Source organism: Melozone crissalis, unplaced genomic scaffold (genome assembly GCF_028551555.1).
Source record: "Melozone crissalis strain CALT ecotype California unplaced genomic scaffold, PUWL_Pcris_2 ptg000005l_1, whole genome shotgun sequence".
Taxonomy (NCBI): Eukaryota; Metazoa; Chordata; class Aves; order Passeriformes; family Passerellidae; genus Melozone; species Melozone crissalis.
Genome location: NW_026535783.1, coordinates 47,052,117 through 47,340,474, shown reverse-complemented (window position 1 = coordinate 47,340,474; position 288,358 = coordinate 47,052,117). Strand labels below are relative to the sequence as shown.

Here is a 288,358-nt window from a genome sequence, read left to right as displayed (position 1 = left end):
GCTCTGACCTGGAGCAGAAGTCCAGACTTGGGTCAAGTTGCAGCGATGGCTTTAGTGACTCCTTATGACATGATTTTTGTCAAGCATTGGAACAGGCTGCCCAGACTTAAATCACCGTCCATGGAGGTATTTAAAAGATGTGGAGACATGGCACTTAGGCACATGGCTGAGAGGTGGACTTGGCTGTGCTAGGTTAATAGTTGAACTTGGTCTGAGAAGTTTATTCCAATCCAAATGATTCTGTGAGTGTCTTTCCAAGGACTCAGATGGCCAACATAGTTGTGCCAAAACAGTCCCCTACAATTATACTCTACCAGCTTCTGCGGCAGAGTCAGGTGGGTTGATCCCACCAGCCAAGCACTCACCCAGTTGCTTGCTCAGTTCTCTCCAGGGCATGAGGGAAGAGAACTGGAAGGACAAAAGGAGGAAAAGCCCTTGATGGATTGAAAAACCTGAAATAATTTTAACAAATGCAAAGGGCTTTGATTGCTTTGATAGTTTTCTCCAGCAGCTAAAAACCAGCAAAAAGTGAGTCATCATTATAATTCTAACATTTCTGGCTTTATCTTTTAACTAGACACTGGTTCCTTCTGTGTCTTTCTCTGCTGAACTAAAAGGCTTTTGAAAACCTAGTGTTTTCTTTCCATGGAGGTGTTAGTAGACTACAATGAATCTTTTTCTCAAATTTTCTGTTTCTCTGTAACTTAAAATCATTAAAGATTTCAGAGGAGATCTCTAAATCCTTGCTGTAAGATTCTTCTTTCACCCCATCAGATCATTGTATGGCTCTTTTCTGTACCCTTTCCATGTCTGTAGTTTGTGTGTATGCATGCCTAAGTGTTGAATGTGTGATCTTCAAAACTGTCCAGATGCCCAGTGTCCAGCTCACTGACATTATGGTCAGAGGGAAATTCATACTTTCAGCTGTTTCCCATTCTTCTTTTTTATCTGTTCAAGAGCTATAATAATCTGATTTGTCTCTACATCAAAAGATTAATTCCTGTTGAGCTGAGACTCATCACACTGCCACTCACACTGCAGCCCATGCATTTGTAGATATAACTTTAGGTCTTCCTTTTATGACCATGGCCATGTACTAAATAGTCACATAGAAGCCTATTTTGCTTAAATAGTTAAAGTTCTCCAAACAATCCAGGTTGCTTAAGCAAATATGCATATATATTTGTGTGTGTATACACAAACGTCATTTATATTAAGTGTATGTATTATGAATTTATATATTTTATATGTGTGTGCCACTATACCAAAGAGTCCCCATGGTTATTTGCCACCCTGTCAGTTTGTGTCATCCGCAACTGTTATGAGCTCCTGTGCTTCTGGATGTCTGCCAGATCTTCAGTCTGATCATCTGTCAGAGGCAGCTCTCCATATGAGTTAAGGACCTGTGGAAGAGCTGGGCTGTCATAACAGAGAACAGAGAGATGAAGTGGCAGGAGGTGACAAAGTCCTCATTTTTAGTAAAAATGAAATTCTATTGTACTGTAACTTGAAGTTTTTCAGACATGCAGGTTTAGCTATTTTAAAGTCAAAAAGCTTAGCAGAAGAGACACATACACTGAAGCACTTATGCATTGTCTCTCTCATCCTTTGTCTAAGTTGCACTTCTAAAGGCATATAAATGGACATATTATAAATGTTTAGTCCCTACAGTTTGCTCAAAACAGCTCCATGAAAACCATCTCCTTACCATAGTACTTCCCTGCCTTATTTTCTCATTCACTTTTCAGTCTTTGAATCCAGCATTAAGATTTCATCTTCACCTTCCAGATGATGCAAAAATATGCTATGTCCTTCATTTTGCTGCAGCCCTGCAATCTTTTCCTAGCTGGATCTAGATGTTTTACCTGCAGACCTGCAAGCATTTTTGCTTGAACAGCTCCTCAAGCTCATACCCATGTATGCATTTTGATACAGGGTCCACCCACTATAGGGGACAGAGCCTTACATTGTGGTGAAAGCACCTCAAAAGAGGTTTTGTGAAATGCCTATTTCTGAAATGAGGCTTGTTCTTTGGGAAGAAAGCAGGTTAGGCAGGAAAACAAAAAACTTTTGTTTTGACACTTCCAGGTTATTGGCACAACAGCTTGTTGAGAGAGCGGGCATATGTGCCAGGGTGTTACCCCCCTTTGCCAAAGGCAAAGTGTTATCTTTCTCTGCAGGTACTCTGCTAGGAGTGGAAAAAATTATGCTTACTTTGGTGAACTTCATGATTCTGGGAGACAAAGGAGCGTCACATGAGAGTTGAAGTGAGTATTAATACTCAGCACTCACCAGCTCTACTCCCTGTCAGTTGAAGGGCTGTCGTTGCTTGCCATGCTGCACTAGTTAAACCCCTTCCTGACTGTTTAGCTCAGTGTGGTTTGCTAACCCTCTCACACAAACACATAAACTTTGTACACAACCAACATAATGCAGGCAAAAATTATTAATGAGCCCAGTGAGAATTTCTCATGGATGTAAGATGACTAAGAATTCTTGTACTGTGTCTCTTAGAGTTGTTTGGTTGCTCATTCTGTTGTGGTGTGGTTGTGCTGCTCTATAACCTCTCTGGTTCAATTTGGCTGGAAGACAGTAAGCCTATCCTGCCATTTATTAACTGGCTGGAGGGCATTCTGGAGAGTTTAAAATAAAATAAATTTTCAAGTATAAAATAAATTTTAGCATAAATTTTAAATCATAAAACTTGAACAGCTAAGCCTGTGGTTTGAAGGCATTAAATTGGAACTCCAGGGGATGCACCAGCTTCTGTAATGGTTGTTGAAATTCTGCTTTGGGAAAACATGTCCAGTCATTGCAGGCAGCTGCATTTTAGTTGAAAATGATGAAAACTAATAGTACAGCATTTCCATTATTTAATATTGGGGCAATATTAGTGTGACTAAGCTCCTCTGAGTGTATGAAGCTGCAGTGGGGGTAAAGAAGCACTAACCAAACAAGCTAATACATTTTCCAGTTTTATCATATATTAGACCAAGAGACCATGGTAACACTTTCTATGATGCTGAGAGATTGTGATTACTATTTCTGTGGTGCTGTTAGTGAACTGATTTTCAGGCTATGTTTATTATCTGGTAAATAACTTGTTGAATCTATGACTTGTAAAGCTTTAACATCATGCCTTAAAAGACCTGGTAAATTGAAAAATGCTGTTTAAGCTTGGAGCTATCAGTGCTCTAGTTTGGATATTCAATGGAAACATTAATTAAAAGACCTCAGTGGATAGAAGATAAAATATAACCCAAGCTCCTACTTAGCATATAGCACCCCTAGAGCTGGTCATTAGAGGTAATGGTTTGTTAAGCCAGATGATAGGGAGGGATGAGAAGCAGGTTTTTCTGTATACACTGGGAGAAAAAAGACTGCCGAAAATAATTTTCAGAGGTGGCTCCTGTAGTCATCATTAGCTATAAAAGCAGAAAAGACACAGATCTAAAACTCTCCAGGACATGACAGCCTTAAAAGGCTTACAGATACTGATTAGTCGGAATCACAGGCAAGTGGCAGCACTGCAGAACCCAAGGAAAATTTTCTTCATTAAATATCATCTTAACAATGTGTTTGCTATTTGATCTTCTGGTAAATTTCTCCTGTTATTGTCAAACTGTGGCATTTAAGTGTTCCCTTATTTGCAAAGCTTAAACACTTATAAGGCTGAAAGATCAGACATAAGGCACTCCATTCCCTGGGGTATGGATACCTTACAAACCCCATAGTCACCAGCATATCCCAGCTCTCCAAAGGCTAGAGGAAGCACCTAGATGGAAATGGAAATGGCAATGTTTCTGCATAAAGAGCTTTTCATGCTGATCAGAAGATGTTATGATTCAAGATCATGGATTAAATATCAATGCCTCAGGAAACAGACTGTGATAAGTGAAACACCAAAGGTTGTATCACACAAGCCACATGAACTGCTCACATGAACAGTCATATTTTATTCAGCACTACTGCACAGGGAAGGCATTGGTAAGCATGGATACATGTGCTGAGGAATGCCCTGTGTTCCTAAGACACAAATCCCCTTTTTATTCCTTCTTCCACTGAGTCTGCAGATGACTATGGCCTGTAAAGGAATACATTGTTCATTTGCTCAGGTGCTTTAAGTTTCTATTAAGTTTTCTGGTCTTTATCCTTATTACCCTTCTAATAATCTCAGGTCTCATTTGTGATTCTGTGGAGTCAATACGTGCGTAGTCTAAACAAAAGTGTTTAAGAGTGTCCAAAGTGTGAGACTAAACATCTTCCAGCAAGGCATAAAATAGATGGGTAAGTGTCATAGTACTGCAGAGGGCACTGCACCTTCCTCTGTGTTACTCTCCCCCACCTGCAGGGCTTGGCTGCTGATGCTCAAGGCTCAACTTTGCTTCCCACTGGCTGCATAACCTTAGCTAAAAGTGCTGGTGAAACTGCTGGACTGACAAAAAGCTGTGTAAATGTCCATAGAAAATAAGCAATAAGGCTAACAAGGGTAAAATTACAGGCAGGGGATCAAGGAATCCCAAGTACATAAGAGGAAAGCTACTGACATGAGGACTTAGTACTTGCAGATGAGGAGAAGGCAGAAGCACTTAATGCCTTCTTTGCCCCAGTCTTTAGTGGGAAGATGGCTTGTCCTCAGGACAACTGTCCCCCTGGGTTGGCAGATGGTGTCAGGGAGCAGAATGGTCCCCCTGTTATCCAGGAGGAGGCAGTCAGAGAACTGCTGAGCCACTTGTATGTTCATAAATCCATGGGACCAGATGGAATCCATCCCAGAGTGATGAGGGAGCTGGCAGGTGGGCTTGCGAAGACCCTCTCCATCGTTTGCCAACAGTGCTGGCTCACTGGTGAGGTTCCAGAGGACTGGAAGCCGGCCAGTGTGACACCCATTCACAAAAAGGGTGACTGAGGAAGGAGGATCCTGGTAGCTACAGGCCAGTTAACCTGACCTCAGTACCAGGTAAGGTTATGGAACAGTTTATACTGGATCTCATCACACAGCACTTACAGGGTGGCCAGGGTGTCAGACCCAGCCACCATGGGTTTAAGAGGGGCAGGTCGTGTTTGACCAACCTGGCCTCTTTTTCTGACCAGGTGACCTGCCTGGTGGATGCAGGACAGGCTGTGGATGTTGTGTACCTGGATTTCACCAAGCCTTTGGCACTGTCTCCCACAGCACACCCCTGGAAAAGCTGGCAGCCCACGGCTTGGACAGGAGCACTCTGTGCTGGGTTCAGAACTGGCTGGGTGGCTGGGCCCAGAGGGTGGAGGTGAACGGTGCCACATCCAGCTGGGGCCAGTCAGCAGTGGTGTCCTCAGGGGTCTGTGCTGGGCCAGTTCTGTTCAATATCTTCATTGACATGGACGAGGGGATTGAGTCTTTCATTAGTAAATTTGCAGGTGACCCTCAGCTGGGAGCGTGTGTCCATCTGTTGCAAGGTAGAAGGGCTCTGCAGAGAGACCTGCAATGGTTGGATGGATGGGCAGAGTCCAGTGGGATGGAGTTTAATAAATCCAAGCGCTGAGTCCTGCATTTTGGCCACAATAACCTCCTGCAGCATTATAGGCTGGGGACGGTGTGGCTGGAAAGGGACCTGGGGGCACTGGTGACAGCCGACTGGACATGAGCCAGCAGTGTGCCCAGGTGGCCAAGAAGGCCAAAGGGATCCTGGCCTGTGTCAGGAACAGTGTGGCCAGCAGGAGCAGGGAGGTCATTCTCCCCTGTACTCAGCACTGGTGAGGCCACACCTCGAGAGCTGTGTCCAGCTCTGGGCCCTCAGTTTGGGAAGGACCTTGAGACGCTTGAGCGCATCCAGAGGAGGCAACAAGGCTGGAGAGGGGCTGGGAACACAAACCCTGTGAGGAACGGCTGAGGGAGCTGGGGGTGTTTAGCCTGGAGAAAAGGAGACTCAGGGGGGCCCTTATCACTCTCTACAACTCCCTGAAAGGTGTCTGTAGTCAGGGGGGGGGTGGTCTCTTTCTCCAGGGAACAACTGACAGAACCAGAGGTCACAGTCTCAAGCTGCACCAAGGGAAATACAGGTTGGATATTAGGAAAATGTCCTTTATAGAAAGAGTGATAAAGTTCTAGAATGGCCTGCCTGGGGAGGTGGTGGAGTCACCATTTCTGGATGTATTTAAAAAAAGATTGGATTTGGCACTTGATGCCATGGTTTAGTTGAAGTGTTCGGGGACAAGTTGGACTCGATGATCTTGAATGTCTCTTCCAACCTAGTGATTCTGTGATTCTGTGAATAAGATCCTATTGGAAAGAAAGTGGGAACTGATTGCCAGGTTATTGGGTGTCCTTGTCTTGAGGGAGCTGGTGGAAAAGACATTGGGTTTTAACATTAAGGGTTCACTCTAGAAGTGGTACGCTCCCCTACATGTTACCCAAGTGTGACAAAGGCTCCTTGGATTCCTCACAAGAGGTGGTGTGTAGCTCACCAAGTCATAGCCATGTTTTGTGTGTGCCAGGCAAACATGTGTTGTGATGGGCTTGTGAAGTTTTACATATTCTGTTTGCAGAGCCTCTTGCACCTCACTAGACTACAGACACCTGATCAAATGAATCTGAAAATAGGGTGACAGCAACAGGTGACAGGACCTTTTCCACAAAAGTCACCCCTGTGCCAAATCAGCACAGGCAAAATGTATGTGATGCCACCAGTACAGTGGAGGAGATTCTCACACAGGTATTGGGGTTTACCCAACACAGAAATCCTTGAGTCCCTGTCTGGTGGACTTTGATAAGAGCTTTAACTTTTACACCAGATGTTCTGTGCCTTGCTTGTTCTGACTTATTAACAATATATAAAATGATCCAATATTTGGCCACTGCCTTTAAATCATAGGATTTTCCATTCTAAATGACAACCTTTGCATTTTATTAGTGTGGCTTAGTCTTTATTAGGCCTTTACTAACCCCAAATATCTTACAAACACTCTTAGAAGAAGCTTTTGTACATATTATAAATTACTTTGTGGAATGACCACATCCACTGGCATACCTGAGAATATGATGGGCTTCTGCCCCAGGTCTTGGCAAGCACATAAGAGAAGGAAGCATTTGTATTGCACTAACACCAAAAGGGGAAGGTGTGGACTTGTGGTGGGGGTGGCAGATGGGGGTGGAGTAGCCTCCTGAATCCAACAACTTCTGCTGTGACCAAATCTCTGTGAGCCATGCAAAAGTGTTTCGCTCCTCTCCCTCAGTTTCCTCATTCCTGAAAGGTGTATTTTTATTCCCTGGAGAGACACAAGAATTGATTGAATAATGTCTGTAAAACAGCAAAGAGAGAAGCACTGTGTAAATGCCAGGGTGGATTATCGCTATTCAGTCTTCCAAAGGAGCAACAAACTATGTTTTGCATTTGAGCTTAGCCAGATCTTCGGAGTGAAACTGAGAGCTGCATCTTAAAAATTCAGGAGCTACTATTTAACAGTCTCTGTAAGCACAGTCAGACAGTGTTTGCTGTGTGCCCTGAGCTGCATTTGCCTTGCTCACAATTCTTTGTGTTTTACCTGGGAATACACTGTTATGTATTAGTATATTAACAACATTGGTCAGTATTACCAATTTGTTGCTAATTTCTATGGATTTGTCCCCATTTTTCTTCAACTCAAATATCAGAATGTTATTTTTAAAGCCACTCAGAGGTATACATTATGAGTGTGAATTCCTGAAAGACACATGTTTGCAGAAGTCACTGACAGCACTGTTTGGCCCATCTGAGCAAGGACTGTGAAAGGGCAAGAAATCATGAATGCGTACTGAGCAAATTTCAGCAGTGATTCTGTGTCATCTCCTGGCAGTGATAAAGACTGGCAAATATCTTCATCTACATATAAGACCTTACAACCATTTCTGGTAGCTTATTATAGTAATTATTTCTTTTTCCTGTGTTTTATAATATTTCCACATGAAGCAAATTTCTCACCCTCAAGTCTCAGGCCCCAGATGTTTTGGAGAGGATTGTTCTGCATTTTGTGGGTGCAGACCACCTGTAATGTGGATAATCTCACCTAAGGCTTCCTTCACTGGAATCATTGCAGTGAAATCTTGCAAGGTCCAGAGACTGGGTAGCTGGAGATAAAAGCAGTGTGTCATGTCCCTTGAGACCGTGCTTCTGCAGGGAATGGGCTATCCACTCCTTTTAAAAAGATGAATCCTATATCTCTGAAGGAGCCTGTGGCTCACCAGGAGCTGATGTGACAGGCACAGCTCCTTGCATATCCAAAAATGGTGCTGCCAAGAGAACACTCTTGGGCGCACATCAAAAAGGTTTCCAAGAACTTGGAGTGCGTTCCCCTGCTTCAACAACAGTCCATATCCTCAGGCTCACCAGGTTACAGAACAGTCACAGCCTGTTCTAGGTATCCTACACTTTGTATGCTGCTGAAGGCAATGCTATAAATGTATTCTCTTTTCTCCTCTGCTTTGTGGTGGTCCTACTCTTAAGGTCCTTATGTTTTCTATAACATACCCATTTGTTTTCTATAACATACCCATTTGCTGTCAGGTATCTTGTGCCTCCTGCCTGCAGAGTCCCCAGTAGTATCTGGCTTTGCCCAGGCATTCACCATCCTCCCCTTTGCTCCGTCCAGCCACTGGGACTGAAGTTTCAGCATTCCAGTGGAGGGGATCAAGATCTCAGCTCAGCTTCTTGGCTGTGGAGGAGCTTACTTGTCTTATTCAGCCAGTTGTGCTTCTGTCTCCCACTCTGCTCTCTCTGACCCGAAAGGTCTGCAGAGGAGGGTGCTTCTCCTTCATGTCCCAGTCCAGTAGTGCATTTCTGAAGTGATTACAGTAGGTACTAGATGGGTAGCCAAGGTAAGCGTGTAACACATGTCCTTCTGTTTTCTCTGTCTCTGCCAATGACTACAACAGCATGAAAATTCATAAGTTCATTGTATCACAGGACATTCTGAGTTGGAAGAGATCCACAAGGATCATTGGGCTCAACTCCTGACTTTGCACAAGAATCACACCATGTGCCGGAGAGCATTGTCCAAACAGCTCTTGAACTCAGTCAGGCTGGTGCTGTGACCACTTCCCTTGGGAGCCTCTTCCAGGGCCCAACCACCCTCTGTGTGAAGAACCTTTTCCTGATATCCAACCTAAACCTTCCCTGAAAAAAGTTCAGGCCATTTCTTTGGCTCCTGTCACTGGTCACCACAGAGATCAGTTCTGCCTCTTTGCTTCCCCTCTTGAGGAAGCAGTAGACTATGATGAGGTATCTTATTTTAGTTTTCTTGCTTTCTTCCCTGAGATGATTCTCTTCTTCAGGTCTCCCTGGCCCACACCTCTGTGCATTAAGGCCTTTCAGTTCTCTGAGAAAGGAAAGCATTGCATGAAATAACAGGCCATAGCACCTCTATGAAAGGGGCTGTGTTGATTGAGAATGGCTTTACAGAGCTGTATAGTCCATGGTTTGACTCTAAAATCACCAAAGTGATGTATTTTTTTATGGAAAACCTTGTTCTAGAAGCAGGTGATTCACAGCAAATCAAGATGTGGTGCTGCAGTGCTCTCTTCAGCAGAAACTATGTGTGGAAGGCATTTCCTAAGATTTGATATAGACCATCAGTGAGTTTGGATAAAACTGCAACTAAGAACTCCATGGTTAATGCAAGTAAAATGATGAGTGGAGAAGTGGATCATAATCTTTAAATGTGGGGCTGAGTGAAACTGTCTAAGCTAGAATCTGCCACCTGAAATTTTTAAATTTGGCTGTAAAAAATTCTAATTCTGTATTTATAAGTATAATTAAGAAACCTAAATGCCAGAAAGAATCAGAATTATATTGCTGATGTTTTCATGAGATCATATACTACCCTACAGGTTCACTGGGAAAGGCAAATTACTTTACCTGGACTTCAATTCTTGGTCTTTTTCAGTATCTGTCTGGATACTTTGCCATAAGAGTAAAAAAATCCGACCACTTTGTATTGTTATCAATATAACTGAGTAAAATGCATGGTTCATCTTTTATTTACTAGAAAACATAGCCCTAATTTTGAATTTGTTTAATTTTCAAATCAAATAAAAGTGCTTTGTACTCATGTCTGTTCAACTTCCTCTGAGCTGATATCAAACTATTGTTACTTCAAACTAATTCTGGTTTTGTGCTGGCCTTTTGTACTTTGGACCACCAACTACTTTTTGTCAATGTTGGAATTTTCATGGGGCTCTCCTGTTTTCATCTTAATACATTATCTGACAGTGCATTGTACCATCTGCTCTCTGAGGCAAAAGAAAGCTCTTGTTTACGTTTCGAGAAGTATTTTCAACTCTGTATGGATAATCAGATGACGTCCCTGACTTTTTCTAGTGTTCTAAACAAAATGGTGCAGTATAATGAAAGAAGAAATATTCTCTACAATTTTTTAATTTGCTGTACTGGTTTAATTGATGAAGCAGGGTGGATCTCTGCATCTACATTGAATTTGTGCAGCCTTTACTGATTCAAAATATAATGTAGATAATGTGGGACAATGCTGTACTTTAAGTGATTTTCCAAATGACTACATGGTCTGAGATATAATTCAGATGAATTCTCTGCTACCTCTCCATGTATGTGTTTTATGAAAGGTCTTTAGTACATTATTAGTGGATTAAACAATTCAGAAATTTTGAATAGGATCCATACTTAGTGTCACAGGTCAATTCTCTTTATTTCCTTTTGCCCCACCAGTTAATGATTTTGTTATCCTCTCAGTTAAATGCCAAATCACCCCTCAGAAACAAGCCAGCTTAGCTTGCTTATGCAAACATATTCAAATCTCCTTAAATCTAGAAAAAAGCTCCAAGATCTGATATAAGTGAGGTCTTTGGTTAATTTTTTGAGACATAATTCAGAAGGTTCACAGATGCACAGTGCTGGAAAAAAGAACATTCAAAGAGCAAGACTATTTCACTTTGGGGTGGAGGTTCAGGTCAGAGCCCGTTCCACCTAAAGTACTTCACCTCTGGCCTGAGCACAAATAGGAGTGGTTTTGCTTTGAAGAAAGATTATTGCCCCTCTCACTGACAATGTGTGCTGGGCAGAAGATGTGACTGATGATACTTATGGCTTGTTTCAAGTGATGTCACTGCTTGCTTTGTGCATGAGTAGCAGGATTCTGTTATACAGAAGTATTGAGTGTTCTCTTACAGTAAGGGAAACCAAACAGCCCCTTTACCTGCTGGCTGGGTGCTACTATCCCTTGCTGTGTAAGCTTTAATACTTCCAATAATATCTTCCATCTTAAGACATGGTAATATCAGTTATGGGATCCTGAGGACAGCCTTTTCATTATTGTCCCAAAAGGAATGATGGCAGTAATGGATGGGAAAGGTAGGGTAGCCCACATTGTGCAAAATAATTCAGATGAAAAACATCTGAGTGCTTCCCTACCCCCAGGAAGGATGCAACCTGAGATAGGAACATGTGTGTGCTGATTTAGAATAACATTTCCTTCCTATGTTAGTCTCTATGAAAATGCAAACAGGTGTTAGTAAGCTAGTGTTACAGTCTGACAAAATCCTTTCAACAACAGGCCTGGGCCTGCACTAGCTCAGGGGCAGGAGTCACGAGAGATGGAAAATAATAAGTAAGCTCCTCCTAGAGATGCAATGCAGCTCACCCAGGTTTTAGGAATCTTCCTCCCTTGCATTGCTCCTCTCTCCTCCATCCCTTGGGTAATACTACATGTCAGCAGCATCTGATCACAGGCAATGGAACGAGACTTGGGCTGTGTCAAGAGCTGGAAGTATGTATGCTGGTGAAGCAGAGGCAACAGGCAGACCCCGCTGCCAAGAAAAGATGCCAGGGACTTTTCCCTCAGGCTCATTTACCTCCCCCAGGGCCGAACCTTGGCTGTCCTGAAGTAGGAGAGTTGGGGACTGCCTTTTGTAATGCTCTTGCATCACCCACTGAAGGAAAGGAGAGGAGTGGGGTGGAGAGGAGTGGGGTGGCGAGGCTCTTTGGACGTGTCCAGCTGTGCACTGGCAAGGGAAGGGCCAAGGAGGAGAGGCAGCAGCCCAGCAGACGTTTGGCTTGTCAGGCTGGTTTTGCCTTGCCTCAGGGTGGCACCTCTGTGCTCCGTGTGTGGCTCCATGTGGCATGTGTGGCTCCAGATTCCTCAGGTGTATGTATTTGTAAGGAGCACATGCTGTCAAAAGTAGAGTATAACCCACCTGCCTGCTTTCCTTAGTCTTATTTAGGTAGAACAACAATACACAGCCACAAATGTATGACAAATGCCCAAAATTTAACCTGTACATCTAGTTTTTAAGGTTTTTTTGCCTTTGCTTGCAAATTAGATGGCCCTCAGCTACAGCAAGGAGAGTTCTGCCTGCAGGCTTCTGTCTGGTCTTCATCCACACAAAATCTGTGTGGACACAGCCCCACAAACCTTTTTATGCATCACATGGTGGAATTATTCAACCCAGTAACAACCTGCATCTACAAATTCGGGTGGTGAGGATAAAATGTGGATAAAAGGTGGAAAACATGTTGCCTTGTGCACAAGAGTGGCAGTGATGCCCCAGTTACTGTACACCTAGACCACTTGCAACACTCAGGGGGGCTCAAAGACATCTGCTTCTGAAAAAATATTTCCACTTGAAAATTCTAATTGAGGTGTTCTGGGAAAGGAAGAAATAGCACTACTATCCCAGACCTATGAGTGTAAAAAAGCCAAAAAGAGGCCCACAGTACTGAAAGTGGTGAACATCAGACCTGCTAATGGACTTAATACAGGTCTTCATGTACATAATTCAGCTGAGAACAGTATTTAGCCTTGTTATTTTATTACCTAAAAACTGACTGGAGTCTGGTAGGAATCTCTAAACACTCAAGCCAATTTTCTTCCCATTATCTATAGCAAAATGAAAAGTGAAAAGGATAGTGCTTCAATAATTTGATTAGTTTTACTCTAATTGAAACGTTTTTCCTTTTGAGTGGAGAGAGAACAGGTGCCTAATTAGAGCCCACAATAACTCTCACACAGATATAATTAAGCAGGAAGATCAATAAAAATCTCTTCTTGCTAAACAGTTGCCACTTTGGAGATAGATGTTTAAGTGTGCAAAGATAAATCCTTTCCCTGGGAAGAAGATGAGAGCACTCTTTGGGAAAAAGATTCTACTTATTTATCTTTCTAGTGGCCATGGTACTCATGAAGAGTATGGTCCAGCTTGTTAGGAAAGAGTTTTGCTGTTACTGAAAGATTGTATGAGTGTATACAGAAAGTTTTATTTAAAAGTAAATTCTGCAGGAAATTGTTAGTTTTCCAAGATCTTCTGGAACTTTTTATGAAGTATGTTAAAGAAGTTTCATTTTTAATATATTTATGGAACAACTAGAAATACCTTAAATGGGTCAGACTATTTGGTCCTGTCCTGAGCAGATGCTGGCTCCCATGTGAATTTGGCTGTTCTTGATGTGCACAGCTAGTGCAATGAGAGGTACAGAGATTATCAGAATTTGGAGGACCTGTAGACTCCCTTGAAGGCAGAGAAGCCCTTCAGAGAGATCTTGACAAACTAAAGGGCTGGGCAATCACCAGCTGAAGGAAGTGTAACAGGGACAAGTGCCCAACTCTGCACAGGGGATGGGCCAGTCCTAAATATGCAGACAGTCTGGGGAATCAGATGCTGGAAAGCAGTGCCACAGAGGGACCAGTGGGTCCTGGTTGATGGCAAGTTGAACATGGTCAGCAGTGCCCTGGCAGCCAGGAGGGCCACCCGTGTCCTGGGGACATCAGGGACAGCATGGCCAGCCAGGCAAGGGAGGGCATTGTCCTGCTGTGCTCTGCACTGGGGCAGCCTCACCTCGAGTGCTGGGGGCAGCTCTGGGTGCCACAACAGCCTCATGCAAGGCTAGAGAGTGTCCAAAGGAGCGCCATGACAATGCTGAAGGGCCTTGAGGGGAAGCCCTATGAGGAGCAGCTGAGGTCACCTGGTCTGTCCAGCCTGGAGGACACGGAGGGGAGACCTCATTGCAGCCTACATCTTCTTCTGGTGAGAGGAAGAGGATGGACAGGCACTGATCTCTTCTCTGTGCTGACCAGTGACAGGACCCACAGGAATGGCCTGAAGTTGTGCCAGGGGAGGTTTAGGTTGGATATCAGGAAAAGGTCCTTCAACCAGAGGGTGGCTGAGCACTGGTAGAGGCTCCCCAGGAAGTCGTCACAGCACCAAGTCTGACAGAGTTCAAGAAGCGTTTGGGCAATGCTCTCAGGCACATGGTGTGATTCTTGGGGTGTCCTATTCAGAGCCAGGAGCTTGACTTACTGATTCTTGTGGGTTCCTTCTTATTCAAGATATTCTATGATTATCACAGAATCAAAGAATTGTTTTGATGTCCTTCAGTAAAGGACTCCATAAAAAAAGAAGAGCCAATTGCATTGTCATTTACTTTGGTGGATATCTCGTCTGGAGGGCACAGCTAACATGAAAAATAGCACAGATAATCTCTCAAATGAGCACGGCTATTATGTATCCTTTCTTTTTAGTGTCCTCAGCATGGATCCTTCATTTCTGAACCCTCAGACAGTGTTGTAAGGAGAAGAAAGCATAGAAAAAGCAAGTTTAATGAAAGGAAATATTTGATTAAAAATAAAATAAAGACTAACTTTTAATTGGGCCATGATGATCTCAGAGGTAAAGGCACTTGTTTTCACAGCCAGTTTTGGTGCTCTACCTACTACAGTGTGTCTTGGATGACATAAGCATAAACACACAGTTCACCATCTGGCAAGTCCCTCCATTCCTAATATATCTTGTGAAAGTATCTTCTTTGGAAAGGGCTGCAGTATTTCTGGTAATGGCATTACAGGGTCTGAAAATGCACTTTACCATAATGTTCCAGGTAGCAAAGGCTGAGTTCTAGTGAAAATCGTGGAGAAGTGCAATGAAATTCTCTACTCATGGCAAATGTGTTCTTCCTGCTTAATGACCTCTAATAAAACACCATGATGATTGGGCCTTGAAAATTCCTAATTTTCTTAAAATTTGAAAAGTTGTAAAGTCAAATCCCAGCTGGTGTTTTATGGTACCGTTTGTTAAAATCTTTTCTTCTCTGAAAAGAAAACCACAGAAGTGGCAGCAGATCTTCTGAGCTAAAAAGTTACTATTTCATTACTTAAAAAAACCATAATAGTGTACATCAGATCCAAAATTATATTATTACTGAAATTACTTTACACTATAAACAAGATTTGCCCTACATATAGTCCTGGTGTACTGAACATTCTTAAATGTCTCATCAAGTAATCCTTATTAACTGCTGTCTGTATCTTTTTGCTTACTATTAGTTATCAACTGGCAAAGAGTCCCTTCCAACCAAGCCATTTAATGATGCTTTGTTGCTCAAATTAAAGTTGTAGAAACTTCACACAGAAGGTAATTATTAAGCAGATTAAGTAACATTAAAAGAAAGGAACAGGGGGAAAAAAAAGAAAGGATTCTGATAGTCTACACTTCAAGACAAATGAAAGATATTTTCTGCTGCTCTGCTTTTTAATGCTTCACTGAAATTCTTAAGCAGTATGCTACTGGCCCTCTTGATGTTTGCTTGTAGATCACAGCAAACAGAAAATACATGCATAATGAGAATGATCAAGTCTCATTAGAACATTAAGAGTGTTGTAGACAGAGACTGTGTAATACCAGCTTTTGTCTGTGACTATAAGTGTCTCATGAATACTTGAAGAACTGACTTGCATTGCTAGCACAGAAAAAAAAGAGTTCCTGCATTTGATCCCTTCTTTGTGCTTTGCATTAAAAAAAAAAAAAAAATTCCATTATTGCTGCTAGTAATTATTTGTCTGGGAAGGAACATGTGGGGAAGCCAATGTGAACCAATTATTGTGTAGGTCATGTCTGCTGTTAGGTAGTCCTCAGCACGGATTATTCCTTCTCAGCCAGGCTAGAGACTCTGGAATAATCTGCTCTAATATTATTGGGTTGTTGGGTTGGTTGGTTGGGTGGTTGGTTGGTTTGTTTTTGCCAAGCTGGATAAGAAGCAGTGGAAATACTGTTGGATTCCCAGCACTGCAAACCCAGTTCAATCCACATTGACAAGGATATGAAAAGTTACTTGCTGCCTTTGTGCTAAGCCTGTTACCCTGTTAGTTCAGCTGGGCTTCCAAAGAATGGAAAGACAGAAGTAAACTGCTTTTTTCTTATGAGTCCTCTGTAAGCATTCTAGTCCCCAAATAAAGTGTTTATGTGTTTTGGGCAAGGAAGTAATTTGTTTATTTTTTTTTTCTACCATTGCTTGTTGGATCATAATGAAAATGTGCTCATCTTGAGGGGAAATCTAAGAAATGAAACCAATGTAAAGATTTAGGTAAAGCATTTCAGCTGTAGCCCTAAGGTAGAAGTAATGCACTATGTTGACCAGGATTCATACAAGCATGCATCCTGGTCAACATGGTTTATTTTGTTTATTTACAAAGTTAAAGTTTTGAGAATTAACTGTTCGAAGTTAAGGAGAATTTGGGAGTAAATGGTAAGACTAAAAGTTTTTGTTCCTTATACTATCTATCTTCATCTCAGTAAAGATTTTTCAGATTCATGGGTTTTATAATATTAGACATGGATAGAAAATGATGAGGCTCCATGAACAAAACTCCAGAGAAGCTGGGGTCCTGCTCCGACCTGTGACTCGATTTCTCTGTGCAATGTAAATTAAAGTTGCATGGTCTCCTGAGAAGAGTGAGAGTGGTCCCTCATTTCTCTTGCAGGTGTGAGTGGATTAGCACTTATAATTAATTCCCCCTTTCTAGGACAAGCTGCAGTTATCCTCATAGTGAATGTTGTCACTCCCAGGTCTGTTGCAGCTGCTAGGGATGAGAAAATCCCTTTGAAACCTGCCTAAAGGACATGGAATGGACACAGAAAAACTACCTTCTATTGCTGCCTCCTAAGAATGGAGGAGAGAAAAGAAAGCCATGTGGCTGAACTACAAATGTGAAGTTTCTGCAACTTCCCTTTCTTGTCTATTACAAACCAGAGTGTCCCCATCCACAGCCCACAGCAAGCAGCTTGTGTCTGCAATCTCTCTGCAGCTGACCTCCTCAACCACCACCAGCTTTCCTCACTCTCAGTGGGCTTGTTCTTCTTCACTTCTAGCAGTGCCGTCCCCGGTGGTTTACAGAGGTATATAGTGTAACACATGTTTTAATTTGTTTGGATGAATGCAGGAGAAATGTGCTGTTAATGAATGTTTACATGTAGTTAAGTCTGGAAGAACAGTCTATTTGGATCAAAATTTGTCACACAAGTTGGCTGATCACACAGGCCTGTTCAGTGTGGCCGATGCACTGGAGGGCAGGGATGCCACTCCGAGGGGCCTGGACAGCCTGTGCAAACTTCTGGAAGCTCAACAAAGTCAAATGGAAGGTCCTGCACCTGGGTCAGGGAAATCCCAGACATGGATACAGGCTGGTCAAAAAATGGATTGAGAGCCATCCAGGTGAGGAGGACTTGGGGATATTGCTGCACAAGTTCAAAGTTCACCATGCCCCAGCCATGGGCACTGCCAGCCCAGAGAGCCACACGTGTCCTGGGCTGCATCCAGAGCAGGGTGGGCAGCAGGGCATGGAGGGGATTCTGCCCCTCTGCTCTGCTCTGCTGAGACCCCACCTGCAGGGCTGCATCAGCTCTGGGGTCACCAAAATAAGAAGGTTATGGACCAGCTTGATTTGGTCCAGAGAAACATCACAAAGATGATCAGAGGGCCGGAGCATCTCCCCCATGAAGAAAGGCTAATAGTGTTGGGTTTTTTCAGCCTGAAGAGGAGAAGGTTGTAGGAAGACCTTATAGCATTTTCCAGTACCTAAAGCAAGCTACAAGGGAGTTGAAGAGGGACTTTTTACAAGGGCGTGTGGTGACATGACAAGGGGAAATGGCTTTAAAATGAGAGTAGGTTCAGATTGTGTATTAGGAAGAAATTCTTTACTAAGAGGATGTTTAGGAACTGGAACAGGTTGCCCAGAGAAGTTGCTGCCCCATTCTTGGAAGTGTTTGAGGCTAGGCTGGATGAAACTTTGAGCTACCAGGTCTAGTAAATGTGTCCCTGCCTATGGCAGAGGGTTTTGCACTGGTCGTAAAGTCTCTTCCTATGCAAACCATACTGTGATTCCAGGCTTCCATGATTATTAAACAGATGAGCTTGGAGGGAAAATTGCAGTCAAAGCACCGTAGGGATATTAGACTGAACAGAATGTCGTTATTGGAATCTTGTATAAGACTTTTAAGTTATATTTTCTTGGACCCTTCCATGTAGGTCGATGCATTATTATTAGGTAGAGCAGTACTTACTGTAATGACAGTTTGCTGGGTTGTCACCTGTATACACACACAGAGCTCTGCCACAGTCAGAGAAGCCAATGTAGTCTTTAGAAATATATTAAGAATTAAGATCAAGTATATGATTCTTGAGATAAAGGTGAGAGAAAAACATGCTGAGGACAATGTGAACAAAGCCAGTACCTCATCTGATTGTTTTCTGCCCCGCTCAGATGAAATACAAATGGGAAAATCAGTAGTAGGTGAGACCAATACTGGGAGGCATGTTCAGCTTAGTTGAATTTGTTTCTAGGATGATAATTAAAACAATTTAGAAACATTCCTTCTTAGAAAGAAGTGGAACAGGAGAGACTCTTGTCAGAAACAAGAAACTATGAACTCTTGGGTGCAGGCACCCAAATACAAAACTTGCACTCATAACCAGGCTCAAACATTTGAGTTGCCTCTCCTCTGCCATGGAAGTTAATAAGCTTATAGAATAAAGAACCAGCCTCAGCAGATTATCTGTTTAAAAGGCTGGAAATTAATAACTTAAATGGTAACACCATGATGTCAGGACTTACCAAAATACCTTAAATTACCAGGACCATTTCACTGCAGTTGCAGAATCATTAATGGCACATACCTTAAATTACCAGGACCATTTCACTGCAGTTGCAGAATCACTAATGGCACACCTTACTCAACAAAAAACAGATGAACAAAAATTATTAGCCCTGGCTTCTGAGGGAAAAGCCTAAATGATCACTTTTTCAATCACCTTCTCTCTGATAGTTTGAGAATGGACTCCAAAAAAATTTGATATAGACAGATTTCTCAAAAATAATTGAGTGCATAGAAGCCTTGTGGGAAATTGAAAGTTGGCTATAGGAAAATCTGTAACTGCTTTCTCCACTAACAGCAGAGAAAAAGTGAACTTCAGCCACTACCTTTTTGGCTGTCTGGCCATGAGGAGTCATCATCTAGGTAACCTCAAACCACATAGAGCCATTTTGATAGCAGGAGTGAAGTAGGTTTTTCAGGAATGCAGAGAGAAGCTGAAAGACATGCTAGGCAAAGAGTAGAGGGAAAGAAAGTTAATATTGTTAATACATTGCAGAAGTATAGGCCACAAGTCCATACAAAATCAGGCTTATTTTCTTGTTATATTGAATGTCTTTTAAGTGGAAAATAATAGGTAGCAGAAGCAAAATAACAGTTCATCAGATGGTGCTCCAGTTGTAAGGCACTATATATAATGTGGAATGTCTGTAGCTTTTAGACTTTACTAGCACAGGTTTTTCTCACACTGTTATGTGTGAGCAGAAGTTACTATTTCACAATATACTGCCAAGTGGTAACCTTTCTTGGAGTAGAAAAAGCAGTTTTAGGGAAGAAAAAATTCTACTGAAAGCTTGTCATGTGTCTTTGAGCAAAAAAAAAAAAAAAAAAAAAAAAGGAACTACAAGTTTTGTTACACTTACCCAGCTGAGGGGCACAGTTAATTTTGAATATAGGTGATCAAATGCAAGATACCTCTTATGGCAATGGTGTTCCCTTTCTTCAGAGGACTGGGTGCTACAGATCCCATCTCCCAGATCTTTAGCGAAAGGACCCAGCTACAACCTCTAGTCACTGCTGTCTGCCCTTGCTCTGAAGGCAACCTGGCAGCCTAAACTGATTCTGAAAAAAAAAAAATCTGAACAGACTGTTAGGTTTATAATTGATAAGGGAAGGTTGGAGACTTAAGCTACTGTCTCTACAAAAATGTCACATGCTCCACCTCTTTCTTGTGAAGTGAATAACTTTAATTGTCAAGAATTCTGTGTAAGATTTTAACATTCTGACATTCTTTTCTGTTAATTTTCCAGAGCTTTAATATGGTTTGACCATTTCCAACATACAGACAAGCTTCTGTATGAGTAAGTGGGCTACTTTGCTGAGGCACCAGACCTGTGGCTAACACTTAATATGCCTGGCTGGGGAACCTGGCAGCAAAGAGCTGCCCAGATCTAGATGATCTTTATTTTTGTCAGTTTTATGCTGTTCTTGTCATGAAATATCCAATTGTTTTTACTCATGCTTGTAAGATTTACTTTTCAGATACATCTTGCCTGGGTTGGGTTAGGTGGTCCAGCACATGGATTTGGATTTGAAGGAGGCTTGGATAAGAGTTTTGAAACTAACCCCAAACTGTGTCTTAAGAGTGACAAGAGGGAACTGGCATTCAGATTCAGTGATATTTACCAAAGCTAGACAAATATATGTTCTCCTTTACGTCAGGATTAAATACCAATGGTTTTCATAATTTTTAAGGAGATGGCTTTCAGAACAGAAATGGTGATGTCAGTGCTCTGTTGAGATGTGAGGAAACTCAGCACTACATCTTGCGCTCAAATCTGGCCTTTGAAAATGTTTTAATTTGGAAGTGTGTCCATGCAGTATATTCACCTATCTTCATTGATTATTCCAGCCTTTTACATTCACTTTCGTAGCATGAGCCACAAAAGAGCTCTCAGTCTTCAGTATTTCTGCAAGAGAAATATCAATTTTAGAAAGTGCTGTCCCATCTGGCTCTTCAGCCAGAACATCTGAAAATTCAAATTCCGTTAGCCTCTTTGCTGTAAATCCTGCCCTCTTACTTACCAGCTCTGCTCTGCAAAACTTAGGCACATATACCAGTTACAAAATAAGACATAGCAAATAATCTTGCCTAACTTCACTCTGTATAGGCAGTCAGCACCTGCTGGAAGCTTCCACCATGCCCGACAGAGGCAGTGTCTGATGGCTCTGAAGATGGATATGCTGCTGGCACAATTAGAGAGGTTGGCAACACCTCTGTGATGACATATTTAAGAAGAAAAGCTAAACAGCATGTGCAGTTTTTTCCAGTGGTGGCGACGAGCCATAGCTGCCACCATCTCGACGCGGCCCATGGCGGGCCTGGCCTGCCTGGCCGCCCCTAGGCAGCCACGCCGTGGGCAGAAGGGCAGAGGTGGTGGTGGCCTTTCCTTCCCAGACCCCACATGAAGGGAGATGTTAAATGGTGCCAGTGCCACGGCATCCATCACTGCCTGTGCCATGGCAGCAGGGTCACCTGGCCAGCAGCAGAAACACAACGAGTGACTCCCCAGCGTGGAACCTCTCGGCACTGTGGGATCCTGCAGGAATCTCAGAATTGGTAGAACTTGTTGACAATGGCACCTACACGGAGCAGTTTTTCTTCTAGTCAGAGAAGAGGAGGAAATGAGGACATGTGAGAGAAAACAACATGGTGGCACCAAGGTCAGTGATGCCTTGAGGTGCTCCAAGTGTCAGATGCAAGATGAGGACTGTGGTGAAGCAAACTGTCCCCCTCTAATGCATGAAGTCCATGAGGCTGCAGAGATCCACTTGCAGCCCATGGAAAAGTGCTCACGCTGGAGTTGGTGGATGCTGTGATCCATGGGAGAACCAAATAGAGAGGGAGGGCTCCTGCTTCCAGAGATAGAGAGGGCCCTTACTTCCAAACTAGAGCAGCCTGTCCTTAGAGGACTGCAGCCTGGGGATGTGTGACCCACACCACAGCAGTTTTGGGAAGACTCTTTGCCCTTGGGAGGGACCCCATGGCAAGGCAGAGAAAAGATTCCTCTTCCTGAGTGAACAGAAAATCTCAGGTGATGAACTGACCAGAACCTCCACACCCTGTCTTCCTCCACTGTCAGTGGGAAGGAGGGAGGGGCTGGCAGGGAAAAAGGTGTTTTAAAGGTTTATTTTACTTTTCCTTATCCTCCTCTGACTTTGTTAATAATAAATTTATCTTATACCTTCACATTTGAACCTGGTTTGCCCTTGGAGTATTTTTCTCCCAGTTGTTATCTCAACTCATGAGCCATTAATTAATTTTTTTTTTTTTTCCCTTTCCTCTGCCCAACTATAACAGAAGAAAGTGAGTGAATGACTTTTGTGGCTGTCTAGTGTTTGGCCAATATCAAACCATGACACTAATTCTGAATAGCAGCACTTACCAATTGTCAACAGAAAAGCCCTCATGTCTTGCTCATAGGCATTTTTTGTATCCTTAAAAAATGCAGTATCTCTGATCCTTTAAGTAAGAAATGACCTAATTCTTTTTAATAGGGTCATTAAGAACTCTGATGTTCCAGGTATAAATTCTGGTTACTACAGTGCACCTTAATTTACTATTCATATGTGAATCCCTTTGGGTTCCCAATTACTATCCAGCATGTGGCAATTGACTCCTGAAATTATTCCCACCTGTCTGACTTTGCAAAGGACACTGCAGTTTACACCTTAGTTCCCTAATTAAAGACACAACACTCAATAAACCTTGAACAACTAGCAACTGGAAGCTAAGTTAGTCTCACCAAATCCCTGTTGACATGGGTTTTGTTGCCTGATAACTGACCACAAGTGGGTCATTTGAGGTGTGCAGAATGAGTATTGAGGTCACATGCTAGTGAGGATGAACTAGTAGGAACTGACTGAAAAACACCCTTGTGTAGACAGTGCCTTGACAAACACAATTTGTTGCGACTCAGTCAGTGCACAACATCTGAAACACTACAGGTGTTGCAATTCCAGCTACCAGCTGGGACATAAAATATCAGGTGAGATTGGTGGGAGAAGGAGAGATGGGTTTCAAGAAACTTGTCATTCCTGTTCCTAGGGAATCTTTCTCCCTGTACTTCTCTTCTCTCTGCAAATGCAACTTAGCCACAAAACAGTTCTTTTCATTTTAATCAAAGTCCTGGCCATGACTGTATTCCAAGAACAGAAATTTGTTTCCTGTTGGTTTTCTTTTCCCCTGCAGATTCAAGCTCTTAAAAGGAAAAGGAGCATAACCAGGTTTATAATTTCTTTTATTACAGCAAAGCAAAACATTTAAAACAATGCTCATTCTGCCCTGTATTTATGTCATTCTCTTATCGAACTGTGGATCTGTGAAAAAACAACATAGAATTTCACAGATGTTCCCGCTGATGACACAAACACTGTAAGAGTGATAATACAAATGGCTGCAGTTGAAAAGCAGTGTTGAGCAAGAGTTTCATTTAAGGTTATTGTTCTTCGATGAAATGTGTTCTTCCCTATGTCAAGCAGGAAAAAAGTTTATGCGCAACTGTATCAGAACTGCTATCCTACTTCTTTGAGCAGAAGCTTTCAAAAATTAATTAACATTTAAGTGTCAAGGTAAAACAATACAAATTATAAGCAACCCACACCTTCAATACTTCACCTATTTTGCATCAATCCCTTTACCTCCCACTGTTATGTTTGTCACGATAAAAGGACAACATAAGAAGGGCTGTGGTGTCTCAAAGGAGGTGCAGCAGCCAGCAGCCCATCTCCACTAGTAGCAGTTGTCCAGGAAAGAATAAGAACAACACAAACATATCCTGCTGCCATGACTCCAAGACTCTCCCATCCTTCACTTATTTTCAGATGTGATTTGCTGAGTAACTTTCTGTCTTAACATTAATAGCATCTTCCTCTGATGGAACACAAAGGGGTTTTTATTCACAGTTTCCTTTGGGAAGCAGCTTTACACACTAAATGCCTACTGATCAAAAATATCTCCTTTCATTTGTTTGAAATGTGATTCTTTGATAGTCTGTGGTTTTTGTACTGAAATAATTTTGTTCTTATTTTGGAAGGAGTCTATACAATGGGTCTATTTGAGATTTTCCAAAGAAGAGCCCTCATAATGCTCTGCTTTGCACTTGCAGCTACAAGGGTGTTGATAACACACCAGTGTTTTGGCCTCTGCTTAGCAGGACTGGCACAGCATCAATGCTGTCTCTCCAAAATTCTGTTTGCTGCAGGCTGGGAGTGGGCAGGATCTTGGGAGGGCCCAAAACCAGGACAGCTGACCCAAACTGACCAAAGGGATATCCCATACCTTATGACATCAGTTCACATATAAAAGCTAAGTAAAGGAGAAGGAAGAGGGAGGCAAGGAGGTTTGCCTTCTACAGCTTGTTGAAGCCCTGCTTCCCATACAGTGGTCAGACATAGGTTCTCATGCTGATGGGAAGTAATGTTTTTTTTTGTCTTTGCTTGTATGTTTTAGTAAATTGTCTTGTCTCAACTGACAAGTTGTTTTCCATCTTATTTTCTCTCTCCTGTCCAGCTGAGAAGGGGGAGTGATAGAGCAGCTTGGTGGGCACCTGGCATTCAGCCAAAGCCAACCCACCACAGTCTAATAACATGTCTTCTAAGGGTCTGACACAACATTTTCCGATTCTCGTACCAGATCTTGTACCCCTTTTATAAAGACTTTCACACCACTAGTGAATGTTCCAGCTGGTGCCCTCTTACACGAGCATGGCATTGCTATACCTGTAACTAAAACTAACACCAGGGCAGCAGAAGGTAATACCAACCCAAAAACCCTACCTTTGACACCTGCTAGAATTCCAACAGTTCCAGATACTGACAGGTTTCAGAGAGAGGGCATGGTTTGTCTGTTCATGCCCCTAGGTTCCAGACTGACCCCAAGCAGGACTGCAGTGCATTGGCATCATTCTCCCCTGACACAAAAACCTGCACACATCCAGCAAGTAGGGGTCCTCCCTTAGGCAGATTAACTCACTAGGTTCAATATTAAACACTCTCGTCACGGGCCAGAGGTGAATTTTATTTCAGCACCTAATCACTATAAAGAGAAGTACAGCCCTACAGCAAGTAAAACATCAAAATGCTTTTATTCTTTAAACCCTAGGAATAAGGCTCTGTAATGAAATTCAAAGGTAAAATGACAAAGAGAAATGAAAATACTACATCTCCAGATGGCAGTAAAGTTCATTCAATTTGAGCACCTTAGGACAAAATGAAAAAGCAAAGATGGATATATCAAAAGATATATCCAAAAATTAACTGCAATTCTCTCTTTACCTCAGAAAGGCTATTCATTAAAAAGTGAAACAGCACCCTATTAAGAGCAGAAATAACAAAACAGTCCTAAGTATGACAAACATGAGCCAAGTAAGGAAAAAATGCAAGAGAATTATGCCAAAAGATCTACTTTGTGTCTAATTTTCAGAAAGATTATTGGAAGAACACTCACAGTAGAATTGTAGCAAGTCTTTGGCTGTGCTGAGTGACAGCGGCCACCAAATTCTAGTCATTTTGCTCCTTACATTTTTACCTATCTATGCTTGGTAGATTGAAAACATGTTTTATCTGTAATGCAGGAGCACAAAGTTGGCTTTCTCCACTGTGCAAGGTGCTGTGTACACAGACACATGCAGTCCCACCTCTACAGACCTTCAAATACAAACACCAGAGGACACAATAGAAACAGGGACAGCAAAGACAGACAAAGTCAGTAGAAAGTGTGTGAAATATGCAAGGATTGAAGCACTGAACTGCTTCTGGAAGTACCAAGTACTGGTAACTGATGTGAACAGAAAAATTATTGTTTGTTACTGAAAAAAGAGAACGAGAAAACATTTTACAGATAATCAACCCTAGGGCCATAGGTCCAGGGAGCTCTGGAAAGACCTGTCTCTTGTAGTGGAGTTCCATTACCCAATTCTGCTTGACAAGTTGGTAGGGGGGCAGCTTCCCAGACAGAAAACAGCAAGGGAAAACATAATTATTCTTCTTCTGGGCCCAGTGTGGATGCAACTTCACACGTCTGCACAATACAGCTGAACAAGCACATCAGTCCCAGGTAGGGACTGACGTTGTCCTGACATCCTTGGAGGAACCAAGAGACCACTGTTGAGCTGGGCTCCAGGAGCACTGGAGGGCTGCTGTCTGGTGCTGTGTGTCAATGAACCACCACAACCTCACTCACAGGCACCCTGCAGCTCCAGCCCATCTGCCAGCAGTGCCACTGCCAGCTCAGGGAGCCTCCCAGAGCCCAGAGCTCAGAGCCTGGGCTAGGCTATGCCTCCCTGCTGTGGGCCCTCTGCCTGCCTTGGTGCACACCCTCAGCCAGGAAGAAAAGCACAAGTGACCGTTCACAGTGTGGTCAGTTCCAGTGCGCAGTCAGCAGCACAGAGTCACAGGCACTGCAGTCTTCCTCCCATCCCAGGCAGGAGAAGAGAGACTCCAGTCCCTGTACTCAAAACAGGCTTATCCTTGTTGAAAAGGTCAAACACAAAACAGCCCCTAGGGACTAACAAGGAGTCACCTGTCTGCTGGCCACCCAAGACAGTAAATGAAGCCAGAAGAAATATATTGTCTGAAGTGCCCTGTGAAATGAGCACTTTGTATATTACTGACTGAAGTAAAATTGGCTGTGCAGACTACATTGCTGATGGGTTGGGCAATCTGAATAATCTGCTGTGTTAATCAGAATCAAGGTCATGACTGCACATAGTTTGACAACTATGATGAACTATGTGGTTCATCCTATCACTGCTGTTCTGCAGCAGCTGAACAGACATCCTAGACAAGAGTTTGCTAACTGCCCACTAGCAATTGTTGAGTGATAACACATGCAGTCCCCCACATTTATGCAGATACTCAGGTTTATCTGACAGTTTTATACCTAGAAGCTCAATACACAGTAACTAAAACTAAAAATATTTTGAAAGTCAAAACCATTGCTGTAAAAAACAACGGTTTAAAAACCTACAGTTCTATATATAAATCAGAATGCTGCAACAGAGAATAATTTAACACAAGACTCGTAATGTAAAGAAGCTCTTAAGTACAGGCTCATATTCTGATTGGGAGAAGAAGAAGCTGTGAGAGAATAAAGAGGAAAAAAAATCTTGCTAAAGAAGGAGTGAAAGAAAATGCTAACCAAGGTCTTAGACTCACACCCAAGGCCATGCAGCACTGTGATACATCTATGCAGGCACAATACAAAAAGTTAGTTATCCTTGATGAGGCTCTTTGACCCAGAGATGAAATAACTCACTTGGTCCCACATCCTGTTACACACATGCTGCTGATCCAAATGTCAGGGATCATGCCTAAAGGTACTGAAGAGAATGCTGCCACACAATTTTACTCTGCCTTTCTCCAAGACAAATCAAGTAGTTGTTGACAGCATATCTGATTCCTAAGGAAAAAACCCACACAGCAATCTAGATTGTGCCTAGTTTGTGCTGTGTGGTGTTTTCTTTGATATACCTCATGATGATGAAGTAACACTGTTCAGTAGTAATGACAGTCATGTGATACCTTTTAAATAATAACAATATGAACAATGGATTTAGGCAATCCTCACAATTCTTCCTGGTACTCTGAAGGACAAAAAATGTTCTACTTCACTCCCCATCAACACATCCCCCTAAATGCTGGATCTGCAACTGAAACATCTGCAAGGTTTACATGTGGACCCAAGCCTGCCATTGGTTTTGTATACTGAAATACAATGTAATAGCTAAGATGAGTGTAGAAAGGACTAGAATGCAAGAAAGCCTCTTACTGCATCTTGATTTTGCCATGAAGACTTAAAAGCTACATATAAAAGCCTGCAGGTTCTCACTTCTAGGAACAGGAATGAACATTGTTGGTCACGATATCTGTGAAAAATTTCAGACACACATAATACACATACACTGTTTTTTAAAAATAAGTCTCTGCTGTCTTTAATTTCAAAGGAATACTGGATGAAGTCTATGAGATCTTTACCACTTAGAATGAATGCCACTAAATCACCTGTAGCAATTTCAGAGAGTCATTGTTTTAACTGCTATTCAAATAAATTCAAAATTAAATTTCAAATGGAGCAGCATTAAAATACAAGACCCCCACATGCACAATGTTCTTCCAGAAATGCCTCTTCCCATTTACAAAACGCTTTTTGTTAATGGATGGGTGATTACTGCTATGTTGCCATGGAAGATTTTCCTTTAACCTGGCAAGATAAATGGAAAAAAATCGTTCCATGAATCTGCCATCTGACTTTTCTTAAGTGCAGCTTTCTAAAGCATTTTAAATACATTTAAGAGTCTGACTCTAAATGCAGAGATTTACAGGGTAGATTCCAAAAAAATCCTGTTAGAAGGAGTAGCCATTTCTGTGCAAGTCAACAGCCCTGAGGCTAAAGTAACAACAAACTAGAAGACAAACCCCAGAGCAGATTGTTTGCCAAAGAATTCACTTGTAGGTATGTGATGCCCTAGTTGTATCAGTGAGAGTGAGGGGATTTTAAAAAGTATGGAGCATCTTCAAATCTCATGGGAGCTGACAAAAAAAGTGGGTGTCTAGCATTTCTGAAAACTGGGTCATTTCTACTTAACCGTAACAACTGTGGAAGGTGTACTCTAACTTACTACAGGACACATTGAACCCTGGAACTTGTGCCTAATAGAGACTGATCTGCACATTCATTGTACATAAATTTTATTACGTATCTGTGAAACAGAGTTTCATCTTAAACCTTAGCTTAGAGCTCAAAATCACTTCCTTTGAACTCATACAGACAAAGTAACTTCTTGGACCAGTCCTGGTCTACTGAGAAATGTAAGTTGTGCTATTTCTTCCTTTGACCTCATACTGACCCAGAGGCTGAGACTGTGCAAATCTAGAGTGTTAAATTAGACACAACACTTCCTCGTGTGGAACATTTTCCTCCTGGGCAACAGATAGAAAGTAGAGGTTTCTGCCAGTGCTAGGATCTTTTATTTGCCTTGCCTTGCCTTGCCTTGCCTTGCCTCGCCTTTCCTTGCCTCACCTTGTCTTGACTGCCTTGCCTTGCTCCACTGCATTTTGGTTTTCTTCTGCAAACATTATACATAACACCCCTGAGGTTACTGTTAGGGTGGATAGGTAGCTTTCTTCTGTCTGCATCTCAGATGCAGCAGAAAATAGTGACTGGTCTTCTGGTAACTCCATTGACTTAGCAGGGAAGGGTAAGTGCTGATGCTGGCTTCAAGGGACCTTGAAAAGTTCAAGAATAAGTTTCCCTACCAGTGAGTTACTAAAGAGTCTTATTTAATGTTTTTCTATTTTCTCCATGAGGAGAAACTTCAGGAGAAGTATTAACTATGTCTGCAACTCCCAGTGGTGGCTGAGTCCTACAGAGCAACACAGGTGTCTCCAGGAAGCTGGTTCTGACAAGGCACAGCAGTGCCTGGTACCAATTAGTGGGTCTGATTCTGGCTGTCACACTGGCAAAAATGGGTGACTGAGCAAAGGGCAGGGCATCACCAGCACACAGGAGCCATCAGGGACCAAAGCCTGACAGTACATAAAGGGCTCTGAAGCACTTTGAATGGGGACACTACGCAGCCCAAAGCTGGTAACAGTGGCTCCACCTGTGGAGCCACATGTGCCCACTGCATGCCACAGAATGTTCTTCAGTTCCTGAGCCACATCTAGCCATAAGTATGCAAATATTTGTGAGGGGGGAATGTTTGCAAAATGCACCCTACGGTTGCCATATGTTATTGAAAGAATTAAAACTGAGGTGGCATGGGTGGGGGGAAGTTAATTAAATCGTTAATAAATAGCTACTAATGTTTGCATTATAGTCATTTAAACTTAGTACTTATGAGTCTTTTGTACCTCCTGCATCTGTTCTGATTTTCTCTATTTCATTGTAAATGTACACAACACTGAGATAAGGCAAGTTTTTCCTCTTTAACAGGAAGACATTAAAAAGATAGTTGGTATTTGAGAGTGTCATTTTGTTCTTACTAACATAAAATAAAAACTGGTTTGCAGCATGGAGTTTTCAGGTCTTGACAGTATTAAAGTAAGGATTCTGCATATGGACTGCTCCAACTTTTCAAGTATCTTCCATTTCACAATGTGGTCAGGGACCACATTTTTTCAGGCTTGAGTTGTAGGGGAGGGCTGTATTGTAACTGCACATGTGAGCTTCATTTTGCAACAATGCATTTATGCATAGTACTGAAAACTGAGAAAGAAAAAAATGACAGTCTTTGTAGCAGAGAACTTAAAACATCGTGTCATGGTGATGGCAGAAAGACAGACAGGCAAGAGCAATGAGATACTAGACAGCCTGAAGAAGCAATGCCAGGGAGCCTGGTAATTTATTCCAGTTCTTTATTTTCATGTGTTTTCTAGAGCATAACTTGTTTGCTTACCAAAAAACCCCCAAAGATGTTAAGTCATCTGCACCCTGCAAAGAACTTCTTCAGAACTTTGCACGCAAGTTAGTCAGGAGAAATCAGCCTTTGCCTTTTTATGAAGAATTAAAACAAGCAGGGGTGACTCAAAACATTTTTCTGTTCTCTGAAAAATAAAGAGAAGGGGAAGAGGAGAGTAAGATACTACTGAATTATTGCCCATCAAATCATAAACCCTTGAAATAAGCCCCTTTTTGCTTTCCACTCTGGCAACTGTGAAGTAGAGTTTGGCCAAAGATGACATGTTAGGGGAGGGAGGAGGACCTGAGAAGGTACTTCAGGATACCTGACTCAGAGGTGTAAAAGAATGACTAGGGAATAGCCTCCAGAGAATGAGGTTTTCCCTGCTCTATGATACTGAGTGGAAAGAGAAAATAGGACACAACTCCCAGCAGCTCATTGTCGGTGGCTCTGGAGGACCCAGAGATGGCCTTGGAGGGTACCATCCAATCAACCCCATGCACATGTCTTCCAGGGGGCTTCCAGTGGGCTCCCTGCAACTGCTGCTTTGAGGTATGGCCAGACCCATTGCCCACACTTTTACTGGTCTGGGGAACATGGGTTTGGACCAAACAACTAGCAATTACACTAATATTGCAACATTCAGTTCAGATGATACCTTATGGTAAGTATAATCTGAGTGCTCATCTTCAGAAATCAGGCCTCTGGGGATGTTTCAGACTGAGCAAGAAAGAAATACGAGCCACTTCAGAATCACTGCAAAAGTCCTGGTCAGGCACTTCAAAATGCTAACTGCTCATTCTCATCTGTAACTTTTCCATTAAAACAAAAATCTTGAAGGTTTTCACTTTTTTTGCTAGTTAAAAACAGTGTGATAGGAAAAAAATTTGTTTGTGTGTCTAGAAATCATGTGAGCTTTTACACCTGCATGCAAAACAAAATAAATATATTTTGCTACTACTCTGAACTATATAGCCACTTCTATTAAAAGTGGCATTCAAATAGCATTCTCTTGTGTGCCATAGATTAGTCATACTTTTTTCCAAGGAAGCTTATAAATAGTGCTTAGGAGGGAAATAGAGAGTATTTTGCAAATGAGTCCAGATGGAAAACTAACAGATGGCCTAGTGCTGTATTTTGTATGCTCAGCTCTATATTTAAATAAAAAATTTTCATAATTAAGATGAAGGTCTGTAACAACGCTAGCTACTTTTCCTGTGGCAGCATCATACATCATGGATCACAGGTATGAACTTCAGGCTTTTCATAAATAGTGGTTAAATGTATATACAAATCTTGCTACTCAATTTACTTAAAACAGAGGGGAATAAAATGTAATTCACAGAAATTAAAGAATAACAAAAATAAAAACCTTTCATACAAACGTACGTCACATAGTAAAGACATTTACCACCATGTGGTCTTTTTTTCCCCTGCAAACTGAATGACCCACCACCTTACTTGGAAGGGAAAGGAGAAGGATCACACTTGTTACAGGTCTTCAGCCAAGAACCATAATGCCAGTAGGATTTTCCTATTTCACTACCGGAAAGAAATGGAGTTTCTTGAATTTCAATAATTAGAAGATCTGTGGAAGACAAACTGTGGCCCTACACATATATTGTAGTCTGACAACTGAACCCAGAGAAGCGCCTTACACGTTAGTATCCTCCATAAAGTGGCATGTGTATGTGTGTAGATGTTACTGCCAGAGAGTGCTGCTGCAGCAAGGCTGTGCCTTGCCCACGGTGTGGCAGGTCAGGGGACACAGCAGCCAGAGCAAGGGCTCCTTTCTCAGCATGCAGCCCCAGCCTGTGCTCCCTCCCACCCACAGCGTGCATGCAGCCTGACAGACGTGCAATTGCACTCACACCAAAGAGCCTCTCTACATCCTCAGCATCCTTTTCATGCCGCCTGTGAGGAAGTAAGAGATGCTCATTTTGCAGTGGTCTGCAAGCAGGGTTATTGAAGTCAGTGGCAAGTTACACTTGGTTTTGGGCCACTCAGAGTTCAGGAAGAGAAAAAAATGGCTTAAAATAACTTCCATCTTTCTGCTGTTTTCCCTGAGTGTTTCCTCAGTTGTCTCAATCCAAAAGCCAACTGTAACTTTGTGGCAAGAGGGACTGCCTCTGTACAAGACAGAAATGTTACACAAATCTACCTGCCGGGAAATCTTTAGCACCAGCAGGGTTCAATAAAGATGACTCTACCAGGAGACATCAGGCTGCAAGTCAGCAACTCAGTGGGCTTACAAATCATTCACAGTGGTAGAAAATATGTGCTTTGTTATCAAATAGCTTCTTCTATTGCTCTCACAGTCATAACATTCAAGTGCCTTACCATAGCACATTAAATACTGTGACTCATAACTATCATCTGCCTCATTTTCCAGCTTATCCTCCCCCCACGTAGGGAATTTGATGTACAGCAGGGTGTCTTGTTTTGTTAGGGTAAATACTATTTTTTTCACATGTTTCTGTTTATACATTAGTGAAGGAAAGCCTGAAGCTGCATGCCCTGAGTTGGAGCAGAGCAAGGGATTTTTTGTGGCAGTCATTTTCTACCGCGGAAGGACAAGGAGTACAGGCACAGGTTAGCTCCAGGGATGGCAAGCTTGCCCTTTTTGAGAACAAGGCCTTTTTCAGGCAAAGATACCAAATTTACAGACTTTTTATTCTTTATAAACCACTCTGTAAACAGACAGTTCTAAGGTGCTCATTTTGCTATTTTTAAAACCAAGTAAGATGCTGATTCCTTCCTAGGGAGTGCTGCTATAATGCTGTCAGTCTCTGCTCTTCGGAAATTTGCTGTGTAGGTTTGACATTTCTGGAAGTCAACCTTAAAGTGAAGGCTCACTCATTAAATTCTTCCTCTTTTCCTCTTGTGTGCAGCACTGATCAGTGGTTGCAGAGACATCTGCTGGTTGTTACAATTTTGAGTATGTAGTAATCATAAGGAAGACAGAAAATTTCTTAAATAACATTAAGATTCTTTCATAACTTTCTCAATTTCCTGAAATTTGTTGAATTCAGATTGGGCTGATTGATGTAAGGGAGGAAAAAAGAACTGGAATAATCTGTTTCTGTTATGAGATTTAGTAAGCTTTTAGAGTTGCAGGAAATCTTTTTTGAATGATGGCTCTGATTTTGAAGGGATTGAAGTTTTGCATTAGCAATATCAGAGTTAGGTTTGTTTAAACTTTTATGATGAGTCCCACATTCTTCATGACATCCCCAAACATCTTACCTATGTACAAAATAGTTTTGGTTTTACTTCTCTATTGCAAGGGCAAATTCTTCAAAGATAAAGAATATTCTTTATCTATTGGTGCACTATTTGGAAAAGACATACTTCCATGAAGGTAGATACTACCTTCTATTAAATTATTTCCATGACTTGCAGTGCTTTATGTTTCTGTTTGGGAAGATGGACTTCCTGTTCTTGCAATAAGGCACTACTCACACACTGTCCTGCCTACCCCCTGCCCCCTCCACTGACATTGTCAGAGTTTAAACCAATTTCACCTTATTTCCAAAGTTATCACCTAATTTACATCATTTGGAAGATCTGGTAATTCAAGAAACTGAAACAGCAGTTTGATAATACAGCAACATGCAATGTAATCTGGATTTTCAAGGCTCATAAATTTGACTGTAAATCAGTTCTGTGCAGAGGTTTGCCTCTTCTGGGCTTAATTACACCTGTGCAAACATCCATTTGTTTATCATTGCCAAAAACCTGTGTGAACTATTTGCATTCCCAGAAACCACACTTCCATATTGAGCACTTCTCTGAGAATGACAACATCTGAGCCATTAATTCAAATGTGACACATAAAATAGTTAATACTCTCTTAGTTGAACCTACCCTAATTTTCACTTCATAGTTCTAAAGAAACTATGTGGCTGTAAGTGTAGCAGACTTTAAAACCCAGCAGCTTCTGAAGGATGAAAGAAAATTCATTTATTTTCACTTGAGTTTGCTTTGTAAATATTTACTGTTCTTTGTTATTTTATGAGTTTCAGAAACCTTTGAGACCCTGCTATACACATTAGCCACTAACTTTATCCCCACAAGGGGAAGACAGTGGGATGCTTCCTCATGAACACTTCCTCATCTGGGAAAGTACACACAATATGGACAAGGGCGCAGCAGGGCTTTAATACAAGCAGTTTTGTTTGTCGTCATTTTATAGAGATGGAGTTCATTTTCCCCCAGTGCCCTCACACTGCTGTGCTTAGCATTGGTCCCTACAGATGTGTTGGTGACACACCAGAGTTCTGGCTGCTGCTGAGCAGCTCTCGCAGCACCAGCGCTGTCTCTCCACCGTTCCACCCTCCCACCAGCAGCCTGGGGCTGGGCAAAATCTTGGCAGAGGACATAACCGGGACAGCTGACCCAAAGTGACCAAAGGGATATTCCACACCACACGATGTCAGCTCAGACGGAAAAGCTACGTAAAGGAGGAGGAAGGGAGAGCACTGGTTGTTTACAGTGTTTGCCTTCCAGAGCAGCTGTGACATGTGCTGCAGCCCTGCTTCAGGGGCAGTAGTCCATGGGAAGTGCAGAATAAAATCATTGTGTTTTTCCTTTGTTGGAGTAAGCACCAGTTTACTTTTCCCTTAGTAAACTGTCTTACTTTGACCTATGAATTCCTTTCCATTTTATTTTTTCCCCTCCCATGCCCTGCTGACGAAGGCAGTGCTAGAGCAGTTTGGTGGGCACCTGGCATCCAGCCCGGGTCAACTTTCCACAGTCACGTTTCATGGGAAGCTTGTAAATAAAATGCTGGAGTTCCGTGCTGTAACCTCTGCAGGTGGGAAAGCCCCAGAACAGGCTCAAGAGGCTGTGGCTGCAGAGAGGCACGAGGCAGGCACGGCAGAGCCAGCTCCCAGGCACAACCTGCTCTGTCTCCCTGCTCTCAACCACATGCTGTGCAGCGACCAACCCACCTGGCATGTGGGCTTGGTGCTGTGACCTTATTTCTCTGAGGTACCATCTTTGGATTCAAGGGATCTGATATGAGGGCACTCTGCTGAAGACTAACACATCACATAAAAACTGATAGCAGAGAAAATATAAAAATCTGCTAGTAATAAGGTATATAAAGAATTTGTGATGGGATTTACAATGAAATTAGCTCTCATTAAACTGAAGAAGACAATATTACTGGCTGGATTAGATGAATCTCCTGTCCCAGAGTAGGGTTTTTTTCTCGACCTAGATGATTCTCTGATTCTATATAAGCACAAGGTCTTTCAACAGTTCTGCAGACATAATGTACCAGTCCATTGCCCAGGTGACCTGTCCAGGAGATGGGCTATGCCTGTCAGCAAAACCAACAGATTTATCTGTTTTCTTACCCCACTTTTTTGTAAATATATTCTCTTCATGGTTGCAGAAGCATGGCTGTTCTGTGACTCCTGTTGTTGACAAAATTTCTCAGTGCTTTTAATAGGACTCCATTTCAAAGGAAGCTGAGCAGTATCACTGCTAGGATCCAGACTTCAGGGGCATCTTCACTGTTGTCTGACATTTTTGCAACTGGTATGGCCCTGGACTGCCTCTCCAAGAGCAGGCTGAAGCAGAGGTTAATAGGCATGGGGATATCTGTGCTGTGGGAACTTGGGCACTTCAGTCTTCAGAGTAGGCTTCTGTGACTGAGCTTTTTTCTCAAGTACTGCTCAGACCAGGAGCTAAATTTAGATGCTTACCATGTTAGATGAAAAACAGTGTTTTGGGAAATGTGCTGGGGCATTGCAAGCCTCCATCACTGATTAATAGAGGAGAGAATTACCAGTTAGTTGATTTTCCCTGGCTAAATTCAGAAATGGCTGTTTTAGGGCAGGTGTTCAAATACTCTCACAGAGACTCTCCTGCTGCCAACAGACCCTTCAAGTGGAAAACTGTTGGTGTGACAAATGACTATACAAAGGAAAGGCTGAGGACAGCTGCAGATTTTAGAGTAGTGACCCCAACACAATTGCACAGATGGAAGCAGCCACAGAGAGGCAGAGAGCAGATATTGCAAGTTTAATCATGAGAGAGATGTAAGGCACAAGAACAGGTGAAGAACCATTTCCCTCTTTTTAACCTTGGGATGTCCTTTCTCGAAGCATTTCTCAGCTGCTTCAGTTCACAAATAATGAAATGGTCGTTTTCAGGCATGATCCTTTTCCTGGAATTCTACAACAGAAAAAAAATTCAGTTGCTACTAAAGCTGGAGTTGTGGCCTTTATCTGGAAAGAGGATGAAAATGAGGACAAGAGGGGAATTGTTCCGTGACTTGAAACAAACTGCAGAGGTCCGAAGCAGGTGCCTCACTCCATTTCCTTTAAGCTCACATGCCCTGACCGCGTCTCATTGTCCATTTAAGATAACAAATCTGTCATGATGGTCATCATGTTTTCTTGTGAGGAGAATTTTGTTTACACACAGAGCCTGCTGGCTGGTTCTCTTTCCTAAACACATTGTTTGGTTCTGTTTTGCTTGAGCATGTCCAGGGGTATCTTCAGTCATCAAATCTTGAATGAGTGGTTCACTACCTTCTTAAAAACACTTTCACAACTGACAGATGAAGAGTAAAATATAAGTGGGTTGTTTCACAGTACAACATGTAACACAGATGCTAGGGGAACCATGAGGCCTTTTGTTAGTATACTCAAGAAAAAGTGTGATTTTTTACAACATCTGTTCTCTATTTAATGTGATGTCCTTTAGCTAATGAGGGAGTTTCTGCTGTTTGTGAAAAACAGAACAAGATTTTTTTAATATTTTTTTTTTTTTAACTTCCTTTAAAGTATGAGTCTCTCTGGATAATTTTGTTTCAGAAAATGAAGTCAGCTGCCTGTCTCCATCAGGAATTTATATAAGAATACTTGATACTTTGATTTGTCAAGGTTAGGTAAGGTAAGGTGAAGGCTTCCTATCCTGGCCTGTGGGGAGGGTTGTACTTTTGCAGCGGGCAGGACTGCCTGCAGTCTTGCACCTGACCTAAAACTCACCAGGGTTTGATACTGTTTATGCCTGCTGCAGCTGTCTCCAGTTAAATATACTGAAATGCGTTGGAGGCACAGCCCACTGTAGCAAGCAGGTTTGAAAAACATTCTCTCTCCTGCTACACTGTTTTGGGAGCCTGCAAAAGCAGGTAGAGGGAAAGGCACACTTGGAAACAGCAAGCTGTGTGACTGCTAAGTGATTGGGTGATATCATGCTCCTTGGCTCTGCTTATGGACTGGAGGGCTGGAGTCTGTTCATAGTGGTCATGGTCAGTGCAGGCATTTGAGCAGAACTTGATGTACATGCCTGTTCTTTGCAGAAAGGTGAATGCTGCTTGGTGAAAGAGTTTATGCCTTAAAGTTTTCTGTTGTTCCTCAGACACTGTGGGCATTGCTTACAGTGAAACTCAGTGTTGTATCCTTAGCAAGCAAGTCACTGAGACTGAATTGCCACAGCTGTGAGGATAAATGCTGACTAAGACCAGCATTTCTAAATGCTCTAAAATTATATGACATGCAAAATTAAGCGCAGGATAATTTATGCACCAAGCATTCCCCCTTGTTTAACAAGGATGCAGTGAATATCCAAGACAGTGCAGTGAGGATTTTATCACAGGCTATGCTACAAATGGAGCAAACTTCAGCAAAGGGACTGAGAGCCGTTTTCTTTCCTGAAGCTGAACAATGAATCAGTGGAAATGTGACAGGCATACTGCAGCCAGGAAATAAGGGTTCCAGAAGAAACTTCTTTTGTGGATGTACTTTACAAATCTTTTTCAGATTCTTAGAGCAGAACATTCTCTCCTGTTGTGATGGGAGAAAATAAATTCCCTGAGTTAGATCCTGAAGTCCATTTTGCTTAGTGTTTGGGAACCTGCCTGAGGAAAGGCTAAGTAAAAATGGGCTAATAGGACAGCAGGATTTTAATCAAGTTTACATATGGTGATGTTGAGGATCATCATAACTCTCTAAAAAAATTCTTGCCTACCTCAGCCTGGGACAGACAGCCAAATCAATGGCACTGACACCAGAAGTCATGTCCTCTTTCCAAGGTCCTCAGGGAATGCATACACACAGGCTTACACATTTTGTGAGAAAGTGCATTCCTGGGGTGCTGACTTAAGGCTCCATCCACAAAGAGCACCAGGCTCTCCACAGAACTCACGTGGCATGACTCAGGCTGCCCACTTGAGGGAGGTCGGTGTTGCCCCCTCTGCCTCCAGTGCTATGCTCCTATGGTCTGGCTTGCCTCAGAGGGCAAATCCATGCCTGTTCTGTGTTAGCCCAACCCCCCTTCTCCTATTTTGTGGTGAGTTGGCTGGCTATCCAGAGTACTTAGACAAGGCAGTATTTCTGTGAAATAACACTGCTCTAAAGATACCACATTTTACTCTTGCTTCAAGTTACACTTTCAGTATTGCTTTTGATGCACACAGCTCCACCACATGCCTGAAGGAACCCCTGTCCTGACCTCCTTTGTAGTGCAAGGCTGTGGGGAACAGACACATAGCGTACTGAATAAAGTTCCTGATGGCTAACACCTTGGCAAGGTTACTGGACCGCCCATTTTCTGCAGTTATAGAAATGCAAAGACTTGCACAGCTTGTTGTGGGGTTTTTTGGCTCTGCTTCTGCAATAGATGTGTAATTGAATCATATTCCTGGTGTATCAGATAATTACAGCTCTCTGCAATAAAGATGCCTTAAGGTTTTCTAGGTATCTGAGATAGACATCTTAGATAATCTTTCCACAGACAGCTCTTAAATCAGGTCTGCAGAAATAGTTTTCTAAGTTCTGTGACATAGCAGGGTAGTGGAATTTACAATAGGTAGAGACAAAATAGACAGGAGCAAACTGTTACCATGGCCTTGCTAGGATATTTTCCTACAGTTGGGATGCACACTTTTTAAAATCAGCCATTTTTTGTTTTTTTCTATAATTGATCTTTCAGGTTGCAATAAAAAAATTGAGATGGTGCTTATTCCTGCCCTGGGCAGCATTGCCTTTCTCTGGAGCCTTGTGCTACTGGAGAGGAAGCTGGGCACCAGCCCTGTGTTCCTTAATTTTCCCTTGTTCCCACACAGTGCATTACAAAGGAGCACATCTGCCTGCAAAACACTGCTATTATCACGCTGTAATCAACAAGGTAGTTTGAGCTAGAAAAAAGCAGTCACCACTGGCTTCCTATTGTTCCTTGGGCCTTGTGCTTTGCCCGTGTGTTACTTTGTGACTCTCCAGTGTTTCATGACAAAATATACTAAATACCTTAATAAGGAGCAGCCAGGTCATCCCTTTCTGAAGGCTTTTATTCCTACTCTGGCAGCAGAGGCCTCACAGTTATCAAAGGGTTGATCTTCCCACTGTCCCTGAAAGTTAGTGCACTGCAGCATCATTACAATGTGGTTTGTATTTTAGGGTAGGAGATGCTGACAAAAACATCAGCTACAGGGAAGGCAATGAAAGTACAATATCCTGCTCAAAATTAGGCTTGTTTGTACAACACAAGGGAAAAAAAACCATTTAAAACATAGTAAGCACAGCTGGCGCTAAATCACTCTGGTGTGTCTTTTTCTTGTGGTAAGCACTCTTTCTAGTGTGCCACAGTGCAGTCACACTGTGCACTGCTCTGCCCTCCTCCTCGTGCAGACACACATGTGAGCCAAGCCCTCGCTGTGCAGAAGAACATAGACAGAGCTGACCTCCTCATTCTGTCTTCCTGCAGTGCTTTGACTTTCCTTGGGTCTGAGACTTTTCCCCTCTTTCCTTCCTTGTCTTCTTATACTGCCAAAGCTGAACCCTCTTTCAAGATCCCTAGGTTTCAGTTTCCTCAGCTGATTGTTGCTTTTAACATTATTTTCTACATGTTGAAATTAACATTTTAACATTATTTTCCATGTGCAGAAACTGTTGAATTCTGTTTTTCTTGTTTGCAAGAAAACAATTTGCCATTTCGTCTTGTTCCAAGGCTCACATAGCTCTTGTCTGCTCATCTTCCCCCTTTGTTCTCTTTCCACATTCTTACACTGAAGAGGAGTGGCTCTGACCTTCTCTCTATTTCTTTGTCTCACCACTTTTATTCCCTTCCTGGCATCAGCTCTAAAACATACCTACTGAAGCAAGTGTCTCAGTTTTTTAAAATCAAGCCACTACAGAGAAATGCAACAAACACATGAAATCATCTGGGTTTTCTCCTCTTCCTCCTCTTATTTTTCCTGAGTTAGGTAAAAAACTGTTTATATAACATCCTGCCACAACTGAAAATGGCAAAATGGCTTTTATTCTGAAGGAGAAAAATGCATGGATGCCTGTGCAACAGGCTGAGCCCAGAGATATGGAAGACAACCAAGTCCTTCAGGATATAAAATGTTTGAGCCAATCTGATTGTAGCTCTTGATTTCTGGTCCTTTTCTTTGCCTTTCTTTGTTCTTTTATTTAGGGCTTTTTATGTGTGTGTGTTGTTTTTTTGCAAGGGGCCCTTTTTGATTTTGGTGTTGTGGAGGTTTTTGTTGTGTTTTTGTGGGGCTGTTGCGGGTTTTGGGTTTTTTTTGTTGTTCAGGTTGGTTGGTTTAGTTTTCTTAGAGTTTTTTTGTTTGCAGGTGTTTTATTTTTATTCCTAAGTAATAAAGAAATGTGGAAAATATACCTTTATAAGGAAAGAAAAATGCTGATCTATACTAGCTCTCAAAAGAAAAGTAGCAATAGTGAAACAAAAGTATTTTTTAACACCATCTTTCCTCTGCATTTATTTATCAGCAGATGTATAAATGGGGCATTGGACACTGAAAGAGGCATTTCAAAATTGTTTTCCTCACTGCTTTATCACATACTTTGAAGTTGAACAAATTATAATGAGCAAACTACTCAGTAAGTTTGAAACAGTCTTTTCTTCAGTTTGTAAATGATGAATGCACTAGTTTACATTCTGACAGATTTTTTTGTTCGCAAGGTTTTGAAATACACTTTGTAGCCAAATATAAATTATTATTTGCCCACAAAGAAGTTGCTTCAACTGCTTGTTGGTTGATTATCCCTTTCTAGTGGATTAGCAGCAAAATATACAGGAAAATAATTCATTTTATCACTCAGAAAGCAGAAAAGAATATCAAACCGTTCACAGAACTGCTAAATATCCAGGTATGAATGAATACCGCCACAAAAGGCCACTTCCAAAAAAATGCAGTCTGTGTAGGAAAGTGAATTTAACAGAATCACTGGGTAATTTAAGAACATGCTCAACAATAATTACGCCTTCTTTTCTTTTTCACCCTGCTTTAGTCAACATGACATTCTCCTCTGATCTGCTGCCCATCTCTGCTGGACCTCCCTTGTTTACTATAAAGCAAACTTTGCAGGATGGTGTTCTTGGACAGAACACAGAAAAAGTCTTCTTTGTATAATGAAAACACTGTGAGGGAGTCATTTATTGGATAGGCATGTTGTTGTTTTTTGCTGCTTGAATGGCAGATTTACAGGCCTTTGCTGCGTAGGTATTTACTGCTGAGATAGGGAGGAAACTGAATCATAAACATCTCGGTGACTTTGAATAAAAGCAAAAGAAGTGCTGAGGTCATTCTAGCAGCTTGTGTTTGCAGAGTGCAACAGAAGGTGTTCAGCACAAGACAAATACTTTCCTTGGCCAGCTGCCCTAGAATCTGCTCAATTAATGTTATTAACTATTATTTGTTTGCATGAGGGAGATATCAAAAAACAGTGCTCTTCTCAGTAAGTTACTTTGTCTACAATTTATTCTTCACAGAAAGATTCTTGTGATTACAATATTGAAAATATGTGGTGGCTGAAGTGTAATTTAGATCTTGTCCCATTGCTTAGTCAAAAACATTACTGTGTATACTTGTCTCTTTTTGAGAAGCACACAAATCTCCACATAAAGTCACTTGCCCACTTCAAATACTAGTTTGAAAGATGGGATTAGGAGGAAGTAACAAGAGGAAGCCCATCAAAGTCAGTAGCAGCTCTACACTTCATGCTTGTGTGCCTTCTTGAGGCACACTCTTCACCCAACAAGAGGTGTCTCCTGAGAGACCCTCGGCTGCACAGAAAATAGAGCACAGCCCTTTCTCCCAGCAGTCTGAATGAGGAGAGGGCAGAAGGCTACGGGTTTGGATGCACCATTAGCCCAGCTACAGTCACAGCTGCTTAGCACATGTTTTAAAATCTACAAGTAGCTAATAGGTCTGCATGTAGGAAACTAGATATTTTGCCAGCAAACATAAATTCCTCCAAATACTACCCTGTGTTTCTGCCAGGAAGATGTTCAGGGCTGTATGTTACAGGGCTATATGTTACATTTCGATTCTCAAAGCCTATATAGTAGAACACATTATTATCTTATGACAGCAGATATTACCACGAAAAGAAAAAAACTAAATTAAGAAATGTTAATTTTTGCTTAAGTTTTTTTCATTGTGCTATACCCATATATAGCCATCTCGACTAGTGTTAGTACAAACACACAAATACTGACAAATACTTTGATAAATGCCCATAACTGAATCTTGTCTTATACCATAAGGAGAATAGCACTCCCTACAAACAGAGGTCAGCAAGATGTTTTGGCTCTCTTAAGAAATTGCTCAAGCTTCCATGTGCTTATTCAGAAGTCTGTGTACAGTATTTTTATTTTGTATTTACTGTCTGACCGAAGTTCACCTTCAGCCTTTATTTGTCCTGATGTAATACTGATGTATTCCTAAGAATTATAATTTCTATGCATCCAGTAGATTTACTTTGCCATAACTCCTCTCCAATAATGATAACTTATTCAATTTATGCAGAAATTCTGTATCCCAGATTTTCCCACACTTGTAATCATAGAAGAAATACACCTTTTAAATACAGGATTTTTTTAAACCTAATACTAAAAAAAAGTATGTTTCTACTTTGTTCCTTTCCTCTTTGATGTTGCAAACATAACCTGTTTGCACTGACTTCACCAGGACATGGCAATGTTGTCCACATGACATCACCAGGGTAAGATTACCATGCCAGAAGCCAAGATTCCACAAAAGTGGTATTTTAAGGTTCCACACCTAATTTCAACTTTAAAATCCAGTGCTTGTGCAGCCTTGACAACTGATAAAGTCACTGTTGAAATGTGATCTGCGAAGCTCATGTCCTCTCCTGGTGTCTAACACTGGACATATGTGAACTGTCTCCTCAGACCACCTCTCCTCAGACAACCTCTGGACTACCCTTGCAATAGCCCAAATTCATACAAGATCTGATCAGATGGCTTTCATAGGAGGTTTCAAGAATTTGCATAGCAGTCCAAGGAAAATACCACATTCTTGTGGAAGACAGGATTATGGTATCACACTACTCTTCTCCCACCTGTGTGTCACCAAGGTAACCTAAGATGACAAAGCCATCCTGAAACCAGCAGCAGTTTTAACTATGTAACTGTAGTGCCTTCTATTCACTTTGGGAACTTTATTTAGTTTATTTATTTACTTTATTTAGTTCAGTTCTCCTTTCAAACAGCACCTCATGCTGTGGGAGGAAAAATATATAATCTATTACTTATTGAACAGAATGGCATCTATGGCCTCCCTGAAAAGAGTATATCATTAAAGAATGTACACTGTAATGTACAGAATGTAAAGAATGTAAAAATGTCAAGATTTGCAGCAACTGTCTGTTGTGTATGAAATGTAATCTGCATTTACCACAACGACTTTGAGGAAGCGTGTTCATCACCTGTTGTGTGACAGTCATGTAAAAGAGAAAGAGAACACAAGGAGAGAATTTTCCCCATTGCTCTTGTCTCAAATCATTCCTCTCAAATCCCCCACAGACTAAAACAAGAGAGTCAACATGAGCTGCTTTCAGAACCCTGGGGATGTGAGTTTCCCTGCTGGAGTGATAATTTGTTTTCCTCCAGGCAGAATGTATCATTCGCAATTCCCAGTACAAGTGTGTTTTCTAATTCTCTTCTTAAGGGAAAAATATACCAATTAGCTCAGTTTGTGGTTTGCTGGGTCTTAATTCATTAATGGAGACAGGTAGCTCAATGCCTGTAAAACCTGACTTGCTATGTAAAAAAGCTGGATGCTGGACCCAGAATAACATTATCAAGATTCTTGAGCTCTACACACAGGTCTGCTACTGTGCCCCAAGAAACATCACTTGTCCCTACCACTGGCATAAAAATAATCCCTACACTGCCTTCTGAGTTATTGCTGAGATTTAAGGCATGACTTTGTATAAAAGTGCCTCTCTTGACTATAAAGCTTGATGTGCTCAGTCCAAGCTGCTGGAAGCAGAAGGGTGGTGTAGCAACCCCAGTGAGAAACAAAAAAGCCCCAGTGCTATCTCACAAGTCCATCAGGATTGCTTCCAAGAGCAGACAGGTGCTCATACTACTGCACCTGAGCAGTCATGTCCTGAGCTAAATCCAGCCTATCACTCCCACTGCCACCCCACAACAGCTGCATTCTAGCACATACGGATGAGTCATGGTGTTGTGCTTCTCTGCCACTTATAGGGCTTGAGACTCTGGACCCATACCCAAAAGGCTCCCAATCCCCTGACTCAAACTAAGAATGTCTGAGGGATAGACAGACTGTTTCCCTTTCTATTTTTGTAGAGTTTGACCTGTCTGACTCAATGCTGGCTTGGCGTCCTTTCTCTCAAGTCTATGGAAAGCATTAGGATTTCCTTCTCAACCCTGCAAGACTCCTGCTTATTTTTAGAAGGCCACTCCTGCACATCTGAAGTTTTGCCAAGCAATTTGATGGGGAGATAACTAAGGCAGAATTTGGTCATTCTTGGACTACAAAAAACCCTGACAATAGACAAGAAAAAGGCAAACTCATTGTAGTATTTCTTGTCCCGCTGCAAGTGGAAGCTCACCCTTGTCCTCCCTATCCCTTTTCTCCAATACAATCGGAGCAGTTGGTAGAAATACCAACCTGAAACTCTGCAATGCAAACTTTTCTCATGGGAATTCATCTGATTTTCTGTGCAGAATATCACCAAGCAAGTGCCTGCTGAAAGAGCATGCTGTTTCTGTACTGTTGGTCTACTGAAAAAAAATTATAACGAGGAAGTAAAGAGGAACACTGGGGGAGCTGTTTAAGCTTGACTGAAAGGATTTATATAGTCTGTGTCAGGCATTCCCTTTGGATGGCAGATGTGGTGATGAAGTCACTGCAGATATTTTGTTTTGAAGGCCCTGGCCTTCATCTGGAATACAGAAGGCCATATTCAACTCCTCGGTCTAGGGAAATGGAGTTGAAAGAGGTTGGTATGAAATGTAGGTGTAGGCTTTTGTTAAAGTTTGGCCTTTGAGAACAGCTCTCTCTATTAAGAGAGAGTAGATGGCAAAATATAGGAAAATCATGGACTTCTGACTTAATGCCAAGAAACACTAAATGAGGAGGTTGCAGGCAGCTGATTAAAACTGATGAGAAAAGCTTTGTTCGATATCTACATGCATAGCTATTTTCAAGGATACGATCAAGGGAGGTATAGTTACTCAGTAGTCCATTTAGCAGCATTGCTCCACCTCAGCTGCTGCCCATTTGCAGCAGTTCATCCATGGAAAGAACTTATGCCATGCTTCCTGCAAGCCACTAACTCAAAGTACCCAGGGGCAACTGCAGAAAGATAGAATGTTTAGGGCATTGAGATCAGACTTCTTGCTGCATGCCTCAGCCTGGAACAGTGGGACACACTGGCAGGGCTGGCTCATCCCCCAGCCCCCAGACACCTGCCACCCACTGATGTGATGTCCTTCAAATGCCCTCTAGTGGCTCTGGCTCTGCCTGGGGGCCATGTCCCCGTGGTGCAGCTGGAGGAGAGCGCTTTGCATGCACACATAAAGCATAACCTGAAAGTACACGTGTGGAAAATGCCTGGTGCTCACTGGCAGTCCCCAGCTCCCCCATTTCTGGTGCTGCTACACAAAAGTAGCATCCAATTGCGCAGCTCTCTGCTCCACTAAGCAGAAGAGCTAGGCTGGGAAGGAACTGACATTCCAACACTGATGGAGGCTCAGCGGGCACTCCATATGTTCACACAAGGTGCACTGCTGTTTTAAAGACCACTGTCTGAAGGGAAATATTCTCTTCTGAATCTCTGCTTAAAAAGAGACATAGCGCTCCAGGCATCAGAGAAAGAGATTAGGCTCCCTGAGACAACATGGTCAGGATCCACTGAGTAAAGGATCTTAATATAAACATCAGTGGGGTCTGTCACAGACTGAAAAAAGTCTGGACAATGAGATTCTATTGCTGAAGGTCCTAAACAGTAATTGAGGAATCTTCTGCAAGAAGTACAGCTTGGTGAAGAAATTAAAGGAATTCAAGACACACTATGAGCTGCATGTTTACTTAGGGGAGTCAGATGGAACAAGAACTTAGAGGAGAAAAGACTTAGGGGAGTCAGATGGAACAACAACAAGACCCTGTCCCTGCCATGAGGAAGCATAAGGCTGGTTTCTGAGGTGTCTAACATGCCTGTGAAGTTTGCACTTTCAGGTGAGGACTTTGTCTGACCTGCATCTTAAGGTTTTGAGGAGCATACTGGCTTGGCTTCTGCTGCAGAAGATCATGATAAGTCAAATGGGTGTGACAGTGAGAATCAACACAACTGATGGGGAGCCTGACAATCACTCTGATATTCTCTCTAGATTTCTAGCCATTTTTCCAGTATTTTGTCTTCTTATCATTACAGAGATGCTACTTTTTCTTTTCAGCTTCTGTTTTTGCTTTCCAAGCCAGTATTCACTGACTGCTCCATGGTTGGCCCTTGCTTAGAAAACCTTTGGGATCCACACAGCTCCTGCTTGGTGTGTCTGTGACTGCAGAGTGTTTTTGTAGTGCTGGGTTTGGCATTGCTAGCATCTCACACCTGCTGCAGACCTACCTAAATTATTTCTCAAGTAGTTTCAAACTTGTGTGTGAAGCAAGAGAGTTACAGAAAAACTGCTTCACATTCTGGTTGTCTGCAGCTATATTAAGAGTGTAAGATATTTGGGGCAGGGATCACCTCTTAGGGCATTGGTTCAGCCTGTGCTGCAGTGACATCCAGAAGACCTAATATTTTACTGCCCAGAAAAGCAGAGAGGGAAAAAAGGCACTGCATCCTTGTGGGAAGAATGCCCTGATCTATTCTGTGTGTGGATGTGCAAATTACAACAGATGATGCACTTAGCAATTATGTTCTTTGCATACATAAGCAGGAACAACAGCTCCCAAACTGCCAATATCTCTCTCGATTCTCACCAAACGGCTGCGTGTCACATGGTCACACAGCAAGGGGGATCGAGGAAATGAGAGGAGAGAATGACGCTTCCAATGAGTAGATACATGCCTCTCAAATTAACTGCATCTTTTTAAAAAATGACTGAAATTCACCTGCTCTTCAGGTCTTTTCTTCTTTGAAGTAGTTTGTTTTGAACATTTTAAGCTCTCTCTGAAAGGATAAAAGTGTCTTCAGCTACCCATGCCTTAGAGTGCACAGCCTGAGCCTGTCTGTGTGGTGGGCTCCTTAAATCAAGTTTTTGCCCTTCCCCTCTGTCACCTTGATCTTCACATAAAAGAACAACCTCTCCTCATTCCCAACCACCCCCCCCAAAAAAAACCCTAAAACCCCACCCAAACCAAATAACCAAACAAAAAACCTCCAAACTCAACACAAACAAACAAACAAAAAAGTCCCAACACAAACAACTGAAATAAAAGAAAACTGGTTCTTCTCATAGACCACCTTCTGAGAATTTCTGTGATTCATTCCATGGTCTGAATTAGGCACTAGGGCAGAAGATGTTACCCTTTCACATATTGTCTGTATTTTGAGCACTTCCTACATGCTCTCAGAATTTTTGAGAGAAAGTGTAAGAGCTGTGTGTGGTTTAGGACCTCTGAGGCTGGCTTCTCCTAGCAAAGGGTTACTCCTGCCCTTAGAAACCTTCACACTGACATGCTGATAGAAGGAAGACTGCAATTTCTACAAGTGTTGATAACCAGATAATGTTTTATATCACCTGCCACACAGTCTTCCCTGAATCATGGAGTCTGCTGTCTTTTCTGTTTTTCTGCAGACTTCAGGAGAAAGAAACTCTCAACTTCATCTGCATATGAAAAAAGGTTGAGACCTCCAAACTCAGACATTTGGAAGATGACATAATTTGACGTGAGTCAGCATGATTGGCAGTCAACACATAATGCTGGCTCTTGCAGCTCAAAAGTGCCTGGTAAATTGGCGGAACTGTGAAGCTCACCATGCTGTAGTCTGTGAGGTGCATTTCTTTATATTCCCCCTTTGTACAGTACCCAGAACAGATATTTGATAGTTCTGATTATTCAGACCACATCAGGGCTCAGGAGAGGTGGAAGAAGGCAGAAATGGAGGTGGCCTGATGAAACAATGACAGGTAGCCAAAGAAACAATGACACCAGGTGTGAAGTCACTTAGAGCAAGCTTTTGAAATAACACAGCCTGTTGGGTGGTGGTAAGGTCTGTTTAAAAACTGGGACAGAATTTTTGCAATGGAAACAGCTGGATACTGAGTGCTTTTAAAAATCTGGCTCTTGTTTAGCTGCCTCCATGGGAACTGAGCTTGACTGAAAACCTGGCCCTGACTGGGCATGCTGAGCACTTTAAAATGGGCCCTTCTGGTCTTTAGAAATTTCAGCTGATGGCATCCTGCAAATAGCTGAGATTTCCTTTCTGAAGTACTACTGTTCTGTGTCCCATGTTTTTTGTTGTTCCTTTCTTTTTCAGCTGACACAAACGTCAGTGCCTGCCAGTCTGTTCCAGGCTTTGTAAGCTTGTGCAGTTACAGCCTGCTAATTCCTTTGCTTACATGCCAAAAGCCAGAAGTAGCTATCCGTCACCTTGCTATTTGCTGCTTTTGAATCCCAGCCTGAATGAGTGTGTGAATCCTTCAGCCTGAGTCCAGAGTAATGCTAAAATTCAAGCCTCATCTATGGGAGGAACAGTAACCATCAAAAACCTCAGCCAAATCTTGGGGCCCTGTTGTACTCACAATTGTGCAAATACAGCTTGTATGTTCCCTGCAGAATAAACAGAGAATATTGACATGCAGCAGCGAGAGAAACAGAAGGTATGAAGTGTTGAAACCACTTAGATAAGAGTGCACAAAGTATGCATAAGCAAGGTGGCAAGAATATTAGATCAAATTTCTATCATTGTGTTTCAAAAACACAGCTGGACAAGTGCTTAGTACATACCACCAACTGTGAGGAACCAGTGAAGGGTTATTAATAATTCCCGATAACAACGAGATGGGTGATTTCAAATATAGGCAGAGAACCATATGTTAAAAGTCTCTTATAGGGCTGCACCCAGTTATTTAGCATGGGTGGCTGCCAGTTGACAAGTGAACTGTTTTCATAGCTTGCAGTGATGCTCTCACAGGAATGTGAGAGGTGTCTGGACAGCATATCTCCAACACTCATGTCAGCTACACACTGTTGGGAAGTGGTTATCTATGCCATTACGTTAGTGTTCTTGGATGCTCTTGCCTGTAGCATGGGGACATGTAGGCACCAGCAGTGCTAGCTACATGATTATGGCGTGACTTCAGGGCATAGTATAAAATCTGTGGAAACAAGCTGTCAAGTGTTTTTAGCAGTCTCGTTCCAAAGGGCCAAGGCAATGCAGCAGGCAGAAGGCCAAATCTGTCTTCCCATGAAACCCTGGTTTTTGTACAGGCAAGGAGTCATTTGCTGTTTCTCCGAAACTGAAGAGTGATGGTAAACAGAGCCTCAATCCCAGCTGGAGTGTATGCAGATAATTCTGCTTTCATATGAAAGGTATGAGGCTGGTCTGAACCACTTGACTCTCTGGGTAGAGGACAAATCTTCCTGCTGCTAACTCCCTGTTGGCTGTTGCCTTCCTGCATCTGAAAATGTCTCCTCCTGGGCAGTAAAGTCAAAGCAAAGTGGCAAAAACCAGGAGAGATACCCCTCCTGCTTTCCCTGAATCTGAAAATGTCTTGCTGCACTACTTGGGTCTGTTCAGAAGAGAGCAGCCAGCTTCTGCTCACCCCATGCCCAAACAGACTCCATTCCTGTGGTAATACTGTCTGCACATTTGCATGCAAAGTAGGATTTTCACTGCACTGTTTAGATTGGTTATTATGTGATAAAATCATTCTGTCAGGGTGGGGGGAGTAAGGGAGGAAAATCCTACCTAGTTGTTTTTGCTTCTGCAGTCTGAGTACTGTTTGAGTTTCTAAAAAAAATAAAAGAAAAAAATAAAGTTTGTGACAGAAACAGGAGAGCAGGAGAGGGACGACCAGCATTGATTGCTGCTAGGGAAAAGAGCCTTTTGTTGGCTAAACTTCATAATGAATCTGCACTCTTCTTACCACATTAAAGACCATACTAACTGTCTTTTGATGTTATGCCTGTGACCGCAAAGCTGAGTGCAGATGTCTCTCCTTCTCTTCCCTCTGAGTGATAGCAAGGACAGGCTGCACCTTCCACAGGTGCAGATGGTGTCTGGGGTCTGCACTACGCCCACTGTCAGGAGTCGAGCTTTATATTATAAAAATTGAGATCTTTCTGTATGAGACACTAAATTAACTACATCTTTGATAAATCCTCGAGACAGTCCTACTAACTGTCTTACTTCTGAGTGAATCCTAACAAAAGCCTGACACAGATTAGATTAGCTGGGGTCTAATACTGGGCATTTTCTGATGAAAGTTTTGCTGTGGGTGGTTTGGTTCCAATTTGAAGGAGATTCCCCCTTCTGTTTCTTCAGTATCTCTAGGGTAAGGTGAAGAATGTGCTCCCTGATGTGCATTCTTTCCTGCTGCTATTTCTGACTGTGCATAATCTCCTCCACAGTGACCAGGCCAGGGTGTTTAGTACGTTATGGGAGATTAAACAGATTTCCCTACTGTGAGAGAACAATAATCTTATGATTATTGATTATGATTATTATGATTCAGTGTCTGTTTGGTTTTTGGCTTTTTTTTTTGTCCTAAATAGTTTCATGATACTGGAGTTTCATGTATCTTAAACATAGATCCATAAAGTTCAAAACAAGAATCTGGCTTTGTGCAACTTACTGATACAGAAGGAGGTCCACTTGTGAAGAAGAAAATACAGAGGGACTTACTGCATATATTGTGGAGAAATACAGCAGTGCAACATGAAACCCAGCATCAAATTAGGGGAGGAAATTTCAAGCACAAACATCAGCCTCATGCTTCATCTTCATGCCTTCCTTACGTAGTAGCCATTAGATATTCACACATGGGATCTGAGAGCCAACTCTACTGATTTTGTTGGGGTAGATGCAAGGATGAGCCTTAGGAACTAAGAGGGAGCAAACCTACTCCAATGATAGGAAGCCATGGAACAGAAGATGCAAAAATTAATTCCTTCATATTGAAAAGATTCACCACTCCTACTCTTGGAGTAGCTGACTGTGAAATTTTGCTAGTCCTCCTCATGTTGCTTTTGCACCTACAGTTTTGTGCTTGTGGGAAAAAATGGCCATCTGAAAACCCTCAGAAGCACAGCTTTTTCCACTGATCCATGTCCAGCATGGCACCTGCACTGCACACATCCACCAGTGGATTACATATGGTGCCCTCTGCTCTCAGAGGGATGAGCATGGGACAAGAGAGGTAGCAGAGCCAGCACACCTCTTCAGCCTGCAAGCTGTTGCTGGAGGATGCTGTTGATCACCACATGAGCTGCAACTGACAGTGTGAGGAGAAGGCCTGTCCCACAAAAGTCCCAGAAGCTATCTGTGTGCTTTCCTCCCTGGGTTGTCCTCAGCACAAACACACTGCTGCTGTTTCATTCAAGATAACAGGCTCCACTGTTACACAACTGGGCTCAAACTGGACCCAGCAGTATCCCACAGACAGTGAGATGGATTTTGCATGTGTGATGGCAGGTTTGCAGCTTAATAGCTTCATTTTAAAAACAGCAAGATGGTGGATGGTGCTTAACTAGCTACTAGAACGTCCTCATGAGGACTGTGGCAATTAGGAATTGATCTTTGTTTGAAACAGGAAAAATATTTCCCACCAATGCATCAAATTCTGAACATAAACTACTCAATAGGTGGAGAGATTTATTTTGATGACCCTTCTGTTCCAGTTTGCCCTTCTCAAGATATGGCTAGCACAGAAGAAAATTATGGATCCAGGAATCAGCCAAGTCATGCCTCTTACAGAAATGTAAATGTCTGTCCCCATAGTGTAAAAGACATGAGGGGAGGAAATGCATAATCTTGGGTCTTCATCCCAAATCATATGGGGATATTAGGAATTATACTGTAAAATCATTGGGACTGGAAACACATGAGCATTTTCTGCAGTAGACATCACCGACTAATCTTTTTTTACCTGACATGCAATATAACACTAATAATATATTTTGTTGATAAACAAAATGATAACAAACATATCCATGCAGTGAAATAACGGGGAAAATCATGTTTGTGCATGTAGAGCAAAGTAGACATACATTGCAATTTATCTCTCTACACTGTTACTGCCCAAAGAAATGTACTTATATTTAATCCAGCTCTGGTGCACATGACAGGCAGTCTGCAGACGTCAGTGATGTTATGTACCGTAAACTCCAAACATCCATTGTAAAACCATGCTCATTATAAGGAGTAAAATATGGTACCTGAATCTTAACTGAGGTATTAATAATAAAAATGGATTACATGCAGCTTGTTTGCTGAGCTATTCCAGGGATGAGACTGGTTTCAGATTTTGCCTCACTGACTGAATGGCAGAACAGGTATTTGTATGCAATGTCTCTGATCTGAGAGAAAATGTCAGAAACTTTATAAGTTTTATAAGGAGAAATAAAAGGTTCATTGGTTTTTTTGCTTTAGCTATTAAGTAAAACTCTATTGTCTGTGTTATTTCTTAGAAAAAGAAGAATCTCAGAAAAATTAAATATAATTTATTGAATAAAAGTCTGTAAAAACATAAATTTCTCTACACTTGAACATGATCTATTTTTTGAATGTGTATCACTGAGGCTTTGTTGACAGGGCTGTTAATGAAAACCCCAACTCTGTGTAATGGGCACACATTTAGATGATGCAGTAGTGTTTAATTATACAGCAAGCTTCAGATGTAGGCTGCTTGAACTCCTTAGCTTTTATATGTACAGAAAATGTATGAAACATTTCACTTTTCCCTGTGTGGAATGCTGGGCCTCTATGTACATCTCAGCCATTGGCAATGTGTGCCAGGCAAGTTCTATGCATGTTCCAGTGCTGGCAGCCTGATTTCATAAAATCAAGGAATGATTTGGGGTAGCAGATCCAAAGAAAGATTAAAGATCGTCTAGTTCCAACCCCTCTACCATGGACAGGGACATCTTCTACCAAGTAAGCTTCGGCAGGGCCCTATCCAACTCTGCCTTGAATATTTCCAGGGATGGGGCACCTGTAACCTCTCTAGGCAACTTCTTCCAGTACCTCACCAGCCTTAAAGTAAGATTTTTTTTCCCTAATAATCTAATCTACATCTATTCTCTTTCAGCTTAAAGCCTTTTTCCTACCAATACATGGCTTTGTAAAAAGTTCCTTTCCAGCTTTATAACACACTCTTTTCTTTAGCCTCTAGTTTGAAGAGCGCTCTTGTCTAGGCAAAAGTATTGAAACAGTGTGTTCTACCCAAGAATCATGCTGAATCAGGACGAAGAGCATCTTAACTGTACAGTTCCAAGGGGAAGGTACCCTGAAGCCTTGAAAGTTACCTTGGCAAAGCTTCAAAAGCTAGAAATATAAACATCTAAAACTGGCATAACAGCAGCTGATTTAAAGGATTCCTTATTGCTCTCCTTGAGATCTAAATTCTACTGAATTCAACAGGGACTTTTCTTGTTGTAGACAGTGTTTCAGACTTCATGTAAACTTAACCCCACATGAGGTTCAAATCAGGACCATTTTACCCAGGGTCAGGCAATGTGTGATGACTTTCCTTCTGCTCCCTGAAAAGGACTGTTCACATCTGAAGGAGCAAAACCATTGAAAGCAGGAGGGAAAAGCATATTACCAGTGTTCACTGCCTCCCAAACAAGTGAGACGGAGCTGGCAGATTATGATGGGACCATTTGTCTTGTGGCCAGTGCCTCGACATGCCATCTGCGGGCTGCCTGCCGTGGCAATGGCCAGCTCAGCCTCTAACTTTTAGACATGCAGAAAATTACTTCATACTTGATGTAATGGCTGTCTGGTTGGACATTCATAGCTAATAAACAATCAGCTTTAGGTCAGGTGTTTCCTGGCAGCTAATGGCCACCTGTGCTAAAAGTTGTCAGTTACTGCAATAATTCATTAAAGGATAGAAAATGGTCCTTATGTCAGTCATTATGGCATCAATGCAAAAGTTTTGTTTCAAGTGTAATCAGCTTTACAACACTGTCACTTAGTGAAAAAGGAAGTTACCTGGTAAGTAGAGAAGTGCAGTGTACACAGCCAAACTGATACTTGCAGAGAAAAGATCTAGCTTGTGTGAACTGCCAAATGCCAGTGAGAAAAAGAAATAGCATTTTCTTTCTTGGCAGAAAGCACTACATCCTTTACAACTTAGACTTTTTCTGAAGAGACAGGGGAAGAGGAATGTACAGGACCCCACTTCAACACTTTACACGTTGATTCCACATGTACAAAATTATGGATAAAGTATGTTTCCTACCAGGATGTGAGAAACCAAAAAAAGCAAAAGCTTTCCCTACGGGTAGTATATAATGTTGGCAAGAGCACATGTATGAATTTCTACTCAGAAGACATTAAAATTACAAGGGTCATGTAAGTATTCACAGTTGCCAGAACCATATATTTCTGGGCGTACCATTTGTAGTGATACAATCTCATAAGAGCCCCAAGCTTGGTACACACCAAAAGGAATCTATTTTCAAGTTTTACTTTGTGCCTAATCTTTGCAATCTCTCCCATCCAATCTAAAAATGGCAATTGATTTGTACATGGATGAAAATTTGTAATAAAGAAACGCAGGCAGACATCCTCTTCTTTCTTCTTCAAACACCTTTCTTCTGCCTTGGTGAGGAAAATATTGTGCTTAAATTGAGCTGTGTACTAAACAGTGTATACAGCTCTGACTAATCAGAAGGCTAGAAAAGAGGATAACCACCTCTCCAGCAATTTTTAAATCTATGTGTTGACTGTTGCTATTGAATTCAGAAACTGCTTATGCCTCAAAACCCACACAATGTGGACCAGATACTGGAAGGAAAGTACTTCCTGAGCGACCTCAGTAGCTGTTTGACAATTAGCGCTTGCGCAGTGGCAGAAAAGCCAGGAGCAGCCACTGGGTCTGGCATGTGTCTGTGGTACCTGAGGTCAGTGCTGGAGGAGAACACATCAGTTAGGACAGTCAACCATTTTCAGCTGCATTTTCCAAAGAGACATCCAGGCTTACATGTAAGCAGGAGGAGGAGAAGCAGCAAAGTAGGGCACGGCTGGGCAGATGTGCTGTACAAAGGAAATAGAAAGGCAATTCACTTATTTCTCATTTGTCTGGTTCTGCTTGTCCTTAAAAAAAGTCCACAGAGATTCTTTTCCACAATAGAGATAATGCAGATTATTTACGTCAATAAGTAGGTAGTGTCCTCAGTGAACCATTGAAGCGCGCAGAATTAAATGGGAATTTTATCCCTAGCACCATCAGCCTAGGATGCTACCACTGGCCCTACCTGCATAGCATAACAGTCATCATTTACATGCACCTGTGAAAGGAAGGAGGATGAACATGAGTCACGAAGGATGGAGAAGACAATTGTATCACCACTACTAGTTGACCTCAGGCCTCTTCTCTAGTTCTGATAACTTTTTTATTATTTGAATAAATTCATGAGCTTTCACTTGCATTTTAGCCAAAGGTGAAACAGCAGGCAAAACCCTGCCTCCCTGAGAGTTTTGGAGCAGCACAGGAGGAGTCTTTGCTTTTGTATACAGAACGACAGGTTCAAAAAAGGGACGGATGGTCATGGGAGAAAAAAAGGAGCAGAATAACAAGGTAGCTACACTGGCTGATGGAAAACAGCAGGTAATTTGAGAAGAATTTCATTACACAGGGCAAATTAAAAGATTGAACTTGCAAATAGCCAATAAAATGACAGTGATGAAAGAACTAGGAAATAAATAAATTAAAAGGCAGAGGTAGAGTGAAGTAAAACGGCTTTCATCACCTAGTGCAAAATGTGTATTAATGTTTCAATACTGGGCAAAGGGTGAGAGAACTACATCGTACCACAATTTTAAATGAATCTTGCAGCAAATTCCCATATATATATATATATATATATATATATATATATATATATATATAATGTCTGTGTATGTAGCAAATTGCAGAAATTCCTATCGGATTTGCCCCCTTCCACAGAATTGTCTGTCTAGTCCTTACTAACAGCTCTGTTTCTGAGGTGGAAATGGAAAGGTGAATAGCATATGATTCATAATGTCTTTTAAACTGGGCTGATGGTCTGAAGAAACATTAGAAAGGTACAAACTAGCTGAATTCTGACATCTGAAGTTAGCAGTCTGCATCTTATTAGAAATAAGTACAATATGAAATTAAATATAATACTCTATTATTATGAGATTTACTGAATGCATAATTAAACTACTAAAGAATTTCTCTATCTGCCACAGTCCTTTGCAAACTCCAGAAGAGTCTTTATGAAGACAGAACAGGCTGCAAGTGGAATGGATTTGATACCTGGCTGCTTACCAGACAAAGGCTGGCAATCTTTGTCATTTTGCAATGCAGTGCCTTAGTGTAGATACACCCACTGAAAACTGTGATCATGAGGAGACAGGGCCACACATTTCTGCAAACTCACACTCCTTGTGTCCTTTAGGGTGATGAACCAGATGCTTTTGCAGGGAGACTTTAAAATACAAAGAAAACCTACTCAGACATGACATCTGGTTTTGTTTCCTTCACAAATAAGGGATTTAAAAGTTCATCTAATGGAGGTGTATGTCATCCCACTGACAAAGAAAATGACTGAAGCAATATAACAGTTCTTATGAAAGTATGTGATGAAGAAGTGCCAATGGTGTGTAAAAGATGCACATAAAACTTATGTGCAAGTTATTTAAAGGGGAAAATTTGACTGAAAAAGTAACTATGGAAGGAACATAAATTTTCTGAAGTGCTTATTGGTAACTGCACTTTATGTATCTCTGAACTAAACAAAACTCAGGCCCTGCAAAAGTTCTTCCCATGTACACCCTACAAATGGATTTATCCAAGGAGAAGAAAAGGAGAGCGCCTGCAAAAAAGTAATTTTTGCACTTGATTCATTTGTGTTTATTCTATGTGAAGACAGAGGTGATTGGGCCATCTGTGCTGTACAAATAAAAATCAATTTTAAAGTGCATGAATTCTACAGCACCTTTAAAAAAGAAAGGTTTTTTATTCTTTGGAGACCAAAACTGGCCTCAAGCTGTATTACCTAGTGAGCATCATGCATTACCTTATGAGCAGAAATGTGAATGAAAATCTGAAAATCCTTCAAGTCTCTGTGCAATGTTTCTAGTAGAAAGAACATCCTTTGTCTCTCACATCACTGACAGCATCAATTTCACAAAGAAAAGTAAGTAATGAGTCATTTTGAACAGCAGATAATGACAGTACTGGCCTTTATTCTCACTTGGGCCAAAACCTCTTTCACACCAACCTGGGAGACTAGAGAGTCCTAAAAGCAGCACTTCACCATGTGTTGAGTGACCTTAATGAACATGAAAATCAAACCCATTACTTGAGAGAGGCTATAATAAAGTGTCTGGATGCCAATAACCCTCACAGCACAGGTGCCCCACTCACTGGGAGACAGAAAGAGACTCATCAAAGTAACTAGGAAGGGAAATTATTCCATTAGCTGCAGAAATCAGGAAAAACACTTCCAAGAAAGGTGGCACTCTTTACTTCTAAGGAGAGCCTCTCTCCCTCTCTGCAGCTGGTTTTGCAGACAGTAAAAGGTTGTGGGGGGGGGAAAAAAAGGAAAGAGTAAAGGAAAGAAGAGGTCTTTCTAAAGCTTGAGCCCTGGTCATCTGCTGGATCTACTAACTATGCAAGACAGTGCATTGAGCAGACAAGTGCAGCTAAGGATGACTGGAGAGACAGGAGAGAAGTTAAAAGAGAAACAAAGATAAAAGCTCACAAAATATTACTAGAGTAAAGCTAGAGAGGAGAAAGAATCAAAAGTAAAAGGGAAGAAAATGAAAATTTAAAAAGCCAAACCCATAAACAAATAACCCTACCGACTTAAACCAGATGTCTCTAATTTGGGCTACAATGCAGTACAAATCTGAGCCTAAGAGAAAACAAAAACAAGACACACGAGAATACTTTCTCTTTCAATTCATCCTTGTTTGTTACATGTCCTGATTTTACTTCTGAAAAGGGAAACTCTCTGGCTGAGAAAAAGCCTTAAACATTCCTTAATGTTACCACTTACTTTCTCATCTCACATTCACATTATTGGAGTGTTTTCACTTTGACTATAGACATTTTCTCTATCATCAAGCAGCTACATTGAGTGCATCAACCTGAGTTCATTGGAATTTGGGGCCTGGCACTGGGGAGAAAAGGATGGTAGTGACACCCAAAATCCACAGGGCTCTCAGAAGAACATTTCCCATAATAAAGGCACATAGGCATCACGCACCTTTTGCACTGAAACATTTTGTTTACGTCCTATGCCCAGAGCACAGAGGCAGTAACCTTGGAATGCTTTATCTTGGCAGTAACCATCAGGAATGCTTTTCTAACCTGAAACTCTGCTGTTCTCTGCAGCCACCACTGAACCAAGACTGGCTCTTGTGACGCTTCTACACCCTGCTCCACTGCTTGGCTCTACTTACAGAGGGGAAGGTTAGTTCAGTCCTGCAGGTTCCTCCAGGATCAGTGCTCCCAGCCTCTGTCTGGGAAATGGTCCATGACTGGCCTTGGAAAGTGCAGCACTCTTCTCCTGTGCAGATTTCCCAGCTGTGGGGGTGGCCCGAGGCCATGGTTTTTGTTCTGTGAGTGGTATTCCCCGCACTTGCAAAGGACAAGCACTTAACAAACCATCTGCCTATGGTCTTCTCATGGTCTGCCATGCTCCTGGCAATACCATACCTCCCATTACATTTCAGCTCCTCTTCCCTCAGATTCAGTAAAGCACTCACAAGTGTGATGTCAAAATCTCGACACAATATAAAGGGATAGAAAGGGCTGTAAGCTAGAGGGGAATTCTACATATTTCTGACATAGTAGAAGCTACTGTTTTGCACAATGCCTACTCAACCCCAAAGTGACACAGCAGATGGAAGAAGGGAAAACAGGTTACATGCCTGCAGTGTAAGTGTACTGACAAGCTTTGCTCTGCCAACTACTTAAATGACTTGCCATGCCTCTGTTAGAGTGGTTTCAAAGAGGATGTGAAATTGCAGTTTAGATTGGGATTTATGTATGCATTTCATGTCAGAAGAGTGTGCTGAAGCACAAGTTTATCTGCAGGTACCAGCCCTTGGGTTATAAAATAATTATTTGGTAAAAGGCAAAATATTTATCGTTTGGATATAGAAAACAAAGAGTAAGCCTTGATTGGAATCTTCCAGTGAGAAGCACCTTGAACAATCACATTATTTGTATAATCATGTTATTTGCCATGCTGTGACTTTAAAACAAAGAAAATTAAAATAAAAATGTCTCTGCTTTATTTGCTTCCAAATTAGTTTTGCCAGTTGGTATTTTATGACTTCACAATCTCATCCTTCACACCAGCACTCATGAGACTGTGGTATCTTAATTTTGTTGACGCATACTTAAGATCAGATCCAGAAACTTGGGAAACTAGGTGCTGATTTCCCGCAAAAATGTGCTTCTTAAGGACAGTCCTGGGAGCTCTGAACCTGAACAGTCAGAAATCAATCCTGCTTTCAGTTCCACTAGTAATCCTGGGCTGGATTTGAAGAAATAACATTTTTGAAATCTGCAGATTTGGTTTACTACCAAAGCCAGATTTTTTTTAAAGTATGCATGATCCATGGATTTGTACCTGTTTCACTGTAGGCCATACATTAAGAAAAAATTCTACAGTATTTCCTATTACAAATCAGTAATTACTTCAGCAAACTTTTTAATTTCAAAGACAGGTAAAAGATTAGTGAGGTACAAAACTGTGTGAAACAGGCTGAGATTCCGAGTTTTCAGTATAGTGGCCTAACATACTAATATACTAATATCCTGTTGGTTTATACCTGACAGACTTTGTAGTTGTGCAGATAAAATAAGCCTAATTTATAGCTGTGAAGTTCTAACTAGCCAAGAGTCAAGCTGTTTTACAATTGTCTTGCTAAATATTTTCTAAAAAATACCCCACCCATTTCAAATCTAGACAAGTCCATGTAGGGCTAACCCAGGCAAGAAGAAAATGGTTTTATCCCACCTTGAATTTCTGCTTCCCAGGAACCCCAGGTCCTTTCCAGTGTCCATAATCAAACCTACCCTTTCCCATCCCTAGGCTGTGGCCCCTACCCTTGCTGACCACCACAATGCACTAACAGTTAGGGTTGCCCCTTCCCCATCCAAGCAGTGGTAATGCAGGCACAGGGATGCAGATGGAGGGCCTTAGCTACAACCTCTGTTGTCACACCTGCTGGTTGTGGCCCAGAAAAATGACTTGCAAACTCCATGATGAACATGATTAGACTTCTTGTCTGAATTGTTAAGATTTTTGTGCTTAACAGCTTAATAGGTAAATGGGCTTGTCATCCCATCCCAAAACATGCACATCAGCATGTTCATACAGGATCTGTGTGAAGGAGCAGGGAGAAGGTTGCTTCAACTTGTCCCAGTGAGTTTCAGTTGTTCTGGTGCATTTTGAATGTAGCAAAACCACTTGTAAGTCTGTCATCTGCATCTAAAATAATCTGCTGTTCACTTCACTTGTACAGTCCTTTTGTGAGATTAGCTGAACAATTACAAAGAAATCTGTGCTTGCCTGGAGATGAAATCACCCACTAGCACTGAGAAGGGGGTTTGGTAGGTACCACTGCCTGCTTCACCACTGTGTGCCCACAACAGCCTCCCCATAGCAGCATGACTCAAGGCCTCAGTGCCTTCCCACTTGCTTGTGCACAACCACCATCTCCTCCTCCATTTCTAGAGCTCTGCTGCCAATCCACATTACCCGACAGCAAACATGAAAAATTGCGACCATGGGACAAGGGGTTCAGGCATTTCATCAAGGGTGGTAATATCCTATGGCCTCTCCCCTATCTTTTATATTTCCCTCACATTACCATTGCCTTCATTGATCCTTTCCACGTCTACTCTTTCATCTGCACTACTGTTAGCCTTTGATGACATGGTGCCAGCCACATCCCTCATGAAGCCTGTGCACCAGGTGACTAACCTTTCCACCCAAGATGTCCTTGTCAGGGATTTTAAATTCTAATTAAGTATAGCTTCACTGGTTTTCCACCTGTGAAGGAATGCTATCAAGTGCCGTAGCACCAGGAGGTAGGTAGACAATTATAGGGAAGAAACTTATCTTAATTCTGATCCCTTGAAAACACTGCTCGTTTTCACTGTGTGTCACTTTTAGCTCCTTTGGGTGTGGTTTGAAGATGTCTCCCTAAATAATAAAAAATAAAACCAAAAACAAACAAACAAACAAAAAAACCCCAAACAAAACCAAAACAAAACAAAAAACACCAAAAAACACAACAAAAAACAAAACCTCTGGAATTAAACTATCCTACTTTTGCAATCTTTCAGCTGCTGTACTGCCACTGCAAATCAGTAGGTAACACTTTTTTATTCCCACACAGCAACTCACCAGCCACAACAGAGCCAAATGAAGCTTTTCTACTCATTTGATGTCTGTGGTCTAATACCTGCCAAGTTCTGGACCACAGAACATTAGCTTGTGTCCACAGCCTCCAGGACCCTGAGCTGGCTTGTCTCCAGCTAGTAGCTGAGACTAATACTACTTAGCTGGGACTACAGAAGCACAGGCAGTGCGCACTGAGGCCACTGACACATTCAATTCATGTTGGATCTCCAGCTCTTTACAGGTCTTGGGGGAAAAGGGAATCCACTGACCAACTGGTTCATTTTTGCAGAAATATGTAACAGCTCTTTTTTCATTTTTGTTGCTTTTCCTACATAATGTTTCCATTTAGACACATCTATAGAAACACTGACATTTTGAAGGTGCTTTTGGAAAGCAGGAGACCTAGAAGAGACATTTTGAAAGGCACACCAATCTGCCAAATGTATGAAAATGAACGGTGAAAGAGAAAACATTTTTAAACTGATTTTAAATAGTTTCAAAGTCAGTGGAGTATACTGCATAAACCAGCCCTTTAGTTTTATAAGAAGTGTGCAGCTCTCCATCACCTCCACCTTGGCTTGCATAGAGCATGGACCAGTCTTTCCTTGAATGAAGCCAAATTAGAACTTGCACACCAAGACTGCAACTAAGGCACTTCTACCCCAAACCAGCCGGGAGATCAGAGTAGAGAAAGTCCAAAGCAAAATCTCCCCCACCCTGAAATGTACATACTGTCCATGTGGGTCCTTGGCACCAGTTGTTTCATTTTGTAGAACTTGTCTTGGAGCAGTAGAAGCAGTCTACAGCATCTTACAATGAAAACATAGTTTATTGTAACCTATCCCATTATTCTGGAAGTTGAGAGTATAAACTGAGCAGTGCAGGAGCAACCCTTAGCATCTGCTTTCCATGTGGGAAGATACAGATAAGCTCCCCATCTGATATTACAACTACCATTTACTACAGTAGCATCTAGAGGCCTTTGATTGGGATTAAGCCACAATTACAGGTACGGCTTGGACTTAATAAAGTAGCCTCTACCTCAAATAACAAAGAAAAAGTGTATGCTGAGGTACAGCCTCTTTGTAAAGGAGCAAGACAGAGGTTACCACTGTGGTTATACACTTTTACAGGCTAGGCATAAATGGGATCACAAGTGAAAAATTCCTTTAGTCTCATTCTCACCCAGATTCATGTTTACCACTAAACTGCAAATCTGGCAGAGTTAGCTGATCTCAGCTGAAGCCAGCCCTGAGAATGGAAAAAATGCTGGAGGTCAGGAGCCGGGTGGGATGGAAAACTGGGCAAGGAAACCTCCTCCAGCCTCCCTCTGCCAGCTCCTGTTTCTGAAAGCCTCTGCCAGGAGACCTATGCCTTTTCTAGCTCTAAATCCACTCCTGACAGCAACTGAATGTCTTTGATTTGTATGAATAAATTTCAAAATGTCCTGTGATTACAGCTTCATAATATTCCAGAAGCAGATGGCAGGCACAGATGACACTAACAGTAGCTCTAAGTGCAAATAGGCAGTGGCAGAGAGGAGTGAGGAAAGACAGAGTTAGTTTAGAAAAATCTATGAAAGAAAAAGGGCTATTACTTTGAAGATGACACCAAAAATGAAAGCAGGTAGAGACTATTCAATTGCCACTAGGAGAGGAATACAGAGCCATGCTTCTTGAACTAGTAGTGTGGCCTTAAATGTCTCACTAAACAGAGAATAGAGGGACAGAGAGAGAAAGACAATATACTCAACTTCCCTTGACAATTAGGACCAAAAACTCTGCTCTCTCAGGAAATAAACAGCAGTATACAGTTCAGAAACTAGCACTCACCACCTGGATAAACACACACCATTAACCCCAGCTCCTCCCTTACTTCTGAACCAGGTGATGAAGTTCACTAGTCTGAGATAAAAGAGATAAGCTCTTTTCTAAATCATCTTAGGAAAAAAAGTATTTATCTGCCAATCCCACCAAAGTTTTAAAAAACATTATAGCCTCACTGCAAACCTTGAGGTGATGTTTACTTTTATTAAGATGCAAGTGGGAATGAGCAACCATCCATGGTACTAAATGAAGTTCTCACAATGTCTCTTCAGAATACTTTCACTCTCACTCCAGCAAGGAGAGATTATTTTCTTCCTTCAACAATCTAAAGAATTAAGCAATAGAGAGGAAATCCTCTGGAAAATACTCAGTGAATCTTTTTCCTCTCCTCACCACCTCCCCTTTCCAGATTTTTTTTTAAACATAGTGTACAGCAAAGTAAAAACTGGCATGCGGTTCTCTGAAGTTCTTCTACAGTTTTTTGATTTTGGGAATTTCATTTTCTACCTTATGACGATTATATGAGTGCGGATAAAATGCATGCTTTGGGGTTCATCTTAGACAGAGATATAATAAACATTGCAACTTTCCACTGCAATGGAACAAATTCTTTTGTAGAACAGCAGGAAGGGACTGTGTGGATTAAATTATATCTGAGCATTTGAATATGATTAAAGATGCTATATGGTGAATATATTGGAAGAGTGGAAAGGGGGAGAAAGAGAAGAAAAGAGGCAGTGGTGGTTTTGAAGATGAAACTGGAGGCAACCAGTGAAGTCCTCACTTTTGCTCTAAATGCAGTCCACCCTAGTTTCTCAGTCCCACTGAGCTGCAGCTGTTCATACACACACATGTGCACACACACACACACACACAATCCCAATTATTAGCAAATAATTCATCATATTTTGCAGTTTTTTCTCAGATAATTGCCAAGTATGAGTCAGCACAAAGACTGAATTACATCTGCCTTGTACCAAAAAGTTTGTTCTTCCAGGTGCACAAAACAAGGCAGAGATAATTTCAACCATGCCATGCTGTGCTAGATTACTTGTTTGCCTTTTCTCTTCGTGGGATGCTGGTGTTCAGAAGGGACACCACTGAGGCTGATAAATTCACCTTACTTCCAGCTGCTAAGTAGGAAAAACCAGCTTTCTATTGTATATAAATAAAATACCAAAGTGCATCTACACCTAAAAAGGCGAAGGCCATCTGCTCAACACCTCTCTCTCAGACATTAATCTTTCACATCAGGATTGCACACTAGGTTTGCACATGAATCCCTGAAAGATCCCGCTCAACTTTATCTAGCAACAACATCTAGCACTTTGTCTTTTAAAAACATCTTTTCAAACACTTTGGTGTCTTGATATGCAGGTCTGTCCTCAGTGTATGAATGGCCTTCCTCTGCCTCATCAGAGTGGAGAGAAATTAATCCCTGAGATGCTGTGGCAAAGCCTGTAGGAGAGCACAGTGGTGTCTGGGAAGTGTCTGTGTCCAGGACATTCCTCTCCTGGTGTGGGCTGTGGCTGGGACCAGGACACTCCTTTGCTGCGCAGAGCCACTCATCATCCTCCATCGTGCTCTTTGCTTGCTCTGGTTTGCCCAGTTAGATAACAAAAACCTCACTGGGCCACTGACAGTGCAGGCACCAGACATGTGGGGTACAGTTCCTCCATATTCCAAATGTGCAGAAGATCAGAGCAGATTAACCCCTGAGAACAGAGGGCAGACTTAAGGACAGGGTAGAGCAAGGCTAGGAAGGGAGGTATCATGGAAAAGTAAGCTTGGTAAGGTTCTCTTTCAAGGCCATATGCACTAGGATTCATGACAGGCTCATTCTTAGAACCAGGAGCTGGCATTGATGCTGAGCTCTGAAGTGTGCACTCAGCTAGGCCTGATGGGCATCTGGGTATGCATTATCTAGGTAACATGGGGACAATTATCGGTTAGCTTGTCTATTTCACGTGACTCATGATATTTTGGGAGTTTAGTGACACTACCTGGGCATGTTTGTAGGAGATATGTGGCACTTGCATGGTATAGGCTTGTTGGTCTGCAAGACTGGATCTCCTCAATGTGCTGTTTAGCTTGGCTGACAGCCACTGCAACCTGCTTTGGCAGTGTGGGTGACCCATCTTGGCATTTTGCCTGTATCTTTGAAGGATTTAGGTTATGGTGGATTGATTTTATTTCTTTACTTTATACTCAGGCATTGACCTTTGGCTGTTGGCAGATTGATCCCTTCCCAACAGCTTTGTTCATCCAGAATTTAGACTTACATCATGACAGTAAAGGCTGAAGGACCTTTCTTACACATATGCCTACAAATAAATAGCAATATTGTAAGAAGGCAAGGGCACACTAAAAAACTTGAATCAACCCCAAATGCAGCCAAGTCCTTCCCACAGCAAAACCTACTTCCATCAGAGATGACAACAACCCTACCTGGTGAAAAAGTTCTTTGACCTTCACCAGCTTCTGTAGCATACTCAGTCACATCTTGACAGTGGTGGGAAGGAAGAGATAAAGCCCATTTCAAAATGGATGTATTTGTATTATTTTAGCAGCCACAGAGCAAGAAAATTTAACAGTCACATGTGGCCCTGCTGAAATGTTGGTAAAACACTGTCCAGACTGTCAGAGCCAAGGGTTTATTTGAATTTGAATCATGCCCTTTATCAACCCCCCTGAGGACTGCAGTATCACCTCGCAAAACTGGCAATGTCACCTATGTTGATTATTCCAGAGTACTGGCACTGGGGTTTCTACTTGGACAGTAGAAATACAGAGAAACTGAAACACAGAGAAAAAGAGATTGTTTCTGGGTGACCCAAGAGCTGTTCAATGCATTTTAGAGAAAGCATTGAGTGTACTGGACCTTTGCACACAGAGGCTTAGGTTGCTTCTGAAACACCATAGTTCAGTCCAATTTGTCTTGAAATAAAAGGTTATCATTTTACTTCAAAATAATTGGACTGCAACTGCTAGTGATTCAGGAGCTGTTTTACACACAGCTCCTTGGTCTTTAACACAGCTGAGCTGTCCATGGGTAAAGAATGGGGTGGCCTATATTGTTACAGGAGGTCATCTTATTAGCCCTCCCATCAATAAATTCTGATGATGACACAAGTGATCCTTAGCCTATGTACATTTAGATTTTACACATCCTTTTTCATCCTTTCACTCAGGAGTATTACTTTCCTACAGTACAAATACTATATAAATGTCTTTTTCATAGCATATAGCCTGATAGCTAATTGGGCTGAGGCAGCTTAATAAAGCTTTAAGTATAAGTGCTACCTTTTTGTGGCCTAACAAAGCCTTGTGAATAGAGGAACTCTCCAAGCACAAACATGGCCATGGACCAGGCAGTCCTGAGGAGTGGTGTCAGCCTAACACTTAAGGGAACCCAGACCTCAGTCTAGTTGTTGTTTTAGGAACATGTATCTCTATTTCCTATTACACTGACTTCTGCATCTTTTTGAAGGTGTGCAAAGACTTTCAAGAGTTTATAATTCAGTCAACATAAATATTGTAATGTCCTCAGCTGCCTATTTCTTTGCTTTCAATAACAACTTCATCTGTGATCTCTAAAGCCCTTTCTTTGCTTATTAGAATTGCATTTGTGTTCTTTCCCAAAGACTTTATTTGCAGCTTTTTATGAGTAAACATGGACAGAAGAAGAGAAATAAACTGTGTAAGTTAACCCTCTGACTTTTTCATACTATGTCAATGTGTGTCTCCTCTACCTTTGTGCAGTAGCCTGGATTTTTCAGCTTATTTCAGATATTTATCCTAGCCTTCTACTCATATGTAAATCAACTTCATTGATGTAGTGTTAGGACTTACATATCTGGTTTATTAGGAAAGCTTAGTTCTAAAAACTTCAATATTAAAATCCCACAGTACCCTGCCTAGCAGGCAAAAATCTCATGCTAGTTAGTCTCATTGTCCACTAATAACAGATGTATCCCCTTGACTATGACATACTATTAGAGTTATGATTGCAATTGTCTAAATCTTCTTCCTCTCCATTTTCTCTCTTTGCCACAGCGGAACAGTACATCCACCTTTTTTTTTTTCATTATATAAGTCAATGGTAGACTAAGAAAAAGGAAAGAATGGCTAATAATTGTGTGTTTCATTCATCAGAAGAGTACTGCATAGAAAGTAGAATGGAAACTCTTATTTGAAGTTTTATTTTTGTCAGGAATAAATGAATAAACAAGGCAACTTTTTAATGAGAAGAATATGGCAGGTGGTTCACCATACACATATTTTGCTGTCTATCAAAACTAAATCCAGAGTCTTTACACAAAGTTATGAAGTATTAGGGCTCCATCTAAGATATCAAATAATGTTTCTGCTTGTCAGCAAGATGAATCACACAATGTGTCCCTCCTACTCTCAAACACATTATATGCTCCCATATGCATATGAGCACACACCCCTGTGTGCTTTGGACTGCTTGATTTAGGTAAATTTCTTAATTTTCCAATTCTTAACAGAATGCGAATTGACACTAATTTACCATGTGTACTAGTGGCACCATGTATCATTTAATTTTATGCTGGAAGGAGATCTTACACATAGTAATGCAATTGTGAAGTTTTTAGCTGCCCCTTCCCATGTAGTGCTCCTGTGTTTAACACTCAGAATTTAATCACAAGGATTTACATCAAGATAAGAAAACCACAAAGATCTGGTCTAAGCTGAGTAGAGTCAAGCTCACCCATTTTAGCAAGTTCCTAGACAGACCAGACCTTAGCTTTGAACTAAATCACTTGAATGGCACAAGTATATTCTGAAAAAAACAGGTTGATAAAATGAGTATGTTAACGTACTCTGCATACAGTTATGTGATTTTTGTGTTCTGTCATTTTGAGCCCCACAAAGCCAAAATTTAAAAAACATACATTAAAAAACATACTGGATGGAAATTATGTAAATGCAGACCAACAGCAGAGCCCTGATCTATTTATATAGAAATTGAAGTTAATTTTAAAAAAGAGGGGGAATTGATCATTAAGGATATTTTGCAGTGTCACTTTCTATCTTGTCACAAGCTCTTCTTGGTGAAATCACTGCTAACAAATCTCTTAAAATACACCTTCTGTACCCAAGAATCCGTGCCAACAAATGAACAGCCCTGAAGCATGGTCCTTTCAGGAACTCTCTTTGGACTGTGCAGCTGCCCACAGTTATCAACGTGCACCATGGGAAAAGAGAGAATGCTCTCAGCTTCTTCATTTGAAAGTGAGCTGTACTCTGGAAAACCAAAAGACTAACAGTTCACTTCAGACATCTGTCGGTGCAGAGATATTTAGTGTCAGCATCTCAAAATGTCTGATTGAAGCCATGTTAAAATTGGTCCTGAAGAAAAAGTGACAGCATTTTTGTTTTAGAAAGCCAGAGATGTAATTTTCTTGTTCCTTTCGTGACAGGAACTTCCATGCCTTTTTATTTCAAATTCAGAAATAATCATATCTTGGGCTACAGGTTATTTATTCCCTCTGCCACACTCCTCCCAAAATGGGATGGACTCTGAGGGACACACTACACCAACATACTTTGTAGAAGTTTTCAAAACACTTTCACCATAGTGAGTCCCTTCCAACTCACCATATCCTACAATTCTCTGATTAACACCAAGGTAAGGTGGCTACATCTACATGTGGTTACTGCAATAAGTAAATAATCACGAAGGTGTTCATTGATAAAATGTTCATTATGAATTAAGTCCTTGTCTATTATTATGAGTGTGAACGATACTTTTTACAGTGATGGAAGATAAAGAAGCATTTATCCCAAATATTTTTGCCATCTGACTCTCATTTACCTGCAACATTAACAAAATTTCAATAGCTTGCCCAGGTAGCTTGACTGGATTCAGCCTATAACTGAAGGGAAGGGCACTCAGCCTGTTCATTGCTATGCAAAGCATGATGAACAGTGATGGTCACCACCAGTTTGGCAATTATTTCTCCATTTTGTCATTTCAATATGTCTCTGAGGTTGCACAGAAAGCTCTATGTCTCAATCATATTTATGGATATTCTCAGTTGTTTGCAGTTATTGTGTAGTTCTGATTAATACTTCCTTCTCTGTGACATAGAAGGAGTTGCATTCTAATACCATCTTTATTTTTTTCTACCAGATCCCATATTTTTGGATTAAAAAAACCCAGCTTATAAATCAAGGAAGTAATGTTGGAGGTCCATAAAATGCAAGACCATGAAAATGTCATCACTATACATTTTATTTTCCTGTCTACTCTTCCTGAATCTTCCAAGTGTTGTTAGCTGATTTACAGCTGCATTGCTCATTTGTGATACCTTATTCTTCAGAGGTATTCGGGCCAGGACGTCCAGCTCTACTTCCATGGCTTAGGTTGTGTTTGTAATGGTTATTTCAGCTTCCCTCCCCATAGGCAAGCTTATGCCCAATCCTTAGTGCCTGTGGTAATCTTAAAGCATGCATTGAGTACCGTTAATCCCATTTTCCCAATGTCTGGGTATTATACGTTAGTCACACTATTTTGATGTGTGACTTTATTTTCCTCAATGACCTATGCTACTTTTTCTTTGATCAGAGTAGGCATCAACAGGCTTCATATAAGATTTTGGCAACAAAGATCACATTGTACAATTGATATCAATCTAGTACTGTGTGAATGGGACTAGATTGCATGGATCAGCTTGCCCTGCAAAAAGTTGGAGCAGTTATCACCCGAGTCTTTATTTTCTTTTATAATAAAACTTGTATCATTTATTTAAAAGCCAGTGAATTTTAGTCTCTCCTTAAAGGCAAGTTAGGCCAGTCCTATATAGGCACTCTCTTTTTGAATTAGAGTCTGTAATCCATAGAAGCATAAGTTGTATTGATATAATCTGTATTGATATAACATGTTTATAACCCGTAAACTGGTCTAAATGCTTGCTTCAGCCTGCAAAAAATAATGACATTTATAACTATGTATTTCAGTACTAATTTCTTTTTCTCTTGTTTTTTAGTACTCAGTTCAATGATCGCTTAAAAGACTTAAAGTTGCCATCTACATGTCCTTTATAGGCTGAATCCAGTTAAATTTCAACAGTTCTGTGATACCTCCCCATTACTAAGAAAATCTTTTTAGATATATGCTATTGTGTAGTTCAGTCTAGTAACTCTAACAGGAGTTGTCATGGGTTTATAACAATTTATCTGAAGGGTACAAAGTGGTAAAGTGTTCTTTGTCCAGCAGTTGAGGAGAGTGTGTGTCTGTGTGTGTGTAATACATATATTTTTCTAAATTTCTGTAACAACTGTTGGTGGAGGGGAGAATGAAGGGAACAATTGAATCAGACTGAAGGTCTCTGTCTACCTCTTGAAGAGCATTGCCAAAGCATTCTGAGTGACTCTTCTAAATTGTGATAGACAAGATAAATATCCCAGCTTACACCTAATATCTGAAATGGAGGGCCAAATAAAATGATGGATAAGTAAGGCCATGGACACAATAGTAGGAGAAAACTGAAATATAATGACACCAGAGCCAATACAGGTTTCAGAGAATTAAGCCAGAATGGAAATAAAAAATCTATTAATTGATTCCCCAAATGGGAAAAAAATATTCATCCTGATTTTTAGTGTAAGTGTTCTTTGTTTACGGATGCAGTGCTACCTAAGCTATTATCTTCAGACAATATAAGCTTTCATTTATTATCTGTACTGTAATTCGTACTTTGGGATAACTCATGAAATGACAAACAATTTATTATGCACCACTATAACTAAAGTATTCAGCATGCATGTATTTTCTTTCCTCACTGTGAATATGATAAAGTTAATTCAGTCCTTTCTTCATGAACTGCTGTAATACTCAAAGCAGAAGTACAATACATTCTCAAGCATAAGTGTGCTGATAGAAAATGTACCGTTTCAGAGTTAGTTCAACAGAATATATCACCTGGTGAGGGGTATAAATGCATAAGAAACCATGACAAAGGCATTTGTCACATCATCAGAGTAATGTTTGATCCAACACATGACATTCTGAAATGCAAGGAGTACACTGTAACAATGAATGTGTAATGTGTAATAGATAGAATGTATAATATGTAATAGAAAAGATATTACAAGAAAATATTTATATTATTGTGCACTGTGTACAGTGACTTCCAGTCCAATCAACATTTCACAATGCAATAATGACTAAAGACAAAAAAGCAGTGATTGAAACAAAAATCACGAGACAGCAGCCAGGCAACATTCTAATGCAAAAGATGGGGAGAGGAATGTGCAGACAGAGATGGGCTTCACTGACCCTGGAAGGAGATGGACAGCAGACATTAGCAGGGCTGGCTCACAGCAAACATTCTCTTTCCAGGAAAAAAACTGTTGGGCAAAGTGAAAAAACCTCAAGAAGGCAAAACACTCACACCATTTTCTGAAAGACTAAAGCTTTGTACAGCTCTGTGGGACTTCCCCTTGGTATGAACATGTCCAGCCCTTCCTGAACATGTAAAGGAAACTTCACCTAAGTTAATTCATCATGCAGGCCCACATTTTTTCCTTCCAGCATTGCGGAGGTCAGTCTAATACAGTATCTTTGTACTGCCTTACTAAAGAAGTGTATTTGCTGAAGATGCCTGGGCAAAAAGCACAATGAAGTCCATACACAAAGCACAATGAAGTCTAGTTCACAGCGTGGATGTAATTTAGCTCAAACTGCACTATGCTACATGCTTTTCAGTCACAGCCTTCACCGCCTGAAACCAGTTATTCTGCAATTACACCTGAAGCAATGATGACAAGTGCATTTCATCTTGTTCTTTCAGTGTTGCTACCTCTGCAGGGAGAAGGAAGCATCTTCTTCATACTGATGCTACAGTCAAAAGTATACAACATTGCTTGGAAGCCCTGAAGAAATCTGACAGGGCATTGATCCCCTTTCCTAGTGATTCAAATTCCTTTACTAGACTCCTTCACACTCTTACAAAATCAGTCATGTGTCTAAACCTGGTCCATAAACACCTACTGAAATACCCAAAACCCAATGGAAAATATTCTGATTGTCAACGTCTGTTTCATGAATCCTAACAATAAACAAACACATAAATAGCCTGGAAAGCCTTTTCTTCTGTCTCTTCTGTTCTCTTCTGTCATGATATTTACAAGCATGGCAAGAGGGAAAGTATCTATTTTTAAAGATGACACACACAATTACTGCCATCTCAGCTCCTATTGCATCATTAGTTTAGCAGCTTTCTTCACAGTTATTAGAATCAGCAATAGAATCTTCAGCTCAAACGAACACAAGCTTTAAGCCTGAGAGTGCTTGGAAATTTAAGCACATACTTGCAGTCAAACACATGCTTATGTCTTGCCACATTGATCACTTCTGTAAGCAGGTGTGCCTTCATTAAAAGAAAATGGATTTGCTCTCAACAGAGTGGATTTGAAGCTGCTTTTATGAGTTGTCATATCAGCATTGATTTCTAGCTCAAGCTGTTTTATCAAGAGTGACTAGTAAAAGCTGAGTGGGTGTGGACAAAAAGTGTAAGCAAGTAAATACAAAGATGCGATTTTATAGATGCACATGCCACTGTGACAGGGAAATCCTGAAAAGCTGACAAGACCTTGCTAACATCTCCATATCTAGTAGATACTGGAGTAGATTGAACCTAAGTTTTTCCATTGAGCTGATACAGGAAGGGATACAAGGAGATGCATCCTTCAGGCTAGAGGACATGGACCATTTTTTATTTTCATCATGTTATTTTCATAAATCAAGACAGAAAATTCTAACTTTAACACAAGTTTGGAATGATGTTCAATTCTGAACCTGTGATTAAAAACCAGAACAGGATCTGCTGAACAACATCTAGCTTGCTTCTGATTGGTTTTGCATATTTTGATCTTGAATCCAATAAAAACCCATGCAGCATCACTTGTTTATGCCATAATTCATTTACATATCATGTAACTATCCCAAGATTATGTTTAACACTGTCTGATTAGTGTCCAGGTAACCCTAATTCACCATACAAAGGTAATCACTCATATTAACAGATTTGTGTTTGTTGGTCTGCAAAGATATTTCCATGCTCACTATCTGTAGTCTTTGGTAAACTACTCATATTGTATAATCTCTTCTCAATAGCATCAAAATGTTTATTTTACATGTATATATATATATATATATATATATATATATATATATATATATGCGCGCCAGTGTTATCTGCATTCAAATGTCAGCTTGACAAGATGTTGGCTAGAGCACATTACATCAAGTAGAAAAAGACTAAGGTGGTGTCTCAGCTTTCCCAAGTGGGAAGTATTCACATTTTAATATTTTCTGGGATAGTGCACCCAAGGTAATGTATTAGTGGCTGTGTGACACTAATGCTAGCAATTACTGAGAAATGCTTATTATACAGTGCTATACTAAGGCAGTATTGCAATAAACAGATAAATTACAGCATTTGTTCGAGTTCAGCATTCAAGTTTTCTGTTAAGTTAAAAAGAAAATCTTTTCTTTAAAGCCAAGCTAGTTTTTTCCATTGTTGTTGATACATGATTCTTCTGTCCAGGAGGTAAAAAATATTGAAAGCTTTTAACAATTTAAATGTCTTAGTGTCTTTTCAGATGTAAGTCTTTTTTCCTATACTTGTGCAATGGATTGAGTGAGAGCTTTGAACGAGCCCTGCCTTAGCCTCAGATTTTTCACAGCAGCTCTGCTTAGGTGACCTGCACCTAAATCATTCTGGCTCACAAGTTCTCAAGAATGGCAGATCAGGTCTATTATAAAATGGGTTATTTATTAAATAGACAGGAGGTTAACAGACAAAAGGCCTTAAAGAGAGTTACTTACTACACAGGATAAAACAAAAGAACTACTAACAGATTACATAAAACAGTGCTCAACATAAAGGTACCTATGTAAAAGCTAGCAAAGAAATAGAATAGGAGTGAATGTAACTTAGCACCAAATTGATCAGGGGGTACACAGAGATCCTTCACTCAACCCTTGGGAGAGTAACTCAAGACAGGCGTCCCAAACCTTGAGGAGAGCTCCCCACACATTTCCAGGGAATATGCAAATGAAAGTATGGTGTAGCTTCCATAGTTCGTCAAGTGAAGTGTCTGTCAGTCAGAAATTCAAGCTTATCTTCCTACAGTCTTGCTTTTATGGCAAGATGTTTATTGTCAGTTGGGAATGTCACCACCGTGGTGCCGAAATAAATTGCTACAAGACAAGCTGTCTTGACTGAGTTATTTTAGCAATTAGTAAATACACGTGAGGGGAAGACGCCCTGAGCTACTGCATCAGCTGATGGGAAACAGATAGGTCCTTATAGGGCAGGGCATCCTGCCACAACTTGTTAAAAAATTTTGTCATTATGGAGATACCAGGCACAATTCAATAGACAAGCTTTCAAATGAGACTCTTTTCTGGGGTGAATAGAATGATGTCTACATGCAAACTGGATCAGGAAGCACCTATATAAAAGCAGTTCTATAGATACACAATGTAAGATTTTTCCAGTTCAGTAAAAAATTTTTATCTTAATATTATAGGACTCAACTGTGACATTCTCCCTCTCAGAAGTCTCAATGTCTCTTTTCTATTTTGGGTCCTTATACAACAAATATTTAAGCAACTTCATGCATAAGAGTGAAAATCAGGTCCTCTGTGATTTCTGCCTGGCAGGTGCCACAGATGACTATTATTTTAGGGTATGTTGTCGGTTAATGCTGGTCAGCATGTCAAGCCTACACAGACACTTTATCACTCCCCCACTGTCAGACGAGGAGAAATTAGGAAGAATAAAAGCAAGAAAATTCTGGGGTTGAGATAAAAACAGTTTAAAATGGGAAAGAACAAGGAAGAAGAAAGAAAACAACAATAAGCAAGAATAAAACAAAAGCAAGGGATGCAAAGAAACCATTGGCCTCCCACAAGCCCACTGATACTGACACCTGGTTAGTCTCCAAGCAATGTTTACATTCAAAATACTCCAAACCCTCCCCCACCCCTGACATTCTATGGTATGGGATAGCCCTTTGGTCACTTCGGGTCAACTGTCCTGGTTACATCCTCTCCCAATATCTCATGCTCCCTCTTGAGCCACAGCGGGGAAACAGAAAGCCCTAATGCCACACAAGCCGTGCCACAACACTGAGCCATCACCTCTGCTTTAGTCACAAATCCAAAACAGAGCAGCATCTGAAAGAAAATTAACTCCATCCCAGTCAGGCCCTGTATGATGTTTATCTTTGTGTCTGTGCTCCCTATTCAATCCTTAGCAAGTAAAGGACTTCACCCTGCATTCAGATAATGCAGAGCAGATATGCACTGGCTGCAAGGATAACACATTAGAGCAGCTTCTTATTGAAGGGTCAAAGGGAAGTAAACATATAATCACATTTTCTACTTCCTTGACCAGCTTTTTATGGGCATGGAATGTTCCTCCGAGAATTACTTCTTCCTCAGCTAAAACAGGCAAATATTTTGACTATTTGATATTCAAAATCATGGTTTTGCAGCTTTCCTCACATTTCCAGATTTCTCTTGGGAGAAAGGGATGCCAGCCTTACATGAAACATGAAATCCACAAATGGGCAGTAAACCTTTCAGGCTGGAAAGAACACAATGGTTTGAAACAAGCAAGCAAAGTGCTATTAGCAGTCTTCATCTTTCTTGATAGAAGCCTTCTCATGGTGGCTACTGTTTAAAGGCTGTCTCGTCAGACACCAACACTGATTATGAAAAACAAAGACAAGGCAAGGACTGGAGTGATTGAGAGGCCCTGCTTCTCTCCACATGGTACTCTCCAGAAATTGTGAGGAATTTCTCTGCCTGTTCAATGCTTCCTGCTTCCATGGACTTCAGAGCACAAAACTGTTCTACAAAAAGCTTCAATCTCATTAATTCATGGGTTTTAAACACACACCTAAAGAGCTGTCCTGAAAACTGATATTTATATGAATTACACTTGACTATTGTGGGCATAGACACTTGCTCCCTGCCCCACCCCCAAAGAAAGTTTCATGGGGAAAGATAAAAGGGAGGAGCAAACCCCAGAAAATTCATGGTCAAGGTAAGAATGGTTTAACAAGCAATGGAAAATTGAAAGAAGATAAAGAGAAAAAAAACCAGAGCTCATGATACAAGGCCAATCACTAATCGTCTCCCATGCTAGACTGATGCCTCATCAGTTACCAAGCTAACCTACCTAACACCACTCTTCCCGCTCTTTTATTGCTGAACATGACACTGCAGGGCGTGGAAAATCTCTTTGGTCAGTTTGGGCTATATGCCTAGCTGTGTCCTCTCCCTGCCTCTCACACACTTCAATCCATTCACTGGGGTGAGAGTGAGCAGTGAATGCTTTCATGCTGCACAAATGCTGTTCAGCAGCATCTGAAATGTTGGTCTGTTATCAGCACCACAGGAGTGGTTATGGTGAAAAAACCCTTCATCCCAGTCAGACCTCGTACAAAGGCTTCAGATCAGTAACTGGCAGACAAGCCTAACTCTGACCTATTTGGCAAACCCATGAGTCCTTTCAGTCTGGCCTTTGGCATCCCCCTTGCTTTTCACTGTTATGCTACATTTTCAGAACAAAGACAAATGCCTCTCTATTTCCCTTGATGTAGTAGTTGCAAGACAAATTTCTTTTGCAATGAACAGATGTAAATTGCTTGAAATTAATTTTTCTAATACACCCTGGTCCTGCTTCCCTGGACAGTATTTTGTGTTTGTAATGGAAACTCTCTCTAGGAATTTACCTGTAGTGTAGCCATGTTCAACTTTTACATCTGAATAAAACAGTAAAATTAGATTGCCTTCCTGTCTTCAGTTCACTGATCATAGCTATGGCAAATACTTGTATGGTTAAGTTCTATCCAAAAGCTTCTAAGTAATTTGTACTTGATAGGAATTATTTCACTGTCACTGAAATAGTAATTCCAGTGAGAGTTACAGTGGGACAAACGTCTTTGAAGTCACTGGAGTTGTAGTTGATCACATCAGGCTTAGTGCAACCTCTAATGTTTACTGGAACTATGAAGCCTCAGTAGCTCTGGGCAATGGGATGGCTCAGGGGCTTGGGTTGCTATCTGTCTGCTTGTCAAGTGACAGTTGCCATGGTATCAGAGCACCTCTGGAAAGACAGCTTGTTCCTGCAGGCCTACAAACAAGCATCCAACCTAACTGAGAAGTACTATCGTGCCAGGGCTGAAAAACAGCATGTATACATTGGCTCAGAGAGAAAATGAGTTAATTTGAACTTGGTTTCTCTGCAAGCTGATTTTGAACTTTCTGAAATTGCAGAAGACCAAGAAACCTGGTTCCTTGTTTGCTGAGCAAATCCTGTTGCATTAAAGGGGAAAAAAAAAAAGTTAGCTGACTGCCAGCTGTATTTAAGGAGGAAAATGATCACAGCTGCTCTCTTTTGGGATGATTCAGCAGTACATATTCAGGTGCATGCTAAAAACACAGTCACAGCACTGGAACCATTTGGAGCTGTAGGCACAGGATAACTTATCAACAACCTCTGAGCAGGCTCAGGCATGACCTGAAATGCAGCCCTCAGACCTGTCAAGCCAGCTGCAGCCTAGGCATGGATACATACCTAGAGTACCTTATGATGAAAGCTCAGGTTCCTACGCACGTGAACAGGTCAATGTACAAAATGGATATACACAAGTCTGCCACACAGTGGGGCTACACGCAGGGGCTGAACAGCTGAAGAGCAGCTTGTCAGAAAATGTCCTGGAGGTCTGAATCAACAACAAGCTGACCATGCGCCAGATGTGTGCCCCTGAGGAAAAAAAGGCCAGTGGTATCCTGGGTTGCTTTAGGAAGAGCACTGCCAGTAAGCCAAACAATGAGATCCTCTTTCCCTGCTCTGCACTGGTGATGCACACACAGATGCTGGATCCAGGTCTGAGCCACATTGAACCTCCTGGAGTGAGTCTGATGACAGACCACAAACGCAGTAGATTGGAGCACCTTTCACAGAAAGAGAGGCTAAGAGGGCTGGAACTGTTCCGCCTGAAGAAGAGAAGTCTCAGGAGGGTCTTATAAATGCGTATAAACAACCAACAGAAGAGAATAAAGAAAATGGAGTGAGACTCTTCCCAGTAATACCCAGTGAACGAAGAGGAGGCAGTAAGCGAAAATCAAAGTAAGACACTCCATTTAACCACAAGGAAAAAAAATACTGTGAGGGTGACCAAACACAAGAACAGGTTTTCCAGAGAGGATGGTCTCTGTCCCTAGAGATATTCAAACCAAAGAGACACAGCACTGAGCAACCTGCTGTACTTGACTCTGCTATAAACGCCCACCCATCTCAGTGGCTAAGGTTCCGTTGCCCTCATGGATTCCATGCTTCCACTTAGTTTCTAAGTGCCTAAACTCTTCCATGACTTAACAATTTACTTAAATGACTTAACAATTCTGTCCTGACTGCCAGCCTGCAAAACAAGAGCAATATTTGCTCATTTCCAAAAATTATAGAGAAAGGAAAAATGCTAGTTAATATCATATTTACCCAAATCTGTGAGTGAAAATTTAAAATGAAATAAAATTAAAATTATTCAAGTATTTACAAAAGTTAAGAAAATACCCATTCAGCAGACAAAACTAAGTGTCGAACAGAGTTATACTGTGTCCCATGGCCAGAGAGATGTGGGAAGTTGGATATATTTTCTGAAAGGAAGGTTTGCAACAGAAAAAGTTGAGCACTAGCTGCAGCAAATTCTCGCTTTTCAGCATCAAACGAAAAAGAACCTCTTGCAAATCTGACTACTGTGGAAAACATTGTTACAGCAGTGAAGAACTTGTAGGGAAGGAAAAGTGGCTGAGTTTCATCTAAATTTACCTAATACATTTCAATTAGCAAAACTAATGAATTTATTTTCCCTACTGAGAGAAGGGAATTACTAGTTAGTACATTTAATTTCATTTTCAGTGGGTACAGGTTAATCTTTAGAGAAAGTTTAACAAGTCTGGCATCTGTATTACTTCTTCCAAAAACCTTAGACATCTTGTGAAACATCTCTGAGACAAACACCTACAAAGATTGTTTTTCTCTGTTGAGAAAGCATCATTTCAGCATGATGCATGCTCAATTTTCAGCATTTGCAGACTTGCCAATATTTTACCTTAGAGCTTGTTTATACATGCACCTTCCTCCAGGCACCACCCAATCTGTCATAAACAATGAAATAAGATGAAAGTCTGCCTGTTTTCATCTACTCCGTTTGCCAGCTCAATTTAAATCACTCTGCAGAAGGGAAACCTTAAACGATCAACAAAATTGGGAACACTTGAGTTTTGGTCACCTTTGAATCTGCTCAAAGAGCTTCTAAAGAAATTATGCTTTTAAGCGCAAGTATATCCTTCATGACTGAAGAAGGTAAATGAGATAATTTTTGTCCGCATCTATGAATGGATCACTTATGGAAACATTATACATAATGTAACTGGAGCTCCAACATAAGAAGGACAAGGACCTGTTGAAGCAGGTCCAGAGGAAGGCCACAAATATGATCAGAGAGATGGAACACCACTCCTATAAAGGATATTCTGAGAGAGTTGGACTTACTCAGCCTGGAGAAGACTCGACTCTGGGGAGACTTTAAAGCAGTCTTCCAGTGTGTAAGGGAGGTCTAGAAGAAAGCTAGAGAGGGACTTCTTACAAGGGCTTCTAGTGGCAGGACAAGAGGGAAACTGAAAGAGTAGATTTAGGTAAGATATTAAAAAGAAATTCTTTCCTAGGAGGGTTGAGAGGCACAGAAACAGGTCCCCCAGAGAAGCTGTAGCTGTCCTGTCCCTGGAAGCATTCAAGGCCAGACTGGATGGAGCTCCAAGCAAGGAGGTCTAGTGGAAGGTGTCCCCACCCATGGCAATGAGTCTGGTACACAAAGATCTAACACAAACCATTCTATGATTCCAATATCTACTCTGGTGAGCACTGTTAGTGTAGCCAAGAAAATTCTCTCTGTGGGAAAGATTGTAAGATTAGGCCCCATATTTCTATAATTAGTAGTCTGCACTTTTAAAAATGTTGACCTTGATTATCATTATTAAGAAGTTGACCTTACGTGCTTATTTAGGCATTGTTTGTTGTTGAGCGCATAATCACACATTCAACAGCTTTCTCACAAAAAAAATTAGACTTTACTAGACTCTGCACAATATTCCTTCCTTTCTCTTATTTCCAGATGGTTTTTCATGCTCTTCAGGGTTCTGCAGAATTAGGAATACCTTTTAGAAACACTGCTACATCTTTGTGCTGTGCTTAAGCAAGACTCAGTACTGAAGCACTCAGACACTTATTCTGGGGAACAATCTGGCAAGACATTCTAGAAGAGCTTTAAAATACTTTTAGCAGAGAAATAGGATGTTCTACAGGCTTATCTGAAATGAACCAGGAACAACAGCACTTAGGGAACAGCAGGGAAATACCTGTAAATCATCCCAAAAGAATTAGAGAGGGCTCTTCCCAGGAGATGAAGAGGTGGATAGCCCAGCTAAAGTGCCTCTACAGTAATTCATGCAGCACAGGTAACAAGCCAGAGGAGTTGGAAACCACAGTGCAGTTAGAAAAGTATGATCTAATTGCTATCGCAGAAACATAGAACATGAGTTACATGACTGGAGCACTGCAGTTGAGGGCCACAAGCTTTTCAGAACAGAAAAGCTGGGAAGGAGGGGTGAGAGGTGTTGTGCTCAATGTTAAGGCAGGGCTAGATTGTGAAGAGGTGTCCCTGATAAACAGCCATAAACAGACTGAGACATTGTAGGTAAAAACCAAGGACAGAATTAACAAAGGACACCCAGTGACAAGAGTCTGCAATAGGCTGCCTGATTAGAGGGAGCCTTTCAACAAGGCGTTTTGCTTCAGATACAGGAAGCATCACGCTCACAAGCTCTCATCCTGATGAGGACTCCAACTGGGAAATTGTGATGGTCTTCACAGGGATCTTACGTTGAGGGAAGAGATGGAGATCTGACTCCATGTTCAGAAGGCTTGATTTATTATTTTAGGATATATATTACATTAAAACTATACTAAAAGAATAGAAGAAAAGGATCTCATCTCAGAAGGTAAGTGAAGAATAGAATGGAATGAATAACAAAGGTTTGTGGCTTGGGCTGAGAGTCTGAGCCAGCTGGGCTGTGATTGGCCATTAATTATAAACATCCAAGATGGGCCAATCAAAGATGCACCTGTTGCATTCCACAGCAGCAGATAATCATTGTTTACAATTTGTTCCTGAGGCCTCTCAACTTCTCAGGAGGAAAAAATCCTAAGGAAAGGATTTTCATGAAGAGATGTCTGCGACACAAAATCAATGCAGCAAGCAATCCAGGAGACTCCTGGAAAGTGTGGGGGACAACTTCCAGCACAGGTATTAGACAAACAAACCAGAGGTGAGACATTACTGTACCCGGTACTCACCAATGCGATAGATAAACATATCAAAGGAGTTAAGATCAGAGGCAGCTTTGTCTGTAACAACCACACTGGTTGAGTTCATGATCTCAAGGAGTTTGGGCCTGGCAAGGAGCAAAATCAAGATCCTGAACTTTGCAAGAGCGGACTTCCAACTGTTGGAAAAAAATTGGTGAATAAGGTCCCTAAGAAGAGAGGGGCTGATGGGAACTCTCTTAGATCACAAGAGATCTTTATCCCAATGTGTAGGAAATCATGGAAGGCAGGCTGGAAACTGGCAAGGCTGAGTATCTGTTCATCAAACTGAGGAGTAAGAAAGAAATGTACAGCTTGTGAAAGCAGGGACAGGTAACCTGGGGAGACTACTGGGATATAATTTGGATGTGTAGGGATGGCATCAGGAAAGTCAAGGCAAAGATGGAACAGGACTTGGCAAGAGATGTAAAGAACAACAAGGGATTTTATAAAAACATAGGTCAGAAAAGAAAGCAAGTAGAGTGTATCCATCCCAGTAAGTGAGAAGGGTGAACTTGTGAAAACTGGAAGGCTGAGGTACTCACCGAGTTCTTTGCCTCAGTCTGCACTGGCAGTCAGGCTTCCCACTTCTCTCAAGTCCCTCGTCCTCCCCGTGACTGTTGAAGGATCAAAGTCTCTCGGGGCCTTTTGTGTCGCTGCGACCCCGAAAATGTTAAAAGTCTCTTTTCCCAGCCCGAGCGCTTGAAGAATGAGTCGGAGATCTCCAGCTCTCAGTCTCAAAGTTGTTTATTGTTCCTTATCTATAAAATATTTTCTCCTGCCCTGTCAAGATCCGTCCAGCAGGACAGTTCCAGGCACACTGCCTGCCCCCAGGGTGGTGTTATGTCTTTATACTAAAAACTATATATATAACGTTTACAACTACTTTCCAATAGCTATTTCCTATGTTAGACAGTGAGCTTCTACTCTAAGCCAATCTGTAAGTGCCAACATCACAGCAGAAGATGGAGGTTAAGAAGAAGAAGGAGAAAGGCTGGACATACCCAGTTCCCTTCATCTTGCCTCCTGAACTCTCATACCAAAAACCCTAAAATCTACTTTTCCACCCTGTGATAACTTCACTATTATTGTACCTAAACTGTTGTGGCTTGCTGATCTTCATATAAGGTTGGTAATTTGCTCCACAGGTCATAATCAAACCCAAAGGTGTTTTGGGCTCCATGCCAGGGCTTCTGAGCCCCCTGGCAGGGGTCTTGTCCTGGACAGCCAGAGGGATGTTCTGGGTTCCCACAAAAGTTCTTCCCCCTATAAGCAAAGAACAGGTCTGGAATTACTTGGTGAAGCTGAACAGCCACAAGTCTATGAGATCTTATGAGATGCACTTCCAGGTCCTGAGGAAAGTGTCTGATATTGCCAAGTCACTCTCCCCCATACTTGAAATATCCTGGCAGACAGGTGAAGCGACTGGAAAAAGGAAACATCACTCCCATTTTTTTTAAAAATGGGAGAAAGGAAGATCTGTGGAACTATGGACCAGTGAGCCTCACTTACATGTCTGGGAAGATTATGGAGCAAACTTTCCTTGTAGATATGCTGAGGCAGAGAAAAGACAAGGAGGTGATCTCAGCAAATTTTACTGAGAGCAAATCATGCCTGACTAATCTGGTGGTCTTCTATGGTCCAGTGACAGCAATGATTGACAAAGGAAGACAGATATCTCCTGTCTCCTTCTGTAAGGCCTTTATAGTCCCTAATGACACCATTACCTCCAAACTGGGAAGACATGGCTCTTCAATATCTTCATCAATGACATCAACAGTGACATTGAGTGCACCCTCAGCAGGTTCATAGGTGACACGAAGCTAAGACACTGAGAAGGCAGGATCCCATCCAGAGAGACCTGGACAAGCCTGGGAAATGGGCCCATGGGAATCGCTTGACGTTCAACAAGTCCAAGTGTGAAGTGCTGCCCCTGGGTCAGGGCAGTCCCAGGTATGAGTACAGACTGGGAGAAGAACTCATTGTGGACAAGGGGCCGGGGGCTCTCCTGGGTGAAAAGCTGGGTGTGACCCAGCAGTGTGTGCTCACAGCCCAGAACCCAATCCTGTCCTGGGCTGCACCATAAGGGAGCACCAGCAGTGAGAGGGAGGGGATTCTGGCCCTCCCTTCTGCCCTTGTGAGATCCCACTTAGAGAGTGCTGCATGGGTTCAGAAAAGACACGTGGACTATAGGAACAGATTCAGAGGAGAGCCATGAAGATGATCAGACAGCTGGAGCACTTCTCATGTGAAGACAAGCTGAAAGACCTGGGCTTGTTCATCCTGGAGAAAAGGCTCTGGGGAGACCTCATTGTAGTCTTCCAGTACCTTAAGGGGGTTTATAATACAGAGGGAGAGAGACTTTTTATATGGGCAGATAATGACAGGACAAGGGGCAATAGTTTCCAACTGAAAGAGGACATGTTTAGATTAGCTATTAGGAAGAACTTCCTTACTGTAAGAGTAGTGATGCTACCAACTGCACTACTTGGACTCAAAGTGCTCATTTTATAATATCTTGTCAGATGTTAAGAATTGTTAGGGGATTTTCACTTAGTTTTCATCCTCATTTTTAGACTTAAGATTGTTAAAATGAAGTCCATGAATTTTTCAGAAAAGAAACTAACCCACAGGGGAATACTTCTGGTAGTTGAAACTATGGAAGCCTCTGTCTCATGAAATTATTTGGTTGTCTTTTTTTTCAGACTTCTTCTGAGCAACTTGCATTCAGATGGTGCTTAATGTCATTAATACCCACAGCCTTGTGCAAATCCATGCTCCTCACTGTAATCATACTAGGTTATGTTTCCAGTAAGAAAGCTAACCAGGAAAAAAAGATATGCCCCAGGTATAAAAACTTAGTTTCCTTTGCAATGGTAGATGCATCATAACAAGCTAAATGACATAGATGATCAAAAGATATTAAGAATGTTAAGTTCTCCCCTTCTGTCACAATGCCTAGGAAAATGTCACAGCAAAAATGCTGAGAAATTACTGAAATTAGGGGAAACCAGCCTAATCACATTCTAATTATATCTGGAGGTGTAGTTATAGCTGAAGGCTGAAAAATATTTTTCTCTAAAAACATCTTTGTTGTAAAAGCTTTCTAAAAAGCTTTGAGAAACACATAGCACAACACATAGCCAGCCTTTTACAGGGTGCATTCTTACAGGAGTGATATTCCAACTTTTGGAAAAAAACAATGGGATTACAGTTTCTGGACAAAATATGAACCCGTTATGGGCAAACCACCTGCACCAGCTTTGAAGCAATATGGGTATTTACGTTAAAGAGCTACTTGCATGTCATTGTAGGAAAGCAGCAATACACCACCTTCCACCACTTCAATGACACTCGGAGTAGACTGGATCACCAAAACTTTGAAGGAATGCCTTCTGCCTGCGACCAGACCTGTCGCAAGGTGAAGAAACCAGAATATAAAAGGACTTATAGATAAGCTATACATATTTACTATATAAATCCAGTTCCTGGAGAGTTCAAAAAGCACTTCCTACATTTTACATGGCACCTTGACTTTCAGCTGGCATTTAAAGCATACCTTGCTGGTTTTCTTACTTCAAACCACAGTGAAGATTAAACCATAGATTCTGGCACTTCTTTTAACCTCCAACTATTCTCAGTACTTGCAGCATATTATCTAGGAATCTCTGAACTACAGAAAGTTACAGGAATGACTAAGTGACTAGATTGAAAAACTATAAAAGAATCAAATAATTTGAAAATGCAGGATAGAATAAAAAACACTTAAAATTTATTCTTTTGTGCAAATATTGTTATTGACACCATATCAAGACAAATATAATTTTCTAAATCAAGTTGCCTAGATTACAAAGCATCTAGGCAACTTAAAGAATACTGTGCCTTGATTCAAGATATATAGAGGCTGCTTTTTACATTAACTTGATTAAAGAAAGAATGAGAATGAAGCAGCTCTTCTGTAATTTTCCCAAGAAATCATGAGAACTTTCCCAAGCAATTTCACATGCATTATCTGTGGTCTATAAGCTAGAAAATGGAATGTTCTTGCGTAGAAATAGGATCTTGTCTTCTCTATCACTTCTATGAGCTAGAAAGATGAGGCTGAAGTACCAATTTCTTTACTCTTATTCTTGGAGAATATGTGAGACTGTACAAGCAACAAAGGAAAGAAAAATCCTATGAACAACTAGACTATCCTTTTAGGGAACAGCAGGCATTGCCAACAGAAAAGTATTTGTTCATATTGTGCTAAATTCAATTTTTCCTAAGAGGTCAGATGCACTTTTATTCTTAGACAAAACCAGATTTTTAATGCATTCCTGATACACATACTTCACATTCATCTGATACTCTGCACTGCAGAATTTGGAGAAACATTTTTATTAGGGATTTCAGGATCTTTTTACTACATATGGTTTAATGAAGTTTTCTGCATGTATTCTGTAATGTGTGGTAAATCACTCCACAAGAGATCAGAGCGACCCCACCACTATGATATCAGTCATAAACCCTAGTCATGGTCATGCTGAAGTGTCATCTCATTTCCTAAGAGCTCCTAATATGTCCTCATTATTCCTGGCTGCAATTCATGCATCAGGGGAATATTGTCCATGAGTGGCATATAACAGGGATGTTAATAAAAGCACTTGCCTGAAATCAGACCTTTTGAGAATTATGGTCCTGTGTCATCAATACACATCTTCACAGGCATGCTTTGTGTTAGCAAATGTTGGCAATTGACTGCAGCCTCAGCCTGGAAAGATGATTATTTTTATTTGGAAACAGGTGAAGTGGAATCTGGACCAGCCCAGTGCAGGACAGGGTTCACCTCCAATCTAGCAGCTGCCAGAGAGGAAAGGAGGAACTGCTGAGAGGGAAGCGTGGAGGTGTGCTGCACATGATCACCTCGTGACTCCTTCTCCAGCTAAATGGCGAAGGTTACCTTTGCAGGAGCAGACTTTTTACTTAAGACATGATAAAAAAAAAGCCAAACAAGCTTGAAGGGAAGAAACTTTTACAATTCATCCCAGGTTTCACTCACATTTCCTACTAAGCATACAACAAAGAGCAGATCACTCTTACAAGTAGGATCACTGTAGAGAGAACATTTTTCAGTGGACCAATAAAGAAGCTGCCCTGGTAAAAAGTGCATTGGCTGCATTTATAGCATACTGAAGTTGATACCAGCAGCTTAATGCAAATTTCTATCCTGAATGGTTGTACAAATTTTACTAGGAAGATGTGGAGCACAACTCAGCTCCAGCTGCTGCTAAGAGAAATAAAAAAATTTCTGCAAGAAATGCAGAAATAACAAGAATGAAAACAAAGGACAATGATATTTATTTTTTTTTCCAAAATAATAGCATTAAGGTACTTTATAAACCTACTACAGCAAGACAGCTTACATTCTGAAATTTCTTCAACTTTGGAACTGAGTTGCAAAAATCTACAGGTATTTCCTAATCTTAAACATAAATATTTGCTGAATAACATGATTTGACTTTCATTAGACTATCATACAATCCTGTTGATGCTAAATAGATATCTATTCCTACTGAATCTGCTTCCAAATTAGGAGGAATGACCTCATCCAGAAGTATTAAAACTTCCATCTGTATGCTATGTATTTTATACTTAAATTACTTTTAAAAAGCTCAGCTGGCTGTGTTAATTAGCTAATCACACACCTGCTCAGTTTAGGTTTCAAGCTGGAAATCTGTAAACATGACAAGTGTTAAATTCTGCAGGCAATGCTGCTCAAGTACAAGGACAGTCCCGTGTGAGCAGCTGTTCCACAGGGGCTTGTCTGACTGTAAGACTGCTTCCACTTGCAAAGTTTTGTGGGTGGGGTAATATACAACAAAAGAAATCAACCTGCAACAGAAATATCTGGAAATGAGAACTTCAAATATCTTATTAATGTAAACTGTTGACCTCAGATGACAGTTTTGTATCTAGGGGCAGGGGTATGTCTATATTTTAATATACAGTAACTCTTAGTTATGTCTAAGACTGTAACTAACTGGAAGGAGATTTTTCTTTGTTTTTTTTTTTTTCTTTTTTGTGAGAGGTGATTTTTCAGACAACAAAGTCTGTCAGCTTCAAGTCAAAGACAATCTCCTATAAATGCACACTTACAAAAAAAAAACTTCTGCAAAAAACACCTGTTCTTTCTAAGGCAACAGTCAGAAAATGAACCCAGCACACCTTACTGCTAGATCAGGCCTCCTAGTATTTGAAAATAGGAATATGAGACATTGCTGCCTTTCCCTCAGTTCAGTGGGACTTCTCAAACACTTCCAAAAATCATAGCGCTATTCAAGAGGACAAAGAATTCCAAAGCCTTATTTCTCTTTAGTGAAAGTCAACAACTACAATGTATATTATCATACTGAATGATATTAACCCTTGTGGTACCTAGACACATGAAACTGACTATTTGCCTTAGTTTTTATGATTGTTGGTCAATCTACCAAAAAAAAAAAATCCAAAACCTAAACCAAAACATTGAAAAACCCCAACAAATCAACAACTTTCCAGGGGCAAATGTTCAAAAACTTAAAGAATGGACTCACTGTAAACAAATAATTAAGCATAACTTTTTAAGATTGAAGAATACTTGAAAGCAGGTAAGGGGTTGTTCATGCATATTTTCTGTTCCTTACTTTAGAAGAAGAAAAACTAATTTCAGAATGAATAGTCTAATGAAACAACTAAAAAATCCTTGCAGCAAACTTAACATTTTTTTTCATTTTTTTTGATTCATCAATAGAGTTTCATGACCAATTTCAAAAGAAAATATTTCAGGAAGAAAATTTTTGTGTGTTTGCTGCAATTTTCTACAAAGACATGTTCTAAAGAATAGTTGAAACTTGTTGATATTCACCAGCAAATTAAGCAACCTTAGAAATGTGTAGAACACTACAAGAAAGAAGATCTTAAGTATAAGTATGTTTGTTACTATAGGATTTCACTTGAAACATGAGGAGACTTAAACCTTTTCATCTTCATTAGATCTGAAAAGCATGTTGCTTTTCAAATGAATCTGCAGATGGGTGCACCACTAGTAAAAATTCCTGTCTGGAGCAGCTATGAAATACAAGCAGACTGTAGGAAAGATTTTTTTAATTTTATGCTCTTGGATGAGTAAGAGACATTTCAAGTGTTAAAGCAGAGTAGCCATTAAGATTGCAGTTGAGACACAATTAATTTTCCCCTTGCTGTCACCTGTGCTAGTCTGTCACCTTTCCCTCTGACCTATTTCTATTCTCATTTCCTCAGCACTCTGTGGACCAAATTTGTATTGGTGACATCAGTGATGCTGAGATCAGAAACTGGCTCCTTGCCTCTGTTTTTCCCTTGCCTTCCCTTTAATTTGCCTTTCCCTGTGCTTCTCTTCAAAGATGCTTTACTGCAGCTCTCAGTGCTTTGCAGGTATCCTTGACTACAGCGGACATTCCCATTCTCTGGCCAGCTGGAGCAGGTCTGGATATAATCCAGATCAAAAGCAGGTGGCTAATCAGCAAACGAGCAACTTGTTGGCACACAACAGAAGTGACTAAGTCACTACTAGGTTCCCTCTTTTCAGTCTTAAATCTGGCCAAAAAGTAGTTGTGGGTGGTGGATCTTGAAGAAAGTGGATTTTGAATCATACTGCAAAAAAACCTCCAAACCCCACAACCACAAAATGGCGCTTTTGGAACTGAATAGTCACAGATACCCAGCCAGCATCCAGCTAGCAGGCAAGCCAGCAAGGCCCAATACAGCAGCACACTTGTAATGTGCTTTTTGAAGAGGGCACCAAAATAACTTTGTAATGTAAAAATCTATGATTGGAAGGATAGCAGAACTTCTATGGTATTAGAAAAAAACCTGCAAAGTATTTTAGCAAACCTTTAAAGATATTAATTGCACAATAATATAACTGTTGCATGCGATTTCTAATATATAACCAATCTAGCATAGGTTCTAGGAGCAAACAAAGCTGCCATGTGCACAGTGATTTGAATATGTTTACAAACCTTGCTTGTATTTGAAATCAAAGTACATCCTCCTACAAACACTTCTACCTTGTGAAGTTACTCAGCAAATCATTACAAGGGTAAGATAAGTCACTATTTGTTTTCACTATCTCTTCTTGGACAGCTTGTTTTCTAAAGAATTTTTACTAAAGAGAACCCAAATTTAAAACTACAAGTATTTAAACCTACCTGTCAAAGTTCTTGTTGACCATGGTTATTTTACAGAATGCCTTCAGAATATCCCTCTTCTTCCCATCAAGTAATTAATGCAAATTATCGAGCTGAAAGAGGAAATTCACTCTATCAATATGAATTCAACATTCTGCCACCTAGATCATTGGAAAAAGAGTTGACCTCATTGTACTGTCCCTGTATCTACCACTAATTTATTCTTTCTTTCAGGGAAATTGCATGCTGTCTTTGTGCTTTCAAAGTGGAGATTATCTCACTTTCAAGAATTTAGGTGTTTGGCCAAATTACATTTTCAGCACAAGAATATTATTCTCCACAGTATAATTGTAGATGTAAGGAACTACTAGGGGAGAAAATGCATCATCATGGCATGCTTAGCTAGAAATTCTACCATCACGTGTTAACATGGCTCTATATGCCAGGAGTACATAAAAAGAAGGCCAATATAAGGGATCTCAACGGGAGTATCAATACAGTCTACTCAGTTTAGCTTCCAATGCAATTTAATGCCACTTTCTTTAAGCCAAGGTACAAAAAAACCCCAGTGAAAGTAGTATTTGTCAGGACAAGAAAATATGGTAGCTGTGTGCAGCATAGTTCCATAATGCTTTGGCAGCAAATAATTTGCTGTTACCTGAGTTAAACTTAAAAGAATTTCCAAAGAGGGACAAACCCAGATTAACACATGTACTTTCATAAACAAAGTAGAAAAGGTTCAATCTATGACCTTTCAAGTCATCTATGCTAACACCTTTCACCTTTGCCAATTTTCTTGCCAATTTGAAACTAATGCTTTGATTTTCCAGAGGGCCTGTGGCAAAGCCTGGCCATTAAATAAAATCTTCAATATAACTGCAGCCTCCACTCCCAAACTGATGTGCAGGTTGTATGGTCTGTTGCATTGCTTGTGGTAGCTATTACAATCACAGTCCTTGAAACAGATTTTCTACTCACCAGGGTCTGCTAATAGCCAGGCTGTTTCTTGAGTAAAATTACACAACAACATAATCCTTGAAATGAATAAGCTATGCCTGGTAAAAAGCACTTTCATAATGACTGAAATTTGAGATCTCTGAAGGTGGATTGCCTTAACCCTCAATTCAGCCTCTCCACAATTGCAGCAGCATTAACACACTTGTTTCTTAAATTGTTATAACACTCCTTTAACCATAACAAAACAATAGCATACATAAGCCAGAGTAGCATGATAAAAATGTTACTTGTTTACAATCTCTACAAAGTTTTCTTTATCCCTAAGATCATCCTCTAACCAACTACAATCATAATTGCTTCTGTGTGAAGTCGCTTATACAGGGTGTTCCAAGTACGCCTATCCAATTAAAGCATAGAAGTTAGCTTTAAAGTTATATGCTAGTTACCTGAAAAACCTGCATCAGCCATGAGGAGGCAAAAGAACTGGCCCAGTCAAATGTGCTTCCCACTAAATGCCAGGAACCTCCATTTTACATTCCTTGGCCTGAATATTTTGCCATAATTTAGTTTTAACTCAGTTTGTTTCTTATTCCCATTATGAATTTTCTCTTACTCTTACCTTCTCTTGTGCTTCCCCAGCTCCTCTCTCATGCAAGAAAACGGCTATTTTTCTTCTAGGCAGACCGTGTACTCTAGCTAGGAATACAGATGCAATTAATCAAGTTCCAGGTATATTTAAAGGCAGACTTACCAAAAAACCAAATAAACAAACAAACAAAAATATGGACAAGCCCCCTACAAAACAAATAAAAAGCCCCATCCACTCTAACCCACAGGAAATAAGTATAGGAAAGAGAATGGGTATGTAGAAGGACCAATATTCCTTCATTCTTCAAAGCAGCCAAAATTTTGCATGTTTAATGGGTGATGTATAGGAATCAAGGAATAGCAATGGATACATCAATGATGCTGATAATGGAGCCTCATCACTGCCTGAGTAACACAGTTTCACATCCTGTCAATGTTCTTTGTGGATGCTGATTACATAGCAGTGAAACCCAGTGTATTTGAGTTATTCTCCAACAGTCCACAAGTTTTTGATAGCTGGACTGGAAAGACAACTTGCTGCTATTGCCCTTACTCATGCATAAGGGTCCAACTCCTTTATTTAGAAATTCTATGCTGTGACAAACACAGGTTTTGCAGGCCAATTCCCCAGGCAACAAGACTAGCTAGAAATCTGCCCATCTAGCCAATCAGTTTCTAAGTGGACAATTTCTACTTAACTTTTGGGATGGTTTCTGAATTTAGCATGTAGTGATGCTAGCATGTAAATGCTAGTGTATTTAGGGTTAACCTTCCAGTTTGGATGTGCCCTGTGCAAGGATTTGTGCCACACCTTTTCTCTCAGGGGTTCTTCTGGAAAGCCCTCCCTCTGTGCAGTGGCTTCAGAAACAGACATGCCTGTGCAACCTTTATTTAGATTGCTCTGAACATAGCTCTTTCTAAAATGCAGCCTGTTCAGAGTCTCAAGTGAAAAAAAAAAAGCTTTTGGCCCAGGCAAAGTAGGAAGCAATTCAGAAGAGCAACCTACCTGTTTTATTTGGGATAAGACAGAAATAATCAGTTGTTTCAGCAACCTGAAGAGTTGGTTTTACTTGCTACTTGCATAACCTTGGCTTCTGAGGAAAGAGTTGGAGGGATGCAAGGCAGCAGCAGAAGCAAACAGGATTAATAAAAGCACCACATTTTTTTTCTTCTCCTGCTTGTCCTACACCATGGAAGGACAAATCAGAAGTAGCAAACTTAGTCTCCTGCAAGTCCCCCTGAACAGGCAGGGCAATGGCTGAATGCAGTGGGAGTGATGTGGGAAGAGTTGCTAAAAGAGGGAGGAGACATAACTCTTATCATTACTTCAAAACAATTTTCCTGTTTCAACAACCGTTATCACCTCTTTCACAAAAGAGACAATTTATGATAATAATTCCCAATTAATTAATAATGAAAATAATAGTGCCCCTAATAATTTTCTAATGATAAAAAAGTAGCTTGGTTTGTTTACAGTGGAGCAGGATAACGAATGCTTTGCAAGAGATTTCCATGTGGTTCATACCTGTTTCAGTCCTTACACAACTGCATCTCCAACTAAACTGTTGCTAGTTTGGGGATTATTTTATCATTATATCCCTTACATCTAGGGCTATAATAGCTTATTTTTTGTAACTGATTATATTTGTTTCCTTGTCCCTGGGATTTTCTCACACAGCACTCCAGTAATGGTTTCCAGTTACCTTTTAAATGTCACTTTATTTGGTCAGTGGAGGGATGGCTGTCTTACTACTCTTCTCAGTCTGCTTGCATCTATCCACTCACAAATTTGTTGTCTTCCTTGTTAATTACTCTTAATGCATCCAGTCTTAGAAGAGGTTCAGTAGTTCACCAGCAGAATTCAGGTTTTCTGTGTTTTTTGAAAGACTCCTGAGAAAGTTTAATACAATTATGAATCTGTGCTGCTTACCACACATACTAACATTCCTGAACCTAAATGTCAACACACACTTATACCCAGGCATACTACACTGACAGCCTGCTTTGCTCGATAATTTATTCACAATACTGGGCCTGGTGAAAAGGCAGATGGCAGACAGGGGCAAAAGGATTACAACCACTGTCCTTAGTGATACTGTTGGCACATATTAGAATGCATGAAGGCAATAGTAAAGCAGAGGACTTTACCCCTGACACACTTAGAAAAATCAATATGCCCTGCTAAATAAGAAGTAAATACAATGGGCCAATAAATAATACAGGAAACAATTCACAAAAATTATAAGCACTATGGACAATATAATATTAACAACAACGTATCAACCTAGTTTCATCACCCAGAATATTAATATCAAGCCCTTTGTAACTAAGGCCTGTATATTTACTTAGCTTATTGGCCTCCCTGGAATGGAATCATTCTGCTTTCCAAACTTCTAATTAGAGATGACCCATTTAAATGCATCCCTTTACATTTACTGAAATTAGCAAGTGCAAGAGAGTTAAACCCCTATTAGACAAACACTTCTCCAGTACAAATCCACAGTTGCATGATGGCTTATTTTCCTTGATATTTTCATCTTTTATCCTGAAAAAATTAACTCTGAGGTATTAAATTTATCTACTTTCTTCCAGATACTAGTATGTTATGATTTAGTTGAATCTTTCTCCTTATTGTCTAATATTGATGTACTTCAAGAACTCTTATGTCATTTAAGACACTTTATAACACCTCTATAACTAGACAGGTAACAAGAGATGACAACTTTTTGCCAGATTCCCACTCTCTGCTGCAGGGATTAACCTGACAGTTGTTTTGCTCTATTTTGTTATTGCTCTGAGCATGTCATTCTATACAAATCTTATAGTGGAAAAAGTCCTCATTAATTTTGCAGAAAAGTCCCAGATATTTTCAGTAAGTTGTAAATTTTCAGAAATTCAGAATGGCTGATTAACTGCATGCATTTTATACACTCTAGAGGAAGTGAAAGTTGGAAAAAAAATTTGTTTCATGACAATTGATAACAGAAATATTTGAAAACCATTGATAAGTTCTGTGCTGCAGGGGCCTGAATATACGTATTGTAAACATATGTATGAATGTAGTAGGAGTCCTTGTAAAGTATATGTATTGTGTAAGTGGCCTTGCCCTGATCCTAGTTGTTCTAAATGAGCTCCAGCTGCGATGTCCTTAATTGGGCAGCAGCTGTGGCAAATGAGGATAACTGGGATAAAAGGGGGTGAATTTCCCAGTCAGGAGGACCCTTGGAGGAGCCCTGACGAAGCAGCAGGAACAACCCTGCTGAGAAGAGCTGCTCATGAGAAAACCATGTAGAAGGTACAGGACTCTAGAAATATGGTAACAGCAATATGAATACAACACTGTGCTACAAGCTTCTAACTCCTCTGAGTATCTTCTTATCAGAAACAGATTTTAACACTGTTTAAAAGTAGTATCCAATTCTGCTCCTTTAGTTACAAAAAGCATTAAAAAATAAAGTTTATAGCCGTAACTTTTTTCATTACTTCAAGTTTTTCATTTAAAAAGAATTCTGATTATTCTCTATTTTAGCAAAATAATTGAAAACCATGATCCTAGATAGATCTATATTTGAGACAAAGGCTTTGAGACTGATGAAGGCTTTTAAAAATCCTAAAAAAAAAAAAAAAAAAAAAAAAAAAATCAGGGGGACAAGAACACAATGTTTTGATTGTGATAACAGTCTCACACATACATTATATTCCACCTGAGTATTAAAGAGTGCATGGCAAAAGATATAGGGCTCTGACTCAAGCATTGCAGCACACTTGCAGCAGTTAGACATTACTAACACACCATTCTGCTCCTGCCAGCCAGGACAATGGAGTGTTCCATGATGTAAAGTCTCTTCAACTGGCTAAATTTTCTCCTCCTGGAAAGCACAGGGTGACTTAGTGAAGTTGGCACTGACAGTCTCCATATCCCCAGACAGCCACAAAGCCCCACAGCAAAAGCCACTGCATGGTTTTGGCTTAAGAAGCAGTGCCATACCCACACCTCAGCAATCACAGGTTAAACTGGAATAGCACGATCAAACATAGACCCGGTAGTATAAGCTCCACAAACACTTAAGAATCTAATATACCAACTCCAGGAACATGTTTTATGATTTATGGGAGAGGAAGCCTACCCAAGGGGTAGTGTCCTATTAAAATATTTTATTTCAAACTACTAAAATTTCTGTTAGAGCTGTAATGAAAGAAGCACTATGTGAGCCTAGTAGAACCTTGAAGAGTTCAGTAATTTGTCCTAGGAGATCTCCAGCAAAGCTGGTGAGAATAGTCTTTGCTAAGCCTCAAAATTTCATCTGCTGACAGACTTTTTTTTCTGAATTTATACATAAGTCTCTGAAAGTATAAAGATTTTTCCAAGGTATGAAGACAGTATACAGCTACAGCTGTTCTGAGAACTTTCTTTGCCAGAGGCTAACTACCTACTAGCTGTCTCAGCTAACTTACACTTTATTGCACAAGACAAACTGGACAGTAAGTATCATCATCACTATCCTATCCAGAGCTGTCAAGCACATGATTGTGAGTTAACTCAAGTACATTACACAGCTAGATTAAAACATCATGTATTAAAACAATGCTTTTTAACTGCCATTAAGTTTAACATGCACAGGTCACTGAACAAGATCGCAAAGGCCAAACAGCCTCTAGCTCTCAGACCGACAGCAGGCAAAGCTGCTGCAACAATGAACACAACACTCTTGCAAGCTAAGTAGCAGAATTTATACGCAATAAAGTAGGAAACATGTAAAGAGGCTGAAAAACGATTTAGAAATCATTGGGATTTCTAAAAGGAACACATATCTTCATAACACAGAAATGTTTCTGGCTAAGCTAGACCATGTGAACTTACAATTTCTTCACAGTTATTAATCCCTTGTATGATATCCTGGTTATGACTGGATGATTTTTTTTTCTGGAATCACCTTTTTGTTAGATTAAAAGTTGCCTTCACCTATCACATTTCTTGTGAAGAGTGAAGTTCTCTGTAACATGTCAAAAACACAGTCTGAAGCAACATTACTTTGCCAAAATGCAATGGGTTGGTTCATATCATAGAATCATTGAAATGATCCATAAAAATTATCCAATTCCAACTCCTGCCATGGGCAGCACCACCTTTCACTAGAGCAGGTTGTTCCGAGTCCCATCCAAACTCACCTTGAACACTTCCAGTGAAGGGACATCAACAGCTACTGTAGGCAACCTGTTCTAATGCCTCACTACGTTCACAAGAAAGAATTTCTTACTAGTATCTAATCTAAACTTCCTGTCTTTCAGTTGGAAACCATTCTCCCTTTCACCTGTCCTTGTAAAAAGTCTTTCTACATCTTTCTTGCAGGCTACCTTCAGGTACTGAAAGGCTGCAATGAGGTCATTTCAAAGCCTTCTCTTCCCTAGGCTGAACAAACCCAATCCTCTCAGCCTTTCCTCACAGGAGAGGCGCTCCATCCCTCTGTCAGCTTAGCGGCCTCCTCTGGACGCACTCCAACAGGTCCATGTCATTCCTGTGCTGGGACCCCAGAGCTGATGCAGCCCTGCAGGTGGGGTCTCAGCAGAGCAGAGCAGAGGGGAGAGCTTCTCCCTGCTGACCACACTACTTTGCATACAGGCCAGTACACATTTGGCCTTCTGCGATGTAAGGTCATGTCCAGCACACCCAATTAACTTTACCAGTCAAAATTAACCTGATTTATCTGAATTTCTGTGTTAAAAGTGGTAATATGAGTAGTTGTGTAAGCAGACCGGTAGAAGCAGTGAGTAATGTAAACAACAGTTGCAGAAAGCTGACATTTACTTCTTCCATTAGCATTACTGAATGGCCTGTCCTGTACACCTATGAACAATTTATTTTGGCTTCAAGATCAGTTGTTCAAAGCTAAACAGGAAAAAACTATTATTATATCCTAACCAGAGTGTGAACACTAATTTAGAAAGAGTCTGCATATTGACAAGACCAGCTGAAAACAAAACTCTACATCTTAAATTGCACACCTTCCCTCTTGAGTAGCTGGTTTTCATGTTCATGCAACTGATTTAGTAAGGAAGAAGTATAAATAGAAAATAAAAATATCTCCAGAGTCCTACGTACCTATAGCAGTTAGCAATGAGCTCATAGGGGACCACAGACAGAACACCCTTAAGAACACCCTCAAGGCTTTATCTTATCATTACTCTGCAAGCTGAGTAGCAGCAGAGATGGCTCCAATTTATCCAGGTGTTTGATGGCCTCTAGAAAAACTTACTCATCCCAGACCTGCTATATGCCTTTGGTACTTCTGATCAAATTGTGTAACTGAGCAGCTAGCAGTAATTCATCTGGGAAAACTCTGTTAGAGTACACAACAAAATTGCCCTTGCACACCGAAAACACATTTCTCAAAATACCGAAACAATTCTCTCTTAGTAGACCATTTCCCTCCCCATTTTACTGTTGTTTTCCTTTATCATCATACTCACCAGGCTGATTTTTGATAAAATACATTTCTGAGATAAGAAGGCTAATGAGACATTCCAGGACTTGTCTCAGATGTTACACCTTTAGGTAGGAGAGAATCTTACAATATTCTGCTAATTCATACAGTGCACTGATTTATAAAATTTACCAGTAAGTTCTAATTATATGCAGTTGTTACTGCATTATGTGAAAACAGGTACCATGACTTAGAAGTTAAAAACATATCCTACTGCTCGAGAATCAGAAAAAAGATATATTGATACAACCTGCGACTTGCTTGTGGATTCACAATCTTGTAATCTGTAAACTAAGCACACATGAAATAGGACCTAGAAAAATACTGTGAAAATAAACAAAAAATCTCTACAGTTTCTCTTCAGAGAATGAGAATTAGAGTTTCTTTTTCTGTCTGTGCCATTTAATATTTTTTTTCCTAGTTGCCAGGACAAAAATATCTCCTTTCATATGATGAAGTTAAGTATGACAAAAAGCACATTTTAGGGAGGATGAAAGTCCTGTTAACAGCAGTTAGCTTTACTTAGATTCCACTGTCTTAAACATGCTTGCATCTGGGCAAAACCAAAGTCTGTACTGCAAGAAGAGAAAGTACTCAGATTCTCAAACATTGTTTAAACGGTGACCAGTAGCTTATAAAAATGAGTACTTTTTATATAGTGTAATTTCACCTTGTAGTTACTGTCTTAAACACTGGCATAAACAGCACTGATGAAGGAAAAGAAATTCTGGAAGAAAAAGCAAATTAAAAAAAATTAGGTAACTGTAAAGAAGGAAGGAGTAAAGGATAAACAATTGTGAGAAAAGAGAGGAACACAACTCAAATTTGATTGGAGGAAAGAAAAGTGGAAGAGAAAAAACCAAATTTTGGGAAATTCTACAAATCGAACAGTCATAAGATTTTCCTGGTGTGTAGATGTGGTTTATATAGAATTTTCAGGGCAAGTCATGCTTTTCAAAGGCCCACAATATTCACTGCCAAGACAGTTTTCCTTTCTAACCTAACAGCATATTCCAAATTCCATATTACATGTATGTAATATATGCCATTCTTTGAATAGTGGCTTGACTTGAGCCTTATTTGAAGAAAAACCTCATTTGTCCTCCATACTTGTTTTCCACTTGGACTAAACTGAATCACCATAGTCTTTGTAATCATACAGCAAAGAAATTATTTTTCACAATCTGGTAAATTCAAAATTTTACAGTGTTAATTTTCTTCATGTATTCTGACACTGCCATGTAATTAGCATGATTCTAAAAAGGAACACCAGAGTAAGTTAATAATGATAGATTCTACCTGCCTCTTGTACTTAAGAGGCAAAGATGGGTAAATTCACAATTGCCATAGGAGCACTACTAACCATGGGAAGAACAGCAAAACAGATTCTCTAAGAAATCAGACTTCAGTTCAGAATTCTGGGTTTCCTCCACTGAACAAAAGACATCTGACCACATCCAGCAGGCTGTCTAACAGGCCAGGAAGAGCCAGAACCAGAAAACAAATAATCTTACTACAGGCACACAAGAAGATAACAGGATGCCAGAACGGCAACAGGTCAACAATCTGGAATGAATGCTTAACAACTGAGGACACTTCAGAGTACCAGAGAAATCCAGGCTGGGCATGGTTATCTTCAAAAGTCTTTTAAATTTCTTCACTAATGAGAATGTTTACAAAATGTGCAGCTGACACAAAGCTAGTGGGATTTGGTGAGCACTGCAGAAGAGAGGATTGGAACTGAAATGGATGTTGAGAAATAGCAGAGGCTCAGAGACCATTAAGATAAAATTTTAAAAAATCAAGTGTCAAGTGTTATTCTCGTAAAAACATACACGCAAAACTGGGACTATTTGCTTGGGAAGTACAATGGCAGCCTGAAAAGAACAAAGGGAGAAAGAGATAACACAGTTATCTCTTCTGTACAGAGTTATCTCTTCTGTACCCTTCTGTACAGAGTATTTCTCCTCTCCTGTAACATATGACATCAAACCAAACTCTAGAACTTTAGAGACTACAAAATAAATAGGAACAGTAGTGGATTATCTCAGCAGGCAGCTCACCTTCCTCACACACCAGCTTTATTCTGGAATGTATTCAGAAAGGATCTTTCGACCAAGAAGATTGATAATAACCTGTATTAAGCTTTGAAAAGATCTCACTTGAATATTGTCGTTTCAACATAACACTCACAAAAATACCTTGAGAGGTTAGAGCAAATGAGGCTACTTTGAAACAGGCTCAATCTTTTAAACCTATGAATGCAGATAGATGAGTGTGTCTCCAGAAAAAAAAAAAAAGACTAAGGGGAAAGGGGCATGAGTACAAGCACATTCATAACAGTTGTATTTGAACATAAGTTTTACTTTAAAATTAAATAGTAATTAACTTTTCCACAAGAGAAGGAAAAGCTTGAACCAGCTCCAATTGACTTTGTTGTCAATCATACCAGGCTGAAATACACTCTACATACATCTGAGTATTTTATATTCATATCATTACAAGCAGCACCACAACAGACGGTTAAAGAGTAACCTTCCCTCCAGGATTAACTTTCTTCAAGGAAAGTATTGTTTCCCTTTAACAGACGGGTCAGGAGAAGACCACTGGAGGTCACAGCCTCCTCGCTCAAGCAGCATCCCCTAGAGCATGGCAGTCAGAATTTTGTCTAGACTACTTTTGAGTACTCTAGGAAAGGAAACTCCACAACTGCTCTAGGCAGCCTGCTCCAGTGCTCAATTAGTAGAGAATTTCTTCCTCATGTTCAGGTGGATGTTTCTATGCTCCAGTTTCTGCCTATTATTCAGCATTACTAAGAAGAACTTGGCTCCATCCATCAGATACTTACATATATTGATGTGATCTTCTGTGAGTCTTCTCCAGACTGAATAGGCCCTGTCCCAGCTGGGATGCTCCAACCCCCATCTATGCTGCCCTCAGATGGACAAGCTCCAGGAGCTATGTGCCTCTCTTGCCCTGAGGAGCCCAGAACTGGATATGTTGAATTGCAGACCGTTCTTCTATGCCCACCTCTTCAAGCTGTCGAGGTCATTCTGAAGAGTTGCACAGCTCTCTCTCAACTCCTTCCAGCTTCGTGTTGTCAGTGAACTCACTGAGGAGGCATCTGCCTCTTGATCCAAGCCACTGATGAACAAGTTAAACAATACTGGACCAGTACTGAACCCTTGGGAACACCACTAGAGACAGGCCTCCAATGGGATCCTGTGCCACTGATTACAGCCCTCGGGGATCTGCTGTTCAAGCTCAGGAAATTTGGGCTGGATGAGTAGTCAGTGAGGTTGCACCTCACTGTCCACTCATCCAGCCCATATTTCCTGAGCTTACCAATGAGAATAATCCCAGAGACAATGTCAAAATCCTTGCTCAAAGTCCAGGTAAAGATCCACTGCTCTTCCCTCTCATCCACCCAGGTAGCTGTCTTAGCATAGAGGGGAATCAGGTTGGTTAAGCATGCTGACTACTCTTCATCATCTTTGTGTCCACCACATGTCTGGAGGTGGCCTCCAACATGAAATGTTTCATTACTTTTTCAGGGATTAAATGAGACCAAGTGGCCTGTAGCTCCCTGTGATCTCCTTCTTGCCCCCTTTGAAGACCAGGGTGGTACTTCCTTTCCTCTAGTATTGTGGCACCTCTCCTTATTGCCGTGACCTATTAAAGATCTGAGAGCAATCACATCTACTATTTCCTTCAGCATTCATAGGTGTGAAGGAACCCATCATAGCCCATGGACTTGTAGATGGCAAGTTCACTTCTTCATGATTTACCTGAACACATGAAAGAACATTTTTATGCAGAAGCCTGAGCATAAAGCCATCTTCTTGGAATGATTTAGCCGTACCCCCTTTTCACATGTCACACAGGCTAAAGCAGCTGGATTCTGCTAAGAACCAGCTGAAATACTAAAATATAATCTTTTCTGCTATTTCTGTTGCAGCGAGTGCAATTGTCTCTGGCAGACAATGGGTAGCAAACCCAGAAATAGCAGCCCTAACTGTTACAGCAGGGGTTCCAAGGTGGTAATGGTGAGCTTGCTGTAAACAACTGCAACTCCCTGGGGGCAATGACCTCCTTTTGGTAGAAGTCTCTCTGCAAGAGCACCACCAATACATCAGTTTCTAAACAGACTTAGTATGTTGGTACCATTCTTCAAATAAACAAGCTTTAGTTCTACAACAACATATCTAGCTAGTCAAAGACATATCTCTTTTTGTAGTGGTACCTCATCTAGTTTGAAAATTTTACATGCTGTTTTACCATTAATGGCCACACCCACACCATTAATTTAAGTTAAGGACCCTCATCTTTTCTTCTTTTTGTTATGTTAGATAAATTAATAGGGAGAAAACAAATTTATCCTATAGCATCTGACTATTCATCATGTTTACATATTCATTATGCATAAAGCTTCAGCTACTTAAGTCTTATATATGGAAGCCTTATTGACTCAATTAAGATTTTCATATCAGGTGAATATGCCTCCCTTGACAAAAAAACACTCATGTTTCCCATGCCCTCCAGATAGATTACAATGAGATTCAATGGTACTTCATCAAAAGAGAAAAGAAAAAGCCTTCAGACTGACACAGCAACAGGCATGTTCATGCTCTCACAAAATGAAATTGGCTTGTGCAACCTTCCCAAAATAATCATTAACTAAATATAGCTGCGTCTATTCCAGAGTCAAGTGAACCTTTTTTCTTTTGCCTAAAAGATTAACTTTTTATTTCTTTTTCTTCTCTGTACGCTTTCTAACAAAAAGAATGGGTTGAACTGGTTTAGAATGGCTTGAGTGTTGCTGAATCCAACAAACAGTTGAGCTGTTTTGAAAGAAAGCTTCCCCTCCATTATTTAATGTTTGTTTTCTCTTCTGCAGACAGAAAAGGCAAACAGTCCTCAGATTTACACTGGGGAATGGAGGAGGAAAAACAAACCACAAACGCAAATGACTGCCTAATGAGAGTTTCAGTATTAAGAAAAGGGTATTAAGAAAAAAATATAATGAAAAAGCATCTCTTTACCCCTTTCATTTCCATTAGCATAATGTTCCAAGAATGTTAACTACATTCTTTTATCTCTTAGACAGCAGTTTGCAGCTTAAGACAAAGCTAAAACCAAAGCTATAAATTACAAGTGGATCAAAAGATTTACATAATGACATAAGTTATTTTGTATATTAAGATTTGAATGATTCAATTTCTTTGATTTTGTTCCCAAGTAAATATTTCTCACTGACAACGGTGAACTGAAAATATAGCCTTTTAAACTTTTTACTTTATTGATACTTTGTGTTGTCCAGTTAGCACTGATTCTTACACACCTATCTTTCAGCATTTTGGTCATTTACATAAAAAATAAGATGAAGCCGATTAAACTGTAAACTACAGAAACAGTAGTAATTAACACTGTATTGCCAGCATTGTAAATTGGTGATTTGAACAATAAAAGGAACTTCAAGCTAAACACCATGTAAACAATACCTGTTACTTTAAGACCACAAGGTGCATTTGGCGCTCCCTGCACTGCTTCAGGTCTTTAACTACTCCACCAGACCACAACACAGGAACCTCACACCTGAGCTTCTGTAGTAGCTACTAATTTTACTTAGGTTCCTACGAACATTCTTACTCCGCTGTACAAAGTGGAATATTACTTTCAGAATGGCAAATACCACCCGTGTGACACGATCTTAAAAGAATGTAACTACCTGCAGTATGTAGTACAGTAGTCTGGCTGTATTTTTTTTATCTCTACATGCCATGTTCAAGAAAAAACAACAAACCCTCAGACATGTGGGCCCATTTATTTAATGAAGTACTTAGTCGCCTGTTACACGAGCAAGTATAGCTTGTACAAAAAACATGCGGGCTCTGCAGCCCCTGCTACAGACCATGTAAACCACCTAAAGCATTAAAAAAAACCAATCCAAAACTCAAACAACAACAACAACGACTAAAACCAAAACAAACAAAAAATCTCAAAGAAATCGGCACTAGGATACGGAACTGGAAAGCGTCCTTCCAAACCAACTTTAAAAAACCTACTCAAACAGAAGCAAGCAAGACAGACCAAACACAACTGCACTATTTTCCCTCCCAATCCCGCCGAAAAAAAGAGGTCCACCGCGGTTCTTCACCCGGGCTCGCTCTATGCGCCGATGCCTCAGCAGCCGCGCCGGCCCTGCAGAGCGAGAGGCTGCGGGCAGCCTCGGCGCCGCTGCTGGAGCCGGGGCCGGGGCCAGAGCCAGCCTGACAGGCCGGTTCCGCTGGAATGCTCTCCGCAGCCGGCTCTCGCCCTCTGCTACCGGAGACAGGGGACGGGGTGTAAGTTTTCCCCACCACGTGTTTTTTTTTTAAGGGGGGGAGACACCCGCCCTGGGCACGCACACACAGACGCACACACACACTCACTCCCAACAGCCAGACACAGCTGATTCCAGGCCCGTCACGCTGGCTCCTCCCCGCCCCTCCAGCGGGGCAGAGTCACAGCGCATTTCCAGCACCTTCTTCACCTCTTCCCCAAACTACTCCCGCGAGTGCCGCCCGCGCCCTGCTGCCGCCTTCGTGGGGAAGGAGGTCCTGCCCCTCTCTCTGCGCCGCAGAGGCTAACTGGGAGGGGCGGAGGAGCGCGGCGGCGGCACCTGAAGAGAGCGCAAGCCGCCACCGCTGCGCGGCCAGCGCGGGAGCGCAGCGCTCGCCCTCCGCACGGCGCCGCGGAGCGCAGCGCAGCGCACCCCGCCCCGCGCGCGCTTGCACACCTCCGCCCCTCCGGCCTCCCAGATGAGCGACAGCTCCTCAAGCCAATAGAACCGCCTCTTCTACGCAAGGGGGCGGGCACTCCCTGCTCGGCGGACCAATGGCAACATGGCTGCCTGAGCAGTGGCGTCCGTGAAGGGGGGCCGGAGGAGGGGCAGGAGTTTAGGAAGAAGAGGAGGGAATGGCTGTCATCAATGAAGTCATGTTCGTAATCTAGTCCCTCGCTCCGGTTCTGGACTCGAGTGACTCACTGAGGGGGGAGAGGAGAGACAGTCAGCACGGCGCTCCGCCCGGGCGGAAGGTAAATACAACTTGCAACTCGGTCTGTCAGCTCCCCGTGCCCGGCACTGTCCTTTATTGTCACCGGCTGTGCCGGCTCGCACTGTGCCCACCTTCCCTCTCCCCATCGCTCCCCTTCCCCGGGCACGGCCCCGCCGGTCCCAGCCGCCGCCGTGCCACCTGCTTCCTCTCCCCACCTTCCCCGGCGCCCGGCCCTCCAGAATATTTATATCCCCTAGTGGGTGGAGAGAAGAAAGTTTTGATCCGGTATTATTCTGGAATAATCACGATGCGGATCGCCGGAGTTGGAGCGACAGAACCCCCACGGAGTCGCCGGTGGCTGACTCGTGAGTCAGCGGCACTCTCGGTCTTGCCGCCCAGCGAGCGTGTCACGGGCTGCGGGCAAAACGGCCATGGGAGAAATAGATCCTTGGGGAGCGACAGCCCAGACGGACGGGCCGGGGGAGGCACCGCTGCAGCTGCCGGGGGTCGCAGGGTGAAGTTCAGGGTGTCCGGAGGCAGCAGAGCGCGGTGCGGCGGGGCTGTTTCTCTGCCGTGGCACACGCTGGCGCAGACCCAGCCGAGCGAGGGGAAGTGGGGAGGCATGGGGAGGGAGGAACATGGTGAATGGGGGAGCGGTCTCGCCTGCGAGGAGAGTAGCGGCATTCCCCGGCAGAGCCAGGGAGGCCATGATCCGGATCATCGCTGCCTGCCTGTCGCAAACATTGCACACACTGGGGAGGGGGAAGAAGCGGGGGCTGGGACTTTAGCCCAACAGGGCTGCGGCTCCTGTTGCTTTTCGGTCTCTTGTTTTTAACTGTGCAGTCACTCCTACTGTAAAGGTGTCGCGGTTTACTTCCCAAAATAGCTTGCATGTCGTCGTACCCCTCCCGTTTTCCCTGCAGAAATTCGCCCCCTTCCTCCTCCCCACCTCCAAGCAGAGTAGCACAAAACATGCGCTTACAATTTTGGAATCGCCTGCCAAGCAAAAAAGCGTTTTATTTCCGGTGTGCGCGGAAATTTATTTTTTTTAACCCGGCCGGGCGGGAGCGAGGATGCAAACGCGCGCGGATGCTCAGGTAGCTGCAGCTCGCCTGCCCCTATGTCGGGAGAGGGGACGGCGGTGTTTGGCACCTGGAAAAGTTCTGTGCCCAGCCGGAGGCGGGGGTGGGCGGCAGAGCGCTGCTGCAGCCAGCTGCCGGGCAGGGCCGGAGGGCAGCGGAGCCCGTCCCCGGGCCGCTGCGGGGCAGAGGCGGGAGGCAGCGGCTGCGGCGGCGGGGGGAGGATAGGAGGGTGGGTAGCCTTTCTCGTCCCTCCGCCTGTGCAAGCGGCGGCGGATCAGGAAGTCACCGCCGCCACACACAGGCGCACAGACATGTTTGGTCGGCGTGACATGGTGGCGGAGGGAAGGAGAGGCGGGGAGACGGGCCCAGCCCAGCCTTGAGGCATGACCCGGCTGGTCGCCCGCCCGCCCGGCCGCCTGCCTGCGGCCGAGGTACGGGGCCGTGCGCGGGCAGCGCCGTCAGCAGCGCACCCGCTGCTTCGTGGAGGGGCGGGGGCAGGCAGCAGCGGGGCCGCATTTCCAGGCAGGGACGTTTTACAGCCTGTCGGCCGGGGAGAAAACTTTCCAGAAAGGCTGGAGGGGGGAAAAACAGGGCCCTGCTGGTTGTGCGTGCCCGCCCCGGCGCCTTGGCGGGGGAGGCGGCGGGCGGCCCGGCGCCGAGGCCTGTGCCCGCCCGTCCTGCAGGGCCCGAGCACCCGAGGGCAGAGCAGCGGTGCTGCCGCCCGGGGAGGGAGGGAGCGGCCGCCTTGCCCCGCCGCCCCCCGGAGCTCCCGGGTCGCGGGTCCTGCGCCGCGGCTCTTCCTTGTGTTCACGGTGCAGAAATGGAGTTTCTTACGTTGTCTCCTCCCCTCTTAAATTTATAATGGTGGAACTACAAACTGCGCACGGCTGGGAAAGTTACAGCTCTTCTAACTCGATCTGAAGTTACAGTTTAACGAGCGACTTGGGTCGTTTTTTTGTTTTGTTTTTTTTTCCCCTGAGCGTGCGTTATGGTCAAGTAAAGGGAGTGTAAAAGTGTCTGCAGATTACGTACATCGTACCGAATTTGGTTTTTCTTGATATCTGGTTCATATGTTTGATATTCGGACTTACCGAACGTTAGGCTAATGCTGTTCTTTTTAGGGTGTATTTTTATGAATATTTATGTGAATATGAATATGCAAGTAAATAACTAGCTGAAGAATTGAAGAAAAAAAGTTGTTGGTTTTTCGGTTTTTTGCTTGGTCGGGCTTTTTTTCGCTGAAAGTGTTCAACATGCTTTCGTTGAAGAATTGATCTGAGGTCTGTGACACGGCATTGTTCCGTTTGCATTCTCTCTTGTTTTGCTTTAACTTTCTGAAGTGTTAAGTGGTTTTAACCACAGACCCTAAGACCCAAACGATAAACAGTGTACCAGAATTTAATTCCTTTGGTAGTGTACCAGTTACTTGTTCGGGGTGGGGCAGTCTCCTCTGTGCGAGTTACTATTGTTGTGCAAATACGGGCACACTTTCTCTTTCCGAACCTAATTGCCCTATTACTGTCTCTGACTTTGTTTCTTTTGTCCTTTTGTGATTCTAAGGAAAAAAAGTAATGTTTCAGAAGGACAGGCTTGCCCCAAGGCAGGTTGTTATGTGTGTACATATATATATATTTCAGTTATAGAAAGCAAAAAGACTTTTTGTATAGTGAGCTTTTAAAATTTAGAGTGGATCATACAGCATATGTGGACCTACCAGAGGTGAGAGTAAATCTTCATTAAAAACATTATATCTTTCATGAGTTATTTCTCAGCTTTAAGACTGGTATTTCTGTGGTGCATGGAACATGTGCCAAAGGACTGTGGTCAAGCAGTCTTAAATCTTTTGTTCATTTCTGAAGTAGTCTATGAACGTTTCTTGTCAAGTTTGAAAAGTGCTTTCACCAGCACCTGAGGCTTGAAAATTGGCAGGAGAAAAATTCCTTCAGCTCACATACCTATATTACATATATTCATGACAAAGGTGTGAAATTACTAACTCCATATGTATATATTTCTCAGGTGTTGTTTTGAAGTTAAGGTCAAAATATGCACAGTAGCAACTTAAAAAATGTCTACACTTTACCTCTGTTTTTTTGTTGTCCTGATGAGTAATATTGCTGTGAACTACAAGTGATCCTTTTCAGAAGGAAACTCCTCATTCTTTGTGTGATTTAGAATATTTTTGCAAATTACTCCTCAAAATGTCTATTGCATTTCTGTGTGTTTCCTGCTTCTGTCAGAATTCTCTATGTGCAGTAGGTGTTTCCTGGACCTCCATCACTTTTGGACTTAGTCAGATTTTTGATTCTCTACTGGAATGGTAAACACAACATTATGGCATAAAGATCATTTGTCATAAAATTGGCATTAGAGAAAAACTCATGTCTTATTTCCAAGATAAAATAAGAGAAGGATGAATAAGGGAAGGAAGTAAAGCTTTCTTAAACACAGTTTTGATAGTTTGTAAATACAGTAGAATGAGAAGACTAACACTGAAAATTGTTTTCTTTGTTTGTGACACCTGTATAAAGTCATTACTTACTAGGCATTAACATTTTCCTGTTTGTCTCCAGTTGGCAAAGAATATTTCCTATTTATCGCTTCAGAGTTTGAACACCTAGGTGGATCATTTAGAGGTGGGACATTGGAGAAAATGTTAAAATTATGTTTGTTTTTACAGTAAACATATGTTTTACATACAAGTAACTTGTATTTAAAACAATTTTCTACCTTCTTCCTCCTCTTCTTCCTTGCTTAAGTAAAGCCAAGGCCTGTTGGTAATATGGTGCATTCCTTTCCTTTTGCCTGCATCTCTTACAGTTTTTTATTTAGAAACAAATGAGAAGACTGCATTCAATAACTGTGGTTGGTACCTGAGTAAAGCTCACAGTGCGAAAACTTAATCCATGACAGTTCAGTAGTGTCCTGTATCAGTTTTCTGTGCTTTAAATTTACAGTGGAATCTACATATATGGCAAATGTGGGATTGATCTTGGACATTGTCTGATGGCAATTAAACTTTTGACTGTAGGTGTCTGCTATCTTCTTTTCCTGAAGGCTACTGTCTTCTGCAGCAAAGTTATCAGAAAGGATCATATGTCTGTGCTGTAGTGTCTTCACAGTAAAGTCTGGCAGCGTAGCTTAGCCTAACTTGTGTGCACTCCGATTTGTGATTATGCCTCTTGACAGTCTAGAGCACTTTCAGCTCCCAGCTGTTAACAAGTCTTTTTTTGCTGCTGATGTTAGTTTTCCCTGAGAGGGTAGGCTATAAACTAGAGCAACTGAGAAAAGTTGAACTTTGTGTAAAGCTGAAATATCTATACAGTAGGAGTAAGCATTTCTACATTATTTCAAGGTGAGGAGTAATGACTATGATCCCAAAGTAAACTGTCTCATACTACATGACTCCACAATGAAGTTTCTGGTGTAAGCATTCCACCTGTTTAACGAGCTGTATGGGGATGCTTTCTGCAGTTTCTGGCAGAGAGCTAGACACACAGCTAAAGGAGTGTTGCAGAGGTTTTTTTTCTTCTGGCCTAGGTGTCTGGATAAGTAATTAAGGTTCAGCATTTCTGGTTCTGTGGTTAGTATTTTAAACTGCAGATGCCCTTGCAGAAGGTTTTCAAGTTACGCTGACATGACATAAATGAGCATGCAAAGGCACATGTTAGTGTGTTTGGCTTTTCTTATGTGAACTAATAACTCTGGTATATGTTAGTTGAAGGATTTGAGTCTTCTCTCTGATTTTTGTTGTTTCATGTAAACCTGTTTATTGATTGAATTGTCATTTAATGAGATGTCAGTAATTAAATCATGATAAAAGGTAATGCAGTGTCCTGCATACAAAACACTGATTTGCTTCTAAGTGTGATAAGTTATTTAGTGATGATGAGCTATGATTACTAATCAGCTCTTCTACTTTGAGCATATTAATTTGATTATAGTTAGCAGATTATGCGAGTAATACAAATCACTGACGGTATAATTCCATGTTTTCTGTGGTAGTATAATAAAGATAACTCCTGTAGCCTATGGTGTATCACAAGTTTACAGTTTATCTTTTCAAAGCCAGCTGTGAATCGTGACTGCAGTTGGAAATGTAACTATTTCCCTTGTGAAGGCAGAGTTACACTTTGCAATGTCTGTGTGGCTGTTGTGTGGGTCCATATTTCATAAGTTCTAAGCAGTATAGTTTCATTACTTTCCACTGCATATCTAAGGCAGGAGATGTGGCCAAAACATCCTGGCTGAGGTTCAATTTAGGTTGAGAGGAAAGGCAGAAGTTATATTGGATGGTGAAGGGAGCTAGCTAGAAGAGTTATAAATACTTACTGCTCCATCTGTTCTTAGACTTGGTATGTGCCCTGTCAAAGCAGTCTGTAATCCCTGGATCTTTTTGGGTGTACAGCTGGTCTTGAATTCCAAAGTAATGCAAATGGTTTTTTACCTGCTGTGTTTTTGTTTGGGATCTGCTAATACTTCCTCATGTGAAAAAAAATCCCTGCCTTTGTTACCTGTGGGTTTTTAGCAGGTTTATACCAAAACGTGTGTAAAATAGAAACGTTGAACTGATGAGGACTATATTGTGCAGTGAATTAGTTACATCTACAAAACTTTCTAAGTGTATATAAAATGACAGTGGAGAAGCATTTATGCTTAGAGGCTGTTATTTCAAATTGTTAACAGTGCAGATATTCACTGTCTAGAAATAGTTGAGCAGAGATCCTAAGTCTCCCTTAATCTTGGGCTCTTGGTTTTGTGGCTGTTTGTGTTTGGATCTGGCTCTGACATATGATAGATGCCTTTTTTATTTCCCTGTCTTAGCTCTGGTTGTGTCCAGCAAAGGTGGAGAAATTATCTAAGACCACAGGAAGAAGCATGTGATTCTCCACAACTGATTCATTTACCAGTAGTTCATCTGGAGTGGTTCACAAAAGAAAATTGGTCATGTTGAAGTAAATAGATCTAAGAGGTGGTAAAGGATTACAGTTCAGGAAAAAAAACCCATCCTATTTGAAGTCATGTAAATAATACTACTCCAGTGAGCATTTTGAGGAAACTCTAAGATTGGACACTTGAAAAACAATTCAACAACATGTAATGTGTTCAAGAATCAGGGCCAAGAGCCTCATAATTTAGAATGATAAGATGTTATTTTTAATTTTCTTTTCATTTCACTATAGTCTTGTAATTTGTTGGAAACATTTACTTTTTTTTTTGCCTCTCCTTCCTCCTTGCTTTTTAATTCTAACAGGCACTACTCATTAAAAAGCAGTCCAAAGAAATAGGTCACCACTGGCTTTTGGCAGGGAGTTGGCTTCATACTGCTTTTTTCATTGCAGGCACCAGAATTTAGCCAAAATAATACCAATAATGGAACTGCATGGAACTCGGGGACTTTTGGACTTTAGATTTTTGCTTTGACTTTTATGAGACTTTGATAAAGGCCTAAAAGAATTAGATACCTGGGTTTTACTGGATTTTGATGAGAGCAGGGTCTCTAATTTCTGTGGGGTACAATCTCATACTTTTTGAAACATGTTAAACTATAAACTTATTAGCAGGTAATTTCTGTGAACAGGTACTTTGTTGGGAGGGCCATACTGTGTTCTGGTTGAGGTCAGTGGCTTTTTTTTTTTTAATTTTGTGGACTACTGTTGCCAGAGAAAATTGCTTTGTCTCTTTATTTCCATGACTGTCTTTGGACAGAGTTTATTACTTGAATTTAAATAGTGTTTTCCAATACTTTATATTCCCCAATATAGGTTTTATAAATTCCTTTTTTTTTTCTTTTTCTCTGATGTATAAAATGTCTGAATACAAATCTGTTTAAGAAAATTCCCAATTATGTGAGATGTATCTTTGCTCAGAGAAAGGTGATGAGGGGGCTTGGTCTGGTGCAAGTGATGCAGACATTCACCTCTGGTAGTTAATGTTTTTCATAGTTTGGACATTTGCTATCCTATCAGAAAGAATTCTGAATTTTTCAAATTTGCATGCAGGATATGTTTAATGTATTTGTAGATGGCAGTGTAACTAATGGACTTGAGACTGGAGCTAGTTTTTATGAGAATTTTGAGTTGAATTTGAAATAGGCTGAATAGGTGAATAGAGATAAAGATTTTAATACCCATTTTAATGCATGGGTATAGGTAGATGTCTGTTGTGAAATAAGATATTTTGGGATACTGTATACTGATAGAACTTTTATTATTGATTGTGTTATGGTTCTGTATACATTCTTCTGGATTGTAGTGGTGGTGCTAGTTATCTGCTTTGTTAAATGGATTGAATTTCGTTTATAATGCACATAGTGCATGACTCAGCTGTGAGAGCGTCAGTCTTAGATTTTGCAATATCACGATTGAAACATGTAGAAACTATTTGTTGTGTGGAAATGTGTGTTGTCCTTCATACAAAACATAGGCCTCTTAGAGGATGGTATGGTGTTCGCAGTTGAGAACATTTGGTAAGTTGATTCCTTTTGTGGTCATGTTGTGGAGTTATAGAGGACTAATTAGTGACTGTAGAGTTTTGAACTGAGAAGCTTCATAGGCATCTCTGTGTTTTACCTTGCAAGGAAACAGGATCCCAAGCTATCAGGTCATAGAATCACAGAATATCCTGAGCTGGAAGTCACCCAAAAGGATCATTGAGTCCAACTCGTGCCACTCTACAGGACACCACAAGAACAACACCAGATGCCAGAGACCTCTGTCAGGCTTGGTGGCATGACCACTTCCCTGAGGAGCCCATTCCAGTGCCCAAAAAACCTCTGGATGGAGAGTCTTTTCCTGATATCCAACCTAAAACTCTTGTGACAGAGCTTCAAGTCATTCTTTTAGGTCCAATCATTGATCACCACATAGAAGAGACACAGTGACATTGTCTGTCCCTCCTCTTTACCTCATCAGGAAGTTGTAGAATGCAGTGGGGTCTTCCCTCAGTCTTGTCTTCTCCTGGCTGAACAAGCCGAATTACCTCAACTGCTCCTTGGTACTTGTGGTTTGGGCCTTCTACCATCCTCACGCCTTCCTTTGGACACTCTCCAGTAACTTTATATCTCTCTTATTGTGGCACTCAGAACTGCCCCAGCACTCAAGGTGAGGCTGCCCCAGTGCAGAGCAGAGCAGGACAATCCCCTCCCTTGCCTGGCTGGCCATGCTGTGCCTGATGCCCTCAGGCCACGCTTGGCTCTCATGGTTGCCAGGGCACTGCTGATTCATATTCAGCCTTCTGTTGACCAGGAGCTCCAAGTCCCTTTCCATGGCACTGCTTTCCAGCATCTGATTCCCCAGTCTGTACATCAAGGGTTGCCGCATGTCAGGCACAGGATTTGGCATTTGGCTTTGTTAAACTTCATACCTTTGGTGATGGCCAAGTCTTCCTATTTTTCTAAGTTTCTCTGTAGGGTCTCTTTGCCTTTGAAGGAGTCAACAGCTCCTCCCACTTTTGTATCATCTGCAAAAGTCATATCCCTTCAAGTCCTTCTTCAGTCTTTTGCAAATGTAAGCTAGCAATGTGCAATTCCGGCCCAGAAAGCCAACTGCATTCTGTGTTGCAGCAAAAGAAATGTGGCTCACAGAGTGAGGGAGGTGGTTCAACCCCTCTACTTTTCCTGCATGGGACCCTACCTGGAGTGCTGTGTCCAGGTGTTGGGTTCCCAGTGTAAGAAAGATATGGACCTGTTGGAGTGGGTCCAGAAGATGGACTTGAAGAAGCTTAGACAGAGCACCTCTCCTGTGAAGGAAGGCGGAGAGAGTAGGGGTTTTTAGAGGATATTTCAGGGAGACCCCATTGTGGCCTCCGACTGTCTGAAGGGGCCTTATAAAAATGAGAGAGAGGGACTTTTTGTATAGGCACACAGTGGCGGGACAAGGAGCAGTGTTTTTAAACTTAAAGAAGGTATGTTTAGATTAGCTGTTCGGAAGAAATTCTTTATAGTGGTGGTGGTGAAGCACTGGCACAGGTTGACCAGAGAAGTTGAAGATCTCTATCTCTGCAACTGTTCAAGGCCAGGTTGAACTGGGCTCTGAACAAAATGATCCAGTGGAAGGGGTACCTGCACATGGCAGAGAGGTTAGAACTAGATTATCTTAAAAGTCCCTTCCAACCCAAACCATTCTGTGATACTGTGTTTAAGAGCACGGGGTCTAAGAAAGAGCCCTCTGGAACCCCACTAGTGACAGATCACCAGCCTGAATGCCACCCCATTCACTGTAACCCCTTGTGCCTGACCCATCAGCCAGCTGCTCACCCAGTACTTGATGTGTTTACCCATCTGTGTGCTGGACATCTTGTCCAGAAGGATCTTGTGAGAGGCAGTATTGAAACCTTCACTGAAATCCAAAAGGATTGCATCAACTGGCTTCCCTTGATCACGTAAGCGGGTTACTCTGTCATAAAGTTAGGTTAATTCTGACAAGCAGGACTTTCCCATGATGGACCTATGTTGGCTGTGACCGATGACTGCATTGTCCTTCAGGTGCTTTTCAATACCTCCCAGAATAGTATTCTCCATAATTTTGCCAGTCACTGAAGTGAGACTGCCAGGCCTGGAGTTTCCAGGCTCATCCTTCTTGCTCTTCTGGAAAACTGGGACATCAGCCAGCTTCCAGTCAACTGGGACCTATCTGGATTCCCAAGTCCATTAGAAAATCATAGAGAGAGGTCTCGTGATGACATCAGCCAGCTCTTTTGAGTCTTCTCAGATGAATTCCATTGGGCCCTATAGATTTACAGGGAACTGGGCGTTGATCATTCTCACAGCCACTGTCCTCCAACTCAGGGCCCTGGGGCCCATTAATCCATCATTGGCATTGAGGACGGAGGCAAAGGAAGCATTAAACATCTCTGCCATGTCCATGTCCTTGTTTGTGAGGTGGCTGTTCTCATCCTCTAAGAGGACAGTGTTATTTCTCCACTGTCTTGTGCTACTAATGCGTTTAAAACCCCTCTTTTTATTGTCCCTCTCAGTTGTGGCCAGTTTCATCCCCAGTTGAGCTTCAGCATGACAAATTTTCTCCCTGCAGTGGTGAGCAGCATCTCTGTGATTCTCCCACATCACCCGACATTACTTCTGCTGAGCCTACACCTTCGTTTTTTGCCTCTACCTCCCAAAGAAGATTCCTGTTCAGCCAAGCCATCTTCTGCCTCCCCTGCTTGACTTCTGGCATTTGGGAATTGCCTCTTCCTATGCCCTTAGAAGATGTGCTTAAAATGTGACCAGCACTGACAGACCCCAGCAGCTGCAGAGCATTTTCCCAGGGTACCCTACTGACTGATTCCCTGAGCAGCCTGAAGTCTGCTCTCCTCATGTCCAGAGTGGAGGTTTTGCTGGCGCTTTTCCTTCTGTCAACAGTTTTTGAGCTTGATTATTTTGTGGGCACTGAGAGCAAGAATGGGCGCCAATCACCATGTCTCTCATGAGACCCTCCCTGTTAACAAGCATGAAATCAAGGACAGCATCTTTCGTAGCCGGCTCTCTTAGGACTTGAAGCATGAAGTAGCATCCAGATGTTTTAAGAATCTCCTGGACTTGATTGTGCCGGCTGTGTGGTCTTCCTAATTAACATCTGGCAGGTTGAATTACACCATCAGGAAAAGTTTTAGGGTTTCCCTTGGTTACTTGAGGAATTGATCTCATTGTTGTGCTTGTATGATCTATAGCAGCCTCCCATGATCATATCTTCATTATTTGTTTATACCTTAATCTTAACCCAGAGAGTCTCAATCTTGCTGTTGCCAGTTGTAAGCTCCATACATTCGTGTGCCTCTGTTATAAACGATGCTATACCCTTACTTTACCTGCCCTGCCTGTCCTCCTGAAGAGCCTGTAAGCATCCAGCATGACATGCCAGTCGCAGGACTCATCCCACTGAGTTTTTTTATGTCAGTGATTTCCTATTTCTGGCACTGGGCCAAAGCTTCCCCTTGCTTCTTTCTCATGCTTGTAGTTCATTGTAGCCTACACCTCATGGAACAGATAGAGTGATCTCACTTCTTCAGGTTCTGGTGTGCCATCCCATTGCTTATCACTGAGAACCCTGGTTTTATCCCTTCCTGCCTTCCAATCTAGTTCAAAGCTCTGTCAATGCTAGCTCTAGTGGTAGAACCCTTTTTCCACTCTGCAAAAGGTACATACCTTCAGGTATCAGTACGCTATTGTAAAAAAAAAAAAGGCAGATTCTGCTGATGACATCCAATTTTGGACCCACATGCCCTGGGGAGCAGCAGACTTCTCTGTGACTTGGGTCTGGTCTGCATAGCAGGTCTGCTCTGCACAGCGGACTTCCCTTAAGAAGGGAAGTCACCTATATCAACTACCCTTTCCTTTTTATTAACAGGGCCAGTCGTGATGAGAGTGGCAGGCTGTCTTACTCCAGACGGTTCCCCCATCCCAGAAAGACCTCTGTCTACCTCATCAGTTGACTGTCCGGCCACTACAGGGCATAATACCTCTTGTAAATGGTACCAGTCCTATTTGTTGTCTTCAGGTTTTCAGGAGGAAGGGTGTTCTGGCTAGTGTGGCCAATGGCCAGCTTCCAGTGTTTGTGTTCAAGAGACCTCTGCCTTCCTGCCTGGTAGGGTTCTGAGTCTGCCTGCATCTTCTCTTCAGTGGAGGTTTGAGACTTGTGAGACATTGAGAATAGCCTGTCAATCTCTCCCTCATTCTCACAAGCGCCGCGCAGGCTGTTCACTTCACCCATGGCTCCTTAACCTGGCAACAGCTTACTTAAAATAACACATCGTCTGTGACAGGAGTGATGGTCAGCCACAGCCTTACGGAGAGGCATCAGGCACTCCTGGCAGCCTGAGTCCTGAAGAGCTTCATCTACCAATGGATAGTCTAGCTGGCTGAAGGCTTCTGACGTGGCTTCAGTGAGTTCAGGGGGCATGAGCTCTGTGGCATGTCAGAAAACCATACCTGAGGGAACATTCACTGATAAGAGAATGCCCTTCTTCTCCAACTACTGGGTCTGTTCATTGCCTCTGTTGGCTGCTCCCAAGTGGTCATATGGGAGCGCAGCCAGTGTGCCTTGGTCACGTTCACTAGGACCCCATTTGAGAGAGTTGGAGCAGCCGCTGTCCTTGCTGGCTCAACTCATGCCCGGTCGGCTGCTCTAGGGCAAGCTGCCAGTCCCAGGTGGGTGTCAGTGCTCCCCTGTGGTTTCCCTGGCTCCAGCCCTGCTCACTGCAGTCCATGGCTCCACACAGGAGCTGTTTGCCTTGGCAGGGAGTGATTGGGGGCAGTGAGGCCATGTTCCAACCCATCGCTGTCACTGCTGGCTCTGCCCGCTCAGCCACTCCAGGGCAGGCTGGTGGAGCCATGTCTCAGCGCTCTTGGGCAAGTGAAAAAAAAGTTCTGAAAATAGTTTTAATAATCCTTTTAATGTTTTCGCTCTACTACCATGAATTTTACAAGTGCAAATTTCAGGCTAGTCACAGGTGTTTAGGGAAAGATTTTTAAACATATAGGTTACAGAGATGTCCTGCTCTCTTTCCTGCTTTTAGTAACTACTGTGCTGTGCTTGGCCCACATGGCACATCTGGTGATAGCAAGTCAGTTCAGCTGTTGTTCTGATAGATGTTTCGCATAGCACACCAGCTACTCTGTTGGGTACCATACAAATGTCCAGAAACTGAAGAGATTATCAGGATCCTTATCTTTCTAGTGGGTTTTTAGAAGGATGATCAAGCTAATGAGCGACATTAAAGACTGTATAAGCCTTTTTCTGCTGGTGACAGCTTGCATGTGTATTTGTATACATGTGTATGTGCGCGCGTGTGTGTGTGTGTGTGTGTAACAACTGATTTTATTAAATTTTTTGCCATACCCCTAATGTCACATAGAAATTGTGGTTTTGTTTTTGTTTTGCTTTGTTTTTGTTATTAGAGCTATTCTGCTAATTGAAAAGGAGACAGAAAATAGATGTCCACGCCTACAGACCCTGGCGCCATGCCTCATCCTGGTCCTTCCCCTGGACCAGGACCTTCACCTGGACCGATTCTGGGACCTAGCCCAGGACCAGGGCCGTCTCCTGGCTCTGTTCACAGCATGATGGGGCCAAGTCCTGGTCCGCCCAGTGTCCCACATCCAATGCCAACAATGGGGCCTACAGATTATCCACAGGAAGGCATGCATCAAATGCATAAGGTAATAGTTTATTATAAGTGAACCTTTTTTCCCTACTTCCTCCACTTAAACTGCACATTTAGACTTGCTTAATTGCTTCTGTACATCACCTGCAGAACTTCAGCTATGCTCTTACTTCTTTCTTTCTTACTAAAGATTATTGTTGTATCAGACTAAACACAGCTTCCTTGTTCTTAGTAGACTACTTTGGAGTATAGTTAGTAGTTTGGAAATGTTAATTTGTGAATTGTACTTTTCAGTAAGACAGATGTTACTAGGGAGAAAAAAATGAATGATAGTGTTAAAACTTTAGGGCATACTGTTCTAAGCACCTTTTTTTGTTTTTCTTGTCTATGTGGATGTAGCATGTGTTTTTTTTCTGGGGTGGTTTTTAATTTTGAATGAAATTATTGTTCTTTTCCTTAAAAAAGAAAAAACAAAAACAAAAACCCCAAAACAATCTTAATCCACCTTAAAGGATTTCTTTTACAAATTTGTTTACTCTTCCATATTGAAAATGTGGTTAAAAAACATGGCTTTCAAGTCATTTTATGAGGACTCCATCTTACAAAGGAATATAAAACATACGACGTATCATGATGACCTATCATGTAGAACATGTCAATAATTGTACTTCTGTGGTTATTGTTAGATACTTAAAATTAGACTGTGTGTGCTTAGACTGTGTGCTTAGACTATCATTAATGTTTTTTGCTTTGAGGAAATACTTGCCTGTGTGGAAATTCCTTTGTGAGTACAGTTTCTTTATGTATTGTCATTTTTGTTTGGTTGTGTACCAGAGATTTAGAACCCAGAATAATTTTGATTGCAGTGATGTTCTACTCAGAAATACGTAGTAACAGCTTACAGAGCCAAGATATTGAAAACATTTTGGCAGCTATTGTTGATTACACTGGGAATTGTTATATGCACATAGAGAAAAAATTACAATAAAAAACTGTTTTAAAGTGATAGAAGCATGTTTTAATTTTCCTCTTGAAATTATGTCTTCATTTTGACACTCTCACATATGGATCAGTTTCATTCATTAAAAGAATATCCAATCAGTAGGGACATGACATCACCATATTTTACATGAAGAACTAAAAATATTGTAATAACACAAAGACTAGATAACGTGAAGGAGGCTGTGATCCAGCTTTCCATTTGCACTGACCTGCTGTAATCTCTGAGAGGTCAGTATGTGCAGTAGCTGTAACCTTTGCATTTGAATCTTGAGGCATCTGATTTAGCTGCTAGCCAGATTAGACATTTGCAATTGGCATTTTTTTGTTTGTGGGGTCAGTTACAGCCCAGCTTTTCAGAACTCTTGTCACTAGACTTCATAGCCAGGGTTCTCACTTCATTCCTTTCAATTTTTCTTGTACCTGTAGAAGAAGATGGCCCCAGGAATTTTGCATAGAACAGCTGAATACTTCACACATTGTTTTTAATTGATATATCCTGTTATACTGATATATCAGGCAGTCAATCCTATGGTATAGTTAGAAACAAACCAACAAATGTCATCCCACAACATTTTTTCAGGGACTTCAGAGAACATCTCACAAGGTTCTGTGAGCCAGAGCAGAAAGTCTCCCATTGAGGTGGCATTGAAATATTTTGAAAAATGTACCACAAAGAGTCTGGATAGCCTATTCAATGATGATCATTCAGTATAGTTACAGTAAATTACCTTTTCTATACCTTGGTTCTGATAATGGAATAAAGACTATAATTTCACAAGTCTTTATTTTTTACTAGCAACAGGCTTACTGTTGTCTTTTACATTTGTACTTCTGAGGTTCCAGCATGTCTTCACATGTGTGTGATTAACCTAGAAAATGGGTCTGTTGATTTGATACAGGTGAAAAAAATAAAAAATGAGATAAAATCTAACTTAATTTTCAGTCTATATGAGGTTTTAGGTCTGTTTTTCTGTGCAACTCCAGAAATAGTGCATTGGGATAACTGTTGGAAGGATATAAGAAATGCTGTAGAAGGGTGCCTTTAGATTATTTTGCAAGTCTTTCTGGAGTGCTGTTCATGAAATTAAAAAACTGGTCAGCCACCTGTAGCTGGACCAAATAAACATTTTATTTTTGCTAAATAAAATATGCTGACTTGCAAGCCATGATATAACACTTTTTTTAAATGAAATGCAGTAAAAATGGGGGATTGCACCAGAAGTGTCCCAGTTTTGCAGTTGCTCTGTGGGATACTTATGTATGCACTGGCATTTAACTCTTCCTTTTAAAATTCACACGCTTAAGTGAAACAACTGTGTTAGATGTTTGACTAGCTTACAAATGATAATATCATGCAAAAAGCTTTAAAAAATCCAAAAGATCAAGCAATACCTAACACTGATTGAAACAAATTTTTATTAATAAATCATAATTCCTAAAGCATGTTTACTTAAGAACAGTTGTTATGAAAATTAAAGATTGTATATTCACTTGGAAACCAGAAGACCTTTCCATGGGAAAATTTACTATTAGTTTACATAATGCAGTTTTGACAGAAGAAGTAAATTAACTGCATTTCTTGCTGGTTTCTTAAGGACTGTTGACCAAATTTCCAGCAAAATATAGGTCCAGATTTTATTGAATTGTGTCGTGGATACATCACAACTGTGTTTAAGAAGGAATACTCAAGAAGTCTGTCGGGGATACTGCTAAATGGACAAACTGTAACAGCCTCAGAGAATCTTGTGAAAGTAATACTTGGTAGCTGAAGGATGTTAAAAGAAAGCATTGCTACCTTCCTTGCCCTAGTCTTACTTTTCTTCTGCATCCGCATAGAAGCTCCTCTGGGGAAGAGTGAGGTTACCTGGTTTTAGTCTGAATTGATCAAGCTTTTGACACAGTCCCCCACAACATTCCTCTCTAGATTGGAGAGAGATGGTTTTGGTGAGTGGACTGTTGGATAAGAAAGTGGTTGGACAGTCACACCTGGAGCGTAGTGTTCAGTGGCTCAGAGTCCTGATGGACACCCGTGCCAAGTGGTGTCCCTCAGGGGTCTGTATGGGGACCAGTGTTACTTAATGTCTTCATTAATGACGTAGGCAAGGGGACTGAGCAGGTTTGCAGATGATACCAACCTGAGTGGTGCAGACAATGTCTGAAGGATGGGACGCCATGTAGAGAGACCTGGACAAGCTTGAGAAGTGGGTCCATGGGAATCTTAAGTGTTTTAACAAGGTGCTGCAAGGTGCTGCACCGGGGTTGAGGCAGCTCCTTGTACCAGCCCAGGCTGAGGATGAAAAGATGGAGAGCAGCCCTGCTGAGAAGGGCTTGAAGGTGCTGGTAGATGAGAGGCTGGACATGACCAAGCCATGGTCATGTCCAGCCCGGAAAGCCACACGTGTCCTGGGCTGCCTCCAGAGCAGTGTGGGCAGCAGGGCTCCGTCAGCTCTGGGGTCCCAGCACAGGAATGACGTGGACCTGTTGGAGTGCGTCCAGAGGAGGCCGCTAAGCTGACAGAGGGATGGAGCGCCTCTCCTGTGAGGAAAGGCTGAGAGGATTGGGTTTGTTCAGCCTAGGGAAGAGAAGGCTTTGAAATGACCTCATTGCAGCCTTCCAGTACCTGAAGGCAGCCTGCAAGAAAGATGTAGAAAGACTTTTTACAAGGACAGGTGAAAGGGAGAATGGTTTCCAACTGAAAGACAGGAAGTTTAGATTAGATACTAGTAAGAAATTCTTTCTTGTGAACGTAGTGAGGCATTAGAACAGGTTGCCTACAGTAGCTGTTGATGTCCCTTCACTGGAAGTGTTCAAGGTGAGTTTGGATGGGACTCGGAACAACCTGCTCTAGAGACTGCCACTGTAAGGGGTTTGGAACTTGATGATCTTTGAGGTTCCTTCCATCTCAAGCAGTATTATGATGCTATGATACAGCCTTCTTTTATCTTACGTGCTAGCTGGACCACATGATTTTAGCTGCTTAACCTCTGATGTTATGACTACATTGTAGCTTGTTCAGTTGAATGGTGCTCACTTGAGGGATGGATGCAGTACTATGAGCTCTTGCTTTATTTTCTCTTCCATTTAATTGTAACCTGATGCATAATCACTTCTTTTGTGAATTTGTAATGGGATATACTGTAAATGACTGCTGACTGGAATAATTAGAATGATGTCATAGGGAATATTACTGGTTTTAGTGAGTGAGATAAAATTTGAGGGAGAGAAAAAAGTCTTCAGAAATACAGTAGTTTTTACTAAACATGTTAGTTGTTCACTCAGATGTTCCATTAAAACTGACGGCAAATGGTTTCCTGTTTCAGATGTTATTGGGTAATAGATTAGACAATGGAATCAAAGTATTTCTGTCATGGTCCTGGAAGTAACAACATGCAACTTTAGTAGGCATGTTCCCTGCTTTTTGTTGTTGTTGTTGTTCATATGTACATTAGTAGAAAAGAAAGGAAGTATTGCCAACCTTGAAAAATCAACAGAGAACCTAATGTAAAGTGGTGATTTTGTGATTTTTTTAGAGATTAATAAAATTGGTGGCCAAAAACTACTAATTCCTGCTGCAAGAGCTACAGTCAGACTGTAGCTCTTGCAGGGAATGCAGGGATGCATTCAGTTATGTTGTGTAGTTATATGCAGTTACATGACAACATGCTGCTGTTGGCCTTCTGTAATTCTGTTGTTTTAGAAGCTGTATGGTCTACAAGAAGACTAGTCTCAGTACTCAGTCTTTGATTTTAAGGCTGGAGGGTTTTTTTACTTGATGTTTTTTTAAATAAGGTGGATTAAAACAAAAAAAAAACCCAGATGCTGTAATGTCACAGTTTACCTGAAAATAGGTCAAACTGTGATGCATCTATGAGAAGACCTTAGTTGCTAAATTCAGAGTAAAAGCACTGTAGGCAAAATTTTCCTTACGCATTAGACATTATGTAAGTCTGCCAAATCTATAGGCTTGTGGTAGCCTACAGTTGAAGTTCATCCCTCATTCTTTTTCTATAAGCATTGTTTATTTGGCCTGTTCAGTACTTATTTCCTTACTTATGGGGACCAATCAAAACTGTAATTTCTACTCTAAGTTGAATATGTCTCAACTTCCTGTTTTCCTTCTGTTCTGTCATATTAGAAGACTAAAACAAAAAGGGTACCCCATTGTGATAGTAGTGCTTTATTGGTAATATAAGTTACCTATCCCGACAACGTTTTTGTGGAACATAGCTTTAATAACTTAGAGAGGATTGAAGAATTTACAGAAATTACATTGTGTTTAGATACCCTCTGTAATTTTTAACCTGTGGCATAGATTTAGAGTTATCCTCTAGCTCTGTAACTATTCAGTGATTTAGAAAAGTTACCAAAAATAACTATTCCTCAGTTCTTATAGGCCACTGCTGTCCTCTGCTGAATTGTGTTCCCTATTGTATATGTTTTTTTCATAGCCAGTAGAGGTTCTTCTGTATGAAGTACATTCTTGGATGTGCCAGTCTCTGCATACATTTGCAATTATGCAATCATTAAAACTAATTTTGACTTCACAGAAGTTCATGCCATCTTCATCTTTTGTATTTTTGCTAGTAAAAAGCTGATTTATGCGTTGTAGTAAATTTAGTTTTCAGTTTTTTCACCACATAAGTAAATACACAGATGCAAACCCCTTTCTTGCAATATGTGTAGTCTCTCCTCCATTAGACTTGAAGTGTTTCAATTTGCTACGCTTGTTTTTGTGGCTGTGTTTTTTTAATAATACTTTCTTTACAAAAATTCGTTCTTTTGATCAATGATCTCCAAAGAAGCATGACTTGAATAAAAGTTTTCTTCCATAGTCATGTTGCTACCTCTCTGTTCTTGATTGATTTTTTAAAAAAAAATTCCTCTGTCAGAGGCCACATACTTGCTTTTCTCTGTGGCTCTTTTTTAACTGGCAACTCCATCCCCATGCTCTTTATGCTGGTACTTCTGATGAATGCATGCTCTGTGCCTTCTTACTCCCACCCAAACTGTTTGCGTTCCCAGAGGTTTCATGGTTGCCACCTATTAGTGCAGTGAAACCCATCCCTGCAGTTACATATGCCACAAATGTGCAGCTAGAGACTTCTGTTCTGGAGATCAGATCAAGTTACCAACAAGTCTCCTCCTCTTGGTAGCCATAAAGATACCATGGCAGCCAGCACATTCCATGACAAAATACGAATGCATCCAGCTTTATAGGTGTTTTGGTTTCTGTAATAGTCAGCTCATGCAGACAGAATGTGAAGCGAGAGTTTTCTTCTGCACTGGCTGTCTTTATAAGAAGGGATGAAGAGAGAGGGAGGGATCTTCATGCCTCAGAAAAGGGCACTGGGATTTACTTGGTTCGCAGAGTGGAACTATTTTTAATGTGTCAGTCATCTGTGCGTACATTTCTACACCATAGCCCAAGTTCTTGTATTTAAAAATAGCTTATTGAGTAGTATGTATTTTTCTGATACAGTTTCTTTTCACAAACATTTTTATACTGTCATGATAATTAAATGATTTAGTGAAACATGAAAAATCTATTTTATTTTTCCTTTTCTATAACTTTCCTCCTTTTAACTCAAACTTCTGATAAGAAAAAATGATAGTGAAATCCTTAAGAAATGCTGAACAACAACAAAAAATTCTGTGTGTTTAAAGGTGTTTTCTGTCAAATCTGATGATTGCAATTGAAAGTAAAAATTTTATGTGAAAGGTTTATGAAAATTGAAACTTAGAATTATTTTTTCCTTTGTAGAAAGGGTGACCTTTGTTTAGTTTTGTTGAAATTTATTCATGTGCAACAAATTACTCAAAAATAAGAAATGTGACACTTCTTTTCTATGAGCTGATGTAGCTTCCTGCACATTTGTTTAATTAGCTTCCTACATTTTCCACAGGAATAAGTTATCTTTAGTCTCTTTTTAAAAAGAAGTCTCAATAAAGAGATGTACATTTAGATAAAACAGATCACGAGGTCTCCATTTGCAGTAGTGTTTGCAAGAGCAGCATTTAGTGTGCATGCATGCGTGTGTTAGAGTGGGACAGAGCCGTGTATTTCTGTAGAGAGGAGCTAAGTGATGCCAGTCCCTTCCTTCCTAACACAAAGCCTTACAGAGCTCTAACTTAGCAGTTAATTAGCTTAATCCTTTCCATAGTTAGGAATATGATAGAAGTTTTGCTTTCATGGAAAACTTCATTGTTTCTTGGGACATCTTTCTTCCAATGTTACTTTTCCCTTGTTTTCACTTTCAGAACTCTTCAGTTTTTATTATGGAGCTTTTTCAGTGCCCAGAATGCCTTCAGCATGTTTTTCAGACTCCAGGCTATCTTTTCTACACTCTCTGAGGAAAGCACTTGGAACTGTTCTGTGTCTGAAGTACCATGGGAACTCTAGTTTTAGAGGAGTGTATGAGGGGACAGGCGCTGTAGGGAGCACAAGTATTGTTTTCCCTTCCTTGACTGCCTATCCTTGTTTTTGTTACTTCCTGCAGTGTCACCCTTGTTTTTGAAGAGAAACAATGTTGAGACATTCCAGTAAAGCAGTGACTGAAAGGGCAAAGTTTGGGCTAAAAATAACTGAAGTTAAGCCACAGGCTCTACTTTCATAAGTTAGTGTATGTTACACTGCTTTGTAATATGAGGCCAATACAGGTTTTGTGTTTGTATTTGGACAGTTTGCCTCCCTGCCATTGCCAAGCAGTTCATACAGGGAGAAAAAGACAAAAAGGAAACAAGGGACAAGCAGTCTAATAGTGTTCTGTGGTTCCCTAAATATGTGATTTCAGGGCAGAGGTTCCTGGGTTTTATTTGTTTTGAATGACTGCTGAAAGTAGTTCTTCCTCTTCATGTATTAGTTTAGATTTTGAGTTAGTCATTCATATTTTTAGAGTGGATTTATATACTATCTCTCTCTAAATACTTATCTTGTTTTCACAGTCTATGGATGGCTTGCATGAAAAAGGAATGGTTGAAGAGGTTCACTGTGGCTCCATGAAGAGTATGCGACCTCCTCATCCTGGAATGGGTCCACCTCAGAGTCCAATGGACCAGCATAGCCAAGGTTTATCCATACTATGCATGCTCTATGATTTTGGTGCCTCTTGTTCCACAAAGAGCCTGTCATTCCATATCACAGATTGCCAGTTATTTCCCTTCAGCTTTGTTTGGAAAAGCTGAACAGGGCAAGGCAAATAGCTGAATTGCTTTGCTTGCTGGAGTATCCATTAGGCATGTATTGGAGAAAAGCTAAGGTTCAAGTCTGTAGCTGGGGCAAGTGTATCACAGATTTCAGTTTGCATCTCTAAAGAAAAAACCCATCAACTTACTTACTATCTTATGTGGCTGCTGTGAATGTAAATACATTTTAATATGATTTACTATCATCAAGTGCTGATCAATGTACTTTCCAATGTTTTTTATGACAGAAGATAGAAACTCTTTTTAACATAATGCTATGTGCCTTTTTTGTGTCTGTAGGTTGGAACATAAAAGGACATGCATTCTATGAGCAGCTTGGTATTCTGGAGATTTAACTAGAAACACCTGCTAGTATTAATAAGTTAAACAGCAGACAAAACTTTCTATGTTGCATGCTTAATTATTTTACAACAACTTTTGAAGAATCCCTGATGATACTAGACTCTTGGTGCAACACACACTGTACAGATCTGTTAGGAGGTGGTCCTGAACTTCTTTGTGCTTTTCAGTGGTATGTGATTGAAACTCTGGTGTGTAACTTGCCAGCTGAATCCCAGTCTGGGACCCAGATAATTAAAAAGTAATGTTTTTCCACTAAACCTTTCTGTATCAATTTAGTAAAATAGAACTGACTTTGCAGAGACAAGTTCTTCATTAGGTAAAACTTCCTCTTTTGTTAATTTCACCAAAATGTAAGCGTGATCATCTGGGAGACAAATTTTGCATGTCTTTGCACTTAGAGGACACTTCTGCTTAGGATGAAATGAAAGAGCATTTGGTCTAAAGATGAAGATGGGACAAAGTTCATACATTATGTACTGAAAATGCAGGAGCATAGGTTGCAAATGCTTCAAATACAAGTAGCTTCTGAGTTGTTTTCTCCTTTTCTGTGCTGCCTCAAGTCAAATTTCCAGGTTATTTTGCACTGTAAAAAGATGATTGATTGTGTTGATGGTAACTTTGTCAGGATAGATACTACAGATTCCTACTCTCTTTTTTTGTATGCCAGCAACTGTTACAATGTAAACAGAGATTACTAGAGTTATGATGTGGAGCAGGCTTTTAAAAGAAGTGGTCAAAAAAATCTCCCGATGTTCTAATATTCCAGATACTTTTTTTGACATTATAGAGGACTGTTTTAGCTTTCATTGACTTTGTGTCTCCATTTTTTTTGTTCTTACACAACTGTCTTTTCCACAAAAAAGTGGTGATGGCACTTGATGCTGTTCTGATACTTGCTGGGCAAAGTCCCATCTACTAGACTTGTAGGTTTTTGCCATTAGTGTTGAGGTCCAGGGTAAAAAACCAGGTTCCTTGATAGCCTATTAGATATTTTTTTATCTGATTTCCCACAACATTAGAGAAAGTAGCACACTTGTATTTTTACAAATTTTTTGGAAATATGCAGTATGGTTAATGACAGTTTACCCATGCCCACACTCATGGCATAAGACAGAATGACTTCTCTGAGAATCCATGGGAGGATGCCTGGTAACTCTTGAAGTCCTGACAGAATCTTCGGTTGGGTGTGGTAGAAACCAAGGCTTACTATAACGTTCACTTCTTCATGGATGTCTGATAGTTGAGCTTACAGTACACGGTTGTGTACAATTTTTAACAATGTAAGTGTCAAGTAGAAATGATACCTCATTAGTTCTAGGTCTGGTTTTTTCATGGCTATTTTTTGTAGTCCTCAAGTTGAAGTAGATAAATATGCACTAATTGATGGTTTTGGGGGGCATTTGAGAGAAAGTAGCTGAATAAGTCCAAAACCCCAGGAAAGGGATTGCTTGAAATTTCCCCATTAATTTGAGAGCTTAGGAAGAATGGCCGTGTGCCATTAAATATTGTTGTAGATAAAATAAATATTGTCTCTCTTTATGTCTTTGGGATGTTGGCTGTAATTCAGACCATCAAGAACAGTTTTCTGGAAAAATCACAGAATCATAGAAACATAGTATGGTTTGGGTTGGATGAGGACCTTTAAAAGTCATTCTGTCTCTGTTCCCTTTTGCAGTGAACAGGGTCATGTTGAACAAGATCAGAGCCCCATTGTTCAGAGTTGTTCAGTGCCCCATTGAAAGTCACTATGAATGTTTCCAGGGATGAGGTGGGGCATCTACCAACTATTCTGAGCAATCTGGCCAGAGTTTCACTACCCTCATTAAAAAAAAAAGTCTTCCTTACATCTAGTCTGCATTTATTGACTAAAATGATTCCGCCTTGTCCTGTGGTACTGTCCTTGTAAAAAGTCTCTTTTCAGCTTTCTTTTAAGCCTCATTCAAGTATTGAAAGGCCACAGCAAGGTCTCCCTGGAACCTGCCTTTCTCAGGAGGAACAACCTCTGTTCTCTCTGCCTGTTCTCACAGGAGAGCTGGTCCATCTCTCTGATCATTGTGGCTTCTTCTGAATCCTGTCCAACAATTCCATGTGCTTCCCATGCTGGGGACTCCAGAGCTGATGCAGCCCTGCAGCTGGGGTCTCAGCAGAGCAGAGCAGAGGGGCAGAATCCCCTCCCTGCCCTGCTGCCCACCCTGCTCTGGATGCAGCCCAGAACGCCATTGGCTTTCTGGGCTGTGACCACACAATGACAGCTCATGTCAAGCTACTTGTCCTCCTGTATCCCCAAGCCTACTCAGCAGGGCTGCTCTCAACCCCTTCATTCCCCAGTATGTATTGATACTAGGGTTTGTCTTGACCTTTGTGCAGAGCCTTGCACTTGGACTTGTTAAACCTCATGAAGTTCAGGTTGTCACACTTCTTGAGCTTGTCCAAGTCCATCTGACTTGCATAAAGTCAGCCTTTAGCCTGACAAATTTACTATTATATATTACGTAAATATGATACTACTATATTATTTTTGTATACTAATCAAACTAGCCTGTCATTTTTCTGGAAGCCATAAGCTAAATTCCTTCATTAAAATGTCAACTGGTCTGATACAGTATTTGTACAGTTGTCAGGAAAAATGGTCTTAGCCCACGTATGGGGCTTCTCTGTGCATTGTTAAAGCCAGTAGCGTGATGATTGACACAACCTTGTCTGCCTGGTAAAATCATAAAAATTCCTTGGCTTGTTACTGTATGATGCTGTGATTTAAGACAAAGATATCACTAAGTAAAATCAATATAATCTGCATTAAATACATTATGATAATTAAATGACAGATTATAAACTTAACTGTAACTAGAAGATGATCATCCAATTGTAGATTTTTCTAGTCTTTTGGAAGTCTGTTTTGGTTGAGTGCTGTTCAAGGTATTTATGATCTGGAAAAAAGTTTGAAGTCAGTACAAATAAAAATTTTATATAATACAGAAGTTTAGCAGTGAATAATAAATAAGTTGGTTGCAAAGGCTGATCGGAATCTGAGAAGAATGTACTTATTTTTCTAGCACAGGTTTTAGTACAGCCAAGAGCCATGCATGTCGAGGAGCGAAGTAGTTTGCTGTGTAGTAGTATAAACTGTGTTATAAAAAGCAGTCTATACTGCTGAGAGGAGTGTGTTTGTTTTATCCTAGAGAATGTTAAGCTCCATTTTTTAATTTGTCTGATGAGAGAGTTAAAAGAATACTTGATCAGTCTGCACATTCCCAGACAGTAAAAGGGTTTGTAATTGATGAAGCCTTTAAAGGAAAAAAAAGAAAAACCAGTGTATTTTGCTATCTGCAAAATTGCCTGCAAACTATTTGAATTCAAAATGTGTTCAAATAGCTGTATTTTACTTAATGAAGATATTTAACCTTTGGAACAAGGATTGCCCAAGTATTTGTGGAAGGTTTTGTATCATACAAAAGCTAAATCAGCACTGGATATCTTTGCCATCTGTCCCATAGACCAAAGGGAGAAGTTTGTTTAGAGGTCAAGAGTCGCTGGTCTGTTTTGGAAAAGCTAGGTAGGCTATTGTAGCTGTAGTGCTCCCTCATTGACAGAAATCTGCCTGTTCATGGGCTCCAAGATTCTGAGAAGGACTGGTAAGCTAGATGGGAAACAATGTCCTTAAATTTTATGACAGTGGCAAGGTGGATAGTCTTCATAAAATGCTTCAGTACTTAGAAATCTGGGTGGAGTACTTGTGATGAATCCATAGGCTGTTGTCCTTCTGTATGCAGTTTACAATGGGAAGTGGTCACAAAATGAGTTTTCATTTAAATGCCAGATGTTCCAATAGCAGTCTTTTTAGTTCTTTTTAGTAATTTTGTAAAAGAGGGAAAAATATTTGTATTTAAGTGCAAAAGCAAGATTTTTTTATAAAATATATGCTTACAAATATGCGTGATAAATTAGAAGTTAATTGACAACTGCACATGCAGTTGTAGATATGGTTATGTAAATCAAGCATACAGTTGTGAATGAACAAGAGAAAGTTGATACAGAATTTTAGAAGTAATGATTCTTATGTTAGGAAATAATTAGCTATCCTTTTCTGAGGGGAAATGAATTATGAGCAAATCAGAAACGTTTGAAAGCTAAATCTGCGAGAACTTGTCATTTTACCTAAGTGCCTGTTCACTGGTTGTATGGTAATTACTGTTCTGAGATTTTTGCATTTTTTTTAACCAACAGTAATTACTAAGTTAAGGTATGCAACTTTATTATTTAGTTTCTCTATTTTTTTATTGGTGCTCAGTGAGATGCGAGTCATGCAGAAAGAATGTTTTACTAGCTCAGACAGATCATCACATTTTTATTGTGTACTGCAATAGGATGATTTTCAGAAGTCTGAATATATGGGAGAAAATACTATGAGTTGGTATATTTCTCCTCAGCAATTGCTCCTTCCAGTCTTAGTACCAAACTGGAGAAAGGGTAACATTCCTAGCTAGTTTTGGTGACAGATTCTCTTTTCTTGAACTTATGTACAGTGATGCTCCTGTTTAGTGCTAATGCCTTTGTTTTGATGCTAACAGGTTAAATGAGTGGAAAATGCATTGCTCCAATTTCACATTTAGCTGTTTAAATAGTAAGCTTACTACATGTTTCTGATTTTGAATTTGGTTAGAAACTGTCTTCCGGCACTGTGAGTGAACTGTGGTGAATTCTGCAGTATTTATATGAGGAGTATGACATTTACTGTAAAAAAATGTTATCCAGCAGATTAAAATCATGATTAGAATTGATTTTTGAAGGGGATTGGATAGAAATTTGAAAGATAAGCCAATTATTTATATAAAATAAAATACTTGTATTATAAAAACTTCATGAAAATATGTAAATGAACTGGAATAAACAATTTCTGTGGTTTTCTGTGTTTTGTAAAAATTAAATGAAGTTACTGTGATACAGCAGTGAAATACAGGCAAATTTGAATTGTTCTGTCTTTTCTTGCTGTTTGTAAGTGGAAACATAAGGGCTGAAGGAATTTAGCATTCTGGGACTTGATCTATATTACTTTTTATTAGTCATGCAGTATTTGTTGGACTTAAAAAGACATGCCATTTTTTAACTTCTAGAATTCACAAATATACTGCTGCTTCAGAGGTAATGTTCATTGTCCCTACTGTTCTTAAATTAGTTGCATTTCCTTTTCTGAATTCATTCAGAATTTTAAAGATGAGGAAAGACCTGCCACCTTATGCTTCTGCCTGCCAGTGTAAGACCTTTCAACAGTTTTATTTCTGCAGTCCTAGTTGTAAATTACTTGCACACATGACCTCTCTTTCTTCTTTGTTCAATTTCACAGTAACTGGTGTTAACCCTGGCCACACTATTGAGAGAGAAATTTTATGTGTGCTTGCCTTAGGAGAGTTTGTAGCCTCAATCTGACATGGGCATACTTTTCACTGTGTTTCAAAACACTGTGCTTTTGTCCTGTGTGTGTGTACTTGATTCTTTTTCTTTGTTTTTTAAGCTAACTTCAATTGATGATTGAAGTGATAGTTCAGTGAGTTACACAGCTATATTTCTTCAATCCTGTCTATACCTTCCAAATCCAAAAATCTTCTTACAGTCATATTCTTGAGTACAAATATACCTTTTCTGTTGGTTTTAGTATAAAGATGTGACCTATATGTTCCTCAGACACTTTCATAAGACTTAGTAAATTTTAGCAGCAGTTCAAAACCTCTGTTGAACTTTCCAGTGTTTGGACTGCTAAAACTTTGAGTTTTTTCTGTATCTTTACTAGGTTTTTGAATTAATTTGTAGGTGTTCTTTCCATTTCATTATAGCATTAAAAGTGTTGAAAAAAGGGTCTAAATTTTTAGCACTCTGGTTTTCCAGCTTTAAAACAGAAAAGAAAGATGTTATTGTTTCTGCTATCTGAAGTGAAACAAAAAACAATTAAAGCAGAAACATTGTGTACACACTGCCCTCCAACAGTACTTGGAGAAGCATTAGAACTAGGATTTCTTCCAATGTTCATACTGTAAAGAATATACATTGTTTATGATGTGCTGTGTTGTATTTTTGCTGAACAAGTTGATGCCAAAGTGGGATTAAATATGTTTCTGATTATGCGTTCAGTTAGGAAAACTTGAGAAGGGTTTCTGATGAAGCCTCTTCTATAACCCATTGAAGGGTTATGGGAAAGACAGGACTCTCCTCAAAGATGCACAGTAAAAGCAGAGAAGTAGTGTTTACAAATTGTGTAAGTGAAATTCTGATGGGACTTAAGCAAAAGGAAATCCAGCATTACAGTTAATAGGAGGTACCGTCATTTGAGGTTTTCAGAGCTCAGTTAGACAAAATCTGGGGAAACCTGATAAAGCTTAGAAATTACCGCAGTTTGAAATTACAGACAGGGTTGTTTGGCCTCCCTTTCCTGGTATTCTCTGTGTTGTTCAGAACTGTAGGTTACTGTTGTCCTTTTATGGTGGGACAATTTTAGGGGATGTTCTCATGTGCATGCTTATCTGTATTAGAGTCTATGTGTAATAGGATAGGAAAAAAGCAAGTAGTATAAATACTTTATTGGGACAGGCTTGTGACTGTATCTTTTTGTCACTATCATAATATGAAAATTTTCACACATTAAAGAAAAATTTTCATATAGCATCACAAAATTTACATTGTGTAAATGCCACATTTTAGCATCTTTACAAGAAGTTTAGAAGGATTTTGACTTCATGGAATGTTTTTATTCTTCTTCTTGCCAAGCACAGTTTTCCATTATGAAAAATGCTAATGCAGAGAACTTGGAGTAAGAGAGAAGGTACAAGTAATAAATTCATAATTGGAAAGATGAAAAAATGTCTGCTTTTGAAAATTCCTCTTTGCAAAACTTAGTCACAGACTTAGCAGCTTGAACTGTCAGGACTGAAAACAAATATTCAACATCTTAAACCACTGTTCTAAACTTTGTAGTCCAGATGCATTTCAAGGTTTTGAGTCGGAAATGTATCAGTCATTAAGGAATTTAAAACTTGAGCAGTATAACCTGAGGAGGGACAGAAACCATTTTTTCAAAAGCAGTTCTGAAAACAATGTCATTCCAGTTAGGTGCCATTTAAAGTAAAACCTGAGATTTAGAAATGTAATAATGGATAAACATTGCAATAAACCTCACTTTGTAGTATAAACCAGTAATGCAGTTGCATATTTTTTTGTTTTGTTGTGGTGTGATGGGTATTTTTTTTAAGCAGTGTGCTCAGCAAGAGGGATTTGTAGCTTACCCTCTTCTCTTAAAATAATAACGACATAAAAGTAAGTTATGGATAAGTGGAATAAACTTGAGTTATTTATCATGCTTTTTATCACCAACAAGGGATGTATAGACAATTTTTATATTGAACTAGTATATAGCTCCAGTAGTTCTAACTTTTTAATGTCTCTTCCTTTTCTTTGAACTTCTGCCCTCATTTTTTCTTGAACTATATAACTTCTCTTATTCTTTCCAAAATCATCATCTTTTCCCATGGTCATCATCTTTTCTGTCTTATCTGATCTTTTCCTATCACAAATCCCCTTTTCCCCACTGTTCTTCTATCTCGTTTTGTTTGGGGTTTTTTTAGGAAAACTGAAATCCTTTCTTCTTTTTCTTCTGTCTCATACATTTACAACCTTTATTTAAGTTGAGCACAAGTTTCAGTTCTTTGGCACTCTGATCTCTTCACTGGTTAAAGTTCTAGTGACTTACAGCTCCTGTCATCCCAGAGTTGAGAATGAACAGTGGAGATTACTTTGCGGTTTTGCCTATGTTGCCTTTACTGAAGGGTCAGTAGGAAAAGTGAAGCTAAAGAGTGAGCAAAATTTCTTTTGTGATCTGTACTACATATAGATGAAATAGAAGTTGTTTCACTTTAAAGTGTCAGGAAAATTTGGGAAAGGAGTAGTTTGGGTGTCACAGAATCATGAACTGTATCATGTTCTTTGGAGTTATGATTTTTGGCTGTAAACATGGAATATGAAAATGAGCCAGAAGGGTTTTAGATTTTTATGAATTTTTTTTTAGACTTTTCCAATTTGTGAGAAGATTATTTGTGTTCCACAATACCAGAGCAAAGTGAGTGAATATTGTTACCTCTTTTTCACTCTTGGTGGATAAAATCCCCAAAAACTAGGTGTCTGTTGTGCTTTTTGGAGCTCAAGAAAATATGTAGTAGGTGTAATTAATGTTCAGAATTAAAACCACTTTTCAAGCGGTATAGTAAGATATAAGCGCTGTTCATTTCAGAACTGTGATTGCTCTTGACATAGTCTTCAGCAGCTTCTTCAGACAGTGATTTTTGTGCTTGCAGTTGATGTTCCAAGTTGTTGAGTATCCAGACGGCAAAAGGTATTCAACATACCTTGTCTGGCTCAAACCTTTAATCTGTATAAACTAAAGAGCAGATGTGTGGAAAGTGAATACCAATTATTTCTACTTTTATATGTTGGTGAGCGTTGGCAAAGAGGGCCTGTAGAAGTGAATGGATATTCCTTGATGTATGTGCCTCAAAATAAACTTAGGCTATTAAGCTATAAACTAGGCAGACTTCACTCCATATGTTCTACAAAGAAACATTTTTCCATAGTTCTAGTAAATAACACTATATCCCCAGGCTTCTGTCTTATATTTCATGTTTTAGTTTGTCTTACTCCAAATATGCAGGTAATTGTTATATTTAGGAATTATTGGACTAAATAACTGTAGTTCTTCTTGAAGAAGAACTCCTGAGGCTATCTTGATATCCCAGGGAACTTTGGATTGCACTTTTGTCTTTACAGAAAATGCTACAGCTATCCAGACCTGGGAGAGATACTTTTATACTTTATGTACTGTTAAAATATTGGATGAAATTCAGGTTTAACTAGCAGTGTGGTAACTTTATGATTCTTCTACCTGTTCTAGGTTATATGTCTCCACATCCATCTCCACTAGGAGCACCAGAACATGTGTCCAGTCCAATGTCTGGAGGAGGTCCAACACCACCTCAGATGACTCCCAGTCAGCCAGGACCCATTATAGCGGGAGATCCACAAGTTATGAATCAGCCTAACAGAGGGCCTTCCCCTTTCAGCCCTGCACAGCTGCATCAGCTGCGGGCTCAGATTCTAGCATACAAAATGCTGGCTAGAGGTCAGCCCTTGCCAGAAAACCTCCAGCTTGCTGTCCAGGGCAAGAGAACCCTGCCCGGCATTCAGCAGCAGCAGCCTCCCAGTGCCTTCAACAGGCAGTCTGGTAAGTGAGTCTTTGGTAAGAGTCATTGCTCAGGTAATTCTCGAAGTTCTGCCTGTGATAGATTAAGAAATGGGTGCTCTGCAGGGCTGTAATTTGGAACTGTATTAAGCCTTAGCAAGTGCATGAAACACATCTGTTATTAATAGGATATTGTCAAAATGGAATACTAATAACTGAAATAGAAGTTATTTCACTGTGCAGTACTGTGTCTGTCCTGGTATGCTTGACAGTTTTTGAATGTTAATTGTATTTTACTGATAGCAATTCCCCTTGTTTTTCTTACGGTGAATTTTCAGTCTCCTGTTGCTATGCAGGAAAGTAGATAAATAATCTGGATCAAGTTGACTGATTATTTAGGTTGTTGAAAATAAACCACATACAGTGTGCTGTTAAGTGCAAAACATAAGAAAAAGGAAGTGTGCTTACTTTTTTCTCACAATGGTGATAGATGTTGCAGTGAGGTAAGCAAGCACATTTTGGTCCTAAGAAAACTCTTACATTAAACTCCCTGAACCTGTTAGTTTCTGAACACTTCCATTACTGAGTTTGTGTTAGAATCAAGGGTTAAGATGATATTTTTTCTCAAGTTTTAATAATGTCACTGTTCACTTCATTTTGGTGGATATGGCTTTGCTACCAATTAAGTTGGGTTTTTTCATGAAACATGACTTTAGGTATATGTATTACTTTCATATGTATTAACGATAAAAACTACTTAAATCCTTACTTAATGGAGAAAAGCACTACTTGCCTGAATAGACTAGCATGCTAGAAAACAATGATTTTTGAATCTTGGAAATAGTTTGTGTTTGAGCAAATTTTATTCCTCTGTCAAATTGCAGGTATTGGATTACATGCAATGAGTGGCACTGCTGCTGGACCAGGGGCTGCACCAGGGATGCCTGGACATACAACTGCTATTACCCCTAAAACGTGGACTGAAGGTATAGTGGGAAAAGGATGTGGGGAAAAGTAAAAAGGAAAGGTAAAAAGTTGTGCAAGAAAAATATTGTAACTTCTACTGTGTCTAAGATTTTAATCAAGGAGAGTCTAACCTTCCACATGAAATTACTGCAATTTTTAGACAGACTGAACATGAAGCACCTGTTTTACAATCCGAGTGAAATCTGTATGTTTTCTGAGGAATGTACATAAAACTTAATAACTTATGTTCTGAGTATACTTAATTGTAGCAAGAGTGTCTTTCACCTTTGCTACTGTAAAAGAAGTTCTCAAATCATGGTAGAATTATGCTGTTGCCTTCTGTATATTTTGTTCTTTTGGAATCAAATTGCTTTGAAGGATCAGTGCAATCTTTGAGATCAAATGAACGCTGCTACTTTTCCCCCCATGTCTTCAAATATATTTGTCATTCATTGCACAGTCATTCAGCTTCCCTGAGTCCCTGAGAACTGAGGTTGCACAGAGGCTTTTGATGGGCTTGCTTGTTTTCCCTTCTTATAAGCTGAAATGCAGTGTAGCTGCATACAGAATCTACAGCTTGTGCTCAAGTTCCTTTTCTGGAGTTTGATGCAGATGTGTCAATGACAAATGGTGATCTCTCTATATTTCAGGATTGGTTTGAATCAAGGTTGATTCCAAGATTGCAGGTGTACTTTACAGTTGTTTTCCCTAGCTTAAGTGACTATAACTCTTGAGATAATTAAAGCAGCATCTGTATTTTAGCAGAGTCTGTTAACAGTGAATTCATGAACATCTGAAGGCATGGGTAACTTGTCATAATGAAATTCTAAAGTCTATGACCTTTAGGGACTGTAAAGGACAGGTACCATTTTCATGTTAACGGAGGTGTTGCTTTTCAAAGTGATTAGAATAATTGAGTTCCTGATATTTTAAATAAATAAAATTAATAGGAGATCACAGTGAAACAAAAGCTATTTATATCTGGCAGGTATTTCTGGATACAGTTGAAAAATTTTCATATGGTTATCAAGTTCTGGTAGAGGTCTGAAATCAGACCTAGTTCTGCTTGTTGCCAGGTTGTGGTTAGATGCTTTCTTTTAACTGTAAGGATAGTGAACAAGAGGCAGAATGAGGTCTTGCATTTGGAGGAAGTCAGTTCTCCAGCTGTTTCATTTCTGGTGACACTAGAATCAGAAGTCCACAGAAATAGCAAAAGAAACGGCATTCATTATAAAATTTCATGTGTTTTGTTTTTCTTTTGGCCATTTCTTGCAATGTATGGTATACTTGCATTTTAGTTTGCCTGTTTCAAAAACAGAATGTAATCTCAGTGTGCCTTTTCTGGTGATTTTGAATGTTTACCTTACCTTCATATCTTGTGTTCAGAAAGCCATCTTGATTTTCTTCCTGCTTTCCATATTTCATGTTGTGAATCAGTACTGTTCATGTTTCAGGCCAAGCTCCAGATATGAGCGTCTCCAATGCACAGCAAAAGCTTCCAGCACCAGCTCCTAGTGGGAGGCCTTCTCCTGCTCCTGCTGCCGCCCAGCCTGCTGCCACCATGCCTGGGCCCTCTGTACCGCAGCCCCCGCCAGGACAACCTTCACCCATTGTCCAGCTGCAGCAGAAGCAGAACCGCATCAGCCCTATCCAGAAGCCACAAGGACTGGATCCTGTTGAAATACTCCAAGAACGTGAATATAGGTAAGAGTGAATAACAAGATTAAAATTATTCTTGTTTTTCACATCCTTAACTGGAACTTCTTGCAGTCAGCTACTGTAGTGGTAATAGTGTAAACAAAGTTTCCAGAGAAAGGCTGTATTACCAAGAAGTACACAAATATCAAACCAAAGAATTATTTAATTCTACCCCAAATGATGAACTAGTGAAGCATAGTAGCAGTATCACAGGACACCATTTAAGTTTAAAGTGAAACCAATTTTGTGTTCAAGGTTTTCATTATTATAAAAAAGGGAAAGTTAGAAGAGAACAGAGACAGCCAAAAGGCTGAAGAGTTAGTAACCACAGCAAAAGCACATTTTATGAATATGATGGATTTGTCTGGACAGCCAAAGAGTGAAGAGAATGAGAAAGTCACAGGCAAGATTAGGAAAAAAGTATGCCAATTAGGAAAATGTATACCTGTTTCAAAAATTGCCTCCCGAGTGTTCTGTTTAGATGATGAAGTATATTTGTTAAAAAGTATAGGGTAGGACATCTCTTTTGCAGTTAGAAAGAGAATTCTTCCCTCTTCACAACATCAAGGCTATTTAATAACTGACCTTGAGAGTCTGCCAGGCAGAAGGATTTTGACTTGCACCTAGAATATGTTCCTGATGATTATCAGAGGAAAATAATTGCACTCACAGTATTACCTGTTTTAGTTTCATGATGCATTTGCATTGTTACTTTGAGTTTGTAGAGGAAGGTAGCCAAAAGGGATGGTGATCTCACAGAAGACTGGTTTAACAACTTTTGCTTTATAAAGGTAAAGCACCATGAAGCGCTGTTGGGTGTGATGCCATGCCCAGAATTAAGGACTTGATTACAGAAAAGCTGTTACTTTTTGTCAGGTATTGCTTAACTAATTCTGCCAGTGCATTCCTGTCATGATACTGCCAGTCTTATGTATACACCCTAAGACTGAATGGCTGTATCTCTTTCAGCATGAGCAATCAGTATTTTCCAGCATCTTTTTCAGAAGCTTGTAGAACACACCATTTTATGGTTTCAGTTACTCTGTCAGAAGAATTGTAGCACTAACTTCAACCAAGAATCATACGGCCAGTATGATGCAATGTTTTCTGCATCAATTAACCTCAAATTGTTGCTCTTCCTGTTTTCAGCCCTGCTCTACTTCACTGTTTGTGCCAAGCTGTTATATCTTAGTGTTCATAAACAGAGGAAAGTAACAAAAAATAAAGCTGATACTTTTAGTTGTAGAGAACCAGTTACAGATCCAGCATGTTAGGTTCTAAATACACTGGTGTTCTTGGCATAGTGAGATGAAAGTTTGACAGGGATTCTCCAGCAGAAGGATTTTATATTTTATGGGATTTTTATTCTAGAACAGAGAAATAAGATCCCAACCTTTTTAATGTTGAACATTACTGGTGTTTAATTTTGCTTCAAGTTCCACAATATGTAGACCTCGTGGAAATCTTTTCATTACTTAAAACTGTGTAAGTAACATCAGGCAAAAGTTTTGAAAAAGACAGTTTCACAGCTTCTGTGGTTTGAATGGTGCTGGATTTAGCTTTAATATAGGCAAGTTTAATTCAGAAATGTGTTGTCACAATTTCTTAATAAAAAGGGAGCAGAAAAAAGCCAAAATAAACATCCTTATCCTGAAAACACTGAGGTTAGTGCAAGCTTTACGAAACAGTTGGCTCCTGAGATCTCACACTAAACTCTTTTAATAAAGGAGCATTATATCTTGAAAACCATTTGAATTCCAGGTGAATCTCTGCATCCCTGTGGTCGCCCATGGGCTGCAGGGGCACAGCTGCCTCACCATTACCTGCACCATGAGCTGTGGGGGAATCTCAGCTCTGCTGCCTGTGGCCCCTCCTTCTCCACTGATCTTTGTGTCTGCAGAGCTGTTCCTCTCACAGGTTCTCATACAGCTCTTCTTTAGCCACAATTAATCTGCCCAGTAACTTCCCCCGCCCTGCCCCATTCTTAAGTCTGCTATGGCAGAAGCATTCCCACCATTTTGATTGGCTCAGCCTTGACCAGTGGAGGGGTCTGTCCTGGATCTGGCTGGTGTTGGCTCTACTGGACATAGGAAAACTTCTGACAGCTTCTCACAGAAGCCAGTGCTGTAGCCCTCCTGCTAGCAGTACCTAGCCATGCAAATCCAATATACGTTTTTATAAAACTCTCCTTAATGCTTTCTTCAAAATAAAGTGCTGCTTTTTATTCTCACTGAATAGCTGTCTGAAAGGTAATAATGCCTGTCATTTAAAGTTGGTTTATTATGTTGAAAGGCTCTTTCCACACTCATTCTCATTGCACATTAAAAAAATAATACACTTGGACACTTGGAAATGTCCTGCAGATTGTACGTGGTTTCTTTCCATTATCTGCAAAGTATTTTCTTAGGCATCTTCTTTACTGCCTGGCATCCATGCCAGATAGGTTTGACTGTACAACCATAACCTCTGCTGCTAACCTGAGTTAACGAGGAATGGGTGTGCATCACTTACTTTGCTAAGAAATCTCTGCATACATTCAGTGGCCACTTTCTGCATGGAGGTAGATTGCTGAACTGCAAAGTTTAATTCATTACATCTCCTTTTAACTGTGAGATTAGATACTTCAAGTGATTGTAAAAAGATCTAGGAAATTTTTTTTTTTAGATTCTCTTTACCTGACAGCTGTTGGCATTGTTCCATGAAAATTACAGCAGTACAACAAACCGTGGTCACATCCTTTAAAGACTTGAAGGCGGCAGTGATGAGCGATAGTTCTTCCATTAACTTGACTTGGAATTCTTTAAAAACTCCTGCTTTAAAAAAGCGTTATTATAATTACTGTGTTAGTACCATAGACAATACGTATAAATAGTACTTCTGGGAAAGTATGAAATTAAACTTCAAAGTTTTTTGGTTTTTTTTTTGGTTCATACATAACCCATCTGGTTGTCATTTTCTTTATTCTTCCATACAGCTACTATGGATTTTCTTTTACTATTTCAACTTCTATTTTTCTGGACTTTTTTTAAAATAGAGAACTGATCTGAGTTACAATAAGAGTTTTCTGAGGTAATATCTCTACTGACTTAGAAATATTGATGCTTTTGTTTGTATTCCTTACCTCTGACAGGGTTGTTAAAGGAAGGGCAATCACCCACCAATGCCTTGAATTGTCATTGTTTGTAGCTCAGTGCATTTCAACATATGAAGGAAAATAGTTGAAGAAAAAGTTATCCTGGATATACTAATCTGCTGTATAATTTAAGGATAAAATTTCATGTGCATTCATTTCTGATCTGCTTTTTTTATCAGCTCAAGTTGAAAAAAAATTGTTAGCAGTGAAATGGATATTATATGGGAGGGGACTGCATAATATGATGTTGGTATATAATAAGCACACTCTGTGAGCTTTGATTATGTTTAGACATATCTCAATAAAATGTATATTTGGATTTTAGTTACAAATTTTGATGATAGCAATTCAGAGGCCAACCCCACTTTGGCAATTGCTTGGACTTGTATTGTGAAAACTTTTACAACAGCAGGCATTTTTGTATGTTTTATACCTGAATTGAAAGAAAAAAACCAATTCTGACAGAACTAAGAGGTCAGCGTTTCACTTCTTGTTTGTTTGGAAGTGACTGTTATAGTTAGTTATCTGAAACCATAAGGCATGCCAGGGAGAACCTAGATTAACTCATCTGCGTGTATAGTAAAGAAGAAACATTCATTGCTAGCAAGAATGTAAAAAGAAATTGAAAATATGTTCAATATTCAGCTGCTTTAATAAGTTCACAGCTCAAAAGAAAGGTTTGGAAAGGTTATGATTGCTCCCTTAAGGTTTCATTAAAGTCAGAGAAACTGGGGTTTGGCTATAACTGTTTTGTAGGTGGAGTTTCAGGAGACACAATGCAGCTATTTGGGAAGGGAAAAAGAATTAAAAATAATTGTTGTGATGCAGGATTGCATCCATGTGTGGGTAAGTGACAGGTAGAGCATATGATTTGGAACATCTTAGCTGCTTTTTTGTAGGAATGTACACTGGCTAGTACGTCTCTCCAAGAAACCACTTAATTCTGAAAATTTTACATCCTTAGGTGAACTGAAATATCTTCTTACTAACTGGAGTGCCCAGTTGTGCAAAATGTGAGCTTTTTTTAGGGCGGTATATAAACTGGAATGAAACTTTTTCTAGGTTAGAAATAACTCTTCTTGATTTGCTTTTCAGCCTGTACAACAAACATTACTTACCTAATTCTGCTTCAGTTTTTACTCTCTTAAAGATACCAATATAATCTTCTGCAGTAATGCAGCATCACATCCTGTTTGTTGTTCCAGGAACTTCAGAATTCTTCTGGTAATATTAAAGGCAGAAAAAAATCAAGTTCTGTCTATTAGTCCCCCTCTCTCTCTCTCTTGAATTTGCAAATGAATACAAAATACATTCTTCTAAAGGAAGAGTGAAGTAGAATTCGATTTGCAGTAGCAGCTATATAGCTGTGAATACTTTATAAACAAACTTACTTTGTCAATAAAATAATGAAATATAATTCCAGTTAATAAGGCAAGTATGGTCTATGTCATCACTGACTACACTGCATAAAAATAATACCCATCAAAGAAGCTTGAAAGCAGAATCCTGAATAGTATGTGTAAAATAGAATTCCCAAGTTTATTTTCACATATCTAGTTCTAGTTGAAAAGAAAAGCCAAGAGACATTTTGATCACTTGACAATTTATTTTCAAAGTGGAAAAAGACACCTAGTGTCATCTCTGCAAAAGCCTGTTAGCTCAGAAAAAACCCCAGAAAAATGCAAGTGAATGCCTGAGTTGTACGGACTATTTTTACTATCTAATTTTAGTAATGCCTTACAGATTTCTTGTGGTGTCTTACCCAGTTTTCTGGTTTTGTAGACTTCAGGCTCGAATTGCTCACAGAATCCAGGAACTGGAGAACTTGCCTGGCTCTCTGCCCCCTGATCTGCGGACCAAAGCTACAGTGGAGTTGAAGGCACTTCGGTTACTGAATTTCCAACGCCAGGTAATGCCATTTACTTGAGGAAAATTTTCATAGCAGTCACAGGCAAACCTGTTCATGCAGTGAAGAGTAAAGTGGAAAGAGATTTTGGGTTATTGCAAAGTGTAAGCAGATCGTGCATGAGAGCTGACGTAATCAACAAGCAAGTCACAGAAATGTTAGATTTTATTTTGTCTTGGTAATAAAAATGTGCAGGGGCTACTTTTGTTCCTTGCTTTATCTTCCAGTGTAGACTGTGACTATAGAACTATGTTATTCAAAATGAACATGACATTGGTACAAAGACAGAATAAGTTCTGGATAGACTGCAAGCTGATTTTCATCACAGACCTTCTCAACCAATACCTCTTTCTGGACATACTTAGTATTTCCACAAGTCCCCTTGTTTTAATAAAGTTGTGTGTTGGTGTTTTGTGTGGTATTTCTCTGTGATTTGTTTTTCGTATTTCCACTATGCTACAGACTTTGAAAATTAAACATAACAGGATCATACATAAAATATAAGTTGAATGTTGAGTGCCTGTATCTGCAAATTAGTTTCAGGAAAGGAATCAAACTGCCAGACGTCTACAGGCCTCTTGCCATTGGCTTTTACAGCTAGTTTGGAAGAACAAAGATGTGATTTGGCAGGTCAACCAAAATACTTCCTGACAAAAGCCTTGGCAGGAGTTGTGCCATGGTGTCCAAGTCTTCCTTCCTTTCTACCCTTGGCACTCATTTATAATGAAGTTTTGTCAGAGGTCAGACGAAAAGCAGCAGGCTCTCCCTGTTCTGCTGCTGGGACTATGGCAATACTGTTCCAAGCTCCTAAGGTTTATCTCTCCCTCCTGTCTTCTGTACAGCTGGCAGTGAAACAAATTGTCAGTTATGTTCAGGTCCAGCACTAGAAAATGTGTTATGTATGTGGTTCATTTGCATTTTATTTTGATGGTGTAACATCTAGGCTGGCCCCTTTTACTGTGGCAGGACAGTTCTTACCAGCATCTTATAAGGAGGGAAGAAATGATAATTAAAAGTAATTAATGCTTTTGACCATTCTGAAGGTTAAAGTTTTTTGTTTAGGGTAACAGATGTAGCTGTTGCAACTGTATCAATGCTGTATCTTTTCAGAACTATAATGAAAACGGAAGAGGAGTCTGCGAAATCTTTTGAATTGTTTACTTTTTTACTCTGCCAGAGCAGTTTTTAAAGTTGTTTTATTAAGAGCTATTATATTTTTTTGAGTGTTTGTCTTTTCTCCCCTCCCTCCACTGGTAGTTAAGACAAGAGGTAGTAGCCTGTATGCGTCGTGACACAACACTGGAGACAGCGCTGAACTCCAAAGCCTACAAACGAAGCAAGCGGCAGACTTTAAGAGAGGCTCGTATGACAGAAAAGCTTGAAAAGCAGCAGAAGATAGAACAGGAAAGGAAGCGTAGGCAGAAGCACCAGGTATTTTAACTTATTAGGGTTTACCCCATGACAGAAATGCATTTTGCTTTGCTGTGCAGATGTTCTCTTTTACATATTTTATTTACCTTTGGAGTTTTTTAAAAAACTCCAAGTGCTGTGATAAGTAATTGGAAGACTGTGAGATCAGAACTCCTACATTCCTGATTTCAAATCCTGGCTAGGTCAGACTGCCTGCACTAACTTGATTCTCTTTCTAGGAATACCTGAATAGCATATTGCAGCATGCTAAAGATTTTAAAGAGTACCACCGGTCAGTTGCTGGGAAAATTCAGAAGCTTTCTAAAGCTGTGGCAACTTGGCATGCCAATACTGAACGTGAGCAGAAAAAAGAAACGGAGAGAATTGAGAAAGAAAGAATGAGGAGACTAATGGTAAGAAGTAGAGGAAGGAAGATGGTTATTTTATTTAAAGTTATGTACTGTATCCCTTTAAAAGGCTTATATATTCCCTCAGCCACTCCCATGCATTTTCTTTTTGAAGTACTCAGTAATGAAAAAAGTATAAATCCAAACTACGTTTTGTTACATATGTTTCTGTTACCAGTAGTGTGATACTATTTAATTTAAGTTAAGGGGCCTTCTTTTTTAAGGTTTTTGTATAGAAATATCTTGGTGTTTTTTACTAGCATGAAAACTTATCACCGCCACTTCTGAATAGCAGCAACTTAATCTTATTAAGTTCACATATTAACCCTTCTGTATGATTGCAGGGCTATTGGTCCATTTTACAAATAATGGGCTTCAGTTTATTTCTAGGTTTATAGTTTGGAAGATTGCAGATGATTAACTTTTTCATGCATTACTCCACAATTTTTACATACGGTTGATTCCACATATAACCAATAATAGTAACACATGTATTTTGAGAATGAATACCAGTCAGTTCTACCCATTTAATGCTTCAAATCATACTCCGCACCATTTCATGGTTTATCCTTCCCTTTACCCTCACAGTATCAGTTGTATTATTCTAAGAACAGAGTAAAATGGGTTTATGTATAATCATGTCTCTTCAGAATGCTGTGGAACCAGTCGGAGGGCTGCCTAGATTTCAGGAGTTAAAATAATTCTGGAATTCAAAGCGTAGAAAGATAAGTGCATATGCACAAGTATTTCAGTGACTTGGGGTAGAAAAAATTCCTCAAGACATTGGTTAGCTCTGTCTTAACATTTTAATGATGTTTCACCAACACAGAATGAAAGGAAAATGACAAGCTTACTTTGTAACTTGCTGGCAAAAACCAGTAAGTATCTAATAGAGGTGCAGATATAAATGCTAGTTCCTGTCCAGAATCTATTCCCACCATGAAAATGGGCTGAACAGTTTCATTTTAAAAATCACAAAATTAAATGCAGAAAAAATTAAATATAACAATGATAGAAACTTGGAAAAGAAAGCTTTGTAAATTAAGAAGTTGTGTAAGAGAATAACAGATGTGTAGGCCCTAGAGCATTTCTTAAAATTACATGGTAATCAGTATTATAGTGCTTTTTTTATAATTGGAGGTCATCATCATCAGTTTGTCTAACCTAGTATGTAAAAATGTTAATTATTAGCAAAGAAGGAGCTGATTTTTAAATAAAAGCAATATTGACATTTGGGAAATACTTCTGTGTATTGTGAGGTTCAGCTTATGTAAAATTGAACATGCAGTTTGATAAGTAATGAAGATGTACACTGCTGAAAAGAACAAAGTAGATTTGAATGTCCAGAAATGGAACAGGATACCAGTGCTTCCAGATGAGCAGTGCTTTCTCCTAAAACCTCACCAAGACTGGTTAAGCTCTTACCATATGTACAAAATTTCATAGGCATTCTCAGTTTAGGGTTTTCCACCACTGCTCAATTAAATCCTTCTTCAAAACCAATCTGTATGTTTTGTTAATAGGGTTACTTTGCCTATTTAGTTCTAGTCCAGTTGTAGGGAATTTGGAATTCACAGATGTGTACTAGTGGGTTTTTTTAAAACATCATCTCCTCTCAGATGCTTGCCATGGTCTATGAAAATATGCTGTGTCTAAAACCTTTTGCATATCTTTTCAGGAATGCTGAATTCATTCCACAAATTTCTCTTTATTTACAATGATTAGAAATTGTGATTGTGTCACAGCTCATTAGCAGTACTATATATGTATCATGCAAAAATGGGTGTTGGTGTGATTTTAAAAGATGTTGTCAAGCCAAGCTTAAATATATAAAAGAAGTACCTTGGCTAGATTACACAGACTGTGTATTCAGCAACATTAGAAACAATAAAAACAACAACAACAGTAGTAATGGTAATTTATTTTTCCTGAAAACTTGGGGTTTGAATATTGTAATTTTGATGGCTTGAACATAGCAATGGAATTTTGCAAGCAGTTTTGCAAGCTCAGTTTGAACATTATAGCTATTCTTACTCACTGTATGCCATTCTGGTGTCTCTAGAAAAGCAGGAGATCTCCCAGAGTGCTGTATTTTAAAGTAATCATCTTTAAAGCATTTCTTGCTTGTGTTTGGTTTTTATACAGCACTGTGTACTTCCTTAATTTATTGTTTCAGCCAAAATTGAGACAGGCACCTCTGGCACCTCTGCTGCTTTTTTGTATTTTTCTGACATTCTGCATTATATCGTCACAGCACATGAAAATCATATTTGTTGTATGTCCAACATACTTACACAGTACGACAAGGATGCAGAAGTTGCCAGGATGACTCAGATAGCATTTATCTGGTGAATCCTGTTTCTGATAGTGAACTCTATTTCAGAGATTAAATAAAACGAGAGTGGAACAGCAGTACATAAACAAAAATAGAGGGGTTCACATGACATCTAGAAGAAAAAGGGTCTGTATTCATTCTGGAAAAAGGACTAAATGCAATTTTATGTCCAGCTCCTGTGTTCCTCCCCTTGGTGAACTGCCTGTACTTCATGTCTTCAAAAAGTCATCTCTGTAGGAAATTTACCATCTCTGTTTCAGGACATTCAGTCTGCCTAATGTAGCATTGATTTTTTTTCCCCTCCATTGCTAGTCATAACTACTGCAGATTTTTCTAGTCCTTAGTCCATGAGAGTAAGAAATGTGTAGAATTGTGGAATCTCTGTCTCAGAGTCTCTCATCTCTGTCTCAGAGTCTCACAGACCTCTCTAGTTGAACCACCTTCCAGAAGTGTTAACATTGAGTTCAAAACAGATTGCTCAAGGCTTTTTTCAGTCCTGTCTTGAAAACCTCTAACATCAGAAATAGCACAGTTTCCCTGCCTATTCAGGTCCTTCTGAAGCGCAGCCCAGCCCTTGAGCACATTGACAAAAACCCTGTGGTTTCATGTCCTCTGCAAAGTTGACTGAAGTGCCCTCCATCCCTTCCTCTGTGTCACTGATAGTCATGTTAAACACAACATGATGCAGGGACTCCTGTAGTATGGCTCTTCATAGTGTCTTCAGATAAAGTATGACAAATCCCTCCCTTCCAGTGAGGGATTTTGGTTTTATTGGGGGATGGCAAGGTGAGCAGGACCCCGCCATTTGCACTTGCAGACCAGAAAGCCAGTCGTATCATGGACTATATCAAAAGCTGAGGCCAGTGATGTGGCAAAGTGCCCTGCCCTGTCGAGTCACGACAGCCCCAGATTGGGGCAGTGTCTGGAAAGCTACAGAGCAGAAAAGGATGTGGGAGTGTTGGTTTAGTGTTGGTTGACAGCAGCTGAACATGAGCCAGCAGTGCCCAGGTGGCCAAGAAGGCCAATGGCATCCTGGCCTGTGCCAGCAGGGCCAGGGCAGGGATTGACCCCCTGTACTCAGCACTGGTGAGGCCACCCCTCAAATCCTCTACTGAGTTTTGCGATCCCACTCGAAGAAGGATATTGAGGTGCTGCAGCATGTCTGGAGAAGGGCAGTGGAGCTGAGGAAGGGTCTAGAGCACAAGTCCTATGAGGAGCAGCTGGGGGACCTGGAGTTTATTCTGGAGAAAAGGAGACTCAGGGGGCCCTCCTTGCTCTGTACAGCCATCTGAAAGAGGATTGTATCAAGGTGGGGATTGGTTCATATTCCCAGGTAACAAGCAGAAACAGTCTCAAGTTGCAAGTTGTGCGAGGGAAGGTTTAGACTGAATTTTACATAGAAGAAAGTACTTCACTGAAGGGATTGTCAAGCGTTGAAACAATTGCCTAGGGAAGTTCAGAAAGCATGTGGATGTGGTGCTTGGTGATATGGTTTACCGGGGGACCTGTCAGTGTCAAGTTGATGGTTGGACTTGATATCTTTGGGGTCTTCCAGTGTTAATAACAATTCTGTGGTTCTATTAAAGTATGGTTAGAGTAAGTATTAGGAAGAAATACTTTAGTCTGAGAGTGGTGAGGTACGAGAACAGATTGCTCTGAAAAGTTGTGGATGCCCCATGCCTAGAAGTGTTAAAGACCAGGCCGGATGTGGTTTTGAACAGTGCGGTCTAGTGGAGGGTATCCCTGCCCATGGCAGGGGAATTTGAACTAGATGATCTTTAAGGTCCCTGCCAACCCCTATGATGCTGTGACATTGATACAAATATATATGACTCTCTGGGCCTGATCATCCAACGAGCTCTTTACCCATGTAACTGCCCCTCAGTACAGATCATAACGACCTAAGATAACACTTTATTATTGACATGGGAGCTGGACGGTGTGCATTCACCATCATTTCTGTCATGACTGACATCTCTTCTGTGTCACTAGGCCGAAGATGAAGAAGGGTACCGTAAGCTGATTGATCAAAAGAAAGACAGACGCCTGGCCTACTTGTTGCAGCAGACAGATGAGTATGTGGCTAACTTGACTAACCTTGTATGGGAGCATAAACAGGCACAGGCAGCCAAAGAGAAGAAGAAGCGAAGGAGAAGAAAGAAGGCAAGTAGTTACAGCTGATATTTTTCAGCCATTTCTTCTTCAAATCCAATTTACGTGTTGATAAATGTGGTGATGCCCAATTGTCATACATGTATCAGGGTGTCTAAAATAATCTACACCACCAAATTCTTAATACTGAGGGAACTCATCTATCTCTCTATTGAAATATATCTATGCTTTTTTTAACTGAGAAGAAGGTGATAAGAGGCAGAATTACAAAATTCTTAGCTGCTGATCTCCTCATGGCACTAATTTGCTCATGAACTTTGTACAGGTAAAATTGGGACAGATGTATAAGTTAGAATTATTGTACCCAAAAGGAATACAATGTATCAAAAATACATTCTGGGAAGAAGATGGCAAGAGTCTGAGTTGTGTAGCTGTCTCATCCAGGACACATATTTTAGACCTCCATATTATATATTTGGTGAAGTCCATTTTGTTAGGACCATTGAAAATGGCTAATAAACTTGGCTAGGTTTATTATAGTAAATGGGTATTTTGCAGTAATATTATTCATTGTACATTTTCAACCTTTATTTGAAACTTTCCAGTTTTCTTTACTTTTCTTCATATGAAATGCAAGAGAAAGTTGTTGAAATTGAACAGCGCAATTTCCAAAAAATAATTCTATATGTGAAATAGTGATTAAGAAGTTATTTTTTTTTTTATGATCTCAGAGTACCTTTCATCTCTTGCAGAATATGTAAGAGAATTTTTATAATCTATTTCCGTGCATGATTTGCTACTACTTATTGCGACAAATTCTAGCACCATGTTTACAGGGTTTGCTAACAGTACTGGAAATATGCTAAAAAAAAACCAGCATAGAAAAAATATGATCTGGGACATTAATGACCTAAAAAACAGTACATGTTTTTTCCTGCTCTCAAAAAAAAGTCTGTTCCTCAGAGTTCTGTTCTTAACATAGGAACAATAACCTGTCTACAGAATAAAGATGTAATGTGGATGGGGTTCTTGGCCTGTATTACCAGAGAGAACATGCCTGATTAATGTACAAAATGCACAGTAGAGATAATCATTATTGAGACAGCAAGTGGAGGAACTGCATCACTGTAATAATGTAAATAAGTATGTCCACATAGGTGATATGTTTCTTTCTATGTCAGTTTAGTCTAAGTATGTATTAGAAACAGTATTATTTTCTGGCCATGTCAGTAAAGACGTAATTTTTTGTTCCTGAAGTTGAAAGGAAATATGTCCTGTAAATAATATTCAGTGTTTATATATATCCTGCCCTAAAACCTAAGGGAAGATTAGCAAAAAAAAGAAAAAAAAGTTCGCTCTGTCTTGGTCATCTGCATCTTTTTGTTTGTAATTAACTTCTTTCCAGCAATCTTTTGCTCATCTGAAGGAAGTAGGAGTTTACACAAATATTACCCTTTATTTTAATCTAGTATTCTATGAATTTGTCATTCCATGACTGTGGAACACATTGCATTTAGTGGGCACTGTGTCTTTTTTGCAAGTCATACACTTTCAATTCCTAAACTTTTATGTTTTGTAATCTGTAATAAAGTTTAATTTACTAGTACTGTAGTTAATGTTTTGTGCTTACAGAAAAACAAAAAAAGAGAATTCTTAGGATTTTCTCCTAGAAATGGCAGTGAGGAAGATGATGAAGAAATAATCTTTGCCAGGCTCATTATAGATATCCAAGTGAACCTTATATTCTTAGTAGAATAAAATTTGAGATTAGTCCATTCTTTCTCTGGGATACAGTTTCTGTAATCTTCATGATAGATTTTCCTTGTTTGTTTCTTTCATATTCCTCTATTTGTATTTCCTGTCTCTAGCTTCCTACTGTAGTCATGCAAAAGAAAAAATATTCCATATGAGATTTTCATCTTCCAGGCTAGTTCAACTTGCAGTGCAGCTTTTCACTTTAGTGTTAGTAGTTTTTCCTGTCATTATGCAGAAAATTAACAAAACGTGCCTTCCTGCTTTTTAATACTGAAATTTCCTCAATTCAGGGGTCAAGTTGTCAACATTAAAGATCTGTTTGCATGGTCCAAAATAAAAGTGCAAGATGTCTGTCATTATTTACATTTATTTTCTTTGTAATATGTTCTGATTTCCAAAATTTTTAACTGTAGGTTATTAATGTTCTCACAGCAGGTTATGTCTTTTGCACAGTGAACAGCGCTGATGCTTGCTACTTGTCTGTGATTTGAGTTTTAAGGTTCTTTTCCATTGCCTGTAGCCGAGCTATAACAATCTTTATGTATTAGACAGCATTCTCTAGTGTAAAAGAATAGATCCCAGCCCTGGTTCATCTGGGGAAAAAGTATTCTCAGTCAATGTAGTGTGTTCAGCCAAGAGTAGATAAGTGTTTTTGTAACTTATCCTGCCCTTGTGTTTATTTAAAATCTTCACTTCTGGAACAGTTCCTTTCTTTGTCAGCAGTCACACCTGCTGCACCGAAGTGGTGACGCAGGCAGCTTTGAAGCTTGTATTGTTGTTCCTACTGAGCATCAGCTGCTGCTTATTCATTTCAAGTACATACTTCAGATAATAGAATTTAGTGGCAAAGAAAAGGACTGAAGAAGATATTAAGGATTATATCAATATTGAGAAGTGCAGCTATTCCTCAAGTATACTTCTTAAACAAAAAAAAGGAATAACTTGATGGTCTGTATTGATCACATGCTTTAATAATACTTGGAAGTTTTTTATCTCTAAACACAATTTAAGAGATCACTTTTTGTCGTTAGTCTGTTCTCTTAACTTTAATATCCAGAATATTTTGCTATAGTACTACAAAGTCAGCAGTGTGACGTAAGGAGAAGCTGTAAAATGTCCTTTCTTGCTCAGAATTGTGTAGGAAAGTTTGAATGCAGAAGCAAACTATATGTCTTTTTGTTTTCCTCATACTCTGCTGACATTTTAAGTGAGATAAATAAGAATAAGCCTTTAAGAAGATACTGCACATTTCTCAGGTTGGAGAGAAGAAAATATAGCTTTCTCCACTGAAGAACTCCTGTGTTCCTTTTGTTTCTAATTTGAGTAGGGTCTACACATGATTGGAATGTAGTACAAAAAGCTCCAAAAACACTCCTTCTAGTTAGTTGTCAGACCAAAAAACCAGAAATACATACGCAAGACTAAACTGCCTTGCATGAATGTACAATCTGTGATGCCTGCTGATACATTTAGGAGATTAAAGCAGTTTAGAGGAAATTAATAGTAAATAATATGAAAATAATTTATTATTTTATTTGCATTAGAATAGCCTATAAGCAACTGAGCTTTAGGTCTGAGCTGGAAATTGAGTGGGCCAACCACTTTTTACATGCAGTTTTATATCATTGACTGAAGTGAGTAGGTACCCTCCTTACGTTAGTAAATTATTTTTGTGTGTTTATTGCTCTGGGCTTATCTCTGCCTATATCCATCCACACCTTCAAAAATGTGAATCCCAGGCTGTTCAGAAATAAGTGAAACATATTCACGATCCAAAATATTTACATCATATAAAGTATACTTTCTGTAATTTTAATCTGACCATAGTATTTATGACTTCTTTATTTGTTGTAGAAAGCTGAGGAAAATGCAGAAGGAGTGGCATCTGGTCTTGGTCCTGATGGAGAGGTATGAATTTTTACAAGGTGTTTTTTTGCTTCTTGTTACTTTTTGGTTTTTAAAAAAAAACAACTTTCCAGTGATTATTCTGGATTGTGTGTCGTGGCTATAACTTCAAAAAGAGTTATGATGACAACTGTTCTAGGAGCTGTTTTTTATAAACAGAAATAATAATTATGTAGGTTAACATGTATGCTAGCCTTTTGCTATTCCTAAAATCAAAGACTAAAATGAAAACTATATTGAATCTATCACTGAGCGTGATGAAGTCTGCCTCTCAGTTTTGTAATGTGCTTACAAGAAATATTTTTCTTGCAGTCTATATATAGACAACTTACTTTCTAGTTTGAGTGCATGAACATGATACAGTCAATCTTCTCATCCTTATAAAAAATACATTGTTGACATTGCATGCAATTATCTTGCAGTCACAGTACTGAGTACAGTGCTGTGATGGATTAAGACATCTGAAAATTCTTTCCTCCTCAGAAGCAAATGGAAATTAGTAATTTTTCTGTGGTCATTCTTCAGATAATATTGTTCATTCAGTAGCACAGCATATGCTGCCTCATTCAGAGCTCTTCTGTTAATACAATTTTTCTATTCCACTTCATTTTTATTTAAAGACTTCAGAATTGTATTTGTTTTACTTGTGCTCTCTTTTTATACTTGGAAGTGATAGATCTGCTAGTATAGTTAGAGTTATAGCAAAAATACTTTGGTATATTTGTATTTGTACAAGGAAAATGCACATAATATTTCTGTAACTTCAGTTTAATGGAAACTGGCTGTGTTTTGCACTCTGTCAGTCACTACTTAGAACTGTTCAGAATTAGTTTTTCTTGCTCATATGTATTTATTTGGAAAATATTCTTGGGTAAAAACAGTATTGGAAGGCAAAAAGTTTTTGAAGTAAAAAAATCTGTGATTAAACAGGGCAAAAAAAGCATAACAGAACTGTTCTAGTTCTGTTACAACACAGATAAGAGATTTTGTTCCTACAGGTGCTTCATCAGCTTAGTTGAAGAAGTTAGGACAGTGAATCTTTAAAACAGTCCTTTACTTAGAAAGTTAAGTGAATTGTTTGATTCTTTTTTCTCAAAAAAAAAAAAGCCATAAGGTCACTGTATGTCCTTTATTACAGATGTCTGTTGGTATAAACAACAGGATTAAAGGGCTATAAAATACATAACTCGTGTCCTGGTCCACAAAAACCAATAGCGTGTTCTTTTCCATGTTGTTCTTGTTACTGTACTTGAGATACTGGGATACATTTGTGGATGTCACATAGAATATGTTACACACAGAAATACTGTGACTTTGTGTTTGCTTAGTGGGAAACTGTGGCATCTAGTAACAAAACTTCACTGGTTGTACAGAACTGGAATTTTGATAGTGCTATTAGTTCTTTTTATTATGTAAGAAAAGTATGAAGTTCAGTTGCCTTATAGTGTAAAATGTCACTTGAATTTTTAGCCCATAGATGAGAGCAGTCAGATGAGTGACCTTCCAGTCAAAGTGACTCACACTGAAACTGGCAAAGTTCTTCTGGGACCAGAAGCACCCAAAGCAAGTCAGCTGGATGCTTGGCTGGAAATGAACCCTGGGTAAGTAGTTAGTATACAAAGTAGACTGTTTTTTTCTGTTTGCATTGATGTTTTTCATGTTATAGTTTCTTGTTTACCAATTCTATTCTTGTTTCAATTTATTGTATGTAAGCTGAGTGGGAGATGTATTGCACCTATTAGCTTCCCCCTTTTAACTGTAATTCATGATCTTTCTGTCATTTTTGTACAGCTATGAAGTTGCTCCCAGATCAGACAGTGAAGATGAAAGTGGCTCTGAATATGAGGAGGAGGTATGTATCTTCAAAAAGAAATACTGTGACAATACAGTAAAAAACAAGTACTTATTTCATATTTCATTTTCCCCTTCTTATAATGAAGAGAGGGGAGGTGATAGCAGATGTGCAGGTGCTTTAAGACTGTTATGAACAGGAAAATTAATTGAGTCTGTAGTTCTTGATTTTTAGCATTTGTTCTTTATATACTCTGTAAAGGCCTAACTGGTAATTGTCATTAGGAAGAATAAATATTTTACTCTGATTATAAATGGTAATGAACCAGATGATTTAGCAGGTTCCTGTTTTAAAATACATCTCAGAAAATGCTGCATTGTGGCTGTGTGCTGAGTGAAATTAACATCTTCAAAGTTTATGCACTGAAGATTTTATAGGCAATAAAAATCATGGTTACTACTTATGTGTATTAAAATGTTAGGTATTATGACAGGGATTTATATTCAGACTTTTCAGGGTAGGCTTATTTGATTCAGTATTTGGATGGTGATTTAAATACTGTTGTTATAAAAATTTTAAAAAGAATCTTACCATTAACCCATACAAAGATCCCAGCCTTGCAGGGTCATCATATTACATACTATGGATAATGAATAGTGATAATTGCATAGCATTTTCAGATCAGTACTTTCTAAAGGAGAACAGAAATGAGGAATAGAGAAGGACCACGTTCAACCAACAGTCTGGTAGCAGAACTAGGTATAGTACTCAGATCTCCTAAGTTTAGCAGTCTTTACACTGCTAGACCAAACAACCACTGAAAGTGACTGGACTGTACGATGTTACGGTGTGTATTTGTAGGAGTAATTTCTGGTTATGTAATTCTGCATGTCTGTTAGTATTAAGGTAGGAGAGAAGGACCTGATATCTGTCAGATTTTAGACTCTCACTTAGTGAGATTTTAAGTTAATGCTATTTGCTGCAATAGTAGTCAAAAGATGAGTTATTTCAAAAAGAGTAAAAAATAACTGGTTTTAAAAAATTAAGAAACTAGAGGCCTAAATCAGTAGTATGTGACAGTATTTTAAGCCTTATTAGTTTATCAGACATCTAGAATACAACATAAAAAAACCCACATGGTGTTGGAATACTCTCCATGAATATGGTAGTCAGAGAAAGCCTTTGTTAAGGAAGATCATTACAGGGGAAAATAATTTTTATTTCAAAGTATTATTGACTTCCTGTTAGTGTATGTCAAAAATTAATCATTTTGTTATGCTGCAGTGCAATTTTATTGCAGAATAGGTGTAAATTGAACCTTATGATTCAGATGTCTGTCATAAAACACTTGACCAATGAAAGCTACCAGTATGAGAATGCCATTTGAAAGTATGACTGAGGAACACATTACACTTCCCAGCACTTGTGTTCTTTTTCTGTATTTCTGTAGGATGAGGAAGAAGAATCAAGCAAATTAGAAACAGATGAGAAGATACTCCTGGATCCTAACAGTGAGGAAGTTTCTGAGAAAGATGCAAAGCAAATCATTGAGTGAGTTTTCCTTAAGTACTGTTTATTAGGAACGGTGACATCTAACAGTGGTATTTCACAAGAGTAGCTTTCTGTAGATTACAATGAATTGCTTTACTTCTCTGGTATAAATATCTGCAGGAGAAGGCACATGATAATTTAATTGTATACTCTTTATAATCTTGCACCCTTTGGTGTACTCATCTCACTCACAGCTATGGACTTGAACTGTTTCTTTAGACATGTAAGCCACGGCCAAAAAATACTTGTTTGTAGGAATTCACGTGAGTTCTTTTTCTACTTTCCAGGACAGCGAAACAAGATGTGGATGATGAATATAGCATGCAATATAGTGCTAGAGGGTCTCAATCCTACTACACTGTTGCTCATGCTATCACTGAAAGGGTGGAAAAGCAGTCTTCCCTTCTTATTAATGGCACATTAAAACATTATCAGGTAAGAAATCATTAAAACAATAAAATACCTAAAACTTGGGATTATGCTAAACATTTCAGTGTGACCTTTCAAATGGCAAACTGAAAATTTGTTAAGAAACACAAAGGCTCTAGTAGGTTCGAATTTGGACGTATGGACAAAGCAATGATACCTGTCACAGATAATGTTACATACATACTCCTTGAATAATACAAACTTTTTACAGCTATCTCTACGTTTTCTTCATTGCAGGTGAACAATATTTTGATTTTGGTATCCTTCTCACTGACTAGTACTTTAATTTCTTACTCTTTTAATTTGTGGTGGATTAACAGTACTTTCCTCCTTCCAATATTTACAAGTTTAGAATTTTATTTTTAATTAAGGTCCTAATATTTTGGGACAGTGATAGGTGCAACTTGAAAATAAGATCAATATTTTGCTGTGGAGGTTTGTGTCACGTGTTCTTCACAGACTTTCGCTGCATTTAGTAACCAAGACCTTTACTATTTTGATATAAGCTAGATTCACATGTGATTGAAAATGTCCTTGATGCATATTTTCTGCACTTCTGCTATCACACAACTTTCTAGTGAACTCCAACAACCTGCATTTTATCTCTATTCAGAACATTGCTTGTATATATAAAAGAATAATTATGTAGACAAAAGAGCTTTCCTCAATTCTGAAGTGACTTCGTAGATGGGACATAGAGTGACACTACAGATTCCAGTCAGCTCTTGATGACTTAATCAAGTAAATATTAATCACTCCACATGTATGTAACGCCAGTAAATTGGCAACGTTATTTTGGATACTGTCTTGCAGGAAGAACAGACAATTACTTCAAGAGTGCATTGTAGAATTTTCCCTCTGAACTTTCTCAGGCCACATAATTTCTTGCTCTCTCCATGCATGGGACACACCAAAACTCTGGATATGAAGAGCAGAAACTTCACACATCCATCAGTAATGTGATACACACATGTGAAAATCTGTCTGAGAAGGGAAAAGTGCTTTCTAGCAGTATTCCTTTGGAGTGTGAAATTCTGTTATGTAGATACTGCTAAGCTACAGAACTCTGGCTTCCTTCCAGCTCTGGAATTTTATACACAAGGCATATTTGGACAAAGGTGGCCTACTCTGACATGGAGTTTTGAATGGCAAATACTAAGTGGACATGTGCTACAAGTGCTTTAGCATACCAGTGATACAGCTGGCAAGTGTGAGACTGTATTTTGTGCGGTTTTGATGAGTTTGGTTTTGAAAGATTTTAATTGACACACACAAATGTCATGAAATACACACAGAAAGTTTCAGCATTTGAGAGTGTTGAACCTGAGGAACAAATACCTGCTGTGGTGTTTATCAGCCTTACTATAAGTGCCTCTGTTGCTTTGTGTGCAGTAGTAAAACCTTTATACATGAAATCTGACTTCATCTTACTGAGTGTTTTAAAGAGAACATGTTTTCCATGTAAAGATAGGCAGGGGTCTCCATGCATATAGTATTACTAAAAGAAATCCAACTTGTAAGTAGACAGGGACATCAGAACATTAGTTCCATGCTGCTGATTTATTGTTAATTTTTTTTTGTTGGTTTTAAATAACTGAAACTCTTACTCTTCATTTCAGCTCCAGGGACTGGAGTGGATGGTTTCTCTCTATAATAACAATCTGAATGGAATTTTAGCAGATGAAATGGGACTAGGAAAGACAATACAAACTATTGCTCTGATCACTTACCTAATGGAGCACAAAAGACTCAATGGCCCCTATCTCATCATTGTTCCCTTGTCGTAAGTAATGGGTCTCATTCTGGCATTATTGTCCTAACCATTGCAGATTGGTTTATTTGGAACACAACATGCTGGCAAAACCAGAAAGCTGGTAAAACACTTGGTTCTATTAATTTTGGCAAACTGTATTGAATTTACTGTAATCCACTCTTAAGCCAAGTGAGGGGGATGTTTTTTCTTTCCTATTGCATGCAAGCATTTCACCTTTCAGCTTTTAACTGATAATAAAAATCTCTTGCTTAATTCTTTAAGCAGCTGGTGCCTCATCTGATACCATGCAAGCATGCTTTAATGAGGTTGATCTTTCAAGTACTGTATAGGTATCCCTGGATATATGTAGCCTTGATTGATATACACACTTTTATCAGGTGTGCAGATTATGATTGTTTATTGTGCTGCCCCCCCTTTTGCTTTTCCTTAGCTTTTCAAAATTCTGCTTGTTATACAAATTTCTTTCAGTGCATTTTATTTTTTCCAAAGGTCAGGTGTGTGTTTTAGTGATTTGAATAAAAAATGTCAGTCATTGTGGAAATCTTGTGTTGAGGATTTGTTATCTTATTTTTATGTGTAATTGACTTTATTGATGTTGAGAGGTTCCCTGGTAATTTCATTAGCTAATTTGTCCACCAGTTATGCTGAGCATGCAAATTTGTTCTAGAATTAGGATAAATTTGATTTGTAGTCATCTCTTGACTTCTTTTGCAGTGTCCTCTCTTCTGGCTGTGTTGTAGTAGTAAATGATTAACTAAGATAAATGCCACAGGTGTGCTTAATTGTATGAACACAAATGATAAGCTTAGTTTGAGAAGAAACACCTGGGAGAAGATCTATAAAAAAAAAATAGTGAGAGTGTTATTGATGTCAATTTTCATGTCAGCACAGTAAAAAATATGATTTCTTTTATGTACTCCAGTGTTTTTTTTAAAAGTCAGAAGAGCTGAAAGTTCTTTCTTTTATACATTTTAAAAGCTGCCTTTCTCTGCCTTTTCTACTTTGCTAGTATTGCTACCATCATTGGTCCACTAAGAAGAGGATAAAAATAGCAAGCAGCTGAAAAACCTCAAGGGTTTTTTTTGCTGTTGTCTCATAATAGCAATTAGCTTCACTATATAGCAACTTTTTTGTTGGGATAAAACAGCAGAAACAGTGTAAGAATGGATCCTCAAAGTAGTGGTTGGTGGCACTATGAGTAGTTCTGCTGGAGTAGAGCACAGATAAAGTCTATTGTCAGTTTCATTGGGCTGTATTTGAAAAGCTTTAGTGTCCATTTTTGTATGATATATCTAGTATAGAGGAACTTGCAAATCTATTTTTTGTCCAGAGACACTGTTCTTATTGTTACTATGCTCCAAAGTATAAACGTGCATGTAAAACAGTACTTTTACTGGTTTCAGAAAGGGCCCTGAATACAAGCTGAATGAGTGTTTCACACATTTTTTTTCTGGTTGTTTCCCTCTGAGATGCTTGTATTTTATTGCAATGTATATAAAGTGCATTTTTAAAAGAAGTTGTTATTTATGTGGGTTGATTACATAAAATGTGTTAAAAAGCTGGCAACCACTTGGAAACACTTAAAAAGTTTGATCTGCAGATGATGAAACGTTACTTTTTCTCTATAATCTCTATAGGACTTTATCCAATTGGACATATGAATTTGACAAATGGGCTCCTTCAGTGGTGAAGATATCTTACAAGGTTTGATTTGCTTTTTATATGACTGTGGAATTGAAGGAATGAGAACTAGAGACAGTTTTTCCTCTGTCTCTGCAAGCTTTTAAACTATCTGCTCATCAGGTTTTGTCATGTACTAAGCAGTGTGAGTTAGTCATACTAAGAGGACTATCATAAACTGTGAAAGACTGTAGAAGTAAAACAGCTGTAAATCATTGTACAAAATGCAGAACCAAATATTTAATTATCACATGTGCAAGGCTTCTTGCTGAGAGTTAAGTATGGTAACTACCTAACATTTTATTCCTAGCTAAATGCTTTTTTGTTTGGCTCCTGTAGTAGTGATATAGCCAAGCAACTTGTATGGAGACCAGACCACTGGCTTTATATTTCCGTGAGCCCCATCAGCAGCTTTACAGTCCAGCAGAGGTTTAGGAAAGGCGCTCTGACAAGGTCTGGAATTTTATCAATGTATTATTCACAGTATGGTAGGATTGCAGGTTCATCTGATTGCTTATTATCTGCTAATTCATAAAAACAATGTTTTTTCTTCATCAAAGTAAAGAATAACAACTCATGTGTCTCTCTCTTTTAGGGTACACCTGCAATGCGCCGCTCACTTGTTCCTCAGCTTCGAAGTGGAAAATTTAATGTTCTTTTAACTACTTATGAGTACATCATAAAGGACAAACATATCCTTGCTAAGGTAATTTTGACCATTATGTCTCTACAGCAAGACCCAGACACCTTCAAGTGGTACATACCACAAAACACATTTTTATTTTATGGAAAAGTTCCTGGTTGTTCTGTCCTTCAATAAAAGTTATCTCTTTCATTTACATTTCTGTTTCTCAGTTTATAATTGAACTTCTCAGTCACAGCTGTCCCTTCTATAAATACTAGGATTTTCCCAAATGTGTCCAGGGGACTAATTCCTTTGTGCAATTCTGTCAGTACTGTATACCTGGCTGTCCTTGGAAGAACATGACTTTTCTCACCTCTGCATAATATTTAGCCTAATCTGCATCAGTGACTTTTCACTTTTTCGGTTATTTCTGTCCTGAAACTCCTGTTAGGGCCCTTCCAGCTCTGTGGTCACTTTTCCCCACGTGACTAGGTACCTATATCATGAATTTGGTATCCAGGCTAAAGAGTCTACACCTTGCACTTCTTAGGGCTCACTGTCTCTCTACAGGTAGGTATCAAATATAATTAATTTAAAAAGCCTACTACACTGTAAGACTATTTCATGTGTGCACAAAGCAGAGGGATTTTGCTATACAAAGAAACCATATTGGTTTTCCTGTAGTTTTATTTTCGTTTTATTTCATTTTCACTTCATTTTCATCTGTTGCATTCTGCATATTTACTGCCTATCACTTGTTTGTCCTTTCTAATACAAAAGCAGTGCATTTTCTTAGTATCATTCTGAATGCTTGAGGACAGCTTGAGACTACATAATGTTCTTTTTCCTTTTTTTACCCTCACTCTTTCTGAAAGATAGAAGGACAGCACTATGTCACACATCCTGTCCTGGGAAATGGAATTAGGTAGCACATGTAAAAGTACAAACTGAGGCCTTCCTAGTCACATGGTCAGTATATTGTAGTACAGGTGATACCAGAGCACTTGAACAACAGCTTTCAACATCTGCTGTGATTACATTTAAGATTTCATATTAATAAATAGATACTTTAGTTGAAAATGCAGTAACTGAGATGTTTTTAATTATGCTGCTTTCTTTTCAAGTAAAAACATAGTATTAGCTGAAACAAAATAAAGTTGAGGGTTGCTGTTGTTTATGAGCATACTCACCTTTATCTGAAAAGGCTTTTGTCTCCTGTCAAGGTTCTTGTTACAGACAGATTTATTTGCAGTTTATATGGTTTCTTTTTTCCACTGTGAACTATATTCTGGCCTTGAAGAGCCAGTCATTCTAATCTCTTTCCCAAAAATGGAAGGAGTCTGCTTGCTGTTAACTGTTTCAGTTCCAGTCAGAATTCATCATCAGATTGAGTGTACCTAGTGTTTGTCTCTCTGTGTGTTGCTAGCAAGGACACTGATAGTTGCATAATGCTTGATTTGGCTTTCATCAAGGTTGAGACTGATTGATGTCTCAGACTTTAAGTATTTTTGCTTTATACTTGTTGCGAGGACCTTGACAAAGTCTGGCCTGTTCTAACTTTGCCAACTTTTCTTCTTTTTCTTTCAGATTCGGTGGAAGTACATGATAGTAGATGAGGGCCATCGAATGAAGAACCATCACTGCAAGCTGACTCAGGTCTTGAATACTCACTATGTGGCCCCTCGGCGAATCCTGCTGACTGGGACTCCTTTGCAGAACAAGTTGCCTGAACTTTGGGCTCTCCTCAATTTCCTTCTTCCAACCATTTTCAAGAGCTGCAGCACCTTTGAGCAGTGGTTCAATGCTCCATTTGCCATGACTGGAGAAAGGGTACTGTGGCAGTGTTTTTTTAAAAGATCAGAAATAAACCACTTTGATGAAAACAGAAAAGAGCTTACTCAGAAGGATTAGTGTTTGAACTTTAGTTATGTTAAGGATTTAGCATAACTAAAAGACCCCTTTTTTATAATACCAAAATTTTAAGGTTTAAACTGCATTTTTTGACTCGGTGTCAGTTTAGTTGTAAGATGCAAATAATCATTGCACATTCTTAGCATTCCATGTGAGAGAAGACATAAACTAATATATTTGAGCTGCCTTGTAGTGACTTTTATAAACTTTTCTAGGTGGACTTAAATGAGGAAGAAACTATTCTGATCATCCGTCGTCTGCATAAAGTGCTTCGGCCCTTCTTGCTGAGAAGACTGAAGAAGGAGGTTGAGTCTCAACTCCCAGAAAAGGTTTGCAATGAGAGGAGTTTTGGGAAGGGTTTAATAATCTTTCTGAGCATTAAGTTTTGAGATTTATTTTGCAGAACGGGACTTCTTTAGTGTTTATTTATTTATACATAAAATTATTTTCTGATTTCAAAGGAAATTGTTTTTATTTCTGGATAACTATTTTGTCCCATTGTGTCCTCCTCTGCAATTCTGCATCCCTCTTCACAGAATAACAGCAACTAAAATTAAAAAAAAGTAAATTTGAAGGTGTGATAAGGAAAAGTTGGTTTTAATGTAAACTGGATTAAAACCAAACCAAACTGAAATATTTATAAGGTGTGTTATGAGCTGACTGGCTAAGTGAATGGAGAACTGTGTACAGATGCTTAGAGACAATACAAAGAAAGGCATTTTAAAATTATTTTTCATCTCTGTAATCATGTAAATACTACTTCTATTGCAAATTTCTGTTCCATCAAAAGTCAAATTCCCAATATCCTCAGAAGAATTTATTTGAGAATAAAAGCTGTTTGCATTTGAAAATAATACTTAAATCAAACCACTGACAAATCCAGTAATAGGCATTGGAGAGGCAAAGTTTTCAAGTTACACACACAGTCATACTCAGAGGACCATGTTTCTTTTTGTTGCCATTATCTGAAAAAAGGAGTTTGTCCAGCCATGAGGATTGAACCTGGAGGCAGAAGCCTAATCAAGTTCATTTGCTCTTGCAAATGTTGGTAAACATTAAAGAAAGTCACTTCTCTTCAAGGAGTTTATACTCTTGTCTTTCTGAGAAGAAAATAACCTGGTAGTTTTCTTCCTCATGTTTATTTATTAAACATGAGGAATCTTACACATTGTCTTTCTTTCATAGCTTGAAAGATTTCTAGCCACTAGTGTGGTTTTGTTATGTTACAGTTTTTATTTGACATAACTTAATAAAACTGTAGTGCTTATAATCTGGACATTGGGCAATAGAAAAAATTACATAAAATTGGTATGTGAAGTCTTTCTGTTACTGTTTTTAAATCTAGTATGCAGTTAAGAACTAAATATAGTTTTGCAAAGCTGAGCAAGTCAACCTGAATGTAGCAATCATACAATACTGTATTAATTCCTAGTGTTTTAGTGGATGTTGAGAAAATGGTGGCAGCCTAGATAAACATTATGCCAGTTAGACTCTATAATTGCTAGATACATAGTGATGATACTTTTATGATGCTTTGCTTGATGCTTTTATAATACTTAACAGACAAAATAAATTCAATTGGTTATTAAACATAAAACAGTTTTTTAGTTGCATGTTAATTTCAAAATTAGTTTTAATTTATTTTTTTAGATTTTAAAAATTAGAGAGTGAGAAATAAAGTATGTTTGGTAATCTTGCAGTTGCATCTTTAGGATCCAGCTGTCTCACTGCAGCTGTGACTCATAAATACTCGTTTCTGTGCTTTCAGTTGTATTACTGGTCATTGAAACTTTATGTGGCGATCTGGTAGATAAAAGATTAGTAGGGTTTTTTTGTTTTGTTGTAGAATGACAAGAACTTGCAGTTAGTTCTGACTAACATTATTATGCCAGCACGTTCATGGTTTGGGGGTTTTTTTTAAATACCAGGTGGAATATGTGATCAAATGTGATATGTCAGCTCTTCAAAAGATCCTGTACCGTCACATGCAAGCCAAGGGGATCCTTCTCACAGATGGTTCTGAAAAAGACAAGAAGGTACAAAAGAAAGACTAAAATATGAAGGAAATAATGTATTATGAGTGAACATGTTAATAACATGACTTCTGTTTTATAAAATTAATATATAGATCCTTACTGCAGGTATCTCTCAGGGGAAGAGAAATTTCAGGCATGCTTTTTAGTTACAAGACAGCAGCTATTCACAAGGATTTGTAGCTGCACTCAGTTGTATTCAGTGTAGTTGTACTGCCTTTCTGCAAACAGGCAATGTTTGAGAAAAAACTGCATTTTCCTTGGCTGAGCTTAATTCAGTAATATATCTGAATAATTGTGATTGTGGGAGTGATGGCTAGAGAAGATCATTTATCTTGTTTTTCAGAGCTATTAGTTAAGTCTTGTTTCAGTTAGCTAGGAGTGTATGCTTGCATTCATCCTTTCAAGATCTGTTGGTGACAAAATTCTTTAAGAGATCAGTAAGATTAAAAGTTATATAGTCAGATTTAGACTTTGTAGTAGTAAATGTTGGTTATGCTGTCATGGGGTTTGATCCAGTTACTACTGAGTAAAGAAATTGCCATTCTTCAACTTTTCACATGATAACAAATTTGAAACATAGTAAATGTGAAATACTTTGAACAGACACTACAGAATATCTAGAATATAAGAGTTTCCGTTTGCACCCTCTAGTGTGTATATATAGTGCACATATAGTCTTTCCATTATCCTTTTTCATGTTGCATTGGTACAAAGAAATATTTTGGTGATTTTCCTCTTCAGTATCTTACTTTACCTTCCTAGTTCTTTGCATTCAAATTGTTTTCTTTACTGGTGCTTAATTAAACTCCAGAAAAAGGGCTCTTTTTGACTGGATATTAAAACGCGTCTTCATAGTTTGAACACTTTTTAGACATTAATTCATATTCCTTAGTTGTATTTTTAATGCATTCTTTTCAGTTTGGTGTCTTTATGTTTGTCCTAAAAAAGTTCATTTTGTATCACAGTCTTCCACTTCTTTTTCTGGTCTCTTTCTTTCATCTGCTCAGACACTTCCATGTATTTTTCCCTACCTGTTTCTCGACCTGTGTGATTAACCAGTTAAAATTACCTTTGCTGTCATCTGAACACTGCCCTTGCCTTCCTCTCTCCCCAGGGGGCTAAAATTTTTCCTTTCTTGCAACTCTCTCCTAATTGATTTTATTAAAAATATTAAATCAAACTCTGTTATCACTGCTACCTGTTGTCAGAAAAGGGAGGTGGTTGTTAAGATTGCTTAGCTTCAATGATCAAGCAACCATTGTGTTACGAAAAAAATCATGTCCTTCTGCAGCTCTGGCCTGGACCCAGCTGAGACTAGAGACAATTCACTCAGATGGAAGGCTCTAGGAAATTATTTTTATAACAAATATGAACTGCGTTTTTGGAGCAAATTAGACATGATCTTAGAAAGAACAAAACCAAGTTTTAAATATATGGAGTGCCCCCTTCAAATGGACTATCTCTAGATGAAAGTTGTGATTTCAGTGTGCTTCCCAGAAAAGACTAGAATATTGCTAATATATATTATAATTAAGTACTGAATTTTCCCCTAGTTTACAACTCAAAATTGGTCAATTGTTTTGGCTAAGATTTTTAAAATAAATCTGAATTAGTCGTATAGTAAACTTGGAATACTGATGCCACTCTGATCACATTTTTATAAAGCGGCAACAAAACAAAATGGCATTAGAAAGCAACAGGTTTTTGGCAATGTTAATATGATACCATGGTCTCAAATGTATGCTGACCAGCTGCAGGTAGTTTTTAACTGTATAGTGTTACACCTGAGTGTCTGATGAGTGTCCTGGTTCTACAAGATTACCTGTAGTGTATGTTTTATTACCTGTAGTGTATGTTTTGAGAATATACTTCCTTAAATAATATTACTCACAAAGTTGTTGAGCTTTAGCATTTTAGTATCTCTGGCCTGATGTTTTGCTTGGCCTGATGTTTGCTTGGAGTGAGAAACCCATATATTGAGTTAACAGACTGGAGAAGCTACTATGGAATTGAAGATTGTCCAGCTAGAATTACTTCTGTAGATGGTTCAGACACTATGAAGTTTGTATGGTTTCATAGTAAACAGTATAAATAAGCAGGACAGTAGATGCTTTGCTTCCCATCAAGAATACTGCAGGTAGAAATGTAGTGAACTTTGTCAATTGCTTCCAGGTCTTCCTTTTTCATTACAGAGCATCCTTATGACAGATGAATTTATAGAGCAAGACAATAGTTTTTTGATTTTTGTTGTTTTGATTTGTCCTGGTTTGTTTTTTTGTTATTGTAGAACTTTGTTGTGTTTTGATTTCCTTTTGGTTTTTTTTTTAATTAGTGATGTAGTGTTTGGATTTGGGATAAAAGTATGTTGAAAGGGTATATTCATAAGCTAAGAAATTAATTATTTGGTTTGCATTGTTTGTACCCATAGGGAAAAGGTGGAGCAAAAACTCTTATGAACACTATCATGCAATTGAGAAAGATATGCAATCACCCATACATGTTTCAACACATTGAGGTAAGACTGATAGGTCTGATTTTGAGAGTTATTTTTATTCAATAAAATAGGATAGGATAGTAGAAAACTGCTGCTAAAGCTTATGTGTGTGGGAGGAGACATCTCTGTCCACATAATTTATACTGGAAGGGACAGATTCAGAAAAAAATATATATATTTTTTTAGTCAACAAGTGCCATCATTTTATTGATAATCCAAAGTCTGTTTTTAAAATAGTTAATTTTATGGAGCAGTGTCATTAAAAAGTGAAGAGTTTTTTGTTAATTTAAGACAACCCAGAGCTATTTTTTGCATTTGCATTTGCGTACTCCAAATTCATTACGTATAGACACCGGTTCAAAATATCATGTGTAGAATCTCTGTAGTTAGCAGACTGCTAATCTTCCGCAGTGTCAACTGCAATTGTTCTATTCTATCCATGTTGTTTTTCAGCAAAAATGTACTGTCTATTTACCGTAAATGTACTGTCTATATACTGTCTATATACTATATATCAATGTAATATATCTGAAAAGATATAAAGGCTCATAGATATCTGGAATATAACCAAATTTATGAAAATATAATTAAATGCCTACTGTGATATAGTATTTTTATTATTATTATGATTATTGTAGTAGTTTTCTCTCTTCATGATCTTGTGTGCTGAGTAATTAAATTGAGTAATTTACAGATAGATCGTCTACTGATCAGTATAAATTAATAATCGGTATTCTACGATGTTCGTAATCTGGTAAAATGTGTGCTGCAGAAGTCAGTTCTGCAAATCATGAATTTCAAATAATTGTACAGGAAAACATTAAGCAGAGCACTGTTGCCACAAGGTGGTTTCCAAGAATATGAACATCATTGAACGCAAACCATAATACTTATATATTTAATTTGATTTCTAGAAGAACTTGTAGTTTTTGGCTGCTGTGTATTTTGTAATAAGTTTATTGCTTATAACTCTGCAGGAGTCCTTCGCTGAACATCTGGGCTACTCAAATGGGGTCATTAACGGGTAACTCTGTTTTTCCTGCTGTCCATAGTGTTGTATTGGAATTAATGATAACATTATTTTTCTGGAAGCTACATGCTAGGGAACTCAAGCATTTCATACACAGGCAGAAGAAGTACAGGGCACATATGTAAAGCAAAACTTAGTAGTAATAGAAGTGTTACAAGATCTTTTCATGACTGTCCGTCTCCTTCAGGATGGTAGACAGAAAAGACTCTTATCTTCCTTTTCCCTTATTTTGAAATAATATACCATCTGAAATTCATTGGGATGACTCTTCAGAGATATCTGTTAGGATTTTCTTCTCTTTATTGTTACTTTTGCCTTCTACTTTTCCTTTTTTACTATCTCTTTTCCAAATTAAAGTTGCATTTCTTCCATTATCGGAAAAGAAAAAGATTTGTTTTATTTTTCTTGACACTCTGTGCAGCTGTCAAGTTAATGGATGCTTTCTAAACAAAAAGTGTGTATGATCCACCTGACTTTCTTCCTGTTTAGGTACTAATGATAGATTTTTTTCCTTATCTAGTATACCAGACTCTTTGTGTCCTTAGCTAGTATACCAAAATACTTGTCTCCCAAACAGTTTAGGCTGATTACAGATGAGTGCATATCAGAAGGCTATGTATCATCTGGATTTTGTGCCATTGCTAATGATAAATTGTATTTTGAGAGTGCAGACTCAAGGCTAGAGAAACATTGCATGAAGTTTATTCCTGTAAAGTGTATCACTGTGGTTTTGATTTAGATGTTCTGTTTACTTATATTCATATTCTGGGTTGTGGGTTGCATTTCTGTGCTAGGAGTTGGTTTTGCAATTTTGCATAGAAGACAAAAGAGTCTTCTATGCAACCCACATAGAGTCTAATCAAAGCAGCTAAATACTGTTCGGGATGACCAAGTTGTATGGCTAAAGAGTGTGTGTCAGACTCCTGCCACTATCTCCATATATTAGTTCCATTTGCAATACTTCTACGTGTGTGGTAGTTGAGTGGAAAAGGGGGTAATTTCCAACAAATGCTTGGTGAATACAATTTAAAACTGCAGTTGCAACTGAAAGTTGTTTTTAATGCCAGTTGAAAACAAAGCAAGAGGTGAATGTCTTAGCTTATAGAATGCTTATTTAGCTAAGAAATAGCATTTGTTTTAATAAATAATGAAAAAGAATTGAGTGATTGAAAGTCAGCACAATTTCTGTAATTGAAAAAAATTCAGGAAAATGGGACTTTGCGTGTGTTTATTTTCATGAACATGTGCAATTTTAAAGAAAGAAAAGTGCTATTAGTCTTGTTTAGATTAAGTAAATTAGTCTTTTTGTTATACTCTGACATGATAATGACTACAGACTTTTAAATGTGGGCTTCTTCTGGTATTTACTTTGCTGCTTCTCTCCAACAGAGCTGAACTTTATCGGGCCTCAGGGAAGTTTGAGCTACTCGATCGTATTCTACCAAAGTTACGAGCTACTAACCATCGTGTGCTTCTTTTCTGTCAAATGACATCACTCATGACCATTATGGAAGATTACTTCGCATTTCGAAATTTCCTTTACCTGCGCCTCGATGGTAAGCTAAATGAAAAAAAGGATAAATACTAAGATAAGAGGTAGTATCCTTCGTTAGTTTGGGCATGGGAGCCCTGGGTTCTCCTGCCAATATTTTCATAACAGTGTGTTGTGACTATACAAGAGTGAAAACAGGTTCAAAATACTGTTTTATAATCTTGCAAGTGTATTTACCATGAAGTTATGCCAGTAGACCCTTCAGTGGCAGTTTAGTAGAATTTCTCATATTCTTCCAAACAAAGAAGGTACTGAGAAAGACGTACTTTTGCTTCTGTTGGTAGAAGTATTTCTCTCTGTCTCTTTCAGTGTTTTATTTTTTCTGTTTAATCTGCAGACCATTTGGTCAATGGATTCTTCTGATAAACATTCGGATCTATACCAGGAATGCAGCTTATGTATAGATTTGCTGCTTCGAGGCTCATCTCTTTTTCACATGGGGTTTAAAATCCAAGGTTCCAATCAGTCATCACTATCTAAGTTACCTGAAAATCTTCTCATGATAAGAGATGATAATGCCAGTGTTAGGCCTGTATTCCAGTGGAATAAATTATTTTTGTCTGTTTAAAATTCAACTGCTATCATTCACAAGGTAGCTGAATTTCAGCGTGATGCCTGAATTTCACAGGATGATCAAAAGCCTCAATTTCTTCATGTGCAGATATGTTTTATTACTTCAAACAAAAAGATGGTTTAGAAACATTTTAGATACTAATATCTTTGTTCAGTGTCTCTGTTGAGTGTTCAATATCTTTGTGGATGGTCTCGATGAGGGGATTGAATGTACCCTCAGTAGATTCACAGACCGCCCTTGGGTCACAGCAACCCCAGGCAGTGCCACAGGCTGGGGCAGAGTGGCTGCAAAGCTGCCACAGGAAAAGGCCCTGGGGGTGCTGGTGACAGCAGCTGAGCATGAGCCAGCAGTGCCCAGGTGGCCAAGAAGGCAAATGGCATCCTGGCCTGTGCCAGCAATGGTGTGGCCAGCAGGGGCAGGGCAGGGACTGACCCCCTGTACTCAGTGAGTACCCACTGGAGAGGCCATACTCTCAGTTCTGTGTTCAGTTCTGGGTCCTTCGCTCCAAGAAGGACATTGAGGTTGCTGGAGCATGTCCAGAAAAGGGCAGCGGTTCTGGGGAGGGGTCTGGGACATATGTCCTGGGAGAGGCAGCTGAGGGAGCTGGAGCTGTTTAGCCTGGAGAAGAGGAGGGTCAGGGGTGACCTCATCACACTCTACAACTCCCTAAAAGGAAGCTGTAGCCTGGTGGAAGTCAGTCTCTGCTCACAGGCGGCCAGTGACAGGACGAGAGGACACTGTCTCAAGCTGCACCAGGGGAAGTTCAGGTTGGGCACTAGGAGGAATTTCTTCACAGAAAGAGAGATTGGGCATTGGAATGGCCTGCCCAGGAACATGGGAAAGTCACCATCCATTAAAGTGTTTGAGGAAAGATTGGCTGTAGCACTTAGTGCTGTGATTGAGTACGCAAGGTAGTGTTTGATCAAAGGTTGGACTCGATGATCTCAGAGCAAATCTATTTGATTTGCTAATTGAGTCCTGCAGTTCTATGGAAGAAAAATTAAAAATAATCCCACATAAGTTTTAAACCAGTGTGAAAGAAGTTTCCATTTTGGTCTTCTTCCATGATGATGATCTCTACCTCATACTGAGCTTCTTAAATAGTGATCATTTTTGCTTAATGTTTTATCTCATACACAGTAGTATTACATAGGACCAGCAGTATTTATCAGAATGCTTTTTAGTAGAGAAGCAATGATTTAAGGTAAATACAGAGAAGAGTGTGAGTGAGACTTGAAGTTTCTTCTGAACATCTTTAACAGTGTTGTAAATTCACTCTTAGCTTCATGCTTTAATCAGAAGAAAAAGTAGTACCAAGAAATATTCTTATCTTTTATTAATATTACTGAACATGAAGTTGAACCAGTGTTATCCTTGAATGTAAAATGGGATTATGAAATGGACACACAAATGAGCTGTCTCACTGTGCCATAGAATGCCAAAACTGTCTGAAGAACAGAAGGCATGCTAACAAAGCCCTCTTCATACCTCTGGCCTGCATGTGCTTTAATACTTCTATTCAAGACAAATAAATTACATTACTTTATAAATGTTTTAGATAACTTTACATCATGTATTTTTAAATGGATTCTTTTTCATGCTAGAATATTTATGGCAAGACACAATATGGTAAATACACCTCATTGGCTTTTTCAGGTAGTTCATTAAATTGCATAAACCATTTTTCTTCCTTTCCAGTTTCATAATGATAGATACTTTCATACTGGGATATAATCTATCCAGGTTCTGCTCAGCTGACTTCTTACATGGAGTGTTTCCTACTCAGTTCACAAGCATATTGGGTTCACTGTGTCAGCAGTGGGCTTGCAGTTTGGCTGTGTGATTGTGGTGGCTACAGATGGGTGGAGTTAATTTTCCTCCTAGCAGCCAGTATAATGCTGTGCTTTGCACTTGTAACACCACCAGTGACATCACCCCAGTGTTAGGCTATTGCTGAGCCTGACTTGCAGTGTCAAGGCTTTCTCTCCAAACACACCTTTCCCTCAAGGCCTGTAAGGCTGCATTGAACTGGCACCCAGGTAAGACAGCTGACCCAGGCTGACCAAAGGGTTATGAACAGCCATAAACCTGAACCAAAACCTGAGGGAAAAGTGGAGGATGCAGGGACATCGCTTGCCATGGCATTTGTCTTTGCAATTAGTCATTACAAGTGCTGAGACCCTGCTTCCCAAGAAGCAGCTGGACATCTGTTTGCTGCTGAGAAACGTAAATAAATTCCTCTTCTTGTCCTTGCACACACACCTTTCATTTCTATTAAGCTGCCTTTTTCTCAGTACAGGAGCTTTTCTGTTTTATTTCCTCCCCATGTACTGCTGAGTGTGGGGAGGCAGGGGTCTATATGTGGAAGCCAGTTGGGGAACAACCCACCATAGTAATAAAAAAAAATTTGTCATGTCATCTTCTATACATATATCACCCTCAAGATGGGACATTTTAGGAATTTGCAGTCTTTTGGTATTAACTATGACTCCCAAGGCAAATAGTGACATTTTGATAAATCTCTGTATAAGTAGCTTTTAAGAATATTTAATGCTGCTGTAGCCAGAAGGCATTAATCAAAACTAGAGCTCTCTTCTGTTTGTATATAGTAAATTGAAATTTATATGAGTTACAAAAAGGTATGACAATGTTAGCCAACATTTTAACATCTACTTTAAAAATGTCAAAACAAATGCATTTAAAGAGACCTTTAGAAGTCCATCTCATAGGTGTGATAGACAGTTGACCTAAACATTCATGGCCAGTGTTATGGAAAATGTGGCAGAGATGTGAAAAAGCAGTGCACTAAAATACCCTTTCACATGTAGTTTTAGCAACAGACGTTATATTTATATTCTTTCCGTTCACAACTTTATTATATGATATTTTAAATTTTTTTTTTTCAGGCACAACAAAATCAGAGGATCGAGCTGCTCTGTTGAAGAAGTTCAATGAACCTGGATCACAGTACTTTATCTTTTTGCTGAGTACAAGGGCTGGAGGGCTAGGCTTAAATCTCCAGGCTGCTGACACTGTTATAATCTTTGACAGTGACTGGAATCCTCATCAGGTTGTATTTATTTTCTTATCTTCATAAAATGTGCAAAGAATCCATGATGATTTTTTGAGCTGCTTCTTTAAATAGATGATGTAGCCTGGGATGAAAGGAAAAAATCCAAGGAAGAGATAAAATGCTGCTTTGAGAGGAATTAGTGAGGCAAATTGCCACAATCAGGAAATGTTTTCGTTTGAATAGGTGAACTAATTCTGTGCCTATATATATATTTTATCTGAGTCTTGGAGTATCCTCAGTGCTAGGACTGTTATAAACTTCCTTAATTAGTGTAACTGTACTCATTCTTTAACCCTTAGGATATAGTAACCAGCTCACTGGCCTTTGGTAGGTAGTTTGTAATACTTCAGTAAAGCATTACACGCCATGCTGAATGCTGTCTGTCTCATGAAATAAGGTGACCATGTGATTGACCATGTGAGTCTTGGCCTGAGGACAGCTTACTCTGTGGTGGTTAGTAGTAACTACAGATACCAGAAAAAGATGATATCACACCCACTTTGGCTTGTTTTAAAAAGCCAGAAGGGGTAGCTTGAATTATGCCTTTGCCACCTTTTTTTTTTTCCTATTTGTAAGAAAGTAAGTTCAATATCCCTGGAAGTGCATAGTTATGTGTGTGTTTTCAGTTATTGTGCAAATGTACTCAATTCACATAATACTCAATGACCACATGTAAAATGTACGGGAGGCGAGACTAAAAAGAGTTTTACTATCTGTGTCCACTCTCTCTGTTAAATTATTCTCTGTGTTCTTTGCCTAATAGGACTTGCAGGCCCAGGATAGAGCTCACCGAATTGGTCAGCAGAATGAAGTTAGAGTCCTGCGACTGTGCACTGTGAACAGTGTGGAAGAGAAGATACTTGCTGCGGCAAAGTATAAGCTGAATGTAGATCAAAAAGTTATTCAGGCAGGAATGTTTGATCAGAAATCTTCAAGCCATGAAAGGAGAGCTTTCCTCCAAGCTATATTGGAGCATGAAGAAGAAAATGAGGTAAGGTAGTTAGAAATAATTACTCAGGAAGTACTGACTCTTCTTTTATTCATCATTTACAAAGATTGTCATAACTCTTAAAATCAAAAATTTCATTATCATTTCTTACCATCCATTCAGAGAAATAACTTAATTTTGATCTTTTTTATGGTCACAGTAATAGGCTGAAAACTACTGGTTATGATGTAATGGTTATGGTTAAATCTTAGTGTAGAATTATGCATTGCAACTAAAACCCAATCTAGCCTTTATAATTTTGGCAAATAATTGCATTCAAATGGAGATTTTTTTTCCAGAACACATTATGAACCATTTCCTAAGTCCAATATATATGTTCTGCCTGGCACTTTGATTTTCAGACGTGCTGAGCAGCTAGTACTACCTAGGTTCAGTTTTGAAGGACCCTGCTTATTGTACTTCATTTGGAATCTGTTTAAGAGTTAAGATCTGCTTTGATATGCCTTGGGCTTAGGACAAGCCCAAAAGTAACTATTTCTTTCTGATGCTGTGTCCAGCCCAGACTTCTCATCACCACTTTCGCTTTGAGAAATAATTAGCTGTTTTAAAACAGCTGTCAAGTCTTTTCTTTCAAAAGTGGGAAGTGAGGTTCTTTTAATAGTGGGAAGTGAAGGACACTGATAAGACTATTCTTTCACCTGTCATTGCAGATTCTTCCCTTAATTGGAACAAAATTCAGTATTTGGACAAAAGCTGTATTTGGGAGAAATTAAATAAATGTGTCAGTTATACTGATGACACACAGAGAGAAATTTTTGATCAGCACTGACTTTTTCCCAACTTGAAAATACCCTGAACTGGTTAAAGACAGAGCTTTTGAGACCAGTCTTGCCTCTGAGTGGAGCTTGTGTGTGTGAATAGGGTGCACACTGATAGGAGATTCTACAGCGTGTGTTTCACTAGCATCTTCGTTATATGGAGTAAAGTTTCAAAGATCAAGGAGTTTACTTCTTTAGTCATTAATCCTCTTGTGTAAACTCTGCATTGAGCATTTAGAAAAGCATGATTAAGATGAAATTTTGTATTGTTTTAGTATTTTTCATAGAAATTAAAGAAGAGTGACAAAACTTTTTTATCAGTAATTGTCTTTTATTTGCGGTGATGCAGAAATTTGGTGATATACATATGTACCATTTTTGATTAAGTAAACCTGTAGTTCTAAAGCAGACCACACTTCCTATATGAGTAGGAAACCAGCAGACATTTTCAGTAATCCTGTGAATTTTTTAAAAAATTGGAGTACATTTGTTTCTGAAGCATTTATCTGACAGTGTTTCAGAAGTCAGGGCTGCTGCTAGGCCTGCGTGACATGCCTTATTTTGTAGATAACATCAGAACAATTTGTTTCTTGCATGTTGTATACTTAATCTGCCATCCTGAAGCAAGCAGATTTAAAAACTGTTTATTTGCCATAGCCCACCATCAGTCTTAAAAGCATTGATGTTGCAGTCTGACTCCTATCTGAAGCTATCAATTAATATTTCTTTATGAAGAGAGACTATACAAAACTCTGCTCAAACACTCAACCTCTTGAGGACTAGGAGGAATTGAATGTACACCATCCTGCAATGGTAAGCCATTGCTCCTTCATTGCAGCAGCACTAAGTGTCAAGTGGGAGATTGATGGGAAAAAAGTAAACCTCTCACTTAAATTATCAACAATATTGACACAGCTTTGACTTACAGATGCAGACTGGCACGTCTAACAAAGATATTGTTTACTGATAATCTAGTTAAATATTCCCATGCTAAGCAATCTTTAAACTTTTCACATTTGAGTGTAGAGTACATACATTCTGTTCATCCTTTTTCAGTAGTTGTTTTTTTAAGTTCAGCATCAAGACTCCCCCATTTTTATTTCTTCTTTCTTTTTTTGATCCATTTTGTCTTTTAGCAGTACTTGATAAAGCAGGGAGATAATTTCTGTGTATTTAGAAGCATTCATTAGAGTAATAGCAGTGTATGACAACATAGCAGTTACTTGTTCTTAGTGTAATTTTTTGTAGGCAGTTTAGTTTATTTATAATTTTTTCTTCTGCAAAGCCTACCTGTTTGGCAACAGGATTATTCAGCCTAACTGTGATAATGTGGACACTGTTGTTACAGCTTCTACTGTAAGATCACTTATTTTTTTCAGGTCAGAAGTTACTCTAAGATAATAAGAAAGTATGTGGCTCTTTCATGATGGTCACATTTATAAAAGAATCTTTTTTTCTCTGTGTGAGTAACCATGTGACTTCCTTTTCATGAAGAGTGGAAGAGCAATGCCTAGAAGTGAGAAGAGCTAGCTCTCTTAATCACTTTCCCAGTTGCCTGGTTCATGTTAAGATCTAAATTATATGTTCATTAGGTACAAAGGTGTTCCTTGAGAATTGCATTAATGAGAACTGGTTTGAGTTTTTTTCTGAAGTGTAGAAATCCAGACACTGGAGGGGAGATGTGAGGAAATACTTAAATGACTTACTATTTCTGAAAAATAAGATACAGGATATTAGCTTTTTGGATGCTACATGCAGCATTCTATACTCCCATTAAACTGGGCTCAAAACATGCGTTTTTAGGAAGAACTACAGGTCTGTAGCATAGTGTAATATTTGTTCAGAAAGCCCTGCGTAGAGTGACTTGTTGTCTGTGGTTTCAGAATAATTCAGGGAGGAAGACTGAATAATTTGGACTTTGTTTTAAAGTGGGTATCATAATGGTTTCAGCTTTTATATTTTCAGTTGAACACTACAGTTCTAAATTGTTTTTCTAGTGACTGTTTCTGTTTTTATTAAATAATCCATTTTGTCAATAAAATTTTCACATCTCAGTTTGTAACCAGAAAATGGTCAAAAGAAAGTGATTCAGCAGGGTTATTTTCCAGGATAAAAACATGTTTTGTTCTTTTCATTTAATCAAGAATTTTTCAGTCATCTTGCTTTGATGGGAAAAAACCCTCAAAATCTAGAATGGTATTTCTGAAGGAATATTGTAGAATAGCAGCACAGAAATACATCTGTTTTAACCAAAGCACTAACTGTGCTTCTGAGCCAAGAAAACCACAAGCCAAAATTTCCTGGGTTTGTATTTGGTCATTTCCTCATTCTCAAATTTTTAAGGGAGTAATAATTGTCATTTGTCATTTTTACCATCTTATTTTGTTACTTCTGAATAGCTGAACACTTTAAAAGGTTTCATTTCAGTTTAAGTGCTCCCACATGTTGTCAGAGAAAGAGGGTCAGTGGAGCTCTGAACTGAGGGAGGCTGTTAGTTCAAGGTGCATGTGAGTACTTCCTAATAATTTTATCCATCTTTCTAACCAGGAAGAAGATGAAGTTCCTGATGATGAGACACTGAATCAGATGATTGCTCGACGTGAGGAGGAATTTGATCTCTTTATGGTGAGGATGTGTAATCATAGAAAAATCATCTTCTTCTAGTGTTTTTAATAAAAGCCTTAACCTTTTTATCACTCAGGTTTGTTAAAACTTTACTAGAGAAGTAGGTTTTATTTACTTGTGTTGTTCATCTGAAGAAAAAAGTGTAGTCTGCTTAAATACAGAGTTCCTCAAGTGACACAGAGTCTTCAGAGATTGCTTGCTGTCAGTGAAATAGTGACAATCTAGAGGAAGAGTTTGACACAACCTGAGAAATTCATAGTTGAAAAGTGTCAGTCACAGTTTGGCTTGCTAATTCTACAGCATACTATTACTATTCAACATTTTGTCTTACTTACGGACTTTGATATTGGCAAGGACAGCTACAGGAACTTAACAGGGTCGTAAATTAGTAGACTAACAGTGCTTTTTTCTTGGTGAGTTAACTGAGGTATTGTTGATGGTTTTATCAGGAATCAGCTGCATCTCTGCTGCTACAACTGTTGCAACAGCTATCAAAATAGAGCTGGTGGTTCAAATGTGAGCCACTTCTTTTTATTAGTACTTCCCTTTTATGTTATGCTACTTCAGCACTGATGGAATAATTACTGAAATGCCTTTGTAGACATAGCTCTTGCCTTTTAGTGTTTGTAGAGTGTGAGGATTGCTAGAGGACCTCTGGGCTCCACTGACATCAGTACAGGGCAATACTTAAATACTGAAGGTAAAGCACCATGCCCTCTAATTCTACAGAGGCAGCTTTCTTCTGCAAGGTGAAACAAGACAGTCCTGTGCATAAATGGATGTGTATCTGGTGGTATCTGTGATAGGACCAATGCAAAACCTGTGTGCCCAGTACAGGTTTTATTCCCTCATTGTTTTCTGCTTACAAATTCATCTGTAAAAATTTGCTGTTACACAGGCATGCGGGGGCCCTTTTTCTGTAAGTTACAGTTGTTCATGTACATTATTGGAAAAGGCCATATTCCCCCGTATGACTCTTCTTTTTCTCTTGCTGATTTGCCATTTTAATGTTTTTGTGCTGGGCTTCATTAAGAGTTACTCAGAACTGAAATCACTAAAGCCAGGTTGCAGAGAAAAGGAGTGCTTACAGACAGCTGTCTTTTTAAACTTTTCGATCAGTGATTTGAGTGTAAGGAGATTTACGTGACACAAATCAAGAGATGGTCATTTGATCTAAAACTCAAAAGAAATAAATTTCATCTGAATTATTGACTGAACATACCCTGAGTTTTGTGAATGTGGATTTGCAGCTAGAAAAGAGCTGATTTCTCCTTATGACCCAGAAGAAAAGAACTAATCCATGGTTGAAAGTAGCTGATGAATTCGTATCTGTTTTCTTCAACTTGTAGTATTAAATTTGAAGGCTGTTTAATATAAAAAAAGTTGAGGAGCCAAGAGTAAAGACAGTTTTGACAGAATCACAGAACATACTGAGCTGGTAGAGACCCACAAAGGTCGATTGCAGCTTTTGGGCCTGCACAGGACAAGCCAAGAATCACACCATGTGTCTGATTGCATTGTCCAAACATTTACTGTATTCTGTCTGGCTTTGTGCTGTTACAGCTTCTCTGGGGAGCCTGTTCCAGTGCTCCATGACTCTCTGGGTAAAGAATCTTATCCTGATATCCAGCCTAAACCATCTCTGACACAACTTTAGGCCATTCCCTTCAGTCCTGTCACTGGTCACCACAGAAGAGACCAGTGCCTGCCCCTCCTCTTTTCCTCACAAGGAGCTTGACTGCAATGAGGTCTCCCCCCACTCTTCTCCAGACTGAAGAAAACAGGAGACCTCAGCTGCTCTTCATAAGGGTTCCTCTCAAGGCTTTTCACCATGTTTGTGGCCCTCCTTTGGACACTCTCCAATAGCTTTGTATCTCTCTTACACTGTGGCACCCAGAGCTGCCCCCAGCACTCGAGGTGAGGCTGCCCCAGTGCAGAGCAGAGCAGGACAATCCCCTCCCTTGCCTGGCTGGCCATGCTGTCCCTGATGACCCCAGGACATGGGTGGCCCTCCTGGCTGCCAGGGCACTGCTGACCATGTTCAACTTGCCATCAACCAGGACCCACTGGTCCCTCTCTGTTGCTGCTTTCCAGCATCTCATTCCCCAGTCTGTCAGTACATCCCAGGGCTGCCCCATCCCAGAAGCAGAATCTGACTCTCAGCCTTTTTGAATGTCATATGTTTGGTAATTTCCCAGTCCTCTCATTTGTCCAGGTCTCTTTGCAGTCCCTCCCTGCTTTTGAGGTAGTGACTAGATCCTCCCAGTTTTTTTATTGTCTGTGAACTTGCTTAGTATCCCTTCAAGTCCTGCATCCAAGTCATTTGTGAAGCTATGTGAGTTGAATGTATGTTTTTCGTATTAATTTACGTGGAAGTTTTTAAGGGAAAGTAAGGAGTTGGTAGTAAAAATTTTAAGAGGCAAAACTACATGCTTTGAAAGCCAGGGTTTGAAAATAGTAAGATAGTAAGATTGTAGTTAAATATTAATGGCTAAGAAATAATTTAAATTGTCAATACAAAAAATGGTTTTAATTTTTTGTAAACTGTTTGTCTATAAAAGAAAAATGTGAAAATCAAGTTTGGCAGTCAGAGCTATTTGTCTTTTTATCAATATTTCAAGTCTTACATAGTCAGATAAAAACAAAAGGTAGTCTTTATTTTCCTTGCTGCAGTTATTCACTTCATTCCCTTTAAAAGTTGTGCATATGTAATCAGAATTCAGGAGTCTGCAATACCCAACAAAAATGTGTTTGGGTGTCTTAGTGTCTTAGGTGTGTAAAAGCATGCATTTTACTTACTTGAAGTGAGCAACAAGAAAGATCAGTTCCATGAGCATCTTTTCTATAGTCACTTTGCTGGTTAGAAGTGTTGCAGGACCTGAAATGTGGCTGTGGAGCTAAATACACTGTTCAGGGAGAAGATGTGTACAAGTGGACTTTGTTCCTGTGGCTTTTAGAGACTTCACATCATAAAAAAAATTGGAAAATACTCAGAGAAAAATCAGGTGGTTTATGTGACCTGTACAACTCTGGTCATTTTGTAAGAATGCTTCAATAAGCTACTTCTCTGGAAAAGAAATAGTTCCCTTTAGTGTTAAAGCTGCTTAAATAAAGTAAAGAAAACATTAAAAGAACATGATTTTTTATGCAAAAATGCCTTTCAAGTGGAAGGCCAAATGGGTACCAAAACTCCAGTTGTGCTATTACAGTTAATCTCCTTGAAGTGAAAATGGCAATCTACTAGAACTGGGTGTATAAATTACAGATTTTACAGAGAGTGGTTTGAATGTTTTTTTTCAAGGGCTATCTTAGTTGTAATTTCAAAACTTTTACATGGAATGGTTTTGATGTTTCTTCCAAGGACTCTTCTAGTTATAATTTGGAAAGTTTAAGATAACCATCCACAGTTCAGAGGACAATAGTGTTCTGTGGTTTTTCTAAACTGGAAATTTTAGGGCTTGAGTGTGCCAACGTTCGAGTTCTATGCTTAGGTTTAAGTAGTGGTAGCGTATTATTTTTAGCATTTAGGCCTTATTGATGACAGAAAACATATCATTATTAGTTACATAAAAATAATTTAGATGTCTCTTGGAAGCACAGGTTTTGGAAAGAGATGGGAAGACAGAACTGGAGGTTTCCCAGGTGTAAATATGGTTTGAGTAGTATCCTCAGGAAAAAAAAAATCTGTTTATATCTTTGATATCTCAGATTAACTGAGATTATCTTTAATTTTCCTTCCCAAGCACTGTTATATCAGAAAACAGCTATTATAATACACTATCTTAGTGTTCAGTTTTTGTGTTAGACAGAGAAACATAGTCATTGGGGAAAAAATACAAAGTTTCAGCATTGAGTTCATGTTTTTAATGGCATAAAAATATGATGTCTTTTGACTCCGTTCAGGTTCTCAGCTAAATAATAGAAATAGAGCAGTCTATTTAATTTATCCCATTTGAGCTGTCTCTTGGTGCAGCTGTCTGGTTGTCATGTTAGAATAATCCAAGCCACATGTTTGGCTTGAATGAGACTTCTTGAAATTAATTCAAATTGAATGGAATGTTCTTTAATAGGTGAAATATGGAAGTCTGCTATAAAAAACTACAGGCTGCATATCCCATTCACTGTTGTCTGAAGTAATAGGGAGCAGGGAAAACGTCCATGTATTTATAGTTGCTTCTTTAACATAGTTGGACCTGCAGACTGAAGACTACTTCTTGCTTTCTGCTTTTCACTGAGTTTAGAAATTGGATAGTGTACAAGGGAAGGTGATGAAAACAAGTTGTAAGATGAACTTCCTGAGGTCGTGTTTTAGAAATGCTTGTGTTTGAGAAGTCCCAAGATGAGAGAAGATTCAGCATGTTCAATGGTGCCATTACCAAGCCTCAGGTTTTAAATTTGGCTGGGTTTGAGCTGTCCCTCTGGAGAGATAATACCTCTGAATTAATGCCCGTCTGTTTTGACTAACAAGGGAGACATTTGTACATAATTGAGAATGGATTTTTTATGAAGTTTTAGTGGCCAAAGCAGTAGCCTCGTATGATGCTACAGCCAATTCTGATGCCAGTCTATTTACATAATTTTTTTCAAATAGAAAAGTGAAATGGTGGTGGCCATCTGGTTGTTTTCTCTGCTTAGCAGCTGATTACTGAGTGTTAAGTACGGTATGAGTCTTCAAAAGGCCAATTTGAAATGCCTATTCATATTATCTGATCTGAGTACTTAAGGCAATGCGGGTGCAATTCATGGGACCATGAGGGCCAGGTCAGTATGTAGTCGACAGAGATAGATGCTTCCCCAGGAGGATTATAAAACACCTCATTGATGAGTCAACAGTAGATGGTAGGAATGTATCGTCTGTCTCCATGTCTGAGCTATTGTTCACCACATGTGAAATGAATGATTATTTAAATTTCAGCTGAAAGTCTTAACATCACCTTCTTATATTTGTAGCACTTCACCTAAGCTTATCTGATATTTTTGCGTTTTGATTTTTGTCTGGTACAACAATAAAATCAGAAAAAAATTCAGGGGTTCAAGCATGTTGGCTTTCTGGCTCTGTGTAAACAAGCCTTTCTCTGAATTTATTAGTTCTCCTTTGAGTCTTTGTTGCTTGTACCAACTTTTAAATTTTCTTCTAATATTCAGGGTAACAAAACTAGTGTATTTTTAGTTACCCTTTTTAATTACATAGTAGTAAAACCTTATGGGGACAGCAGTGTTATTGTGATCTGCTTTGTGTCACTTGGCAGTGTGTTGTCTTAGTTCCTTCAGTGAAAGCTAGTTGTGAAATAGTGAATATGACTGGAAATTAACAATTAAGTGTAGCTTCTTTTTACAGATGCATTTTAGAAGTATTTAGGAATATTATGAAAGGGATATATCTGGGAAGGACTTTGTTTAAAGTTTCAAGAGTTATTAGAGAGGTGGGCATTGACATATTTCACTTAATAATTGCCTTTAAAACTTTTTTATCCTTTGCCAATTGTCATTGCAGCGCATGGACATGGATCGTCGCAGGGAAGATGCCAGAAACCCTAAACGTAAACCTCGCTTGATGGAGGAGGATGAATTACCATCCTGGATTATTAAGGATGATGCTGAAGTTGAAAGGCTCACATGTGAAGAAGAAGAAGAGAAAATATTTGGAAGAGGATCCCGTCAGCGCAGGGATGTGGACTATAGTGATGCTCTCACAGAGAAACAGTGGCTGCGGGTAGGTTGTTGGTTGGTTGGTAGTTTTGTACACTTGAAATTTACACATTTGTGGTAGGTTTTTCTTCTCATTTTGGAGACTGCACTGGGAGAGCACAATTTTAGGCCTAAAATATCCTCATTATCCAGCTTTTGCTGCTATGTTGAAGATATAAGTAAGTTTTGAACTGCTCTCCACAAACTTAAATCAGTGTTACCTAGTGCTGGGTCAGGAGTATGATAGCATTCTATTGCAAGTGTTCTTATTTGCATGGATCTTACATCTTCAGGTACTTTTGCATGTGTCGTCTTTCAGATGCATGAAGAATTGTTCAATATTCATGAAAACCATTAGTCAGTATATATTTAAACTGTCTCTGCCACACAAGCTTATTATATTTTTAATGCCTATATTTAATCCTTTTAAGAATCCAGAAATTTTCACTTAAATTTTCTTTTTCTCAGGCTATTTAATTTCCAAGTATTGAGCATTTATTAACTCCACTGAGATCAAAACATTTGGTAAATGATTTAAGAATTTTAAGACCTGAAAGCAAAGATTCTACACTAAGCTAACACCAAATCTGGGATTTTGTCTCTTGGTGTTCTTTGAGATCTACATTCCATACACATGGATAATAATGCATGTGTCTTTTCAGTGTGGTAGTGAGAGCATGGTAAAAAGGTGATTGTTGGGAAGGCTTTTCAAAAATTTTGTTATAGTATGATTTCCAGAATTTATAAATGAAATATTATAAGTGCAAAACTAATTTAAATGGTTTGACAGAGTAAGTTTTGTTTTAAAAACTTGTCTGTTTGATTACAGACAATAGCAACAAGAATATACAGTGTAGGTTTTGTGTAATTCCCTACAGATAGGTAAAAATCTTACCTACTTAGTTTAATATGGGATGTTTGGGAGACTTCATGGTCCAGTACTGTACTAAGAGCTAATCCAGACCTGTTGCTTAGGGGAGAAAAGGCCTGAATTATTCACCAGCTGTAAGTTTAAGCAAGTCTGTGAAACTGCAGAGGTTTGATACCTGACATTTTCAAGTGGAGAAGAAAGATCTAAAAAATTAAATTCCTGTTTGAATTCTTGAAGATTTACCTTATCCTGCAGTGGAAGTGCATGCAGTATAGTGTACATCTACTCAGGGTAATTTTAAACTACTTCTTTTAATGATGGAACGCTCCGGCTATGGCAGCATAGAAGTTAGCTTTGGCTTTTGTGTTTTGTGGCTTCAGTTGGCTGTAATATTTGTTTTGAGGGCTTTATTGTCAAAAATAGCAGGCCTAAAAGAAATCCTGTGATCCCTGTCATACTGCAGGCAGAATCATACAGTCCTATGTCATTTATAATAGAAGTTCAGGATCTTACCTCTTCTAGGCATTTCTGAGCAGTGAATTTAGAAGTCTGCAGTGGATTGTTTCTGATTGTTTGGCTTTTATATTTTATTTTAATTTTCCTGTTGGACTTTCATCTAATTACATGGTCCTAGTAACTCTGCTCATGCAGAGTAGCCTGATAGCCCTTTTTTTTTTTAATTTCTTTGCGTCATAGGAGAGTTGTCTCCCAGTTGAGTAAGTTCAAAAAGTTTACCATGATTATGCAATCTTTTCCCATAGTTCCTGTTTTTTGAGTCTCCTGATTGTTTTCAGTGACTTCCCATAGTTGTTGTCCATGTGACTGACATCATTCTACAAGTTTGATCAAAAGCTAGACATCAGAATTCCAGATGCATTGTCATTTGAATAAGGAGGAGTTCTTTCCATAGCTTCTGTGGTACAACCTCATAGTTGAGTAGTTGATTTCCTAACATGGAAGGTATTGTCTCATGTTAAATTTTTGATCCAGTGTAAGACCTTAATCCTTTTCTGTGGCTCTACTTCCTTGCCAGCTTTTCAAAACCATGTTTCCTACAGTCAGTCTTTACTTCCTAAGAGGATTTAGCATATGCCCTTGTTGAATAATTTTCAAGTTTTCTTCAGCAAAATTACTCCTAATTTTAAGCCTGTCCTGCGTGAATTTCTGGTCAACTTGGTGTTCTCTTGAGATTTAGTAGGCATACCTTCTATTCTGTCTTTCTAAAGACAGTAAGAACACTGACGTGATGGATCATTTGATAAAAAGCTATAAAGGACTACTCTGAAAATAATTTCTTAGCAGGTCTCCATACGCTTGGTAGTAATTGTTTTTATCATTTGCTTGTGAGACTGTATTGTGAAGCCAAGTTAAAAACCTTGCCAGGCAAGATAGTGCGTATACTACATATGCTACCCTTTTTTCGCCATGGCCTGTTCTTCTGTTGAGAGAAATTATTCTCGCTTCTCTCTGTTGAGTAATTAAGCAAGTTTTCAAATTCACTAAATTGCCTTAGGACAAGGTGCTTCATAGTGTATTGTAATTACTACTATAATTCTACTGTATACCTAGTTTAACATGCTTTCAGGTGCATTTGAGGGTGTGATGAAACAAATGGAAGTATAAGAACTGCTAATAAGAACTCCTGGCTCACTGATGAGGTTCCAGATGCCAATGTGACACCCATTCACAAAAAGGGTAGAAAGGGGGATCCTAGTAATTACAGACCAGTCAGGCTGACCTCAGTACCAGGTAAGATAATGGAGCAATTTATATTAAGTGCCATTATGCAGCACTTACAGGGTGGCCAGGGTATCAGACCCAGCCAGCATGGGTTTAGGAGGGGAAGGTTGTGTTTGACCAATGTGGTCTCTTTTTGTGACCAAGTGGCCCACCTGGTGGATGCAGGAAAGGCTGTGGATGTTCTCTGTTTGGACTTCTGCAGAGCCTTTGACACTGTCTCCCACAGCACACTCCTGGAAAAGCTGGCAGCCCACAGCTTGGACAGGAGCACTCTGTGCTGGGTTCAGAACTGGCTGGGTGGCCGGGCCCAGAGGGTGGAGGTGAACGGTGCCACATCCAGCTGGGGCCAGTCAGCAGTGGTGTCCCCCAGGGATCTGTGCTGGGTCAGCTCTGTTCAATATCTTCATTGACATGGATGAGGGGATTGAGTCCTTGATTAATAAGTTTGCAGATGACACCTAGTTGGGGACTTGTGTTGATCTGTTGGAGGGTAGAAGGGCTCTGCAGAAAGACATGCAACGGTTGGATGGATGGGCAGAGTCCAGTGGGATGGAGTTTAATAAATCCAGTTAATAAATCCAGGTGCTGAGTCCTGCATTTTGGCCACAATAATCCCCTGCAGCGTTGCAGGCTGGGGACGGTGTGGCTGGAAAGGGACCTGGGGGCACTGGTGACAGCCGACTGGACATGAGCCAGCAGTGTGCCCTGGTGGCCAAGAAGGCCAAAGACATCCTGGCCTGTGTCAGGAACAGTGTGGCCAGCAGGAGCAGGGAGGTCATTCTCCCCTGTACTCAGCACTGGTGAGGCCACACCTCGAGTGCTGTGTCCAGCTCTGGGCTCTCAGTTTGGGAAGGACCTTGAGACGCTTGAGCACATCCAGAGGAGGCAACGAGGCTGGAGAGGGGCTGGGAACACAAACCCTGTGAGGAACGGCTGAGGGAGCTGGGGGTGTTTAGCCTGGATAAAAGGAGACTCAGGGGTGCCCTTATCACTCTCTACAACTCCCTGAAAGGTGGCTGTAGTCGGGGCGGCTTGGTCTCTCTCCAGGCAGCAACTGGCTGAACCAGAGGTCACAGTCTCAAGCTGCACCAAGGGAAATACAGGTTGGATATTAGGGAATGGTTTTTCACAGAGAGGGTGACAAAATATTGGATTGGCCTGCCTGGGGAGGTGGTGGAGTCACCACTCCTGGATGTGTTCAGAAAAAAACTGGATATGTCACTTGATGCCATGGTTTAGTTGAGGTGTTAGGGCATGGGTTGGACTTGACGATCTTGAAGGTCTCTTCCAACCTAATGATTTTGTGATTCTATAATACTTTTTGGTCTCTTCAGTGGCATTACATTTATAATGTATCATTGCTTGTGCACATTCAGAATAAAACTACCTCATTGGATAGATAATGAAATAATGTAAGTTTTCTGGATTTTTTAAAATGACCTTATTTTTCATGTGTGTGAAACAAAGTTCTTTGTCTCACCCATTGCGCTCTCAGCAGAAGTCACTTTCATGTCTTTGAGAATATGTTTGATTTTTCTGTAATGCCATCTCAAGAAGATGTCATAATAATAGTGTTGCACTACTAGCATATTCAAGGGAATGCTTAACTATGTCAACAAAAAAAAGGTGGTAGATGCCATTTTCCAAAGGTAACCATGGGCCTATTTTTATTGCAGTATTACAAAATAAGATTTATTTACCAGCAGTGAGGGATGCCTCTCACTTTTCTTCTCTTGCTGTAGCTGCTTTATAGCTAGCTTCCTATAGAGTTTTCTGAACAAAACCTTCTGTTTCAGATCAGTACGTTGGTTTTATAATATTGGTGTGTAGTCCTGAGCTGTCTCTTTTATGTCTTGGGGAGCTGACTAGATCTTTTTCAAGGTGTTTTACCTAATTCAGCAGCCACAGCTCTTGATTGTGGAATAGGTGCTGGCTCTTTTTAAGTTAGATCCTGAACTCTCTGCTGATACATGCCAACACTGGACAGTGTAGTTCTGGCACATCCCAACAGGACCGCAAGGACAGTGTACCATGAGGTCTGTATGCATGTCTGTACACTGACCAAGTGTGCCAAGCTCCCTTCTTGCTAGGAGATCAAGACTGTAGAAGCAAGAGACAAAATAATAACAGAAGCGAAACCTGTGATCATAGGCAGTATTTAGCGAGATTGTGATGCTGCCCAGAGCAGCCTGTCATTTGTTGACAGTCTCCCAGGAAAACTCTTAAGACAGTAACAGGCTTCATCACTAGCTGTCGCTGCAGCTCACTGTTCTATAACTGTTGGCATGACAACCATATTTCCTTAAAAAAAAAATCTGGAAGGAGGAGTTTGCTTCCTGATCTACAAAGCATTTATATTCTGGACGTATTTCATGCTTCAGCAGATTCTGTCCCTGCACCACTTCTACAGAACTGCAAAATACTTTGCTGGTTCCCATGGCAAACTATTTTTGAGAGGGGTCATCTACTAAGAATTTGATTGCCTGAGACAGGCTTCAAGAAACAGAGGATTTATTTGAGTCGGTAAAAGACCCTCAAGACTCTTGCATCTGGTTTCAGCTTCTCATGCAGTTTAATTGCTGGCTAGGTGACATAAATAAAGTCATAGTCTCTAGGTGTCCTTGTTAATTTGAAATAGCTTTATATGCTGATCAGGGAAGCATACCTGATTACAAAATTAACAGCATCTCATTTATGTCAGGCAGACATGTAAAAGTCATGCTTGTTTTGCTAATCTAAAAATTGTAAGTGAAATTCATGCATTTGGTTTGTAATTAGTCAGTCTTACTTAAAGAAAAACAGTGCTGGCTTTCACTCATACAGAATATCTGATGATACTGTTTAACATAGACATAAATTTTGTTTATGTTTACTAAAGTTACATGGTATAATAAACTACCTAGCAGGAAAAATTTTTGGTGTGTTTTTAACTGTTTCCTTACCAACTGGAACTTTAAATTTTTGATTTTACACACTTTATAATAGTCCATTAACAGGTTTGATAGCAGAGATAGTAAATTTGGGTCGATTTGTTGGTATAACTTGGTATAAATTACTAGAAGTTTTCAAGTAGGTTTGTGTTTTCTTAGACAGCTTCAGTTCTATATATATAACTTCAGAATCAATACTAGGAAGGTATTTTAAGACATATTTTTGTAAACTGGGGTAGTGGAATTTGATTTTACAGTAGTGTTGTGCTGATGGTTAGGGTCAGAGACAGATACCAACTTAAGGGATAGTGTAGTGTTCTATAATGCAAAACTGCAAAGAATCGCAAAAGGATAAGCTAAGCAATGCATCTAATCATAACTACAAAAATTGCTTATAGTGATTAAGAAAGGTTACAGTTACCCTGCTTTATCCTTCATCCAGATCTACATATCAGCCCAGGGAAAGTGTCAGAGTGAAGGACTGGAAAACCATGTCCAGCACGTGGGAAATCCTGTGGTGCATCCACCTTGCAAGCAATGAGGCTTCTGACTTTGCTGTGAGAGCTCCCCAGCTTTTATAATAAGCAAGCTACCATTACTTCTAATACAGAAACATCAGGTTTTATCCTCCTGTTGGGTTTCTCCCAAAGCCTGGCCAAGGCTCAAGGAGGAGCCAGGGGAGTTGTCTTTCATCCTTCACCCACAAACAAGGCCAGATGTGGCCTTGTCCTGTTTCTAAGTACAGAAAGGTAAATATGTGTTTCACCAGTGAGCAGGTACATATATCATATTGCTAATAATGCTTCACCGATTAATGGATACACATGACTTTTGGTTGAAGAGTTCGTCTAGAGGTCAGCTTTGGCACCGGGCCTGTTGTTTAGGCCTTCCTACATTAAGTACTGAAATACCTGTGTGTAGAATTAGTATTGCAGTGTGTAGTGATTTTAGTCAGTATTGGAGGCTGAAATTCATAGACAGAGGGAAAAAAAAAAATTTTTACCCAGTGGATATTTTATCTGAGTAGTTTATGTGCATAATAACCCTGCACCCCTGATTTTCTCTCTTTGTTTCTACTCTGTAATATTACTGGTTGCAGTTGCAGTTTCCTGAGTTGCTGCTAAACCTGTTTCACAATCAAGTGAGTATTTGCACAGGGCATTTGAAGAAAATTGCATTTTGATCTAAACCGTGCTCTGTAGTATTGAATTGCAGATGCAATTGAATTTGTTAAGCTGTACAGGAAAAAAAGTCACATGTAAAAGACTGTTACTGGAAATTAAAAAGTTCATCATCCTATGGTGTTGTCTATTTTATGACCAGTGATCATCAGAATGCTCCAGGTACTGTTTTCTAATATTCAGTGTGAATATTAGATAAGTTTTATGCGTGTGGAAGCTGCTTTTTGAAAGGTTATAAAATTGCATATGACTTCAATGCCTCATTGAACCATTTTTGTATTTGGTATACTTACTATATATCTTTCATGTCCTTTCCATTAAATTCAATTCAGAATCTACTTAAGAAAAGGAAAAAAGGTTACTTTCACATTGTAGTGAAATTAAAACTAGTGAAGCAGAAAGGGTATTTTCTTGGTTTTTCATGGATGAGAGGGAATTAAATGCATCTACCCGATAGCTTTGGTTCACTATTTTGGCAGGATAGCTTTGTTAGTTTCTAAGGGAAAGAGCCTGATCACGCTGTGTGACTTTCTCAGAAATTTTCTTGTCTTTTCTCAGAATGTGGAATCAGGGTCAAGAGTATTAATTTTGGAAACTAAAAAAGTACTTTGAAATGCTTCTTAAATGCTTCTTCTTCAGAGATATTCTCCATAAAGAAATTTTATTGGTTTTGTTTTTTGATAAAGACTTTCAAGTCAGGAAATCTGAACAGCTGTTTATGAGGAGTACCTACCAGTAAAACAGTGCCATATTTTCATAGGATTCTTTTTATTTCAGTCTGATTTTGACTATACAATGTTACATGTAAAGTACCATAACACATATTAACGTGCCTTGAAGTGGAACTATACATCTGTTCTCCTCTAGATAACCTTAAATAGTAATGCCAAATACATACTTACTTTAAAAAAATGTGGGGAGTACTGTTAGCATTAGAATAAGATAAACTTAATTTTCTTTGAAATAGCTGTATCCTCTGACATACCAAGTTGATATAGCCTGGAAGTTGTGAGTTAAAAATCTGGGTTTCATGTTTTGTTAAATTATTACTGTTTCAAGTGCAAAATTTTTCAGGAGAAGAATTAGTCCCTGTAGTTAAGATGCCAGAAATACTCCTTAGATGGAAGTTCAAAATTCTGATCAACTGCCTGAAGGAGATTGAGGGGAGACCTCATTGCAGTTATAACTTAGTTGTGAAGGGAAGAGGAAAGAGAGACACTGGTCTCTTGTGGTGACCAGTGGCAAGACCTGAGGGAATGACCTGAAGTTGTGTCAGGGGAGGTTTAGATTGGGTATTATGAAAAGGTTCTTCATGCAGAAGGTGTTTACATACTAGAAGAGACTCCCCAGGGAAGTGGTTACCAAGCCTGATAGAGCTCAAGCAGCATTTGCACAATGCTCTCAGGCACGTGGTGTGATTCTTCTGGTTCTCCTGTGCAGGGCCAGGAGTTGAACTCTTCCAACTCAGGATATTCTATGACTCTAAAACTGAAATAAAACCAGCTATTAAGTCATTCACAAAACCCACGTGAACCAAAGTCAGCATTTGAAGTCTAAAGGTTTGTTTTTGCTGGGGGCACATATGACAATGGAACAAGAAGCGGCAGACATTTTAATATTTGGGTCCACTGTATTGTTATGTTCTCTGACATGACTTGAAAGTAACAATGGTGGGTGGTATGGTAGCTAACCTTCTGTCACATATCAGTTTTTTAATTTTAATTTTTAAAAAGACATTACGGTTTCCTATGTTGATTTGCATTTGTGACACGGGTAAGTTACCTGTACCTTCAAACTGTATATTTTGGCCGAAGTATTTATTCACTCTGTGAAAAGGGAGCCATTTAATATTTTGCCTTGTCATCAGAGGAAAATTGTGAGACCTTTATTGTAAAAGGCTGTCTTCTGAAGGTAGACCTGAGCAGGTGATGGAAGGCTTTATGCTGATGTTTTTTATGCAGTATGCATATAGGCAAAATAATTCTTCTGATAGATTGGTGTATGTATGCAGAGCTCTTCTTCTTCTATAGAAACTACTTCTGTAGCAACTTAAATGATAGCAATTTGTCTTCTCTCGTAAGTAAACAAGTATGGAATTACTAACTTAACAGATACGGAAGAACACAGAGGTTTCGGTCTGAATTTCTCAAAAACTATTCAGCCAATGCTTAGGCATGTCGTGACTGTCAGCTTCCTGAGTCATCATGAAGCACCCTGCTTGATGAGTACAGTAGTGTACTTATCTATTTTAGTGGTAAACTTTTAACCTTAAAAAAAATCCTACAAAAACTTGCGAGTAACCACAACCATGTAATTTTGTCCCATACTCTGAAATTTGCATGTTTAGCAAGTTAAAGATCATAGCTCCATGGCTATTCATCATGTGTTCTTTTCAGAGGCATCTGACATTTTTAGCTGGGTTTCAAATGCAGAACCAAGGACTTTGTTGTTGCTTACAGCCTTTTTTTAGTTTTTTGTATATGCACTATACTGTACTATACTATACTATACTATACTATACTATACTATACATCACATCATTTTGTTGAGAAACTTCATGTACTCTTAAGTCATTGGCTTTTCAAGAATTTTTTGTATTGCTTGTAGGTAATAGTTTGTGCTCATCAGACTGTGATTTGCAATGCAACTTATCCCAGAAGAACAAAAAAGCCTTCTAGATAGATACTGGTCATGCTAGATTTTTACTTCTAGGTTGTAATATGCATATTAAAGGGTCAGGATCTACTGTGAGTCCTGGCATGGTCATTTAACTAACTGCACCTTCAGAAGCATCCTGAGGACATGGAACTCACTGCATCAGTGCTCAAAAGTAGCATCACAACATACTGTTTTGCTATAAAATACATAAAAGATACATATATTTTAGCTTTTTTTCAGCAAATTTTCCAAAGCTTTACTTAGTTTCATTCCATGCAGTCTTCCTCCAAATTCTTCTCAATTATTAAAAAACTATACTGGAATTGTCATAAAGGGACACCTCCTAGTATTTATTATTTAACTACACTCTATTTCTATAAATATTTTCCTCTTTTGGCACAGGAAGTGAGTATTCTAATCTTTTAAAGTATGTTTATGTCATATCATGCTCTTTTAACACTGTGTGCTTCCCATTCTTAATTGCCTTGCAGTACTTATATTAATAATGATAGATGTTTAAACCAAATTTCCCATGTTATTGCAAAAATTCTTAAGCTGTTTTCTGTGAATAAGTAGATACACGAGATCTGTGAACATCCATTGAAAAATAATTAAGCTATAATTGTTTCTGAAAGGTGTTACTTTTTTTTCTCATGTATTTATTTTGTGCAAGAAACTTTATCTCTTTTGTTTTGAGTTTATTTTCTCAATTTTGCTCCCATTTACTTACATTTACTTGCTCCCATTTACTGTTCCACATTTTAAACTTGGAATAAAAGATTATGTTTGAGAATATGTGAACATACTTAAATATAAGAAAGAAGAACATGTGAATGAAAATATTTGATTGACTATTGGCAGTAGCTGAGTTTATTTCGACGTATGTAAAAATGCCAGTTTAAGCTTTGTACCATAGACTTCTCTTGTTACATCATTAAGAGCCATGGGTTACAGGGCACCGAAAATTTATGTTCATCTTTAAATTAGAAGTCTTGTGTTGGTCTGTTATTCTATTAATCAAAAAGAGAGAAAACTTCTACTGTTTTTCTGAGCAGTTTAGAAGGCACCCCTGAATATCTGTTTATGTGAGAGGTAAATAGTTCACTTATTGTAACACTACTGATTTATCTCAAAATTAGTGATTTCATGCTGGAAATCTGCTCATTATCCCTTTTTGTTTTAGTCCTCACCTGTGTTGTTTCCATAATGGAAGAAAAGGCATCCTGTTCTTCATAGGAAACACTCTACTAAGATATGGTGCCCTACTGTTGAGTATGTCGCAGAACAAGAGAGTTTGTAAGGGCTTCTTACTTTTTCCAGTGCTTAGAATTGTCAATTTTATCTTTACCATAGAGCAGATGCCTGTTGCTGCAAATATTTGCAATGATCAGTGGAAGCAAATGTCCTGGAAAGTGCCAAGACTGCAGTTTCTTTGCAAAGAGCTGGTCTGATGAGGGTATAAACCCTGTCTTTATACCAGGTATTTTTCTGATTAATTAGTAGGGTCTTAGAAGATAAAGGAGACAATTTTTTTTTGAATGAAGAAGGGCTAAATACCTTGACATTTTTTTCAAAAATAATTTTTAAAAATCCATTAATTCCCATTCTCAAATTGAATTTTAAAAATATTTTTCATTAGGAGTAAAATCAAACAGAAGAAACCTTTAGTTGTTAGCATTATGAGCTGCAAACCTCATCCACACTGCTAGTCTGCCAGTAGACATTGCGAAGTAAAGATTTCCTTCTTTTTCCACAACAAAAGCATGTCATGTTTATAAAAAGGTAAATGTCAAGGGAAAAAGACAAATTAACATTGCTTAGAATTACTCAGAAACCTGCAACAGTAACAGTATTTTGCGAAATGTGGGATACAACACAGCTGTAAATACTTGCCTCAGAACTTGGAAAAGAAGCCATCCTGAATAACTATTTATTTCTAAGTAGTCAGATATAAGTGTGTTTCTGATAGGTTTTGTATGCATGATCTCCCTTGTAAAGCAAATGACGTCTTAACCTTAGTAGGAGATGATAAATCCTTGGAATGCTGAATTCCTCTTTGTTCTTGAATGTGGTTATTATTGATGAATATTTTCATGATTTCATTGCAGCATATTTCCTCCTCTTCTATGACATTTGTCTGTGAGCCTGAATGTAGTGTAGGTGCTAAAAGCAATACTACTAAATTAAGCTTTGTTCATGAGTTCTGAACTAATTCATGAACTATTTTAGCAAATCGTTAAAAATTAAATTTAAAAATTACCTCAGAAGAACAACAGGGCAATAAATCCCTTCAGTAAAAGATTTATTTTAGACCAAAGAAGGAAGGAAGTTCTGGAAGTAAAACCCTCAGTAAAAGCTAAGCTATTACAAGCTATTACTATTTTCTTTCTAAACTTTTGAGAGGCCGGGGGAATAACATCTTTTCTCAGACAGAAACGTGTTTAATACTGACTAAATTCCAAGCTTATTATTTTAAAGGAATTTAGGAAAAAATGAGAAAAGATACCACCACCGCCACCCCCTGGCACCCACCTTCTCCTGATGTCCATCAGAAAAGGTGATTTTCTCGTGCAATTAACTTTCCTTGCCCCTTGTATAGGGAAGATAATGTACTTGGTTAAGAAAAAGCGTAACTCTAGTACCAGTTATCTCACAATGCCTTTGTCAGTATAGAGTTCACTACATTCCTGTAGTAGGCTTTCCTGAATCAGAATTCTTAATAAGACTGATAAAATTAAAAAAGGGGGAAACCTTCCCTATTTTCACGTCCTCACTGAGTAGCACCAGTCACTAAATGCTCCAGAATCTTTTCTATGCAACAAGCACCTGTATCTCTGACATAGTGAGCAAAATAAAGGGGGATAAAATGAGACATCTCTGTCATGGCTTAGATTTTACTTCAAGATGGATTGCTTCTAAATCCAAAACTGGGAAACATGCCTGCAGTATTTTCTTTACAGTCTTCCAGTGTCTTTTTAAGTTAGTTATATCTCACTCAGTCTCTCAATTTTACTTCCAATCATACTTCCAAAGATACCTGCAACTATTGCCAGTACCAGTCTGCTAACGATATTTAGTCTTTGAGTTATCAATTTGCTCTAAAGTTCTGAACTATATAAAGGCAATCTGAAATACTTGGGATACCTTGTACTTGAGAAATTGTAAGATCCCTTTTGGAATATGTTTGTTTATCGTCTGGAAATTTTCCTGACGAATATTTCACAACTCCATTATAAATTGTCCTCCAGTCATGAAGGAGAGAGTTTTTACCCCTGTGTTCATAAGTGGATTTATTACTATTACTGTAAGTGACAAGAATTTTTCAGCAGGTTATCTAGCTTTCTAAAATGACAGGAAGCAGGTTTGGGAAGCACAAACAAAAAACCCCACCGCAACAAAACAGTTCAGTGATAAAGAGTAAGAGGATGATATCAATATTTCTGGCATAGAGTTATTTTAGATTCCTCTCATCTTTCTGTTGCTCCTAGATGAGGTTGGCTTGGTCAAGAGGTTTTTGAAATTAAGTCTTTTTATTAAGACATTTTGAAAAGAAGATAATTGTGGAAGACAATTGGCAGACCTTTAGATCTTCTCAGAGTATGGCTAAGTAAATGTAGACCACAGAATAGTGATGATTTTTGAGTAGTTTCACATTCAGGGTCTTGACACAGTGAGTATGTATTTTCTCAGTGCTCTGATTTTTGAATGAAATATCTTTATAGTCAGCATGATACAGTTGTTTCTTTCTATAACCCAATTCCTTCCCTCTAATGGAGCACTTCCACTGCTCACTGAGTAGACAAGCAGTGGGGTCCTGGTATCATGAGTAGTTAATTGTGCTCTTCAATTTTTCTGTCCCCAAAGTTTTTGAAAATCTCATTGGTGCAAAATCAGCTTGAGAAGTTCCGTTTAACATCCCTGTTTGCCTTTTGGGAGAGGGACAAATGAGACTAATTACAGATTTTTTTTTTTATTTCTTTTTAACAAGATTTCACTTTTGAACAGAAGAAAATTTTATGCCCTTGTCAGTGGGTTTTGTCATAACTGAGAGAGAGTTTATCAGTGCTGGCTCCGCATGATGCTTTACTTCATAATTATCATATTAAAGGTGGAGCTTCTGCATTAAGATATCTTATATCAAGATGAAATATTAGGATATTTGACCTGAAAAAATATTCTCAGACCCAAAAGAAAACACTGATGATAAAAGCTTTGATCCTATTAATATTTTAAGTCATTACCTTTTTTTTTTAGTATTATGCTTTATTGCTTTGGTTGAGGCCATTTCTCTTTAAAGATAACTCATATTTTTGCATGGTTGTGTCATTTTTGTCATGCCAATGTGTCATGCATTTTGTCATCAGTCTTTGAATCAAAATTTAGGAAAAACCTATAATTTACATTATTGTTGTCCTTAATGTCTAATTAAATATAGGCAGCTGGAGTTTCAGTGGAAATAATTGGGCAACTTTTAATAATTTTCAAATCCAAACCAGAAAACAGTCTATTTTCTCACACTTCTTAAAAAGATGCTAGTTTCAGTGATGTGACGACACAGACTCTTGCTTGGTGAACATATGGCTGAAGAACTCATTTACCATATTTGATGGAATTTAAGCCTGTCTGAGAAGACCATGTATTACAAGTTGATATGTTTTTTCAATAACTGCATTTTGAGTTTTTAGAAGAAGCAATACTTTGATGAAAGCAAGTTAAAACTGGATGTAATCACAAATTCTTTGCCTTTGACAGATTGTGGTCTGTATTCTGTTTTAGTTTAGTCTCAGAAAAACTAGACTGGTGAGTCTGTTGTGCAGTAATAGTCAACAAGGAGGGGAAATTGAATTAAAATAACTCTTCACCAACCTTTAAAATTATTTTCATGTATGTATTGATTGCACTGTTGATAGAATATCTTAAGCCCTGTAATCTAATTGCCAAGTGTTAAAATCATTTTTCCTCGCAGTCTTTATCTAGTATACTGACCTCTATGTTGTTGCATAGCAAGATACAATTATGATGTAAGGAAACTTGATGTACAGAGCTTAGAAACAATTCTGATGTGAAAATTAGAAGCAGTCCCAGATGTCAGGAATGTTATTTGTAAAAAAATAAGCAAGAGAACTGGATTTTGAAGAGATCTATTTAAGAATGTGAACTGCAGAGTGAAAAGTTGAAATCTTCATTGGTTGCCAGATTTAATCTGAGAACAAATGTAAAATAAAGAATGGAACTATTTCAGACAGAGCAAGACAGAAAAAGACAAAAACAAAACAAACAAAAAAACCCAAAAACCAACAACAACAAAAAAAAAGGCAAAACAGGAAAACTTTTTTTGGAATACCAATACAATATTCCAAGAAGGATCATGTTGAAGAGAGAAATTGGTAAGGGTAGGTAGATGTCATTTTAGGGTTTTTGGTATTTATTGTCAGCTGTCCCTAGGTTTCTTTTCTTCCTTTCTTGTCTTCTAATGTCGTAAATGTGAACTTCATTTTCCAAAGCAGTCATCTGCTGTTCATTACTGCACTAGTGCCATGTTTTTTGGTTTTAAGTGCTTAACAGCCCTAAAGCACTAAACCTTAGTGCCTTTTGGCCAATAGTCCCTAAAATGCCCTGTTAAGTTACTTGTTGTTCCCAAAAAAGCTCATTCTTTTGGAGATTTTGTGTGATGGGGTTGGTATTTATGTTCAGGGATTTGGTAAGATGGTGTGGGCTTTTTCTGTTCACCTATGTTTAAGTGCTTTCTCTTGAAATACTGAGTTTAATTACCATGCTAGGGTATTTCTTTACATGTTAGTTAGAATAACTATCTTTCAACTTTGCAAGTTGGAGAGGCACAGGGCATTGATGTTGAGGGATGCAGCAAGTTTTCTGAATGTTCATCTCATTAAGGTAAAATTAGAGAGGGACACACAAAGAGTTTGCACGTCCTGTACTCATGTTTCATCTGAACAGCTTCAAGCAGACTTAATATATGGCTCTGTGCCGCTTCTGCTCTGTGTGTCCAGTTTTTAGACTGTATGTAGTACTGATAGCTTTCACTATGTCTCAGTTTTCTAGTTACCTAGTTATCTCCAGTCAAAGGAAAAGTAATTATGTGCTGCAGTGTTTCACCATCTAAATGAGACAGGCCTTAGACACCAAAGCTGATTTTATGTGAGCACCTCCATTAATTCACTCTGCGACCACACTTGAGTTACCTGATTCCTATAAAATTATTTTAAAACATATTAGTTGTATAAGGCCTACACAGTTATTGACTGGCAGAACACAGTCGTGAAACAAAACTGAGCTGCTAGTACTAAATCCTTATTTGCATCTGTAATTCTGAATTGAAAAGGTGTTGAGTCACAGTGCTGTATTATCACCAAGACAAGAATACATATGTAGTATCCTGTCTTTCAAATGGAGAAAATAAACAGTTTGCATTTTATCCTTACTTTTTTCTGTTTGGAGCTCAGGTATCAATGTTGCAACGATGTTCCCTAACAATGCTTCTACCTAAAAACAGCTCTTCTTTAGGAAAGATGAAAATCTAATTGCAAGCAGCAATAGGGAGTCACAGTGTCTCAGAAGTAACTTCTGCTTGCCTCCTGAAAAATATATATTTGCTCTTGAGAGGTGGAAGCTTCTTTTTGGAAGAAAACAGTTTGATTTCTTTAATCCATGATAAGTGTGCTCTTGCCTCTTTAGAAATGAAATTGGTTTGTGTACATGGACTAAGTTACAGCAATATGCGTCAGAAAGGCAGGAACATTTTGTCAGTACAGAACTTAACGCAGGGTCCTCATATTTCACTGGTGTATTTGCCTTTCATGAGATGCCTGACAACTTACAAAATTTGACATTAAATTTTTACAGCTGTCTGTGAAAAAAATGAGGTGTACAGACTTCTTTTGGTACTGTTCTGTCCAGTTTCCTTAATGGAAGGAAAGTGTTAAATTTTTATTCGTGTACTATTTTCCTTGACTCCCTTGCTGTTCAATGCCTCACTAATCCAGAGGCATTTGAACATGGGAGATGTCTGTCTTATTTTGCACTCTCACACAGCCCATCATCTGTCACGAACTGGAGATTTCTGCCTGAGATTTGTATCATAATCGTACTGGTAAAGGTTTGGAAGGGCATGCTCTTCAGTGTGGCACTTAGGGGCTGGAATAGTAAGCTTTTTTAACAAAGAGCTCAGTCAGATCAATTTGCTTAATAAATATGTTGCTGCTGATACCCACATGCTTGGATCATATGTGTAGATATATGCACAGAACATTAACCGATCTGCTGATAATTGATTCATATGATACAGTTTTAAGACAAAATAAAGCATATAAGTTTAGTTTTAAATGTCATTGTTTATGTACAAAATACAAATTTGTCTCTTGAGAACAAATGTTAAGAGTTGTAATAGCAACATTTTTGTACTGCTTGTATTGTCAAATGATTTTCGACTGGGGTCACTAAGACCTTAAAGCTGTCTGAGTTTACATTGATACATGGAAGTTTTGAAAACTTAATATAGTAATTGATTGATTTATTACTGGCTAAATAGAAAGTTTAATGTTTGATGATAGATTTGTAATTTGCTAAGACTTCCTTTGCTACCTGCTAGCTACTGATTTTAAGAGTGCAAGAGTATATGTTAGTTTACTTGGGTTTTATTTTTATCATTTGTCTTTACTAAATTGGTATATGTAATATTTTTAAAAATCCCAGCTTTTATCTTTTCTTTTTGCTAATATTTATTTCCCAAAATACTGCCTACTCTAACCAAAACTTTTATGCAGAATTCTAAGTGAGATGTTATAAATTCTGTGATGACAAAACCACTGTGATTGTCTTTTTGGTGGTAGAAAATCTGTTTAGCAAGCAAAAATATAAATATGTAGTTAAGTGAAGTTTTCTGAAGGACAGAAAAATGTTAACAGAAAAAGTTAACAAAGTTGACAGAATGATTACTTGGTTGGTTTTATTTTTTATTTATTTATTTTAAATCAGAATAGGTTATTGTATCAGTTTCAGTAACCAAAACTTGATCTATTCTCTGTAGGGCAGTAGGAATACATTTTCTGTAATGAAAGAATCTTTAAAATGCATGCAAGCAATTTCAGTTTTAAAATCATGCATGAAATTGTCTAACTGTGCTATTATTATTAAAGTAATAACAAGAATCAGTTAAAAATTTGATTGGAATGCTTAGAGTAATAAGGAGAGAAATATGATAAGTAGTTGTCAATATTAAAACCAGCTGAAGGAGGAAGGCTTCAGGCCTTGTAGTAGGTAGAATGAAACAGCAGATTTCAGTATCCACAATCCTTTCAGTATTAAATTTTCAGTAAAATAAAATTACTTGTATATGAAAACATAGCCTTTCCCCAGCTCTCTTTTTTTTCCTGATCAGCTGATGAAGAGACTAGCAGCTCGCTGCTTTGCTGGCTTGTTAATTTTATCCCCACTAACTGTGATTTCCGATAGCCGGCCTGCTGATAGTGGTAAGGTAAATATCCTTTTTCATTGCCGTCTTGAAGATTCAGTAGAACTACATCACAGGCATGTGTAGGTGTGTAACACATCAAAAGTCGGTGTTCTCCGTATTTCAGTGTACAACTGAGTGCTTGAGGAGAGCAATGACATTAACTGTTGACAGCCTTGCATGCTGTATTTATTGTTAGCTTTTCTAGCTTCCAAGATATGCAGAGAAATTTCCTTTTCTTAATCTTCATTAGCCTCAGTGGTTTATAGCGCGTGTCCTGCTTTAGCCAGATGAATATTAATGAATTTGTGTGCAGATTTTTTTTTTCCCCTTCTTCTTTCTTCCTAACTCATCAGATCTCGAGCCTCCTTCATAGTGAATATCTGAATGCTAGAAGCATGATGTAAATTGTCTTTTGATTATTAAGGCCTAGTTTCAGGCTGTCTCACAGGATTCTGCTTTTGTGTTTGCCTGTGGATTTGCACATCGGAGGATGCATAGGAAACGGATTTCAAAATCCCACTGTTTTTTTAAACATGCCAGGTTATTTTGTGTTGTGCATCAGGTTTTGTTCACAAAATGTTTTTGAAGAGACATTGTGCACAATTGAGAAAAATTATGTCTGGGCTGTAATCACTTTTTTATATTGATTGTTATGCTCACATGATCATAAATATTAGCCATGTTTGGTGCTGTGGAGAAATGAAGGTAATTGCCTTAGGATTAGAGCTCTTTCAGCTACGAGAAGGGGTTGATTAGCATTTGCATGTACTCAAGGCAATATTGAGAAGCAAAAGTGACAAATATCAACATTAGTTATGTTCTGAGAAAGCATTAATCAGAGAGCTGTAGTTTTAAGATTTTTTTCTTTTATTTTACTTGTTATTTTTAATTTCAGTTGTCTTATGACCTGGTATTTTTATTTCTTTTGCTTGCTTTCTCAAATCACAAAAAGTTCAGCTTCTTGCTTTATGATGTGGATCTGATAATGTGTGTGAACAGGTTCCCTCTATTCCTAGTTTGGTTTTTTTGTAGCAATTTTTTTCCCTCTTTGTAGAGCTGCTGGGTCTGGTTAAAAGCATACATCCAGGTAATTGAAACAGTTGAAATTAGTGTTAATTGCCTGTGACTGTGTATATGGTTTAGTTTGTGGGATGGGTTTTATGTATTCCATGTTATGAGTCCTGTTTACAGCAAACCACTATACTGGCAGTGCTTCTTCCTACCTCATGGTTCCTATTCCTGAAGAAAATTATACATTTTGAGATGATTTTAACATTTAGGTGATTTAAAAGTTGCTTTGAAGGCTTAGAAGAGGAGTTGTTACTACATAAAGTATCTCTCTTTTGTGCATATGCGCAAAGAACTGCATGTGAACTGGCTTTGGGAGCTGAGCACAATTTAGACTGTCCTGTTTGAAAACAAGTGGTATCAAAGTCTGTTTTGCATGGAACTGTGTAACCCAGAAGTGACACTGGTGTGAGAAAATGAATGCTTTCTGTACATTTACTGAGACAATACCCCAGGTCAATATGTGTGAAATGTGATTTGGTGCAGAATTCAAGGTTCAGATAAAAGAACATGTTTAGATTATAGTGGGATCCTTAGGAAAAGTTAATGTTTGTGTCTCTTTGATTGCTAGTCGGTCAGTTTCTTGTATTCTTGTTTGTAAATAAACAGAATATTTAGAGTCAAATTATCTGCATTCTATGGAATTGCAGAGGGTTTTTATTGTTGTTTTTAAATATATTTTGTTATTTCCCTTTGCAATATCTCTTTTGTTTAAAAATCATACTTTTTGAATCCATGGTTGTCAGGCAATTGAAGACGGCAATTTGGAGGAAATGGAAGAGGAAGTCCGGCTTAAGAAGCGAAAGAGACGAAGAAACGTGGATAAGGACTCTGGGAAGGAGGATGGAGAGAAAGCCAAGAAAAGAAGAGGCAGACCTCCTGCAGAGAAGTTGTCGCCCAATCCACCCAAACTGACAAAACAAATGAATGCCATTATTGATACTGTGATAAACTACAAGGACAGGTGAGTTTGGAGACAGTCTATCTCTATTACATGTGCTCTCTCCCTCCCTGCTGACACCATTCTCTGCCTTTTATAACGACTTGGTATTTTTCAGTCTTTAGAAAGACATGTTGACACTGTTTTCTGAAGAGTAATTCCTCTTAGGGCCTGATCCTGAAAGTCTCAAGCTTTGTGGAGTTTTTTTTAGACCCATCTGATAGAAGGTTGTTGAAACACAATTTTAAAAAGTAAGAAAAAAGTAAGTGTAGAGTTTCTGCTTAGGAATGAAATAATTCTGCTTAAGGTGTGTACTTAAGAACATTCAGCTTGAGCAGGGTTTTCCTTCAATTTAGTGAGCATGTGTTGAAGCATCTTTTCAAAGACATGGCTACAGATTTATTAATTCAAGTTTACATGGATCTTACAATGAAAGACTGAAACACTGGCCAAAATGTGTAGGGCTCATATCACGAGCATTAGAGCTGCCAAAAGTAAAAATACAGAAATACTGAAACATCAGAGGTGGGAGCCTGTTTGTCAAGAAATCCCCATTTTCAGCATAAAAATATGCAAAATAATTAGACTTCAGGGAAAAATACTCTTTCTAAACTGAAATGTCATTTGAAGACTTCTGTTTTGCAGATTTTCAAACTGCAAATCACCTATGCTTCATTAGCAAGAAATTAAGAATTATTTCATAATGTCTTTGAATCAGACTTGATTGCAAAACTTGTATTTAAACTCAGTTTGTATCTGCCAAAAATCAGTAAAGCCTTCTTGTGTGCTTATGCCTTCTTTGCTGTGCATTGAATTACGTAGATCATATAGCACCTCTTATAAACTAAGTTAATACTAAATGCATTGAGAGAAAATCAAGAAGTATTTGCATTAGGTGACTGCATCTAGATGTAGCAATGTATTTCTTACCTGTAAACAACTTTCAGTTGCTTACTTTAAACGGCAACTTCACTCTGCCCTTTTTTGCTGCTACAGTTCTAGGTCTGCATCTGTTCTAGCTCAAGGGTAGTTTGGGTGGTACTTGGGGAAGCACACACTGCTGTGATCTCTGAGGTTTTTCGGACATAACTGTTAAAAATGAACCATTCTGTGATCTGTGGGCTCTTTAGAGAGTACATCAAAAAGTATCTTATTGTATTGCAACAGCATTCATATCAACAAACATGATGAGCAAGAAGCTGACTACAATCTCAATGTATTTGGTTTGCTGTGACTCTCAGTTAACAGAATAGCTGAGAAGGGAGAAGTGTTTAAGTTTAGATATTTCAGTTAGGACTGGAAGGAGGCATCTCTGAATTTTGGACCCTTGGCCTTGAACCTTCTTTTGAAGCAACAAGCACTTCTGATCAGGATATCTACTTCTCACTTTTGAAAGAGCAAGTAAAGTTGCTTCCACTAGCCTTCAGTAGGGAATAGCTACTGATAGTAACTGATGGCTTCTGGGGAGGTTAAAGATTTTTACCTGATGTTTGTGCCCCCAGGAAGTTCCTATCTGATTTAAGTCAAAAAAAGTTAACAGCTGAGCTATTGTATAGTGACAAGGCATACTGTTTCCTTTCCCTCGAGCCCACATTTATCCAAGACAAAATAACTTCCAATTGAAAAAGTGTATGGACCTCTGTTCTGTTAGGAATTAAAAATACATCTTAAACTGAGCTCTTCAGTGCTGTAAGTTATAAGGAGGAGTTCCAAGTTTCTGCATTCTAATTTTCTTGTGAGAGAACATCAAACCACCTAATACTATGAAAAAATAGTATTACAAATTTAGGCATCAGGGAACTTTAAATATCTTAAAATATTTGGCGTTAACTTGCTCTAGAGTTCAATTAATATTTTCAGGATTTGCAGCTGTAGAATTAAGTGTGTTTTAGGCATTGGAACCGTTCAGTTTTGTGGGGGGTTCAGTGTTTGTTCAGCTCTGGGCTTTTGTGAGTGTGAAGGCAATTGGGGCAAGTATAGAGGGACAGGTTAATTGGAAGAAAAGTAGGCCATGAGTTTCATCTGGGGAAAAAAATTGGGTTTCATGTATTTAGTATTTGAATGTTTGAAATCATCATTGTCTTTAGCTTAAATCAGTGCTAAAAGATGTTCATCTTTTCTTTATGATAAGTCCAGAGGGCTCATCTGAGCTATGGAGAACTGAATGTGTCCCAAAAGGTGATCAGGTGATACACATTCAAAATCTTACTGACTTAGGGCTGAGTTACTTTGTAAAAGCCAATTCTACAATCTTTAGTAAGTTTATAATAAAGAATAAAGTCCACAAAAAAAAAGTGAAAAGAATACATTACTAAGCTATTAAGTCTCTCCATGCTTTATCTCATGTTTTCCCTTGCTTTTGAGAAGAGTTGCTTTTAAATACAGAACCATATTTCTGTTCTTATTAAAGCCTTAAAAAAAAAAAAAGTAAAATCCATGGTGCTAACAAAAATCTGAAATTCTAGTTGGCTGCTTTTCTGTAGTGGCACTGTCTAATGTTGATGCAGGGAAGGATTCTTCAAGTGCTTTCATAACTGTCTAGAACTTGACTTTAGTTGTAAATGACTGGGGAAAAGTACCACCCTTCCTCCCTTACTTAAAAAGCATCCAAAAAAATTGTGTCTGTCAAGGAAAGCTAAAGATTTCAGTAATACAAACAATGAGCTTTAGTAAATAGTAAATGCACGGTCAAACTTAAATATGAAGATCAAAACTAGTTTAAACAGACATATTAGCAATATTTTAGGTAAATTTTTAGTGTGAATAAATGCAGCATATGATTCTCAAAAAAAGGAATGCAGAGGTCATTATCCCAGAACCTGTAAACCTCAGATAAAGAACTCGATGCAAGAAAGTGGAAGTCAGTATTGAGGTCAATTTGCTCTTCCTCCATGTCCTCAATACAATTTTGACCATTTAATTTCTATTTTTCTCTTTCATGCAGTACAGTTTAGCAATCCTCCAATATCCCATTGTGAATCACAATGTGATGTTGATTTTAATGAAACATTCCATTGGCAATAAGTTTAATAGTTCTTTGAGAGCAATTTACAAGTAAAAGCTGGTTTTCTTTGGGTATTTCTAGAGAAGGAGAAAAAACTGCGGTGAGATTTGATTTGACTGATGGCCAGCATTCGTTTCCTGAAATTATGGTGTCTAGGATGTGCCCCATATAATAAGGAAAATAGTTTAAAAAGGAGAAAAAGGACAAAGATGGAGGACACTGAGAATGTTGAGCTTGCACTGCTTCAGTGCCTTTGGTGTGAGAGTTGTTGAGGTCTTTGACAAGTTGGCAGTACTTGATTTATGCAGTCTCTTTTGCATTGGATTTCAATATGGAGTGATGTGCTTCAAGATTTTCTTCATGTTGACAGGCTTTTCTTTATTTTATCTTCATATTTATCTTTGTTAAACTGGAAACAGATAGCTGATACCTCAGTCTGAAGAACTGTAGGGTACATGCTCCAAATCATTAAATAGAAATTACTATTGAAGTCACTGCCACCTTTTTAAACTGCACCTGTGATCTCATTACTCAGCTTTCGGTATCAAACCATAAAACATGTAGTGGTACTGCAGATTCCGATCCTTTTTTATTCTTCTACACTGCTTTGCCATAATAGTCAAAGCTGAATTAATGTAGGTTTCATCTATACTCATTTAAAATAGGGAATAGATCTGTAATGAAGCAAAAGTAGGAAAGAAAAGATGGTCAGAATCCTCTGACTTCTAGTTATCTGATCTAGTGAAAGATGCCTCTGTTCACCCACAGCAGAGAAGTTCAACTAGTTTATCTTCAAAGGTCTTTACTGACCCAGATTATGATTCTACAGTTTTGCTAAAGCATTTTTAGGGTACCATAGGAACATTACAAACTAGTATGAAAGAAAGATCCATGAGTAAGCTCATTAATCTGAGTGAAAATAAGTAAAAATACCTAGCTGAAGGCACTGTTTAAAAAGGCACTGATAAACTGAAAAGGAGGTCTTGGAGAATTGGTGTTGGCCTAGATCACAATATATTTATGATATGTATTAAAAATGAGTAATGTCCTGACCAGAAGTAAAACAGCATAGCGGTGTGTTAATCGCAGCAGACTGGACACAGTTATGTCTGGAGTAAAAGAAGTGGCATGAAGTACACTATCTCAGAGTGCATTATATGGTGCTCAAATAAGTACCAAAAAATAGGAAATTCAGAAACATTTCTTCTGATTCAAGTGCCAGTTCAGGTGGAACTGACAGGAGAAGAATTACCTGAGAAATTATTGGTCAAAACCAACTATGATCCATCAATATTGTCCAGACATAAGAAAACAGGAGCCTTATTGTGGCACTATTGCATATGTGGACATGGAAATGCTCATTATGGGTGTATGTCATTATATGTGATACTGTTAAAGCTTGTATATGGTACCTGCATGCTTTTCCATTCAAGAAAGATTTGTTTACACCAAGAAAAGTTAATTACTTCAGTGATAAGTAGCATGGGAGAACTTAAAAAGAGGATGCAGCTTGGTTTGTTTATCCAGTCTTGAGAGGGGAAGATGGTTGCTCTCACTTTCCCACACTTGGGAAAGAAGGAACGCATAAATATAGAAAGTGTAAAAATATGTAAAAGTACAAGATGGTGGTCACAAGGTTATATGACTGGAAGCATTTATTAATTCATACAAGTTGTTAATTAAGAGTTCTGTAATCTTTCCATATGGAATGGTGGGATAGAAATAACTAGATAGATTTGGCCTTTGTTCCTTGATTTAAAAAAGTTCTATATGATTATGTACAGTAAGAGGACCCTAGATTCAGGGACTTGGAAACATGTTTCCAGTTACACATTGATCCTGATTTTCCCAAGTAAAGCTTCACCTTGCAGACTCCATTTGCAAAACATAGTAATCTGAGATTTTGTTGCAATTACTTCTTAAACTAAGATTTAAATGCCGTTACACCCTTGTACCTTATTCTAGCCTTGCAGTGTAAAACATGTGTTTAGAAGAGAGCAAGTTGCACTGCATCAGTCCAACATTATTGTCACATGTTTTTACAGTTCCCATGCTTTTAATTTGTCTTTCTTACCCTCCAAAATTGGGAATGTCCATAGAAATTAATATATTGGAATCATATGTTATGTATGTTATGTTTTCACACCACAAAATCATAGAACCACAGAATGGATCAGTTTGGGTGGGACTACAGCAGGTCATCTGGTCCAGCCTCCCTGCTCAGACAGGGTCATCCCAAGGCACATGACACAGGGTTGCTCCAGACATTTCTTGAATGTCTCCACTGAGAGAAACTCCACAGTCTCTGGGCCATCTGTTTCAGTGCATGGTCACCCACACAGTAAAGCAGTTCTTCCTCATATTAAGGTGAAATTTTTCTGTGCATTGGTATCTACATGTTCCCTCTCATCCTATTGCCTGGCACCACCAAATCAGTTTCTGGCTAAATACTTCCAGGGAAAACAAATATAAAAAAGAGCCTCATACAAATGGGTTCCTGCATTTCATTTCCCCAAAGATGATACTGACTGAAAGGGTGGAATTATATGCTTGTATGCATCTTGTAAGCCATTTGACAGAAATGAGAGACAATTAAAAACATTGCACACAAATATTTTTCTAGGCAAAAAACATTTTCTAAATAAGCAGTATTTCTTAATGCTGTTTTAACTTATGCAGTATGCAGGTGTTTTTAATGTGAGCACACATGGGACTAGCATGTTGAGCTGATGCAGTAGCAATGAACTGTCACAGTTCTTTCACAGTCAGATCTTTTAATTTATTCTGGTCCTTCTTTTCTGCACGTAGCCTGCTAGTTGCTAGGCAACCATAAGTGATTTTTTTTTTTTACTGCACATGATTTTTATGTGGTAGTTGTTGTGGTTATTATTTTCTAATTACATAAGTGAGCAAAATGATTAAAATCAGAGTTGCATTAATAATTACTGATTTTCACCTACTGTATCCACAACACAGCGATTTGAGATTGTTAGAAAAGATCCCATTAGTTTATAGTATGTATGCACGTATACAATGGGAGTGCACGATAATACTTCTTTGTGAGAGTAGGTTCTATAAAAATGATAGAACAAAATAAGCTGTTATTGATCTGAGTAGACAAAAATCAGGCTGTAGTCTTCTGTCATGTCCTTAATGCTTTTTCTTTCATGACCATAAGTGATTTTCAGTAATTAATTATCAAGAAAAATCTTGAGGGTTTTCTATGGCATTCTTAGTTTAATAGAATGTGTGAACAAATCATAGTTGGCTGGGTTTGCACTTCGAAAATGGAATATTGCTGTTTAATAATTTATGAGTTGTATTTTTAATATAAAATACCATATAAGGGTGAGTGTGTAAGAGAATGTGAATGTAAAAAAAGAAAAGAATACAGCCATGAGATAAAAAGCTATAATTACCAGAAACTACATCAGTAGGACAAATAGGCTAAACATGTTCCAAAATTTGATCAGAATTCATTTATTAGTGGCTGTTTCATTTTTACTGAAGTAATTCTGTTCAGTATTAGACTCTGAAGCACAGTTGAAGAAACCCAGCATCAGTGGTTCAGTAATTTTACTCAAATTGGAATTTCTGTTAAGGCTGCTGAAATAAAACACAGCAGTGATAGTCCTTCTATATAGCTAATCCACACTCATAGTGTACCCCAGTGCAGACAGGTAAATTACAGTGTGCTGTGTAATGGTGCAAGAGGATACTGCTTTGTTTTGTTTTGCTTTCCTCACAATCATTGCCTTACATGTAAAAGGTGGGCACTGATCACTTAGGAATAGCTGAATTCTCCCTAGGCTTCTGTATAATGCTCCTAAGGAATCTGAATGTTTTGCAGATATAGTACTTCTTTTGGAGTATTTTATGTTCATTTTATAAACAGGGAATAGAAACTTAAGTTTTAAGATACTCTTTGGGCACCTGAGATCCAGTTGCTGGTTTTCATAGTGTTGTGTATGTTCAGAAGAAATTCCACTGATCTCACTTGCAGCTGTTACTCAACACTTCCCTCTGTGAACCAAAAAAAAACCAAAACCAAATAAAAATGCAATCCTCAAATTTCAAATGAGTAGAAACACACATTAATTCAGTCAGTTGTGTAGAATGTATATGTAATGCATTGCTTTTCCTTGTATTGCTTCCAGTTTCACTGTGAAGGCAGTCTGTGATGAAGACAAGTTCTGTCATGTAGCATGACACAGACACAGGTGAAGAACAAGGCTGGTGCCTTTAAATCCATTCTATAAACATTTGGACAGGGGAAGTAAAAAGTAATGAATGTGTGAGTCCATACCAAAGGAGATGGCATGTGCAGTGGCCAAAATTTCACAGTTATTTGCTGGGAGGAGAAAAATAAGTAAGACTCGGCTGTGGCAGTTACCTGGCCATTGTATGCTTTTGTCTATTTCATTAACAGGGTTTTTCCCAAATAAATTAGATCTGTTGGGTGAAGTTGCTAGTAGCTGCTGCTGAGCTGCCAGTGCTCTCTGTGGGTATCTGTCCCAATGGCTGTAAGTTGTAGGAGGAATACCTAGACTTCACTGTCCTCTCCTGGAACATGGATGCACCACATGCCCACTGCCTTGTCTCACCTGCACCAGCCACACCCAGGAGCACACTCAGGTGTGTGCCAGAACCTTGCTGAGACCCAGGAGGCAGCTTGGCAGCTACTGCTGAGCAGGCAAGGGCTGCTGCTGCCGCCACTGCTGCTGGGAGTCTGACACAGCTGTACAGGATGAGACAGAGGCTTTTGGTTTCTAGGTCTCTGTTGAACAAAAAAATAGTCTAGCTGCCTGTTGGTGTCAAAATTTCTGTAGAATAGTGCTGATTAGCAGTCTGCAATTAGAGTATTTACATTACTGTCCTCTGTGATGGAAGGAGCAGCATTGTCTCAGCACCAAACTGAGAAGAATAAAAAATAGTGGATTAGGTGAGCACCAGAAAAGAAATGAGGAAAATCTGTTTATTCCTTCTTATTAATTAATCTATCAGGTCTATAAGAAAAATAGTACCTTCTCAAATTCTGATGTTACCTCAGGCATTAAGAAATGCATTCTGTATAGTAAGCATTCATTACTTCCATAAAGGGGAGAGCTGTTGCCTGCTTTATGCTTTTTATCATCTTTATTTTCCATTGCAGAATTGCTTCAGTTAACCTTTAGTTTTTTAGTTTAATGTCTGGTAAGATCCTACACCACTCTGAAGGGTGTTGCAAGAGAAAGCCCAGGGGAAAACCAGTAATTGGTAGCCTTCTTGCCCAACTCCTGTGGAGTTTGATGTTCCTGAGATACTGTCTGAAAATTCAGCTGAGAAAACAGGGCCTTTCTGGAGTAGCTGGGAGAGAAGTAAGCATGTGAATGTGAACTGGGAAATGCTTGTGAATGCTGTGTGTAGCTCTTCACAGGACTGCTTTTTTCTGCTGCTCTGTGAAAGTTATATGCACATGGGGGAAAAAACCCAACGAAAAACAACACAAAACCAACTAAACCCATAAGTGTCATCAGCACATTTTCTTTCAAGGTGACTTGTAGCCATGTGTTATTTGGAAAATGATAAATAAGAAAATTAAAAAAAAAAGATCCTCAATACAAAAGTGTTATAATAGCTATTAAAAGAGGATGAACAGACACATCTGAGTTATAGGCAATGTTCCGATAGTATAAAAGTTTTGTAGAAAATCTGTTGCTTTATTTCAAATGAATGAAGAAGTAAAAATGGCAGTAGCGATTTTCAATTTAGTTGGAGTGATCTTCCCAGAAACCCAACAGTCATTAATAGAAGTTACTCGTTTTTTTGGTTGTAACATCAAGTTAGTGTAATAGCAATCAGCATATAGTATAATGGAAATCAGTATGGTTTACTATAATGAAGAATTACAAGATTAACTATATAGTGATCAAGAAGAAGACAAACTTAAAGAGTGACAGAAGGGAGAATTTCTAAAAATTACTGAACAAGGAAACAATAAGAGTGTACTCAGCAAAAGACTGTGGAATTTAGATGCAAATCCTAATTCTTCTTTCATAAAGCCTCTTCTACATATTCATCTCTAGTGATGATAGATGTCAATGACATATTAATGGTATGTTAGGACAACAGTTTCAAATTCCAAACTGTAAGTTAATGATCTGTACCAAATTTAAAAATCAGGGTTCAGTTTCTAATTTTTTGAAAGAAAAAACATTATTCCATTATTTTAATTTTTTTCTCACTATCAGATAGTGTGTGTGTGTTTTGTGAGAAAGTTGTAATAATTCCTTTCTGTATGGCTTTATTTTTCTCAACAGTTCAGGACGGCAGCTAAGTGAAGTCTTCATTCAGCTCCCGTCTAGGAAAGAACTACCAGAATATTATGAATTGATTAGGAAACCAGTGGACTTCAAAAAGATAAAGGTAAGAAATAGTGGAATTTTGGAAGTGCAGGTTCCTCCATTTATTTTTGTTTTACAGAAGTGTGACTATAACATTGTTTTTAAAATAACATGCCACCTGTATTGGTGGGTTAGACTTTAAACATTGTCACGCAATTTGTTAGTAATTTTGTTTGGCGTATATTGCAGTGTATCACTGTAATTTCAAGGCCTAATCAAACTATAGTAATGTGACAGGGATGATATCTCAGTGCCTTTTTTGCAAAGACCTAATTGTGAATCTGTCAACAGATTTGGTAAAAAACACGCTGTTGACAAAGATTTCATAGTTCTACAGGAATATACCTCTACTTACATTTAAAATCATAGAACCATAAAAATCCTGAATTAGAAGTGGTGGACACATATCATCACGTCCAACTCCTGGCCCTGCACAGGACACCCCAGGAATCACACCATGTGCCTGAGAGCATTGTCCAAACAGTTTTTGAACTCTGTCAGGCCTGGTGCTCTGGCCGCTTCTCTGGGGAGCCTCTTCCAGTGCCCAGCCACTCTCTGGGTGAAGAACTTTTTCCTGATATCCAGCCTAAACCTCCCTGACACAACTTCAGGCCATTCCCTCAGGTCTTAACATTGGTCAACACAGAGAAGAGTTCAGTGCCTGCCCCTGCACTTCCCCTCATAAGGAAGTGTAGACCACAATCAGGTCTCCCATAAGTCTCCTCCTCTCCAGGCCGAACAGACCAAGTGATCTCAGCTGGCACCTCACAGGGCTTCCCTTCTAGACCCTAACCTCATACCTTGGAAGAGCCAGGTCAGATCCAAACAGAGTTATGTAGATGGGGTCTAGGTGGCATGTTACAGCTTATGTGATGTCATAATTCTATATCTTTCACTTGTGTTACAGTTACTGGGTTTCTTTCCTAGAAAGACAAAACTGGAATTCTTTTACCTAAAGAGCTCAATTTCTCTTGCTTTTAACCCTTACAGTTCACAAAGAAATTGCTCATTTTTTGCTGTTTTACGTTGATGCATTTCTTGAATAATATGCTAACAACATGGTTGAAGACATTCTACGTTTTAAGCAGATACTTTTCTTGATGCTTAGGTAAAATTTTTTAAGAGAAAGCTTTTAGTGTGTTGAATCAAATATTAATTAATTTTCCTCTCTGCTGTTCTTCTTTCCTCACTGCCTATAAATACTTGTCTTCATTTCCTCAACAAATGCAACAGGAAAGAATTCGCAACCATAAATATCGGAGTCTTGGGGATTTGGAAAAAGATGTCATGTTGCTGTGTCACAATGCACAGACATTCAACTTGGAGGGATCTCAGGTCTGAATGAGTTAATTTCTGTTAAACGTACGGGTTTCCCTATCTAACATTTTTAGTGCTTGTTGATTACTATTTTTGTATATAAACTCTCTGTTTCAGTTCTTACTTTGAGTAGAGAAAAATGTCCACATTTTTAGAATCCAGAATTCACTGGACACTGCTGCAGTGTGTATTTTCAGAAAATTTGTTTTTAGCGTTAATTCTCAGATCAGTTTTTTCTGATCTGTGTGTATTTAAAGCTGCAGTAAGACTCTTTGAATCTGTGGTGAAAAGCAGTGTGTGGAGTGATACATCAGTTTAGGTTTTCCACAGTGGATCACAGAAGTAGCAGATGTAACAGTACAGCTCTAGGACAGGATGTTGAGGAAATACATCATAGAAGGCTTTTCAGTTCTGCTAATGGAAGATAAAAATTCAGGAATGTCCATCAGTAAAGATCTATGTAGCCTCTGAAGCATCTGTTTTTTGAAATTTCTTTTATTATTGAAAGATGAGTCTCAGTTTAGAAGGCAAACTCTAACAGATGTTTAGCACAGACGAATGGGCTCAAAATTTGGAGCAGTGTGCTGATGGAAAAGGAAGAACTATGAAATTTGGATGGCAGATATGAAATATCAGATAGATAAGAAAGTTGTCTCACAATACAGTGAAACACAGTCTTGGATGATTTTTTTTAAACATGAGATACAAAAGTGTGATGCAAGCACAATATTCAATTGACCAGAGACCCTGAAGACAGCTTTCCTAACATGAAAGAGATAAAAAAAAGATCTTATTTGAAGACTAAATAAAAGTAAGCTGAATGATGATGCTGCCAATAATGAATGTTTTCTTAAAATTTCTAAACATTAATGATAACATTTAGCTAAATTGGGGAGTTTACATTAGATTTTGAGAATTAAAAATTAGTATGGAATTTATTATGAAGAATTGTTGGAGTCAGTTCATCATTTAGTGATTTATTTTGATACCAAGAGACAGAAAAAATTATTATTTCTCTAATATGTACATGGGATTTTTTACTGTCTTCAGTTACATGGAAACAACTACAAATCAGCTGAAAATATTTTTTAAAGTAAATTAATTATGGTAGAATTCTTAGGACAAAATTTTGCTACATATTCAGATGTAGATTTTCAGTTTACTGCTTACTCATATAGCAGTAAAATGGCTCTAAGTATCTAATTATAACAAGAGAGGGGAAAAAAGTGAAGGAAAGTTACTAACAAAAAGTATAAATGAGACTTCAGAAAATGGTAAAGTTCGGTAGAGGAGATAAAAAGAGGTAAAAAAACCACAGTAGTGAAATGGGGAAAATAACGAAATTATTCACATCAGAATACTCAACCTGCTTACAGAAAACTGGTGTCTTGTTAGGCAGAAATGGTAGAATTGGGAGGAATAATACTGAGTGGATAGAAGTGTTACTAGATATTGCTACTCTGTTGGGGTTTTTTTCTTTTTTTTTTTTTTTATGTAAAGTTCTCAGAGCATTCATTTTGATTTACCCTGAGTTGCAGGACACTTCTGCAGTAGTCCTCCAGTTTTCCAGGCTTCCATGATACCTTGTGTTCTTTGTCATAGTCCTGGTCTACATTTGCTCTGACATTACAATTCACTTCAGTAAATTAGATTATTTGCGTGTGCACTCAAAACAAAAGGGCTAATTCATGTAGTTGTTTAAGCACTCAGTGAACTTCAAGTGTTCTCTTATTGTGGTGCCTGCTGCTTTTCCTTGGCGTAAAGCAGTTTCATCTGAGATAGAACCATATTCAGGGTTTTCATGGATAGAATGACTTTATGTGTTTAGGCTTTTGTCCTCAATAAAACTTCAGTGTTTTAAAAAGCTTTTCAAGTTATAGTAGTCAAATCACACACAGATGCGTACAGGGTTAAAGATGTTTGTATGTCTCTTCAAACAAAAGATTTCTCATGAATGTTGTAATTTGTTGTGAAGTTCTTTTGTTGTTGCTTCTCCCTTTGTGAAGGAAGTTCTACTGTCATGGTTGCTTGATTTTTTGAAACCTGTTGGAATTGGGTTTCTGTCAAAATAATAAAATTTCTATTTGCACAGCTATTCGTGAAGCACCCACAGTGGGGTTTTTGTGTATCAAAATATATAAGAATATTGCAAGTAATTCCAGATAAAGAAGGTTAAAATAATTTTTGAAACCTCTGTATTTCATTAGAAAACTGTTTGAAAGTCTAGGTCACATTGATGCCCTAAATATGTAGTGGCCAACATTAAAAAAAATAGAATGTTGTACAGGTCTTTCATTCTTTTCCTCTTAGAAAAGTGTTTTTGTGAGAAAGAGAAGGTTAGTTGAAAGAGCCATTCCTAAGAACAATTAATATGCTAGGTTTATGTATATGAAAAGTAAATAGTTCTCAAGAGGAACTTGGTAGGTTCTATCTATAGCTGATTTGAAAAGAAGTAGGTATAAGAAAAAGTCAATTATTATTTGACTTTAAGGAAGGAAGTTCTGGAGTCTCATAGCTCACTAATGTTGTAAGGTAGGAGAGCATTATTTTTTATTGATAATAGATACATAAAAATTTTACCATGATTAAGAGCAGTCAAACATATCAAAACAAAAAGCACAGAGGAACCCAGAGAATGGGGAGCAATGCACAGTGAAAGGCAGTTTTTCAAAAAAAACACTTAGTGGTCAAGTGAGAAAAGTAGGAATTGGATATTTCATGTTAAGTATTCTAAACAAACTTTTATCTAATTCAGCTTGTTGAACCCACAAAGTATTAGAGCACTTGTATCACATTTAGGATACAGACTGCATAATGGCAGCCAAAATCCTTCCATTATTTTTGTCACAAATACCTCATGTCGCCTTATACAAGGAAGTGTGTCATTTAACCATAGGAGTAGAATGACAGACAGCCAAGGTAGATGATGATGATGATGATGATGATGATGATGATGATAAAATCAAATACAGTTTGTGACTTTGTACTCTTCTAGGAATGATTCTTAATTTTTTTAAGCTGAATTGTGCAGCGCTTGTCTTCTGACATTGTACCAAAAAACCCACACAAGGTCATTTGTTCAGTAGATGACAAAAAATCTGATACTCAGCAACACAGAAAGATTTTTACTTCGTTAAATCTAAGAAATGTGTTACAAGCCAAAAGTAGTCACTCTTGAGAATCCCCTCCTGCTGGAGGTTAAAGAGAAAATCTAATGTACCCAAGATACTCTGGATACTAGAGAATGTTTGAGAGCGCATGTTCAGTTCAGAGGAAGCCTCATTTTTTTTTTTTTCAGTCTTTTTAAATCTGAGAGGAAGGAAGGGATGAGCTGCTTGGGATAAATTATTTTCCTTGTAGCCTCTTTGAATTCCAGAAAAAAACTAAAGATAATTAAATGAGGGTTAGCCGTTTGTCATTATTAACTATATTGTCAGATGATAACTCGTGTTTTAATTATGCTGCTTACTACTGAAGTCTGTTCCTTTGGCAGGTTTTCAAGGGTGTTATGATCTGATGAAAATGCACAATAGTTCCTATGGTAGTAGAAATAATAAGAAAAACATTAACTAGACGTTTTAGATGTAATACCTTGTAAGAGTTGTTTCTTTGCAGCTCACTACTGACAGATTTCTTAATTTAGAGCATGAGGAGTAAATGCTGGCATTTCTTATACAATTCATGCAACAGACATTACTGCTTGGTATTTGAAAAGGCCATGTATCCTGTAGACTTGCACTGGAAATTTAGGTCTATGCTGTGAATTTTTGATTCTGCTTGACTTCATAGTTCTAACAGAGGTTTGTACCTGTACTGTAGATCTATGAGGATTCCATTGTTCTTCAGTCTGTGTTCAAAAGTGCACGACAGAAGATAGCCAAAGAAGAAGAAAGTGAGGATGAAAGCAATGATGATGAAGAAGAAGATGAGGAAGAAGAATCGGAATCAGAATGTGAGTCCCCAGCTAGATACTGACAAGGAAATATATCAGGGGATGGAAGAGCAGGTTTTGCTGCTTTTGCATGGAGACTGATTATAAGGTTCTATATTCTGTTGGTAGAAGAAGTTTCTTACTAAGGTTGCTTAGGTGTAACATTGTTTTGGTCTCTCAGCTTGGTGTTCTGGCTTACTTCTATTTAAATTACTCCTAAGCAAGAAGCAATTTGTAGAGGTGCTTTGTGGGCAACCATAATTGTTTATAAGCCCTTCAGGGCCTGTTCATGCTGTTTGTAAATGGAAGTGCCTAGAAAGGCTGGAGACGATCTTTATTGGCAAGCGGTCAACCTTCAGGCACGATGTGACATACAAAGTTCATCATATGGTTAAGAACCAGATGATGTTGAAAACACTCTTCAGTGTGACAAGGACTAAGTGAAACTCTGATTGTTTCAGAATGCTCATTAAGTCACTGTAGGTTTGGAAACATGATGAAGTGGAGAAGGATGGATTCCTTCATTGCGCTTTGTGCCATCCAGTACATCTATCCAAATTCCAACTACCCCTTTTCTCTGGTTACAGAAGCTGTATTGCTTGGCCCTGAGTTACCCTTACAAGTGTGTCACACATGTGTGCTAAGCATGCAGCTTCAGTAGATCATTTGGAAGTGAGTGGATATTCTGGAATCAGAATAACATGTACTTCCAGAAACGTGTTAACTCAAAATTCACCAGTAACCTCCACACAGAATTTCTGTACTTTAAAATACAAAAAAAAAAAGTCTGTTTATACAAAGGCTAAATATTTCTGTGGTAAGGAAGAAAATACTTTTAAATGTATATCTTTTCAAAGGACCGTATACTACCTGTGTATACCACACATTCTGAGAATCAAATGAAAATGGATATGGTCATCTAAAAGTTAATCTTTATAGATTAATATATTAGCGTTATAACTATTAAAAACAAGAGAAATAAAAGCAAATACCTCTTGCTTTTTGTTCCACAGTCCTTGTAAAGTCAGAGGGGAATGCCTTTTCAGGCTGCTACTAGAGGTGAATTTCTGTGAACAAGAGACAGCATTTAAAGTTGATATGTGAATGTTACAATAATGTACGCTGTTGAACTTTTTGCAGCAAAATCAGTGAAAGTCAAAATCAAGTTGAATAAGAAGGATGAAAAAAGTCGGGAGAAAGGAAAAGGCAAGAAGAGGCAAAGCAGAGCAAAAGCCAAGCCTGTCGTGAGTGATGATGATAGTGATGAGGATCAAGATGAAAATGTAAGTTTTGTTCAGTGAGACTGTGGAAGTGGTTGCAGTGATTGCGTCTCTGCCCTGTCCTGCTTGCTGTCAAAATTCTCAACTATTCATGCTTAAGCACGTATTTAACTTGTAGTGATCATCCTGAGAAAATTGGGTGGGGGTGTTAACTGTACCTGAGTGTGTTTATGAGATCTGATCCCAGTGCTGGAAGACAAGAAGTCTAAGAAGTTTGGATCTTATTTCTTTGAGCTGTTCCTACATTCATTGAACCTTTAAGTCTCATGGTCTGTTTGCTTTTGTCCACAGATGAAAAACTTACAGCTTGATTATTTTTTACCTTTGTTTTAGTGGGTGCTTCTATTATTGCAACAAATGAAAATAGATGTCTTGCCAATTGTTTTTAAATGTCTGGATAGAAAGAAAGAGCTGGTGTTTCTTGACTCTCTGTCTTTCCTCTCTAAAGAAGTCTACAGCAATTAGATGAAATTTCATGAAAGAGAAATACTACATAACACAGTACCTTTCTTCAGGCTATCTTGATTTGTCACTTTAATTGTCATATTTCTTCCTCATACTTCCTTTTATTTTTCCTTCTTTAACAAATTCCACAGAATAGCTGGAAAGAATTTCTGACTTGTCTTGTGTCTCTTACCTCTAGGACCAGTCGGAAGCAAGCGGAAGTGATGATGAGTGATCCATAGGGTTTATTTTCTTGGCAGAACTGACCCCTTCCCCTTCTCTTCTCTTTTCTCCTATTTTACACCCAGTGAATTCTTTTTGTCAAATAGACATCGGGTTGTTTCTGTATTCTCATTCTCTATAAATTAGCTTTAGGATAGTGCCAGACAAACGTATGATATCATGGTGTAAAAAAGGCAAAAAAATGTAACATATTGTGACCAAATGGGCCTCAAAAAAACAACAAAGAAACCTTTTGAGGGAAAATGTGGGTTGATAGTATATTTCTATGGGCTGGTTTTGACTTGTTAATGGTTTGATTGTGCCTGGTTTTATCATTTGATAAGGTTTTTTTCAGTGGCATCAGAAAGGCAACAAAAAAAAAGTCTTTTGTAGCATTGATAACCAGGAGAAGTCATTCAAAACCACTGGTTATTTTATTTTTCATCAGGCCGTTTTCAAATTTTTTATTTGTCCTGTATTGGTTTTTTACACTGTGGTACATATATGCGACTTTGTTTAATAGCTTATAAATGTTCAGTAGTTAGCTTTCATACACCTTACCCCATATACATTTTTCCACTTTATGCTTGATGATCTTCAGAAAAAGCCTTTTTGAATTGTATCAAATTTATGTCTACTGTAAACTTTGCTTAACTTTTTTTTCTCTATTAAAGAAGTTGGTTTAAAAATGCTATTGAATATTGCAATCTATATAGTGTAACGTATGGCTTCTTTCATCAGACTGATCTTCTATGTTACCAATGTGGATTATCACCTTTTCCCTAAAGTGTACTTAATCTTTGCTTTCTTTGCACAATGTCTTTGGTTGCAAGTCATAAGCCTGAGGCAAATAAAATTCCAGTAATTTTGAAGAATGTGGTGTTGGTGTTTTCCTAATAAAGAGATGCAGCCTTGTGTTACAAGTTCCACAAAAATATTTTTGTAATAGCAATGAGAGAGCAGGAGTATCTCCTGCAGAGAAGTCCACTTTGGTCCTTCCTCAGTGTAAAATTCAAATATCATAAAAGTGTCTTCTGAGATGGAGGGAAGATATGCGATACATGTTAAAGAAAAATAAAATTGAAGTAGAAGACTGGTACCTTGAAATAAAAGCATAATTCATTACTTATTTACAATTAAAGTGATAAAGCAATAAAATATTTTTTTTATTTTTCTTTCTGGAAATATATATCCATATGCCTTAGTGGACATGAATACAATTAGTTATGCAGGCAGTCAGACCACCCAGAAGTCAGTTTATTTAAAGTCTTATCTTGAGGTATCACAGTGTTGATGCAACATGATGCAGTAATCTACACATTTGAACTATATATTTGCAGTTAACATTGCTACTCTGCAAAATCAAAACTTAGATTTGAGCATATCTTGTGTAAAAAATGTACAAGCATAGAAGCCTCTTTGTAAGCAGAACATTTCTTTCTTATATGAACTTCTGAGAGTGTCTCCAGTAAAGCTCTTCATGCTGCCTTGCAGTATGGTAACTGTTTCAGATTTCTGTAGCTCGCTTGAAGAGTGATCAGTAAGTTGGGCTGGTGCCCATTTGATTATATTAGCCCTGCACTGAGAGAAGTCAGCTTTGCTTAGCTTCAGCAATTTCAAACATTTTATTCCTAGTGTGAATTGAAGACCCAGTATTTCACAGAGAGGTTTCATTGATCACAGAGGCTCACATTGATGCTACCAAGTGTCTGAAGCGGCATTGCAAAGAACCAAGTCCTGGTGGACACCAAGTGAGCCAACAGTGTGTGAGCCAACAATGAACATGAGTGCATTATTTTTGCAAAGAAGGTATCCTGGACTGTATTAGGGGGAGTGTTGCCAGCAGGTGCAGAGAGGAGATCCTTACCTTCACCTCAGCACTGTTCAGATGTATCTGGAGTGCTTTGTCCAGTAGTGGACTGCATCTGAAGAGAAGACATGGACATACTGGAGACTCAAGTCCAGGAAAGGGATACTGACATAGTTCAAGGACTGGAGCACGTGACATACATAGGGAGTCTGAGAAAGCTGGCACTATTCAGCACGAAGAAGAGTGGGCTCAAAGGCATCTTGTTGATGTGAATTAGTTTTGGGAAAGGGAAGGTGCATGGAAGGCAAAACCAGGATCTTTTCAGGGCAGGACCAAGAGGCAGTGGGCACACACTGAAATCACAGGCAGTGCCTATGAATATTGTGAAACTTCTACTTTGAAGGTGACTGAGCCCTGGAACAGATTCCCCATAGAGCTTTAGTCTTCCTTGGAGGTACTTAAAAGCTACCTCTAAGTGGCCCTACTTAAGCAGAGGGATTGGACCAGATGACCTCCAGAGGTGCCTGCCTATAGTCCTGTGATTCTGTGATGCAGGATAATTTAGTTTTCAGTGACAGTTTCATAAGATCATACATTCCATAGAGAGATGTTATTTTTTCCCTGCAAAATGAACCAAATCTAGTAACCTGTTACGCATGACAAAAAGCATATAGTGGCAGTAGGCTCCAGTCACTGCTGGCCTAGACTGGATTTAAAAACTGACAGCTTGGATATAAAAGGCACAGTATCACATTACCCATCCCCAGAGTCACTGATGACTTTGCAGTGACCCAGTTTCATTTATTTTTCAAGAACTCATTATTTGCAGATGAGTGTTTAGCTGGATAAAGAAAATTAACTAAGATGCAACACTTCTGTTGAAATTGAAAGTAGCTTTGGGTTTGGTCAATAACTGTAAATCATATTATGATACCAGTTTGCATGAAGAAATACAGTTGAATTCTTACTGCAGTTTCTTTTATCAACTTTAAGAGATTTCAAAATATTTTGAATTTTCTCTCTGAGTTTCAGAAAACCCCCAGAAGACCTGCAAATATTTTTTGGCATTAAAATAAAGCAGATTTAGGATGTAACACATGCTTATGCCTCCACTGCTGTTGGTCCTGTTATTTTGCTTAGGATTTTAATTCATTTCTACCAGAGTAGAATTTTAATTGCTATCTGGCCGTTTCTCTGTATGAATTTAATGTATTTTTCAAGATGAGTTGTTTTCCTGGCTATCTTAGTACATTACTTTACAAAGAAAAGAAAAAAAGGTACTGGGAAAATTGTTGTCATGTTTAACTTTCCTAATTGTTTACCAAAAAAAGGAGAAAATCTTTACTTAAGTTACAAATCTGTGTTTAAGGTGGAAATATTTTCTCCTTTACAGAATTCCCTCTCTAGTACAAAGTGACAGGCAAAACACTTGAAATGCCTTTTGGACTGTACCCATAAAAGTGCAGTGCTGCAGTCCATACTGAGGAAATCTAGCTCATTTCCTGCTGCAGTTTCAAAAATAATGTAATAAAATTGGAAATGATGTAGCTTGGGCTCTGATGAAGACAAGAAAAGTGAAGTAAATAAAAGATGTTTTCTTGATGCATCGGTTTCTCCTGGGAAATAGGCAGCAGTTTAAGTGGGCCAGATGAAAAAAATTTAACATCTTTTATACATTTTAGATGCTATTAATAAAATTTATTTTCCTCTCACATCTTCTGAAAGAAACAAAGAAAATACAGATTCTTCTCATCATTGATCTAAATGGCTTCCTCCTTAAATATGTCTGGTCCTCAGTGCAAGGTATTTCTCACTCCCTCAGCTCATGAATGAAGCTGACGACTCAATGATTGTGAAGGCATGAAGACACAGCAAATGCTGCCACAGCCTCTGTGCACACTGAGACAAAGGCAGAGCTGATGCAGTGGTAAGTCTCAGAGTTGTGTGCAGTTACTGAGCTGTTGATACATGCTCAGTCCTGCCAACTATCTGAGCATTAATAGCTCTGTTAATAATGCCCAAGCTAATGTCACTTCTTCATGAGTGCTTGGATGATCAGGTTTACCAAACATAGTCTAGCCTGGAAAACAGAATACTAAAAACAGGACACGGAATATTAAAAAAAAAAATTAATCTTTTATAAAGGGATTTTTAGGCTGGTATCTTGCTTTCCCCTCTGTTCATTTCCTGGAAAAACCTCTGAAATATTTTAAAGTTCCGCAGTTTTTGAGTAGGGACTTCAACTGTATGCTGAAACATAGGTTCAGAAAAGGAGCTAGCAAAAGTGTTTTATGTGGTTGTTTTGATCTTAAAGAGGAAGAGGAAGCAGGTTCAGGGTAGGCAAAGAGGCGAGTGATACAATTTTGACTCCTTTGCATTTGGCTTGTATATTATTTGAGGAGTCACTCATTCCTAATCCTTCTGTGCTGAAAAAAGGTGTAGAGGTAGGTGAGACAAAAGCAATAAGCAAAAAGTGTGAAACAATTAGCATTTACCTAATTCGGTTTTGATGGAACTGGACATTTCATTCAGCAGGGACAGAACTTTAGGACTGTGCAGTCATATGAGTGTTTAAACAGCAAGGACCATGTTTGCACAGGGGGTAAGTTTGTTAATTATGTTGAAATGAAAATGCCAGGAAGGATTATCCAGAGGTAGCTTCCCTATTCTCTGTGAGGAAAGTCAGAAAGTATATTTTATTCAACGGTTATTTAAACATGATACAAAACAAAAGTTTGCTGGAAGTTGGTGCCTCATTCTCTCTTATTTCCCCTTAACAACCAAGAGCTCAAGCAAGAGTAGGTTGGTGCAGACACAACAGTACTTTCTTATGTAGAAGTCATATCTGCTCTCCAGATGTTACTCCTTGTCTCTCCATTAGCTTGAAGAGAAAGCTACAGTGTGGCAGTGTTTACCATATTTTTGACTTTATGTTCACACAGAGATGGGTATGTTGAAGAACATACTGAAGTTTGTGCCTTGATCAGATGCTGTTATGTATTCTCCTGTCTATTCTAAAGAGCTTTTATTTCAATCTGTGTGGTGTTTTTCCTTCCTTGTTATATTTGTGACCAGAGCAGACACACTAAGAACAAAAATTTTATCCAATTAGATGATGACAGCTTCTGTTTTCTTCCCCTGTATGCCAAGTTGCTGTCAAAAAGGCTGAATCACAACAAATTGCTGCAACATGAAGTTACTATATTTTCAGAGGGACAAGAAAATTTGTATTGTAGATTCATACACACAACAAGGACCATTTTGATTAACTTCCAATTTAGGTAGCTGTTTTGCTGGGTTTGTTCTTGGTATTCAGTGTCGTGTTTTCATGCACAATCCATTGTTGCGGTGACATATACTGGTGTTTCATTGCATTTGTCGCTTTTGGTGACATAAAGGGTTTAAGTTATGTATTGCATTATCTGCCACCTGCAAATACAAACTTTACATCAGCTATTCTCATGCCAAGAGATGGAGATAAAATCAAGAGAGGAACCCTAATACTAAGACACTAATTCATTGCAAGTGAAAGATAACTACTTATATGCCAGATGTAATTCTTTTTTTCTTCTCTGAAACAGACATGGCTTCTGGTAAAGGTGAATTAGTGTCCATTTGTATTATTTGTATTATGGTTTATACTCCATTTTGCAGTACTAGTATCTGTTATGTGCATTCTCCCCTTGGGCTTCCAGCATAGCTTCTCTTCTCTCCACATTCCATTGGAATAAATTTTGTATGAACTTGAGTGCCTTACAGACTTAAAGAAGTCAGTGCTTAATTGTGCAGCATTACTTCCCATCTCCTTTGTCATTCTAACTTGAAATGAGAAGAAGGAGGAAAAAGGCATTGCCTGACAATTCACTTAGAATTTTGCTTTTTCTGTGACCAGAACGCCTTGTTTCTATTAATACAGTTGTCTGGTGACATAACCCTAGGGACATGTCAGTGCTCCTGCACTTTTAGAAGTTTCTTTGAGTTATTCTTATGGTCAAAGAAGAAAGCAGTGAAGCTGAGCATATCAGACATTCTGCAGATGCACAAAAGACAAAAGGTTCCACATCAGTGCACTTAAGCACTCAGAAGTAGTAAATAGGTACTTAAAACTGTGCAGTTAATTTCAACTACATAAGAGGCAGTCTAACCAAAACAAGAACATTTTACTTCTGCTTTAGAAAACCTTACTAGACCAATTTCCACTGTATCACTTCACTGAATGTAACTTTTTGTTCAGTGTCTTCATGCTATCTTCTACTGTTTCTGTTTAATAGTAAAGATTTAAATCATAGATATTTTGAGTAATTACAGGAAAATTATTCATCCTGGAGGGTGGCCAATGTGATGCCCATCTTCAAGAAGGGTCAAAGAAAGGTTGGGGGAGCTACAGGCCTGCCATCCTGACCTCAGTGCTGTGGAGGGTTATGGAGCAGATTTTTTTGAGTGCCATCACACAGCATGTACAGGACAACCAGGGATCATCGGGCTCCATCAGCAGAGGTTTGTGATAGGCATGTCTGGCTGTACAACTTGATCTCCTCCTTTGACAGGGTTACCCAGCGAGTGGATAAGGGAAAGGCTGGGGGCATCATCTGCCTGGACTTCAAAGACTTTGACAGTGACTCCCACAACATTCTCTGGGAGAAGCTGTCAGGCCGTGGCTTGGACAGGTGTATTCTGTGCTGGGTAAAAAACCTGGCTGTATGGGACCAGAGATTGGTGGTGCATGGAGATATAACCAGCTGGTGGCCAGTGACCAGTGGTGTTCCCCAGGGCTCAGTACTGGGGCCAGTTCTGTTTCATGTTCTTTATGGATGATCTGGATGAGAGGATTGAGTGCACCCTCAGTTTGCAGATGACACCAAGCTGGGTGGGAGTGCTGACCTGCTGGAGGGCAGGAAGGCTCTGCAGAGGGATCTGGACAGGCTGGATCATGGGCTCAGCCCAGTGGTGAGAGGTTCAACAAGGCCCAGTGCTGGGTCCTGCCCTTGGGTCACAGCAACCCCAGGCAGTGCCACAGGCTGGGGCAGAGTGGCTGCAAAGCTGCCACAGGAAAAGGCCCTGGAGGTGCTGGTGACAGCAGCTGAGCATGAGCCAGCAGTGCCCAGGTGGCCAAGAAGGAACTGGATGTGGCACTTGGTGCCATGGTCTAGTTGATAAGGAGGTGTTTGGTCAAGATTGGACTCTGTGATTTTAGAAGTCTCTTTTCCAACCTTAAAGATTCTGTGATTCTGTTAATTTTTTCACTATTCCTAGGGAATCTAGAGGATGCATAGGTGCTGTTAGCAGGGTCCATACCTCCATAACAGAATCAAAGTGCATTGCACTAGTGATTTCTCTGAGATGCATAGGTTAAACAAAACAAAGCAATACAAAACAAAAAAAAACCCAAACAAAACCAAAACAAACAAAAAAACAGAGAAAGAAAAATTAAGAGGCAGCTTGCCCTAAATCTGGTGAGTTGATTATTTCTACTTATGGGGAAAAAAAAAAAAAGGCTATTACTGTCCCTTTGTCCAGAATCAATTCAAAGCATCCTCCCTGTTTCCAGAACATAAATGCCTAGTTCAGCTGACTTGAGACTCAGACACCAAGCTGTAAGTTATGGGGAGAAGTGTGAATGTATTACTCACAACCATTCAAGTGATGGATTTTTTTCTTTCTGTCATGCAGTGATTCTGTCATTCTGACTACTTCTGGGGCTCATGCCCTTGCCTTTTCCAACTGTGCCATCTTGAAAGGTCTCACCTGAGACACATTGCTGGAATGATGAACATGAACCTTCAGTGCACTTTTTTTAACCTTAGTAATATGAAGAGCTACAGAAACTCTGTAACCCTTCTGCAAAGGCTGCATCCACCACAGACATAAACATTTTCAAGAAGGTGACACATGTATTAGCTTTCTGCTCACAGAAGGGCTGGAGTGTATGGAGCTCACATTTGTCAATGGCACAATTTTGGGCTTCTGGGTAAGGATCTGCAAACAATGCAGATGTCATTATGGGAGGCTGCTATAGACCATCCAGCCAGGATGTTGATGCTGATGAATTACTCTCTGAGGAGCTAAGAGACACCTCTTAATCAATTGTCCTTGTTCTTGTGGGGTATTTCAGCTTGGCAGACATTAGCTGGGAATACCACATAGTGGGCACAAACAGGTCCAGAAGATGGGTGGAAGTCCTGGATGACCACTTCATTATACAAGTACTAAGAGGAAAGAGCTAGGAAAGGTGCTGTCCTTGATTAGTTGTTTGCCAAACAGAGGGGGTTGTGTTAGTTGAGATTGGTGGCTGTCCTTATCACAGCAACCATGAAGCAATCTGGCTCGAAAACTGTTGACAGAAGGAAAAGCGCCAGCAAAACCTCCACTCTGGACATGAGGAGAGCAGACTTCAGGCTGCTCAGGGAATCAGTCAGTAGGGTACCCTGGGAAAATGCTCTGCAGCTGCTGGGGTCTGTCAGTGCTGGTCACATTTTAAGCACCATCTTCTAAGGGCATAGGAAGAGGCAATTCCCAAATGCCAGAAGTCAAGCAGGGGAGGCAGAAGATGGCTTGGCTGAACAGGAATCTTCTTTGGGAGGTAGAGGCAAAAAACGAAGGTGTAGGCTCAGCAGAAGTAATGTCGGGTGATGTGGGAGAATCACGGAGATGCTGCTCACCACTGCAGGGAGAAAATTTGTCATGCTGAAGCTCAACTGGAGATGAAGCTGGCCACAACTGAGAGGGACAATAAAAAGAGGGGTTTTAAACGCATTAGTAGCACAAGACAGTGGAGAAATAACACTGTCCTCTTAGAGGATGAGAACAGCCACCTCACAAACAAGGACATGGACATGGCAGAGATGTTTAATGCTTCCTTTGCCTCCATCCTCAATGCCAATGATGGATTAATGGGCCCCAGGGCCCTGAGTTGGAGGACAGTGGCTGTGAGAATGATCAACGCCCAGTTCCCTGTAAATCTATAGGGCCCAATGGAATTCATCTGAGAAGACTCAAAAGAGCTGGCTGATGTCATCACGAGACCTCTCTCTATGATTTTCTAATGGACTTGGGAATCCAGATAGGTCCCAGTTGACTGGAAGCTGGCTGATGTCCCAGTTTTCCAGAAGAGCAAGAAGGATGAGCCTGGAAACTCCAGGCCTGGCAGTCTCACTTCAGTGACTGGCAAAATTATGGAGAATACTATTCTGGGAGGTATTGAAAAGCACCTGAAGGACAATGCAGTCATCGGTCACAGCCAACATAGGTCCATCATGGGAAAGTCCTGCTTGTCAGAATTAACCTAACTTTATGACAGAGTAACCCGCTTACTTGATCAAGGGAAGCCAGTTGATGCAATCCTTTTGGATTTCAGTGAAGGTTTCAATACTGCCTCTCACAAGATCCTTCTGGACAAGATGTCCAGCACACAGATGGGTAAACACATCAAGTACTGGGTGAGCAGCTGGCTGATGGGTCAGGCACAAGGGGTTACAGTGAATGGGGTGGCATCAGGCTGGTGATCTGTCACTAGTGGGGTTCCACAGGGCTCTTTCTTAGGCTCTGCACTCTTCAACAAGTTCATAATGACTTGAATGCAGGACTCGAAGGGACATTATCTAAGTTTCCAAATGATACAAAATTGGGAGGAGCTGTTGAATCCCCTGAAGGCAGGGTGGCCCTGCAGGTAGACCTCAATGAATTAGAAGGCTGAGAGATTACCAACCATACAAAGTTCAGCAAGGGAATGTGCTGGATTCTGCATCTGGGACAGCCTAGATGTGCAGACAGACTGGGGAATGAGATGCTGGAAAGCAGCAACAGAGAGGGACCAGTGGGTCCTGGTTGATGGCAAGTTGAACATGGTCAGCAGTGCCCTGGCAGCCAGGAGGGCCACCCGTGTCCTGGGGTCATCAGGGACAGCATGGCCAGCCAGGCAGGGGAGGGGATTGTCCTGCTGTGCTCTGCACTGGGGCAGCCTCACCTCGAGTGCTGGGGGCTGCTCTGGGTGCCACAGCGTAAGAGAGATACAAAACTATTGGAGAGTGTCCAAAGGAGGGCCACAAACATGGTGAAGGGCCTTGAGGGGAAGCCCTATGGAGCAGCTGAGGCAATTTGGCTTGCTCAGCCTGGAGGAGACTGAGGTGAGACCTTACTGCGCTTAAAACATTTTTGTGAGGAGGAGAGGCAGGCACTGATCTCTTCTCTGTGGTGACCAGTGGCAGGACCTGAGGGAATGGCCCGAAGCTGTGTCAAGGGAGGAACAGGCTCCTCAAGAAAGGGTCACAAAGCCTGACAAAATTCAAGCAGCAATTGCACAATGCTGTCAGGCACATGATGTGATTCTTGGGTTGAATTGGACTTGATGATCTTTGTGGGTCTCTTCCAACCCAGTGTATTCTGGGATATAATCTTTGGAGTGAGAACTAATTCAAAGCAGCTCCTCTAGGTGAACATGCTTCCCTGTCTGAGACATGAAGATTAATAAAGGGTAAACTTACCTTTGGCTAAGCCCAGCTGTGTGAGTGGGCAGCTCATCCCCTGTCAGAGCTCCGGTCAGTGCCATCTCATCCCCACCTATCACATCCCTGCTGAATTCAGCAATAGCCTCACTGGCTGTTCTGCCTGTGTCGATATTCCTCAGATGAGAGTGCTGCCTCTTTCTTCCAGACTAGTTTTTTAATAGCTTAATGTCTGTATAAGAGATTCCTGGCCCTTGGAAGCAGTCATAACCTCAGTGAGTAACAGACAGTCACAACTGGCTTCCTCAGTGCTTTCCAAGAGTTCCAGGAGAAGCCCATGTCATGCTTTCCCTTTCTATTGCTTGCTGCTGTAGATCCTTTAATGTAACTATGTGATCAATCAGAGTTACATCAGGTGAAATCACAGACACTATCCTACAAAATAACAGAGGCACCATCTGCACTGGTGGTAATGGTGTCTCTCATCTTTAGCCACCTCACCTTTCTGAAATCCATCAAGTATTCAACAAGGGGTTGTTCAGCCTTTGGAGCCATTGAGCAAAAAGAAATCTTGAGTTATTTTTAAACTGAATGAGCTTGTGCAGTAAAATGTTTTTAACTCATCCCAGAATTGCTTCTGTCCAGACAGAGGATGAACAAATACTGTGCCCGACAGTGACAGCTTCATGAAAAGATAACTTTAAATTCAGAAACATACCTACCATACAGAATTCACAGTTATCTTTTCAAAAATAAGAGATTACTCATATGACACCACTTCACACTTTGTTGCTCAAAAAGAGAGTGAACAGTGCTCTGTGAACTTGCTAAGAGAGTGTCTCCAGCACATCATGCATCATAACCTCCTATCATCCCTCTCAAACATGAGCCCCCACCTCAGTCTCATGGTATACTTTGGTGTAAAGCATGGGGATCCATCACATGAGAGGTCTGTTTTGTGTCTAACAAGGTCTAATAGCATACCATGTGATATGACTACAGCAGTCAGTCTCGAAAAATGCTGCACCGATAAACTTGAAAATTTTAAACCTTAGTGTTACAGAAATGTATAGAAATAGTCTTCTGTGAAAAGTGTAAACATTTCCAGGAAGGTCACACATACATTACCTTTTTGCATATTCACTAGTGGGTCTATTTTTCCTCCTAGTTTTGCCTGAAAGTACACTCTGTCTCACATAAATGTACCAATCGCCTTCAGACAGCAGCTTGAACAGCCAAGTCAGTGCCAAGGTTTGCACTGGACTCAGTTGTATCACAGAATCAGAGTATTCTGAGTTGGAAGGGGCCCACAAAGATCATCAGTCTGACTCTGAAGTGCATGGCCTGTACAGGGATCAAACCTGTGACCTTGGCATTATCAGCACCATGCTCAACCAACTGGCAGCAACTCATCAACTGTGTCCTAAATTATCCTTCTGTGCACAGGATTGAATTTTTCCTTTGATAGCAAGGACAAATTAACTTTCCTAAGGGCAAATCTGGGGAGACTTCTAAAGGAAAATGAAACTCAGCAAGTGAGGAATAAGTAGAAAGTTTCAAAACTACCTATTTTCACAACCAACAAAGTAATTTTTGAGGTCTCTACTGAAGCATTCTGCGTCATACATCATCTCTTGCTCTATGACACAGAAATTAATTTCAGCCTCATGGTAGGTCTTACAAGCACACCTTTGGATGGCTATGAGGAGCCATGTTAGTCTGTGTAGCCTCTGAAAGTCACCTCTGGCCAACATGGTCTTTCCATTCTAGCAAGGAGCTTCTTCATCACTGAAGACAGCACAGGGAAATTTGCTTTCTCAAGCAACCAAATTCGACCATGTTAAGCAACCTTTGCCAGGAGTGCTCCAGCCTGGGAGACAGGCAGGTAGAATTAACATTAAATGAAATCCCTGGTCCTATTTATGTAAGTCTTAATGCTTGCAAATTGGAAACAGAATGTTTGTTGTGGAAGGTACAGAGCTGAACTTTCATCTTTTGCTTGTAAGTGATTGGGTACCCATGAAAATATTTTGAAATCTGAGTGGGAAAAAACTCTGTTCCAGGCTGTAGGAATACATCACTCTTTATGCACTTCAGTCATGGATCTTTTTAGTGCATCTCAATCACTGACAAGTTTGCACTGAGGTGCAGAAATTCAATAGGAGTTTGAGTTATTCTGTCAATACCTAATGTAAACAGCAAGCAGATGAAAAAATAGTAGTAATCCTTGTCTAAATAAATCCAGGCTTAACTTTCCTCTTGCTTGAGCTGAAGCTATCATTAAGCTACCAGGTTCAGATCTTATTATTGTTACTTGGAATCTTGTAGTCACCTGTTTTTATTTTTATTGAACAGTATTTCCTTCTAATTCACATCTACATGACTGCTCCTACTTTCATATGAATGTTATATATAAGGTCCTTCACATTGCCTTTCTTCTGTGTCTTTTGCAGACTCATGCAACAGCTTTGGAAGGCAACTGTCTGTGGCAAAGATTAAAGTTTAGTTTGGGTTTGGGACTTAATGCTGTCCCAAGATGAGTGCTGTGCTCTTGCCAGCTCACATGCTTCAGCAGAGTTTTGCTGGATCCCAAAACTAGTATTTCAAAGATATAGAAGAACTGGGAAAAATAATAGTCAATTAAAAAAAAAAAACAGAAAAACCACTCTCTTGGAATACATACTGAAAGGCATTAAAAATCTATTACAATTGGAAATTGGAAGAGGCCTTTATACAGTCAACATGTGCATGCAAACTATGACACAGGTGGAATCATTAAATAGAAAAGATAATTACCTTTTGCTTTAGAAAAACTTAATTGAAAGTTTTAAAAAGTGGTCTAGAAGTCTTCTTGCCCAATTGTTAGCTTTGATGTTTTGCTTATGTTTCACTGCTTTCCACGGAATAGAATAGAATAGAATAGAATAGAATAGAATAGAATAGAATAGAATAGAATAGAATAGAATATTTCAGCTGTGAGGGACCTACAATGCTCATGTCACCCAACTACCTAAGCATTTCAAGGCTGATGAAAAATTAAAGCATATTGTTAAGGATGTCCTCCAAATGCTCTTTAAACAATTACAGGGTCAGTGCATCAACCACACCTTCTAGGAACGCCATTCCAGGGTATCATTGTGGTAGAAACAAATGCATCTCTTCCGTGAGCTCTAAAAGACCAAGATTCTCCCAAGAATCCTTGTACAGCACTGTTATACCTCATGCCTAATGGGAATGTCTGAATCATATTGCATTATATAAAATGCAAACATTACCAAAGAATATTGATTTAAGTGACAAATAAACAAACAATATCTTTAGGCATGTAAGTACTTTGTTTTTTTGGGGTTTCAATAGGAGAAATATGCTTTGCAATTATATTTCCTTAGACAATCCATCAGCTTTTTGGTTTTATGACAGGGGTGATCCTGAGTCTAAGCATATACATAGCAAAGGAGCACATTTATGCCATTTCAGGACATTAGAAACATAACCCAGATTTTGGTATGTTAAAAAAACTTTAAGAAAACATCTAAAAACTTAAAATGAGGTTGTATAAAACAAGGACTATTGCACAAGGATAGTATTTCATTAACAGCCATGAACTTCAAACACTTTGGGATTTTTTCTCCTTGTAAATTAATGCAATTGGAACATATTACAGGCAGACGTTAAGTCATAATTTGAAGCCTCTGAGACACTCAGTGTTCCTGGGGCAAAGGAATGAACCTTGAAAGAAGGGAAAATGAAGATCAGATGAAAGGTCAGGGAAGCTGGGAGCTGCAGGTGACAGAAGAGCAGGCTCATGACAGGACTTGGTCATGGGACATGGCCTAGGTCATGCTTAGATACTGGCCCACAGGCCATGGAAGATCAGTGGTGCCATGGCCAGGCAGGGCTCACTGGTGACACAGCTTAAGCAAAGACCAAAATCAAGAGCCCCACTTAAAAGCAGCTTCCAGGGCAATTGGAGATGATCTCTCTTGCTGAGGCTTCAACACCTCAGGGTCTGGTTTACCAAACCTTTGGGGTTTGTTTTTTTGTTGTTGGTTTTGTTTTTCCTTTGAAAATAGAAAAAAAAATTGTTCATATTCTTTTATCGTGTCCAGCAGAAGATGCCAGCAGGGCTTCTCTGTGTGAAGAACAAACCAAGAGCAGCCCCTGGTGGATGCCCTCTCTCCCCACGCTGTTGTGGCACAGGGTGGGGCAGTCTGAAGATGCACACAGTTCTTGAGCTCCTGGCTGCTGTGAGACAATGAGGTTTCTCAGAGCTCAGGGAGAACCCCACCTGCAATCAAATATTCATTATTTGGTTCTAGCACCAGGTAGCAAAAAGGAAAAGTCAACTCCAAGGTTGCCTTCTCTATTTACACCTTCTATGCTTTGTTGCTAACAAAATATTTTGCTGGTACAGAATCTTTCATAATGTCCATTTGAACCCTCTCACACACAGTGCCACCCTGGCTTTCTTAGGATGTTTATAATTAGAAGCCTAAAGTGAAGTGAGACAACAGAGCATAATAAACTAATCTGCACTACTGAATCTGGGTGCAAGAATTCTGTATCACTGAATTTCTGGAGAGCTCTATCCTGCACAGTCAAGTGCAGGCCAGTGAATGTGCATAATTTGTACAGATGAAGTAGTAAAGTGAGACATGATCATGCATTCTCTGAACAAACCCCCACTATTAACAACCCACTATTTTGAGGTACCCAAGTACCAGGTCCTTAAAAGCCAAGCTAGAAGGGCTGTTTTAAAACACCTCCTCCTCTGGAAGGCAGCTGTGTGTATCAACAGGCTGATTACTTCAATCCAAAGTTTTACGTCTCTGTGTGCAGATGAACTGTATGGATGAAAATTGCTGTTCAACAGGTAGGAAGAGAGTTTTCTTTAACCATCAGTTTTTAGAGTCAGCTTCCTTATTTGCATGAATGTAGTGTCTGTTTCCAGGGAAATGGATCTTTAGCAGAAGCAAAAGCCAAAAGTTTCAACACTGGGAAGCAGGGAAGTGCTAAAGTCCTCAAGGTAAGTGTATGGACAGAAATCACATTTAGGGGCTCTTAATTGGAATTTTTTCAGCTTGCATTAGTCCTGGGTTGTTCCTGATTACTTTCTCTCTTCTCTCTGTTGCTTGTCCTTGAGTCCAAAAGGAAAAGGTTTTCCCATTACTGTCATCTTTTTCACTGTCCAGGCAGCAACAGCTGCCATAATGCAAAAGCCAACCTGTGAAATATATTTAATTCTTAACTCAATCAGTAATTTCAGATGATCATTACTTCTTATTGATTCAGTCTTGTTGTAGTGTGTTCGTTAAGTTTATTGTGTTACTCCCCCATTTTGTATTGTTCCCCCATTGTATGTAAATGGTTCTGCCCTCCCATGTTTTCCCGCCACTTGTATTGTCAGTCTTTTAAGTTATATAATTCCTCCTCCCCCTCATCTCCTTATAAGTAAACTTTTTCTCCTCCCTGGGCCCAGTCAATCACCCCCCCACTCCTCCCCGGTTTCCAGAATCTTCTTCCCTAGGGAGGTTATGATTGGCTGTGGTCCTGGGGCCCCTCCCTTACTTTGTATTGATTGGGTTTTCCTTAATGCCTGTTATGTTAGGTCCACTCCCACGTTCTCCCTTATTGGTTCTGTGTAAACCCCTCCCTGAAACACCCTCTCCCGATATAACCTTGTTCCACCCTCCATTCCGGGTCTCTCCCTGGTTGTCGTCTTGGGCTTCACATTAAACCTGACTTGACCCCATCGAGAGTCCAGCTCCTTATTTCCTGTCGTGTTGGCAGCGAGACCAGTCCACAGGTGAGCACAGCCTGAGGCCCTCAGACGCCGAAGGGTGCTGGCATTGGATTGCAGCTGGGTGTTGGCCTACCCTCTGCTAGCTGGACACTGACCTTTCAGGCCAGGTACACCTCGCCGCAGGTTGTCTTCTTGCTTTTAACGTAAAAAAGCTTCTTGTGTTCTTGAACCATACAGAACACAAACCTTTACTTAATTTCCAAGAAACTCAAAGCCACCTTACTGTGTCAATACAAGAACTAAAAAAAACATTTCTTTCCTTACTTGCGGGTCAAAACAAGCTGAAATATTCCATCTATGACAGAATTCCATCTGGTGTTTGACCAAGGAATAGTGCAGCAAAGCTTACCATTGTAACTTACAGAGTTCTTAAATCTTATAATGATACAGAAATCTGAAATCTCAGACAAGAAAGGGAAAGATAACCTTTTTCTGCTTCTTCTGTTTTTTCAGCTCATAGTCTCTAATGACTGTAAAAAGATAAAATCCCTGCAGACATCCCTGCCCAGAACCAGCAGCCTGCACATGGATGTGGGTCACCACCAGCCCTGGAGTCCCACCCCATGTGACTTGGTACAGTCTGCTGAATCCTGTGATGGGATCCCGCTGTGTTCAGCAGGATCTTCATTCTGCCTGTGTCTTAATTAGCTGGCATAATACAGTTAGCTGACATTCAGATCTTGGAAGAGCCTGTTCCGGCTGAAAGAAGTTTCTTCCTGTCCAATTGACCTGGAGTCTGGAAAGAAGTAGATCAGCTGGGTTTTTTTCTGACTACAGCAAGTCATTCAAATAAAGTTCTTTGTTTGTGTCAGTGTTCTTGTCCCTTAGTGCCAACTAAAGCCTTTCCGGGAGGTCTGTAAGTTTTCTCCTGTGTGAAGTTGGCTTTCTTGAATATTTATGTTTAGAGCTGTATACATAAACTAATTAAGAAAATAAATTAGGTCCATAAAAACTTTTCCTGTTAGGAGCCACAATAGTCCTGAATTTTCACTATGCATTTCTGCCCAGGCTTGGTCAGAGGGTTTGGTTTTCTATTTTTGTATGAGTTCAGCTGAATTGTTTAATCAGGCATTATATGCAGGTGTCTTTTTCTCTCTCTGTCTGTCTCTCCTTTTTTTCCTCTTAGGCTTTCTTGCAGCCTACCATTTCTCCTGCTCTGTCCTCTTCTCACACTTTCCCATGAAGTAAGTGGCTTTGGGAATTAACTAATTTAGTTTGGCATCTTTGGTCAGCATGGCAGCCTGGGGCTGAGCAGGCTTAGTGCTGAGTCTTTGGAGCATACACTGAACATCACCACCAGACTGTGACTCATTGAAAGTCACCGTTGTGTACAGGCCCTGTTGTTGGTCCTGCAAGGGGGAATTATACCTCAGATAGCCTTGCTTTTGCCATATCCCCATGTTTAGGCATTTTCATTCTTAGCACAGGTCTTAAAATTTTCTTTTCTTTACAGTGGAACTGGCAGTGTCTGAAAGAGTGGAGTTTTAGCAGTTAAGGAATTAAATGGCAGGAATATCCAGTCCACACTTCCTTCCTGGCATTTCAGACAGCTTTTCTGTACCTATTCAATTCAGTTTAATAAAGAATTGTATTCCCACTGGGATTGAATATGATGGTTCAGTAACCTACATCATCGTGTTGAACTCCTGGTTTTTGTGCCCTATATGGCTTTCTCTAAGGAAGCTACAGCTCTTTTCTGATGATGAAGACATCAAAGCTAGGGGAAGGAATTAAAGGAATTTCATCCTTAAGTAGTATTTTTGGTCAGTGGAATAAAGTGAAACTAAGATTTAGCCCCTGTGTCAGAGTGTCCAGCTGATTGGATGTCGTACCCTGTATGCAGAGGTGCCTCTTTCCTGGAGTCCAGTCCATAAGCTTTATGGATGCCTTAACTGTTCTAACTACTCTGTATTTGTAGTCCATCTTTCTATGAGATCTATTGTTCTTTTTAGTCTGTAGTCAACCAGATTTAATAAGTCTTCTGAGTTTCTTGTGGAATGTGATCTCGGGAGAACCCTACAATGTCTCTATGGCAAAGTTAAGCCAAATAAATCCTAGAGTTGTTTGCAACACAGGTGAAAAAGAGGTTCAGGAATGTAGCTATTGCGAGGATTACAAGACTGGCATGAAAAGATAGAGATTCCTAGACTTTCCTTAGAGATCTCTAAGGAAAATGGATGGCTGAATGTTGTTCTGCAAGCCAATGAAGACCTTGGATGGTGATAAATGCAACAGACAGGGTCAGCAGGGAGCAGTGGTTTGTGTAGACGTACACAAGATGGTCCAAGAGCCTTTTCAAGAGCAGCATAACTGTCACTTCAACAGCCAGTCAGAGCCTGACATGAGCCTGCGTCTGTAAAGTAACAGACTATTCTCTCCAAGAGGAAGTGTTTTACCTACTGTGCTTTTGCAGCAATAAACACCATTTCCAAGACATTTCCAATGCAAGAATAAACAACACTTATCTTCCCTACACGGATCAAGAAGCCATGGAGCAGAGATGCTTGGCTGGACCTGATTCTTACAAACCAGGAGGAACTGATCAGGAATCTGAAGATCAGAGACAAGCCTGCTTGCAAGAACCATGATATGGTGGAGATTAGAACACTTAGAAGAGGGAATAAAGCAAACAGCAAGACCACCTTGGACTTCTTGAGAGCAAAATTTGTCCACAGATCTGCCTGGAAGAATTCCATGGGATATGGCCTTGGAGAGAGAAAGAGTCCAGGAAAGCTAGTGGATGTTTAAGGTTAATCTTCTCCGAGCTCAGAAATGGTCCATGCCAACAAGCAGAAACCAAGCAAAGAGGGCAGAGGATGAGCTCCGCACTAGACACAGACATAGAAAGGAAGTGTACTGGAGGTGGAAGTAGGAAAAGGTGTCAGGAGGACTGCAGAGGTGCTGTCTGGTTGTAGAAATTGTCAGGAAGTCCAAAGCCTATTTGGAAGTGAATATGGCAACACATGTGAACACCAGCATGGAAGGTTTCCACAAGGACAGCAGCAGCAAAAGGAAGACCAGAGAAAACCTGGCCCCATGCTCAAGTGGGCAGGCAACCCTGTGACAATGGACACAGGAGTAGTCAATGTCTTCTTCACCTTTTTGATTACTGAACTTGCTCTCAGTGATCTCAGGGAACAGTGGGAAAATCCAGAGCAAAGTACATTCGGTCCCAGTGGAGGATGGTCAGGTCAGGGAATAGATATAGGTAAACTATACCTACAGACTCCATGGCCCCAATGCAATGGGCCCACAATGTGAGGGTGCTGGTCTGTGTCCTTACAGGCTGCAATGGAGCCACAATGTGGGGTGCTGGCCTGTGTCCTTACAGGCTGCAATGGGCCCACAGTGTGGGGGTGCTGGCCTGCGTCCTTACAGGCTGCAATGGAGCCACAGTGTCAGGGTGCTGGCCTGTGTCCTTACAGGCTGCAATGGACCCACAGTGGCGGGGTGCTGGCCTGTGTCCTTACAGGCTGCAATGGACCCACAGTGTCGGGGTGCTGGCCTGTGTCCTTACAGGCTGCAATGGGCCCACAGTGTGGGGGTGCTGGCCTGCGTCCTTACAGGCTGCAATGGACCCACAGTGTCGGGGTGCTGGCCTGTGTCCTTACAGGCTGCAATGGACCCACAGTGTCGGGGTGCTGGCCTGTGTCCTTACAGGCTGCAATGGGCCCACAGTGTCAGGGTGCTGGCCTGTGTCCTTACAGGCTGCAATGGACCCACAGTGTGGGGGTGCTGGCCTGTGTCCTTACAGGCTGCTTGCAACCAAAAGGGGGTAAGGAGAGAGCTGTAAGGAGTGGCAGGAATGAAGGGTCTCTCCTGTCTTCAAGAAGGGGAAGGGGAATCTGAGGAACTAGAGCCTGTGAAGTCTCACCTCAGTCCCTGGAAATGTGGTGAAGCAGCCAATCCTGGAAGCCATTTCAGGGATGTCTGCAAGAAAGCGTCTGCAAGTAGCTGGTATGGACTTACAAAGTGGAAAATCTGCCCAACCAAGCTAATGGCCTTGCACAGCAAGGTGACTGGCTTGGGGTATGTACCATAGGAAAGAAAGACTGAGAAATAGTTACTCAGAACAATGGCCAGAAGAAAACTAGGTTCCTGCTGTGTGTAATAGATTCAAGAAATGTTTGCTTAGCATAAATTTGGATGCCTGCTGGATAATTTTTACATTAACATTGACAGCTGCTTGCTATGGCAGATGAAAGTACAGTGCTGCTGCCCTCTTTGTGTTTCTTTCTTATTTTGGTACTGAGTCTCCATTAGCATTTCTGGAGGAGTAAATACGTTGATTGGGAAAAGATGACTTTCTTTTAAATATTTGACATGGGTGTGTTATCAAGACATCAAGAGAAAAATGCAAAGATAAAGGAGATGCTGTTTGTCACTGTCTGCATCTTCAGACACCCACCACTACAAAAAATGTACTTTATTTTTAGGATGAACTATAATAGAGCTGACTGCCACCAAGTGACATCTCTTTTATGAGTGGACTGTGTTCAGCAACTATCGTGAATTTTGCTGTTAGAGCTGAGGAAATGTTCCTCACCTTTGACCACCTCCTTTTCTGCTTGGGTCACTCTCCCTGCCAAACAAAGGAAGGCAAAAACATTATTAAAAACTGCTAAACTAGCCACAGATACCCAGAATGGGATCTGTCCTGCCTCAGTCTCTTAACAGAAGGCAGTATTAGATATATTAGAAGAACATGCAAGAAAGGCTGTCACTAACAACTCAGCACAAAAGAGAAGCCTTTTTTTAGCATTCTCATGGAAATGGCACAATGATTTTTTGATGGTAATTAGTCTTTGACAGCTTTTTGTAGCAGGATGCCATGCTGCCACTATCTGTTATCCAGTCCTTCCATAATCCTCCAAGCCTACTGACAATAGATCCCATATGGGCTTATCTGCATGAAACTATTTCCTAATATTAATATTACATGCTTTTTCCTTACGTTTGTTCTGTTCTACTATTATAAAGGCCAAATAAAGGAGGCATTTTCCCCAGACCTATCACTAATATTTTACCTTTGTATGGATCCCTCTTTTTCATCATGGATGAAATCCTGCCTAAAGAGAACTACTACAGTGACTTCTTTGAGCCAAAACCATGTATCTTTTCCCCTTGATTCTTGAGCTATTGACTTTCTCCTTTGAAAGAATCTTTGCTTAACACCCCAGTGCTCTGTCATTACTTTTGTTCTTCTGTTACTGTTACATCTGTCTTGAGCTACAGTGAGCAAAATCAAATGCTTTTTATAGACTGTACCATCACCATGGTTATCTGTATTATTTGCTTGGAATAGAAAAAGATGAGTATGCCTGAGTGGGAGGTAAAAAAAGACTATCAGGTGAGATATATTAGGAAGTGTCTAAAAAGACTAATATTGCCAAGTTAAATTTTTTATTTTTAGTGCATTTCTGTGTATTAAATTTGTATGCACCCAAGTATGTGGAAGAACATTTTCTGTGATTTCTTTCAAAAGTTTGATCTGTGTAAAAGCTGAGCAAGATTGGTGTTTCTGACAAGTTTCATTGGGTACAGAACTTCAGTACTGATGCCCAAGTAATACTGGCATTTCTAGCTTAGTGATGGGCAACACCAAGGGTGTGGATGTTTCTCTGGAGCTACAGGTGCCTCTCACTTTGGGAAGTTGTACCTCAGCTGCTCCAGGACTCATCATAGAAACAGGAATCAGCAAACCAGCAGCCTTTACCTGGAACTGATGTGTTCAATGATGTTTTCAAGAGCTGCTTGGGGTTTTTTGCATGATGTTGCCTTTGTGTAGAACCATGTTCCTTGTAGGTATACCAAACTCCCAGGTGGCTGGCACTTACCTTTCTCTCACCTGTGCTTTCATGATGAAGGACATCTGCCACAGGGAGAAGACGATAACTTGAAAAGTTTTGTCTTTGTAGGTGGTTTCAGTCCAATTAACAAAGTAGGCTAATTCTGGTGAATGTTCATCTTTCTGACACATCCAGGCAATCTAAGTAGGACAAGGAAACTGATGTACTTCTCTGTTGCTGATTCTGAACGGTAGGTAAGCATGTAATGCCTAAAGATACTTTAGGCATTACATGCTTACCTACCGCTCTCTATGCAAACAGTAACTATATCCTTGCCCTTAGCTGACACCAAAAAAACCCTATTTGTGCTGTGACTAGCTTTAAGTCTTCAAAACAGACACAAAATTCATAGGAAGACCTAGGAAAATTTTTCTGCAATTTTGCCATGCAGCTCCTTCTCCCCTCTTAAACAGACAGAGAACCACAGCCACAAAAGAAGTGACATATGAGAGCATGACCGTGTTACACAGTTTGGAGGACAGCCATGTTCTATGAGGCAGGGTTTTACTATGACACATTGTGTTTCTTAAGCTAGAAGTTAAATAAAAAAGGCAGTAGAAAGTATCGCTGTGTGTGCTACTTGAGAAGCCCCTGTCCTGTCTGATGTGTGTGATGCTCTCTTTGCTCTCATAATGACAATATAACAGGGAGGGGTCAAGAGCACAGTGTTCTAGGATTAGAAGGTTATGTGTTGTAGCAGGGACATTGGTAGGAAGGTTGTACAGTTGTCATTTTAAGTGTATGAAAGATACAGGCCAGTAAAAGAGCAAACAGGCAGTGCAGGTTATGCAATATTTTGGTAAAAACTGGATTAACTTCTGGCTGTAATATTGTCATACAAGTAGTAGATTAAAAGTCTCAATAAAACAAAAAGAAAGTGATTGCCCAACATGTATTTTTATTTACGGCCTTGTCTCCTAGACTACTTCCTTTCTTGGGAATTTATCTCATACACTGCAATTTATTCGTGGTGATCTTAGACACAGATTCCTCTTGGAATCTTTTGTTTTGTTGATCAGATACAAAAGAGTAATAGGTTTAGATTTGGTGTTTGGTTGTTTGTTTGTTTATTTGGTTGGTTGGTTGGTTGGTTGTTGTTGTTTTTGATTTAAGGGAAATGCCATTCCAAAGGGATTTCATACTGTGCCGTGTAATACAGCTGTGTTTTTGTTACCTGCTTCTATTAAATCCTAAGTTCAAAATGCCACTCCCTACAGTTCTGGCCAGCTACTCTGTGTGGAGTCTTGCAATTTTGAAGACAATGAAAGCAGTGCCTTCAGAAAAAAGAAAATCAATTATTGAGCAGGAGATAGCAAGAAATAAAGAACCCACCATTTTTAATAGCTGATTTTGGAATTTAACCTTACCACTAATTGCAGCAGTGTTATAAGCAAAAAGGAATCCCATGTCAGTGAGCTTATAAATTCCATTTCGAATGAGCTTCAAGCAGCACCATTCCAGGGTAAAGGTGTATGATCTGAAATCATTAGATTGGATTCACTCTTGGAGTACAGTTCTGCTGAACCCTGCTGGGCAATGCTGGCATATGTAATAGCCTCACAGATACACAGTGCCTCATCTCTTGTCAGAGCAAGTTACACCCCACACTTTAATTCACACTAACCCAGCTGAAGTTTGGCACAGATGTGCAACAGTCCTTGGCTATTTCCCAGTCAATCAGCCTGTCATTTACTTTGTTTCTGCAGCACAACATCGTTGATTAAAACCCAGTCTGTGGGGTAAACATCTAGTGATTTTGCCTTTAGAAAAATTGATCTGCTGATGCATCTCCACCAGTTGAAATCTTTCTCTTCTGAAGAGTGGAGGTGAGAAGGGAAATAAAGTGCAATAGGACTAACATTCCTCAGAAAAAAATTGATTAACATGTACTAAGACAATTGTGAAGAAATAAAGTTCAACAAAACACAGCATTATCATAAGCCTCAAGTTTTGTGCATTGCAAATAATTATATCTTTCATTTTACACTAATCTTACAGCAGATAATTATTATTCTGTGCTAACAGCCAGTTGTATTAACATTCTCCCCAGTTATGTCCACAGACATTCATAACAACATGCTGGGTACAGAAAAGATTTGCAAATGTTCTGACTTAATTTTATCTCTTTAGTGTTGGAATTGCTTTTCAAATTCAGACAGGTAGACAGACCAGTCCTGTTCTCATCAAGCTTAATGACAATTTGAACATTAATTTCAAAGGAAGCAGCACTGGACTTCTGTCGAACTTGAAATTTAAGATGAGTGGTGGTGAAGGAAGGCTCTCATTCCAACCTGCCAGTCTCTGTGGTGTGTGTATGAATAGAAGGTAGGTAACATAATATGCTTGTCACTCAGGAGATGCATACCCATTTTCTGGTTTGATTTCATGCCCATCCTTTACAGCATTTTTTGATAATACATGAAAAATTCCTGGACCACATCCTTTGCTTATGTAATAGGTGTAAAACCTGTGACTTCCTAAGAACTGGTCTGGCATGGTGCTCTCTAGGTGAGGACACAGGCTGTGATATGTGCTGCACTACAGACAAACAAGCACTGTTGTTCTTACAAGTAACTAACTTGTATGACTTTTTCAATGTAGGATTAGTTTTGTTGAAAGCAATACCGCTTATCATAGAGTGACAGAATGGCTGAGGCTGGAAGGGACCTCTAGAGGTGTTCTGGTCCAGCCCCTACTCAGGCAGGGCTACCTGGAGCTGGCTGCCCCAGCCTTTGTTCAGATACTCTGCTGCCTTTAGGTGCTTATACACACTGACAGGATGAAACCTTTGAGTGTGTGTGCTTCTCTGAACAGCTTCCTGTGGGGATCATGTATGATTCTTTTGTTGTTTTATATTTCTCAGCAAGAGAGTTCTAATATGTACTGATATGGACCAAATAGATTAGAAAAAAAAATTGAAATGCTGTGGATTTGAACTTTGAACATTTCACATGCAGATGTTGTGGTACTGCAGTGTAAGTAAAAAGAATTACAGGATGTCTTTCACAGACAAATTCTGAAGTGCTACCATCTTTTATGAAGAATTAGCTCTCCATTTTGATTCCCTTACTGTAAGCTCAAAATAATCAAACTGTTAATCAGTTCCTTACTTTTGCCATAGCAATTCTGTTTAAGAAGCAAAGCACTCATAAGAACCAAGACCTGATTTATGTGCTAATTGTTATTAGGACAAAGAAACAGGAACTATTTGAGAATCCTGTCCTACCTTCAAACACATGAATGAAATTTTTGTTTGCAGTCAAGATATTGCTTCTTGGACACCTGTCTATGAGTGGGCTCAGAGATGCTGCCCTTTCCAAGGGACTCTGCTGAAGAAAAGACACTGCAAATGGCATGAGGACTCTAGAGCAGTTTTCCAAAATGCTTAAGGCAGGTTGCTGTAGCTCCATCCCACTCCTAGGATCCTAGACATTGTGAACTTGCCTTGTGCTTGGGTTCTCACATCAGAGTGAATCAAGACCAAGTGATGAAAAATGTTCCCATGATGTCTTTCCTGGCCTCTGTCACTTCTGTCAGTCCCATTAAGCTCAATTGCCTGAAATGTTTAAGTGATGCAATCCTGGCAACACCCCCACCTTGACAAACCACATCTCCAGTTGCTGTGGGAGCTCTCAGAGGTCCCTTTTTCAGGAACAGGTGTGCAGTTTATTAGTTGGAGAGATTTAAATACAGGATCAGACTTCATGAAAGGGGAAAGACCACAGGAGAATCCCCAGGGTGGGTACAGCTTGCAAACAAAGCACAGGTGATTGAGCCCTTCAGGGCAACCAGTGCTGTGGTTTAACCCCTGGCAAGTGCAGATGGGCAGAGAACTGTTCCCAACGTTTTACTGTGCAGTTAGCTAATGTAAAGCAAAACTAAACTGGACAGATAAACCCTTCCTTCTCAAGCCAAGCAGCTGTTGCATTAATCCTGCACTTGTTCCATCCTCTGGTCACACTCCCTCTCCCAGCTCTCCCTGTCCATCTGCCCACCACTCATTCCAGTGTCCCCAAGGACTTAGTGGTTCTCAGGACCCAAGAGAGCACCAAAGGACACAGCATTTGGAAGGCTCCCAGGCCTGCTCACCCAGGCCTGTAACATAAATGGTATTTCAGCAGAAAAGTTTACTGTTATGGGTGGGTGGTGTTCAAAGCACAGGCACAGGGATTCAAAAAGAGAAAACAAAACCCTGAATTGCTAAAGCATGCAGGTAGTGTATATTCAACACCAGACAGCAACATTTGTAAAGAGTCTTTGAGACCCATGGGTCTATCCATGGAAACAGCTAATTATCATAAGAAGAAAGGAAGGGAGGTTTTTCCTGAAACAATAGTGGGACAGGGGACACATAAGCAGATAGCAAGTGCCACCTCTAGATGAGAGTGAAAGGTGGATCCTGGAATCACTGCTTCTAATTTTCAGCACTTAGCAGTATTTCATGTTTGTTGTCCCAGTTTGCCTGTCCAGCCTGTTTTGTTGTATGGTTCCTGGCAGGATGCTGTCTGAAGCTCTCCTGCAGGTATTATCCATAAACATGGTATATTTCTGTCGACTACTGTCATGCTTTGTTCCCTGAGGTGGGGAATTTTGTTGTGAATTATGATATAAAAGTCTAATTTTTTCCCTAATTCTGTCATAAGGTACTATTTTTGCTGGCTAACCAGTGTCAATGTATGATGTAATGTCCTTGGCACAGTAACATTTTTTGCTACCAGAGTTGAAAATTGCTGGATGGCCTTATTATATTACAAATCCTATGGAGACTACAATAACCATAATTTAAATTAAAATACAATACCTTCCTTCCTAAATTACTAGACCCAGAGGGATTGAGTGAAGGACATTGGTGAGTACCTTAGGTAATCAACTAATATGTTTCAATAACTGCTGTTTTGCAAGTGATATTCTATGTGTTTTCATCAATCTATTCCCATTTGTGGCATAAGCTCCTGTATTTGTCTCCAAGCTCTCTAATGATATTATTGTGATAGGCAAGAAAGAAATTACAGTCATCTGCAGAAAATGTTGAAAATGTTGAAGACCACAAATGGAAGGCAAAATCTAAAAATTTTAGATAAATCAACACAATTCAGTACCACTAAGATTTCTTCAGCATAACTTGCATCAAAGGCTAGAATCAATCCTATCTGTAGGTACAAAATATTGTAAATACCTATGTGGAAAAAAGGTTCTTTTTTTCTTGTCAAATGTCATTTATATTCCAACTGTACTGTGTTCTTGTGCTATTGCTAACTAGCAGGTCTTTTTGCATTTCAGTTTAAATCAAATAAAAAATAAATTACGTGGACTCTAACACACATCAAAGAAGGAAGCAGAGCTGCTTCAGTGGATATTCTATTCCACTAAAAAGAAGAATAGATCCAGTTTCTAGAACTTATCCTGGGCATGGGGCTGACACCTAGGGAAGCTTTCTCTTTGCTGTCACAAGAACTTGCAAACGTCCTAATCAAAACAAAACCAAATCACATAAATTTCCCCTGCTCTCGTTAGCAGGGTTGCTTTGTTATGTTGTGAAAACAAAAAGGAGCAACAAAAACTTGTTACTGCTTTATTTTTCTGGTGTGAGGACGCTGACAGGTCTGTCTGAGACCAGGTGATGTGGCTGTAACACAAATTGCCACTGCTAGGTTTTGAAATCTCTAGGGGAAACACTCTACCATCACCCTCCACCGGCAGCAGGTTTCTCAGTGATGCTGGAGGGGTGAGCCAAGGCTGAGCTCCTGCAGCGATCCCGGTGTGGCTGCAGACCCCAGGCAGCGAGCAGGGAACGTGTCCCCATCCCTGGCTGCCCTCCTGCTGGAGCAGCTCTGCTGCCAGCACCACCCTTCCCTTCTCTGGGTCTGCCTGCGGCACCCCCGGCCTGCCACACCTACTGCCTCACACACCGGGCAGTATAATGTTAATTATTTTTATCCAGGAATCCTCCTGGGGCATAAAATAATGCTTTGACATTGTGAAGATGAGGAAGCTATTTAACATTCAGGCTGTAACCCCACAGTCCTTCCCTACCCACAGAAATCCTTGGGTTTGAACATACACAGTGTGTTGCATGGACTTAGTGTCCTGCCTCATACACAACTCAGCTTATGTCTAAACAGGATGAGTATGGAATATGTTTGATCTCTCCTGTTTACTCTCACTACCCTCTGAAGTCGAAGACCTGCTTATGCAAGCAATCTGCAGGGAGCAAGAGGATGCAGAGGTATAGGTAGCTGCTGTAGCCCACTCAGTTTTTTGACAATAGGGTAGTTTCTATAACCCCTCAGATGCAGAATTTTTATATCCATCTCATGAACTCTGGTGTTGTGACAGACATGGTTTCTGGGGAAAGCTAAAGCACAGCCAAGTCTGATCTAGCTGTCTCTGCATCTAGACACGACTGACCTAATTATTCCAGGCATTTGTGCATCTTGAAGCTCTGCTGGTCACAAGTGGTTAGTAACAGTGTGCAAAAGAAACTGGCTCCCTACCCCCTTTCTGGTTTTGCAGGCAGCTCTTACCAGGGTGCCTCTGCTGTCTCACTCTCTTCCCCAGCATGCACCCTGGTCTGTGGTTTTGATACCCACTGTCATTCTGTATTTTGGTGCTTTCTTATTGCATGGCTGCTTTTAGACTGCCTAGAAACACGGCATATCTTCTCCTCCATTTTAGTTTCACAGCCTTCTCCACTGTCTGCAGCTGTAGCTGTTAAAAGAACTGTGCTGTGAAAGCTATTCCCCTGAGCTGTGGGATTTGAGAAAGTGGTTTCTTCATTGAATAATGTATTTTTGCACATGGCAATACTGTTTGCAGATGGAGGATGGTGGGCAACAGGCAGATCACCAATGAAACACATTTTGTTACCAGGGAGTATGAGATCAAAGTTCAGTGTCTTCCTGAGATCCAGGAGACGGCTACAGAAATTCTGTGGTAAAATCACTAAGATTTTGGTGGAGCTGAGACGTGGACTCTCATGCTCTCTCTGTGACTAGTGTCCTAACTATTTATGTGCTGCTGCTGGATGTGTAATTAAAGCTGCCACACAAAGTGGGTGGACTCATTGTGGAGAACCCCCCTGCAAGAGCCTGGCCTCAAAACCAGAAAAGTAGGCAAAAGGTGTATGGAACATGAGTCCCTTGTCCTCTGTGGTTAGAAAGAACTAAGACCTTCCCTCTCTGCTGCTCTGCTCACCCTTGAGCTTTGTGCTGTTTCCTCTACTTTTGCTACACAGGCTGCAAAATCAAACATTTTTGATTGTTTGGAATGCTAAATTTAACTGGTACAAAAGGGAAATGTTCAGGTTTCCACTGAACTGGTAAGTGTAAATGATCAAGTGAAGTGTGGAATGGTGGGACTTACTACCACGGTGAGGATGAGCAATTGCAGTGCCCATCCAGCAGTCTGACTACTCAGACTCCCTCTTCCCTGAACTCCACTGCTGGGCCATTCACCAGACTGCAATGGCCAGCTGCCCCCATTCATCTTCTTGCTGTTCTAGCCTGTGGAAATGTGCTAGCATCAGCTGCCCTTCCACAACGTGCCCCTCCTCTAACCCTGTCTGGCTCTCATCTCTCAGTTTGCTGTGCTGAGAGATTATTACTTTCAAAGCACTTTCAGATCTCATTTTTCTTCTTAGAAATGTTTATTGCTGGACTTCCTTACAGGTGAGCAAAATGAGGGATACAAGACAAGTCTGTCACCTGTTCAATCACTTTTAGAGTGAACCTCTCATGCACCTCCACAAGAAACAAGTGTGAGGCAGCTATGCAAAAAACTAGGAACCATGTGTTTGCTTTTTGATCTTTTTTTATGATTGCTTTGTGATCAGCAATTGTTTTGTGATTGTATTTTTTGTTTTGGTGTCATTTCCTAAAAACAACAGTTGCCTCATCTTTTATACAACTGACAGGATAAACATTCTTCTGGGAAAAAAAATAAAAGCATCCACAGAAATATTTAGCTACCTGTTTTGTGGATTTCACTCCTCTTTTTTCCCCTCCAATTTGTTTTACTGTTTTTACTATCACTTCTTTCTCTCCCAACACACAGCACTTGTGACCACCCTCCCACGCATTGCAGGTGCCAGCTTATCACCATGCCATGCCTGCAGTCTTCTGAATCCTAAAGTGGCGATGCCCAAGACTGAGCAATTACAGGAGAATCTCAGGGGGCTGTTTATCTATGCAAATACTATGTTTCTGGCACACATGCTGCAGGGAAAGTATGAATTCCTCGCCCAGGCTATGGCTCAGAGCAAAACAAAAACCCACAGAAGTTTAAAATAACAGAATACCACCACCTGTACTTTATTTTTTTTAATCTGCTGAAAAATGTGTTTGTCTAGGTCCTGACGTAAGTTTTGTCCCTGGACCCATCGGTGTTATAGAAAACAAGCAGATACTTTTTCTTCCCAATCAGTATATTGTCCTTTTCTTTGTGTAGGCATTTTGAACTGAAACTGAACTAAAATAATCTGAATATTGTCCTAGGAGATCATTAATAAATGGCATGGAGTCACTCTACATATGTCCCCTTCATTGTCCCCTACATATGTCTCCTTCATTGTCCCCTTCTTCTTATCTTGTGTCCAAGAGGCAGATAACTGCAAATGGAGATTTGCAAAGCAATGAAGAGGATTGATTTTAATGGCAGATGCATGGCTAATCCCATGCAATGCTTTCAGATTTCAACCCCCACTTCATAGTCAGCGGCTGGAAAAGGCTGCAGAGTTTATCTGTGAGCTAATGCATGACTGCTCAGCGTTCCTTTTCAGCACAGTCATGTGGGCACTGTGCATGGTGGCCCAGGAGGGCTGGGCGTATCAGAGGGGCTCCTGCAGCAGCTGCAGCATGACTGCAACCCTCTTCAAAGTGGTTTGGCTTGGCCTGGGGAAAGCCCCCATCTCCGGGCTCCCAGGCTTAGGGCTGGGATGGTGTGCACCCCAAGACTATGTGTGTCCATCAGTGCAGTAGTGCTTCCTGAACTAAACCATGGGTGCTATTAAAGAAGGGTTTCTGGTGGGCCCCAGTGGTGTCCCAAGCACCTACCTCAATCTGAGTCCTCTAAGAGCTCCTCTTTTGCCCTCTACAGAGCTCTGCACTTGTGCTCCTTCCCCAGCACAGGCTGCAGCAAGCCTCCTATGCAGCAGTCCATGCACCCATTCAGCTCGTGGCCCCTCTGCTGCCACAGTTTTGGCAGCAGTGCCTCTGACTGGCACATGTAGGTCTCACTGTAACCTGCCCCTATTGCACTCCCCGTGTCGGTCAGAGCCCCTCTTAAAATGAGCTTTTGATGCATTTTCCTTGGAGGATATTAGCTGGATGATGGGGAGTCCTCACATAGCTGCATGTCCTGGCATGATGCTTAAAAGCTGCAAGGTAAAGTCACTGTTAATGGCAGAGCAGCAGGAGGGCAGTCTTGTGATGAAATAGGAGTTAAGTTTTCAAGTATGGCATTTAATTGTCACTAATAATGCCACTATTATGTCTATAATATGGAGGGGTTTTTTCTGATATAAGAAAGCAACAAACGGTATTAGCCTTTTGGTATACCATGGTATCCACATAAGCTGTGGAGATATTACCGCGCACAGAAATCTTGTCTTTGTAGTCTGGCTGGTGTTCAGGTGATGATGGATGCAAGCAGAGACTGGAGCTCCAGGGAGGATGCCCAAATCCAAGGAAAGGGTCAGAAGGAACCGGCTGGGGAGGGTGGTCCCTTGTCCTGTCAATGGACAGCCCTGCCCACTTACCTCATCAGCAGCTGTGTCCCTCAGCTCCCAGGGCAGCCCTGAGAGCAGGGTGCTGTGGGGGCTGCTGAGATGGTGGCACTGCAGGCAGTGGGTGGGAATACAAACCTGTTTCTGGGTTAGAATTCCCAGGAACTCACAGCCTGCAAGGAGAGCCAGGTGAAATGCAATGTTCCCAAGGGCGACTGCAACAGCAGCTGGATCCCTGTCCCCAGGGTGATGTCTCACCTCTTGCCAAGGGCAGAAGACCCTAGACTTGAACTTGTGGGCCTTCCTGTGGGGCCAGGAGTCCCAGGGTCCTCAGGAGCAAGTTGGGCTCACCACCTGGAAACCTGCTGGGATTCATGGAGCCATCTGACAGAGCTCAGGCAGGAGGGAAAGCAGGAAAACCTGACATCTGCTTCCCACCCAGCTTCCAATGCTCAGATGCTTCTAACAGCATCAGTGCCCTTGAGGTTTCCATGTCCTCACTCAGATTTGTTTGAGCTCTGCAGAAGGCTCAAAGTTACTGCAGAAGAGGGATTATTCACAATCAGAAACAGCTGGCTCCCCCTTAGGACTTGTTTGCTTTGGATCTATGCTTAAATTACGCAATTTTTAGCATCTGCACCTTGTTTCCAGATGAAAGGAAGCAGCTACAAAGCTCTGATGGGTAGAGTTGAATCAGCTTCCCTGTGAAATGAAGTTCCACACACCTCAGAGATGATCCTGAAGGATTTTCCATGTCCTTTTTGCACATTTTTTTCACAAGTGAGGGCAAGTGAGGGATGGTATGGTGCACAGACAAGCCCAGCTGCTATCACATCTTTATTTTTTAAGTAGATTTTGGTTGTCTTGTTGTATTTGGGTTTGTGTTTGATGTTCAGGTTTTTTGGCCGATGATTTGAGTTGTATGGATGTATGAGAGACATTTCCCTTCCCTGAAATGCCCAGGTGATGGGAGGTTTTGTATGGATGAATCACAAGATCTATGAGGTGCTACAGGCAGAATTACACAGACTGATTATCTGAAAAAAGGATAACTTGCAAATAGCCTTTATCACTTTAAAATATGTTTAAGAGCAGGGAAATGACCCTGTCAGTAATTCCCAAAGTGCTCAACAAAAGCCTCAGTATAATCTTGGAATGTTTTTTCCTGATTGTTGTCAGATGCTAATTAGGCAAACAAATGGGCATTCACCAAAGATGTCTGTATTTATTTCAGTCTTGATTATGCTAACCTAGAAACAAGATGAGACAATAATCCAGAGGCTACTCTTTACCTTGTTGTTCAGTCGGCAGTAGATAACCATGTTGCGTCACGTATTTTAAGATATAGTGATTCAGAACAATCAAGTCAGGCTTTCTCTTTAGCCATTTCTGCTCTTCTTTGTGGAGAGATTTTACCTCTGAGTTCGGAGAAGATATATAATCACTCACTGCGAGACAAGAAATTATTTTACAAGAACAAATGCTGGTTGCCATGGTTTCCAAGAGGGAGAAAATCCAAGGTCATTCACTGAAAATACTCCACAACAGTCAGCAGTGAGGATACTCCCTCACCCCGCCGAGTAACCCTCCCTTGTTTGTGGTTACGTTCCTCCCATCTCCATTGGTATGCAGCTTCCTGTTTAAGCCACAATAACACTGATAAGAACATGATGTGAAAAGCCTTTCCAGTATGTCTGGAAATAAACAGTCAAACCTGGATTTACAAGCCTGTGGGAATTCACAGTTGGCTGCTTTCTGGCTCCTCTGTGCATCTCCTGGAAAACCTGACCTACCTGCTGCGTTTGCCAACCACAGACTTGCAGGTGCAACTGTGAAACTCTCACCTGAAGGAAAGGCCAGAGTAGCCCCAAATGGCTGGGCTGGCATGTGGACAAGCAAATGGAAAAAACACCAGAGACAGAACCCTGCATTTACAGTTATGCTAGAAAAAAATGTCAAAAGCTACATTTCCTGGGCTGCTCCTCTGGATCTGAAGTAAAAGAAAAAACATGTTTCTTTCAGTAACTGTTGTTTAAGGCACCATAACTGCTCCTGAATGTCAGAACTATATGCTGGTGACAGTAACAAAGATGGCTTCAAACAAGCAAAATCCAGCTCTGTGACCCTTCAGCATCCCAACCAAGATGTCAGAAGTTTCTCCTTAAATTGGAAGTGCCAGGACAAGTTAATTAATAGATAATAATATTCAGCTGTTTATTTGAAACAACAAATTTTCATTCTATCATGGATTTACAGGCACAGGCAAAACTGAGGCTTTTGCTCATGTTCTTACAAATGCAAAATCTCTATGTGCATTATGACATGACAAACCACAGATCACTAAGCTTGACTCATGAAAAGCAAATGCAACGTCTAAGGTGCATCCAGAGCCTTATTAGTGCAGCAAGCATATATCTTGCATGATGGGGAGGGTGAATATTTGGCACTGCTAACTGAGGTTGTGCCTCAGTTAGCAGTGCCATAAAATCAGTGACTCTTGACTACTTGCTAATTTCCATTTCTGTCAATTTAAAAACAACAACAATGTGTTTGATTAGAAGTGGCAAGGGAAATTGCTACATTTAAGTGATAGAAATAACATTTTGAAATGGACCATTGGCTACACTTTGTGCACAAATGCAATTCAAATTGCCAAGCCACCGTCTCAGCAACTGAACAACTTGTGCAGGGGGTAATGTCTTTGTTATTAGAGCACTGGAGAGTGTATAGATGCCAATGCAACCAACTTTTGCAGTGAGGTTTCTGGATCCAGATAGGCAAGAATTCTAGGAGTGAGACTAGAACTTCTGCTGCTGGCTTGTTATTCAAATCAGAAGAGATCAACGTACAAATTAATTATAGAGAATGAGAAGCAGGGATGGAGATGCAAGGGCTGAATTTTACAAAGGATTTAAGCACCTAAGCATTGTTCAAGTCCTGCTTTTAGCATCTGAATTCCTAACTATGTCTGTAACCCTTCAGCACAGCTGTCACCTCTATGGAAAGCTTGTTACTCTCACAGCACCACAGTTTTGCCATAAAACTTCCCAAATGCATGGAGATGCTTCTGAACTTTTGTAGTCTTTCCCCAGGGTAAACAGTTCTTTAATCCACTAACACTGTACTCCCCTTGGGTATTGAGATGTCTGAGCCTGACTCCCGGTCTTCAGAGTCTTTTATCAGAAGTACAAATAGAAGTTCCATAACTGGTAAATAATTTGAAATGTTCCTCACCTGGTACTGGCAAGCAAGTCTGGGCACGCAACAGTGGTGACCCTGGCCTGGAAATCTGAACAACACCACTCTTGTTGGTCTACTTCTGACTCATTGTCTGTCCTTGAAGGAATCATGTTGACCTCTCCATGTTCTGATTTTCCCAGCTTTTCAATAACAATGATATGTTCCCACACTGAAGCTATCAGGTTAGAAAGTGCTTACAATTTTTTCTCTGTGACCCCTTTGTGAAAGACAGATGGATCTCTCCTGTAGGAGTTCAGTTGCTGACCCCTCTTAATTTCCTCATGTAAGTGTGTTTAGATGTGTCTTGTCTATGTTTTCAGCCTCAGGTCTAAATTTTTGATTGAGTCAGATATATGGGTTTTGACCTGTCATATCCCCAAATGGGCCATTTGGTCACAAAATCTGCTTATATAGGTACTTCAATTGAGTGTACATTTTCAAAATATTTGTACAGGACTTATTTTTTAAAAATAAAAAAGGAAAAAAATGAAGGAAAAAGAAAAAAGAAAAAGGGAAAAGAAAAAGAAAATAAAAAGGAAAAAGGAAAAAAGAAAAAAGAAAAAAAAGAAAAAAGTGAAACCATAAATATATTTAAAACATTTTGCCAAAGTATTTTTTGTTTTAATTACATTTCCTCTGCCTGTAGATGTGAAATGCTTAAAAATATGCCCCTCTGTTTAAAACCTAACTATTCAATATAGAAGACTACTGTTCAGCAGTAGCAGAGCATTCACATGACTTAGAAATCCTTAGAAACAAAGAACACAGTTTCAGGCTGTCTGTGTAATAAAACAACAAACTATTTTGAATGTATGTATAGAAATTACTATTTCAGCGTAAATGTTCCTTTCCAAACCCAAACTTTAAAAAAAAAAACAAGTTTGATTTCCTTAAGGAGTTTGCAGGGAATCTCTGTTAGGCATTGTACCGATACCTGCTATTCCAGCAGGGCTGGTAATTTCCTTCCCTCTCCTAGTACACATATATAAGATGAAATTCCTGCAGTTTTCCCTTGCTGAATTTCACATTTCTATCTGCTTTCTGCTCACTAAATCATAGCTTTTTCTATGTCAGGCTGTAACACAGTCTGACACAAGCTGAGCTGAGGAGGGGAGGGGCACATGTAGAGACCATCATCACAATGTAATGTTCTTACTTAATGTTTAACATACCATTTAGGTTGTGTCTGTCCTTTGCTTCCATACAGTTCCTATAGAAGTTCTGATTTTCAAGGTCTTGATTTTCTGGTTTTATTTCATGTTTGTCATTTTCCCATATTTTGTTTTGATTGGGCTTTTTAAAATTCTTTTTTAAAGCTTTCTGTCTCAGAACTTAACTTTCCTGTTGATTCAGTCTCGCTGGTGGAATTTTCTCATTTCAAAATTCCCCTTTCCCAGCATGTACATGTGCACAATCCATTGCACTTCCCATGCATTTCTCTCTGCATATTTTCTCATTTTATCTCCAGCTTTTCCCTCTCCTTGTCCTCAAGGCCACTCTGTTCTCCCCTGCCTGCCCAGCAGCATCTCTCATCTCTCCTCCAAACCCCAGCCCGCCACTCACAACAAGAAGAAGGCCTGTAAGAAAAAAAAAAGCAAATTTTCTGAAAAGATATATAGGTGTATACATACTTCAGGTGTTTTCCATCTTCTGACTAATCATCATTTCCTTACTGTCTATACATGCTAATCTTCTTGTATAGGTTACAGCTGTTTGCCAGAATTGCTTTACTACCAAGAAAACAACCTTCAGTATCGCAGTTAAGTGATTAAAGCAAAATTTCTCCCACAGTTTCACAGTAAAAGTAACAGAATACATCTCCCAGCACAGCTTATGCGCATGAAACAAATTCACCCTTTCCAGCCACTGTCTCATTATACTCTTAATGAACTACAGACACAAAAGTGCTTTACTTCATCCCACTAACTTACTCTTGTTCTCCATGATGGATTTGATGCTGTCATTTTTGTCCTTTAGATTTTGGTCATTGGACACCAGTGTAATTTATGCCTCCTCTGATCCTACTTTTTCCCCTGGTGGTGGCTTGGGAGAGGAGTTTGCCCATGCATGTACACAATGCATATGTGTGGAAGATGGTTTGTCAATTTATCTATGTTGCATCTAAGAGTAAAATAAAAAGACAGGAGAGACCAGCTGGATCTGACAATTTTATTGTACTGATTGCTCACTTATTCTTGTAGGGGAAGGCTGGCACTGTGCCATGAAGCAGTCTTGAATGAAAAAATATCCTCTGATGTAATAAAAAGGGAAATGTGTTTTCAGTTCCTGCTTCCTACATCAGAAAGACACATCATGTGGACCAAATCTAATTATATATAAAACTAAGGAAGGAGAAAAGAGCCAGGTATATCTGCTTTATGTCATCTTTATGTCCATAAAGGAAAAATTCCCCCATTTCTAATCAACAAGTCAATTCAGAGGTGGATATCATATTAATAAAATCATAAATCCCCAATATTAGTGTAGCCTTTTCATATTTGTTTCTCAGCCAGAGTTTTGTTCTAATGAACTCCAGCTGATTTTAGAGCCAGGAGACAAAATCCTTTTGTACTTCATACAGAAACATTTTGGAAGTACCAATAAGGATAATGATTAAGCTACCTGGATACAAAGCATGACCAAAAGGAGAAGCCATCTGTAAGCATCTTCTGTCACATCTCATGTGAATTGTGACCTGGTGAAGAAGGGCTGTTTCTGTGATCCAGGCCCTGAGAACTCCTGTAGAGGTATGGAAACATCATCTCTTTAGTTGACTTGATGATCTCATGTCAGACCTCAAAATCTTATTCTATCATTTTATCCCAGATGGCGAATTTCTGGGTTGTTTTCAAGATTCACTCTTTCTCTGTTGTTTAAATCAACCACTGTCGTTTCCTCTAGCAGCTGGTCTTTAAAAACTATCCTTCTTGCCCTGCTGGCCAAGAATACGTGTGTTTCTGGGTCCAGAATCGAGGGGGACTGTGGAAAGATAAGGGAGTGAATCCTAATCACTGCTGCCTGGAAATGTCTGATGTGGGAACTTGGCTGTGCTTCCCAGTATTGAGTTAATTACTGTGAGGTGTAAAGAGCATCCGTAAAAGGCTAGAAGGTCAAGATGCTGTGAGAGAACATTGGCAGAAACAATAGGAGGAAGCTGTGGAGTGGTTAAGAGTCCTGGAAGACAAGAAAGGGAACGGAAAAAAACATGGCTTAAACCTACATTAAAACACTATTTAAAACAGTGTTTTTATACCTACAGATATGTGAAGCCTTCTGCAGGTGGGGCAGATCAGCAAAGCCCAGGAAGTCACAAGGATTTACCAAGCAGGAGGGTTTAACCCTGTTGTGGGTGGATGCCCTGCCATTGGCAATAAGTGAAAGAAAGGGTCAGGAGGCTGCCTAGGGGCTGTTTGGGAGCAGCTCTTTGGGTGATGTGAGGGTTTGGGTCACAGGCCCAAGGGTTCTAGCGGGCTAGAGCTAGCAGTGGTGGAGGTATTAACCAGCACTCATCATCTGCCCAGTGTGGGCATTGCCAGAAGGGTGAGGCCCCCAGGGCTCCTGGATGGGGGGGGCTGCAGCAGGGTCTCTGCAGAAGCCAGGGGAAGAGGCTGCTCTCTGGTTCCCCTCTTTCCTGGCGTGTCCTTTATGCTGAATGTGCAAAGAAAGGCTGCTAAGAGCAGCCCTCTGGGTGCCTCATGGGAATTCCACCCCACTGCCACATTTCACTGCCCTGTGGCCTATTGCCTATGGGTACAAAGCAGAACTCATGGCCAAACAATCTCCTTTTGTCTCATCCTTATACAGGCAGCTGTTTTTCTCTTGGCTTGGAAAGGACTTAAGCTTGCATTTATCCTCTGTAATAAAACAAGAAATGTGTCCACCTTGGCCTCTGTCCAGCATTTTGTCCAGGGGCAGTGTAGAGATCTGTGGTGGGTACAGCTGGAGGTCAGGCAGTGGGGATGGGGAGAAAGGTTGCTTATAAGACATTCATTGCACTGTGTGCAACCCTGTCATGTCTTTCCTCTCTCTTTCATGCCCATATTTCTGGAAGGCCAATAACCACCTTATTGTTTCCATCTCTACAGCAATTCTATTGTTTCTGTTGCTCTTTCTTTAGTACATAACTGATCTACAAGCAAGAAGCTATTTGGCCTTCTGTGCTCTCTTGGAAGTATTATTTGGTTAATGCTTCATCAGAAATAAAGACATTTGTCCTCGATTTTATACAGTTTAAGATTTTTCTCTGTCTGACCTGCTTTCTTCTGGAACAAAGCCTCAGCCTGAAATGCCAAACTGGAAGGACACAAAGACCTGATGCAAACGGAGATAGCATAAGTCTGATGAAGCTGTAAACTAAACACAGACCCTGGTTGTCTGGGTGGCTACCCCTTCCTTCTTCTTGCAAATAATTAATGTACCTCCCTAATTTTTCTGTTTTTCAGCTGTCTTTATTCTGGCCAGCTCATAAGACAGTTGCTTGTCACTGGGGGAAGCAGTGATATGCACTCCTTGCTGACACTGTATGAAACTTCCTGTTTCAGACAGAAATCAGGGAGTAGGGTTATATGACATCAATCTCACATCTACCTTTTTGCTGTCCATACTTTCTCTGCTCTGTCTGCAGCCTGCCGCTCTTCTCCAGTTAACTGGATTACGTGGAGCTGACTAAGTGACTGTTCACCACCTATCTTCCCTCAGACCACTAAGGTTTGAAATTACAAGAGGTTCTGTTAAGAGGATGTATGATTCTTCAAGATGCTCCATCTTGGCTTGAAACCAAAGGCAAAGGGTGTTGAATAATTAGTGTTGGCCTGTATATCCCTGCAAGGGATGAGTATGGAAAATCACGTCATTCTCTATAAACATTAATAGCCTCCTCATATCTGTTGGAATAAGTTCACTGAGGTCATGGATTATCTCACAACATTTTCCTATTCCATGCTGAAATTCTATTTAACAAAATATTAAATAAACATACAAACAAGTGTGTCCAAGCCAAAAAATACATGATCTCCAGGTTGAGAAACTGAAGACCTGGGAAAGGAAAGCCTTTGTTCTTGGACCTTTCTTACTGTATCAAACAGATGATTTCTTCTACTCTCACTTGACAGGACTTCTTGTGAGATCTTTACTTTTCTACATTTAAATGCTTTGTATGTACTTCTTACTCTCATTGCTGTCTAGAAAATGAGATAAATTTTCAGGAAATCTATGTGTAATATCATTAACATCCTTGGCAAATGAGCCAGAAACTGACACTTGCTGGGTTGAATGTTGCTCTGAGACTGAGTGAAAATACCAAACACTCCTGTGCATTTTTCATGGCTCATGTAAACAAAGTTAGCACTTGCATCCATATTATCCAAAGTCAGCACTCACACCTGCCATTCCAGGTAAGCTTTCAATTAGTATGGATGCCCTTTTACATTAAAATCTCAAAGGCAACTCTCCAAGAAAGGGTCTGTTCCTACATTCAGGCTCCCTCCTAGTTACTGTAATGACTCTAGATTAAGATGTTATCAACCTGAAATGCCAACAAAATGTTGGCAAGCAGCCAATTTGGGATACATGAGTGAATTCGGATATGAATAAAACTGTTTAACTTAAAATCCCCCATGCTGGGAAGAGAGGGAAAACAAATAGCAAGCCTGCTGTGCAATAAATCCATTCCACTGAGTTACTGCACAGAGAGAACTGGGTGCATATTTATCATTTATCCTCTATGTATTAGATCTGGTTTATTCAATTTTTTTTCTGTGGCCTAATCTTCTCTTAGAAGCCCCCATTTTGTTCCGCTTTATCACTATTAATGAAATTTTACTCTTGCAGTGATTTGGAACAAAGATGAAGCTACCAATATGACTGGAGGACAGGGACATGATATCAGTGGCTGGAATGATCGACTGGCTCCCACAGAGAGTCTGCAAAAAAGAACCTCTGTCACTGCCCTCCAAGGTGGACGGGAGGGTTTGCCCCTCAAAAGGCCCTATCACAGTGCCCTGTGAATTCATACTGGCCTGTGTACCTACAATTGCAACACTGAAGTGAACTATGGTGAAATATCACAGCACTGATTGTGCAAGAGAGATCCTATTGCCCCCAGGACAGCAACTCAGTATTCAGACAAAGTGTAACTCAGTTCCCCACACCAAACTGCCTTTGCTCCAGCATTATGTAGCAGTTGTCCTTGGGAAGTGAAGAGGACTATTTTTTTCAGGGATTGATCTCAGTGAGTCTTTACCTTTAGCTGGTCTAAAAATCAGATGTTGTTCAAAAACACACTTAAGTATGAAAATGCAGTTAATCCTGTAATGAGCTTAACATGCTGTTCTTGCATCTTTTGCAGTTAGCAGGAAGCAAGAGGGCTTGTGATATATAAATTATAATTTAATCATTGCTTCAACAAAGAGAAGGTAATTTACTTTGTATGAAATATGTATGCTTTTACGTCACCTTTTTTGTCTTACAATAAAGGCTGGAGGGTAAGGTCTGAGTTGGGCACTTAGAAATATCCACTCAGACTTCAGCATCAAGTTAATCACTGACATAAGCGTGTCACTCCATGATTCTAGGGGGCTGCTGGTTTTGTGTATAGTCTGACACGCGTCTGGTTCCAAACAGAGGTGCCCCAGCCTTCCCTGCTGCTGAACTCCTGGAAGCTGAGTGGACACTAGTGAGTGTGCATGGGTTTGGTGCAAGTCTTGCTAGGACCCATGCCTGAGAACAACTTTATCTGCATTAGGAGTAGAGGAGGAAGCAAAAACACAGCCTGCCAATTTGATGCAGCTGTGTTGTGTAGGCGTCTGATTTGCCTTTGTGCAGATGAATTACACAGCCAAGGAATTTCCAGCTCTTGGCACAAGCTGCTGAAGCATGGATAAGCTTAGTATTTCTTTGCTTCCAGCAAGGACTATCCTTATGAACTGGAAAAATGCAATCTAGAGGGGAGTCCAAAGACTGCTTCCAAGTCTGACTCACAGATTGGAACTGATTCTCCCTGAAAAAGAGGTAGGGAAGTCCTTTCAACACCAAACAATTAGTTCTCCTCCCAGAACAGTGCCCATTGCAGTTGACTAGTCTTTATGCCTTGGGCAGAAGAGGTGAAGTCTGCTTCACACTGATTTTCTGGCTCACCTGTGACTTGAATTGGCACAAATCCTTTCAAGCACCTTCAGTAAACTTGTGTTTTGCTAAATACTTGAGGGCAATGACTATCTCAAAGTAGAAGCTTCATTATAATCTACCTGTCAAAGACTACTTAGTTTGGATGAAGTCTGTGTTTCCTTTAGAATATACTGGCTCTCTGAAGCCTTCACAGAATAAGGCAGTGAAGCCTTCACATTCAGGGCCTCATATAGTGGAGGGAAAAGGCAACTCAGTCTCACTTGTCATGATGTGCTCCGCGTAGCCTGGGCCATACTTCAGACAAAGAAAATATTAGAGTCAACTAAAACTGTAAGGGTTGTGGAAAAATAGCTGTGGACAAATACAGAAGAATTCAGCCAGTCTTGGAACTTATTATCCTCAATTAGATCTGCCTGCTTCACAGATTTGAGGATTATGTGTGAGGTTAAGTATGTGTTACCTGTGTTAATCTCTAGTTTGCAAAGGAAAAATTAATTGCAGCATACTTAGAGAACAAAACCTCTCTGGCACATTGATGTCAGCAGCAACTTGCACCTTGCTTGCTTTTTTCCTTTTTTCTTTCCTTTCTTAGAGAGGCCTCAAGTTGAATAGCATCTTCTGATGATGATGCAGATAAAGCAAAGATCCTTGTAGCTTAAGTCAGAGACTGAATGCCCAGGAAGTATTTAGATCTTGGATGACTAGGATGTTTTGTTGAACATGTCACACTAACACACTAATGCATGCTAACAATCCATTGAGTTCATAAAGTTTGAAAAAGTACTAACAAAGGACGGATGATGCAAGACAGGAAAAAAGGGAGCAATTTGTTTTCTCAATACAGTTGATAGATGCTTGGAAATTAAACATGACATACTTACTGGAAGCCAAAACCTTCCATTGTCCTGCTGATCTCCCTCTCTGTTTGCTTTCTTTTCCCTATTACAAATGAAGTGTTGGAGCAACTGGTATATTTAATACCTTACTGTTGTGTCACTGTTCTACTGAAATCCTGCAAGAGTTTCAATTTTTTTCTTTGCCTGCTTAGGATCAGGCAAAGAATTCAGGTGGAAGCTAGGATATAAGGGAAGTAGAAAAAAATGCACTTATCAGAACCACTCAATGAGGACAGAAGCAATGCCCAAGTCCTTCTCTTCCACACGAGTCTACTGAAGCCTTCATGGGAGCATCCTTAGGGAAGGGCACCAGGAAGGGATTGGTTCTGCACTACACAGCTTTAGTCCATATCAGGATGAAGATTAATTTAGCAATAGTGCTTAGGACAGCTGATTGGCTTACAGATGCCTTTTCCCTTCTGTTCTGTTACTTAAGGCTGCAACTGTTACCCATTTGGAGACTTAAGTTGTTAGAGAGTCATCAGGTGGAGCTTGCCAAGCAAATTCCCCTCTTCTAATGGAAGTGTTGACTATGAAACAATTGAAGATTTTGGTTTTGTTTTGTTGTTCATTTGTTAGGTTTTGTTCATTTGTTAGGTTTTGTTTTCACCAGAAATGGGGAAGAGTTCAAATTAAACAGATTCAGAATTGAGAATTTGCTTAACTAGATGGAGATAATGACTGACTTAGAAACATTACCTTAAAACAATTCCATTCTTTTTATTCAAAAATCTAGCTGCATTGTGAAATAGAGCAAGTTGTCCCATTCTATCTGAAGAAATAAAATATGCATAGACTTAGACTACTTTAGGGCCTCAGCTAGTTCTGAAACTGTTTAGTGATAAACAGCTTTATTGAAAAACTACTGACAAGTACAAAGGTTGCAAGCTGCTTTTTTATGTCGTGTGCATTTTAACTATTGCTCCATGACTCCACATTGGTGAATAGAAATCCATCCTGTTGTTTCCCAAACTTTTGTATTTGATGCCTTCGTGTAAAACCTCTGAAAAAGGCTGCATGCTTCAGAGGCAGGACCCACAGCTGCCTGATTGTGGGGCAGCATTTTAGGAGACAGCACTTTGCAGGTAACCTTCAAAGGTGTAATAATTGTAACTTTGCTGATTTACATTCCCTTCTTTAAGGCAGCTGGCTGTGGCATCCCACCCTTAAGGGGAAGGAACACAAGGAACAACAAAAATCAGAGGGGCCACCAAAGCCCACAAACTTCCTTAATAAATTACACACCAGGCATGGAAATTGGTATGTTAGTTTCTGACTTAAATAAGCACAGGCCAGTGAGGCGGGGTGGGGAGGGAAGGAAGGAAGGCAGGCAGGCAGGGAGGAAGGAAGGAAGGATTCAGCAGTCCTTGTGGCTCCAGCATTGATCCTGCTCGTGGCCTGTCCAGGCTCCTAGAGGCATCACCTAGGATTGTTGGGGGTACCTCGTTATAGACAGGTTTTCCCCACCCTGGAGCTAAGTTTCTTGCTCTATGCAAATTAGTCATCGTGCACAGTTCATTCCTTCAGACCTTTCTGAAATTCTTGATTCCCCCCTTTCCCAATTCTCTGTCTCATTCCTGCACTTGACTTGTACCTGTGCTTATCTGTAGGAGCCATAACAAGGATGTTTGTTCCAGAAATGTGCTGCCCTACATCCACGTGGCCTCTTCTCCAGCCACATATTGATCTTTCTTGAAGTTTGTTATTAACAACAGTTCTTGGCTGGCTCCACAGTCTATCAATGTTTGAGACAGACATATCAGTATCCTTCTCTTCTAGGCTTCTGCTGCTTTATTTCTCGCTTTATTCCTTCCTTACTGATTATTTAAGACCATACACAGAAGAGTAATAAGTGAAGAGCTAAACTAGGCACCTAGTTGAACTGCAGTCTAATCCCATCTGGTCTGCTGGAGGCTTCCAGTGCATCTGAGTGAGATCAGGGAAGAGGATTCAACAGAATTGCATCCCAGTCCTATGGCTGCACAATGTAGTCCTTCCTTTCTACTGTCTAGACCTCCCTGGTTACCTACTTGGGTCTGAGAGCTTTGATTTAAACATTCTTAGAACATTAGCAAGGGAAGACTCTGGGAGGTTGTTTGAATGGCTGTTCACAAAACTTGGCAGCAGACTTTCTCTATGACACAGTATACAAACCAGCGAATCAAGACCTTCGCATCCCTTATCCTTCCCACAAATCATCCCCTCTTCCCTTTGCACCCTTGGTAAGATAAATTCTTTGTCATAATTCAAGTGGTTACTTATTAGTAGGTTATAAATCCCTGCTAAGTGTCCCTGCTCAAATACATTAATATACATGTTGATGTACACAGGCAGCAGATGCTTAACTTCTATTTTCACTTCATGAGCCTCTGTCTGGAAACACAATGCAAAACATTCAGGGGAATAAAACCATGCCTCCAGTGTGGCGCAACCACAAATCTGGCAAAATCAAACTAGATGGAACTGCTCTTCTTCTGATGCTATTTTAGTATGCTGTTTTCTTCAGCTACTAAACTGTGTACTGGAGTAGATTATTTCTTTTAATGATGAACATTAACACAGAAGAGAATTTGTCCTTCTCTGAGAAGGGATTCAGTGCTCATGGTCAGGTTTTCCCCTTTTCCCTGCAATTACCAAAAATAATGATAAAATAGCACAGTTCTCTATCTATGACTCTAGTTATTGAGTGAATGATGAAGGGCATACACAGTACATCTGGCTTAAAGGGACGCTGAGATTATCTACCAATTCCCACCATGTTATGTGGGAATTGGTAGAAGACATGGGTGCTAACTGAAGTTAATGAAGTTTTATAGCACAGTGACTAAACTATGGAGCTGCAGGGAGTAACATGCAACATAAATCTCATGCGTGCCACCAGTCAAATATTTAGAGTCCCTACAGAGAGAGGACCAGCATAGCATGTCCTTTCTTTTTCTGGCAGAAAGCACCGAGTCCATGCAAAACAACACCTGTGCCAGTGAAATAAGCACCAGCATTTCACATAAATCGATGTCTGAGATCTTCCTTTTGTTCACTGAGCTAGTGGGGGTGTAAAAGAGTACAGAGAAGCACAGTTAAAAGGTCAGTACACAACAGAAGATGCTGTAGGGGCTGAACCTGTCAAGGTCTGTGCAAACAGCCACAGAGCTTTGAAGAAGGAGCTCTCATGAGAAAGGTCTCCCAAGCCCTTTGGGTGACCTTTCTGTTTTCTGTGGATTTGCTTCTCAATATTACTTGGAGGAAATATGTTTTAATCACTTATAAAGCCATGGATCTGATGCTTCTTAGACAAGGCACAGAAATGTTTTCTGCTACCACTCACATACTTCAACTCACATAATCCTCACTACATTCATCAGGTGTAAATTGCATAAATTGTACAGCAGTTTCTGTTCATGTTGTTTGATTCATTCCATGGTCTACCACTCCAAGCATTTATTCAGACCTTCTGAATGCCTCCTAAGACTCTTTCAGTAACAAGACCAGTATCTATAGCCATGTTTAGAGGTTATAAATTCTCCCTTGAGAGTTAGACATCCTGAAAATGGGATTCAGACTCATACTGATAGATATGTCTGACCATCAGTGCTAAGAACCCCAAAATAGTTTTTGAAGGTGTACTTGCTTCTTTTTTTCTAAGGATTTCATTAAACCATGTGGTTTCCCATGCTAGTCTAATGCTCTATATTCTGGATTTTTTCACAAAGCAGAAAAAGAATTTATACAAATTTTATTGTGAATATCTTTACAACTTTATCCAAAATGTCAAGACTGAACTTTTCTGTGGGACAAAACTGGAAAGATCTAAAGTATAACCATGGATTAATATTAAATTTGACTGGGTTGAAGTATCCTTGAACTATTAAATAACTTGGCAAGTTGATGTCATATTTCAAAGTAGTTAGGAAGGCTAGAAAAAACCCCAGGATCCCTGATTTCAGCAAAAAGCTGAAAGGAGGTTGCTGGGGTGGATAATCCTCTTATTAAATTGCCAAAATTATTTTGGGGATTGTTATATTGAAAAGTTTGGCCTAGATTATTCACATGAGAGGTCTTCTGTAGCTGTCCAATTGCAGGTAGTGAGATATCAAAGATGGAGAAAAGAACAAAGTCTTTCGCAAGTTTGCAACTGAACTGCAATCATCCACTCTGCAATCTATTGATAATATAGACTGAGTGCAAATAACTTTGTCACTACCTCTGGAAAGGTTAATGTACAAAAAATTCAAGACACTCGAACATTTAATAGGAAAGAAAAATGTTCTGGGACGTGTTAAACAATAATTTACAATTAACCTGGTCCTGATAACTTTATGGGAAGTTGCAGCACATAGGCTTTGGTCACACAGGGACATCACAAAGACATCTGGGAAAAATTTCCTTGCTTAGCTGTATCAGCCACAAGGTGTCTATCAAGCAAATGAAGTGTCTGGTCACTTAAAGTAAGGCTGCAGTGAATAGAATATTGAATACTATCTTCTGTCTTCAGCAAGGTGACACACTACTGCTAAGCAACAAAAATTTGGCCTTATGGACTTCAAATAAAGGCTGACTAAGAATGAACATGTAGCTTTCTCTCCACAATTTATTATTGTATATTTGTTACTCTAAAGAAAACCTCATTTCTTTTCCTACTGTTGATGATTTTTCTCTTAAAATGAAGTTGATAGATCTCACTTCTTCTGAGTCCTGGTTTTACACTGCATAAGTCAAGGCAAATTAATTTGGAGACCTACCCTGCATGATCTTTCCTTGCACTAGTACTAAACTGAAAGGCATTCTTTACTTCTTTACATTACACAATTATCACAGATTTCTTTTTTCTCTGTAGTTTGAGCCTTTACTTTTTAGAGATTGTCAGAACATATTTTGCAGAACTTACCTTGTTCTGCAGAGGTGGTTTGGTTTGGGTTTTTATTCTTGCCAGTAATTCAGCACTCCTGTGTAGTACTGAGCTGCAACCAACCTTCAGTGAACAGATAATACAGAATGGTTCACTTTAGTTATTTGTCATCTTTAATGCAATTTCTGTTACAGTGATGTGCTCATGTTCTTCCTGAATAGCGTATATATTTTTTGTCCATGTGCTCATGATCACAATGAACATTAACTTTCCTATGTTTGGAGGCAGAAAGTACTCAAACAAAACTCCAACATACTGCCGCTATCCGCTAGTTCTGCTCAAGTGAAAAACATTTATGGTACAAAGCCAGACTAAGCAGCCTTTTCATAATGCATGCAACAGAAAACCTAAAAAGTCAATGCTGTCTATGCTGAGAAGCAGTAACTAACAATCAGAAAATCTCCATCCATAGATATTGTGTTCTGACAGTTTTCTTCTAGGTCAGAAATATGTCTGGGAGGCACTTAGGTGCCTTCTAAGGTAAGGTCTAACTTTCTTGTTGAAGTACCAGGCAGGTCAGATGTGGATTTGGTAGGTCTGGAAAACGTCCAAATGTGGAGGAGAGAAAAGGGATCCCTTGCAAAAATTTTGCACAGCCTATAGTGACAGTGGACAGACTGATTGTGATGAGGGAAGTGCAAATGTAATTGCAGCAGCATTTTGGTAGTAAAATCACCATTTTTCTTCAGTGTTTGCCTCACAGATGTATTTAATAATGATAAAGCATAACTGCTGTACTACCTCTAATAGTTCAGTCACACCTAAATTAAACCAGCATAATTTTGTCCTGAAGTGCTTGGAGCCTAGTAGAGAAAGCAGGGAAAGATCAGCCTGTTCCAGTTTGGTGTGGATGCCCAACCTGAAACTGTATGGGTGATGCTTAATATGGGCTATATGGAATATAGCAAAACCAGAAGACTAATTGGACTCTAAGATGTTGAAAATTGGAGGACTGATGAGTGACAAGACAAAGTCTGCACAAGCTTTGTTAAAATCTGGGTAAGTTGCTAAAATGGTCTGGTAATATGCAGCTATGCAGTGTGTGCTTGTGATCAGACAAGCAAGGTTACAGAAATATCTTAATGTATTGTAACTTTTCTTTTATCTTGAAAATATTTCATCAACTTTTTATTGCTACATCTGAAAAGACTAGAACCAAAATGATTGAGGGGTCTCATGCCTCATTGGGAGCACAAATATGAATGTCAAATGATTGAAGAAGGATGATTACTTGGGATGAAGAACACTCTCAGTACTGGGGCTACATATACTGTACTTATATTTTTTGGGTTTCATATTATCTATTGGTGGAAAAAAACCTGAAACATACCTTCAGACTCTATTTTTCAAGACAGAATAACTGTACTTTTCCTCTCTGAAATACTGACGTGTGGGAGGTTATAATTAAAGAATAACCAGCAGAAAAGCTCCATCTAAGCTGGCTTTCACAATTCACCCAGCTGACCTTGGCAGAAAGTGCAGAGACCCTCTGCATTCATGGAGGATAGCACAAGATGTGCAATGTTGTCAGAGAATTGTGTTGGAAAATTTTAATCCAGAAAGCATCTGCATTTGATTACATTTCATAAAAACACCTATAATTCACAAAAGTACTTTGGTTAAGACAAAAAATAAGGTCGTATCCTTGGTGGAAACACCTGATTTTGCAAAACTGAACTGAACAGCCTCAAACATCCCCTACATTCATGTTAAGTTTGAGCTAAGAATTCTGAAACTTCCATTCCTCTTCCATTTAGTTATTTGGTTTGAAAATAACCAGAAGAATACAAAGCCAAAATGCAAATTCTTGTGTGCTGGCTTCCAGATCCAATGTATTCCAAGAAGGAATTTCATGTTCTCGGAAAATGTTTTCCAAAGGCTTGGATCAGAAGTTATCTAGAAACAAGTGCAGAGCTGTTTAAAGTACAAACCAAGGAAAACAGCACCAGAAAACAATCTCTGTGCTGTGCTTCATTTCCTGAATGCAATTGTTCTACAATGAAATTTCCTTCCCTTTGTTTGCATTTAGAGTCATAGAATCATAGAACATCTCTAGTTGAAAGAGACCCATAAGGATCCTCAAGTCCATACTGAGACCAACTCCATCGAGTCCAACTCCAGTTTCCAAAAACTAATGTTATCTGGGATCAAATGGACTTGATCTGAGATCAAATGGATCTGTTAGGTGTCTATCAGTTCTTAGACAGTTCTGTCTGCTGTAAAAATTGGATGCAAGGCAAATAAATACTAAAAGTCATTAAATAATTCTGTTTGACTTTTATAAAAAATAAGATGCTTCTCCAGTGCAGAACTTGGTACTAAAACTGTTGTTTTTAAAAACAGTTTTTAAAAGGCTTTTTTTAAAATGGTAGCTAGTAAACTTCACCTCTGTCTAGAAATTTCTTCTAGAAACTGGCACACCTGTCCATATTCACAGCAGGGGTGATTGTGTGCTTCTTGTTTTACAAGATATAAACATGTTTTCATATGGTGCTCATCCATGCCTGCTGCTTTCCCTGACCTTTAACCTCCTCTTGCTTGAAACTCGTTCAGCACTGAGGTCATATTAAATGTCAGCAGATGGGGATACCTGCACTGAGGCATTGAAGTTACCCATCTCTTAGAGAGTGCAAAGTATTTTATGGAGCACTCTGTCATGGTCCATGGCAGTGAGTGCCACTGCTATGTAGATGGTACCAGTTAGGAGGGGTGGAGGATGGAGTTCTGTCAGAACATGGGGAAGTATTTATGTTAGTGACTGCAGCTGCCTGGCTGTTTTCAGTTGCATTCTTGGCTATAGAATTTAGTATGTCAGAGGAGAAGGCTAAGCCTAGACGAATCTTGAACTTGAACAATGTGTTAACAGCATATATGAAATGCACCTTCTTCTCAGCTCTGACACCACTGATGAATCTGCGGATCTGTGAAAGCAAGTGATGAGGCACTCTTAAGAGCTTTATCATGGGATATCTCTGTTGTACAGTGAAAGACAGCACAGATTTTAGCCTTTACACAGAAGAGCCTAGCCAGTGACAAGAAATATCAGTTTCTCATCTCTACACGTTGTAGCCTGTACATAGCTTTAATTTCCAGGCATCCTGAAAAAAATGGCTTTATGCTTGTATTTCTAGGTATTTCCCATCTCCACACAAATTCTGTAATGCATACCAAGAGTTGGATGAAAGCACAACAAATAGGGAAAGAAGAGACACACTTCAGCATGGTGGTGGCTGAATTATATTCCCATGAGACGTTTTGTGTAAAACCAACTTCTGAAGTGTTTCCTGTAGCTGACAGCCTCAACACTGCAGCAGGCAACTGGTTAATACAAGTAAATAAGCAATTCCCTGACATCATAAGTTTTTCCAGGAACAGTGTCATTTTGTTTTATTTTCTTAGCAGCCTTGAATAGTAAAGACTTCATATGCAAGTCATCCTTACAGTCCATCTGTTCTTTACTCGCTGCCTTCCACTTACTTTCTTCTGCATGAAAACACTAAAACATTATTTAAATCACAAAATCATCAAGGCTGGAAGAGACCTACAAGATCATCCAGTCATCCATCCAGTACTACCCCTGTTACCCATAAACCAGATCATAAGATCCAGATGGCTGTTAAATACCTGCAGGGATGGTTTCTCTACCACCTCCCTGAGCAACTTATTACAATGCTTGACCACCCTAAAAGTGAAAGAAAAAAAATTAGAATTTCCCCTATCTCAGCTTCAAGTAATTTCCTCTCATCCTCTCACTGCAAGGACAGCAGAAGAGATCAACCCTTACCTCACTGCAGCCTCCCTTCTGGCAGTCGTAGAGAGCAATGAGGTCCACCCTGAGCTTCCTTTTCTCTAAAGACTAAAGAAAAACAGCTCCTTCAGAGGTTCCTCTGAGACATGTCCTAAAGCTTTCACAAGCTATGTTGCCATTCTCTGGACATGTTCCAGGAATTCAGTGTCTGTTTTAAAGTGAGGGGCCCAGAACTGAGCACAGGATTTGAGGTGTGGCCTCACCAGCACTGAGTACAGGGGGTCAATCCCTGCCCTGCTCCTGCTGGCCACACCATTGCTGGCACAGGCCAGGATGCCATTGGCCTTCTTGGCCACCTGGGCACTGCTGGCTCATGCTCAGCTGCTGTCACCAGCACCCCCAGGGCCTTTTCCTGTGGCAGCTTTGCAGCCACTCTGCCCCAGCCTGTGGCACTGCCTGGGGTTGCTGTGACCCAAGGGCAGGACCCAGCACTGGGCCTTGTTGAACCTCTCACCACTGGGCTGAGCCCATGCTCCAGCCTGTCCAGATCCCTCTGCAGAGCCTTCCTGCCCTCCAGCAGGTCAGCACTCCCACCCAGCTTGGTGTCATCTGCAAACTGATTGAGGGGACACTCAATTGCAACACCCAAGCCACAAGCAGTTTTTCTAGGAGGATCCTGTGGGAGATGGGGTCATATGCTTTACCGAAGTCCACACAGACAACATACACAAGTCAAGATACTAATTCTAGATTTTTACCTTATTAACCAATCATTTACTAATAAAGTTTTTTGCTAAGATGTCAGGCTATTTCACAAGTTGAATGTCAATCTGAATGGGTTTATCAATACATAGGCTTTACTCCAAGTTTTAATACAATGGACAAAATTGTGGTTAAGATAATGGAAAGTGTGATTAATTTTTCTATAATAAATAATACGCTTGGAAAAGGGCTAGGATTTTGGACTCTTGTTGCACATGTGTGGTAATACAAAAGCACTTGGAAGTTATATAGTTCTTCAAACTCAGCAAGTGACACCTTCTCTGCAAGAACAAGTACAGTATTCATTGTACTTTTAGCAGAAGCTGGCAACATGCCAAAGGAGCAAGAAGACTGGAAAATTGGTAAAATGAAAAACAAAACAGTTCTTGAAGTCTTACTCAGCAGTAAAAGCTGCATTGTCCCTTGCAGCCCCCATTCAGGACATTTCAGCCAGTAAGATGAAAGACTTTTTGTAAGAACATCACACTTGCAGGGACTGTTCCCCAAGCAACTGTTCCTACTGTCACAGGGCTTAATCTACTTTACAGCATTAAAATCATTCTCGAAGCCCATGTCATTGCTGTCTCCCCTTTTTCAGCCATGTTGCTTTCTCCATTTCCTTCTCCAGCCAGGGACTTGGAAGAGACCCTAGCAAACCTTACAGTCAGTCAAGAATGCAGAGCTAAAAATGGTAAAAGGGTAATTGGTAATGCCCTATGCCACTTGGTGATTTTGCATTCACTGAAATAAAAAGGCCTCATCTCCTCTTCCAGATAAACTCAAGTTATTAAATACATATTGGCAGAAAAATCATTCCTCCATTTTGGTTTGCATACAAAACAGCCACATAATTCCTCCCACCTCTCTCAAAAAGTCACAAACCAAACCCAAGCAAATCTCTCAAACTACTACTGCAAGTTAAATACTAAGTAGTGAGTAGAGCAAAAATGAGTTCTATTATAGAGACTATCACTGCATAATAACACCTTCATGGGTGCACTATAAAAGTCTTCCTCACAGCAAAGCTACTAGCATAAAACGCAAATAAACCTAGTGCAAACAGTGAATTAACTGTAGTATAATGAGATGGCAAATTAATATAGTACAAATATAAGTTTAAAATCAATGTAATTTGGTACATATTCACAAATCTGTGCAGCAGAAATCTTACAGAAATTCAAAACTATGTTTCTGTTTTTCAGTAAGTCACAATGCAGCAGAATATACGTCTTGCTCCTAAAATAGAGAACTTGCTGACAATCTGAACTGTCATTCCTCTGCTTGAAGAGGTGGAATACCTGATATCTGTGCCAATTTCATTTGAGGAACAAGTCACTGTAATCCTCAGTCCTGTATCCAAGTCTATAGACTCCTGATTTGTGCATTAAGTAAATACTACAGATGAGTGTCTCGGGTTGAGGCCAGCATTTTTTCAGTTGGGAAAAAACCTACATCTATGAAGCTACGTGATATTATCTCCAAAAAGAAGTGTGGTTTCCTTATTTTTTGTTACCAATACACCTGATATACAAGACATTTCCAATAAAATTGTGAACAATAGCTTCCTGAGGAGCCAAGAAAAAAGATGCTCAGCTGGACCAGATACTTACAAACCAGATGGAACTAGCTGGGGATATGAGGTTTGGTGCTATCCTTGATTGCAGTGACCATGAGATGGCAGATGTCAGGATCCTGAGAGAGTAGCAGAGCAAATCACAAAATCACAGCCTTGGACTTCCGAAAGGCAGAATTAGAATTTTTTTTTTAATTTTTTTCTTGTTTTAGAGATCTGCTTGCCAATATCCATGGGAGACAGCACTGGAGAGAGGAGGAGTCCAAGAGAGCTGCTGGGCTCCAAGCTCATTAACAGTCCCTGCCAACAAGCAGAACCAGAGAGGGCAGGAGGCTGCATGCTTTCTACAAAGGGATGACTTTCTTGATGAACGTAGAAAGAGAAGCCAATAGTATTCTTTTGCACTTCAGCAAGATGCCCAACTCTCCACCTCCTAACATCCATGTTAAGACTGGGATGGTGGGTAGAGAATAAAGATTAATGGTGCTAAACTCCTCTTGGTCACATTCCTTGAAGGAGCAAGAGACAAAAATTAAAGTACATGAAACTTCACTGAAACATGAGAAAAATCTTTGAGGGTTTTTCCATGAGTGCAGTCAAACACTGGAAAGGTTGTCCAGAGAGGTTGTGGAGTCTCAGGGTTACTTGGCACACCTCTCAGTAAGCTGCCATGGCTGATCTACTTCGAGCAGGGGCTTGGGCAGGGCAGTCTTCACCAATACCTCCCAACCTCAACAGTTCTGTGTTTCTTTAGTCAGGGTAACATGTTTAGAAACTTGTATTAAGATCTAAACTCAGTGAAGGTTACTCTTTCAGACCTTGCTTCAAGCAATAAAATGTAAGCAGTACTCACTTCCCTAGAGGATTTCTCTTTGTCTCAAAGAAAAGTGACCATGGCAACATTTTAAGAAATCCAGTGGGGGACAGTGGGTTGGGACAGAGTTCCCAAATTCAGATGCTTCTACTGTTCCCAGTGACTTTTTGACTAAAATCTTCCAAGCATGCATTTGAGTATTTAATGAAAAGCCATGTAAGCAGCTGCTACTAATCACTGTGAATAAAGTAAAAAAATCTTAGTCCTGCAGAATCAGGGCAATGCAGTACTACTTGAGCCTCTAATACAGCTATTTGTCTCCTTGAAAGCTGGAAATTATTTCTGACCTGGCAAGGATAGCCTGTACTCCACAGATGAAAACTGTCATGAGAACAAAGCAATGATATGTTCTGGCATGTTTCCTGGGGGTTTTTTTTGAAGTGCTGTGGATATAATGTCAACAGAGTTTCATACAGGGGTCACTTTCTGGTTTATCAAAAGGTCTTCCATCCTCCTTAATTGCAATATTTAATTTTATTTTGTCTAAACCTTAGATTAAAAAGGCCTGAGTTGTTTTTGCAGTCTGTAGCTTAGACAACAAAGGATTTGTTGGTCAAGATATACACAGTCTTCACTTTATTTTGTCTATCAGTCTGCTGTGTGGCCTTGGGCAAGTTATTTCATCATCTGAACTGCCTTTGTAAAATGGGGACAGCGATACTAGAATGCTTTTAAAAGAGCTTTCAGATGTACTCCACGTAGAACCCAGCAGGTAAGAACTGAATATACTGTACATTGGTGACAAAGATGCAGCTCCTCAGTACCTGGGAAGATCAAAAACACTCTGTCTGACACATTAATCAATTCCAGTAGAGATAAGAACATATTAATGTCATTATACAAGGCATTGGCAACATGTCCTCAGCACACTGTGCAAAGAAAGATTCTAAACTGAAAAAGGTGTAAGACTGGAAAAATTATTAGGAAGAGGCAACATAAATTAATTCAACTTGTTTAGTATAGTAAAACCTCTGTTGTCGTAGAAGGTTTTGACTTCTCAAGAGCCATACACAAGAAGTGAGGAGATCTGAACAAAAAAAAATTTAGAGAAGAAATCAATTAACCAATGTTGGCATGGGAACAAATGGCCAGTGCTCACAGAGTTAAATCAGAAATGAAAGGTTTCTCCTTCCCAAACAATTGAGGTTATGTGTGCTTAGGCTAATAGCATAATGAGATCAGAGAGAAGCGCCTGGTCTATAAACAGTACTGCATGCTTTGGTTACTGGTGATGCCTGGTGCAGGCCTGAGTTACAGGAGAATATGTGCTGTGGATCTGTGCTTTCTGTCCCCTTGTGTCTCCTGTTTGCTATCCCTTCTCACTCCCCAGATCCACTCCAGTCTCCTACCTTTACCTGAGAGCAGTAGCAACACTGACCTGAGCAAAGATAAATCAGGAGCACCCGTACCCATGCTGTATTTCAAACCATGGTATGGTAATATTTTTTAATAACCTGTTGCACAAATGACGGCCAAGAGAGACACAGAACTGCCTGAATGAGGGTTGTAGGCACTGAATAATGTCCTGAAAGAAATGGTGAAAGCTTTTAACAGTAATTAAATCCCCTGGAAATTTAATTTTTAAATGTGTTGTCAAGAAGGAAAAACTTTTGTACATATATTTTGTCAGTGCCAAACTATTTGCACTAATTCATATAAAACAGGCCTGTGTGATGACTAGGATTTACTTTCCAAGTTGATAAAATAAAAAGCAGATGGAATAAATGTAGCTGACACAGATGTGGCTTCTATTTCTTCATAATCTGCCTGCCTTTGAGCAAACTGTAACATAGATGGTGAGATGCTGGATCCTGTCCAATAATGAAAAACTCTCCTCAAAGCTACAGTATGCTTTCAAGCTGAAAGCTAGTCTGTGCTCTGAAAAATCTGCTTTCACAGTCTTGGTTAACCCTGTCATTGCTGGCTTTACAGTAGCCAAGGCCTTGGTCTTCTGCAGAAAGAAGCATGCATTTCCCTCTCCTCTCACCCCAGGCAGCTGGGGCATTGGCTATCACAGCAGATGTGGGAGGCAGTGTCCCAGGAGCCAGCTCATGGAACCCATGTGCTATTCCATTCCCACACAAAAATGAAACAGTGAGGAGAAAATGAGAGGCAGGAAAGCAAAATTACAGAGGACATCTAGTCCAGCTTCCCTACTCACAGAAGGGTCAGCTCAAGCAGGCTGCTGAGAATTGTGTCCAATAGAACTTGGCATTCCTTCACTGGTGGAGACTCCACAGACAACAACATCAGGCAACTCTCCCAGCACTCGGTGCCTCCATCAGAACCCATGGATTTCACAGAGTCACAGTGAAATACTCTGAGGTGGAAGGGACCTACCAGGATCATCAAGTCCAAATCGTACGTGAGCAGCCCATACCCCTTGGCATTATCAACACCATTATTTTTGTAAGACTAGTTTGCTTAATGTTGCCTAACTTGACTGTCCTCCATCAGGGGCGAGTCTTCATTGCCCTGGCTTTCCCCTCTGTCTCAGGGACTGGAGTCCTGAAGGCTGAGGCAGAGAAAGCACACAGAAACTTTGCCTTTTCTGTATTCTTTTCAATCAAATCCCTGGCCCATATACTCACAGATCCACATTTGGTATGGGATGCCCTTTACTTCTGAGGACCCTTTTTAGAATTTTTTCTTTTTTTACCTTCATATGCCATATTCAACCACCGATGAGCTTTGGCTTTCCTGAACCCATCCTTCCGCAGTCACACAGAATTTATGTAGCTCTCCTGGGCCATCTGCCCTTCCTTCCACCTCCTGTACACCTCCTTTGTACATCTGTGTCAAGTTAGGAGTTCCTTGCTCAACCACACAGCCTCCTGCCCTTTCTTGTTCTGCTTGTTGGCAGGGACCATCGTTGAGCTTGGAGCCCAGCAGCTCTCCTGGGCTCCTCCTCTCTCCAGGGCTGTTTCCCATGGGATTTTGCCAAGAAGATCTCTAAAGGGGTTATATTCTGCCCTTCAGAAGTCCAAGGCTGTGATTTTGTGATTTGCTCTGCTACTGTCTCTCAGGATCATGACATCTGCCATTTTATTATCTCCCAGAGGATATGCCGTAAGAGGTATCTAGATGATAGATTTAAATTATTTTATTATCTATACAATGAGGACTTTTGAATTACTATAAAACTAAACGAGCTCTTAATCATGCATCAACACAACATGAGACACCAAATGAATAAGTTCTGCTTACAGTAGTACCTTCAGTGCCTGTGTTATTGCACCCTGAAAGCAAATGCAGAAAATCCCCAAATCCTTTGCTTGCCATATTTGTACTGCTTCTTCTTGTCCCTTCTTTACATAGACATTTCTAAGCCACACACCCAGACTTTCTCATCTGTAAGTAGCTGCACCAGGTTTTTCAATAACATGTAAAGTGAAGGCACTTTTCTCACCTGTGATTCACTGCATTGCTTTACTGAAGGGGACAAATGCTTGTTGCAAGGGTCTTCACTCTCCATGACTTGGCCTTTTGCTGAGCTAACATCCAGTCCTTTGAAAGGCCTGAAATAAGTGCACAACTGCCTGGCTTCTTGCCACAAGCCATGCCATCACATGGCCTTGCAGATGGTCAGGTGAGATAGGAGAAGACACATAGCTACAGAACACGTGTAATTCATCCCACTGCACTACTTTGTTTCTCTGTCCATCTAGGATGTGGATTAACAGCCATTGCAATTGAATTTCTTTTGAAAAATCTTCTTCATACCAGAAGACTTAAAAAAATCAATTTTTGTACTCTTGCAGAATGAGGGGACAGGAAGGAGTTCTCCTTACTATGCCAGCACTCTTCATCCTAATGTCATTGCTTTTTAGCACATTTTCATCTCCTCTTTCAGAGGTGTCTTTGGAGTTAGTGCATTTTAGCAATTAATATGCTGGGTGTAATGAGGAAACTTCCAGTCTCAGCCATATTTCTGGATGCCACTATCTCATGTCACTGACTTTGTATGCTTAACTTGGATTACATCTTGTCAGCCATGGGCTTTCCCCTTCTCCCAGCCATGCGCTGAAGCTGTGGTACAAGCCTGAGGCTAGGATCTGGTTTAGTCCTGCCTGCCACCCTGCAGCAGCACCAACGATAGCCTTTCTATCCAGAAGTATTTCAGGTTGTTGTAGATGAGTTTGTCACCAGCACTTACTTACAATCCTGTAGGTCAACAGCAGAAATAACCTGAAGACAGAACTCATTTAATTTATCTCTGATATTTTAAAGCTTAATCCCCAAATTCTTTTTTTTTCCCTATCAGTCTCAAGCCCCTGTAGAACTACAGACAAAGTAGTTCAGAATAGAAATGGTGGAACCAAATTCACAAAAGCCTTTTTTTTTCCACAGATAGTTGGTACTGTTCAGTCACTGTCAAAGTCAGAGGCACTGCCACCTTTGCACTCAGACCCAAGCAAGACTACAGAGATAGCAAAAGCACAGAAAAGCCTAGTGAGAGGGATGGATTTCCAGGTCCACAAATTCACTGGTGAAAATAAATTTTATGTATAATGGTTGGTATTAAATGCTATCCACTGGCTTTTAAAAAAAGTGTCTTTAAGGAGTTTAAGAGTCTGCTGTAGGCATAATAATCTCTCCACTAGCACATCTGTAGGAATAAAAGGAAAGAAGGACAATTTTGACATCTTTCTCTTTTAAAAGAGTTGCAGCTAAAGGATGGTATTTAGAAATACACTTTATCAGCAGCCAACTGACAGCAGCTAGAAGACCAAGACGTTTAATTCTATGTCTTGTAGTCACTGCACAGTGCAATGTATTTCCAGTCACACACGAGAATCAGTGTTGCTGATTTGCAGGCAGCTCTGGGGATAATGCATGGGTTCTGCAACAACCAGCATGTTGTTGGCTCAGGCTGATGTCTCTTACAAAGTCAAAGGCCTGCCCCAAGCTCCATCACTATTTGGTGAAAGTTGTTCCAACGAAAGCCTTCAGAACTACTAGCATGGAGCTTTTTTAAATTAAAATGGTTTTTGGTCTGCTGGGTATGTTAATGCAAGACAGAGCCAGGGTTCAAATTAATCCCAGAAAAGGTTGGTTTAACATGCCAGAGAAGTGATGAAAGCAAAGGGTTCTTTCTCCCTCTCTCACATGTGATTCCACAGAGCCAGGCTATACACATAAAGTATCATCTGCTGGATTACCTGAGGAGTCAGCCCTCTTTACTCAGAAAGAAAAACAAAGAGAGATGTTAGTGTTTGTATAATGGTAAAGCACTGTGTGCATTTAAATAACTGAGGTTTTCCATTTCTGCTGATCTAGGGATGGGGAGAGGGGAAGGTGTGTTAGTTTTTACCTGGCTTTGCTCAGTGCTACTCACAACACTCCAACACAGATGGGGTAAGAAAAGGAGTGTGAGAAGGCCACTCTTCTCTTCATAGAAACAGCTTTTATCAACATGGATGTACCCTTAAAGCCTCACAGGGTAGACAAGTAAGACCAAAATTAAATCTTCTGGAAAGTCAGATTAAATTTACTCTTCTTCATGAAGTCAAGTATTTTCAAAGCTTTTCTTCCATACAACAACTATTTCCTACAAGTTTAGGACCCATATCCTCCCATTAATGTAAAATTTAGAGCCTCTCTCAAATTTCTGCAAGGAGAATGCTTCTTTCCTTTACAGCAGATCCAGCTCTGCAAGGCTCGAAGCCATCTTCAGCTTTGCTTCTGGCTTTGCTTTGGAGCAGGGTTAAACTCAGTGTTCTGGAAAATCTGAGCTGGGAAGCTGTGTGGAGTTATAACCATGAACAGAGGGCCTCATTAACTCCTCTGAAAACTGTGGGTGGTCTGTCCTGGTCCCAGCAGCGTGGGGGTGGCAGGGGCTGCCTGAGCCTCCCTTGGGTGGGAGACGGGACCACAGCCATCAGTGGGAAGATGAACGTAGCAAAAAACCAAAGCTGCAGAGAGCAGCATGTCAGTAGCAAGTCCAAAGCAAGTATTACAGAAAGAAATCTGAAGGAAATGGCAGAGCTGCCCCAGATTTCTGCGATGGAGTCCTGGCAGGGGGGTTGCTCTTCACGGGGGGCTGGTGACCAAGGCACTCCTTACAGCTGGGACTGCAGGGAGGCACTGAGGAGATGGAGGAGATTCAGCTGCAATGGGAGCCTGGTTTCAGCCTGCAACATGAGGGAAGGGCTCAGTATCAAATGGGGCTGCCATAAATTATTAGAAAGAAAATTTTGCAGAGGTCACAGGAGTGGCGTTTCCTTAACCACCACCCAGCTCATTTATGAAATACTATCTGCAGCATTCAGACAGGCACCTTATTGCAGGAGACATTTATTTTGCCAGGAGCATCTTCTGGGAGCATGCTGACCTTCTCTGACACAGGGGCACTTTCTAGAACTTCAGATTTCAGAGCAAGATGTATTTGTCCTTTCACTGAACTACCTGGCCATCACATCCAGAAAAAAGTTTTTTTCAGGGAAGAATAAATTCAACATCATCATTTGTTTAGACTAAAGTTGTAAATAACTCACAGACCAAAAAGCACAATGTGTCTTAAATATTTGGAAACTACAGACTTTATTGGAAGAGTGATGATTTGAATATTTGTTTCTAGACTTTTACAAGACTTTTACAAGAGGAAGTAAAGCAGATGTAAAGTCCTAAAGATGTAAGATATACCTTATGCTTATTTCATCTGGACAAGCAGTGGTACTCTGTCATTTCTGGTGTTAGCAGTGTTTTGGGTGTGTTAATGTAACAGGGATGAAGAAAGTTTATATGAACATAAAATATATACTGCAGATATATTGACATCAGAACATAAATGTATTCAGCTATGCTAGGTAATTTAAAATGAGGGAAGCATCCCAGTGTTTGCTAAGAAAAGAAAGAAAACTGTGTACAATTCATGCCTATGGCTAAAGGAAAATTTCTTATTTTTTCCTCAATTCTCCAGTGAAAGGTTCAGAAGAACTTGCAACAGCTAACAGTAAATGCTAAAAAAAAGGAAAGAGAAAAATGAAACCTTTCCAGGGCTCCAGTGGTATGTTTCTATGGTTTTAGTATCTTTTCTGCACACATTTGATGCAAAAGTTTCTCAATACCTAGTATGTGATACATAATACCTGACTTCAGGCCTGGAGGTTTCTTCACTTCATTTAAGCCATCTCTCTCTTTTCCCCTCATTCCCAAGACAGTTGAACATTTACTAAATAATTTTAGAAGCTGCTGTCTGCACTTTCAGTCATAGTATCATCCCTCACTTTGTGCTCTAAATGGAAAGGTGGTGCTATAGAATACACTTAAAATTTCATCAGGCACTCATGTGCCCAACAATATAAGGAGGGGAAAGCCAGATTGCCAGGTATGCCATGGAGCAGGATCTTGCTGGAGACATCCTGCTGCTGCTTGGGGAAGCAGTCTTCAAACTTGTCTGATTTACAGTTTTAGTAAGTATACTGCCTTGTCTTGAAGACTTGCCTTGCATACTAAATGTTTACATATACCTACCTAACATTTGCATACCGTTTGGAATTGTGTAGGATGAGTGTGCAGGATGAGCCATCCTGGATACCTACTTGTAAGACAGTTAATACCTTCAGCTGCATCCTGTTTGCTGGCATATCTTCCTATCCATGAGGATCAAGCATGATCACATCCTTCACAGTGGGTGATGTTTTAAAACTGAAAGCGTATGCGTAGTGTCATAAACCCACTTTATTCTCCTACTTGTCTAACTGGCCTTCTAGAGCAGCTTCTTCAGAACATAAAGAGTTTCAGCCTACAAGTCTCAAAAAGTTTCCATGGAGCATATAGCCTATCTACTGGGAGTAAAAGCTCTTTCCCTAGTCCTACCCTTAATGGGAAGAGAGTGCACAACATTCATAGATGTTTGTGGCTCAAAAGAAATCACAAAAGTTAGAGGATCATACCAAGTGGTGTTTGCAATCCTGTTGAAGTGAATAGTTGCAGTCTTGTCAAAAGCAGTGGTCCTGCAGAACTTCTGGTCCTCCTCCTGACCCATTGAATGGTGGTGTCCCAAATCCCCAGAGCCAAAGATTATATATGCAGAGGATCAGGTGTGAATGCTCAGCGCCACCCATTGGGTGAGGAGCTTTTGCAATGGATGATGTAACACTGTCACATATTTGGAATATTTGGAAGTCCTTGACGACCTAAGTCATTGCAGCTGCCTATTCTGCTGGTGTGATTACGTCCCCTAGCAGAGATGACCCCCTCAGAATGGATGTGACTGTGTTGGTGCCTTCCCCCACCCCCAGAGGAATTATCACAGCTGAGTCATTTGTGAAGACAAAGAGACACTACCCTCCCTCACAGGGTTTGCCTTTTCTCCCTTATCTCGTTTAACAGTCAGTATAGCAATGAAAAAAGACAGGACCCAGACTTCTAAAATCTTAATCCAAATCATGAATCAGGCTCATCCTTTTGTTTCTGTTCACAACAGACAACTGGTGCAATACTCTGGATTGTCACTGCATGGCAATGAAAAGAAAAAGAAAATCTCTTAAGAGATGGAGGTCACAGGATCTTTACTGATAAAGAAATGTAGACTCAGTGAAGCATTAATGAATTAGGCATCCAGTCTACCTTCATAATTTTCCTACCACTACTGGGCATTGCATTAAAAATTTGCTGGCATGCATTTTCTCTGTCATACATAAATTTTCTGCAACTAGTAGGTGTTAAAAGTGTAATATTTTCCTACGCGCTGCCTGCCAAAGCTGGGAGCCATACCAGACAGTCACTCCACTAGAGAAAGGGTCAGCCCTATGTTTACTAGGATACAGAGACAGCTCAATCTGCAATGGCTACGCAGTGTGTTGTGATTTGCTGGATAAACAGATCACTCAGCACAGCCGACAGCACAAAACCAACCTGTGCATCACCATGCCAGCTGCAGCCACACCTCTGTCTGCAGCATGCATCAACTTCACCTCTAACAGACTGCAGACTGCAACCAATTTAAGGTTTGCTGTGTCAGCAATCCCTTCCAGCTAGCAAATTTGTTCACTAGAATGATTTATCAGAAAGGTAAACAAAGAGAAAAATACTGTTGACAATAATCCATTTAAAAATGTGAATAAATATTGCAGAACAGTTTGCTCCTGTGTTTACCCTGTGCTGAGCAGGACCATCAAATTAATTTGAAGATTAAACATTCTGGAAAGCTGTACCAATCAAGCATAATCCTTAATGTAGCTGCAGGGAATGGACCAGTTTCAGTGTTTTCCAGCTTCTCTGAGAAATACACACTTATGTTTCATGGTCTGCCTAAGTAATTTCGGACAGCAAAACACCATCTTTAAGGCTCTAATTCAAAAGCTATTCAAAGTGATTGGGAACCTCTCCATTGACCTCAATGAGTTTTGGATCACAGCCTGAATTGTTTCAATGCAACCCAGGCTGGCCTGAAGCATCCCAAGCTATAGATTTGTGTTATTCCAGGATGATAAAATACGACAGCGAAGACACTAAGATATTTCTTGCTCTGGACTCATCACATCCTCCCTGAAAAGTTGCTGTAGAGACTGACACATCATAGAAGAAAGCTCTTTATAAGAGACCTTACAACATTCAGTTGCCTTCCAGTCACCAGTCACGTTGACCACATGTCAAAAGTAGATCTCTAAGATACATTCCCTAAAGCTGATAAATTTACAATGCAAGGACTTTTTGGAGAACGAGATCTACATGGGAAATCTATAGTTACTGCTTGATTTGTCCTCAGCCATCATAAAGGATTTGCTGTCTTGCCAACATAAAAAGTCATGATGACAAACTAACCCATCTATAGACCTAAATTAAGAACCTGTGTATCCCTTTCTTTCCAAATATTTCCAGAGAACTTCATAGCTACAAGCTTCTGCTCTATAAATGTTTCTTTATTTCTACTTTTCCTAATTGTTGTAATGCACAAAACATATTAAAGCATAAAAGAATTTGTCAAAGTACCTTTCAGAAAAAATGTTTAGCTGCAAATCTTTCTGAAAATTTGTAGACCTGTTACCAAAAGCAATTAGCTTTATCTTAATATCTCTGACCAAATATGGATTCAGTGCCTCCACAGTACCAATTTTCCCTTATCTTGCCACTTCAGCTTTGCTTTATACAGTGAGAAGATGCAGTCACTCTAAATGGCTGTATCAAGACTATCACTTTCTACTCACCTCACAGCACATATTGTTTGAGGAAGTTGCGCACCAAATAAAATTCAGCAAGAGCAAGGAAACAGGCAGATCCAGAAAAACTCATTTGTAAATATTACATCATGTCCCTTCACTCAATCACCCTATCTCATCACTCATTGAAAGTTCTTTCATGCCAGCACTTCATTAAGCAGAAAGTGTTGTTGTTGTCTGTCCTAAACTCTTAGCAGCTTCTATGTAGTTTTAGAATAATTATAATTATTTCTTTTTAAATATAATGGTATTTTAGAATATAAGCTATTGGCACATAACAGAGTTTGAAAAGTTTGAAAATCATGGTCTGAAAGGTTTCCTTGTGGACTAAAGAGTAATGGCAAATAAATACAAAGAGCATATGTCAGATTGCAGATTTTTGTATCACACATCCAAGACAATGATAAGATCAGGAAGAAGGCAAAAGAGACATGTCTGCGTAGACTAGGGAAAAGCCAAGTGAAGTTTTTAACTGAAGGCTGGATGAGAGATTTTTTATGGATGGAAACAAGAAAATGGTCCCCTGTAATTTCATGATTGTGGCTCCAAAGTGGTGAATGACATACTTTTTACTTAAGTAAACTTTTCACTAAAGCGCCATGAAGAGCACTGAACTTTAAAATCAATTCAAAAATGGTATGGAGGAAAAGAAACTTGTTTCCTCCTGAGTTCCACAAAAATATGGCCCATGTCTTCCCATTTTCCATACCTGTGTTTAGCACCGACATACTTTCAGTGTCTGGAAGTGTCATTCAAACCAGGCTCGGACCATCTTCAAAACTGATTTGAATAGTTCACAAAGCATGAAGGGCTTTGTTTTATATTATCTAATAAAATTATAAGCATGCTTTTTGCACATTATTTCATATATCCTCAGAAATACATAAATACTAAGACAACTGAGATACATAGTGTTATCTGCTTCTAGAAAGATCAACTCTAGGTGAATGATGGATCTATTTTTCAAGGAAGAAACAAGGAAAATTAAGTCATTAAATATTCAAGTCTAGGAAAACAACTTAACATAACATACATTTTGACAGCATCCTTTTAAGTAATTGTTGTGCTTTTCCTTGAACTACTTCATCAGTTATTTATAAGCCATATCACAAAAATCATAAACCATATGAAAGACCAATTTACAAGCAACGAAATCTGTATTAACACCTGAAAAAGTATGTTTTCTAAAATATCAAGATAAACTAATATGCACTGCATTCTTTTCAGACTTCCTGCTCTTCCTTTGCCTTCCCCACTACCCTCATTGATACAAGAAAAGAGACATTAATAGAAAATTTTCATTACAAGTCTAGGTCTTCAAAGTGCTGATTGTCCTCTGATTTTTAGACTGATTCTCTCTGTTGTCCCTTACCACACAAAAGAGCAGATGTTTCTTATGCATACAAAGAGAAAACCCATTTTCTTGTGGGGTTTTTTATCTTTAAGAGTCCTGCAACCTCTTGACCTGCCAAAGTCACTGCAGCGCCACAGTTGGAGATACACATCTGCCTGCAGAATCAGAGAGAAAACCATCTGCATTAAGAGACACATATGGCAACAACTATGAATCCTCCACAGAATTAATCTGTGATAACATGGAGCAATTGTGTTTGGAGCTTGGAGGATTCTTCCTCAGCTTTAACTATTCATTTACTACTGCTGTTCAGTCAGAAGACACAACACTACATTTCAATGCATATTTGCACCCTGCTTAGAGATGCTGATTATTGCTGATTATTGATACTTTACTGGGCCAGAATATTTATATGCTAAAATGAAACTTGCTTCCTTTGTCTTTTCAGATGTTAAAAAAACAAACAAACAAACAAAAACCACCAAACAAACAAACAAAAAAAAAACCAAGAAAAAGAGGAAGGAAGTAATTATTTGTCTTTTAGTGAGACTGGCATTGCAAGTCTCAGTCTTGTTTGGCCTACTTGGACAGTTCTATGCCAGAAGACTGGTGCCTAGCTCTGTTGTAGGCCTGTGAATCTCATAATCAAGCACAAAGCTGACAATGCTAGAAGTTAGAAGATAAAGCCAATTGCTTGGCTGGTTGAAGAAAGTGTTTGAAGCAGATCAGTGCCTTGGCAGGCTGTAAGACGTGTAGTAACACCCTTCTACACAG

At 39.8% G+C, this 288,358-nt stretch overlaps 1 protein-coding gene across 7 annotated transcripts; it reads left to right on the top strand.

Annotated features, from left to right (window-relative positions):
• Positions 1 to 105,576: 105,576 nt before the first annotated feature.
• On the top strand, positions 105,577 to 222,191 carry SMARCA2 (SWI/SNF related, matrix associated, actin dependent regulator of chromatin, subfamily a, member 2). Of its 7 annotated transcripts, none has more exons than XM_054282926.1 (34): positions 105,577 to 105,738; positions 118,677 to 118,937; positions 126,827 to 126,950; positions 136,359 to 136,688; positions 137,531 to 137,632; positions 139,067 to 139,316; positions 144,226 to 144,352; positions 145,607 to 145,780; positions 145,999 to 146,172; positions 150,494 to 150,668; positions 154,227 to 154,276; positions 155,744 to 155,874; positions 156,065 to 156,125; positions 157,516 to 157,616; positions 157,904 to 158,051; positions 159,665 to 159,828; positions 161,457 to 161,523; positions 162,095 to 162,205; positions 163,712 to 163,954; positions 164,251 to 164,364; positions 165,964 to 166,071; positions 168,500 to 168,586; positions 169,543 to 169,589; positions 170,985 to 171,151; positions 174,628 to 174,791; positions 175,558 to 175,785; positions 179,109 to 179,186; positions 184,681 to 184,899; positions 204,542 to 204,759; positions 214,039 to 214,144; positions 215,356 to 215,457; positions 219,259 to 219,391; positions 220,511 to 220,653; positions 221,294 to 222,191. In XM_054282926.1, exons 2-34 carry the CDS (start codon positions 118,713 to 118,715, stop codon positions 221,327 to 221,329), a joined length of 4,707 nt encoding a protein of 1,568 aa, XP_054138901.1. In that variant the 5' UTR covers positions 105,577 to 105,738; positions 118,677 to 118,712; the 3' UTR covers positions 221,330 to 222,191. The 7 variants fall into 7 exon arrangements, with proteins under 7 accessions (XP_054138901.1, XP_054138892.1, XP_054138933.1 ...); XM_054282917.1 differs by having other exon boundaries at positions 105,578 to 105,738; positions 150,494 to 150,664; positions 154,223 to 154,276; XM_054282934.1 differs by lacking the exon at positions 105,577 to 105,738 and adding an exon at positions 105,985 to 106,063 and having other exon boundaries at positions 150,494 to 150,664; positions 154,223 to 154,276.
• The last annotated feature ends 66,167 nt before the right edge of the window (positions 222,192 to 288,358 follow it).

What these genes read in the sequence shown, in the direction of transcription:
- SMARCA2 (XM_054282926.1), top strand. Translation starts at nt 118,713, where the DNA reads ATGTCCACGCCTACAGACCCTGGCGCCATGCCTCATCCTGGTCCTTCC. An exon ending in GCATGCATCAAATGCATAAG is followed by an intron (nt 118,938 to 126,826) that starts GTAATAGTTTAT and finishes TTGTTTTCACAG; the next exon opens with TCTATGGATGGCTTGCATGA. An exon ending in ACATGTTTCAACACATTGAG is followed by an intron (nt 168,587 to 169,542) that starts GTAAGACTGATA and finishes ATAACTCTGCAG; the next exon opens with GAGTCCTTCGCTGAACATCT.